At 37.6% G+C, this 260,308-nt stretch overlaps 17 protein-coding genes and 4 non-coding genes across 27 annotated transcripts in view; 15 read left to right on the top strand and 6 right to left on the bottom strand.

The window, feature by feature from the left end:
• Nucleotides 1–1,119, top strand: part of LOC584422 (DNA-directed RNA polymerase II subunit RPB2) — a 26,610-nt gene extending 25,491 nt beyond the window's left edge. For both annotated transcript variants that reach the window (XM_030986340.1, XM_030986341.1), the window contains exon 24: nucleotides 1–1,119. This exon is cut by the window's left edge. The gene's annotated coding sequence lies outside the window, so the exon portion shown is untranslated.
• A 5,816-nt stretch (nucleotides 1,120–6,935) lies between these two features.
• On the bottom strand, nucleotides 6,936–13,255 carry LOC593718 (cyclin-J). Its single transcript, XM_030986338.1, has 4 exons — nucleotides 12,960–13,255; nucleotides 10,578–10,884; nucleotides 9,724–10,008; nucleotides 6,936–7,103 (listed from the first exon to the last, which is right to left on the bottom strand). The coding sequence occupies exons 2-4, from the start codon at nucleotides 10,861–10,863 to the stop codon at nucleotides 6,940–6,942; spliced, it is 735 nt and encodes a 244-aa protein (XP_030842198.1). The 5' UTR covers nucleotides 10,864–10,884; nucleotides 12,960–13,255; the 3' UTR covers nucleotides 6,936–6,939.
• A 3,805-nt stretch (nucleotides 13,256–17,060) lies between these two features.
• Nucleotides 17,061–41,114, top strand: LOC587013 (WD repeat-containing protein 1). Of its 2 annotated transcripts, XR_004064238.1 has the most exons (17): nucleotides 17,061–17,225; nucleotides 21,005–21,126; nucleotides 22,198–22,288; nucleotides 23,257–23,404; nucleotides 23,961–24,138; nucleotides 24,879–24,956; nucleotides 25,790–25,882; nucleotides 26,529–26,620; nucleotides 29,152–29,293; nucleotides 30,326–30,407; nucleotides 31,552–31,705; nucleotides 32,474–32,558; nucleotides 33,935–34,042; nucleotides 36,164–36,340; nucleotides 37,110–37,254; nucleotides 38,107–39,843; nucleotides 40,018–41,114. XR_004064238.1 is itself a non-coding variant. In XM_030986337.1 (16 exons), exons 1-16 carry the CDS (start codon nucleotides 17,204–17,206, stop codon nucleotides 38,211–38,213), a joined length of 1,824 nt encoding a protein of 607 aa, XP_030842197.1. In that variant the 5' UTR covers nucleotides 17,061–17,203; the 3' UTR covers nucleotides 38,214–41,114. The 2 variants fall into 2 exon arrangements, 1 of the variants encoding a protein (XP_030842197.1); XM_030986337.1 differs by having other exon boundaries at nucleotides 38,107–41,114.
• Nucleotides 41,115–41,728: 614 nt separating this feature from the next.
• On the top strand, nucleotides 41,729–57,895 carry LOC587781 (aldo-keto reductase family 1 member B1). The gene is made up of 9 exons (XM_030986336.1): nucleotides 41,729–41,885; nucleotides 45,040–45,207; nucleotides 46,233–46,349; nucleotides 47,799–47,876; nucleotides 48,882–48,998; nucleotides 51,719–51,825; nucleotides 53,362–53,527; nucleotides 54,777–54,859; nucleotides 55,784–57,895. The coding sequence occupies exons 1-9, from the start codon at nucleotides 41,811–41,813 to the stop codon at nucleotides 55,830–55,832; spliced, it is 960 nt and encodes a 319-aa protein (XP_030842196.1). The 5' UTR covers nucleotides 41,729–41,810; the 3' UTR covers nucleotides 55,833–57,895.
• A 1,529-nt stretch (nucleotides 57,896–59,424) lies between these two features.
• Nucleotides 59,425–66,463, top strand: LOC105437228 (aqualysin-1-like). Its single transcript, XM_030986094.1, has 8 exons — nucleotides 59,425–59,660; nucleotides 60,640–60,780; nucleotides 61,561–61,690; nucleotides 62,053–62,168; nucleotides 63,565–63,706; nucleotides 64,425–64,609; nucleotides 65,311–65,482; nucleotides 66,324–66,463. Exons 1-8 carry the CDS (start codon nucleotides 59,655–59,657, stop codon nucleotides 66,461–66,463), a joined length of 1,032 nt encoding a protein of 343 aa, XP_030841954.1. The 5' UTR covers nucleotides 59,425–59,654.
• A 16,182-nt stretch (nucleotides 66,464–82,645) lies between these two features.
• On the top strand, nucleotides 82,646–86,229 carry LOC591074 (E3 ubiquitin-protein ligase RNF139). The gene is made up of 2 exons (XM_003729199.3): nucleotides 82,646–82,983; nucleotides 83,912–86,229. Exons 1-2 carry the CDS (start codon nucleotides 82,833–82,835, stop codon nucleotides 85,684–85,686), a joined length of 1,926 nt encoding a protein of 641 aa, XP_003729247.2. The 5' UTR covers nucleotides 82,646–82,832; the 3' UTR covers nucleotides 85,687–86,229.
• Nucleotides 86,230–94,057: 7,828 nt separating this feature from the next.
• Nucleotides 94,058–106,457, bottom strand: LOC100889077. 2 transcript variants are annotated; one of them, XM_003729200.3, is made up of 8 exons: nucleotides 106,090–106,457; nucleotides 102,261–104,624; nucleotides 101,674–101,844; nucleotides 100,853–100,922; nucleotides 98,650–98,784; nucleotides 97,893–98,063; nucleotides 96,966–97,198; nucleotides 94,058–96,516 (listed from the first exon to the last, which is right to left on the bottom strand). In XM_003729200.3, the coding sequence occupies exons 2-8, from the start codon at nucleotides 104,141–104,143 to the stop codon at nucleotides 95,070–95,072; spliced, it is 4,110 nt and encodes a 1,369-aa protein (XP_003729248.3). In that variant the 5' UTR covers nucleotides 104,144–104,624; nucleotides 106,090–106,457; the 3' UTR covers nucleotides 94,058–95,069. The 2 variants fall into 2 exon arrangements, with proteins under 2 accessions (XP_003729248.3, XP_011663060.2); XM_011664758.2 differs by having other exon boundaries at nucleotides 96,966–97,189.
• A 4,613-nt stretch (nucleotides 106,458–111,070) lies between these two features.
• On the top strand, nucleotides 111,071–161,179 carry LOC586956 (U5 small nuclear ribonucleoprotein 200 kDa helicase). Of its 2 annotated transcripts, XM_030986332.1 has the most exons (42): nucleotides 111,071–111,201; nucleotides 111,949–112,112; nucleotides 112,761–112,932; nucleotides 113,657–113,849; nucleotides 114,505–114,662; nucleotides 115,060–115,212; nucleotides 117,834–117,933; nucleotides 119,159–119,379; nucleotides 119,857–120,030; nucleotides 120,432–120,569; nucleotides 121,613–121,768; nucleotides 123,057–123,227; nucleotides 124,050–124,108; nucleotides 124,682–124,940; nucleotides 125,421–125,570; nucleotides 126,391–126,576; nucleotides 127,987–128,111; nucleotides 128,415–128,451; nucleotides 129,249–129,530; nucleotides 130,296–130,448; nucleotides 131,690–131,770; nucleotides 132,663–132,746; nucleotides 133,798–133,904; nucleotides 134,831–134,992; nucleotides 135,502–135,631; nucleotides 141,240–141,310; nucleotides 141,638–141,738; nucleotides 142,855–143,028; nucleotides 144,233–144,393; nucleotides 145,129–145,356; nucleotides 145,869–146,060; nucleotides 146,661–146,900; nucleotides 148,076–148,278; nucleotides 149,977–150,050; nucleotides 150,717–150,796; nucleotides 151,426–151,573; nucleotides 152,348–152,634; nucleotides 155,358–155,501; nucleotides 156,367–156,543; nucleotides 157,148–157,308; nucleotides 157,898–157,979; nucleotides 158,880–161,179. In XM_030986332.1, the coding sequence occupies exons 1-42, from the start codon at nucleotides 111,157–111,159 to the stop codon at nucleotides 159,138–159,140; spliced, it is 6,444 nt and encodes a 2,147-aa protein (XP_030842192.1). In that variant the 5' UTR covers nucleotides 111,071–111,156; the 3' UTR covers nucleotides 159,141–161,179. The 2 variants fall into 2 exon arrangements, with proteins under 2 accessions (XP_030842192.1, XP_030842191.1); XM_030986331.1 differs by lacking the exon at nucleotides 128,415–128,451 and having other exon boundaries at nucleotides 127,987–128,148.
• Nucleotides 122,818–122,951, top strand: LOC115924338. The gene has a single exon (XR_004064277.1). It is a non-coding gene; the product is annotated as a small nucleolar RNA SNORA57 (small nucleolar RNA).
• Nucleotides 124,237–124,370, top strand: LOC115924345. Its single transcript, XR_004064284.1, has one exon. It is a non-coding gene; the product is annotated as a small nucleolar RNA SNORA57 (small nucleolar RNA).
• On the top strand, nucleotides 125,901–126,033 carry LOC115924340. Its single transcript, XR_004064279.1, has one exon. It is a non-coding gene; the product is annotated as a small nucleolar RNA SNORA57 (small nucleolar RNA).
• Nucleotides 136,571–141,098, top strand: LOC105445956. The gene is made up of 2 exons (XM_011682143.2): nucleotides 136,571–137,607; nucleotides 138,273–141,098. The coding sequence occupies exons 1-2, from the start codon at nucleotides 137,277–137,279 to the stop codon at nucleotides 140,426–140,428; spliced, it is 2,487 nt and encodes an 828-aa protein (XP_011680445.2). The 5' UTR covers nucleotides 136,571–137,276; the 3' UTR covers nucleotides 140,429–141,098.
• Nucleotides 143,818–143,952, top strand: LOC115924341. Its single transcript, XR_004064280.1, has one exon. It is a non-coding gene; the product is annotated as a small nucleolar RNA SNORA57 (small nucleolar RNA).
• Nucleotides 161,180–161,795: 616 nt separating the features above from the next.
• On the bottom strand, nucleotides 161,796–177,093 carry LOC589567 (HEAT repeat-containing protein 4). 3 transcript variants are annotated; one of them, XM_030986333.1, is made up of 14 exons: nucleotides 177,036–177,093; nucleotides 174,964–175,993; nucleotides 174,315–174,458; nucleotides 173,601–173,827; nucleotides 172,783–172,891; nucleotides 172,016–172,192; nucleotides 171,325–171,509; nucleotides 170,011–170,025; nucleotides 168,041–168,340; nucleotides 166,886–167,069; nucleotides 166,027–166,212; nucleotides 164,960–165,149; nucleotides 164,146–164,347; nucleotides 161,796–163,666 (listed from the first exon to the last, which is right to left on the bottom strand). In XM_030986333.1, the coding sequence occupies exons 2-14, from the start codon at nucleotides 175,961–175,963 to the stop codon at nucleotides 162,836–162,838; spliced, it is 3,750 nt and encodes a 1,249-aa protein (XP_030842193.1). In that variant the 5' UTR covers nucleotides 175,964–175,993; nucleotides 177,036–177,093; the 3' UTR covers nucleotides 161,796–162,835. The 3 variants fall into 3 exon arrangements, with proteins under 3 accessions (XP_030842193.1, XP_030842194.1, XP_030842195.1); XM_030986334.1 differs by having other exon boundaries at nucleotides 174,964–175,990; nucleotides 177,036–177,090; XM_030986335.1 differs by lacking the exon at nucleotides 170,011–170,025.
• A 1,720-nt stretch (nucleotides 177,094–178,813) lies between these two features.
• On the top strand, nucleotides 178,814–186,313 carry LOC575210 (cytochrome c oxidase assembly protein COX15 homolog). Its single transcript, XM_775627.5, has 8 exons — nucleotides 178,814–178,981; nucleotides 179,722–179,847; nucleotides 180,375–180,839; nucleotides 181,250–181,414; nucleotides 182,342–182,423; nucleotides 182,820–182,974; nucleotides 184,271–184,384; nucleotides 184,914–186,313. Exons 1-8 carry the CDS (start codon nucleotides 178,913–178,915, stop codon nucleotides 185,043–185,045), a joined length of 1,308 nt encoding a protein of 435 aa, XP_780720.2. The 5' UTR covers nucleotides 178,814–178,912; the 3' UTR covers nucleotides 185,046–186,313.
• A 3,196-nt stretch (nucleotides 186,314–189,509) lies between these two features.
• On the bottom strand, nucleotides 189,510–193,638 carry LOC100889290. The gene is made up of 2 exons (XM_003729201.3): nucleotides 193,296–193,638; nucleotides 189,510–191,780 (listed from the first exon to the last, which is right to left on the bottom strand). Exon 2 carries the CDS (start codon nucleotides 191,752–191,754, stop codon nucleotides 190,216–190,218), a length of 1,539 nt encoding a protein of 512 aa, XP_003729249.1. The 5' UTR covers nucleotides 191,755–191,780; nucleotides 193,296–193,638; the 3' UTR covers nucleotides 189,510–190,215.
• A 2,572-nt stretch (nucleotides 193,639–196,210) lies between these two features.
• Nucleotides 196,211–205,823, top strand: LOC575047 (pancreatic triacylglycerol lipase). The gene is made up of 10 exons (XM_775465.5): nucleotides 196,211–196,272; nucleotides 197,024–197,216; nucleotides 197,839–198,067; nucleotides 199,179–199,287; nucleotides 199,930–200,046; nucleotides 200,755–200,874; nucleotides 201,465–201,713; nucleotides 202,831–202,951; nucleotides 204,631–204,828; nucleotides 205,521–205,823. The coding sequence occupies exons 1-10, from the start codon at nucleotides 196,230–196,232 to the stop codon at nucleotides 205,597–205,599; spliced, it is 1,458 nt and encodes a 485-aa protein (XP_780558.4). The 5' UTR covers nucleotides 196,211–196,229; the 3' UTR covers nucleotides 205,600–205,823.
• A 1,393-nt stretch (nucleotides 205,824–207,216) lies between these two features.
• On the top strand, nucleotides 207,217–216,518 carry LOC100889969. Its single transcript, XM_030986330.1, has 2 exons — nucleotides 207,217–210,518; nucleotides 213,945–216,518. The coding sequence occupies exon 1, from the start codon at nucleotides 208,160–208,162 to the stop codon at nucleotides 210,497–210,499; it is 2,340 nt and encodes a 779-aa protein (XP_030842190.1). The 5' UTR covers nucleotides 207,217–208,159; the 3' UTR covers nucleotides 210,500–210,518; nucleotides 213,945–216,518.
• Nucleotides 216,519–221,016: 4,498 nt separating this feature from the next.
• On the bottom strand, nucleotides 221,017–225,134 carry LOC100889424 (U6 snRNA-associated Sm-like protein LSm1). The gene is made up of 4 exons (XM_030986328.1): nucleotides 224,956–225,134; nucleotides 223,526–223,594; nucleotides 222,949–223,064; nucleotides 221,017–222,403 (listed from the first exon to the last, which is right to left on the bottom strand). Exons 1-4 carry the CDS (start codon nucleotides 224,999–225,001, stop codon nucleotides 222,230–222,232), a joined length of 405 nt encoding a protein of 134 aa, XP_030842188.1. The 5' UTR covers nucleotides 225,002–225,134; the 3' UTR covers nucleotides 221,017–222,229.
• A 1,736-nt stretch (nucleotides 225,135–226,870) lies between these two features.
• LOC590165 (peroxiredoxin-1) lies at nucleotides 226,871–245,562 on the top strand. Its single transcript, XM_011664757.2, has 7 exons — nucleotides 226,871–226,956; nucleotides 227,063–227,228; nucleotides 228,066–228,204; nucleotides 228,650–228,785; nucleotides 229,229–229,332; nucleotides 235,994–236,159; nucleotides 243,753–245,562. Exons 1-7 carry the CDS (start codon nucleotides 226,924–226,926, stop codon nucleotides 243,801–243,803), a joined length of 795 nt encoding a protein of 264 aa, XP_011663059.2. The 5' UTR covers nucleotides 226,871–226,923; the 3' UTR covers nucleotides 243,804–245,562.
• A 2,153-nt stretch (nucleotides 245,563–247,715) lies between these two features.
• Nucleotides 247,716–258,997, bottom strand: LOC762712 (pancreatic lipase-related protein 2). Its single transcript, XM_001198442.4, has 5 exons — nucleotides 258,526–258,997; nucleotides 250,945–251,228; nucleotides 249,805–250,033; nucleotides 248,974–249,131; nucleotides 247,716–248,140 (listed from the first exon to the last, which is right to left on the bottom strand). Exons 1-5 carry the CDS (start codon nucleotides 258,587–258,589, stop codon nucleotides 247,838–247,840), a joined length of 1,038 nt encoding a protein of 345 aa, XP_001198442.2. The 5' UTR covers nucleotides 258,590–258,997; the 3' UTR covers nucleotides 247,716–247,837.
• Nucleotides 258,998–260,308: the final 1,311 nt, after the last annotated feature.

The raw sequence follows: 260,308 nt of genomic DNA, 5'->3' as shown, positions 1-260,308 counted from the left end.
AAAACAACAATTTGGTTCCATTATGTCACAAGCAATATAGGATAAGATTTTCAGTCAATATATGCCCTGCCCATGTCGTACAATGTTGGAATATATTTCATCTTCGTAAGACAATTTTTTTTTAAATTTTAAGTGTGGCAATTGTGTCTATGAATCTTTATCCTGTCATTATGTCATTGATTTAATGATTGAATTGACATAGAAGTGAATGCATTTCTGTACCACAGGGGAAAAAGAGTTGGGATGTATCATTTCTAGAAATGAACCAAATTAATTTGTAAACATTGAGTGAAGAAATCTGATTCATGTTAGGAATATGTAGTGTTTGAAGCATGGACATGATATGTGAAGTATATTGTCTTACTTACTACACTTGTGTTTTTTTTATTAAGGTGATTAAAGAGTCAAAATTAATGTGTTCTTTCTTTCTCTCTAAGAGGAGAAATGAATCAGTCCTCTGAGTTTTCATTCATTTTCAAGAGATTATGAGGTTTCTACTCATCTTTGAAATGATTTTCTTGATTTGTCATAGGTTTAGGGATAGAGTAACCAAGATGATCTATTATGATAGAGCTCCACACTAAAGAAAAGTTTCTTTGGGGTTTGTGAGTGATGATTGTGGCCCTTTGCTTCAGACCCCTTTGACATTTTGAAAGTTAATGAATCCATGTGTTCTCATTCCCCTGGCTCATAAAAGTGTCAAAAGGGGGAATAGTGAACATGTGCTGTAGATACAGAATTTAGATCGAGTTTCATTTCATTTTGAGGCTTATGAGAATGTAAATACACATACCAGTACATTTAAACTAATGTGAATTCTCCATAAGTGGTAAGTTCTGAATTAGAATAACATGGATATAAAGTCAAGGAGATGCTATGATTCCTTGAACCACACATATATTTATTTTCTGAGAATAGAATATCAAACAACTTCATGAGATATTGGTTTTCACAAATTCAGTTTTTATAACCTGCTTATGTCACAGTCTTAGGTCTTTACACATGCATAAATGTATGATATTTTCATTAACTGTAAATAATGTTTGTGTGTTTCACCAATTACATGTATTTGCTATGAGAAAGTGATGTCAATTAAAGTAATGCTTTGTAAGAAATGCATAGCTTGTGTTGTGTATGATATCTGGGTCGTGATGATAACAACTTGAGTTGTCAGTTGAATGTATATTGCTTTGAATTTGAAAGAAAAGTGAGCGGGGGCAAAGTTCAGAAAGAAAAAGATAGAGAAAGAAGACAATAGGGAAGGAGAAACAGATGGGAGACAGGGAACGCTAGAGATGAAAAGAGAGGGAGAAAAAGAGAAGTATAAGATGGGAAGAAGAAGAGATAGAGAAGGAGATATTAATAAGAAGGTGAGTACACAAGATAGGGTACACAGGTGGAAAAGAATATTCATTGCCCAAAACAATCAAAATATCCCAATTCTGCAAAATCCATCTATTTGTGCATTGTACATGTATGTATACCCGTACTCTACATTCTACAATAATTCTTCATATAAAAGACCCTCTTCCATAAAAGTAAAAAATTATAATAATAATAGTAATAATTCTGATAATCATTATAATAGTAATAATGGAAATAATAATAATCATTTATTCTATTTTGGAAATAATATTGGAAGGCATATGATTACCGTATATGGCATTTACATCATCTTGATTGGATTCCCAAATATTGAAGAGTTCAGCCATCTTCTCCCTTTACGACCAACGGGCTTGGGCATTTTTTTTCTTCTAATTTCTTGTTTTCTGAAAATAAATAATAGTAATTACTCTGCACTTTTTTTTTTAGTGTTGTTCATATTTTTAAAAAAAATTATATATTCCACCCCCTCCCCCCCCCCCTTAAAAAAAGATAGTCCAAAGATTTGCAAGTTCCAGGCAACAAAGGGAGATCATAAAATCAGAAATTATGGAATAACCAATAAAATGGTTTTGCCAACATAAATTTTGAATGGGTACACCCCCTCCCTAGGTAGTAGCGCCTACTTACTACATGTTTCTCTCATGAAGCGAAGGCAACTTACTTCATATGGTGGAAATAAGGGCTCACCTCATTGTTGTTTGAAGCTGTGTTTTTTTTCTTCAAAATTTTGAATAAAAAAATACATTATTGATATCCTTGCTGCAATGGAGAGAAGGGTAAGGTACGCTACTGTATGTGATAAAATCGGTCATGCAAGTAGGACAAATGATAGTATTAGTAGAATACAAATGAATGTAAGCACTTTATGGGTATTACTAATACCTCGTCATCATATGAGTGTACGCATCCCCAATCCCTGGGGAGGGGTCTGTCCTGCGACTAGTGTCACCATCGAGGGCAGTGTGGCAATTTCACTTGCAATGAATCGCAACTACTGGTGAGATTTCATAGAAAAGGAACAAAGAACGAAAACGAATAGAAGAAAGCTGATCAAAATGTATGAAGAAATTAAGGGAGGGGGTGGAGAAACATGACTTGAGAGAGGGGGAAGGAATGATAGTGATATAATATAGAAAATTAATATAACACATATGTTACAGTCATGGGGACAGGATGGGGCAACCTAATAAAAATAAAAAAATCATATTCTCTATGCTATATTTCTTCTCTTTCTCTGTCATCCCCGTCAGGACCTCCCCTTTCTTTTTACTCTCTCTCTCTGTCTCTCTCTCTCTCTATCTTTCTCCCTCCACTTAGATTCTAAATCCTTCATAAAACTTACAAACATTTTTCACAGTCCCAACTGGCATCTGAACAATAACTACAAGTAACATAAAACGCAGATAATCTTGAGAATACATGTTTAGTTTTTTCGTGGTGTTTACTATAACAAATGTTTACCTTTGTTAAAGAACATAGATATACATGTATCCATACACTTTTTCTGATCTTTGGCACAAATCATGGCATAAATAAATCTTCTTTATTTGTTCAGTAACCTCTTTACTTACAAAATAAATAACAAAAACAATTTTCGAAAGAAAGCAACTTTTTCTAGGCCTACTGCGTTTACCCAAGAAACACTTTTACGCACATAAATAAATATTTCAACTTTATAGCACACATTACAGCAGGGGCTTTGGAATACTTTTTTTTGGCAAACATCAATAAAGAAACTCATAAAGCTCCATCACTATTTAAACATGTCACCTGATTTGAGTTATATCAAATCAATACCAACATAATGAATATTGCATACTTGATACAAAACATTTTATCATAAATATTTGAGAGAAACAAAGAGAGGTAATGCATTGATCGAGGCTAAAACATTTATGAAATGTTTTTAGTACCTACGATTGATTCAGTTTAACAGTTAACAACTTAATTATATATACCCTTACCAAGTTTTGTCATTTTAGAGAACATATGTGAAAAATTGATTTGTCCTTATTCACGTTTCTTGAGAATGTAGAGTATCATATCTATAAGTATTCAACAAAGGCCTAATTCAGCCAGCCAACCTTTCATTCCTTAGTTAAGAATCTACACACAAAAACAAACATTAATTTACAGGGGGTATGAATAATTTAGTTATTAACTGTATGTACACGTTGTACTCCATCTATTAAAACATGATTACATCAACTTTTTTCATCAAGATTTTGATGAATACTGAGTATATTAAATATTTCTGACTTTCTACTTTTACACAACTTCTGTTGGTAAATTATCATTGAAACGCAAGGCAAACTTTCATATGAATACAATCAACATTTCAGATCAAATGAGTATAACTGATTGAAATAAACTTAGCAGTAAATGTGAAGAGCATTTGTGGCAAGACAGCTCAAAGCCAACAATAATATACAAATGTGGCAACGGAGCAGAAAAGGCAATTGGTCTTGTTTTAAAGTGGTTTCGACTGGAGTAGAATTCAAGTATTAATAAATAGCACTGGAAATGAATAAATTTCTCCATTAAGAAAATACACAAACCGAAACAAAATCAATGTTGACAACTTATCGGTGGTTTTAAGCACAAGAGGCAACTTCTCATATATTTTCTTATAACATAGCAAAGCAATAAGACAATCCTAGAAATTCCACAATTTGCTGAGAAATTGTCAAAATTTTGTTGCATTTCTTTAATCAATCACTGTGGTTAGGGACACAGGGCTTACTGTTAACTTTACCAAATCTAAATATTTCATCTGTAAATTAATCTAGATATAGGGCTCTCCCATTTTATGCTAAATGTATGAAGCATGAATCACTTTGTAAATCTGGATAAACATCACTGTTCATCTACACAAACAACACCTCTAATTTGTTACTTAGCAGCATGATTCTACATCCCACTTTAAACAAAAAACTATTTTTCCCGCATGATGTTTGAGAAGTATTTGTTGCAAATCAGTTTCTATTAGCATTTATAAAATTGATATTCAATAATTTCTGGTGATTGTGTTTTGGGGAATTTCACATGAATAGGTACAACAACAAAGAAAATGTAAATATCTAAGTGACAATGTCTTCACAGAGGATTACATTATACCCTACTTGATACTTACCAATACTGAAGAGGATTGTATGATCAGTACAAAATTACAAACCATGTATGTGTACTAAATTCATTAATTTTGATAATTTACAAAAGAAGACTTCTCCTTGTAAAAAAAAATGGTATCATAATAATGTTAAGCTCATATTTTCTCCTGCTCATTTGACACCCTGTATTGCAAATAGCAAAATAATAAGATACACACATTAAGGCTTTTTTTTCTTCAAGAGCTAAAATGCATGGTTTAAACCCTTAGTCCTAGCATCACACACATCTACAATCAACTTTATGATTCCCCTTTTTGCTTTGAAAAAAAAAACAAAAAAACAAAACTATAGAACCATCTTTTACAGTATGTATGTAGCTCATCATACAAAATGCTTACATCATAAATCCATATGATCTATCCTTTGGCTGGGCCAACTTGACAATTTCACTGAGGACTCATTAACTGCTTGCCATACAACGCATAAACCAGTGCACATCACTTGTTTTAGTTATAGATGGGTCGTAGCACTCGTAGGCCTTCTGGAAACGCTCCTTACTGATTCTTTAATTTTAACTTCTGCAGAGTGTCCGTCTTCTAAGAAGAACAGAAGCTCTTAGTTGCGACACATATTGACTGCTGAGGTAGTTTCCAGAAGTTGTTTCGAAGTATAGCACATCCTCTACGTGGTACATAAACACAATCCAAGATGACAGCGATTGAGGGTACTGCCGCAAGCACTTTGACAGCAGCTGGTCATCGTCGAGTTCCACATACAAAACAATGTCTGATTCTACATACACTAGCTTCAGTTTGATCCTTTTTATGATCGGTCAGAAAGTATAGTAAGCTAAGAAGTGTTTCTTATCAATATCATTTCAAATTCATTGCCTCTTGATAATGTACATTCCACTCAGAGGTATCATCCTGGGAGGCATGTCTACTGATCATCCACCCAAAGGCATCTCAAGGAATTCTTTCTTTGGATCATCTTCTGCACCGACACAGCTACCCATGAGTTGGATCACTGTAGATCACTGTCTCTTCACAAGGCTGGGGGCAGAAGGATACTGCTACATATGACAAGAAGCAATTAATGTGACCATAGGAGAAAGATGAATTGAAGACCCAGCCTTTCTCAATGGTCCAGAGGCAGTAACCAGTACAGTCTATATTACTTAGAGCTTTGTTGCCATAGGAGGTAGACGTCCTTTTCTCCTTGGTTAACATGCAGTTGGTGGTACTGTTATACTGGTGGGAGCACTGGTGACGTACCCATGATGTGACTTCTTAACTCCTTTGTTACGTTTGGCAGCACTTTCATCTGATTCATGTGCTCTGAATGCAATGGAATTGTTATTAAAAAAATGCAATGGAATTGTTATTAAAAAAAAAAACAATACAAAGCATTTGATCCTCTATTTACTTGTAGCAAAATGTTATCCTATATTCTCTTTATCTATCTATTTCACATTCATATAGTTTGATTAAAATACTGAATTGTAAGTTCAGTACATTCAAATATAGACATATGTTCAAGTTCAAATGAGGTTTTATTCATGACTTGTCAAAAAGTCCAAAAACTAAAAATGCAAGTTAACATCAAACATACAATCATATAAAAAGCATTCAAAAACATATGTACATATATATAAAGATAACAGACATATACTTGATTATCAGGATGTTTACTATGCAATATTCCACAATGACCCATGACAATCAGTTTTGGTTCTTAAACTCAAGATATCTTTAAAAGAATTACTAGTACCAACTAATGCCACAATGTGATCATTATGAAAACACTGGTTCTTATGCAAACCAGATTCTGGAGCCATTATCAAACCTTAACAAATTTCATCAATCAGCTGTTAACCCAAACTTTGTCTAACAGCCATTAAAAAAAATGTATAAAATTACAAAAACTGTAATCTACAAGAAAGGGGGTCCAGTTTTAAATTCTATCTGAAGGTCACTCGGTAACTGATATAACAATACTGATATAACAGCATATTCAAAATCTGGGCATTAGGATCCAAAGGCCCTTTCCATAATTACTAAGCCATCATGCTTGCGCGCCCTGAAGGTAAAAAGCTTATAGTCGCATTCGGACATGTATGACGGTATATCACTGATTAAGAAGAAAAAAAGGTGCAACAATGTGTAAATAATTGGTAAGTGGAGATGGAACAAAAGGAGCTGAGTGTTCTCAAGTGAGTTAGGATACAAAAATGTGAAGCACACTATGCTCTACATTTTTTTCTTCAATAGTTTTAATGAGATGGTTCACAGCATCATGTATAAAATAGTATGTATAAGGAATACTTTCACCAGCTGATCTACAGCGAAATCTGTTTAAAAAGACCACCCAAGGAAGACCAGGTGGTATAGGCAGGTGGTCTTTCTATACAGGTGGTTGCTATATAAACCAGGTTTGAATGTACTTACTTGAGCATTGTCTCAATGAAAGGAGAGATCTGTCCCCAGGAGTACTTGGTCAACTTCTTGAGTTGGTTTGTCCATGTGGGTGATAGCTGAAGACATATACGTGATGCTGCTATACAGATGGCTGCTATCAACGATGGTTGTAATGTAGAGAAGGTGTGATCTAACAATTCAAACAGAAACGAAACTTATTGTAAACCAAGAAACTTTCACAAGATCTGCAAGTGGTCAATATTTGCAAGAGGTTGTTGAGAGCTGGAGACACATGATGCTGCTATAAAGATCAAGGGTGATAGTGAGTACTAAAAAAAAAAAGGGGGTTTTTTTTCCCCCTCTACCACGCCCCCTTGAGTAAAAAAAAGAGAAGAGAATTCGCGGGGAAAAAAATGGCATCGAACAACATTCCCCCTTTTTGAGTAAAAAAATTGGGAAAAAAATTGGGGAAAAAATAGGGAAGAATAGAAAAAATAAATGAAAGATCTGGAATATTGGGATAAAATCAGGAAGAAAAAAAATTGGGTACCAAAAAAAAAAAAAAAAAAAAATTGGGAAGAATTTTTTTTTTTAAAATCAGGAAACCGATTTAAATCCGGTAATTAGGCCTGATATAGATGGCTGCAACTGAGGATGGGTTATTGTGGAGAAGGTGTAATCTGAACAGGTCAAACACAGAAAGAGTACAACAAAATTTGTGAGTGGTCAATATTTGCAACTGGTTCATGACATGTATCAGAACTTACACATCTTGTAATTATTTGAAAGGTTTCTGGCTCAAAAACAGCCCGAATACACAACAGATGATGGAAAGAAGAAAGAAACTAGATGGAATTTTGACTGCGCGCAGTCGAAAATGATGCCTCCGCCATAGAGCAATTTAAACAAGTTTGGAGTTTAAATCTCCAGTGGTTCTTGAGATATCATGATAACAATCTCAATGTATGGAATTTCATAAGTTGACCTCTGTGACCCTTGACCTTTGACCTACGTGCTCCAAAATCTAATCAGATTGTCTTCCTATGGTGATACACACTATCATTAAGTTTGAAGTTTAAATCTCCAGTGGTTCTTGAGATATTATGATATGGTGATACATACTATCATTAAGTTTGAAGTGAAAATTCTCCAGTGGTTCTTGAGATATCGCGATAACGATCTCAATGTATGGAATTTCATAAGTTGACCTCTGTGACCCTTGACCTTTGACCTACGTGCTCCAAAATCTATTCAGATTGTCTTCCTATGGTGATACACACTATCATTAAGTTTGAAGTTTAAATCTCCAGTGGTTCTTGAGATATTATGATAACAATCTCAATGTATGGAATTTCATAAGTTGACCTCTATGACCCTTGACCTTTGACCTACGTGCTCCAAAATGTAATCAGATTGTTTTCCTATAGTGATACACACTATCACTAAGTTTGAAGTTTAAATCTCCAGTGGTTCTTGAGATATCATGATAACAATCTCAATGTATGGAATTTCATAAGTTGACCTCTGTGACCCTTGACCTTTGACATACGTGCTCCAAAATCTAATCAGATCGTCTTCCTATGGTGATACATACTATCCTTAAGTTTGAAGTTTAAATCTCAAATGGTTCTTGAGATATCGCGCTAACAAACTCAATACAAGGAATTTCATAAGTTGACATCTGTGACCTGTGACCTTTGACCTACGTACTCCAAAATCTAATCAGATCGTCTTCCTATGGTGATAAATACTATTCCCGAATCTTAAGTTTAAATCTTAAATGGTTCTTGAGATATTGTGATAACGGTCAAACGGGACGGACGTACGGACGTACAGACGGACAACCCGAAAACATGATGCCTCCGGCACCACCTTCGGTGGCGGAGGCATAAAAACTAGATGGAACTTTGACTGCGTGCAGTCGAAAAATGATGCCTCCGTCATTGAGCAATTTTACAAACCAAAACAGAAGAAATTTTTCATATTCAAGTTCAAATGTAAACATTAAAAAGGTTCTCAGAATATCGTGACTACAAGCTATTTCTCATTTACATATACATGTATGACCCTTTGATCTTTGACCTCATGACCCCAAAATCTAATCAGTTCATTGCCTCAGCAAGATATATACATGTCCTGAGTTTTATGGTAATCTGTCCATCTGTTCTAATGATAATGTGATCACAAGCTATTTTTGCATACATAATGAGCCCTGTGACCTTTGACCTATGACCTTGTGACCCCAAAATCTAATCAATTATTTGGCTCTGCAGATACATACATGACCTAAGTTTGGCCGGAATCCATCAATCAGTTCTTGTGATAATGCGATCACAAGCTATTTTTGTATACATATTGAGTCCTTTGACCTTTGGCCTCGTAACCCCAAAATCTAATCAATTCATTGGCTCTGCAAGATACATACATGATCAAAGTAGGGCAGGAATCCATCGATCGGCTCTTGAGATAACGCAATTACAAGCTATTTTGCATACATAATGAGCCCTGTGATCTTTGACCTTTGACCCTGTGACCCCAAAATCTAATCAGTTCATTGGCTCTGCAAGTTACATACAAAGTTTGGTAGGAATCCACCAGTCTGTTCTTGAGATAACGCGATCAAGAGAACGGGACGTACGGTCGTACGGACAGACGGACAACTCGAAAACATAATGCCTCCGGCTACTTCGTAACTGAGGCATAAAAACATGTACTAAGGAAATCTTGCTGATTGAAAAAATAACTGACAAGAAAGAAAAAAAGATAAAGGTTTCTGCATCAAGAAAAAAGAAGGCTAAATGCTTGATTACCTTGTAAACTAATCTCAAGGAAATACTGTGCATATCTCTCCAGGTATATGGGTGCATCAAAGTTTGTGAGAGGTTTGCCTCCATGCAAATCATGCGGACCAACAGCATCCATTAAGAAGTAGTCCACAAAATGAAGTGACGTAGGCACCGAAATATTCCAGTCAAAGAAATCGAGGAGTAGAAGCTCCATTTGAAAGAATTCCTTCTTGGCCGTTTCATCGGTGTTGATCTGATTGGCAAGATTGGTCAGTTTGACCACTTTGATTTCCTTCTCTTCAAACTTGGCTGTGTACAAAAATAACAGATGGTGATCAGGTGATGGAAAGGACATTGTTTTTTAAGTTCAAGTAGTCCCTACTCAAGGTATGCATGAATTCAAAATCACATTCAGCACAATTAAGCACTAGATACCAGAGACTAATCAGTAAATAAAGAGACTTCATCTCATCCTCCATTTTTTATTAGACAACCCAATCTTTTCCAATTTTTTAAAAACAAGAATAGATTGTCCTTCAAATACAAAAATGGGTTCAAGAAAATATATACTGAATATTTATATCGAAATGGACAATGAAAACCATACAATCAAAATTTGTCTCAGTAAAATCTAATACTTGTAAACATCACATGGTTGGAAAAGTCATCAAAAATGGTCACCTTTAAGTGAACAAATGTATTTGATAACAGAAATTACTTAATACAATGAAAAGTTGAAGATATATTTTCTCAGTTGAAGGGCTGAGCTCATTTTCATTTACTTTTCGATCAGTGGGGTATTAGTTTGCATTAGCTTTAAAGCTCAGGCAGTGAATTAATGTGCATTTCAATTATTCTAAAGAACAGATGATGCTTACTTGCTATAAGAAGGCAGACAAGAGCTAGTCTCTGTAGATAAGCTTCTCCACTGACAGTAAACCTATCCATCGTCCGATCCAGGAGATAAACAGCTAGATGACGAGCTGGACTCTCAATATCCAAGTTCTCACTCACGATGGCTAGCCAGTCGACCAGGAACCGACGAAGGTTCAGCTGAGGGGATTTCCCTTGGAAGGGAAGGATGCGGCTCTCTTCATGGCACAGCGATGCATAGACCTCGCTTGCTAGCTCTGGGTCTTCATGCCACTGATCCAGATGAGCCATGGTACGGTGTTTGCGGTTGCCCTAATGAATAATCATGATGAAAATAATCAAATTGATAATCTTGGTTCTCTGTATTTACTACTGTATGTCATTCATATCTACAATGTAAGGTGCTCCAGTTGAGTCCATCATTCAGAGAATTTAGTTAGTCAAGAGACAAGAATGCTATTTCTATTTTGCTGCAAATTTGATTAAATCTAGACAGCATTTAGCAGAAAATAAAAGATGTCAGACTCAATGATCAGATTAGGAATAATTGTCTGGTATAAGGGGAATTCTTCAATAAAACTGACATTTGTCAATCTTCCCTCTGCCGTGGCATAGAGGCAGTCAGTGGAACCAGACGTAGTCTGAGTGGAACAACTACAGATTAATTAATGTCAATTATCACATTTAAAAAAAACCAATAACATTTCAAAAATAATGAGCACATCCTCTGGTCATCCCAGCATCAGCCAATGCTGATTTCAAAAGAAAACTTTACAGTTGCTGTCTCAACTGATCATGCACACATCGATAAATAAAAGGATAACAATTTGATCGAGAATCAAATTAAGACTTGGTAGGCCTTCTCGGTTGGTTGGTCCTCCAAAATACTTGTCTGAGTTTTAACTGGAGGTGCGGATAGGGTGGATTAATTTGTAGATGGGGGAGGGGGGACCGTCAGGATAATTTGGAATTTGACAGGGTCAGTGTGGGTGATAGTGTCCGGTTTGAGCTGGTTCCAAGTCATTTAGATCTGGATGAAATAGTCAGTAAAATGTTCTTGTGGATCGACACAACCTCGCTAATTTGCTGGGAATTTGGCATCAAGTTGTTTTTTAAAGCTTGAGAGAATTGTCACGGATGGGAGCTGGTTCCATTCTTAGCCCGCTTATTGCCCTTTTCTCGAAACCCTCATTAAGTTTAAGCAAGGCACACTTCTTTCTAATCCTACCTCCTTGGTTTAAGTTGGTGGACCACCTCCAGTCAAAACTGAATGATTAGACATGGAGTATTTTAGGAGGAATTGAATCCAAGACATCCCATACTCCATAAAATTAGAAACGTGTACGTACTACTAGCCTGTCTCCCCCCCCCCCCCCCACTCAGTGTTATTTAGGGTACGCATATGCTTGTTCCTTCTTTTTGAAAGCACCCCTTATCTGAGGACTGCCAACATTTCCGAACCCTTTCGCGGGCTTTTCCTGCATTGGAGACCCCCCTAAATCATGAAAAATGCTCAATATACCCCCCTTAAATCAGAATAATTTCTTAGGAGTCATAAGAGATGAGAGAAAAAAAGAAAAAACACCCCCTTTTTAAAGAAATCTCGGGGTGAAAATAAATAGATTCTACACCCCTTTTTTTTTACAATTCTCGGGCCGGATTTTGTTGCACGAAAATTACCCCTCTTAATACCGGACATTTTGGTAATTCACGCATGGTGTCCGTCTGTTCTCAGAGTGGGGGGGGGGGGCCGGGACTATACTAGTCATAATACCAGAGCTACCAAGTATCACGCATTTAATAGGCGTGACATCACGCATTTCGAGGGTCTGAAAATGCTCTCACGCACAACGCGCGTGCTAGGTTTTGAAAAAACGCTAGGGCCTATACCTTATAGGCTTATACGTGTGTTATACCCTCGCGCGAGCCGAATCATGAAAATGTCACGCATTGCCGATCTTTAAACTTGGCGTCTCTGTATTACTAGTATTAGGTCTAGTAGGGTCTAGGCCTATATAATGCCAGTGGTACTGGTGGCAGTGTATAACACACGTTTCAATGAGATGTCCCAGAATTTAGAATTCCTGTGGTTTCAAGAAACTGCTCCCACTGGAATACCTTGCGACGAATCTGTGACAAATGTGGACAAAACATCACTCGGCTTGGCCGCTTAGCGCTTACAATACAAACAAGCTCAGAAACTTTGCTAAACAAAGTCAAAATCAAATCTTACCCAGCTAGTTACCGTCTTTGTTTGAAATTGAAGTTTGATTTCGATCCAAACAAACTTTCAATTTATAGATCTAGATCTAAATGACTCCATCTCATCATAGCAGTAACATGAATTAAATAAAGAAGTCTAGCAGGTGAATTTTCCCAAGGCTTACCTGAGAATTGTCAAAAATAATGACGCTACTGCAGCAGTAAATGTGTCGACATTACAAAGGTGTCAGTGCAGTCGTAAAATTGCACACGTTGCGAGACCGAGGCTGCAACGAGGCAGGATCCCGGAGCTGAGATGGGCCAGCTGTTCGGCGGAGGCGTATTTGAAATCCCGCTCACCAAGAGTATCCTTCCAGAGACAGGCTGAAAGTTGACTTACCGTAACCTGCTGTCGTCGTGAATATTCATGAGACAATGAAATCGCGATGGCTATGGAGAGAGGTCTCGAGACGCATGCGCATTGGGCGATGCTGCGCTTCAGATGAAAGGAGGAGGGGCACAGTGCCCTATTTTGTCAAAAGGGAACCTTTCACTTAAAAAAAGTGCCCCTGTTCATTTTTTTAAGAAGATTTGTTTTATTCATTTCCGATAAATGCCCGTTTTCACTCTTGATAAATGACCATTCCCGATTTGTATGATTAAGCGGCTTGCCCCTTTTCTACCCCTTTGTATTCTTTTCCCCGCGTACAAATTGCAACAACATTAAATTATGGCTTAGCGCCTTATCTAGCTGCAAAGAACCGGGGTATAAATATTCTTTTTCGAATAGGTTTATATGTATATAAATGCTTCCATCTCCGCTAGCCGATTAAATCTAGGCAAGAACATTTCTCGACCCTAATTTGCATATAATTTGGGTGGGCTGTGCGAAGGACGTTCCTTGTCACTCTCTCTTTTCTTATAATTGTAAAATTTAGGATGTTGATTTCGACACGATAAGCCTCATTATTTTGTTAAATTAATAGTAACAGCGGTATATGATGAATTAGGACTATCACTGTCAAAAAAGCGATCGCAGGGAATGAGCGAAAATTTCCAATTGAATTACAGTTTTTGAACAAGTTCATTTATTTATTTCAAAGTTCAATAATTCATTATATAAGAACAAAAATCGAATGTTTTCTTTTCCGACTTTTTGATCATGGTTTCGGTGCCATATCATTTCTGAAGAGAAATTGATCTTTCCAATGGTGTACAAATATTAAAAAATAATTTGGAAATATTGAGCTATTCACTTATCCATTTTTCATCGACACCGTTCTCTTTATGAAGGTCGGCTACGTCATATCGCTATTTGTTATGGAAAATGTAAATCTCTTTACTGACTTTTTTTTCTAGTTTTCTTTCTCCTAAGGCAAACTACTTAAGCTACTTAAATGTTACATTCGATAAGTATAGAGATGATTTATAGTAATGTCATTATGATCGATGAGTCTGCATATTGCTCCAAATAAATAACATTGATATATATCACAATTATGTAATCAAAATCTATAAAGATCAGGGGCGGATCTAGCTTTTTGCTAAGGGGGGGGGGGTTGACCAAAATAATGACGATGCGGAGCATCGTCCACGAGCCGCGAAGCGGCGAGCCGATTTTTTTTGGGGGTGTTTATTTGAACCCCGTATGTGATGTTTTCCTGGCATCTATTAACACAATGGAGACCATAAAAAGCTGTAAAAAAAGATGCGAGACTGGATTGCCGCAACTTCTTTGCCCTGTTTGCTTCCATATTGCTTGTCACTACACTCAGACCAGACTGATAAAAAAGTGAGCAACTTGAACAAGTAATCCAGGGAATGAGCAGCCCAGCTCAGCGTGCGTTGCCAGGTTAAATCTTCACAAAATCCCCACCCAAACGACACTTAAAATATCCCCAAAATGCCAAATTTTGACAGAAAATCCCCAAATTCGTTTTTCATAAAACTCAATATTATTTTCATTCCCAAATATTTATTTTTCATCCCCAAAGACTTCAACAATCCCCGAATTTTTTTTTTTTTTTTTAATGTGGGGATTTTGGGGATGAGAATCGGCAACGCTGGCCTAGCTTGTCACTTCGGCGGTGGCCCGTGTCCTCAAAAAAGCTGATGGGGGGGGGGGGGGCAAGGGACTCTGTGATATTTGTTCGCCCAACCCCCCCCCCCCCTCCCCCCAAAAAGAAATAATAATAATAATAATAATAATAATAATAATAATAATAATAATAATAATAATAAATGAAATAAATACATAGAAATAGAATAAAATAAAATTACAAGTTTTAAAAAAAAGATAAGATTTTAAAAAATGGTCCCCGGATTTTTTTTTTTTTTTTGGGGGGGGGTTGCAACCCCCCAACCCCCCCCCCCCCCCCCTCTAGATCCGCTTCTGAAGATGAATGAGGTTTATTAAATCAATCGAGACCTAAGCTATCAAAGAATTGAAAATCTAGGAAATACAACTTTTTTTTTCTTCTTTGCTTTATTCACCGAGTCCTTGTCCGTGTAATATGTAGGCTATGCAGCCCATTAAGCAAGAATATATATTTCAGATTACAAACTTGTTTCATACAGAGTCGATGTATATGGTAAGAGTCATGTGAACATGCTATCTGACTTTATAGAACCAGTAGAATTACAAGTTCTCATTATAATATCCATGTCACTACTTTGTCAAATTATTTCCATGTCGGATATATTAATACTATTATGTTTACTGCTTTTTGTAATCAAATTTTGTTAATTAATCAATTTAATCAAAAACAAAATATTTTCATATTGTTATCATTATTATTATTATTATCATCATTTTCATTATTATTATTAGCTAATAACTGGACCGTATATTGCAATGCAGCCTACCAATAATTGATGCCAACCATTTTGAAATTATTATACACAGTAGGTCAGAGGCGGCACTCCGGGGGGGGGGGGGGCAGAGGGGCACGTTGCCCGCCCCCTATAACACTTTTCAAGTTCCCCAAAAGCGCCCCTTTATTCAAATAAGTATCCCTTTTGAATTTTCCCTGAATATTCATCACACCCAACTGCAAAGTAAAATGCTCATGTACATGTAGTATCTTGGACCATGTGAAGAGAGACACAAATATTGAAATCATCCCTTATAATGTAATGGCAAAGTAGGGGAGATATACCAATGTCTAAAAAGGTATATTTTCACTTTGAGGTTTTCCCTTCGTAGCCTGCATGCCCCTTTGTTTTTTGCGTTTTCTTCAGAAGTGCCCTTTTTTGTTGGTCATGTACGTAAGAAGCACCCACATGCAAGAATATGGAATACAAACACTTTATTTTTTCAGCACAGGGGGGGGGGGTCGTTTAATTCTCTCACATCTCCCTTTGTCATATCTTAATTTCGACACATCGCTCATACTAGGCCTATATTTGGGCAAAATTTCACAAACAATGGATCTGCATGGTTGGCGAAAATAAATCTGAATGACGAAATTAGATATAAATTTGTCAGATTGTTTTTCTTTTCGGCGTTTGCAATATTTACGTGTGCATTAAGAGGGGCGGATCCATGAATTTCTTACCGGGGGGGGGGGCACAAAATAGCATGGGGTGAAATCAGTAGCGTACGCAGAATTTTTTCAAGGGGGGGGGGGGGAGGTTTAAACATTTTAAAATCGGGCCGAAAGTTTCGTAACGACTCAGTCGGCCGCTGAATAAGCGGGGAGGGGGGGGGGGGCAGGCGCGGATCCAGGATTTCTTAGGGGAGGGGCCCAACTTTTGTTTTGCTCCCGAAAATTTGAAAATCGCACAGTGGGGGGGGGGGGGGGGTAGTGAGCATATTTTTTTTTTTTTGGTCCTCGAAAATTTTAAAATTTGCACCCCCCCCCCCTTGAGCGCAAGGGGTGGGGGGGGGGCCCAACCCCTAAAAAAGGTAAAAATCACGTGATTTTAAATGATTTTTTTTTTTCTCAAGGGGGGGGGGGTAAGAGGACATATATATATATATATATATATATTTTTTTTTTGTTCCCCCTAAAATCGCAACGAATCAGCCAGCCGCTGAATGAGCGGGGGAGGGGGGTAGTGAGCACTAATTTATTTGGGGGGGCCGGGGGCACGTGACCCCTGTTGGAGCACTCCTGTCTTATGTGCACGAAAGAAAATCCCTTATATGGCAAATAACACGAGCTTTATCTCTCCAAATATGGACCAGTTATGGTATTTGACCAATCACCAAGTTTCTAAACATGAGCGTTCGCTGTATGGGGCGTGTCTATTCCAAAGCCCGAATCAACACCACTGATCAACACAGTGCGTGCAGTGCTAGCGCTAGTATACGGTGCGCGCAAGCAATTATGTGCAGTCCCACGAATTCACTTGCAAGTGACGGAAGGGGAAGTACAAAGTGAAAAAGTACAGGTTGGACGCGGACCGGAAAAAAACTGAAAAGAAAATGGCAGCAAAAATTCAGAAAAGTAAGTTTTATCAAGATAAGTCTAGATGTACATGTCATCATGAATTTTTGGTAGTTTCGACACGTTATGCAGATTGCAGTTGTAATTTTATGTGTCAAAAATTGTGATGGATTTATCATTTGGAGCTCAGAGTCTGCATCCGGCATCCGATCGCTCTACGGAATTAATTGACAGACTGCAGATGGGCTAACCCAACCAGGCCAGGCCAGGCCAGGCGTGGCGGAGGCTTGCTAGAATCTAGTCATCCAATCAAGATGACGAGTTAACGACCGATATTCAATCTTTTGATCCCTTAATGTGATGAATGGTTACACTTGTTAAAGTGTGTAATGATGAATAATGCTCTCTCGCTCAGGTTAAACTAAAATTATAACTGTAGTTTAGGTGCCAGGTAAAAATGTCAGAGGTAAAAATGTCAGAGGTAAAAATGTCAGAGGTAAAAATGTCAGAGGAAAAAATGTCAGAGGTAAAAATGTCGGAGGAAAAAATGTTAGATCTAGAGGTAAAAATGTCAGAGGTAAAAATGTCAGAGGAAAAAATGTTGAAGGTAAAAATGTCAGAGGTAAAAATGTCAGAGGTAAAAATGTCAGAGGTAAAAATGTCAGAGGTAAAAATATTCAGAGGTAAAAATGTACAAGCAAAAAAAAATGAGTGCCGTTTTAATATCTCAGCACTTTTATCACACAGAATGTTGAGACGTAGAGCTACTGCATGGGCTTGTCTATTATATTCCTTTCTTCAATAATGTAAATTGTATAAATGGCTGTTTGTTGTATTTCGTACATGTCCTGAGGATAATACAATGTGGAAAATAGATTTTGAAATTTATTTTTTTGTGATCAGGCTTGCATATAATTATATTATGTATGAATGTCTAACATTTTTTGATATTTTGAATTGGTTGATGTGTTAATGTTTGTGAAACGGACCGGTTTGGCCGGTGGCAGCCTACAACCTAGCCCGTGTAACGTCCCAGAGACGAACAAAGTCCAAACGAAGAAATGAAAGTTCTCAACAAAAGTCAAGTGTTAAAGTGAGTAGTGCATTTAGTACAAATAATTACATATAATCACGAGGAATCACGAAAACACGAAAATTTTTATCAAAATGATAAAAACTTTGGCCCAGTCTTGGTAAAGTCACAAGCACTGTACACAGAAAGATATTGATATGGGACTACACAAACATATGGCAAATCAAATCAGGCCTCATTTTAAAGCCGTTACTTGTCATACCTGGGATATGAAGTCATTTGAAATAGATTTTCAGGGAATAACTTTTTTCTTTGATGTTCTTCCACACTTGCATAACAAGAATGATAACAAACGCTCACAAATTATTGTTCACCTTTCCCCAGAACTCAACCTTCTCTTTAATTGATGTAACATGGTCGGCTTTCTGCTTTTTATCGGAGTAACAAAGCTGCTTATTGATTTTCTCCCAGACTATTTTATACCGCAATAGTAATCGACAATATTTTATTGGAACGCGCGCACTTCGGGAATGTGATGGGTTAGCATTGATAACATGGCTTTCTGCTTTGTTTCAGAGTATCAAAATACCAAGCCCACAAGAAAGTGGAATTGTCGGAAATATGCATTTATTGGAAATTACATATAATAGTAGTCATTGCCACGCAGTTAAAATGTCCAACAATCTTCAAAAGTGAAGGAGAAGTGGGGGCGGGGGGGGGGGGGGTTCATAGATATCTGATCCTATTTCGGGGGCTGTACTGACTTTTATTTTTATTTAATAATTACACCATGGAGCGACAACTCGGCCTATAAAACATGGCCAAACTTCTCGATTTTAGAAATCTTTTTCCCCAGAAGTTTGCTCAGTGTACTAGTACCATTTGATTTTACAAAAGCATAATATACCAGTATATAAATATTGAATAAGGCAGACTAATGGGCAGGGCTCAAATTAATTTTTTGTCCACGGGGGCTCTTCCCCCAAAAAAGAGCCCCCGTGAGCCTTCTCACGGGGGCTCTTTTTTGGATCATCAGACAACTGATAGCATTCTTCAAAGTACATGATTCCTCTGCAACCTTGGTACAAATACACTCAAAATAAGACTTAACTAATACAATACCTGAATAAAATATAATAAGAATTACTCATGAGTAATTCTAATTGTATTTTATTAGTTAAGTCTTATTTTAGGGGTATTTGTACCAAGGTTGTATAAGATAATCATGTACTTTTAAGAATGCTATCAATAATTGCCTGATGATTGCTTGCAAGGCGCGAAACTCGGAACAGAAACCATGTCCCATTAGTCTGCCTGCTCTGCCTAGGCATTGACCACTGTTCAGAAGGATATATAGCAAAGCATAATATAAGAGGAAGGGGAGAGCAGCCGGGTCACCGTGCCCCAGAAGAAGAATACCCCCCCCTCGTCTTCCTTCGGCAATAATCGGGCAAAAAGTCACAATTTGGGACCGAAAGGTAAATAAATTTTAACTGGGAAAGTAGAAAATAAAGCAGCGGTGAAATAACGACTGCAGAATATCCCTCGCTGTTCTTTTTCGATAAGCCTAATATATGGCCGGGTGTAACCATAACAAACTTGCCACATGATTTTGTTTTTATTTATACCTCTAACATTTATACCTCTGACATTTTTACCTCTGACATTTTTACCTCTGACATTTTTACCTCTGACATTTTTTCCTCTGACATTTTTACCTCTGACATTTTTACCTCTGACATTTTTACCTCTGACATTTTTTCCTCTGACATTTTTACCTCTGACATTTTTACCTCTGACATTTTTACCTCTGACATTTTTTCCTCTGACATTTTTTCCTCTGACATTTTTACACCGAGCCGTAGTTTAGGCCTACTCTGTAGACTCGCTCGACTCCTTGATCCTCTAGACTGTAGAGGAGTCGAGTCTAGTCTAGATTACTCTACACTTTTTGTTTTTCTCCCCCCAGCCATATTGTGACATCTCGGAGCTCGGTAGTCTCACTCTCAGCTTAGATTACTCTACACTTTTTGTTTTTCTCCCCCCAGCCATATTGTGACATCTCGGAGCTCGGTAGTCTCACTCTCAGCTTAGCTCTTTGACTGACATATTGGTTTTGTGTTGTGTGGATTATAAATAACTGTTGAGTGTTGTTATGAACAAAAAGTAGACAGTGAATCTTTAAAGTAAGCAGTCAAAGTAGGTTATTTTTCATGAGAAATCTTTTCTTCATATTTTTATTTTCAGCTGAGGAAACTATTTGTAGCAAATGTAGATAAAAAGGAAATAGATCTAGGTCGAGGTCTAGACTAGGTTATGGGAGACCTGTCGTTGTTTTAGCTTTTACGGCGTGTATCATTCATTTATGAATATTTATGCCAAATTCAAGTTGCATTTACAAAATTACCGGTAAATGGAAGCAGAAAAGAGATGGTAAAACAAAAATTTGACGCTATTCAATTTTTTGAATTTTGCGGAGATTCCAGACGTTATGTGTGTATCTTCTAGCCAGCTTGGTTTGGTACATTGAACAGGCTTCTCGGCTTGAATGTTCATGCGCGGCCTAGGCCCCTCAAAAAGGCTATCAAAAATCTTGACATACATTTCCGACATTGGAGACAGCCTCCCAATAATACAATAAAGTCTCCCATATTGGCTGTACGTGCGCCTCTACTTTGCCTCAAATTTGCCTCAAATTAGACCTAGCCTCAAATTAGACCTGGCCTACATGGACATATGAATATCATGAGAGAGCAATGATGCAGATTTAATTGTTGTTTTTCTTTCTCATATATTTAAATTTCAGCGGGTATCTGGAGCAGTAATCCAGGTACTGTTCGAGGAGCTCAAACATGTCTCGAGGGGGATCCCAAAGGCAAGAAGATGCTATATCTCAACGGTAACAACGTCATTATCAGAGATATTGAGGTAAGATAACAATCTGCTCTGTTAAAACACTTAAGAGGTTCATCTGGGGGGCATTTCACAAAACTTGTCATCAGTGACAAATGACAGTTTTTGTTATAAGCTACTGAAATCCTTGCTTCTGATTGGTCATCAGCAGATTTGTCACAGATTTTTGTCATTTGTCATTGAAAACAGGCTTTGTGAAACGGGTCCCAGATTGGCGATGAAATGTTATAAATCAGTTCTTTCTTCAGTGTAAATAGTAACTGTTTTGGTATACTTTCGCCAACTTGCTGCAAGCTTTTTCAGAACTTTGTTGTAGCTGGCGCTGTTGTTCATTGCCCAGCGCAGAACAACACACAGGTATTAAAATATTTAAGGCCAAATAACAAAAATGAAGTGTTACTTGTCCCTGTCCGCCTCCTTTTTGGCCGCTGCCTCTTTTTTTTTTTACTATTTACTTCTTTTTTTTTATCCCCCCCCCCAAAAAAAAAGCCTGTGATATAAATTTTGTTTGAATAGCTTCTAAAGTGATACAAATCATTTGTTTTGTCATACATTGCATAACTACTCACATAGCACAATATCTGTAAATAAATATGCTTGGCCAGCCATAATTAGCATGGCAGCCATCTTTTGTTCAAATCTCATTTGTTGTGTGCAAAAATGCCTTCATCCTTAGGACACTACTCAAAATATGATTTGGAGAGTATATTATTACAGGTCATCTAAAAAGAAAAGACCATCCGGAGTCATACATTTTTGAAATATTAAAAACTGAATATTTTTGTGTGCTAGAAGAAATGGGAAGTTGTCCACCACTATATCACAGAGACATTACCGGTTCAGCCAATTTGAAGAGCCTATAATTATCGTGATTACAACTATTAAACACTCATAACTTTCTCATTTTGTGTCCAATTTCATTCAGACTTTCACCAGTATGCCTCTCTGACTTTTGTGCTTTCTTCTAGAGTAATTTGCTATCAAGATTGGATTTCCTTTTGAAATGTCACTCTAGAAGCAAATTTGATAACTGTCCGAATCACTAACTTGATTTCCGTTTGAACCATTTGCTTTTATTTACGCTAGGATCCTACCCAAGTGACGATCTTCAATGATCACGCTCGCGCTACCACGAGTGCTAGGTGGGCACCCAGTGGATACTACGTTGCATCTGCAGGTGAGTAGATAGACATTACATAACACGTGTCCAGGTGCCTCGGAATGAAGGCAAACACAAAGGCTCCCATGTCTGCACTCATTCATAAACACAGTCTCAGATTTTGCTTGTGATAGATAACATTTTAAGGCTTTGAGATAAAAAGTACTAAAATTGTCTAATTGTTTAACTGTTATTTTTGTTTATTAAATAAATGTGAATCGTTGTATTAGAGACAGATATGTTGTGCATTTTGCGATATTAAAAAAAAAAAAAAACACGCAGTTACTCATACGCATACCCATGGTCACAATAGCAAAACAATAAATGAAGGCAATTTCAGTAAACAGGTTAAGAAAATCCCCTTAGAGGATAGGAACTTTGTTACTCATGATAATGTGATGTTATGGGTAACTGTAAACCCATGTTTGTAAATTCTGTTGTTGTAATGCCCAGCTGAATGTGGTAATGTTAGGGTATGGGTTATAGTCAATCCATGTACTTTGCTGGTTTTTCTTGATCAGAGGAACTTGATAAAGTGATGGTATGTATTTTTGTAAATCCATGTTCATTGTTTTGCTGTAGCTCTCTGATGAATAAATAGTTTAATGATGGTTCAAGAAACTGTAAATCCATTTAGTGAGTTCATTTGCTGTTTCTCTCAGATAACCATGGAAGGTGCTGATATGGGATACTGTATAAAATCCATAGACATTCTTAGATGTACATGGTAGTATAAGGGTGTGGGATATTGTACATCCAGGAGTGGAAAATAAAAAGTATGGGAGCGGTGAGCAATTCAACCCTGGAAAGCTCTAAGCAGAAGTTTATGTGGTCGTCTAACTATGAACCTACAAAAATACAATGTACTAATATCCATAAATCTCACTTTTCTTCTTTCAAGAAAACCTAAAAGAACACTCATGAACAAAGAAGCATTTTTGTATAACTATAATTAACCAAGAACATTGTTTTGCTGCAATTGCCAGATGAGCGTGGTATGTTGAAGATATGGGATCCTAACAATATTGGAGAAGCTAAAGTTAAGGAATACCAACCTATATCTGGTCCCATCATGGACATGGCATGGACTGAGGATAGCAAGCGACTTGTGGTGGTAGGGGAGGGTCGTGAAAAGTAAGTCAGTAGAAAAGTCAATAATACTATAGTAATAAAAGTGATAATGTCAATTATAATAATAATAATAATGATAATAATAATGATAATAATAATGATAATAATAATAATAATGAGAATGATAAATGATATTATAGTAATAATAATACTAATGATGATGTTAATAATGTTAATAATAGTAATAATGATGATGGATGATGATCATAGTAATAATAATAAGAAGAAGAAGAATGTCAAGTATACATAATCAATTTTTGGCCTGATTTTGGACAAAAATTATCAATTTTATCAAATTATCAATGTTACAATCCTTGAAAACGTTGACCATTGAACAGACTTTATTCAAACTAACATCAAGTATTACTACCGGTAATCATAAAAAGATGACATGAATGTACTTTGGGTTCAAGAGACTTTACATGTATGCCAAAGCCAGGAGGGCCATACACAAAGTAAAAGTATGTACTAATGTGTGCCCCAATGGATGAATTCATTAGAGCTCACAACTTCACATTCACAGTCACACATCCTTTTTTTGTATTTTATATATTTTTAGTGGTGGAGCTGCCTTGATAGTGGACACTGGAACATCTTGCGGAACAATCAGCACGCTTGGAAGGACAAGCACCTGTGACGTGAGACAGAAGAGGCCTTATCGGGCCGTCATTGGAGCAGATAGTTATGTTGTTAAACTCTTCGAAGGACCACCATTCAAATATAAGAGTCAGTATCAGGTTAGTTTGTCATGCAGTACTTGAGCTGCTCTTGGTTAGAGCTGTTAAAAAACGAACCATCTTCCTCTCTCTTCCAGTCTCTCTCTCTTTCTCACTCTACTGTATATATGTTCTCTCTAGTACTCTGGAACATTTAAATGCATTTCTAAATGTTACATGGTACTTAATTTAATCCAGGAAATTGTGAACCAGATATGTTTCGAGGTGAGTTATGGAAGGATAATGACAAGATTTAGACAACATATTATTTGGTCCTATTCTGTTTGAAAGGTGTAATTACTTAAGATGTGAGCCAATCATTTTATTTGCTCTTTATTTTCTGATAAAAGACCCATCTTGTTTATTAGGTTGTAAAGAAATCATCATCTATCAATTTTTTGATGTATTTGTATCTGAGAGATTGTAGCTATCAACCATTCACACTCTAGAGAATTGATTCTGAATTTATAAAGTTCCACACCATTTTGGGTTCCTTTATTTTTCTGAAACATCTGCAAATATCCTTCAATGAATACTATATTCCTAAATTTGCCGTGAGAAATTCTAGATTTAGGGTAGCATAAAAGGTGTATCCTTTTTAGAAGATAAGCCCCAACGATTTGTATGTAGGTTCTCATTAATTAATAAAGGACAAACATTCCATCATTCTTTTAAGGCCTACAGGTATTTACTCTTGTAGACACACTGTTTTCAAATTGATGGTCTGCAAATGATTTTTTGTTTTTGTTGTTGTTGTATAGGAACACAATAACTTTGTGCAGAAAGTCAGGTATGCACCGAACGGAGAAATGTTTGTCTCAGGAGGTTCAGATGGAAAGGTAAGACAGGAGATACCCCTCCTTCACCCCACCCGTCCTTCACCTGCCCCTCCTTCACCCCGCCCCTCCTTCACCCCGCCCCTCCTTCACCCCACCTTCACCCCACCCCTCCTTCACCCCGCCCCTCCTTCACCCCGCCCCTCCTTCACCCCGCCCCGCCTTCACTCCGCCCCTCCTTCACCCCGCCCCTCCTTCACCCCGCCCCTCCTTCACCCCGCCCCTTCTTCACCCGACCCCTCCGTCACCCCACCCCTCCTTCACCCCACCCCACCTTCACCCCACCCCTCCTACACCCCACCCCTCCTACCATTTTGTTTATATCACATATATGTACAACATTTATCTTCTTGCGCAACCATGCGTGCTTGCCAAGACCCATTGTTTGCATTGTCTTAGCTCTGCGTATTTGACACTGGCGGTAACCTAAATGTAATCAAGATGATGACTTAGGAAGAAGCAAGAAGCGGAAGTGTCTGGATCATGCTCTCATGTCATGTCTAAAGTCCTGAACACATTTCTGTGTACAATGCATGTGACGTCCAGCAAAACTGAGTGCTTTTGATGATTCCAAAACCTCCCAGTTTACACCACTACTTGTGTGCACTGCTATACAATCAACCTTTGCTAATCATTTCCAGGCTTTTTCATAATGCAATCATATGACCAGAACTCTCAGTTTCATCTTTAAATGGTTGAAAGTTGGAACTCTTTATGACTCTCATGACTTTTCTCTTAACCCCTCTATGTATGCATTATCTGTGGCAGCTAGGGATAACGTTCTGTTCTATAAGAAAAGCTAAAAACATTCTTTTATTTCTTGTTTTAATCTACAGTTATTCCTACGTGGTGGGGACCAGGGTGAGCTTCTTAAAGATCTAGGAGAAACAAGAGAAAAAGGAAAAGCTCACATTGGAAGTATTTATGGGGTAAGGATAATAGTCCCAACATTTATGTTACCACACTACCAACATTTATTGTATGGCTTTACAAAAATTGTATAACTATACGATAAGCAATGACTTAGTCTTACTGCTGTTTTACGAAACGGTGATGGTGGATAGTTATGGTAATGATGATGATAATGATGGTGGTTATAATTATGATGGTAGTAAAAAAAAAGTTAATTATGGTGATGATGGTAAAAGTGTTAATGGTGATGGTAATGGTGATGATGATGACAATTAGTAAGACAATTAGTAGTAGTAGTAGCAGTAGTAGTAGTAGTGGTAGTCCTAGTCCTATTAACAGTGGTAGTAGTAGTAGTGTAACTGGTAGAGGTAGTGGAAGAAGTAGTAGTAGTAGTAGTAGTAGTAGTAGTAGTAGTAGTAGGAGTAGTAGGAGTAGTAGTAGTAGTAGTAGTAGTAGTAGTAGTAGTAGTAGTAGTAGTAGAAGGAGTAGTAGGAGTAGGAGTAGTAGTAGTAGTAGTAGTAGTAGTAGTAGTAGAAGTAGTAGTAGTAGTAGTGGTAGTGGTGGTGGTGGTGGTGGTGGTGGTGGTAGTAGTAGTGGTAGTAGTGGTGGAAGAAGTAGTAGTATTCCTAATTAGTATTTTGTTATTATTCCTGATTGATGTAGATTTCCTGGAGTGATGATAGCAAGAAGATTCTGACATCGTCAGCAGACAAGACGGCCAAGATCTGGGATGTGGAAACTGGCCAAGCTGTCACGTAAGTAAAACCAATATCAGGAATGGGTCTCCCGACACGTACACCAGGGCAAGTCCAAACTATTTCATCTAGTACATCACAGACCACTTATAAGATATTAGTATATTTATATTCTCGCTCGGCAACTTTACTCATCTGCGCATGCTCGAAGCAACATACATTCAGTTGACCGACCCGCTTCTATGCAGACAGAAAGAATTTGTTCGGACACTCGTATTATTCTAGCGATTTCCTGGTATAAACGGCTGGCATTAGCCTAATTTACCATTACTTTTGACAGCCAATCAGCGCTCGTTATATTCGTGCCTTGTTCCTATTAGTATACTTGATAATTGTGTTAAGTTAATAACCCTACTAAATCTTTTACAGGACCAAGTTAAAATATACAATTTGATGACAACTTAAAGGGGAAGTTCACCCTGATATAAAGTAGATTTTAATAGAAACAGGCAAAATAGAGAAACAGGTCATTAACAGTTTTGAGTAAAAAGTGATTACAAATAAGGAAGTTATGAATTTTTGAAGGTGCGATCAATCAAACACAAATTGGCAACTCTGTGAAGTATCTTGCAAGCTTACCTCCCATTTGCCCTGTGCTCAAAAACTTCAAAAATGTATATTTTCCCTTAAAGAGGCATGTTCCCCGTATTCCAGAGGGCGTTCAAAATACGTACCCGCTGGCGGATGGTGCTAGCTGCCTATTGACACCTACAGAATATGGCCCTTACGCAGATGGCATGTTCCGAATGCCCGCACAATGCCGATTATCGCATACATGTGCCGAAGTCATACCAATCGCAGTTCGGCTCTAAGATTCGGCTGCCGTTTCCACTCACTTTCGTGACGTCACTATCGGCAGCGATCAGCTGGCTTGGCAAAGGCAGGCCAGGCCGCGCGTACTTTGATTGACAGCTGTATGCAAATGAGAAGTCGATCTTCGGAACCAAGATGGCGATGACTAGAGCAGCGATAACTACACTGGCGGGAACGTGCCCCTTAACCCTATGTTAACTGGGGGGGGGTCAATTTGACCCCCCCCTGTAGAAATTTCGCGACTACTCCGAAACCGCGGCAGATATAAAATTTTCCTTTCATGACTTTTTACTTTCGAGTCTTACGCATCTTTTAAAACAATTTTTTCGAAAATCAGACCTACGGTTAGAAGGTCACGTGACCTTTTGTCTTTGCATGTCAGCCCGAAAATCGCTCATTCTCGTGATTTGTGTACAAAACATATGTAAAAGTCATTTTTCCTAAAAATAGATAAAACATTGGTTATTCAGTCTTGTTTAAAGTTTAGATGTTTGTTTTGGGGTCAAAATAGTCGAATTTTAGTTATAAATGAAATAAAACAACAAAAACAATAAAATACATAAGTTAAAAAAACAATGAAATACATAAGAAATTATAAAAACAAGAGATAACATAAGGAATAACCTGGCTCTTCCAATTTTTTGTGTTGTTTTATTATTCCAAATGGTGTAATAAATATATGTAGTGAAAAAGAATACTTAAAACATGAATAATCTATGATTTAGGGGCAGAAATGTGAATTTGATGACCTTATTTGCATAAATTACCATAAATATGCAAATGAGTGAATTTTTCAAAAATTTGAAATTACCATAGTATTCTATACACTTCACTTGACGTGCATGCAAATTTTCGCGGCGATCGGCGGTGAAACGGCCGAGATCTTAGGGGGGGGTCAAATTGACCCCCCCCCCCAGTAAAAACCTGGTCTGAAATAGCCCAGTTAAAATAGGGTTAAGAAAACTTTCAATCATACATTCACCCTAGATTTAATTATTACAAATAAGTTTTTATACAACTCTCGTATGAACAAAATCTATTCCGTCATCAATAACTAAGAAAATGAAAGTTTAAGAAATCTTCTATACAGAGCAGATTGGAGAGTTCTCCTGCACTTTGTCACAGTGACATTACGGATTCAACCAATTTCAATTGCTCATACCTATAGGGATTACAATTTTCAAATTCATGGCTCTCATATTTTTTGTCCAATTTCATTCTAACTTTAACCAACCTGCTTCTCTAATTCTACCTGTTTTCTTTCAGAGAATCTGTCTGTTAAAGTTAAAGACCAGTCCTGGTCATGCGATTGCATTGTGAAAGAAACGTTATGGAATCGATCAGAAAAGGTTGATCATCTAGTATATAAGTATTGGTGTGTACTGCAAGGTTCTGGAATCATCAAAATGATAAGACATTTGGCCCAGTCTTGGTAAAGTGACAAGCACTGTACAAAGAAAGATGTATGGGACTACACGACAGGTGCGCGATATCTATCAGGTCCAAATAGATATAATAATTTACCAAATATATCAATTAGTAGGCGGTTTCCTGGCCAAATTAGTATCATCACGTATTAGTCAAAACATATTCTTTCACATAATTGGTAATAAGAACTTCCATTTCATTTTTTTTGAGAGGAGGGCATTTCCAAAACTGGTCTTTAACTTTAAGATTGGATTTTCAATTAAAATATTCTTCCCTTTTTTTATTTTTAGGGAGTTCACTTTTGGTACTGACCTTGAGCATCAGCAGTTGGGTTGCTTGTGGCAGGGAGACTTCCTCCTCTCTCTATCTCTCAGTGGAAATATCAACTATCTGGACCCCAATGATCCTTCTAAACCATGCAGAATCGTCCAGGTAAATTTGAACTGTAAATGTTGCAATTTCTTATCTAATATATGACCATTGACTATCTTGACTCTCATCATCTGTTAAAATAATGCACATTATCCAGGTACTGTTAATATTGTAATTATTTAATTTAATATCCATGAATATAATGATCATTACAGTTATAATCCCTTTTAATCAAGCCCATTTATCCAGGTACTGTTAATATTGTAATTTTTAAATTTTATATCCATGAATATAACGATCATTACTGTTATAATCCCTTTTAATCTGGCACATTTATCCAGATACTCTGAAGATGATAATTATTATTTATTTTTTTTCTTAAAACTCACTCTGAAAATATCCTCATAGTTTTCTCTTAGATCTAGGTAATTGATTCAACATGTGCAAAATTAATAGCAATCAAATTACAGCTGTGTATAGATATATGTGTAAGTACTGTACTAACTAGTCCAATATCTAAAATTTGCCCTTGCTAAGGTTTCAGCCTGTATTTACTGACTATAAAAGATAAACAAAACTTGATCAAAGTTGAGACAAAGTCATACATTGGTGCTTTGGCCTCACTTGTAATACTTCTATAGGACACACCATATACCATACATGCCAACTGTTCAGATTAAAGAGGAACATTCCTCTTTTTGGGAGAAGATAATTATCATTTTAATGCAGGTGTTCCTCTTCCTGTACAAATTTGTCTGTAGTATTGAATAGGAGAGTTGGGATTGTTCCTCTTTTTTTTGAAAATAGCATAATTTGTACAGATTTCTGATTTTCAAATGTTGGCATGTATGCATATACATGTATGTAATGACAAAATGCTTATAATGCACACTTCAATCATTTTTTTTCTCAATATGTAATGCATCATTCTTGAAATTAATTTAGAAGGAAAATCATCTATAAGTTCTTCATGTTGGTGTGAAGTTCCCAACTACAGTGCCAATTTGAAGAAGAAATTGGGCAATCGCAAGAAAATAAAACAGCCCCCCCCCCCCATAGTTTCAGAAATGGATTTCTTTTCTTCCTTTGTAGGGTCATCAAAAGAGAATCGTGTCAATAGCCGTCAATGAGGATAGAAGCAAAGTCTTTGCTGGGAGCTACGATGGAGTCACTAATATCCTTTTTAGTCAATTTTAACTCTTATTTAATTGGAAAAGGGTTAAATAAACTGGTCTAGCGGTAATGTCCATGGTACAGTCTGGTCTCTGTCTCCACCTAAAAACCGACTCTTATCAAAACCAGGTTTGAAAATGATTTGTGTCTTTTGGATGATGACGTCTAAAGTTGATTCTAGACCAATTGTTTATACATCATCAAACATCAGTTAAGGTCTATCCTCCTCTTTCGAAAATGTCTATTCTAGGTTATTCTATACTCTAAATCTTTGTTGGACTTCACAAGTGCCTTAAAATCATCCAAGTTTGGAGACATCCCTCTTAATCTACAATTATAAACATAACTTTTAAACAGCAGATTAAAGGTAAAGACCAGTATTGGAAACGCCCCAATTTCAAAAAATGAAATGGAAGCTCTTATTACCAATCATGTGAAAGAAGGTGTTTTGAATATTACATGATGATAAAAAATTTGACGGGAAACCGCCTACTAATTGATATATTTGGTAAATGAGTGTATCTCTCGCCTGTTGAGAGATATGAAATGCACGTGACGTGCACGTGTGTGTAGTCCCATATACATCTTTCTGTGTACAGTGCTTCTAACTTTATGAAGACTTGGCCAAATTTCTTATCATTTTGATGATTCCAGAACCTTGCAGTACATCTATGCTAGATGATCAACCTTTTCTGATCGATTTCATAACGTTTCTTTCACAATGCAATCGCATGACCATAACTGGTCTTTAGCTTTAAGATATACATTAAGAATTTATCATCTTTAACCCCCAATACGTTTTTCAAATGGGCAGACAGTTATATTATTTATAAATTTAATGCTTCCTGGGATAAATTTCAATTATTTAAACATATTTGTGGCTTACACCCAGTCAATATGATCGATTGATCGATCTGTATTGAAAAACAAGTCAGAAAAAAAAGTCCCACTGGTTCCAAGATTTCTTCTGACTTGTTTTTCAATACAGATTGATCAATCAATCTTATTTACTGGGTGTAAGCCACAAATATGTTTAAATAGTTATATTATTGTTCTCTTTTTGACTAGTAATTCTTATAATTTCATCCCAAATTGTGTACTAAGATCTTTGTTTTCAGGTTGAAATTCCTTAACCTGTGTTGCACCTTGGTGGGATAGTAAGACTGGCCTTGCAAAGACTGTAGAGGGCAGGAAAAAACCCACGCTCATTACCCAGATTGATTACAAGGAGGGCAAACTATCCACAGTCGGTATGGATGACACCATGCGCTTGATTGACGATCAAACATTAGAGTACATGTGAGTCATAGTCATATGAAATTTTCTTGAAATTTTCCTCATGCAACAAAATTTTACAAATTTCTCCAATTCTGTGTTGTTGTTCAATTATTTTCCGGCAGAGAATTTTTGCAAATTGCGACCATTCACAAAATGTCCTGAATTTACAGTATCTCTCTCTCTCTATCTTTCTCATTCAGCGTGTTTCTATTAGAAGCCATTATCCGGTTAATGGATGATAATGGATAGATTTTGCCTAATAGAAACTGACCTTCTCCGCCATTATCCGGATAATGGCTGTGAGAGCTGTGACGTGTTCAGGGGCAAAATTATCCTTCTTTTAGAAGGATAGAAACGTAGAAACTTACGCCGTTCCGATTGAGTGCACATAGTGGAGAGAAACCTGAAATAGGAGTGATCACGTGATCGGAATATTTTACCCCGACGCGCGTGACACTAAAATCCCAGGTTGACCTAGCAGTCCCACAATACTTTGCAGTGACTTTAACCAAAGTTCAATGAACTCTTATTCACGGCCTTTTAACCCACGTAATCGGAGCAGTGTATTTATCCGATAATGCGCGTAGATAGAAACTGCCCTTTCCTGGCATTATACGCTATTTTCTGGAAAATATATTAACTGGATAAATTTAGTATAACTAATGGAAACACGCGGATTGTCTCTATTCCCTTCAACCAAACTATTTTTTGACAGATTTCTGATAATTTGTAAGATTATTATTTTTTTTCTTTTTCATGGAATATGTACACTATGCTATGTTTTTTCAGGGATGACTCGTGTGGTCTTGACTCACAGCCTCAGTCAGTGTGTAGAGGATCAGGGGGACTCACTGTTGTTGGTGGTATCCAAAAGGTAAGGATCCTTTTCTTCCCTACATTCCTCAGATTGGCAACTTTCTTTTGCATATTAATGGCCATGAGCAGTTTGGGTAAGCCCTCCCCTCCCCCCCCCCCCCAACAAAAAAATAAAAATAAAATAAAATATATATATATGATATTTTAGTTCACAGATATCAAGACGATTTTGTATCTTTGTTTCTAACTTTACACTATTATTTGAATTACTGACTATTAAAATTGTTGGCAAAAAACAGTTAAAGTCCTAAATAACTAAATAACTTTCTCATTTTTGTCTGTTTTTTTTTGTTTGTTCCCAATCTTTACAAATTTAAGGGAATAGCATCTTAGGATATGTCTGTATCAAAAACATTCAATGAATTGCAATGCATTTCTATTTGATATGATTCTTTCCTTTACTGTATATGGCGTAACTGCTTCTAATACCATCTGGCAAGGATAAAACTTAGATAATAATAAAAAAAATTATAATAATAATCCGCTTTTTTTTATATAGCACCCGATAGATCAATACAACGATGCGCCTAAGCGCTTTACAGATATATTATTACCCCGGTCATCGAATTCAGGCTTACCCGCACACAATGTATCATATAACTCTTATGCTTCCAACACGGCTGTTCAGCAATGCATCTTTTCACTTTTACATGGGCGCCATTTCAAAATGCAAGTAAACATGAATGTTGTGAGGAATGTAAACAAAAATTGCCAGGATATAAGCTTGTTTCATGCGCAAATTTTTCATATTGCACATGCGCTTGAATCTTGTATTTGTATTTATTGATTCAACCATAAAATAACAGTAAATAAAATTATGGTTAGGAACATCTATGTCGAATGTTTACTCGCAATGTAATAGTCAATGACAAACGGATAGTTCAGTCAAACCTGCTATAGTGGCCACCTGTCTACAAAGACCACATTTTTTTTTTTCCTTGAAAAAGGTTTCTCATTGTAACATGTACTACCGGTATAGGAACCTGTCTACAAGGACCACTTTCTGTGTTTCCCATGGGCGGTCACTATAGACAGGTTTGACTATACCCAAGAGATCCTCCTTGACTACACAAGCATCGCAGCTGTTCATTCATATGATGAGTAGATTTGTCTGTACAATGTTCTGCCTTTGGTGTGTGTTGGAGTGTCTGTGTGCATGTGAATGAATGAGGGTGGGTGTATGTTTGTTTTGATAAGTTTTACAATATTTGTTATCATAATTTGCTTGTATGTTTATTTTTGTACAGGGCCCCATTCTCACAAGCTTTGCTTATCTTGGGGTCCTTCCGATTTTACTGTTCATTTGTTATGTATTGTTTACTTTGAATTTTAATGGGAAATAAATGAATTGAATTGAATTTGTTTGTTGTGCAGGTGACTATTGTTCGGGGTTCCAACAAAGCTTCAGTACTGGAAGTGACCTACAATGGGACAGCCGTTGACATACATCCCAACCAATCAGAGGTCGCCATTGGTGATGAGGTGAGCTCAAAACAGGCCTGATAATTACCCCATTTAAATCAGTCTCTGTTTTTTTTTTCTTCCCACAATTCTTTTTTTCTCTCCTGATTTTACCCACAATTTCCCAAATGACAATTTTTACTCAAGAGGGAGGGGAGGGGGTAAAACAATTTTTTTTAGTGCTTACTATCACCCCTGGTTCAAAAGCAACCATTACAATTTTGAGGGTCTTGAATAATCCATACTCCACACAGCATATTGCATTGATGACTAGCTGTACCGCCTCAGTCATAATAATAATAATATTCCACTTTATATAGCGCTTAATACATCTATGATGTCTCTAAGCGCTTTACAGATATACCCCGGTCATTAGATTCAATACTTGCCCGCACAATCTCCACTAACCGGGGAGCATTCCAGCCAGGCATTACTCGACACTCAAAAACTGTTTGACCAACAATGACGGTCGCATCCTACTGAGTACCCAGTGGCGGATCCAGCCAGCGGGAAGAGGGGGGGCCCAATCCGTGAGAAAATATTAGTTGCGACTCAGCCACCGGTGAATAAGCGCGGGGGGGGGGGGGGGGGGGGGGGGGGGGGGGGGGGGTAGGAGGCACTTTTTTTTTTTTGGTCCAATTTTTCAGGAACTATTTTGCGCCAACTCAATTGGTATATAAGTGTTTTTTTTGTTTTTTTCACCTAATTCGTGAGAATTTTTTTTGTTTTGTTGTTGTTGACCCATCAGCCCCCCCCCCCCCCGTGGATCCGCGCCTGCAGAGGATCCAGACGGCGTCAAGGGGGGGGGGGTAGCCAAATCTTAACACAAAATTTAGTGCCGAGCTGGCCGGCGAATAAGCAGGGGGGGGGGCGCCTTTTTTTTTTTTATAAAGGTTAACTTTACGTTATTATCCTATTTTTTATCGTTTTGGGGGGCTAGGGGGGCCCAGGCTGGAATAATCGCTACGTGGATCCTCCCCTGCGAGTACCCATTTAATACCTGGGTGGAGATGCCCCTGTACCGTTATCAAACCTTATTAAAGGGCAGTCCAACCTTTGTAAATAAGTTGAATCATATGAAAATAAATGGGATGGTGAAAATTGGAAGGAAATTTGACTGATAAAGACAACAAGTTTTTGAAAGTTTCAAAAGTGAGACCACACAATAAGAGTGCATTTCAAATTTGAAGATTGGACATTTCAACCGGTATTTTATTGATGAAATCAAAATATTTCATCCAGAGTGATTGGAGCTCCAAAAACCTATAGTAAGGTACCCTCCGGTAAAGGGAGTGGGTCTTCATTTTCCATGTGCATAAGGCCATATTTCGCTGACACCAGACTTTGTGAAAATGCCATTAATGAGTGTGCAAGTCTGCACGCAGCGAACCCTTGGCTTATCAAGAAATACCTCTTAGTCTCTTGGAGAGTATTCGGATGAGGGGAAAAGTGAGGTATTACACGAGGCATGTTCTTCATAAAAAGGATAATCCTGGTGATTGACAACATCTGTTATTGGGTAAACACCTGAACACTGTCGAATTGCCCATGAGAGCCCACTATTGTGTATATTTAATGCAAACAAAAGTGGCAATTACTCTTTAAATACACTAACAGAACTTTGGCCTGTACTCTTAAAGGTAAAGATCAGTTATGGTCATGCGATTGCATTGTGAAAGAAACGTTGTGGAATCGATCAGAAAAGGTTGATCATCTAGCATCTACCTTTAAAGATAAAGTTGAGCTCTGGTCATGCGATTGCATTGTGAAAAAAAAGGTGTGGAATGGATCAGAAAAAGTTGATCATGTAGCGTGTAAGTATTGGTGTGTACTGCATGGTTCTGGAGTCATCAAAATCATGATAAATTTGGCCCAGCCTTGGTAAAATAACAAGCACTGTACACAGAAAGATGTATATGGGACTACACAAATGGTTTCGGGGCTAGCTTACCTTGATTTCCTTATCTTTCTATGCTCAGTACTCAGCCAGTATACATTTTCTACCACAATTGTTTTTGGCAAATGACATTTATTTGTAATCTTGAACATTCAGTGTAAGTTTCGTTTGATTCTGTGAGAATTTTTTCTCTTTTTTTACCAGAACTCAAGCTTATCTTGTGTTTTTATTTTCTTCTTTTTCAGATGGGCAATATTCATGTCTACACTCTGGCCGGTGATACTCTGACAGAGAAGACATCCTTCAAAGCCCACTGTGAAGCTATAACAAGATGTCGCTATTCACCCGGTGGTGAATACCTAGCTGTAGCCAGCGCTTCAAAGGCTGTTGAGGTCTACCATCACCACTGTGATTATGCTCAAGTAAGGATCAAAACTTTCATATCAGAATTCAATTTTCACATTTCTCATACAAATTTGTACATATGGGACTGCAATTACTATACCACTATGGTACAGGACATTTCCACACATCTTACCAACAATTTTATCTTGCATTGTTGACATGAAGGCGAAAATAAACTTCATAAAACAACATCTGCCGATAGATCTTGATCTAAGTTCGTGCCAATGCATCGCTAAAAAGTAAAAGAAGGGACCGTTACAGAGCTGCCGCGAACGCAATTGCGCATCCAGCTGAAGTCGCACCATGCACCAACTCTATTTTCCGATCTTTGTATCCATTTTATGCAATGTCGCATTACGTTTTTTTTCTTTTTTTTTCCCCTCTTTAAAATTTCAAAGTTGTGCAAAGTTGACTGTTAGCTTAATGTTACAAGGGACATCTGCACAGTACCCATGACAACAGTTAATTCCATAAAATTACAGTTTGTTATGACAATTGAAATGATTCTCTCTGAAATAATATATAACCATAGTTATCAGAATAGTTCCCCAGCTTTTTTGTGCAATAGTGGTGTGTAGTTTACCGTCCATTTGTGATGCCCGAATTCTAATGTTCTGTTATGTGATTTGAGGAATAATCAATATTTTTAAGCACTTTCATCGTATGAGACCTACCGGGTAAGTCCTCGTTTTTAATAAAATGTATACCAAAATCATTTGATCTGTTGGCTGGACAATACACCCCATGCATTGTTCTTCCTATTATCTTTTCTTGCTACCTGTGCAGGATTTGGATCGCAAAAATTACAAGCATAACGCCAAGATAACAGACCTTGCATGGAGCCCTGACGGCAAGCATTACGCAACCACTGCTTTGGATGGCTCTGTCTATGTGTGGGGTCTGGAGAAACCAAATCCCATCCAGGCGATGAGTAAGTTCATCTTTAGTTTGTTTTCTCTTTACAATCTTTTTTGTTTGTTTTAATATTTGAGTTGAAAAGCACCCTTGATTTGATTTACTTTTATTTCATCATTTTCTTCTGCTGCCAGCCCCCTCCTTCAGGAGAATTGTAGATTCCTTACTGCAATTTTGAAAATGTTTAGATGCACTTTTACAACAACAACAGCAAAACCCTCTCCAGAGCATTGGAACAAAACAGTTACTGGTATTCGTTTTCTCAGGAGCCATCTTGGGTCACAAATTACTACTGGGGTGGTGTTGCAGAAGTGGGGGTGGGGGGGGGGAGGGGGGGGGCCTGGGGCATACATGTTTTGTGTGTGGAGATATGATGGATAAGTGTCCTCATTCCTCAAGCTTCTTTTCACCTGTTGCTCAAATTGTGTCAATCAGCAAAATTAGCATACCAGAAAATGAGATCCAATATCTCAGTTTAGTCAGGTCTCTTAGTAAAATTGGGGAGACACAAAAGACCTTTTTTTTCTTCCTTTGTGTTATATGTATAATGAGAATCAATTATGTTGCTCTGGTTCATAATGGTATGAACCAGACCAAAATAATACTGAGTTCCTTTAGGAAATATATTTATTCAGATGGTCATGTCTCAGCCAATACTTAAGATATTTAATTGGTTTTCGACATTTGGACATTATTTTTGATGCTCTTTCGAAAAATTGAGAAATTCTAAAAATAGATTTTTTATGACATCACACTTCACCACTCTAATGAAAGTGCAAGCATTATAAAATAGTTCAAAGAATAATAATAGAATTGCAATTTATACCTGAAGATTAACAACATTTATTTTGATATTTTGTATTTGTAGAAGTCCATGGACGAGCTGCGACTAACTGTGTGGTTTGGCTGGATAATGCATCTTTTGTAACCGGTGGAGATGATGCATGTTTGAGGACTGCATCAGTCACTTTCTAGAAGGCTTCTATCATAGTTTTATATATTCATGAGCAAGATACATTTCTCATGATATATATATGTATCAATAGCTAGAAATGAAGAAAACAAAATTATAATAATGAATGGTGATTGAAAGGTCTCTTAATTGATATAAATTTATATTTATCGGTCATTTGGTAGTAGGCAAAGATGCGTTGAAATTGATTATGTCTAGAGAGATTTAATTTAGTTTTATTTTCGTGAGCCGCTGGTGCATATCACAAATAATTGTGAAAATAGAACCATTTATCATAATTGTAATCTTAAAATTAGCTTATATATACAATTGTTTTTTTTCATGTTTACCAAAGTGAGAGAGGAACTAATCAGCAATAATGGTTGTATTATAGACAAGCAGAAATTTACTTTGATTATAAATCAAGTATATCATATAACTCTATGATGTGGGTCATTTCGAGTATATTATTGGTTATCAATTTCATAGAATATTGTTACTTTTGCTAGTTAAGTTATTAATATTAATTTGAGAGCAATCATACCTGTTAAAACAAGACTCCTAGAGAATTACTCATAATTGTATTTCTTTTATTTGAATTGTTTAGCATGTTGAAAATTTTGTTAAATGGTATAGAACAGATTTAATAGTTCTTGACATGTCAGTTCCTAGATAATCGGGCAGAAGTCAAAGAATACAGTAAAATATTTCTTACAAACATGGATAAGCCAATAAAAGGGAAAATACACTAAAGGAAATTATTAAGTGGTTGGATCATCAAAAAGTTACAGAGACTTAAATAGGTTGATAATCCTACACAAAATGTAAACACTTATACACACACACGCATATATTTAAAGATAATAACAAATTTATAAATTTGTTTTTGTATAGTATATTGGTTGATTAATGATGAAATAAAATGAAGTAGGAACATTTTCAAAATGTTGTCACTTTTACAAGCCAATTTAACAAATTAGTCAAAACACATATTTACTCTCTTATATATCTCAAGTCCCAAGTATATTTTTTTCCACTTTATCAAAAATAACATAGTGGAACATAATATACATGGTAATAACTATTACTAAACATACAATATTGGAACATAATGTACATGGTAATAGTTATGTCAAAACATTTAATAATGGAATAATCATCAGTATGATAAATACATTGACAGACTATCTTTTTTTTTTAAAGGCTATATACATGTTTATGGGTTGAATGAAAAAATGTAAATTATGTTGTGGTAAATTTGGTTGGTTTAGGGGATTATTTTAAGAATCATGTAATTTTTAGGGGGTCAATTTTATTACATTTGTAAAGTATTAAGGGGGAAAACTGATTGCTTTGTTGAACCATAATGTATTATCCTTATTATGCTAACTTTTACAGTATGAGATGAAGTGTCATGATTTGTTTGAATGTTCATGAAATTTCATGAGGTAACTTTCTCAAAGTTAAAAGATATTCTTCGGTTAAAACCTGGGCCTTTCCCAACATGACAGCAAGATGGATGCCATCCATGTATTTTGAATGTTATTGCTTATAACAAGGGGTCTTAGTTTGAGCGTGTTCCTCTACTTCCCTGTTTCATAGCAAGAATCTGGTTTAAAATTTGAATACCATAGCTGATATTGATGAAACTAGGTTTCTATAAGTTTCACAATTAAATTGATAAGTTTTATAGAGTACATGTGCACCATGTGATATTTCATTATTTGTGGTATAGATATGTAGATTTATTGAAGAATAGACACATTTTGTACATCTATTTGGACTAATTAACAGGAGTTATTCTCTTCATGATATTGATGAAACTAGGTTTCTATAAGTTTCACAATTAAATTGATAAGTTTTATAGAGTACATGTTCACCATGTGATATTTCATTATTTGTGGTATAGATATGTAGATTTATTGAAGAATAGACACATTTTGTACATCTATTTGGAGTAATTAACAGGAGTTATTCTCTTCATGTTCAAGTAAAAAAAAAAAAGAATTTGGTAAATGTTGTGGTTATCTAGTACTTAGATTTTTTCAGTACAGATCTTTAAATTTGTTGGGTAAAGAAAGGAAACTAATTTGAAGATTACTATATTTATGCCCATTTTGAATGAATATGTAAGTTCTTGAGAAATACAGTTTGGATCTCTATGGCATATGTCATTGTCTTAATTTCTTTTTTTGTTATTGTCTTCATTTTATTTTCTTCTATTTATTCATCATAATCAAGTTTGAAGGAATCTTACTAACATTTTATTTAGCAAAACTCAAAAGAAAGTACATGTACTTGTTATGGATCATAATGCAGCAAAAGACTGTGTCAAAAAGAAGTTTTCATTTTATAATTGATTTACAAAATTTCTAAATATAAGTACAGAAAATATCTGAAGCATTAGGCGAATACATTTTTATAATGCACCGTCATAGTATCCCCTTTTATCCAGCTGTTTTATGGTTAGAGGTGAGGTGGGGTGTAGTAAATAAGTACTTTCCAAACATTTTTTGCATCCTATTAACTGGCACCAGAGCTAAATAAACTGCTAGATGTACATTGGACCCCTGAATAGCCCTTGATTCATGTTTTTGTAGAAGTTCAAGTTTTGAAATTTGAATCAAAGTTTGTGGTAAATTTTAAAAAGCCCATTCTTGATGCAAAATTCATGTAAATATAATTGTTTCAAGCACTTCTGGCGAACTTGGTCTAACTCTAGCAATTAAGGAAGCTCTGGTGCCGAGTTAGCATGGTTCTAATTTTTCAATCTGCAAAGAAACTTGAGATATTCATCCTATTTTAAAAACCAGGACAATATAACTCTTGGTTGCTGGGACAAGTAAGGTCCAGGATAACAATTTATCAGCAAAACTTGTATGTGGATTTCGTATATTGCAAATAAATGTAGAATTTGGACTGGACTAATGGCCACTAATTTCAGATGTTTGGTTTGCATTTGTACAGTAGTAAGCGTGAGATGGCTAGAGAGAAGCATGGTAAATCATCTAAAAACAATGGAAGTTGTAAAGTCCAGTCTGCTGTGTATTTAGAAATTGATAAATGACAAGCAAATTAATGCTGAACCCCAAAGAGAACATCAGTAGAAGGGGGAGGTGGAGGCAGAACGTGAGGGCCTTAAAACACAATTTAATCTCCCTCTCTTAATATTTCCTTTTATAATTTTTTTAGGCTCATTTCATCCTTTTTTTTTCTTTCCTTTCTCCTCCTCTTCCTCCTCCTCCTCCTCCTCCTCCTCCTCCTCCTCCTCCTCCTCCTCCTCCTCCTCCTCCTCCTCCCCCTCCCCCTCCACCTCCCCCTCCCCCTCCCCCTCCCCCTCCCCCTCCTCCTCCTCCTCCTCCTCCTCCTCCTCCTCCTCCTCCTCCTCCTCCTCCCCCTCCCCCTCCCCCCTCCTCCTCCTCCTCCTCCTCCTCCTCCTAAACTTAAAATATGTAGCACTACCTATTCAGACGCATTATTTTTCATTTTTGATTTGTCTGCTTATATATCGCTTCAACAACAACAACAACAGCTTCTATTTGCACCTGATCGAACGCAGACGAACGGACGCGACGATCTCGAAAATTTTGCTATTTGGAGGCTAAAATTAATCATTTGCAATGGCTTCGGCAAACAAATTTGTTACTTTGTTCAACGGTAATAAGATGCCCATCTTAGGACTGGGAACATGGCTGGTAAGTATCCAGGGAAGCATGAGTGATCTATCATCTCAACATCAATACCGTATAAATCTACTCAAGACAATTGAATTGGGCGCTTGTGTAGTCCCACCCACCCTTATTATTGCCCCCAAGAGAGGCGTACGCATCCGGTATCAGGCACACATCTAGGTGCATAGTGCATTACTATCCTGGCTGTGTATTAAAAGCTGTGCTATTGATTCTCAACATTTCAAACACCACTGTACAAAACTCAACTGATTTCACTAAAAATCAGTACTTTAGTGACGATTGATGACACCTAAATAGCAGTAAAATACAATATTTTCAACTTTCCGATGTTAGAAAGAATAATTCAAAAATTCAAATTGTGAGTCTAGTCTAGATCTACTGACACTGTCAAACTCAAACCTGCCGATAAGCTGCATTGGCATGATCGTGTGCATTTGTGTGTTGTGAGTGTATTGACTATTCATTCATGTATTCAAATAATAATAATAATAATACATATGATTTCTAAGGCGCTAAATCCACTTGACAGTCAAATGTTCAAGGCGCAGCTTGTGCAAGAGATGAAATACATACATGATAGTTACATTTATACAAAGTGCGATAGGAAAGGTATAGACCGAATTTTCCGTCTCTTTCGTTCGTTAGCCTCTTATTGGGGTAGGGTCGGCCGGCTCTCTCTTTAGAGACGGAAACCGTCTATACACATTCCCTTGATAACGCCACGGCCATTTCAGGTCGTAGCGTTTTGCCCCCAAAATCCCCCAAAATGTCATTTTACCTCGCGCATGTTATATTGTAAATTAGGCCTAGGCTATAATAAATCAGTTCCACTTACCAACTTTACTGAAATAATCAGTTTAATAGTCCCTTTTTAGGAATTTATGGGTCAAAATCGAAATCCATGTTGAAAAAGATTTTCAAAATGGATTTCGATTTTGACCCATAATTTCCTAAAAAGGGACTATTAAACTGATTATTTCAGTCAAGTTGGTAAGTGGAACCGATGTATTATAGCCTAGGCCTAATTTACATGTGGATATGCACGAGGTAAAATGACATTTTGGGGGATTTTGGGGGCAAAACGCTACGACCTGAAATGGCCGTGGCGTTATCAAGGGAATGTGTATAGACGGTTTCCGTCTCTAAAGAGAGAGCAGACCCTACCCCAATAAGAGGCTAACGAACGAAAGAGACGGAAAATTCGGTCTAGGAAAGGTACAGACATGAAAGGTTATGGTAATCAATTATAAGCTAAATTAAACAGATATTTCTTAAGATTGTTTTTTAACACTTCAGCAGAACTGCTATTCTTAATCCATTGAGGGAGAGTATACCATAATGAAGGCCCAGCATGAGCGAAGGTTCGCTCCCCCCCCCCCCCCCCACTTTGTTTTAACCCTAGGAGTAACAAGTAAGCCAGAGTTTTGAGAACGTAGCTGTCTAGAAGGAAATGCTGCCTATTAACCCATAGTGCAGTGCTAGAGGTTAATACGCATTAGCATTGACTCTTTTTGGTTAAACAGATGACTTCACACATAAATGACGCACACACGGAAAACTGGAAAACGCAAAAACATATGTGATTGTTACAAGAATAGCTTTTTTTTCTCATTTCCAATTTGATACTTACTTTTCGCGAGTTTTGATATTTGCAATTTCATTGGCAATTATATAGCCAGGATGTCTTTAAAAATTATATAACACACAAAGTATAGTAATGCTGCTCTGAGTGATGCATGTAATGGAATGAAGCATACCCGGGGCCGGGGGGTAGTTCCATAAAGCTGTTAATTCATAAAGTTGCGCATGACTTTACGAACAGCTTGTATATGAAGTGCCAGATAGGTTGCCCAAAGTTTGTTTTTGTGTTTTAATAACAATGTGCGACTATATTTCCAATAACCTCAATTAAATTATGGCAAAAAATATACTTTGCATTAAAAATGTTTGTTATAATAAGAATGTTAATCTACATCTGCACAGTTCAACTTTAGTTGATGCAGTTAATTAATAATGATTGAGCATCCCATATGGCTTTTCATATATAAGTAATTTGAAAATTCATGCGTAACTTTACGAACAGCTTTATGAAACACCCCCCCCCCCCAATATTGCTTTTGTGCTCTTTTATAATCCATGCTTTAAAAAAAAAGTTTAATATTTAAATTTTTGCTAGATTCTTATCATTGTTGCAAGAGTGCAAATCTGAATGGCTTTCTCTTTCAGTGAATCATGTCAGTCATTTTCAGATCTTTTTCTTTTTTTCCTTTGGCCTGTGCAGTGGAATGTGACTTTGTTCATGTCCCGGTACATTACAAAATACAAAGTTATAAGCCACATTCCATTTTAATGATATGATATTGGCAACACACAGACATACATGTATATCAAAGGTGTATACTAGTATGACTATGATTCTATGAATGCCTACTAGTACTGGGGCATATTGTTCCAAATGATCAAAGAATCATGTTTGCTTTATAAGAGATTATTACATAACCTGTATGAGCACAGGGAGCCAGGCGCCTTTGAATGCTTTTGCAGATAAATGGCGCTATACAAATGCTGTTCATCATCATCATCACAGAAGCTACATGGCTTTAAGTGGGTTATTTAGTTAAGATAAAATGAAGTTACATCTACACTGACTACTGATTAGTGTGTGTTACAAGACACTCTGGTGATTTGTATACATGTACTTGATAAATCAGTTAGTATTCTGGATCAGTTCCTTAAGGTTCCTTAAGGAATGCTATACCATTGTGTATTATTCAGATTTGTGCATGCAATATATGCCTAGGCTATGTCTTTTCTTCCATAAAGACTGTAACCAATATATATCTTTGAAAAGCAATATAGACCCTAAATTACCTGAATTGTAAATCAGTATGAACAAAATAGATTGTGTGAATGCTTTGTTGCACCTCATTTTCAAGTAAGTAAAATATAATCAGTAAATCTTGAATATCAACCTTCTACAAAGGTACTTTATGAAATGATATTTAAAGTAAGAAAATGAATGTGATATGTTTTAAAAAATCACACTAAATGCCTGTTTGGAGGTAGAATGGTGTTTACTCATATCAATATGACACATGTTTAATGCCATTTGGCTCTGAAGAGATGAAAAAGTTCTCTTTTTATTTTCATTTTTTAGTCCAAGCCAGGTCAAGTTGAAGCGGCAGTGAAAGCAGCCATTGATTGCGGGTATCGACACATTGACTGTGCTCACGTCTACGGCAATGAGGTTGAGGTGGGGGCGGGACTCAAAGAGAAATTTGATGCAAACGTCGTCAAGAGAGAAGATATCTTCATCACCAGTAAGGTAAGGAAATAAACCGTCTTCTCATCTTAAACCCTGACCTATCGATACCCATATAAAATATATTTTGCTTGTACAGACTTTCTAACTATCATGGAAATTAGGGGGAAAAACATGGAATTTGAAAAAAATCATACCTTCTTCTCATCTTAATCCATGTCCCATGTCCTATCAATACCCATATGAAATATATTTTGCTTGTTTCCTGACTTTCTAGCTATCATGGAAATTAGGGGGAAAAACATGAAATTTGAAAAAAAATCAAGCTATTCAGGGAAAATGGTCTGGGGAATTTCATGGCCACAAAAGAAAGTAAGGAAGTGAAGAAAGCAAGGCCCCAAGGTAAAGCAGTGTAAAATGCTTAGGCCAAAAATAAAAACTTGTTGTATTGCCCTTTGCGACCGACCCAAAAATCTGAAAATGTACGGTCGGCATTTTAAAAAAGTTTTTTTTTTTAATGAAAAAAATATATATTTTGTTTGTTTAAATGGGATATAAATGCATAAAATCAAATTATTCCCAAATTCTCAATCGTCTTCTGCTCTAGTTTCAAAATCCTACTAGCGTAAACATGCAACATTGCAAACCATGGATTATTATGAGGTAAAAAAGATATGAATGGAATGATGACGCTGAAACACATTAAAAACTTAGAAATATCAGCCAAAAGAGGGCGGGAAAAAACAAACATTCAAAACTGAAAAATATCGGCCCAAAGAGGGCAATAAAAAAAAGTTTTAACATTTTTTTTCCGACCGACCGACCCATGTTTTGGAACCTAAAGGGCAATACAACAAGTTTTTATTTTAGGCCTTATGAGGCTACCTGGCTTGAGGAAATAAAGACCATATTATTTTATTTTATTGCTGAGTTGCACTATTTAGCTCTTTTTTTGTTGTCATTTTCTTTCATGTAATTGTGTAATCCTGCAGCTATGGAGCACCAAACGTCACCCAGATAACGTAGTAAATCCACTGTTTTTAGCTCTCTTAGATTATTTTCTCTCATGTTATTGTGTAATCCTGCAGCTATGGAACAATAAACATCACCCAGACGATGTAGAGGAAGCCTGTGACATTACCCTCAAGAACCTTCAACTCAGTTATGTCGACTTATACCTCATGCATTGGCCGATGGCATACCAGGTTGGTCAAAATGGGTGTAGATTGGTGTTGTTGTTGTTGTTTTTATTTCCGTATAATAAAATCAGATAGAATACATACAAAGTAATCATACAGAGAAAAAGGACAAAATATGGCTGGTAGCCCATGAGAGTAGTTGAAAGAATCTACAACATTTTATTTACTTTATTGGCTTATAATGACTTGTAAGATGGGTGAAAACTTTTGTAGATTGTATACCCCTTGTCTTTGGAAAATGGAAATCATTGTTGTAGGTCAATTTGATCTCAACTATTTATGCAAATGAGCTTCCCTCAACCCCTTAATTGTCTCATTGGGATTACTTTGTAAGCGATTTTTTAATGACAAGCCTCAATGATATTACCTGTGAGCCACTGTACTCCTTCGATATATGGCGTCAATTCAGAAGAAAAGATATGGGCTGTGACCATTGAGTGATTTCAAGTTCGGTGTTGAAAGCTGGTGTTGGTGTTGTGAGAACACCAACACCAACCACAACACCGAACTTGAAATCAGGCTGGTGTTGGGATTGACCTTAGGAAATATGACGTATTTCCGCTAGTCTGTGTTGAGGGCTGGTGTTGAATGTCGTCTGCTAAACCGAGTACCGCAGTTGGTGTTGACGATTTACGTGCAATTTTCCCATTCACCAACACCAGCTCCTAGGGATTGGGAAATTCATGATTTCAAGTTCGGTGTTGGCGTTGGTGTTGCAGTATACCGCAGGTAACTATGCGGCTATCTAGCACGAATCTGACGATCATGCCAAGGTAAAAATCCCTTGTACAGTCAAAACAGAAGTAAATCATGGGAGTTATATATGTTTTTCAAGAGAAATGATATTTTATCTTTTGATTTTTTAATATGACTTTACATTTGATAATCGATCTGATGTAATTTATTGGAATTTCTGATTGGATTATGCTTTTATCGCAAGACTTTTCGCCTGTAAAGTAGACGTCACTCAGACGTTGAGGCTGGTGTTGAGCTATCGATAACGCGCACGCACGCGCGCACGCGTGATCGGTATCGTCCTTCTAAACTGACCGTCGGTGTTGGAGCTCGGTTCAGCAGCCTTTCCGCGCTCTCAACACCAACACCAACACCGAACACCGTACTTGAAATCACTCAATGTGTTTTATTGACAGAACCCATGATTTCATAGTTGTGAAAAACGTTTTGGTGTGATCATTTTAGTCGTTATTGTCACATAAGGTCTGACCAGCCCTTAACTCCAGCAACCATTATCAATGCATATAGTGTAGTCCAGTATCAATCATGCGAGGTAATAATAATAATAATAATACAGCTTTTATTATGCGCCATCGATCACTTCCCAAATCAAGTGTTTAAACCACTCAGCTGTGATACCTCATATTAATGTACAGTCAATACTGCTTTACTACTCTATGTATTATTGATGAATTATATGTTCACTTTTTATGTTTTCAGAGAGGCACAAATGATTTTCCCAAAGATGATAAAGGCCAGTTCATCCCTGAAGATGTAGACTATGTGGATACATATCTGGTGAGGAAGAAAAGTTAGATCATCATTATTATCATCATCACCATCACAGCATCATCATTCTCATCATCATCATCATTCTCATCATCATCATCATCATCATCATCACCATCATCATCATCATCATCATCATCATCATCATCATCATCATCATTATTATCATCATCACCATCATCATCATCAGTATCATCATCATTACCATCGTCATCATTTTCATCATCATAATCATTATTATCATCATCACCATCATCATCATCAGTATCATCATCATTACCACCATCATCATTTTCATCATCGTAATCATTATTATCATCATCATCATCATCATCATCAGTATCATCATCATTACCATCGTCATCATTTTCATCATCATAATCATTATCATCATCATAATCATTATTATCATCATCGCCATCATAACCATCATCATCACCATCATCATTATCATCATCTTTGTTTTCATCATCATAATCATTATTACCATCATCACCATCATCATCATTGTCGTCGCCGTCGTCATCATCGTCCTATTAATAATAGTAATAAAAATGATATTGATAACAACAACAACAATAATAATAATGTGAATAATAATTTTAAAAAATATTGATAATGATGATGATGCTGATAACATTATGGATTCTGTAGGCCTTCAGGAACCATCAAGATTAAAAGCAATCCAGATTAAAGATCTGTTTTAATGCAGTTAGCATCACAGATCTAACAATAAACCTTAACCCTTTGTAGTTATTGATCATGATAATAGTAATGGTGGCTTCTTGAATAGTGCCCATTCCTGTTACACAGTGATGCTCCTGTAACATCATTAACCCGGTTCTAGAGTGGGACAATATGTAGCCTTTTTCACTCTAGTCTCTAGCCACCTTTGTCAGTGCTCAATTCCTCACGAGGTCCAAGGATCTCTAACAACAATATCACAGTAATTTGTAATAATAATAATACATTAATCTATTCTGTGCCATTTTTCTTGTTGTTTTGTTCCTGTAGGCAATGGAGAAACTGGTAACAAGTGGAAAGTGCAAAGCTATAGGACTGTCCAACTTCTCCATGAAGATGATGAAACGTGTTATTGAGAAGGCCACAATCCAGCCTGCTAACCTACAGGTATGAAGCTAAAATAATGTAGTGTCCCTATGGCTCTCTCTTCCTCTCTCTCTCAGTCTCTCTCTCTCTCTCTCTCTCCCTCTCTCTCCCTCTATGTAAGAAATGATGTTCATAATATCTCAACATGCATTACATTATTCAAATTATCTTTCCGTCAAAATGACATGATTTATTATATTCACTTAATTTATTTATTAAAACATCTTCATACAGGATAATATGCTCAGGTATACTGTTTTTATAAATGGTCCTGTTAACATTAAAAAGCAAATGACATGTGAAATGTATAACAAAGTTTCAAATACAATCATTTAACTGCAATACTGCATAATTATGTTGACATATAATTAAAACAAAATATTAAAAACTCAGAAATGTAAGTATCATTAGATATAACAAACTACTGTATTATACATTTTAATAAAACATTAAAAAATACGAAAAAGTACAATAGATATAAATATTTACAAAGTAAAATTAAAAATAAAACTTCTTATAAATCAATTTAAAATTTCAATTGTTTGGGCATTTTGTATAAAGTGGGGAATGCTGTTCCATCTATAAGCACCAGAAAATTTAAAGGCTTGTTTAAAAATTGAGAGGTGGACTTCAGGTGGGACTACATTAAGACTATCATTGTTCCTAGTATGGTGATTGTGTCGTTCACAAAACATTTCAATATCATTATGAAGCTGTGGAGGGGCTTGACCATGTCATACCTGCCAACCACCCCGATTTAGGCGGAGTTCCTCCGCATTTTTCATACCAACTCCGAATTCCGAGTGCATGCCTCAAAACTCCGATTTTTTTTAAATTTAATTTTTTTTTTTTTTTTTTTTTTTTAGAGTGTAATGCACTTGGAGAGTATATAACTATTATGTTTGTATTTTGAAATGTAAAGCGCCTTGAGCATGTTCATGTAAAGGTGCTCAATAAATACCAATATGTATGTATGTATGTATAAGACTAAAGCATAACACAGCACTGATAACCAGATCTGGATTGGTTGGTTCCAGTAGCCAGTAATTCTGAATCTTTCTACCTTTGCAAAATAGGGCTCCTAACTGAGGTGGGTAGTGAAACATGTAGTTTTGTGAATGTTCACATTTTGATATTTCAAAAATTGTTTATGTGTGGGGCGAAAAGGTTGAAGGAAAAGGCCCATTTGCACCATTAAAATGGAGAGAAAAAAAAATAGACGCTAAAGTCCTGTGTACACCCCCCCCCCCCCAATCTACGGGCTACTACCCCAATCCTTCGGTGGTTCGCGACCTCGTAGTCCATCCAGAAAAATTTACTCCTAATTTCTCTTGTCTCAGGTTGGCAGGTATGCCATGTATACATTTAAACATTTGTGTGGCAAGAAAGTAGTCTTTTTTTTTCATTAATGTCTTGCCAAGTTAATTTTTTTGAAAATGTTTTAAAAGAAACATTCAGGTCAAAGTTGCCAATTATTTAACTTGCGGCTCGTTTTTGTAATCCTTGTAGTTAGTTTTATGTTTATCTGCACTGTTGGCCCGGACAGACATACCATAATCAATGCAGGGTTGTATTGTAAATTTATAAAGAAGAACTAAACCACCTTGGCGACCATCATTTCTATCTCGCCGATAGACGGAGTACCCATTTATTTTCACGATTTCACTAGCAATAGAATTATTTAACCAGGTCTCAGATAGACATATAATGCAAAGTTCATAGTTTTCAACAAATAATTAATTTCATCAAGTTTATCAAACAAGCTTCGCACATTCAGAAAAATGTACTATTCACAAACAAATATTATACAAATAGTGAATGGCCATCAGTGCAATGGTACAAGATTTTGCACGAGGTGAAAGAACGAGGCGCAGCCGAGTTGAATGGAGCTTCTCATCTTTCACCGAATGCAAAATATTGTTCCATTGCACAAATAAAGACCATTCACTATTTGTTTTATACAACACCTCGGACGTTAACAGGCTTAAAACAGTTTTCCTAGGCCTAAATCTAGTTCTCAGCGATTTTTTTTTTTTTTTAATTGATGAAATTGCCAGTAGTGAGCGCGCACTATTATGCAGGCAGCAAACCTTGCGCGTACCATGCGCCGCGCATACCAACCTTTATGTGTACGCGGAGTGCAATTTCGTTTTATCCTTTCGCACCATTGCACTCTGACGTCACTTAGCTCACAATATACTTTGTACATCGTTAGTGACGTCAGAGTGCAATGGTGCGAAAGGATCAAACGGAATTGCACGGCTGGAGAATGATGCCGTTCAATGGTTCTTTTAGCACATGTCATGTGATCAAGAATTGACCAATGAGATTGCAAGAATCTTAGTAGGCATTGTATAAACAGCCCTGAATGTTAGCTTTCCATGTCACTTTGCCATATATGCCAGATGAAAGCGTCCTGTGAGTAAGATAGTTAACACACTCAAATAGATGGAACTCAACCCAAACTTGGGAACCATATGCAACATTTTATGTCGTTCCTCATTTTCTTTATCCTCTGCCAACCTAAACCTATAGAATGCCAGGTAAAGCATTTGGAGATTGACTTTCTAAATTCTACATAATTGAAAAATGTATAACCAAGATCAATTACGCTATATATGAATATACTCTGCTGCACTTTGTTTAAAAACTCCTTAGAATGCTCTATTATGGACACAATAAATCTTAAAGTGATTCTGAATTCATTTTCATTTGAATAATAACCTGATTTTAATCTCTAGGTTGAACTGCATCCCCTGCTTACTCAGGAAAAGCTGATTGAATTTTGCAAGGAGCATAACATGACGGTAACAGCTTACAGCCCTCTAGGTGCACCTGATAGACCATGGTAAGTAAGACAGAGCCCTCTATAGGCACAATTAAAGCATTGTATTATGTGATATGTGTCTTTTGGATTCTAATAATCTTACTCTTGTACCTTGGTTGTTATTTTCCTGTGATGGAAGATTACACTCTTAGGCCCGAATTCACAAAGGAGGTTTACATTTAACCCATGGTTAAAACTTCATTTACATAACCCATGGTGTAAAATTAGCGCAAAATAAGCGCAACACAGTCAAGAGGTCCAATATTAGATGCGTGCAAGGCAAGGTACGCTTATTTTGCGCTAATTTTTAAACCATGTATAACCATGTATATAGAGAGAAGCAAGCGTCACCCTCCTTCTAAATTCTCTTAAATGGAACTCTCTCCAAGACAGACGCGAAGCTCACCGTCTAAGCTGTTTCCACAAAATGTTACATGGCCAGCTGGACATAGATGCCCAAACACACATTAAACCTAAACCAGATCGTAGCAGACGCGGGCACTCAAGTCAGTTCGAAATACCATTAACCAGATTAGATGTATACAAAAACTCTTTTTTTCCCCGCACAACCAGAGCATGGAATAATCTCGATTCGGCATTAGTATCCCTGACTGACTCAGCAAAGTTTAAAGTAGCACTCCTTCCGAAATAAGTCCACCCTCTGCCACCACGACCTCCAGTTTAAATTCCACTAGGAATCTTTTGGAGGAACAACAACCAAGTACCAAGTACCAAAAGTCATGCAAGTACCAAGTACCATGGGTTACGTAAATGAAGATTTAAACCATGGGTTAAATGTAAACCTCCTTTGTGAATTCGGGCCTTATTGTTTGTTGAAAGTTTTTAATTTAATATTAATCATTTTAATGCACATTCCTGAAACTGCCTGATACCAACATTCCCCTTGGATGAATTAAGTTCAGTTTTTAGATCCAAGGATGAACAAATTTCTGCCAGAGACTCTAAGGAAAGGCATAGTTGTGCAAAATCTACAAGCGAATGGATTATAATTCAATGCGTAGTTACTCTGGTTTAGGATTCTACCAACCGTAAAATTGAAAGCTTGAAAATTAAAAATTGCCCAATAAGTTTTAAGATTGATGTTTGCTGTCATTATTATTATTATTTATTTGACCAATCAGAAAACATACAATGAGTATAACAATCAGATAATACATAGAAATTTCATAATATATGCAAACAGTTTTAGGAAAGTGGAGAGGAGAGAGAGAGAAGGATACAATCTCCTTTTCTTGGGGTGACAAAAGCAATTGAAATTGCTATTACTCAAAAGCATGTCACCCCCCATAGGCTGCATCTTGGAAAATAAAGAATAAAGAATAGAATAAGAATTCACAATATGAGATAATAAAAATCATAATAATTTGAACAATTACCATTATATCCATCATTACTTGCATTACATTATGTTGCCATTACAATGGCTTGACATTCATCACTTAAAACTGAAACTAGTTTACCCCCAACCCTTGAAAGTTTCATGTATCAGATTAGATTCATCTTTGAATTTGTCTTTTTTCTTCTTCTTCTTTGAAGGGTTAAGGATGATGATCCTAAACTGATGGAGGATCCTATTGTTACTGGCATCGCTACTAAGAAGGGCAAGAGCCCCGCCCAAATTCTCATCAGGTTTTGTCTTGAGAGGGGGATCATCTGCATCCCAAAGAGTGTCACCCCTAGTCGTATACAGGCTAACTTTGAGGTGAGCCGAAACTCTTTCCCCTTACAGCAGCAGCAGGTTGTTTACATGTATGTGAATGGCTCAAGTGGGGGTGAAAAAATGTAGCTGCAGACAAAGGTCTTAGCAGTGCTCACTTGTCTGTGTGTTACAAGATACAGAAATGGAAAGCGCATGATGCTTATATTGTTGTATTTTGCCATGGCAGAAAACCGCAGTGGTTAACAGCAACGTGTGAACTGGGCCTAACAAGCTCAAATAACATTGATTATACGATACATGTTCTGGAGCAGCCGATGGAACACCTGACTTTACTCATTATTCAAAAAAGAAACAGGAATATTGGACTGTTTTGATGAACAAATGACCCTACCGCAAATACAATGTTCGACATTAAATAGCGACATTTGTCCCACACTGCGCAGGTCAGCACATGTGCAAATACGATACTGGGGAAAATGATTAGACAATGTTTCTTCTGGCTTCCATGGAGAATGTACAGCAGTGTCATCTAAATCCTTGTTTTACTATGTTTTACTAAACTATTGTTCAGGTTTCATGAACTCCCCTGATGATTTGATGAGATCTATGTAGGCACCATCATAATCTGTTACAATGTATGTAATATGATTTATTGGTCCCTAATCAATAATCTATCAGAAATTCCAGTTCTTGGAAGTGCCTTTGCAAAATATACCCATGGTTGGTGCTGCCCTCTATGGCCAAATACTGTAGTTGCGGTAGCTAGAATTGCAAATATTATTTTAAGCTTATACTCATTCTTTATGTAGTGTAGTGGAATTAGTTGTCATTCATGGTATAGCTAAGAGCCATTGAAGCGTCTGTGATTTATGTGATGTAAATGGCTTTTTACAGAGGAATATTTTGTTTAGATGATATATTTGTAACTGTTAAAACAGAAGAAAATAATAATGATAGTTGATTTTCTCTCTTTATCTATGTTTCTCTCTCCCGCTTTTCTTTTTATGTTCACATGTTGTTTATTATGTTATTCCTTTTATTATAAATTTTTAAAAATTGTATTTTTATGCATTTGTTTGTTTGATTGTTGTTCTTTTTTTTTGTGGGGGGGGGGGGTGTTGGTGGTTGGGGGTTGGTTGGGTGGGTGACATTTTAGTCAACATTATTCTTAGAATGACACTAGAGTTCAGGACAAGACGTGAAGCCTGCCTGCAGGATGCCATAAATCTCATGCGATTTTTATTGACCTGAATTTATTGGATTTTATCTTCTCTCTTGACCTCTTGAACAGGCGCTCAACTTTGAGCTTGATCCTGAGGACCTTAAGACTCTGTTGGCCATGAATATTGGGTACCGTGGCTGTCTTCTGGACTGGTGAGTTGTCATCCAAATAATTGATATAGTAAACCTTGCTTAGCCACTAATGCACATATAAGTAAAAACTTTCTAAGCTCGTTGTCACCTAAGTAAAGTAGTTAGTTGACAACTGGGATGAGTGAGGCTTTTTGCAATCCGTCATCCGTAAACTTTTTACATTTTTAGCTTCTCAATAACGCATTACCCAATTTTTAACCAAACTTGTGAGGAACCATCATCAGGCAAGGGGATTTAAGTTGTTAAAATGGGGTACATAACCCTAGTGGGGTCCTGGAGGCAGGTGCAATAGTTGCAAATTTTCTTGTTTTTCTAAAAAAAAACATGGATCGATTCCAACCAATATTTGTAGGAATCACTAGCAGGAAATGGAGATGTAATTTTTTTCAAATGGAGTATAAGGGCAGCATCCCCCAAAGTGCCCCTATTGCAATGAATAAAATTGATGTATACTTTTTTTATACTAAACTTAAAAGGGAGCATTCATTAGGCAGGGTGGATATATATGAAATTGCTGACCCCTCCAGAGGAAGGGGGCTTGTGAATAGCACTCCCCCTTCCCCCAAAAAACAAAAATGAGCTCTGATTTACATTTTTGATGACTTTTCAAAAATGCATGACCAGATTTTAACCAAACTTGGTAGGAATCATCCTTAGGCAAGGGAGATCTAAAGTTGTTCTAATGTGATACGTACCCCAAAGGGGGCCTGGGGGCAGGTCATAATTTGCAATAAGTTCTTTATTATATGCTTGCATAATTGTCATAATTTGCAATATATTTGTTATTATTTGCTTGCATAAGTGTCAAAATTTGCAATAAATTTGTTATTATTTGCTGGCATAAATGAAAGATTGATATCAGTGAGGATTTCTTATTATTCTAAGTCTTTTCTAATTTATTCATCTCTTTTTTTAAATCTATAGGGTAAATCACCCGCAGCATCCCTTCCTTGGTCCAGAGAAGGATGATTAATGGAATCAAGCTCAATATGCGTTCTCTCTCTGATGAGAAGATACATCTAATGTTCTTAATAAGTTTAGTACAATTTGATTAAAAATCATGTTTCTAGAAAATATGGTATGAATTAGAATGTGATTCTAGTGCTAACATTTTAATGGATATATACTTGTCATTAAGAATTGATGTTTGTTTATGTTTTTTTCCCTTCTTGTAGAGAAAACTTGATAAAGACTTGAGTTTCTTGCCATCTGATTTTCCAGACTTTGTGCAGCTTTTTTTTTTAAAACTTCTTTCTGAGTGCTGTTAAACTTGAAACTTTCACATTCACAAAGTTTGCAAATGGTTCAGATTTGTTAAAAGTTTTATCTGTTAACTGAGCAATGTGAAAAATACAGTATACAGAAACGTCAAAGGCTCATACGTGGTACAATATGTACCATTGCTTTTGATTTTTATCCAGAGAACGTCACAAATTGAATGGGATGTTATGATAATAGAAGGTGATATGATGATATGATATTTGTGTAATTCAATGTCATACCATGGTATATAAAATAGTGTGTGAACAGTAGTGGTATGATGGCCATTACAATTTTTTGTTTTTAAATATTTTCACAAATTGTCTATGTCTTTCCTCTCACTTAAAAATTATTTGATAATGTTATTATACCTATATGGTCTGTATAAGAACTCAAATCTTTCACTAATGTTCACTATCATGTCTTCACATAAATGATTTGTAGGGGATTTGAAAATATTATTGGACTTTTGTTGTCACTTCTCTTTAGTTATCGTATCTCAGTCTTTATGTCTTGAGGTGATTTTAAATACAATTTGATTCAAATCCTGTTAACAGACATAGTATTATGCAAGGTATCAGATGTGCAGAAACACAACCATCTTGCCATATTTATAAACAACTTTATGCCTCGATTCAACCTGGCAGAATTTTACTTCATATTTCTACCTAACTACCCTACTGCTGCATTGCAATTGCAAAATGGCATATCTTTACTTTGTTAGAAGTTTAATCTACAGAGATCATTTCTAATGTATATCATCAGAGTTGTCTATTAATGAAGAGGATTTTTGTTGATTTGATCAAAAGATGCAAGGTACATTATCATTTCATATAACAACCGTAGCTATATGTATTTAAATACTGATGATTGTTTAAATACGACACCAGTTTTGGGTTGTCAATATCAGTGAGTTTACATAGGGGTCCTGGGGGTCATTCAGGGCATGCTCAACAGTCTGAATTTGACCACATGGACACAGGTCAGAGTCTTTGAGACCCCAGAGCCTCATGCTTGCTCCTTGCTAGAGTGGGGGCTGCTTTACATCCTTGCCGCCCACCCTGTATAGCTAGCAAAATCTGCTGTGATCGGTCAACCATAGTCGGCTATAGATGATTTTATCTCTGCCCATTGTTGTACTAGGGCAAAATACATCATTCTACCATTCACGTTCATGAATTTCAACTATGCAAAACATTTTTTTTCTTCACTTCTTCACACACAAAAAAAAAACTTGGAACAATTTTTTTCTTTCTTCCAATGTAAACGATTCGCGAAGTGTTCTATTTATATGTATAGATACATTGAAAAGCTTTTGAGTAGGAAACTGAATTAAAAATTTTCCCTATCTTCATTTTATGTTTTTATATAAAAGATCATGCCCAAATACAAGATATGCATATTTTATTTAGTTTTTATTTTCTTTAATAATATCATAGTACTTACAGATTTGCAAATTGTTTGTTGATTTCAGAATCTATGTTATCCTAAAGATCACTTATGAAAGAGTATTATTATTCATTTGATGATATAAATGAATTTGTACTAAGAGGCACCAAAGCAGCTAATCGTTATCATGTTTTTCTCCATAAAGGTGCAATTCTTTGTTGAGAATCTGTATCTCCTATTTCTAGTTTAGATAAAACACTGTCAAGTCTATACTAATATTCTGCCATTTACTATGATACGTGTGGGATATGAAACACTACCATTAAACCAATAGAGTTTGTGTTATTCTGATGAGAATGAATAAATCAAGTAATATATAAAACAAAATATGTGATTGATAAAATATGTTTTTTTATTCCCGATCTGTTGAGTCCTTAACTTTATGTGAATTATGAAGTGTATACATATCATAGGAAGCACATACCAGGACTTTTAGTAATTTCTCAATAATGGTCATGATGATGATAATGATTATGGTGATAATGATGGTGATAATAATAATGATGGTGATGGTGATGATAATAATGATGACAAAGATAGAATAGAAACGACAATGATGGTAAAGATGATAATGATGATGATGATGATGATGACAAAGATATAGATGAAAATGACAATGATTGTGATGATGGTGATGATGATGATGATGATAATAAAGATGATGATGACAAAGATAAAGATGACAATAACGACAATGATTGTGATGATGGTGATGATGTTAATATCAGTAATTATAATACTGATAGCAACAATGATCACGAAAGCAGCAATAAAAAAAATGATAGCAATAAGCTATGATAACATTTGTCGTGTGCCTGTTTTGCAACCAATCGCAATCATCTTACTTAATGCTATTATTGAATTTTCTATTAGTTCCATCATCAAAACGAATGATGACTTTATCACACTTTTGTTCGTTGCTGACTCAGATAAACCTTGGGCAAAAAATAATGATTTCAAATGCAAGCTTCGCTTTACAGGTATTCGCCTCCTACTGTGCAGTGTTTTTAAGATATTCTTATTGGTCACACAACGAATGTATTTGTACTATTCTCGCCTTGACACGGTTATTATTTTAGCCCTTTTCAAGAATATACTTTACAATCCCGGTAATACTCTCGATCTGGTGGCCTGCAACATGGATATAGTTCTAACCACATAATATTATGAGATATTTTTCAAAGACCTACTTACTGCATGTGATTTAAAAGGCTATTGGTTAATTATATTCAGTGGCGGATCCTGGTTCTCTTGCAGAGAGGGGCGCAGGTGAGAAAACTCGACTTCATGAAAAAAGGGCTTTTATCATTCTCAATTGCTCTTTAGGTCCATTTGTTTTCCAGGTGTTGCCTTCCTGGCTTCCTGATAATCTAGCGAGCAGAACAAGGCGACTCTCTGTCACTAACGCAGCTCCTTGCTTACAAGGATTTAGGTCTGCTTTGCAGTGAACACAGTCGCGAAGCGGTGTGAAGGGGGAGGGGGGGCAAGTCAACACACCCCCCCCCCCCGGCACTCCGTCTATATAAAGTCAGCTAGAAAAGGCATCGGAATAGAGGAAGAAAGGGGCGAAAAAGTAAGGTCCCCATATCTCACACCTAACGTTAATTCATGGTCTTGTTATTTCGCATTTCATTTACCAAGAACAGCCCCCCCCCCCCCTCCCCCACCGCTTACTAACAAGCATCTTTCTTAGCAGTCAGGTAAAATAACCACCACTAAACCACCACAATAATACCAGCCCCTCTGGCTCTGCAATAGCTTGCCCTAGCCTACGCCATGAGTGCACAAGCACTATTGCGGTCATTTCTCGGCTGCTTGATTGGATCCTTTCTCTGATCACGTGATTAGTCTGTGCTTAGATGCTCCCACTGAAATACAAATCTGTAAACATACCACCAGGAGCACAGTAGACGACAGGACTGTATCATCTGGCAGCTAAGCAAGTATAAGCACAGCGGTAAATGATATACTTTGGATAATGAAGCAGATTTTCGTAATTTTGACTGCCTTTGTGGCATATTCGGCGGCAAGGAACGCGACACTTTACACAGTAGAGGAACCGATTGAAGACCGGTATATAGTCGTAATGCAGGTAAGAGAGATTTATCAAGAGTGTTAATTTATGATTTGATAATATTTCGATTTTCGTGAAGAATGAAATATTGGGTCCGGCGATTCGCATCTTTTCTTCGACTTTCTATTAGTTCATATCTGAGGTTTATAATCTGTAATTCTGCAAAAACAAAACAATGAAATACTCCCATCTGGCCCTTTTACTCTGTCTTTAATCCGGAGAAAAGAATGTTAACACAGAATATGGGTTTCTTAATTAATAATATTCACAATAAAGGAATAGCGACAACTCTATTCATGTTTCTTGCGCCATGTCCATCTCTGTACTTGTTTGCATCCACAGTTTCTCGACAAGATGTATATGATCTATGTATAAATGTATATAATACTATGTTTTTAAACACTCTATGCCGATCGTTAACCTACCTTGTAATGACGTAAAAGGGGCAGGAAGGTTTGGGAGATGAAGTCTGGGCCTATATCAAACTTCGCAAATTTGCAAAGATATCCCGTTATGTATTATCGTTGTCGGTATTTTATTAGAATTATTATATATTCATTTCCCTAGAGACATTCATCTGCTATTCCACACGTACACAGTTTAACATGTAAGCTAATATGGAAAATAGACAGACGATCAAATACGTTTACATAAAAGCTTAATAGTCTTTCGTTAAATCTATTTTGAAATGCTTGTTTAACATTCCTTGGAATATACAAAAATAAGTCATATGCTTTTCAACATGATGTCGTTTTAAATTATGATCGTATTTTGCATTACTGTATGATGGAATTAAAGGCACTAAACGTTAATAAATAGATGGTGTATGGTAGAGGAAATAGATTTAGAATTCTACTTAATCCATAACGATTGCATTGACCTCGTAATCGAACCTTATTTATTTCAAATAAGACAGTCATTCTTTCACATGACAATAACGACTAATGTGATTGATTGATATTAATTTCTTTTTATAAAAACAAAATGTCTTTTATAGCCTGGGTATGACATGGTTCCGATCAAGAATCTTATCCTAGGAGATCGTTCAGGAATCTTCAGTGGAGCCACCATCAAGCACACCTACACCAAGGCCATCCAGGGCTTCTCGGCTAAACTACCAGAAAGAGGTCTTAAAAAGGTATATGCTTGATTGATTTACGGATGCTGTACGATGCTTATTTTGATGATGACGATAATGATGATGATGATGATGAGGATGAGGATGATGATGATGATGATGACGATGACGATGACGATGACGATGATGATGATGATGATGACGATGATGCCGATGATAATGATTATGATGATGATGATGATGATGACGATGATGATGATGATGATGATGATGAGGATGATGTCGCCCATGTTGATGATGTCGCCCATGTTGATGATGCCGATTATAATGATGATGATGATGACGATGATGTCAACCATGTTGATGATGCCGATGATGATGATGATGATGATGATGATGATGATGCAAATGATAATGATGATGTTGCCGATGGTGTCAACCATGTTGATGATGATTGGTGATAGTGGTCATGATAATTTGTGATAGTGATGATAAAATAATAATAATAAAACTAAAATTTGCCAAGAAATTTATACAAGATACATAAATAAAGAACACTCATCTAATAGGCCAGTGGCGGATCCAGGCCCCATCCCGCCCCCTATGGGAAAAAAAACGCGTACAAACACATACGTTTTACCCTTTTCTGGAGATGGACCCCCTCCCCTGCCGCCGGCTGGATCCGCGCCTGTAATAGGTCTATGGTAAAAAAAAAAGAACATTGTGGAACCTTGACGTCAGTTGTGATTGACTAGTACATATAAGCTTTTCATTTATTTTGACAAAAACATACATTAAAAAATAAAATGATCTTGATGACTTGACATCCCTTTTATTCAGCTGCTAGCCAGAGAGGAGATTAAGTACATAGCCCAAGATGGTGTTGTTCGAAAGTCCTCCGTGGCATCGTGGGGCTTAGACCGTATAGATCAGAACAAGCTACCTCTTGATGGAAAGGCAGATTTCAATGGTAAGTACTATTGATTATCCTTTAGAACTGTAATACATCAGTTACGCCGCGAAACATCCACAACCAAAATTTTGTTGACCATTGGTGATGTATTTTTTAATTATTTAAAAAAAATGTATGTATATATTGTTTATACAAGACATCAGATACCCCATTCAAACCGTCAAACCAAAGATTAGACAAAATTAGATACTGATAGTATTAAAAAGCATCAAAATATACAGGCCTATCAGCCCTTTAACTACTGTCTCAAACATACGAATTTCATCTTAGTTTCTTTGTCTGTCTATCTGCCTGTTTTTTGTTTTTGTTTTGTTTTTTCTTTCAACTAAATTTCCCTCCCCTTTCCCATCTTGTCGTAGGTGACGGTACAGGTGTGAATGCATACATCGTCGATACAGGTATCTATCCTGATAGCCTTTACTTCGGGGGTCGAGCTACAGCTGCCTTCGATGCTATGCCCAGGCAGGGTGCTTACGTAAGTAGATGATCTTTAATTTTTAGATTATGATTCTCTTTCAGTGAGAAGCGGTCCTAGAAGAATAGGTACATGTGCCTCAATTGCAATAATTGTTTAAAAATGAGTGTGTGTTGGGGGGGGACATACTCCCTAGGAGTTCAATGAATAATAACAAGACGAAATACGTATAGATCGAGAGAGAGAGAGAGAGAGAGAGAGAGAGAGAGAAGGAGAGAGAGAGAGAGAGAGAGAGAGAGGGGGGGGTAGAACGAGAGAGAAGAGGAAGAGGGCAGGGTCCGCGATGGTACAATTGGCAAAAAAAGAGATTTGAATTTTGAATCAGTTGATTAGACTTAAAGAGCATAAATTGTGACATAAACAAAATATAGTACAAAATATGAGATCAATCGCAAACAGGCTTATTTATTAAGAGAGATTCAAAGAGGACAATGAAGCTGATAAATATGTACATGTATTATGTACATTGAGGAAATATATGTTTTATTATACATACTTCTTTGCATTTAAAAAAATATTTACACGAAAATAACCTCTCATTGTAATTTAGATGAATACAAAAAAATCAATTCAATTTTCATTGTCAAATTTCAGTAGAGAAAAATAACTCAATTAAAAAAAAATCGCTCTGAAAAGACATACATAAAGCTACCAACGAATTATGCTTCGCTCTTAAAACTGAAAAGTGCATATTAGGTGGAAGGTCATCCGTCATCGTGTTAATCTGTCGGATGTGCCATTTATCCCATCTCCCTATTACCATATTATCTTGAGCCGATAGTGTCAAAATATGCATTAGTGGTTTGATAACATAATTACATGGCTTAACGTTATGATGTTGTTATCAATAATTTCATCAACATTAACTTCAACGCACAATTATTGTGCGTTGAATTTAATGTTGATAAAATACTATTCGTACTTTTCTAAATGCTGAATTAAGACTATTATATGATGATGACGACGATGATGATGACGAACTTTAATAATAATAGCAACAACAACGTCATCATTTATAGTCATAATGATAATGATAAGAAGAAGAAGAAGAAGAAGAAGAAGAAGAAGAAGAAGAAGAAGAAGAAGAAGAAGAAGAAGAAGAGAAGAAGAAAGAAGAAGAAGAATAACAAGAAGGGAAAAAGAAGGAGAAGAAGAAAAAGAAAAAAGAAAAAAAAAAAGAAGAAAAGTTGAAAAAAACGTTTTTCGATGTACAGTATTTATGAATTACGAGTTAACTTGTGAGTCCACCAGTTTGAAAAGGGATTTCTTTTTAAAACTTAGGCTTTTGTATATAATGGTTTAGTTTGTTGTATGCGCCTTGTTTCTTTGTCGTAGTTATTCTACCTGTATTTCTAAAAATGAAATAGTATGATTGAATTTCAATGTTTATTGGTAGGGTATCGACTGCAACGGTCACGGGACCCACTGTGCAGGAACTATAGGAGCTAATCAGTTCGGAGTGGCCCCGGGGGTTCATCTCTTTGGAGTTCGTGTTCTAGATTGCTACGGAACCGGAGCAACTGCCGACGTAATAGCAGGTAACTATGGTAACATGATATCGGTAAAACGAACAGAGAAAATTACGACACCATTGGCGTATCCCAGCAACGGGTGAAGACAGCGCTCGCCCCCAATCCCACGTTTGAAAGTCAAGTTTTAAAAAGGACACTTTATTATGGTTTTAAAAAGAAATCCTCATCAAGATATACAAATACAATAGGCTACCTTTCTGCCCGGATAAAAGGTTGCCCGATAATATTTCTCAAAATTCTCGAGGGGAGGGGTGGCTGCCTCACCATGCCTGTGACATTTCTAATTGTTATAAATACATTAAGTTCAGCTACACCATCGACAAATTAACATGCATTCATGTATACGTTGTTCTATCGGGTACTGTTTTTGTATTTCATTTTGGAACCTTAGTAGATTTGCTTCGTAATATTTCACATTATTGTTTATCTATGTTACACGTCTATCTGGGTTTTATTATGCATTATCTTGTTAAATATTATTTATGAGACGATCTGATTATGTGGAATGTGGAACAACAAATCAAACAAACAAACAAACAAACAAACAAACAAGCTATGTGTTTATAGTTCAAACGTTCTTAACTTTGTCCCTATCAACCCATCTGATATTCCGTGCCATAGCTGGTACCCCTATTTGCATAATATTGTAATTATACCCTTTGTTATAAAGTAGGGTATTCCTGTCCCCATGACAATGATCATGACATTATTGACATTATTTCAGGTCTTGATTACGTCACGAAATCTGCCGAGCAGCCGGCCGTTGCTTCAATGTCTCTTGGAGGTAGCTCTAATCCAGCAATAGATGATGCTGTGAGGGGTATCATCAATGCTGGTATCACTGTGGTAGTAGCCGCTGGGAACGTCAACGATGATGCGTGTTCATACTCACCTGCTCGAGTTGAAGAGGTAAACGTATTGGATTTTACTTCCATCCGTCATTAATTGTACTATTGGTATGGGTCCTATGTGATACACACCATCGGTCCTGATCATTGGCCCTACCATTGGCCCTACTGTCCTACAAGGGTCCTGGGGGGGGGGGGGGGGGAGTCCTAGGGGGTCCTAGAGACCATTGGTCCTACGTCATGGTTCCGTATTCCGACTCTCAACAGTTCAATGTACTCGTTAATAGGACGAAACACGAAAGCATACTTCTGCCATCCTCTCTCTTTACTCATCAATCCTTTTCAAATCCAACTGTCCTTTTCAGAACTACCCCTCCTCACATGGCGAAAACAACACGACCGCAATTACTTTCAAACAATTACTAGTAACCTACAACTCCGATAGCCCTGCCCATCCCCTCCTGAAATGTGCAAATATTACAATGCTGTATACGTAAGCCGAAAAAGATTTTCGTGGGATATAACATAGGGTATTGAAATTGCCCTTGATTTGATTTTTCGAAAGTACTTTGCGATCCACAGAATACCTGCCTATCAGGTATTCACCTGGGTCGAGAGTGGCAAATGTAATGGGCATTGACGAGTTGGTTTGCTGTGTGGAGACTAGTCTTGTTCACCCAAGTCTGATGTCAGCGAATTATGATCTACTGCACAGGAAAACTGACGAGCATCTCCCTTTAAAACCATTTCCTTCACATGTAGGCAATTACCGTGGGTGCTACAGACACCAACGACGATCGGGCAAGCTTCTCCAATGACGGGAAATGTCTGGACATCTTCGCCCCTGGTGTTGACATCCCCAGTGTATGGATAACCGGGCCAGAGGACACCCGTACACTCAGTGGCACATCTATGGCTTGTCCACATGTTCCAGGTAAGAACTGTTTGATAACACGAAGAGGGGGCCTGGCGAACGGGGAAGGGTGACACCCAGTCGAAATTTCGAATTAATATGACAAAATATTGATGCTTTCGATGTTGGTATTGGGATGGAAATGTAGGAAACGACGATACAACCCCTTCCTACAGGCTCATTCAATGACCTTGTTCTCTCGCATATCTAATCTGCTTTGTGAGACCGATGACCCCTATCTCTCCCAGCTAGTATAGTGTACCCTCAATGCTTGGCCTACTGAAATAGGGAAGTGAAACCATTATTTAAAGAGAGAGAGAGAGAGAAAGAGAGAGAGAGAGAAAGAGAGAGAGAGAGAAAGAGAGAGAGAGAGAGAGAGAGAGAGAGAAGGAGAGAGAGAAAGATAGATAGAGAGAGAGAGAGAGAGAGAGAGAGAGAGAGAGAGAAAGATAGAGAGAGAGAGAGAGAAAGAGAGAGAAGGATAGAGGGAGAGAGGGAGAAAGAGAGAGAGAGAGAGAGAGAGAGTAATAAAGCTGTATATCTGCACCCCCCCCCCCCCTGAGAAACCTTCGTAACGTACCACGAGCGGGAAAGGGATCGGTAATCTAACTATCATTATCCCCCCCCCCTTTTTTTGGGGGGGGGGGTAATTAAGAAGAAGAAGAAATATATTATATAGATATACACGCATTTTCATGTGTATATAGTTACGTTATTGGAGTTAAAAAACAATTGTTTTTTATAGCATTCGGCAATAATGCATGGTCATAAACTGACTGACTTGTCTAAGTAATTAAAAAACAACAACATAGCGCTACTGAAACTATAATCCAATCCTTTCCTTTCACTTATTGTTGAATAGGTGCTGCAGCTATATCTCTGGGTAACGATAGTGGAATGTCGCCATCGGAGGTGAAGACTAAGGTTCTGGATGATGCGACTAGTGATGTGGTAACAGGCATTTCACCTGACTCTCCAAATCGTCTTCTTTACGTACCATAGGACGTTCACATTAACCTGAATGATGACCATTACCCCTAGAAACAAATCACACCCCCCCTCCCTAAATTTTTTTTTTTTTTTTTTTTTAAATAAAAAAATCACAATCTGTTTTGTATATTTTAGGCTGTCAAGAAATATCGTATCTATAAATGTATCTACCCTTCAATAAAAAGTCATTACCTCATACTGATCCGTGAAAAATATCAGGTCAATGAAAAACATACGGGTAGTCAACATTTACGATTTTTGAATGTTTTTCATTCATATTTATACTTAATAATTAGAATAAGGTAAGGTAAGGATTTTAAATCATTAGTCTTCGTTGAATATTAATTTTGTAGATGTGCTTTACACTTTGATAATACAATTGTTTAGGTAAATCAACATTTACATTTGTTTTTTCCCCACGACTTTGTGGGATTTATAATTCATAAGCCTTTGAGGCCTGTAACCAACAATTAAGCTTATCTTTTCCTTTAGGATTATTCATTTCCCGAATTTAACTTTAAATTAGTCTCAGCGTTCTTGACTCAATATGTTTTATGTTTATGTGTTTTTTTAAATATATTTGTTTTATAATTAAATCAAGAAAGTGATTAGGCATATTGTTTGAACATCTATCTGTAAATATATTTGTAAAGCGCTTAGAGACATTTTTATTAAGCGCTATATAAAAATTGAATATTATTATTATTATTATTATTATTATTATTATCTGGCTTATCACCCGACACAAACAACAACAAGGAAAATAAAATATATATTTGCATCCTTAGATAAAACTTCGTTGTCTTTTAGGCCATTATATTAACATATTTTAAATAGTTATATGTGTAATTTGTTTTATTTTATAAAAAGTGTACTTTATTCATATGTTCAGAGAAGCAGAGAAAATAAATGATAAAAACACAAATATATTTCAAACTCTAATGTGCGTAAGTTTGCATTCTTGCTAAGGCAGAAAGAACAAAACACCTTTTCGTGGTTTTGTTTAATGTAATATAATTGATTATAAATTACAGAAAGGCTTTTAGTTGTTTATACGACCTGCATTTCACTTTCTTCCTCTCTCCTTCTAATCTCCGTTTTTTTCTCTCCCCTCCTTTTCCTCTCTCTCTCTCTCTCTCTCTCTATCTCTATCTCTCCCTTCTCTCTCTCTCTCTCTCTCTCTCTCTCTCTCTCTCTCTCTCTCTCGCACACTCTATCTATCTCTCCCTTCTCTCTCTCTCTCTTCCCCTCTCTCTCTCCCCCCCCCCTCTCTCTCTCTCTCCCTCTCTCTCTCTCTCTCTCTCTCTCTCTCTCTCTCTCTCCCTCTCAATATTTATTCCACTAAGTCTGTATTTCCGGAATTCCGTCTGCCCATTTCCTCTACCTTTCAAAAGGTACAATAACTAGCGTTTATACAGATCGTGCTCGTAAAGCGTGCGCTTCCACAAAGCAATCCGTTCAATGTTGTACGAGAATAGGCATAATACAATTAGGCAGAGAGATCAAATCTCTTAGCTACGCCACACATAATAGCTCAGTATTCAAGCTGATGTTTAAAAAAAATCTCTACCACCACTCCCCTCTATCTCTACCACCACCCTCTACCACCACCCTCTACATCTACCACCACCCTCTACCACCACCCTCTACCACCACCCTCTAAATCTACTACCACCCTCTACCACCACCACCCTCTACCTCTACTATCCTACATCTAACTCTACCTTTACCTCTACCACCGCCCTCTACATCTATTATTTATTTTTTTTATACAGCGGCTGGCTGACTCGTTGCGAAATTTTCGGCCCGATTTAAAAATGTTAAATCCCCCCCTCCTCCTTGAAAAAATCCTGCGTACGCTACTTCTCCCACCCCTCTTCTCTTAGGCTCTTACCACCCTCTCTCTCTCCTCTCTTTCACCCCCCCCCCCCGTTTCTTTTGTTTCCTTTTTCTCGTTTTTTGTTTTGTTTTCCTTTTCTTTCTTTTCTTTCTTTTCCTTTCTTTCCTCTCCTTCCTCTTTTTCTTTTTTCTCTTTCTTTCTTCTCTTCTCTTTCCTTTTATTTCCTTGGACATGGTTCAATTTTATTGGGGGGGGATAGCGCCCCCAAGCCCCCCCATCAGTATACGCCAGTGTGAAAGATTACATATTGGAAGAAGAATTTAGAAGTGAAACTTGCCTAGCCTGATAATAATACCAAGGTGAACCGGTTTGCATCATACTTACGGTATTTTTTTGGTAAAACCTATATATAGTAAGAATCATTTCCTTCACATTTCTTGTACATAGGTGTACTTGACATTAAAGAATGTCTACTTCTAGAAAGAGAGAGAGAGAGAGAGAGAGAGAGAGAGAGGTGGGGGTTGGTAACTCATGGGATGGGATGGAACTGCCTCATCCCATCCACAAGCTATGGGTAATGAGTACATACATGTATAAATCTTTGGTGGATCGGGGGGGGGGGGGGCTAATTAGTAGCGACCCTCCCCTTTTTGCGGCCTAAAAGAAGGAAACAATAAAAAGGGAGAGATTTTGCAACATAAGAGAGAACGAGAAGAGAAACGAACGTAAGAGAGAAGGAGATAGAAGGAAAGAGGAAAAGGAGAGAGAGAGAGAGAGAGAGAGAGAGAGAGAGAGAGAGAGAAAGAAAGAAGATGAAATTTGAATTTACACATACAGATTACATTGTCGATGAGTTGGCTCGACATTTTCCTACGAAGACTTCAGACGAAATGAGACCCATGGAGGATGTTGTCCTTGGTATAGAACAGTATACGAACAATTAATTCTATAAAATAGTTTATAGAGATGAATTCTGGAATTAAATGATAGGGGCTGTGTGAATATCAGGGAGAAAATTAATATTTCTATCGCTCGTGTCAGCTATCTTGAAGATTCTGAAGTCTTCAAACTCGAGAGTGTCCGGGGGCTTCGTCCTTTGGTCCTACGGCAGGGCATCTGCCCCTGGACCCACAAAGTGATTCCCAGGACAATACAACCCTTTGTTGTAGAAAAGTGTCAGTTTATGTCTTTCTATCGCTCAAGGTTTTGAATTGCTTAAACTCGAGGACGCCTGGGTAATCTACCTTGAAATCTACCTGGGGCTCTGCACCACAATAGGGGCCAAAAGGCGGGCCCTTGAACCCCATCCAGAAGCTTTGCGCAAACGTTGGTCTGCCCCCTCCCCCTTCCGAAATCCTAGATCGCCGCAGCATAATATAGACCCTTTATAATAATAATAATAATAGCGGGTTCTCATATAGCGCTCATGTCATGCAGTCAGATTTGACACTCCTGGCGCTCCCGATTATTACACTGGCTTTAGCACGGCTACCATTACGGCGCTCTAGCATTTCAAGGAATTAATTCCTGCCAGGTACCCATTTACATCACCTGGGTTGAGTGTGGCAAACTTGTAGATAAATGTCTTGTCAAATGAGATTAGTGCCGCGGCGGGCCTTGAACCGCGGACCTTGTGATCGACAGTCCGGTGACATATCCACTCGACCACGACACCTGTACGACATGTTTATATATATATCGCAAAATTGATGTTAACATGAAAGGGAGTATAGGTACACACTATGCAGCTCTCTTATTGGTCCGATGGTATACAACATCTATCCATACAAATTGAGCCAGCGATTGTCTGTTACGCTCCTTCTGCCGGAACACACCCGCTCTATAAAATCTCAAACAGAAATCCATTGCAACCATACAGCCGCCAAATAGCAGTGTCGTTCATTAAATAAACTACATGTACCTCTTGCATTTGAAGCGTTTTCCATCTAATATTTGTGTGCGAATAAGCACTATTCCACGTGTTTCTTGCTTGGAAAACAACTTTTGGTGCTGTAAACTTCAAGATTATCTACACAGTATAAGTAATTTCTATTATGAAGGTAAGACTTATCAAATGTCAAATGGGGTTTTTATCAACGAATTCGATGAGGATGATCAATTGTTTTGGATAACAATATAGCTTAATTTTATACATGTTTATTTCAAACAAGTTCAAAAGGAAACTTAACTGAAACGAATCTCTCTTCTTTTTTTTAGGGGGGGGGGGAGTTTTTAAACAACTCTCATTTCTTAGAAGTTTCAATTTTGATATGGCGCCCTAACATTATGACCCCATTTGGCATGTTTCGTTATTAAAAACATTGGGAACATTCGCAAAGCGTTCTTTGTCAAATTTATTTCGTTCCAGGAACTCATTTTCATCTTTCTACATCATTTTTCGTAAAAGTGAGAAAACAGTATTAGTATTACAGTCCTGAATCCATTGATTTTGTTTCTTTGTGACTATGCAATAGATGCAGAGGCATACATCCGCTGTTACCCTGAGAGAAATGTTCCTACTTCTCTGCTCTGCATCCGTCATAGGTGAGAGTTAGAATGAATTTCGTCTTGTAATTTTAATTAATTAGGAGCTTAATCGCGGGCTAAATCCGTTACCTTGGAGGCTAAAGTCCAATGTCAGGGTTTTGAGACATTGGATATTGTAAAATGTTGTTTGGTATCAACGTGATCAGGAGACCTCCCTGCAAAAATTCCACGTCGAATTCCTGAAAAATATTTTGCTGAAAAACAGTTGCAGCCATATTTCAAAATAGCCTAAGATAATAGTGTATGTAATATTGAACAGTTTTGAAGATTACCATTTAACATAACCACAATTTTACTATGTGTGAGTTGCCATTTTAAAGAGAATAACAAATTCTTATTTACGAATTACTGTGAGTACTAACGTGTTGTTTAGAATTTTATTCGGGTCGTGTAACGATGGCTTTACGGGTTGTTACGAGTTATTACGAGCCCTTAACCTGTTTACGAGTAACAGCTTTTAAATCTGTCGTAAAAGTGGCCAAATCGTAAGGATCCGTGAAAGATCAGTGAATATGTGCGATCCGTAAGGACTCGTATAAGAAAAAAAATCCGTGTATGTGAAGGGGGGTATAAATGGCCTTCCTCTGGTTGTAATCCAGGCCAATTCTTGTATAGGGAACAGACCTTTGCAATATTTAGCAGTTTGCTATCTGCTATCTATTGTCAGTAAACGTCCAAGGTTTTAGATGAAAATTCAACATCATCTAGGAAGTGAGTGAGAACGGGGTCTTCTTGAGGCTAAGCAATTCACACATGCTTGTTTTTGTGGATATCTCCTCTCTGACAGAAAGATCAAACTGCAATTAAAGATCTCAGTAATACCCTCACAATACACGGATCTTTCAAGGAGCCTTACGATTTGGCCACTTTTACGACCGATTTAAGAGTTGTTACGAGCTATTTACGGTTTGTTAAAGCAGGGCTCCCACTAGCCGAGTTGGAGCCTCGAGTTGTGGCGAGCTGGTGCGATCTTATGGCAAGCAGTTTTATCATTAAAACATATTTCTTGATATCAAGAAATCAATTCTTGATATCACGAAATCGAATTCCTGATATCACGAAATCAAATTCTTGATATCAAGAGTTACCATTCCTTTACAACATAAAATTATTTCTTGATATCAATTAATAATAAAACGGCTTGCCATAAGATCGCACCAGCTAGCCACAACTCGAGGTTCCAACTCGGTTAAGTGGGAGCCCTGCTTAACGGATTATTACGAGTTACTACGATATACTTACGGTAGAATTCCACGATTTGTTACGAGTTGTCCCGGATAACTACGATCAACTTACGTGTTGGTAACGACCTGTTTACGTGTTGTTACGAATAACGAGTTAGTTACGAATATTTATGTCCTTACGATTTTTAACCAAAAAATAACATCTGAAAATGAAGTGTTCAAATTTGAGGCTTTTATACCTTTCCCCCCAAAACGTAAACAATACGTAATAATACGTAAAATATACGTATCTATTCGTAAAGTACTCGTAGCTACACGTAAAGTGCTCGCAATAAGTCGTAACAATCCGTAAAGCCATCGTAACACCACCCGAATGAAATCGTAAACAACACGTAAGCACTCGTAATAATCCGTTAATAGTCCGTAAATGATCCGTAAATAATCCGTAAACAAATCGTAAACCAACCGAAACAAATCGTTAAAAAAAATGGTTGCAAGTCATTTACGGATTCTTGCGAGTAGTTTACGGATGGTTAGGTGCTGTAGCGACCGTTTTACGATACTTACGGATTGTTACGCGCTATTTAAAAGTTATTTACGAAAGAAATAAATCCGTAGACAATCGTAACAAGATTTTTGACATGTCAAAAGCTTTGCCTCTCCTTTCTGCAAGTTGTTGCGAGTTGTGACGAGCTAATTACGGATACCAGCGAGTTATTTACGGATGCTTGGCGATCCGTAAGCTAGACTTGTAAGGAAAATCCGTGTATGTGAAGGGGGTATTAGTCATTCAGACTATAATATTGATAGGCCCTCGCCCCGCCCCCCCCCCCCCACTCAGTGTTATTTAGGGTACGCATATGCTTGTTCCCTCTTTTTGAAAGCACCCGCTATCTGAGGACTGCCATCATTTCCGAACCCCCATTTCGCGGGCTTTTCGCGGGCTTTTCCTGCCTTGGAGACCCCCTAAATTCGGAAAAATGCTCAATTTACCCCCCCCCCCTAAATTCGGAATAATTTCTCAGGAGTCCAAAGAGATGAGAGAAAAAAAGAAAAACACCCCCTTTTAAAAGAAATCTCCGGGTGAAAAGTCATATACATCCCTTTTTTTTACAATTCTCGGGCCGGACTTTGTCGCACGAAAAGTACCCCTTTACAGGACATTTTGGTAACACGCATGCGGTCATTCCGACCCCGGAGTGGGGGGTGGGGGGGGGGGGCGGGGCTTTGTTGCGTAAAAAATACCCCTTTACCGGAGATTTTGGAAACATGAATTTGGTCCCTCCATTCTCGGAGTGGGGGGAGGGGGGTCGGGGCTGCACCCACGTCCTTCAGCCGATGTATTGGATCGGGGCTGCACCCGCATCCATAAGCCGAGTTAACAAGACAAGACAAGTTGAGTCCCCTCATATGTTTTTGTAAGTCTAATTTAATTTGGGTTATCGTGGTAGTAAAGAAAGGTAGGTAGATAGGCTCATGATTGTCTGGAGATGGTTCCCTTATTATTGAAGCCGGAACCGGTCAACAATAACTACCTGGCGTAATTCGAATAAAGACACGACAGGTAGTTAACTGTTTTTACCGCTTCCTGCTTCCCCATGTTTGGCTAAACGAGTCATAACCAGGCGCGTACGCAGGATTTTTTCAAGGGGGGGTTTTAACATTTATAAATCGGTCCGAAAATTTCGCAACGACTCAGCCAGCCGCTGAATAAGCGGGGGGGGGGGGGGGGGGGGGGGGGGGGGGGGGGGGGGGGGGGGGGACACATTTTTTTTTTTTGGTCTCGAAATTTGAAAATTTGACATTTTGCTCCGTTGGGGGGGGGGGGTAAGGCCAGCTTTTTTAGGTCAACCATGGGATTTTTTTTTTTTTTTAAATTAAAAAAAAAAAAAAAAAAAAAAAAAATCCAAAAGGGGGGGTTTTAGAGAAATTTAGGGGGGGTTTACACACAAGAAATTACCAAAGGGGGGGGGGACGCGCCTGGTCATAACTGATGACATGTGTCCCCATCAGTTCTTCTTAACCCCCTCCCTAGTGGCGAATCCAGGGGGGCTGGGGCCTGGGGCATACATAATTTCCCAGATTTGTCCCCTTTTTTAGTAAATTATACTTTTTTTATGCGTTTGTTGTAAAAATGACAAATTCCTAAATTTACAGACAGGCAAGAAATATGCTTCTCTGCCCCCCGGACCCAACGGAGGGCCCTAAGGCGGACCCCTTGATACTCACCTGACCGTAATTTAGTGCCTAAAACCCTGAGTTTCCGGGGGCGGACAAGGTATCAAAATATGTTCATCTGACCGCAGGTGCGTAGCCATGGGGCGGTGGGGGCGGCCTCCCCCCCCAAAAAAAAAAAAAACGCCAGCCGAAAAAAAAGAGAAAAGAGAAATGAAGAGGACGTAGGAAGAAAAAGGAGCAGACAAAATTTTTTTTAAATTCAGACAAGGATTAAGAGTCGAAAACGGTACAGCGAATCGTCTTCTTTCGAGAACGGTACAACGAATCGTCTTCTTTCTCTAACAATTTAATAAAACGTCAAACTTCGGCGCTTTGCGGGGGAGGGAGGGAGGGAGGGGTAAATCGCCCCTCCCTGCACCCCCCCCCCCATTACGTCAATGCTGGTCACCATTACGTACATGTATTTGGCTCGCATAATTGCAAATTTGGGTCCCCCCCCCCCCCCCCCCCCCTAAGAAATCCTGGATCCGCGACTGCCCTCCCGGACCAGTGACACCAGACGGGTTTAAGTAGGGGCTGACGTAGCCTCTTGTCGATGGCCCTGGCCCTGGCGAAAATTCAGAAAAGACTCCAACAGCGCCAGGGCCATCGACAAGAGGCTAGGGGTGAAGGCACGGGGAAACTTCCTGAACGAATGACAAAATGTGGAAAATGGAGGGGAAAAGAATGAGAGAGAGAGAGAGAAACGCGGTAGTCTAAATGGTCTTCGAGGATATTCAGGTCGAAATCCATTGAACGAAAATGAGAATTGTATTTTGAATTTAATTCCTTGCGAAGCAGAGGAACTTGTTTTTTCTGTGTATAAATGTCAACTTTACATTTTGTGCATTCAATGACTCATTGCAATTCTGTATATTTTATGTGTTTTAGCCGATGAAGTGTTGCATACGGAGCATAATCATTGCCAGACGATTTGTATCAATGGTGAATTGATACCTACAGTGGCAGAGCACATGCCCTCATTTCCTGTCTCATTGAAGGGTATCAAACGAAATTTCGTTTGCAAGTTATCTGGTGAGTTTTAGGTCTATAGTGATGATCAAAACAATTAAGCTATGTCAGTCTATCTTGTAGACTGATTTAAAATAGCATAACTCATTGTAATGTAGGATAGTCATTGAACAAAATTATGATTCTTGAACAATAAATAGTAATTATACGATTAAGAACCTATTAACAACTCAAATGTATGCATGAGTTAGGAAACTGAGACCTTTCAGTGGTCAGAGAGGAGTCGATGAAACATTTTCAGACGTAGAAGTATGCAATAGTAAATAAAAGATTGAACAAGGCAGTACAAAGATGGCGCGTGAAGAATCACGATCTTTTTGCACAATCATGCCTTTAAAGGAAGTGGGTAATTTGGGGGCAAATAGAAATTGCTGTCCCTTAGACCTATCCACAGCATGAAAGAACGTCAAAGGTATTGCCGCCGAAAGCATGGAATGCCCATTATAAATGTACGAGTGCGTTTAGGCACCCCCTTTCATTCCTCCCTCGCCTTACCATCAGCCCATTCCCATATCATATTATATTTGTAATCAACTATAACACAAGACACCATAACGATGTCCACTACCTTACATCGTACTACAAATATTCGTAAGAAAATTTCAAAGAAACTTGTTCACGGCAGCTACAAGAGATTGAATATGATGTGATGATATGTCTAGAAATTTGCATGAAATTGGGCTAGTTCTCCCTTGTGACGTTCCTAGTATTATTTGCCAACCGGCTTTGTTGACGGATTACAAAAAAAGACGCAAAAGAAGAATAATTCTCAAATGAATTATGAAATGATAATCACTCGGAGATTGTTATTTTTTTCTCCAGTGTCTACATGGATTATACACACAAATCGCAAACATTAAACAAAAATCACTTTCTTATGTCGATGAGGCAACTTCCTTTTCGGACAACTGTTTCTACGACGCCTTTAACCACATCAAATACTACAACTTTCGGAACGCATTGATTTTTCTCTCAGTTTCAAATCATACAATTATATCTTCTTTAGTTAGAGTCATTTTGTGTCAAATTTAACGGTGCAGTATACTCGCTATTAATTTCCTCAAAGTATTTGGGCCCGGAAATCTCTCGCTTAAGGCATCAATAATTGAATGGGCCTCAATCTAGATTTTGTTATTCGCAAGCAATTAAAACTTTGCATTACATTGTGATATTAGCTATAAAAAGGGCATATCAGTATTAGTAGTACGTTCTTCCTCTCTACAGATCTGGATATACATGTTTCAAGTAACAATAATAGACTAGTTTCTATGCATTTTGTGGCGATAAATTACTTGTACACAATTTAGATTAAACTTTATTAAACTTTATTGTTTCTCTTCCTTGAGTTTTATCTAATTTGGTTGTACATAAAATGAAACGTATTTTTACACCTAGATTGTTTCATCAGGTGTTTATATCATCTTTTATTATTCAGCATCGACTACTACAAAAGACACGGCAACGACGGAATCCACCACGTCACATCCTACCACAACTACTCGTAAAATAACTTCATTTACACCATCTCTCTCTCTTCCCTCTCTTTCTCTTTCTCTTCTCTCTCTCCCTCTTTCTCTTCCCTCTCTTTCTCTTTCTCTTCCCTCTCTCTCCTCCTCTCTCCATCGGCTTTCTCTCTCTCTTATTTCCCTCTTTTCGCTCTCTATTTTTCTCTCACCATGGTCAGTCACCCTTTCCGTTAACAATTTACTCATTTTTTTCATTAACCCTCACTCACTCTGTCTCTATCTCTCTTTCTCTCTCTCTCTCTCTCTCTCTCTCTCTCTCTCTCTCTCTCTCTCTCTCTCTCTCTCCCTCCCCCTCTCTCTCTTTCTTCCTGTTCCCATTTCTTGCCCGAAGTCTGCCTTGTTACCCTTATTGTTCACGAGTAGACATTTACATCTTTATGTTTTATCGCTCAAAATCTAAACGTCTTCGTTGAACTTGAATTCGTTTCCAGCATCCGTTGCTTCTTTTGCAGCAACAACCAATTCTATATCGTACTCGACTACACTAAACCCCACTACAACTACATGTATTAAAGTGACTCGGTAACATTGTTGAAGGATAATGAAAAAATTGCATAATTTATTGTTGTATGAAATGTTACTTATTATAATTCCTTCTACCGTAATTATAACCCTCTAACATGCAAACAAAAATCGTGAGCAAATTCTCAAACCACAAAGATATTTATGGTTTTCTTTGAAGGCGTCACTGTACTGTGCAACACCCTCTAACAGTAAATTATCCCAACAAAATTTAGAATTTTCCTAACCGTTTTTTTTTCTCATGAAAATAAGACATACAACAGGCTTTAAACAAATCTTCCAACACTTGGATGTCTGGAATGGTATATTATATAGAGCCAATTCAACGCTTTGTGATGATTTACATTCACCTCTAATTTAATTAAATTATTATAATATAGTTGGCGAAATTGTGCACTGCAAGGTTCTGGGAGTCATCAAAATCATCATAAATTTGGCCGAGTCTTGGTAAAGTAACAATCCCTGTACACAAAAAGCTATATATGGGACAACACACATGGTGTCGGGGCTAGTACTACCTTGATTTCCTTGTCTTCCTATGCTCATTACTCAGCCAGGATACATTTTCTTCCAAAATTGTTCGGCACATGTCATTTATTTGTAATCTTGAACATTCAGTGTAAGTTTCGTTTGATTCTGTGAGATTTTTTTTTTTTTTTTTTTTTTTTTACCAGAACTGGAGTTTATCTTTAACCCCCCCCCCCCCCCCCCCCGCCCCCTGCGTACGCGCCTGTTCGTATGGAACGTTCGTTCGCAAATCTGTGCATGAACAGCCCGAGTGGTGAGTAGCATGCTATCCGACAGTGCTTGTCGCAGTAGCTTCTGGAAAGGAATGTTCTACTAGTGTTTACCTGACTGTTAGTGGCCACTATAAAAAGGCCCATAAGTGACTATAAAAACATCTGCTCTTCCTGGCTATTTTGGAATGTGTCAGTTTGCAACAGAAATGGAGAAACGCGCATTTTGTTGAAAATCATGTGCTACCTGTATCTCGAACATTTCATTTTATATCACTTGTGTGGAATTGAAAATAAGTCATGGTTTAATTATATAGGGGGGGCTAGCGAACCCCCCCCCCCCCACCACCACCAGTACGCCAGTGATGGGGGACAAATCTTACGGCTAAAATGGGGTGACTATTTTGCTACATTCTCATACCAGAGGTCTTCTAACTCTTATACCTCCGTTTCATTTATTTTGAAAGATGAAATTGAGGGAGAAATCCGGCTGGTTGATGGCGTGCACGGTTCAAATGAAGGCAGGGTTCAGATCTTCCATGAAGGACAATGGGAGGCAGTCTGTAATCACGGTTGGGATCCCTCTGATAAGAGGGTAGTTTGTCGACAGCTTGGATACTCAGGCAAAGTTCGTACAGCCTTGATATTATACGAACGAGAAACTGGCCCGATATACCTGAGTAATGTCGGCTGTTCGGGAAATGAATCCAGGTTGACTGATTGCAGTAATGGCGGATGGGGCACCCACAACTGCCCCTGGGATACTGTTCAAGACGCTAGAGTTCACTGCTTGAGGTCTTAGTGATATGATATTTAAGAACCCCCTTTCGTAGATTAATGTATATTTCTCCACTGTAAAGGTGAACTAGTATTGTTCTAAGGGTCTGTAAACAAAATCTTCATGAGATTCCGATATTTTTATTGAAAAATTCTTCTTGGACTGATACGCATAATATTCTAGGTAAACCTTTTGAAATCGATTAGTTTAATTCAAGTATTCAATCTTTGAAGATAATACATGTGACAGGTGAAGAAGAAAACAACGTGCGAGAAACAAAATATGCGATTTTCCGGCTTTTAAACCTTTGCCAAGTAATGACAAATTTATGCCAAACCTGCAAACTTCAAAATTTAAAAATGGGGCGCAACACTTGCCGAGTGCGCTCTGTTCAGAAAACAAAAAGGATAAGTCTGCTAGACGAAATGAAACAAAGAAACGACTGGGGATACGTCAAAGGAAAAAAGGAGGGAGAGATGCGCAAGAACGACAACAAAGAGAAAAAGACTAGAAACATATATTATATATATATATATATTTTTTTTTTTTGGGGGGGGGAGGGGGTGGGGGGGTGAATGGCAACCAAAGGCCCTGCGTGTATCCACTGAGCTCTGTGGTATAATCATCTTTGATAAGTTTTTTTGTTTTATCTGTCTGTAAATAATACGATTTTAACTTATCATTTGGTATATATACATATGTCGAGGACCCCACTGGAAATAAGCTCTCGAGCTTTCGTGGGCTCAAGCTGAGTTAATTTTGATCTGATCCTCTTTTATATTGTTGTATGTTCAGGCTTGGCGAATAAAATCAATCAATCGATACGATACAGAAATGTTAAACGTATTACACTTCATTATTACGTCATTAAAAAATATTAAAAAACCGCCAAGGTTTTTCGATGTCATAATAGTGGGGGGGGGGTCGGTTCAACTACACAAACTGTGCCTACAAATTCGAGAAAAATTGCGTTGTAAAAGTAGCTGGTAGAATATTTAATTTCGGGCTTTTTAAATATCTTGCTCTGCACCACGTTGTATATACCGGCACTAGTTGCCCCACTGTAGATACACTTATGTCAATGTGAACTCATCTTAAAGGAAGAATGCTTGAAAATCACATTTCTACGTATTGCAGTATATATTTTCTAGAATATAGGCTAATGCTGAAGTTATCGGGGTTCTTTTAGAGGAACGATGAAAATGATACGTTCTTTCCTGTTCATGTTATGTCTTGTTGAGGTTTTGCTTTTAGTTGATATGCTCCTTTTATATTGGCCTCAAAAAAGCATGAAACATTATTATAGCTCAATGTCATAATATATGGAATTTGAATGCAGCCTCGTACAATTTTGAGAATGCAGAAGTGTAACTTGAACTTTCAAATTATTTACCTAGGTTAACCGATTAGAGACACTTGTATACAAATCACTATCAATTTTTTGTTAATCATTATTCGCTACTTTGTACATAATATTTCAGTATATATTAATAACTTATTTTCTTCAAATGTGTTGTTATTTGGTGTTACTGATGATGACGAAGATCTAATCTTTTCATACAGTTTAGGGTGTGAAAATACATATACCTTCATCAGTTTATTTATTGTTTTGAGTGGGATTCATTTAAATATAATATGTATACTGTAGAGTGCAAAATATGTATCTGTATTTGGAATATTTATTTAATTATTATGAACAGAAATTGATTCCTAGTATTCTGATAGTACAGATGGTAGGATATTTTATAGTTCTTTCAAAGGGATGATATAGGCCTCGATGTGCTCAGCATCGGTCAAGAATACATTTCATTTAGAAATACGACTTTTCTAATCCAAATATTCGCATTTCGTTGCAAAACGTTTTCCTTTACTCTTATTCCTGCTCAAGTTGCTGTTGGTTGCTGTGTAATTAAAAAAGAGAGTGAATCTATTGTTATGATTGTGCTTTATGTTTTGAAACTAAAAATAATGTTTTATGCGGTTGGAAGAAGGTTGGCAAAAAGAAACGATTTCCAAACAGTAGTTTGTTTTGTATGTCCATGTGTTAATGGCTTTATCAAATATACAATGAAATTTTAATGTCTTTCTGTGAAGAAACATTCAAAATGTAGACACAGAAAATAGACGCTAAATAAATACAAAATAGTGCCATAGAGCAAGTTTGGTTAATGCTCAACAATGAACTCCGATTATCGACATTATGTCCGGGGGATTCATTCTGTTACATAATTCATTTAGGCAAACAATGCAAATCTAAATATTGTTTAACCGTCAATGTATTGGGGCTTTAATCATTTCCACTGAATCTACTATCGTACACAAATAATATGATTCATTTTTAATTACTTGCGGCCGCCCCCCCCCCCCTCCCCCGAAGGAAAAAAAAAGAAAGACATGAAATACCCTCAAAATGAAACCATAATTTCTCATCATTGGTAACAAATAGAAATGAGATGAGCAGAATGATCACCATGGAGATCAGGAGTGGAATGCATCGTGTACGACACACACATCATCATTATCTATTCGATGAACCATGGCATGAACACCTCTACAGTATATTTGTTGAAAAACGAATTTCTTTCTATCTATGATTAGGATAAGTAGGTGATAGGGGGGGGGGGGGGGGGTAGTGAGCACATTTTTTTTTTTTGATCCTCAAAAAAAATTCAATTTGCACCCCCCCCCCCCTTGAGCGCCAGGGGGGGGGGGGGGCCAACCCCCCAAAAAGGTAAAAATCACGTGATTTTTTTTTTTTTTTTTTTTGGGGGGGGGGGGGGGGAGGGCCGGGCCCCCCCGGCCCCCCCCCCCCCCCCCTGGATCCGCCACTGAGATATGGATGGCGTGAAAACGGAAAATTTCTCTGTACGGCCAAGCATTATGGTTCCAACTTCCAGGCATGGCCACACAGAGAAATTTTTCATGTTGAGGACCTGGGAGAAATGCTATGAATTATTGATAATTTATGGCATTTTTTTTTTGTTTTTTTGTTTTTTTGTTTTTTGGTATTTGTGGGGGCTGCCCCCGTTGCGTACATTCATGAATCAGTGGCAAAGCAATGGTCTCGTAACTGTGAGGCCCCAGGATAAAATCCTTATTCCACCTTTATGACCAATTCAGATTCAGATTCAGATTAATTTTATTGGACCATTTGGAAATTCAGTTTGTCGGCATTACATAGAGCACATGAACAAAATACAATAGAAAATATAATACACAAATACATAATACACAGTAGCAAATTTGCAATGGCGTAGTCAGATGGAAACAAGGATATCGTTTTTACATTGTGGAATAATATAAGAAAGTAAATGGATTTACAACAATTGAAAATGTACGATTGCGTAGGATTCGGAAATACATTATTATTACTATTATTATTATTATTATTACAGTGTATATCTGTAAATTGACCGGTTATCGAAACAAGGAAAGATCTGTCAGAAAGATAGGTCTTAAACCACTCTTAAGCTTAGTGTCACACAATTATTATGCCGAAATCAGAATGCATCTGGGTGCATCTGTCAAGTAATATCGCATGATCAACAGCATTAACAATAACAGCATCATGATGACACACCTCCGAGCCGCTGAATCTAAGAAAACCTTCGCTCCCAGAGCATGCTTCAATTCGAAAGAGCGCCACACTAAAACAATGGCGTTTGAGCCCCTTTGGAATGCCAACAAAAAAGTAACACTGGAATTTTGTTCTTCATCGGTATATTCCGGTTGGGGAAAACCATTGGGGAAACCCCCTTCTGATAGCGTTTACGCCACGCCTAAAATGCGAGAGCGCCATCTATATCTCGGCCTGCTAACATATTTTTATTGGACCATCTACTCCGAACCGTGTAGGCCTAGCGGGTGTATACGAAATATATCTTTATGGATCTTTAGCAGGCTGTAAAGTTAACTTAAGTTTCAAATGGGTTACTTTTGATATTCAAGGCCAATCTGAAATATTCTTCATTTTACTTGGGAAAGATCCGGTGTTGAGAATGTCCCAAAATGCTCTGGAAGAAAGGTACGGGCCCCTGATTCGGGTCCCACCGCTGCTGGTCATGGACGCCTTGATCTCCGGGCGGCTTACGTTGTTCAGAGACGCTATAGATGAACACTCTTTGCTTGTAACGTTGATCCATTTAGCGGGTACGTATCTGTATTAAAATAATACTCTACGTATGACCATGTATGTGTTCATATGTTTGATGGAAAGTCCAATGTCTTTGAACCTAATGAATTCATGTTATTTACTGCAAGATCTACAATAAAGTGTTTTTTAAAAGACAAAATCAATCATAGACTCTACTTTTGTAGGGATTCACTAAGTACAAACGGGAATGACCAGAGATCAGACAGGAATTGGAGATTAAAACACCTTTAATCAGGCGACAACGGCCGCCGAAACAATGATAAGAATATCACAGACAACTGTCCATTTTTACAACTCCCGATCAGGATCATATCGGTATATCGGTTTTCAAGTTTCATGGTAGAAAATGCGAATTGCTATCATGCTATGTCATTATAAATAAATCACTGTTTGTTTAAAAATAACATGTCATGTTATCAATTTTGTTCAGAAATCCTCCTTAAAAGTAGAGAATACCATGGAGTCTCATTGAATTAGAATTTGTGTGAATTTGGGCATTTTACAATCTACATTTTCCTCCTTCCCTCATTTTCATGCTAAATCAATTTAACGTGATGGGAATGAGACCTCATTCATTGTAGGATTGGTGGTGGATTGGAGGGGGGGGGGTATTTGCCTAACAATCTTAAACACTTTAAATAATAATATTTGTCTACTAAAATAGGGGTAATTTTGAAATCTGTGAACAGTCGTAAATCATTTTTGATCCAGAGATGAACATGTTTGAAAGGTAAGCTTTTCAGCAGTAAAAGCAGTGAGAAATCTCTTTTATACATGTTCAGATTTGTTAACAATGGCTGATATAAACTTCCCTCCTCTACAACATTACTTTTATTTCATGATATAAGTTTGTAAATTGCATGCAGCATCGATAATTATTCATAATTTCTTATTAAATTTTCCTTGCTCATTTTCCTTCTGCAGTGTTGCTGATTTGTGGGGTACTGTTCTTCTTGCCTTCATCGACCCTGAAGCTTTGTTATGCTTTGATGGTTACCATGACAGCACTGAAGACATCGCAGTGGTGGAATGGTATATTCCTCCAGAAACTCGGCATGGAGAACATCACCACCAAAGACTCCAACCAGACAGTCCTCTCATCGTTTGGAGATGGAGATGAGGGGACGGTGAACACGTTAGATGTCATGTCCAGTGATGAATTCCTCCTCTATCTCTGTATCCAGCTAATGTACAGCTTTATCTTCACCAAGACGCCAGCTCTGCTGAATCGTTCAAGGATTATGGAATCAGAAGCTCCAGTGCTCTCAGTTTGGTTATGTCTCGTCTCGCCGGTGTTTCTCTGCCTGTTTCTGAACACCTTTCCAGTCCTTCCACCGGATTCTGCAACCTATCTCATCAAAACGTTCTACAGACTCTACCCTATCTTACCTATCCTCTTACTAGATGTGGTGTGGAGTATGCTGTACTTTGTGCATTATTACTTGACTAATGTGCGTGTCATTGCAAGGACTTACGCAAGGATTTATATCCAGTTTGGAATTCAGGTATTAGTTGAAAACCAGTGGGTTAGGTTACGAGTACCGACAGTACTACGACTATTTTGGTTAACAAGATTCGGGCTTCATGTAGGCAGATTGGTCCTACAGTATCATTATGCTCCCACAAGTTCCCCTCCTAAGGAAATGTATGTAGATAGAACAATGTTATCCACGGCCCTCTCTGAAGTCGCTACTGAAAGCTGTAGTACTATGATAGCAGTCTTAGGGCTTAGTGCAACTTTATCACCTGTAGCAAATGCAATTGGGAATTTAGCACGATTGTTTCTAGGAGGGGAGCGTGATGGGGGAGAGAACATTGGCACGCTGGCTTCCGTTTTATTCTTCATCCTGGCCCTGCAAACTGGCTTGCCTGATCTTTCGCCAGAGAACAGACTTGTACGGCTTGGGAGGAATATGGGCTTGTTAAGTACTGCTATCCTTCACTTCATCCACACCATGCTTAATGGTACGATGATGCAGCTTTCTACCTCACATGTCATCAACAGAGGTAAACACGCAAGAGCTCTGACCATAGCTACCTTGCTTATCGTACTTCCTATCTGGTTCATTGTCTACCTGTGGACGACCAATCACATCGGAACATGGATGCTCGCGCTAACTGCCTTCTGCTTGGAGCTCGTCGTGAAGGTCACTGTCACGCTCGTCGTCTACATCCTCTTCTTCATTGACACCCAAGGTGACACTTTCTGGGAACAACTGGATGATTATGTTTACTATGTGAAAGCAACCGGCAGCACTATCGAGTTCATCTCCGGTATTTTCCTCTTTGTGAATGGAGCGTGGATATTTGTGTTTGAATCACGCGGAATCATCAGAGCCTTCATGATCTGTATTCATGCCTATTTTAATATCTTCCAGCTTGGAAAAGACGGATGGAAGAAGTTCAAGAACCGACGTCTAGCCGTGCAGAAGATTACATTGATGGAGCAAGCCACTGCAGAGATGCTTGCTAGTCATAACGACGTTTGCGCGATATGCTATCAAGAGCTTAACAATGCCTGTGTTACTCCTTGTCATCATCTCTTCCATGCCATGTGTCTTAGAAAATGGCTCTATGTTCAGGACTCCTGCCCTCTATGTCATAAAGAGATCATGGTACCAGAAGACCCTGATGATGATGATGATGATGATAATACGAGGCATGATGAAGTTGATGAGAATGCAGCTCAGGATGATTAGCGTTGTTTCTGGCATAACATGTTTTTATTCAAAAGAATGTTGAGTACTGCACACGCAAATGTACTGTGACAGAAACAACTCAGAAAGTATTTTTAATAATGAAACAAGAACAATTGTATTTTGTGAGATTTTTTATAATGCTCAAAATGGATGAAACCAAGATTTTGAATCATTTCTAGTAGTGGGAAATAAGGGTGTCTCCAGAGTACTCTTTCTAATATGACATTGCTAATGAGTTCTATATTCTTCCACTTAAAAGAATAAGAAATATGTACAAATTATTTTCACTTTTACTACCAGACCTCGACCTTCTCTGTAGAGAATAAATACCCAACTGACATATCTTGAAGTGCACATTTGTTAAATTGTTTTGTATTTTTTTAACTTTGATTTTTGAATGCCCACACTTAACATTGTATTGTGGAGTATTCCTGACTGTTTCAAATCCTATCTTATACACTGTATAAAGGTGGTTTTATGTGATTGTTTTATTAAGTTTAATGTGCAATCAAAAGCAACATCACATCACAGAATTGTTTCATGTTAATAACTTAATATCATTTGTTATGTTATGTAACCAGTATATTGTTCATATAAAATAGCGGAATATATGGAATGAAATGTTTGAGATCAATTTTCACATCAGTTTTTACCACAAGAACTTAGCCTGTCATAATAGTAATACAATAATCTTTGCTGCTGTGCGGACAATAGCAACCGTTTTGTGATACAGCTGATAGCTGATAGCTGATAGCTGATAGCTGATAACTTGTGAGCGTCAAGTAACGCCCGGCTGCTCCCCAGGGAGTGGACATTGTGCACACAGTGTGTGCGGGCAAGCACTGAATCCAATGACCGGGGTAATAGTATATTTGTAAAGCGCTTAGAGACATTTGTATTAAGCGCTATATAAAAATAAAATATTATTATTAATATTAATGCTCAAGTCCAAGAATTAAGTAAAATCGAGGTCAATGTACATGTACATGTACATCTACTTGGACATGTATCCTTGACCGTTTCACTAAATAACCCACAAATCACATATAAATGTGCTTTATACATGTACCTAGGATTAATTCAAAATATTTGAGTAGAATCTTGTGTTGTGATTTCAGATTTTAACAAAATATTACAAGTATCAAATTTGTTCCATTCAGCCAATAATAGTGTTCTTCCACAATGTGGTATAAGGTTTAGAAAAACGCTCCTCCCCCCACTCTCACTATGTTATGGTTATACAAAATTTATCAATTTTGATTGTTGGTGCTTGTAACCACATACAGTTAAAGAGTAATTCAAAATGTTAGCTATTTGGTAATTAGACATGCTATGCTGGTATTTGCTCTGGATTTTATTTCATCAAAGATTATACTGTATGTGTGATTGCTTATTAGGGAATAGGAAAGGTTACTAGGTTTAGGTGAGGAATTTGGTATAGCGACTAGGATAATTGGATCTAGGGTCAAAGTCATCAATTCAACTAATGAATGTACCCCGAAGCAACTGTGCCCCAAGCAGATGTCAAACAATTAACATATTTACTCACTTTTCATTTTTCAAGGATGTTAGAATAGATTAGCATTGTATTCGAGCATTAGGCTTTAAACAAAAATTGTTGTATTGCCCTTTCGACAGACCCCAAAACCTTAAAATCTATGGTCGGCTTTTTAATAATAAAACAAAATTAAAAAAAATAAAAAATAAAAAAATATGAATTTAAGCATTCAAAACTGAAAATTATAAGCCCAAAGAGGGAAAAAAGCAAAAAGAAAGAAAAGAGAAAGAAAAGAGAAAATCAACCAACCGACCGACCCAGGTGCTGGCACCTAAAGGGCAATATAACGTCTTTATTTTTAGGCCTTATAGTGAACCGACCTCAATTTATTTAGTGCAGTGGTCATCTGATCCGAATATAGTTGTGATCCAAGAACAGTTACTATTTGAAAACCCTTTAAATGTGTTATAATACAGTGCACCTGTACATTGTACATTACATGCATATTTAACAATTGTATACCTGATGGCATATTGATACTGTAAAGATTTCTAGGACTGAGAAGTTGAGAATTCATTGTGCAATTTATGATGATGTAATGTAATGTATGTACTGCAAAGGTATGAAGTACTGGTTTCTGACTTTCTGCAGCATCAGCAGCATCTTAAGGGGACAGATTCTTTTATATTCTTCAAATGAGAGAATAAAGAATCATTAAAGACCCCCCCCCCCAACAAAAAATGTGCCCCTCCCATTGCCTCAAACCCAGTCTGGCATTCCATAACTAAACACGATATGGAAAGAAGTGCCACCTGTGTACATTAATCATGGCCTGCCCCCCTCCCCCCCCCCCCTTCCATGCATTAAAAAAAAAAAAATCATTAAAAGAAGAAAAAATTCTGTCAAAGTAAAGATATAAAGCACAATAATAACTTTTTTTTAAAGTGAAGACTACCCTAACCTTTTTGGATAACTCTTTCACCTATACACCTCTCTGCTCTTTTAATTGGTTAGTTTACTCATTTGCTGTTTGGATGTAGGATATCGAGTACAAATACTGCTTTGGTAGAATCAAAGACCTGAAAACATGAAGGAAGTTTAAGTCTTATCCAGGGTCCAAGTCATGGTTTGAATCACCCAATAGAAAAGTGCGTTACTCAGAGGTTTAAACCTCCTTTCCGAACTCAAGTCTCAAGTTTTCATACGGGGGGGGGGGAGAGGTATGCATGGTGCTTCAGATTTGTGCTTGTCAAGGACGTTGATGATTTACTAAAGATGAACATGTATACTTGACATACTATCAACATAAAGCATCAAATATAACAATTGTGTACATGTACTATTACTCTTTTTTAATATGGATGTGTACATTTTCTATTTCCATTTATTTTAGGACTAAATTAACTTATGTTACAGTGTATACCTTCTTTATCAGAGTTGGATAGTGAACTTCATGACAATATATTGATGTTATTTTATGAAATTTGTAATGATTTTGCTTGGATTATGATGAAATTATAAATTATCATGCTTAAAAATATATAATCATGCATTCGTGCATTTGTTTTTTATTTTGGCCATTGATAATTACGACACACATACATATATTTACTTTACTGTCAAGACATGCTTGGTAATGCCCCTCTCTAGCTACTTTCATTATGGATTTCATGCCATGAAGCTCATTTAAAGTAAAATCAGAAACTTTCACAACGTGTAATATAAGAAGCGTGGCAAAATCTTTTTGTGAATTCAGAAGTGAATTTTTTTGCAGCATGAAAGCGCTTTAGGTGCATGAAAATTTCTGACTTTTATATTATACACTACCAGGCGCGTACGCAGGATTTTTTCAAGGTGGGGGGGAGGGGTATGAGGACTTTTTTTTTTTTCCCAAAAAAAATCGCAACTCAGCCAGCCGCTGAATAAGGGGGGGGGGGGTAAGAGGACACTTTTTTTGGGGGGGAGGGGGTAAGGTCAACCAAACCCCGCCCCCTGCGTACGCGCCTGTACACTACAGCACACACAAACAAGATCACAAACATGTTTCAACTCAACACAAAGAGCAAAGATATGCTCAGTTTATTTCTCATCTTTCATTTTCTTTTCTTATAGAAAGGATGACTTCAGAACATAAAACATATATATACAGACAGAACAATACTAATATTTAAAAAAAAACAATACAAAATCAACAAGGAGAGGATATCATCTGTTCCTTCATGATTATTTGGCAAGTCAATATTATAACTGACATATCATTTTGGCTTGGTCTTCTTCTTTAAGTGCAGTACAGGCCACCATCAGGTGTATTATCGTACTGTTGAGGTGCAGTGCAAATGCATGTACAATGTCTGAAAAAAAATAAAGTCAGCTATGTGCGATTACAAACAACTATCGTTTGTTAACGGAGCTTGTGACAACACAAAGGTCCTGAAAATGACATACGCAGAGTCCTAATCATGGACTACCGTAGTCATAATAATAATATTCAGTTCTTGTATAGCTCATATCACATTGTGATAGAATGTCTGTCTCTATGTGCTTCCAAAGGACTATCATTACCATGGCTTTAGCTCCAGCAACTGTAGTGCTCGGTGCATTCAAGGAATAAATCCTATACCTACCAGGTAACCACTTCCTACACCTAGTCGAGTGTGGTATTTTTTATAGACTAATGTCTGGCCAAAGGCTGCAGCAGGGATTTGAACCCTGTACCTTGTGGTCAACAGTCTCAAGACTTATCCACTACACCCCAGATGAGATCACAACACATGTGCATTGCATTCAGCTTTAAAAATCAAAAAATTTCAAGACCAGAATACATGTTACATATAAACTGTACAAACATTGCTATGTCAGGCAAGCTTTGGTCATTGGGCCGACCAAATTTGTAAAGGTATGCTTGAAATATCAGTACATTTGAGAACGGGACATTTGATTACATATACATGTGTACGTTGTAATATTAAGTTCTTCTTTGTCATGTCAATAACATCGTTTCATTGCATTTTTAAAACAAAAACTGGGATCAAGAGAAAACATAGTTTCAGTTATTTCCTATTGCTGTTGCATCTCGACTTGTAAATCTAATACATGCTTCAGTTTCCATGGTAATTTCACATTTTAAAAGGGAATACCCATGCTTCTTACAACGCCCACTAAGCCTGTTCTTAGATATTACCAGCACATCAGCAGATAAAGGTCGTTTGAACAAAACTGTACACGGCCTATCAAGATGAATACTAGATACATGTTCATCAAAGACATGTAATCAGTATGTATTTAGGCACAGTAAATTTAATGATACACTGGTTAAGTATTCTTTTCAAGAGGATGAACAAAAGGTATTCATGAAGCATCACTTTGGGGATGATTTTTGTTTAAATGCACTAAGTGGGACCTCTCCATAGTTCAAAGATCTGTGGGTATTCAGAGTCATTTGTACCATGTTGTGCTATCTACGAACTGAGCAAGTTCACCAACATCGCATTAAAATGCATGTTGAATTTAATATACATGTTCCAATGGGTTGTCAGTGAATTTATACTTGTGACGGTTTTCTTGAAACCACGCCCTGGTCTACATGTATCATGGATCTCCTATAACAGATTAGGAAGCACAATGTCCTGGATGAAATGAAATTATAGTCTCTTTCCACACACAAAAACGAAGAAACTTAAAAAGAATCAAGATTTACATGAACTCTTTGGATACTAAGCCAAAGACAACTCAGGCCGTGGGCCATGCAAAAATTACCTGTTTAAATACACTAGAAGAAAAAGAAAAAAAGTGTACATGTATTTACCAACTAAAGATTTTAAATATCTACAAAAAAAACTTAGCTCTATTCATATCTAAAGTCCTATATCTTTGCTTTAAAAACAGATTGCATCCATAGATATTGCAAATCGATTCTTTAAAAAAAAAAAAAAAAAAATCTTAATACATATTATAGAAACTTTTTGAACCAAGTACAGATTTTATATACCGGTACTGAAAACAACTTAGCTCTATTCATATCTAAAGTCCCATTTTTTCGGGTTAAAAACAGATTGCATCCATAGATATTCCAGATTGATTCTTTAAAATAGAAATAAAATCTTTTTCACAACTGAAAACGTTTTGAACCAGATCGAAGGCTGCTCATTTATCAGGTAATGCTTAAAAAATTGCACTATACTGATTCATGACAAATTGTCGATGAATACCATATTTTACCTTGTCATTGAAAACACAAAAGACCTAAAGTAAGTGAGTAACATTTAAAAGGTTTAATATTTCTTTAAAAATCCATGATAAAAAAACCTAACTTTTGCCAAGTTGCATTTCCCTTCTCTAAATTCATATTTCATTTTAACGGAATCAAACGTAATTAAGTTAAATTGTAATAATATAAGTGCATATCATTTAAAAGCAAATTGTGGGGGGGGGGGGGGGGGGGGTCGCGGAATATAATTTTAGTCCTTAATAAAGTTATCTCCTCGTTTCATTTCTCTTTTCTTTTCATTAGAAAGATCCATCATAAAAAACCTAACTTATGCCAAGTTGCATTTCCCTTCTCTAAATTCATATTTCATTTTAAGGGAATCAAACTTAATTTAAATTGTAATAATATAACAGTACTATCAGATTTCAAAATGGCTCAAAATATCTTGAAGCATTATTTGTATAAAAGAATGACAACAGGGATAGACCTCATAAATATTTCTCCGCGGCAATCCAACAACTTAAAGTGAAGTACCGGTACATGTATACACTCAAACAGTAAGGCACTGACAATGGATTTTACCAACAGTAATTATATAATAATAATAATAATAATAATAATAATGGTGGCTTCTTATATGGCGCACATGTCCGTCACGTTGTGACGCTCCTAAGTGAAAACACCATGTCACAAGATTTTAACACACGTACGTAGGAATAGTCTCTCCCTACTCATTACCCCCCCCCCCCCCTCTCTTTAAAAAAGGGTAATTAAAGATATATACATGTACTTGTTTGGCCTAGCTATTTACCTGTTTACTTAAACATGTACTTACCAAATACTTATCAATATCTGTCACTCATCGTTTGTAACATAATAACTATAATAACCAACTTCTCAACTCTGATATTTTACACTTTATAGAAAAACAATACACAAACCAACACTTAAATCATACAACAAGATTTTGAATACATATATACAGGTACAACAGTGTACAACACATGGAGTGAGTGCTCAAGCACAATTAACAGCACAAACAGTCACTTAATAAGTACTGCACACTACGAATGAATCACATGATACATCAAAGCTTTCAACTTTTCTCTTTTAAAAAGAGACTCGTACAAATTCACAAAAATAAACCGTTTTTTTGTTATATAGCACTCACATTAACCTTGCAAAGTGCTTAAAAAGAAGGTTGAGATCTGGGAAGAGGTGAAAAATAATTTGTGAGCGTTATCATTCTTATTTTGCAAGTGTGGAAGAACATCAGATAAGACATGTTCCCTGAAAAGCATGGGTCTTCAAATGCCTTCATATTCTAAATATATATGTCATGTAACATCGTAAAACTCCGGGGTAGGATTTTTACGCCACGTGTTCGTGTAGTACTATATACATCTTTTCTGTGTACAGTGTTTGTAACTTTACCAAGACTTGGCCAAATTTCTTATCATTTTGATGATTCCAGAACCTTGCAATACACACAAATTCTTATATGCTAGATGATCAACCTTTTCTGGTCGATTCCACACCGTTTCTTTCACAATGCAATCGCATGACCAGAACTCAACTTCATCTTTAAGGTGCTCCAAAATCATTCTGCCAGGCTCTAGCCAGGATACAGATTTCAGTACTGACAACATTAATTTCTTCCAACCAATACCGACTCAACACCTGGGGTACCTGGGTGGAGAGTGGCATTTGCAGATGAACGTCTTGCCAAAGGACACCAGTGCCATGCAGGGACTCGAACCCATGACCTTCGCATCTTCAGTCACACGTTTGAACCACTCGACCATGACACCGCTCCAGTGTTACATGAAATATGATAAGAGCAACATGTATTTTACATTTCACATACCGGTATATCATCTCCTTTGGCAACAGTTGAATTGTGTATGAAATCTGCCTTCAATCACTATGATTCATTAACAGTGATTATTTTAAAACATTTTAATAAATTGTTGTGTGCTTTACCTCTGAAAATTAAAGACAGAAAATCTGTTGTTTTGTAATACACTTCATTATATGCAAGTGCACAAAAAAAAAAATCATCATAATTTCGGGCACACAATTAAAAAAATTTCTTTTTAAAAGAAGTAAATTATAGCTAAACCATGATGGAAAGACTTCATTTGTATAAATTACTTTGTATACAAGCATGCATTCAATAATGCAATGGCCTAACTTTAAAACAACTCGTAGCATGATTAAGTTTTTTACCACAATTAGGCCTAACAAAATAGATGTTGTATTTGCCCTTTATGACCGACCCAAATTTTTTTAAATCGACGGTCGGGCTTTAGATTTATTTTTTGTACCATTTTTTAGAAGAAAAAAATGTATTAAAGCAATCAACTGAGAAATATCAGCCCAAAGAGGGAGTTTTAAAAAAAAAAGTAAAAGAAAAAAAAAGAAAAAAATATATAACATTACAGCATGCATACCATGCAGAAATACAAAGCTTATTTCTCTATATCAATTAACCGGTACTCTGCTAAAAAAAAAAAAATTGCATCAATATCTTTTTCTAAGTTACAAAAAGTTTAACCCTGAAATATTTTCAATGTTGCATTTCCTACAAAGCTGTACAAAGGGAAAATATAAGCCCCTGTCCCTGCCCTTGCCCACTCTTTAAAAAAAACAAAAACAAAAAAAACAGCATGTCATTTCATGCTAGGAGTTGCATTCCTAAAAATACCATTAAATTAATAATCAATTCCTTTGACGATTTATGAAAATATAATAATAAAAATAGTGAACATTTATAATGCGCCATGTCTGTCAAAAATGGAAATGTTCAACTTCACAATTGGTTGGCTTATACTTACAAGCATACACATGCTTTCTTAGTAGTCAGGTGAAACCTTTGTTAGATCACTCAGAAATAACTTTGGGGGAAAAAGAAAGGGAAATAGTAATATTTTAAAAGTTATTTTGATGTTACATGTACAATTAAAAAAAAGGTTCTGCACAATTAACTCATTAAAGAAATATTAAGAATTATATGTGTAACGAGACAAATTATCTTAATGGAATCCTCCACCAAAAACTTATGATTCATGCTGCTAAATCCCATATATGTAATAATTCATTTGATGATAACCCTCATCAGTTTCAAAATATTGTTGGGAAGACAATGATCCTGTACTTTTGAGCAAAACGTAACACTATTTCTTGCTAAGTGTTTTTAAAGAAATGAACATTAATACAAAAAAACACAAAGTACCTAACCATTAAAAGAACTGGTACATTTCGACCTTTATGAATACAAATCGGGGGTTTGAATTTATGCAGTCCCTTTCTGCCTTCCTACACAAATACATAAAGCAAAATCAATTGCACATAACAGACAACAACATTTTGTCTTTTCTTTTTTATGCTAGGGAGTAAACTAAATTAATGTTGTTACACGATGTTTAAAAACTCTCATTCTCCCTCAAAATTGCCACATCTTAATCAATTTCCACTGAAAAGAAAGGCTGTTTAAATGGCTTTGGAATCTTTCATACATGTCTATGTTGATCTTGATGCAAACTCTTATGAAACTTGTTAATTCAACTACATATCACTGGAATCAACAAGTCAATGTTGGGAAAATAACTAGGAAGCAGATCTTGTTTTCCAGCTTCTCAATTCATCCCAAGATTAACCATGAAAATCATGGCCCCACTAACAACAATCAAATCCATTTTCAATATCCCTAGCTCCAAACTGTCCATCCATACGAAAATCATGTTCCTGCCTATACTCGACCCTGGATTGCATCTGTGATTCCAGCAGCCCGGGTCCTGGAGTGTGAGGTATTCTTGAAAGGACACCTTCAAAGTTTTGGGCCACTAAATGGTGGGAGATGGAAACTCCAGAAGAATGCATTGGTGCTCTGTAAGCACCTCGGCGGCTGACAACAGAAGTGTGTATTGGTGCTCTGCAAGCACCTTGGCGGCCGACAGCAGAAGGGTGTATAGGTGCTCTGCCAGGAGCTCGACTGCTGAATAAAGAAGGGCCCATTGGTGCTCTCCAATTACCTTGGACACCAACAGCAGGAGGGCGTAGCCCAGCTCTGCAAGCGTTATCAACTAAAGGAAGTCTCAAAGGTGCCCTGAAAACACCTTGGCTGTTGAATCTATTAGGGTACATTGGTCCTCTGCAAGGCCCTTGGCTCACATCAGGGAAACAGACCCTTGATGCAAGCGGATGTTCGTCCAGAGGAGACGGACAACCCTGTCTACCTGGATCAGTGAATGGAGGAGGTTCATGTGTCTCCTGCGTATCTTGTCTTCCTACCTGTGGATGATCCTTGTTCGAGGATGTATGGTAGTAATCAATGATCATCCCTGTTCTTTGATCTCTTTCTGTGATCCTACAAGACTCCCAGTTTGACTGAAGGGGTGATGGAGTCCTTCTACCTTGGCAGGATATCTCAGGAGAAGTGCGCTTCTCCTGGCATGTGTGTCCAGGATGGCCACACGGCCCTTGATGTGGAAATCCTCTTTGAAGCTCACGTGGACTCCTTGCATCCAAGTTGAAGTCGCCATACTCCTCGGCACCAGTCAATGGACTTGCTTCCCTCGGTACATCTCTTGTAAGAAATAGAGCTCTGGGACGGCAAACTCTCACCTCCTGACGGCTGTCCTGGATCGGTTGAAACGCTTCATCATCACACTGAGGATGCGGATGATTTGGATGATTCCTTGTGCCAGGAAATATTGGTGAAGACCTCTGGAGGATGCACTTTCTCTCTTGGTATATCTCATCTTCTGGATGGTTGGTGGGTATTGATATCAGTAGCTGTTCTTCGCTCTGGAATCTCGGGTTTCCAGGTTGCCTTCCCTCCAGGAAATCAGATCCTGAGCCAGGACCAGACCTCATTACAGGATTTCCTCTAGATGTCATGATTCTGTGCTCAACATGTCTCTGTGGATGTTCCTCATCTGGATAACCTGAGAACCTGTCTACTGAATGGTCATTCATATCCAGGTTTCCAGGATAGCGCTTCATCCTCTTAGCTTCCGGATGTTCTTTGTATACCCGCTCCTCTCTATGGTCACTCAAGGGCCACTTCCTTCCAATTTGTCTATCAAGTTCTGAGTTGGCACTTGGTGAGGGAGACATAGGCCTATTTAAAGAAACAACAATAGACTTTTTGACATAAATTCATGTAAACTGCCTATTTATTCCTCATAATACAGTATATGTAGTCACTAGAAAAGATAACATTAAGCTCCTTTAAAAAAAATAATTATCACTCCAATCCCATATGGTCCCAAATCTTGACCTTATTATTTTGTACAAGCTGAACCTTTTCTCTTTTATTTTTTAAAATTTACCAAGCATCTTGATGTATATGCAACTGAAATCATTGTTAACATTTGCAAATGGCAATCAAGATGAATATTTAGCTCTGTCACAATAAATTGCAAAATTTTAGTACCTCTTTTCAAGAATTTTTTTCACATTTTTTTATCATCATGCCAAATATGAAACAGCAAAGCGTCAACTATTTCCCAATAAGCATTCTCATCTAAGCATCATTTTAACTTTGATTAAATGTGAAGAAGACTCTACCTAGGTGAGGTGCATGGGCGCAAGTTGCCCTCTTGAGGCGCTTCCCGCATTGAGAGAGGTCCTCCTTTCCTAGCGATGAGGAAGGCTCGTTGGTAATGTCGGATGATATCCCTCTGCTTCTCCATGAGGTCATCGCTCTCTCGCTGTTTCTGGTAGAGCTGGAGGATCTTTTCGACCATCACCTGTTGACGCTGGCAGATGAGGGCTATGTCATCAGATGTGTTCTGCATTTGCTTATTCAGGTGAATGGGAAACTACGGTAAAGTATCAAGAAACTTGGAACATATTCTGAACAGAGTATGTGACTGAACACAAAGAATGTAACTTTTCATATTTTTTGCTTGGAATTTTTAAAGACTATAACTAGCCTTATCTACTAATCATTTGTAACAGATATATGATTACTTTATTTTATAATTCTTTATCCACTATGTATTCAAAATAAGAGTAAAGCACCCCCAATATAATATACATGTATATATATATATATATATAGGGAGAGAGAGAAAGCAAACACATGAATCAGTATGAAAAGTGCTGTTCTTCAAAAATATGTTTATAAGAGAAGGTCAGCACCACTGCATCTCGGATAAGGCAATCATCCTCAATCATCTAGTTCCTTGGACGTAAGCTACATGTCCCTAGTATTATCAAGCATTTACTTGCTTTCTTTCAAAGTACACAAACACTCAACCTACAATGTTCTTCATTGCAAATGACTTCTTAACTGATATCCGACAAGAACATCACAGAGTATAATTTCAAATACAGTCAAACCTGTCTCTAAAGCGACCACCCAAGGGAAACAAAAAATGTGGTCTTTATAGACAGGTGGTCTGTGTAGACAAGTTGTCACTAAAGCAGGTTTGACTGAACATGTGAATGTTTGTTTGAATCTTCAAGAATGAACCCCCATGTCAGACATACCTGTAGTCCTGTATTATTTTTGATCAAGCCAAGGCGGAGTTGGAGCGCTGGAGGGAGCTGGTTCTGAAGCTGTCTCTGAAGCTCTTGTTGCTGCTGCTGTAGCTGGTGCTGTAGGAGGCCAGAATGCTGAATAGCTGGACCGTTCCTCATCAATTGGTGAAGGGCTAAGTTCTGATGGAAAATCATATGAATTCTGTTTTAGGCTTCAAATGAAGTTTAAATGCAGAAATTACATTTGTTGTCCTAATTTGCAATTGACTGCATCCACATAGCTTCTTACAAGCAGTTTTTGTCAATAGATGAGGAAGTGTGTATAGTTACAAACAAACTTCTTTCAAGAAGTACAATTAGGTTCATGGGAAGAGGAGGAGTGGGTGGAAAGATATTTATAAAGGCTGAATTGATCAGCTTCGCTTCCTCAACTTGGTAACACTTGGTATTATTCTTTCATTCCTGCCATTCTGTAATAACATGCAATGGTTCTTAGAAGTGTAGATATGAAAAGGAGCTATTGAAAAGTTTACATGTTGTCAATCTATATGGAAAATAATGATTTTAACATTCCAACAATGTTTGCTAATTTAAGGATTTGAATACTTGTGTTTCTCTGCAAAATTTCCTGGCATTAAATACCCTGCACTAACTCAAAAAGAAGGAATGACAATGTATGCAGAAATCTGTGCTTTTTCTGCTCTCTGGTATATTTTTTGAGGCTCTGGTAAAATGTTTGGGGTAAAGTATAGCAAGAATAACTCACTGGTGATGCGTTGGCAGCATTCTGAGCACCCAGACGTTGGTGTAAGGCTAACCGTTCTGAAGCACTCAACGGTTTGTTGGCCGACCAATTCCTGTTAGGACCTGTGACTCGTTTGGGACTCCTCTCTACAACCGCCTGCATTGTGAGCCCGTTGTGAAGAACGTAGAGTTCATCTTTACGACTCATTAAAGTTTCAAGTTCAAATTATAGAAGACAACGCTCAAGGTACATATAATAACCATTAGAATTGCACGAGCATTCAATACCCAGTGCTCTTAGTCAGAATCTCTTGTAAGAAAAATGTAACTGCCAGTTGGGCTAAGTCTGCATCTCCAAATCATAGTATGCTTGATTAATTGTACACATCTTGAACAGAACTTGGAAGTGATCAATATATATCAAGACTGATGAAAAGACCAATTCTTGGTGCATCTCTCCTATCTATCTTAAAACTCACTCTCCTTTTCATTGGTTGTAAGCAAACGAGTATGACAACAGTCGTGTTTATTATGTATGTTACCCTACAGAGGGTATAAAATTAACTGGTCCGAATGAGCACAACATCACTGATGAAAATAATTTTTCATGAGAAACTTTTATGTAAATGTGTAGTGTGCAACAATTTGCTATTGCTATGTACTACTACCAGTACCACAACAACAACAAGTGCTTATGAAAATTTTATGGCACTGGAAAATCAAAGCCTTACACAGGGCAATTTCAGCACCTGCCATAGTTTATAGAGGACTTTACGTTGGCGTTAGTGAAAAGAATATTGACTCTTTGGTGCCCAGATATAACTGAGGGGCATTTCATTATGAGTCCACTCTCCTGATAGAATTGTAGTCGAGTGGTCACACATAGCATGCATACATGCACAATGTATGTTGGCACTTGGCTTACGTAGACAGGCCTTTCATTGGCACTGATGTCAACACAATCAACTTGAAGCCATATCAACATAGCTTTCCAACAGTCCTTTTCAAGACTACACCAACAGTCCTTTTTAGGACTACACACCTCAAGAAAGATTACCGAGAGTCCTTTTCAGGACTCCTCAATCCTCCCTCTCTCTCACATGGTGCATCCGCAAGCCTACTGTACAGTATATAGCTTTCCTTTAGTTGACGAAGATTATTTTTACGTTCAGACGCTCACATAAAGATGAATGTAGTACAAGACATTCATTCTTTCTAAAGAGATTAAAAAAATATATAAATAGATTAAACTTATATGGCACATCTTCCTTTAAATTGTTTAACAAAAGCAAATTGCGAATATGAGTTAATATCTTGATGCATTGCATCCTGTTTTATCTAAATATTAAGCATTAATTTTGTACTCTGCAGATTAAATTTGTGGAATTCTATCTCATTTCAGAGGACAGATGCTCAATTCAAAGTCAACTATTAATCAGTCTGAATGAATTTTGAAGATGACTTTTGAATTACTAACTTGGGCTGAATGACGCATTCGCTTGGCAAAGAAGATCATAAATTTTGTCGAAAATATATGTAGACAAAGCCAGGGTAAAATCACTCCTTGGCATGTCAACGAGAAATATTTGCCAATGATAGCACTCACATTGACATGAAAAGCCATTGGTGCCATAGTATCAATGGTTAAAATGTTATCATAGAAACTTGTGTAATGACCTAACAAAGAGCTTCACCAACGAAGGTTAGCCTATGAAGGCATCAACAAGAATTGTTCATCAAAGAAACGACTTGATACTAGCAACAGCCAAGTAACCAAGATAAAAGAGAGCTACCTCAAAGCAGTAACCTGATTGCTTGTTCTGCATTTTCAGGATAAGATTTGACAATCAATTGTCAAAAAAGTGTCAAGCTCTAGCTGGAAATCATCTTGATTTACATACTTGTCAAATCATAAAAACAAATCTTATGATAGTTTATGATCCATGGTTGTAAATTTAGCAGCATTCTCATTCTCTCTCTCTCTCTGTTTCTGTCTCTCTCTCCTTCTCTTTTCTATGTCTGACTCTGATCCTCTAGAAACTTTCTCATATATTTTTCTCAGCTTGAGGATTGCCTCACTGTTTCTGGTCTATGATAAACGTTTCCATTGCCATCAACTTGTATCATTTTTTTCTCAATCATGAACTCTCCATTCCTCTCTCTCTCTCTCTTATTTGTGTTTATTTTACCTTTTCAGGTTTTGACAAAGAGAAAGGCAAACTTACCCTATGAGAATCTTGGTTTTTATAAACAAATCTTGTGTTTCCATTCCGTGAATGGACCGATACGTTATACCTGAAAGAACAGGATGTATTAACAGTTAGAACTGTTAGAAATATCTTGTCATCTCATATCAGAACAGGAGAGATGCTACAGAGACACACCTACATGTAAAACATCTCTTTATATTGTTGATGATAAAACAATTTCAATAAGCATTGTCTAGTCTACAAAAATAAGTACCATGATAGATGTATCCATGTTTTTATAAGATTTTAGGGACTTCCAATTCTTTTATCTCAAGAAAATCTCGATGAATTATATCATGTTTGAAAGATTGTTTAATTACATGTTTTATAATTTAAAAAATATTCCTTCTATGATATTGTGATGAGAAAAGTGATTGGTTAGCAGTGAAAAGTTTACACGGGGGCTCAGGGCGAATTTGCCCCCGAAATGCCCAAGAGAGCCCCCGAAAATCAGAAAAAAGCCCCCGTAAAGTTGCATAGAGTTCAATGCAAAACAAATTTTAGAGTGATATTATTATGCAGGCAAGCTTGAAAAATAAATATTAATTTTTACCCTGTTTAGTATCTAAGTGATGATAGCCCCAACAGCATGGACCTGTGTAATGCATAATCCTACTTTCAAGATGTAAAATGACAAACTACACATACGATTAGCTCAGTTGAGTTGAGTTTACTCTAAAGGTTTAGAACAATTGTGTTTAAAATTACAGAATTCTATAAATCTTGCTGCCAGAACCACAGAAGTGCAGATCCAGTATTAGACAATCAGCATAAATGGAAGCAAGTATTAAACCTACCCTTGTTTAGATTCCCCAGGGGTTCTATCCTCACCCCTGACCCTTGACCTCTGAGGAGAGGGTTCTCTATAGCTTGACCTGCGTGACCTGGGAGCATCGGTAACAATCACATCTTTGGTAGATGTGGACTTACTGCTCTCACCCACGGACAAGGTCTCGTCTGTTTCTTGGCTAAAGTTGGTTGACAGAAAGGAAAAATTGAATTTGTTTGGATTAAGATGTAATGACATGAAAAGCAAATTTGAAAGTTTACACAAATTATGTTTGAAGGTTTTGTGCATTGCGACCTCTCCTACAGAAAAGGAGTTAAATGCTTTTATCAACCACTTAAAAACAAAAACAAAAACAAACACAAAAACGGCAGGTTTCTGCAGGGCAAAACTTCCGTTCTTCATCTGGTTTCCAGGCTAGGAAAGATGGAAAGGGAAGGTGGAAGAAAAGGTGGAAGAAAAGGTGGAAGAAAAGGGAGAGCATTTAATAGTTAAATGATGGAGAAGGGAGACATTAACCATCAAATATCAAAGAAAGTGGGGAAAGATAATTAATGAAGGGAAGAGATGGAAAAGTGAGAGTAAAGACCAACTAACCTTTGCTCGCTCAACTGGAGACCTTCATCCTGCAGAAGATCATCCAGATTCCTCATCAGTTCCTCAGCATCACAAACAAGGGACAAGGCATCATCATTCTCAGTCAACTCTTCAGCAGGGTGGGATGTCGACAGAGGCTCTTCTTCTGCATTTATTGCCAACGCCCCACTATCCTGGTCCGATACTAAATCATTCAGGAATGTTTCTTGCCGAGTACCCTCATCTACACCCTGGTGTGTCTCATGACTGATGAGCATGTCAAACTCCGATACCACGGTTTCACCCTGATCTATCACTTCAACTCGTCCCTCATCACCTTCTCTAGGAAGCTCAGAAGATGGGTGGTTGAAATCTTCAGCTAACGCTTCTTTCTCTTTAAAAGTGAACACCCCTTGTATATGATCACTGGTAGGTACTTCTGCCGATTCATTACCTTCTGCAAAAGGTGATGCAGATCTGGAAAGTCTGATGCTGTGATCATCTACTGATAAGTTTGGATCCTTGTTAACGTCTCGTTCAACGTCATCACATGTGTCCATCGATGAAGGATTGATGCTCTCTTCTGCCTTCATGTTAAATGCATAGTCGGTATTTCCAATCGAACCCATTCTTATGTTGAGGTCGTTCATCATTATGGGAATAGGAGAGTTGGAACCAAACTCTAGATCTAGGGCATCACTCAAGCCCATCAATGAACTGTCCATACTTAGGTCCGATTCCTGAAAAACGGGAGTGGTGGCCTCTTCATTTATACTTTCACTGCCATCTGAAGTCAAACTCAAGTCACCACGCTCAGTATCTGCAGAGTCAGGGCCTTGAGAAACGTCCAAAGCAGTGTTAGGTTGAAGACTGCATTCTCTGGAGATGGGTTTCCTTGTTGGGACGAGAGCAGAGGCTTCTTCAGATTCGACTCTATTCTCTGTGGATAACTGTTCTTCTACCTCACGATGCACATCTGAGGTTGGCACTCCGTCAAAGCTGTTTCCACTCAAATTTTCTTCTGGCATTCCAAGCTCTTCTCCTCTTTGATATGTTTCCAGGCCTGAACTGCCAGGCATTTTCATTTTCAAGTCATCACCTGCTTCGTGCAGTGATCTCTCCTCCTGTTCTGGATCAAAGTTCATTTTAAGACAGGAATCGTCCACCTTGTCAGGGATGCACAGCCTTTGGGATTTCTCAAGTGATGACAGATGAACGACATCTTCTGCAGGACACTCTCTGGTCAAGTCTAAGGAGGAGGAATCAGACCCTTGTAATGCTTCATCATTCCACTCCGTACTTTCATCAGCACCATCTCTGCCTGGCTCTTCTGCTCTCTCACCCTCAGGGTTTTGGTCATCCATTGGCATCTCTGATGTGTATTCTGTGGATTGAGGAAAGAGTGATGAATGCCATCTGCCTATATCAGCTTCAACAGCACCTCTTTCTTGTGAACACTCATCAACATATTCATCCCTCTCACACTGCCCATCTTTTTCCATGGCTATTTCTAGGGTCAGTAGTTTGTTGTCCTGGAGATGGAGTTCAAAATTCCTACAGAGGTCGTGACTGGAATCATCAGGCATTGTACAGTTCTCATCAGACTTTTCATCCTTCATTTCTTGTGGCTGATCATTTTCCACTTTAACTGTTTCATCCCCTGTACTGCACATTTTACTGTCCTCGATGAGATCAAACGCTTTCTTTGTTGCTTTCCAATCATTTACCGGAGCCCCTACTCCCTGTCTTGCACACTCATACTGCACTTCTTCTGAAGGCACGCTCCCAGTCCCTTCTGTTTCAACAGCTGAGTTCAAACTTGGAGGCCCTATGTTCATAGTAAGAGAGTCCTTCTGAGCAACCTTGTTCTTCACCACTGGACTGTGGAGGTCATTTTCAACCATGTGCGCTACTTGAGAATGGGTTTTAGGATGTGGCACTTCAACAACAGCTTGCTTCAGATTGCATTCTGATGGTTTGTATGCTGTTTTGGTGATATTACAAGTCTCTGGTAAATTAGAGTGACCGTCTTTTGAAGGCTTACATCTTTGCTAAGCTGGACCCAAGGACTCACTATTATCTGTTGCCGCTCCAAACCTCTCATGCATGATCTGTGTTCATCTTCTGTTACCTCTGCTTCTTTCCTGCAGGATTTTTCTTCTAACGCATCTTTTGGAGGTTGGGAAAGCACGTCATTATTTGTTTTTGCATTTCTCTTAACATTTTGAATCTTGAATTTCCTTTGTTTCACTGCATCCTCTGATCGTAACTGTGACAACAGCCCTCCTACGGAGTATCCATTATATTTCTGATTGTCTACTTCCTTCTCCTCCAGCTCACTTTGATCTTCACTCTTGCCGTTCTCCTTGTTTTCCTTCATTTTACCTGAAAATAAACACAACAATAAAAAGACCATGTAAAGGATATGTTCATTGATACCAATAATGTTACGATTTGAATTTAAGGACTATATGCGTAAGTACACATAAAATGCAATGTATTACCCTGTAAAATACAGTACACTGTATACATGTATATGCGAAAGTTTAAAATTAGAAAAATACACATAAGAAGCATGAAAATCACCTAAAGTAATGACCTTAAGTCACCTAATATCTCAATGAAGCCAATTTTCAGGATTCTCTACATCAATCCTGATGATTTATACCTATCATCATTTAAAATGAATGGAGCCTCATCGACACTCTCCACTCTCCAGAGGTATTTAATGATAATTTATTACCACTATTCACATTGAAAGACACAATATATTTTTATATCTTTTGAGGCAAAAAGTGGTTATGTTGTGAATTAAAGGTACTATGTCCCATTTGCAGGTCATAAAAATGAAAAAGTTAAATTCCAACTGCATTTGAAAGCTAATACTAATTTAGAACTTCCCTAAAAAAGGTGGGGCTTGAAAACGTCTTCAAGTGGGAAAATAACGACTATTAGTTGTCAAATCGACTTTAGGGCTATAGAGCCCAAAAGTAATGGTCTTGATTTTCAGACAATAATACCGAATGGTCATATGTTTTATGCTATGCAAAGATCCAATCAGTTTAATCTTGGCCATCACAAGAAGTGGGTTATTGATGTAGACAAATGCTCATGTACCCTTTACAACCCTTTTCATGTATGTTATTACCAAAGAAGAAAAAAAGCCAGTCAGTCACTCAATAGTGTCTGACAGTGAAGTCTAGCAAGTAAACGGGTTTCCTTGCGTAATTTGAATATGAGGACACTGCTAACGTTTAAATATCACAGATAGGACATACATAACATATTCACAATTCCTGCAAAGTTCTACAGCATTTGAGGTTGGCTGCAAAAGGGACATAGTACCTTTAACAGAATAACACTCTTCTGCAGTTCTGGCTCAAAACAGGAGGTTTATTTTAAGGAAATGAGAAAACTAAATACTAGACATTCACATTGACAGGCCTTAAATTTCAATATTTTTAGGGCAAGGCCACTTTTCTGTAGGGCACATTCCTATATTACAGTACAAATAGAAAGAATTGGATAAGGGCACAAAAAAAATTCCAAGGCCATAATGAGAAGGGCATTGAGGCCAATCGAAAGGGCATCAAAGGCCATGGCCTTGGTGGCCTTGGATTAATTTAAGCCCTGCATTAATAATACATGTGTATTGTAATTTGTATATCGCCCTGTGTTGTATGCAATGCATGCCCCCCCCCCCCCCCCCCCCCAGCCCGAAATCATTAATAATAATTGAAAGGCTGCATGAGCCATGATTGAATGAAACATTGACAACAATAATAAAAACAACACGAAAGAACTACAATATATGAACATAATATGATATCAAGAAGACTGTCGAATTTACCTGATACGTCAGCTTGCAAAGCTTGGCAAGTCTTGGGCGTTTTATCATCACACTGTCCTTCGTCACCCCCATTGTCATCGGACATCTCAGATAAAGATTCCCCGGAGGAGCTGGCTGGGTACATCGCACTCAGCTGGGCGAGGGCATTCTTCTTCTCAGCATGTTCCTTCATCTTCGGTGTTTGAACTGCCAAACTTTTCTGTATCTTTGGTTTGTTTCCTGCCATCGTGGCATTTGGGGGGTTACGCCGCAGGCAAATACTGTCTTTTTCAGACAGTGATAATTTGGATTTTCTATTCCACATATCGGCATTTAAAAGTAGAAAAACCCTACCTTACAATTAAGTCGCCGACGTTGACAAGCCTGAACATCCCACGTGCACGTATGGTACGGTCCATGATATACCGGCAATTCACGTAGAAAGTCTATCCCTAGGTGGCATGCAGATTCGATTCCGCGCGCGCAGCGTTGATTTTGCAAGGAGTCCATCATTTCACAGGCGCATGAAAAATGATAGATGCACTTTTCAGCTCCTATCAAAATATTGCGCATATTAAATTTTGTGTTAATTTGATTGATAAAGAGTAATAATAATCATCATTTTTATGAAGCCCCTCCCATTCATTTAAAAAATCTCGATCAGGCTTCCTTACTATGTGAGGCCTACAATACAATGGGCTTAATTGACCCATATCTGATGGAGGGGCCCAGTTGAAGAAACAACACTGGAGGGGCCTTTATGCATGGAGGGGCCTTTCATATTTCCCAATAAGAGAGCTAGGCCAATTATATTATACGTATAGTACAAGTCAAAAATGTAACCTCAGCAAAATTATTCTTACGGTGGTAACAAATAGGACAAACATAAGAAAGAAAAAACAAAAAAACGAAATTCTCCGCCTAGACATAGTAAATGAATATTGCAATAAAATTTACAACGATAACCTTTCAGTTGTGATTTGAATGTTTCTGTTTAATTTCTTGACCAGTCGTATTGAAATAAATTCCGTGGATTATAAACATTAATCTATAATAGAGGAGAAATTGAGACCAACAAAAATGACAGTTATGCGAAAAAAAGGAAATAAAAGAGAGAGAGGCGGACCGCATTGATGAAAATGATAAACATTCCAAATACTTACATTCGCAAAATCGCTCGTGCCATGCTCTAAATATAAGCAAAATTATTGATGCAACTGCGAATCTATATTTTGATTTGGTGTTGAGGGAAAAATTGTTTTTAAAAATATGTATATAATATTTAGTACTCACTAGCCTACCCCCTCCCCCGTTGAGTGCAATGATGTTCTGCGCGATTTTCAAATGTCCGCCCCCCCCCCCCCCCTAGTGGAAAACTTGGATCCGCCACTGCCTGAAAGGAAACTGAACATTTTACAAGGTGAGGGATTAAAATCAGCTCCCCCGATAAGGCGTCAGCTAGGACCCACACCAAATTTTACATCCTTAGTACCCAAAGCTCATTTAATTAACATTTTTTCGCTTGACTTAATATAATGGTGACTTCCCACAAAATTCCCTGGTAGAATAATGAAATGCCCAAACGCCGCCCCATCTCCGGCCCACGTATACCCTCAACTTCAAATTCTCATTGTGGAGCTTGATATTACAGTACGGAGAGAGAATTGGGAATGAGAGAGATTGTCTGATATATCAAGAGGGAGAGGGAGAAGAGAGAGAGAGAGAGAGAGAGAGAGAGAGAGAGAGAGAGGGAGAAAGAGAGAGAGAGAGGGAGAGAGAGAGAGAGAGAGAGAGAGAGAGGGGGGGGGGGGTAGAGGGCACAGGGTATGATGTATAAATTGTAAAAGGTTAAAATTTCAGAGGTAAAATGTCAATTAGTTCTTTTTGCGTCCTCCCTTTTCATCATGTCTATCTCCGTCTCTCTTTCTCTGTATACTTCTATCGGACTATATTTTGTTGGCATATCATACGGTTCTACAGACCAAAAAGCACATTCATTTTTGAACAGAATGATGATGGTTTATATAATATAACATACCAAGGCAAAATAGACAATTTGACTCACAATATGGACGAAACAATCAATAATTTTTCTCATCATAATTAAATAGACAAAAATGAAAATAAAAAACATCGACAGTCAGCATATCCCTGTAGCATTTTTGAGGAATCCTTCTTTTTTCATGTTCATTCTCTTTGAAGGAAACTGAGGGGATACATTATATGTGACTATGTGAGGGTTGAGAATTCGAAACCATATTCACGGTTGGAATATTGGCTAAAAAATCACCTTGCTTTTATAGGCAAGGTATTTAATTTACACATACATGTTAAATGTGTCACTTTCGTAATGTTACCAAATTTGTGCCTTTGTAAAGCGCCTTATACGAACATTTCATTCACCTGTTACGAATAATGTAGGCCTATCTCAAAAGTCAGAATGCGAATTGCATACATTGGTAATTGGTGCTAGGTCGGACAACAATATGCTATTTTTGTAAGTAACCGATACCAATTCAGTGCATGCGTCTTTGTGAGGTGCCTCGATACAAACTATTTCATTCACCTGATAAATAACAGTATTTCAATAAATATAATCCGAACTGCATAATTACATTAGTTGTTGCCAGGAAGAACAAACATTTTGGCTTGCCCTTCCTAGCAACACTTAATATATGCAGTTTGCATTGAAATACTATTATTCTTATCAGGTGAATGAAATAATTTGTATTGAAGCACTTTACAAAGATTAAATTTGGTTACATTACGAAAATGGCCTATTATGGCTTGTCCTAGCTACCTAACAACACGCAATGTATGCAATTCGCATTCTGACTATTGAAATTCAATTATACGTAACATGTGAATGCAGAAATGATTTGTAACATGGCACTCAACAAAGAGTTGTGCATGAAATTTGATAATCTCACGAAAATGGCCTATTGGCTAAAAACATTGATGTATGCAAGGTTTTTGTGTGACACTTGTATAAGTTGCATTGCAGTCAAATAGTTTAAATATCCAGCATCTCCTCTATTTTGTTTCGCAAAACAGGTGATCATGAGTTTTGCCTAGCTAGCTGCAAACAAAATTCGGGCATCTTTCAAAGGGATGCTTTTGTAATGATAATTACCTTTCGCTATCACTCGTCTGATCTAATAGGAGCAGTAAACATTGTCTACCTTTACAGGAGGCAAGCGAAAGGAAATGAAGCAAAATTTCCTGAAATATTAATCAAAATTACTCGACTGGGCATTATGTTGGCACTAATTTGACATAGGTCTATAACATCATAAAGAACTGTACCTGAACAAATTCACTATTAATTTTCGTTAGCCGGAAATAATCGGGAAAGTTTTAAAGATACTATGTCCCTTTTGCAGCCAACATCAAACTCTGTAGAACTTTGCAGGAACTATGAATATGTCATCCTATCTGTGAAATTTAAACGTAAGCAGTGTTCTTATATTCAAATTACTTTTTTTTCTTCTTCTGTGGTAATAACATACATAAAATGAGCTGTAAACTGTGTACATGAGCATCATTATTTTGTCTACATTAATAACCCACTTCTTGTAGCGGCCAAAATTAAACTGATTGAATCTTTGAGCAGCATATAGAACGTAGTACCGTTCGGTACAATGGTCCGAAAATCAAATTATTATTTACTGGCTCTATTGCTCTATTCGACAACTAATATTCGTTATTTTCCCACTTAAAGACATTTTCAAGCCCCCCCCCTTTTTTTAGGGAAGTTCTAAATTAGTATTATCTTTCAAATGCCGTTGGAATTTTCTTTTCAGTCTGCCAATGGGACATAGTACCTTTAAATTGCAGGTTTTAGGATTGTAAAATTTCACTATTTTTCACCAATTAAAACTTTTATTATACAATGTAAGCAAATTTCTTTTCTTTTGTGTTCATATTTTATCATCTGTTAGTTCAAATAAAAAGTGAAACATTAACAATATTTCTTGGTGGAAATAAAATCACTCAAGCTTTCCAATCATATTGGCGGCTTCGAACCTCGGACATCAAAGGTAACAGCAAACCTGTAGATTTTATTGTGCAACATTAGAAAACGGCAGCTGCTTGGAATAATTTGTTGCCAGTTGGGACTCCAGCTCTTTAAACTCTTTGGCTTAATCGGAGTACTAAGGGACTATAATTATATAGGACAAAATTGCCTCAATTTATAGGGGCGTCTATAACAACTCATCCCATTTTCGTCAGTTATTTTTTGTATATTGATGCCGAATTATACTCCTCAATGCCAACGTTGGACGAATGGGGTGCAGATTTAAAAGGGAGTCTTTTTCGGGGACCCTTGGGGAACCCGACGGCTATATTAAAATAACTAATTACCATTTTGTCATGGACTTCGATGGTTTCAGTGTAACTTTGATTCAGGTCAAATCTTATGGGTGAAATGAGGTGTCTAATCGGGGCAGACAAGGGTCTAAGGGACCGTACAGCAGCATAACACCTGTTGTACTTTATTCAGAAATTGAAAAGGTGACAGAAGCATTAATATCTTACGTTAATAAATGGGGCACTCGCTTCCTCCCCCCATATCCCATTATTCGATATTGTTTAATTTTTTAAAAATCTTATTATCAGTAGTAATATGTATTTTGTAATTATCATTATCATTATTATCACTACTGTTTTCATTATTATTTAATGATATAATGAAAACAGTAGTGATGATACTATTATCATTCAATTCAATTTTAATTCAAGTCAAAGTTTATTCAACACTCTTCATAACAAAATTTAGAACGTATAATACAGAATGGAATGATATAAGCACTACAGTGGCAATGTATGGGAGCATTTGGGATAGTAATTGTGGTTATTATTGTCCTTATTATTATCATTTGTCTTGTATTTCAATATTATTATCATTATTAAATATTATAAATTTCATATTTTAGAAAATTTATTTTTACCCCAAAGAGATGCCATCAAACATGAATACTGCCATCTTTTGTCCTAGTTATTTTATTCTCACGCAAGCATTGAAAGCGACGATGAATCGTCGTTAGTAAATCGTACACAAATTCGTCTTAAAAACTACATTTCACCATGGCTGATGCTACGGCTAGGTCATTGCAGTATGAGTACAAAGCAGTAAGTTCTATTTAATTTTTATGAAAAATTCAATACTGTTCGGAGGGGAATAATTGACGATTTGACGCAGTGTTATCTAAAGACTAAAGTGGTTTGTGGCACGCGCCGCACGTTATGAAAGTTTACACTTGTCCCACCTGCTTGATCCTGTGTAGTGTATAGAGCTTTGTTCAAGCCTCTGAGTTTCTGTTGCATTTCGTGTTCTTAGTTATTTCATCAAATGCCAATTCCTCTTACATTATAGCTGCTACCCCCATTTTGATTCAGAGCTTCAGAGTTGCACATTGATTTGCATTTTTAAACAAATCGGCTACAGAAATCGGATTGGAAGATCATTATTGAGAAGTGAGAAATGAATGCAGATATGAGATAAGCGCCCTCAATGTCGACTGTGAATCAATGAATTATAACTTGAGACAAAGTGACAGTTTTAAGATAAGAGCAAGGAAACACAAGGAGCGCTAATGTACTGCTACCAGTAGGGGCGCTGGTCCGAGAATAAGGATCGTCCACAGTAACAAGGATCGTTGTCTTAAACGCTGACGGACGCTTGCGCAATAATAAATAAGGATCAATCGCATTTTCGCAGATGTTTCATATTTCCGATCCGCGCGTTACCGATGCAGAAAAAGGATTCCGCAATGATTTTCTTGATGCATTTTACATTCACTGTGCATAACTATTTAAACCTTTTTTTCTTCACCTTTTAATGTACCATTGAAATCTGCTTCTATTATCTCCCCTCAGAACTCCAATCTTGTACTTCAAGTCGATCGCTCGCTGGTCGAGCGAAGAAATCGTGATGAGGCGACCGGTGAAGTGATGAGCTTGGTGGGCAAGCTGGGCTATAGTAAGATGGGAGACAGAGCTCAGAGAACCAGACCCCCTCAGCAGAAAGAGAAAGAGGCAAAGTATGTAAATTTGGTCAGATCAGAATTTTCTGAATCCTGGCTTTCCTTTTTTTAAGAGGGATAATCAAGTAGGGATTAGCTAGAGGACATGATTCAAATTTTAGATTGACACTGTGAACAATTTTGTACTGTTTAGGTGTTATGCAAAATTTATTTTAATTGTGACCATAAGTGGGTTTTGAAATTTAGACAGGAGAGACAAACCTGGCAAATTGGAAAGTTAGTTGTTGCAGGCGTATATTGTGCCTAGTGAGTGACTCATTGGATCAATAGTTTCAGGTGTCAAAGAGGAAAGAAAGATATTCCAAGTGTTTTGGTTTACTGGTTGAATGACTAATGCTTTGTAAAACATAAGCTTGTATTAGTGCCTTTAAAGCCTCTCTGCACTAGTTTGGCATGTTTGTCACTGGTAGAGGATTATCTCATCAAATCAGCTCTCAATTAACATAAGAAAAAGGGCATCGTGGGGGATCAATGTGTACCGCTAAGGCTTTGTTGGCTGTATAGAGGGCGCAATTGGGGCTTTAAACTCCATGTATTTTATGTAATTATCGGAATTAATAGTCTGAACAAGGATACCTTCCAGTGTAGTGGCATGAACAACTGTCTAGCCTGTTTGACACATATTTACATGTGATCTGTTTACAGGAGAAAGAAACGAGATGAAGCTCGGTATGACATGAAGAAGTTCAAAGGTCAAACACTGCTATCTGCTGGTGTAGAAGACATTGTTGGAATCTACTACAGACCAAAGACACAAGAAACCAGAGGAACCTATGAGGCATTGCTTAGCTTCATTCAAGCTGCTATTGGAGATCAGGTATGCTTCTTATCTCGCTAATCTTTACATTTTTGTTTGTGTGGACACCTTAGCACATGTCTATAACACAGCTATTCTCTCTTCAAATTGTGTGTAAGTTGGTGAGTGGTTGGACAGGTTACTAGTTGGGTCATTTGTATTAGTACTTGTGGCTTTCTTAACTTGTTATTTGAATATTTTTTTTGTTTATTCAGCTGATCATATTCTTTTGAGCTAATTATTTAAACAGTCATAATCATAAAAAAATTCTAATTGTTTCAAGGGAATTTTCCAATCCTTTATTTCAGGAACTTTGTGATGTAGATATAGCTGCTCAAGTAGGGCATGACATTACGGGGGTCTAGCACACAAGGGCCCCAAAATTTCAACTCCAGGGCCCTGTTTTGTACAACTTTTATTGATAACATGTTTTAATAACTGTTATAAACTACTGAAATCATGGCATTTGATTGGCTGAAAGCAAATTTGTTATAGAATTTTAGCATTTGTTACTGTTAACAAGGGTAATGAAGCGAGGCCCTTACCTCCCAAAATTATGACATTCAAAACAGCATCTTGTGCATACAGACTAAAAAAAAAAATCCTGACCACCTGTGAAAAGGTTAATGTGGCTCAAGTGTGAAAAAGGCTGAGGTCTTTGCAAAACTATGTTTTACTTTGGAGGGGAAAAGAATGAATTCTGAAAACTCATTGATGAAATATCTTGAACCTCTCTTAAACCCAGCCTCGTGACATCCTGTGTGGCGCTGCAGATGAAGTGCTAGCTACTCTGAAGAATGAACACAGTAAGAACAAAGACAAGAAGAAAGAGCTGGAGCAGCTGCTTGGAACCCTGGCTGAAGAGAGGTTTGCTCTGCTGGTCAACCTGGGCAAGAAGATCACAGATTATGGAGCTGAGAAGGAGAAGAAGAATATCGGTAAGGAGACTGATTGGCCACAGATTATCCTTTAAAAGTTTAATAAATAGTGATAATTTTTGTATATTTAATAGTAAGGAACAAGTTAACATTCAGAAAGGTGTATGTTAATTACAGTGATGGTAGAGGTTTGATAGTAATGAAAGTCAAAGATGGTCATGGGTAATAGGCAGTGATGCTACAACTGTTCCTGGACCTTGATACACGCCTGCTTTGTGAAATATGATATGCCTGAAGGAGATGACCATTTCAAAATCAGGTTTGTTTAAGTTTACTGCCTTGATGTATATTAACACGAAGAATAAAATATACATTTTTGAACACTTGATAAATATTGTTATACTTTCTCCATTTAAGGTAACATTACTTTGTGGCAAATACTTTTATGAAATGTGATTATTTTTGTTTGTGTCTGTCAATGTCTTGATATATAAATAACCTGGTTGTATGGCTTCTTTGTTTCAGAAAACTTTGTTGGCTGCCCGCAAGATGGCTGTAGAAGATACATATTGTAAATGGCAGTCTTCTTGCAGGCAGCCGACAACTTTCATTAACTGATCAAGTACACAATCTGTAACCAAGAGAGAACACCACAATATATCTTCCCCAAGCTAACAAAACTCCTTTCATTCTTTGAATAAATTTCTCACCTTAGATGATGACATTGATGAAACCCTTGGTGTGAACGTCCAGTTTGAGGAATCGGATGATGACGGAGGAGACGATGAAGATGTTGGTGAGATCAAAGAGGAGGAGTCTGATGAAGAGGAAGGGATGGAAGATTCTGGTGTAGGATCCACGCTCAAGACTAGTGTAAGCACCTGGGACCCATTTCACAAAGCCTTTTTTCAATGACAAATGACAAAAATCAGTGATAAATCTGTTGATAACCGAACAGAAGCAAGGATTTCAGTAGCTTATAACAAAAACTGTCATTTGTCACTGATGACAAGTTTTGTGAAATGCCCCCCCCCCCCCTGATAATTTTCCACATTTTATCCTCCCTACCATGTCAACATGTAGCGTAAAGGGGTAGAAAAGCAACGTGTAATTTATCACTGTTACTATTTGTTAAGAATAATCTGCCTTGGCTGGATTTTGGACTTCAAATGTTTCTTTGACAGGCAAATGCTGTACCAACTGAACAAACTTACTTCTCTGTGCCCATGATATAGCTGTGAATATTAACAATTGTATTCTCCTTTATCAGCTTGGAGGTGGCGATGATGTGCTCATGGCTGCTAAGAAGGGACTTCACCCTCGTGACATTGATGCGTTCTGGCTTCAGAGGCAGCTGGGGAAATTCTACGATGATCCTAACATCTCACAGGCGAGGTCGGCAGAAATCTTAGACATCCTCAAGGTGAGTTATGATGCCTCTTCTCTACATCTAGATTGTGTAACACCCTTCTCTACCCCTTGGTTGTGTAACACCCTTCTCTACACCTTGGTTGTGTAACACCCTTCTCTACCCCTTGGTTGTGTAACACCCTTCTCTACACCTTGGTTGTGTAACACCCTTCTCTACACCTTGGGTGTGTAACACCCTTCTCTACACCTTGGTTGTGTAACACCCTTCTCTACACCTTGGTTGTGTAACACCCTTCTCTACACCTTGGGTGTGTAACACCCTTCTCTACACCTTGGTTGTGTAACACCCTTCTCTACACCTTGGTTGTGTAACACCCTTCTCTACACCTTGGGTGTGTAATACCCTTCTCTACACCTTGGTTGTGTAACACCCTTCTCTACACCTTGGTTGTGTAACACCCTTCTCTACACCTTGGGTGTGTAACACCCTTCTCTACACCTTGGTTGTGTAACACCCTTCTCTACACCTTGGTTGTGTAACACCCTTCTCTACACCTTGGTTGTGTAACACCCTTCTCTACACCTTGGTTGTGTAACACCCTTCTCTACACCTTGGTTGTGTAACACCCTTCTCTACACCTTGGTTGTGTAACACCCTTCTCTACACCTTGGTTGTGTAACACCCTTCTCTACACCTTGGGTGTGTAACACCCTTCTCTACACCTTGGGTGTGTAACACCCTTCTCTACACCTTGGGTGTGTAACACCCTTCTATACACCTTGGTTGTGTAACACCCTTCTCTACACCTAGATTGTGTAACACCCTTCTCTACCCCTTGGTTGTGTAACACCCTTCTCTACACCTAGATTGTGTAACACCCTTCTCTACCCCTTGGTTGTGTAACACCCTTCTCTACACCTTGGTTGTGTAACACCCTTCTCTACACCTAGATTGTGTAACACCCTTCTCTACACCTTGGTTGTGTAACACCCTTCTCTACACCTTGGTTGTGTAACACCCTTCTCTACACCTTGGTTGTGTAACACCCTTCTCTACACCTTGGGTGTGTAATACCCTTCTCTACACCTTGGTTGTGTAACACCCTTCTCTACACCTTGGTTGTGTAACACCCTTCTCTACACCTTGGGTGTGTAACACCCTTCTCTACACCTTGGTTGTGTAACACCCTTCTCTACACCTTGGTTGTGTAACACCCTTCTCTACACCTTGGTTGTGTAACACCCTTCTCTACACCTTGGTTGTGTAACACCCTTCTCTACACCTTGGGTGTGTAACACCCTTCTCTACACCTTGGGTGTGTAACACCCTTCTCTACACCTTGGTTGTGTAACACCCTTCTCTACACCTTGGGTGTGTAACACCCTTCTCTACACCTTGGTTGTGTAACACCCTTCTCTACACATCGGTTGTGTAACACCCTTCTCTACATCTTGGTTGTGTAACACCCTTCTCTACACCTTGGTTGTGTAACACCCTTCTCTACACCTTGGTTGTGTAACACCCTTCTCTACCCCTTGGTTGTGTAACACCCTTCTCTACCCCTTGGTTGTGTAACACCCTTCTCTACACCTTGGTTTTGTAACACCCTTCTCTACCCCTTGGTTGTGTAACACCCTTCTCTACCCCTTGGTTGTGTAACACCCTTCTCTACACCTTGGTTGTGTAACACCCTTCTCTACACCTTGGTTTTGTAACACCCTTCTCTACACCTTGGTTTTGTAACACCCTTCTCTACACATCGGTTGTGTAACACCCTTCTCTACACCTTGGTTGTGTAATACCCTTCTCTACACCTTGGTTGTGTAACACCCTTCTCTACACCTTGGTTTTGTAACACCCTTCTCTACACATCGGTTGTGTAACACCCTTCTCTACACCTTGGTTTTGTAACACCCTTCTCTACACATCGGTTGTGTAACACCCTTCTCTACACCTTGGTTGTGTAACACCCTTCTCTACACCTTGGTTTTGTAACACCCTTCTCTACACCTTGGTTGTGTAACACCCTTCTCTACACCTTGGGTGTGTAATACCCTTCTCTACACCTTGGTTGTGTAACACTCTTCTCTACACCTAGGAAGTGTTACAGTCTATCCTTGGTGTCTTGCTTTTGATCAGTGTGTTCTACTTCGAAGCTTTGCTTTAGACATTTACATATTCCAAACTGCAGAATTTTATTGAAATATTCTCAAGACCCTTTTTCATGATTTTTTTTCTTTTTTGTCTTCAATTCAATTTATTTTGCATCTTTAAAAAAGAACAAATATAGCATCGTATTGACACATTGTATTAAAATAATGATATAAACATAAAAATGGAGGGATACCCTTAATAAGCAGGTTGCTTGTAAGCAGGGCCCCGGTTTACAATATAAAATGTGAATTTGTATAATCAGTGTTCTGCATTCTAATGATGTTTATTATTAGGCAAGTGGATATGGCGCATTACAATTTTCAGAATTAGAATCAAAGTTACCCAATTAATTTTGGGGAGGTGCCATAGTGGATTAAATTAATGTCAAACTTGCAAGAATGTAATGATATTCCTATGAATAACAAATATCTTTCTGAATTGTCATGTATGTTAGGTTTGGTCAGTAGTTCCTTTGTTGATAAGGTTTTTACAATAGATCTCAATTGTTTATTTGACAGAATGCATCTGATGACGGACAGTGTGAGAATCAGCTTGTTATGCTTCTTGGTACCACTCAGTTTGAGTTCATCAAACTCCTCAGACAGAACAGAATGATGAGTAAGTACACTAATGCATTATGACTGTGTCTAATCATGCTCCAGTATTATAACTCCAGATTTAGCATGAGGGCTATTCTGGTGCTCTAGCATTTTAAAGTGACTTGGTAACATTGTTGAAGGTTGATGAAAAGATTGCATACCGGTAGTTTTTGTATTAAATGTTACTTACTATATTCCCTCTACTGTACTAACCCTCTGACATGAAAAAAAATCCTGAAAAATTCTCAAACCACAAAGATATTTATGGTTTTCTTTGAAGACGTCCATGTACGACACCCTCTCACAGTGATTAACACTAAATTCTCCCGACCATTTTTTATTGCTTTGTAAGGTTTCCATTCACCTAAAATGTAATTAAATTGTTATAATATAGTTGGGAGAATTAAGGAATCGATCAGATCAGTTTTTCCCAATTTGTACCATGAATAATGGTCCGTTTTCACTCAAATTTTCAGATTATCTTTAATTGTACATCTAGCATTGAAGTCACTACCTTAGCACCACTATCTCTCATCTGAACAATGTTACCAAGTCCCGTTAAGGAATTAATACCTGCCAGGTACCCAATTACCTCACCTGAGAAGAGTTTTGCAACTATTGATTAATGTCTTGTCTGAGGATGTTTATGATGTGATCCATATTCCATTTGACTCAGAATATTGAAGAGGTGATATTGTATTGATGTCGTGGTCTAGTGGATATGTCACCAGACTGTGGATCACATGATTTGCGTTTCGAGTACCAACGTAGCGCTAATTTCCAGACATTAATCTACATTTGCCACTCTCAACCCAGGTAGGATTTAAACTTGATGTGATGGGATTGGAATGTGTGCACTTGTAAAATGGCACCTGGCCAAAATATTCTGCAGGGAGCAGAGCTTGTGTACTGTCATGATTAGCAATTGAATCCAATGACCGAGGTAATAATGATTACGATGTAAAGCGCTTAGAAACGTTGTATTAAAGCCAGACTGTACTACTTATAGCTACTTGCACCCTCTATATAACAAACAAGGCATAATCGGTGACCATTTGTCCTCCATGATCCTCTTTTTATCCTGTTAATTGAGATTTGATGAGATAACCACCTGTCCAGTGACCTTGCAGGGAGGTCAAAATCCCTCCTGTACACTAGTACAGATGAGCTTTAAGTTCTTTACAAATGTGACTATTATATTATTATTATTACAAATACACCAATTTTCTTGATTTGAATGACAGTCCTATGCTGCACCATGCTGGCCAAATCACAGACTGTTGCAGAGAAGCAGCAGCTTGAGGATCAGATGAAGCAGGACCCTGATCTAGTAGCCATACTCCAAGCCCTCACTGAGACGGACAAAGAGGATCTGATCAAGGAAGAGAGAGCCAGGAAGGCCGCTGCCAGGCAGAGTAGGGTCGATGCTGACCTGGATGCAATGGAAGTAGACGATGATGATAATGTGAGTGAATTAAATCATTATGCAATATGGTGGATCTGACTTAACATTAGAATCCCAAGGGTTATGTGTAGATAGTGTGATAGTATAGTTAGAGAGAGAATTGTTTTTAATATAAAGTGACGGTCAAGGAATGGAAGGAATAGAAAGAACTGGACTCTATAATTTAATACTATTGATAGCATTCAAATTATAGCTAATGGTACAGTAGTATTATTATTATTACAACACAATTTTAAGAAACTATGTTCACTGGGTTTATTTTCATTTGCTGTGGCTGAATAGTTAGTATTTCATTTGTAGCAATCCTATTTTAATAGACCTCTTCTTGATGTATCCTTATGTAATAGAATTAAGTGTTCCACTTTGTATTGTTGGCATTTCTTCATACTTTATTAAAATGTCTCAAATTGAAATAGTTCGTCTTGATTGTCCTGATTAATGTTTTGTTTTTATGCTTGTTTCTCTCTCTCTCTTCAGAACATGCTTCCAGAAAAGCTGGTTGACTTGGAGGATATAGTCTTTGCTCAAGGCAGTCATCTGATGGCTAATAAGAGATGTCAGCTCCCTGATGGATCCTACCGTAAACAGAGGAAAGGATACGAGGAGGTTCATGTACCAGCCCTCAAACCAAAGCCATATGAAGATGATGAGGTAAACAAAACAAGTCATATTTTTACATCTCACAGTCTTGAAATTGAGATTTAAATGGTATGTGATAACAAGAGAATTGTGCGTAACCTGAAATGAGTAGTTTTTAATTAATTTTTAAAGCTTGTTCGTGGATAAGGCAATTGAAATTACTTTGCCGTTTTTTATATGTAAATGTTTATGAAAAGTGTTTTTAATTATTGTTCTTATTGTGTAGTAGTTAGGTAGAAGCATTTTTTCTCCAATGGTGAATGTAACAGTTATCATTCATGTTTTCAATTTGTGTGATTAAATTTGAATATATGGCCAGATGCCCATAACCACCATCAAGGTATTTTTATATGCCAACATTTCTTGACAATAGTTTTGATTTACATTTTCCATTTTATCTTTGTTTGTATCAGTCCTTGGTGCCCATTGACCGCCTGCCCAAGTACGCCCAGCCAGCGTTTGAGGGATTCAAGAGTCTGAATCGAATCCAGAGTAGATTGTACAAAGCTGCCTTAGAGAGTGATGAAAACCTGCTACTCTGTGCCCCTACAGTAAGTGTCCAGGGGGGTGTTTCACAAAGATCCTAAGTCGAACTTAACTCTAAGTTGGACTTAAAAATTATGGAAAGCCATTTGTAGCCTTAAAATAAAATATGTTCAAAAGTAAAAATTCAAGTATTTTAGACTTTTTATAAATTCCACATCAAGAACATGAAATCTCCTTGATAATAGAAAATATATAAGATTTGAATCAACATTTTATGCCTTTTAAAACAACTTTTAAAATATTTTCATAGATGCTAACGGCTTTCCATAATTGTTAAGTCCAACTTAGAGATAAGTTCAACTTAGGATCTTTCTGAAACACCCCCCAAGAGGGCTATACAATATCTTAGAAATGAGACAATGTGATATGTAATAGATATAAGCATGAGATTAGAACGATTGGGGAGATGCAATGGTTTTACTTCTTTGTACCTTCCTTGCTTGCTAGGTGCCTTGTCTATTCCACACATTGGCGTTCAAGGCTTTCCATCTATTTCTATCATTTTGTACCATGTTCTTGTTAATATTTATAGAATATAAGAAGAATGCAAAAAAATTGCTTGGAGCCAAATGATCATTCTGTTTGATTATAGGCGCATCCCCAATATTCATCTTTCAAATGTTGCATGGCCAGTCATAAAATCTCAGACTGGGGTAAAATTGTGAATTTCAATGTTTCACATACACTTCTCCAATTGCCACTTCCAGCATGTTCACAATTTCACAATTCATTGGAGTTAACATCACAAGAAAAAATAGTATAATATAACAAATCATTTTCAATTTTACAATCCATTTGAATTGACTTCACATGAAAAAGAATATAACAATGTTTTATCAAAGAAAAGTTGCAATTATATTATACAGTTTAAAGTATGAACACACAAAGGTGATAAAACATAAGCAAATAGAGCTTTAATTGTTACAACACCTTTGAAATATATAATATTAGACAAATTAAATTCCTAAAGGGTTGTAGTGAACTATTTACACTATGCTTGATCCTTGCTCTCGTCATTTATATGAACCATTTATCTCCATCCTCTCAGGGTGCTGGTAAGACCAATGTTGCATTGCTGACCATCTTGAGAGAGATTGGTAAGAACATCAACCTGGATGGAACCATCAACACCTCAGCCTTCAAGATCATCTACATCGCCCCTATGAGGTCTCTCGTACAGGAGATGGTGGGCAACTTCAGGAAGGTCAGTTTGCCACTCAATCATCTCATGGGCACATCAAGCTTTATTTCATTTATTAATTTATTAATTTATTTCTAATCTTTTGTCAAGGTACATTAGCCCATTCACCCATAAGTAGTGGTCTTCCATGGGGTCCTGAATAAACATGAACGTATTTACATAAAAAAGCATGTTTATTCAGAATAGTTAAAATAAAATTCCATAGTACATTTAGAAAGATATAACACAGCAATAATAGACGCGGCACAAACAAATACTCTTTTGCAAAATAATCATATATCAGGCCTTAAATTACAATATTTTTAGGGTAAGGCCACTTTTCTGTAGGGCACATTCCTATATTACAGCACAAATAGGAAGAATTGGAAAGGGCAAAAAAAATCTCCAAGGCCAATGAGAAGGGTACTGAGGCCAATCAAAGGGGCATCCAAAGCCCTGATATATCATTAATTTACTTCAACTGTAATGCATAATCTTATGAATTCTTCAAAAGTGATAGATAACTAGTAGATGACATGTTGATTAACATTGTTTTGCAGTATGAACATCTCAAAGCACAGATTTGATAAAATCAGCAACTCCTCATGTATACAGTCACTGAAAGGGGAATCTTTGAAGAACATACTTCATACAAGGCAGAATATGTTAAATCTTGTAGCTAATGGTTATTGAAACTGTTGCTAGTTCTTGGTTGGTTTGGTTAGTTAGTTTGTTTTACCCAACTGCTAAGAAAGCGTGTGTATGCTTGTAAGTAAGCAACCAGGGTACTGATGGACTTGGTAATGAGGATTGATGCTTTACCAAAGGGCACTAGCTCATAAAAATTGGTTTAGAGACCTATGCTCTACCATTGAGCCATCATGCCTCACTTGTGGCATGCGTCACGTATAACCTGCATAGAAAGAAAGGTTCTTTAACGGGGTTATGGAAATGATGTAGACAAAGAAGAACTATTCTCTATAATGTGATTTCTCGTTGTAGCAGTGTTGGCTAAGAAAGAATAATCTGAAACAAAGGTTTAATCCTATTTATAAGAATACATTTTTGAAGAACCTCCTTTTCTTGGCATCTCTGAACTCTCCCCCATGTTTATGAGATGAATGCAACCAGGAGGAAGATAAAAATGATGAACCTTCGGTGTCAGGGTTCTTATGCCCTGGTCCCATCCTCTAGCATCATTACAGGGTTCTCTGTCATATATCAAAGTTAATATAAGCATATTATCGCATCACATGGATTGGATAATAGTCTACTAATGCACTTGATGATGATGATGCATTTGTTTTAACAGAGGCTGGATTCGTACGGAATCACTGTATCCGAGTTGACCGGTGACCATCAGCTGACCAAAGATCAGATCACAGCAACCCAGATCATTGTCTGTACTCCAGAGAAGTGGGATATCATCACGAGGAAAGGAGGAGAGAAGACCTACACTCAGCTTGTCAGGCTCATTATCATCGTAAGTAAATAGGACAAACCTGCTTTAGGGACCACCTGTGGAGAAAGACCTTATTTTCAATCCCCTTGAATATTAATGACCACTTTTAGTGTCTCCCTTTAGCAGTGTTTATATACATATTTGACTGTGTAATACTGATCATCATTACCTGCAGGAGATAAAAATAAGCAGGGGTATTGACAAATCTACATGTAACAAAGTGCCCATGTAGACTTCGATTCATTGAAACCTGTACTTTAGGGAACTATCTTTAATGACCCCTTTTGGTGTCTCCCTTTAGCGGTGTTTATATACAGATTTCACCATATGCAGTACTGATCATCTTTACCTGCAAAAGATAGAAAAAGGGCAGGGGTTTTGACACATGTACATGTGACAAAGTGCCTATGTAGACTTTAGATTCCACATTTATATGTATATGAAGGACTATTTCCTCTGCCATACTCCCAGACTTATTCCAAAATGATTGATTATCAACTAAATGATAACCATAGGGGTTAGTTTAATATTTGTGTTCTTTGTAATGTCAGTCTGATGTCGATATCGTCGGTGCCACTGGGGTATAATCGGTTCAAGGCCATATTTCATAAAAATTCTTATTGAGAACATAACTAAATTTGTATGACAAATTTGCTCTCGGCCAATCAAATGCCACAATTTCAGTAGGTCATATCTCTTATTCTAACTTGTTATTGATAACAAATTTTATGAAAACAGTTCCCTGATGTGCACACCTACTTCATAATGTAGGCATAGTGTGTTTATTGTAGAGTCAGTAAGACCTCTTTATGATTGAAACGAACTGTGTTTTTCTTTTCCCAGGATGAGATTCATCTCCTCCATGACGACCGTGGCCCAGTCTTAGAAGCAGTGATTTCAAGGTAAAAACCCTTTTTACAATCCCTTACCCTCAAACACCTGACATATGTCATTTTTTACTTGATAAGTATTTGTATTTCTGTTGTAGTTCTGCCGTTAACAGCAGATATGCAGATTGCTAATGTAAGAACCTCCTTTTCTTGGCATCTCTGAACTCTCCCCCATGTTCATGAGATGAATGCAACCAGGAGGAAGATAAACATGATGAACCTTCGGTGTCAGGGTTCTTATGCCCTGGTCCCATCCTCTAGCATCATTACAGGGTTCTCTTTTTGCATCACAGGAAGATTAATATCTTCTACTTGGAACCAAAAGGGTGTTATCTCATTTAACACAAACTTGTCACTTTTCTGAATCTAAACAGCAGTATTTAAATTTCTTGTGAAGTGTGAAATTGTGAAATGTGAAATTTCTTGTGAAGTCAGATTAATGGGTTTGTTTATGAACAGAATAGAAGTGACCATGCCAGGCATCCTTTCAACTGAATTGAAAAAAGAAGTGTATTGATGGTATTTTAGTATAGATCATTCATAGACAACATGAAAACCATGAAATGTCACATGACCCTTTCTCAGGACAATCCGTAACATCGAGACATCCCAGGAAGACGTTCGTCTGGTCGGCCTGAGCGCCACCCTACCCAACTACCAGGATGTGGCTGGATTCATGAGGGTCAAGCCAGACAAGGGACTCTTCTTCTTTGATAACAGCTTCCGTCCCGTTCCCCTGGAGCAGCAGTACATCGGTATCACGGAGAAGAAAGCTCTCAAGAGATTCCAGCTCATGAATGAGATTGTCTATGAGAAAGTGATGGACAACGCTGGCAAAAACCAGGTAATATTGGCTTCCTCTGTATTATATGAATCAAGAGGTCAGTTAAATAAGAGTTCCTTGTTTTGGTGCGATTCTCAAATTTCTCGCTGAAAAGAGGAAGGTGAAGAGGATAAGAGACAATATAAGGGTTTGCTCTTCACAATGCCAGGCTGTCATTTCTCTTGCTTATAATATTTGATGGCTCAAGGGTGGGGGAGGGGCAGTTTGGTGGTCCCTGCTTATGTTGAGCCCTGCATTGCCCATCAGCACTTAATGGGACATTCCTGAAAATTCATTCTCAAGTTGATTTATCATATTATAAATAATTCTTTGGGGATATTTATAGAGAAGATAAGTTTAGTCATGCTTGAAGTGTTGCAGAATGAAATTTCCCCCCCATAATACCCTGCATGAAACTGCATAAAATGTTTACTGCTTGTATGCAAGGACCATGTAGTATAATTTGAATTTCATATAACTTTTCATGTTCTCCTCTCCTAGGTGCTTGTGTTTGTGCATTCCCGTAAAGAGACGGGCAAGACGGCTAGAGCCATCAGAGACCTGTGTCTAGAGCAGGACACGCTAGGTCAGTTCTTGAGAGAAGGGTCAGCCTCTACGGAGATCTTGAGGTCAGAAGCGGAACATGCAGAGGTAAGCAATGCTTATCAACTGAATTCCATATTCTCAAAAAAAAAATGCAGTGGAAAACAATGCTTCATGGATATATAGATATTACTAAACTGACTTGCAACACCATTATAATTAATAAGTTGCCATTCCAAAGAAAGATCTATCGCTGGCCAGAAATCACAGAGGTTGGTATAAACTATGGCTTAAACCTCCATAGGTGAAGTACCCATGTGGCCTCATGTCATATGAATGTCAACATACAGTTATATATGCTGACTGTTTAAACCATGGATTAGCTTATGTTTTGAATTTCAACCTTTTGTATGAATTTTAGATTTTGTGGTTGAAGAACCTCCTTTTCTTGGCATCTCTGAACTCTCCCCATGTTTATGAGATGAATGCAACCAGGAGGAAGATAAATATGATGAACCTTCGGTGTCAGGGTTCTTATGCCCTGGTCCCATCCTCTAGCATCATTACAGGGTTCTCTTTTGCATTAAAGAAGAATTATATTGGCTTCTACTTGAAACCAAAGGGTGTTAACTTATTTAATTTTACTCCATGTTAACACCTCCTGGCTCTAAACAGCAGTATATCAGTTTCTATCATGTGTAGAAGTTGATTACAACCACGATATGTTTTCTAAATTTTGAAGTTGATTTATATGTAACAAGTAAATCGTTTTCAGAACCACAAGATGATAATCATTCCAATTGAAGTCCATGGAAAACCCAATCAATGACAGACTTCATACCAAAACACGTCAGACATTCATGACCTTTAGCATATGGGAAGTTCCACACGATCTTGTACCTCTCATCTATCCTGTCCTTTTCAACAGAATCTGGAGCTGAAGGACTTGCTTCCCTATGGCTTTGCCATGCATCACGCAGGAATGACCAGGCTGGACAGGACCTTGGTAGAAGATCTGTTTGCTGATCGTCACATCCAGGTCTTGGTTTCCACGGCAACCCTAGCTTGGGGTGTCAATCTTCCTGCTCATACTGTCATCATTAAAGGAACTCAGGTGAGTGTCCTCTGATTAGAATTCTATGATACACTTGATTAGAACTCTAGGATACACTTGATTAGAACTCTAGGATACACTTGATAAGAACTCTAGGATACACTTGATTAGAACTCTAGGATACACTTGATTAGAACTCTAGGATACACTTGATTAGAACTCTAGGATACACTTGATAAGAACTCTAGGATACACTTGATTAGAACTCTAGGATACACTTGATAAGAACTCTAGGATACACTTGATTAGAACTCTAGGATACACTTGATTAGAACTCTAGGATACACTTGATTAGAACTCTAGGATACACTTGATCAGAACTCTAGGATACACTTGATTAGAACTCTAGGATACACTTGATCAGAACTCTAGGATACACTTCATCAGAACTCTAGGATACACTTGATTAGAACTCTAGGATACACTTGATTAGAACTCTAGGATACACTTGATTAGAACTCTAGGATACACTTGATTAGAACTCTAGGATACACTTGATTAGAACTCTAGGATACACTTCATCAGAACTCTAGGATACACTTGATTAGAACTCTAGGATACACTTGATTAGAACTCTAGGATACACTTGATTAGAACTCTAGGATACACTTGATTAGAACTCTAGGATACACTTGATTAGAACTCTAGGATACACTTGATCAGAACTCTAGGATACACTTGATCAGAACTCTAGGATACACTTGATTAGAACTCTAGGATACACTTGATTAGAACTCTAGGATACACTTGATTAGAACTCTAGGATACACTTGATTAGAACTCTAGGATACACTTGATTAGAACTCTAGGATACACTTGATTAGAACTCTAGGATACACTTGATTAGAACTCTAGGATACACTTGATTAGAACTCTAGGATACACTTGATGGGCTGATGGTAGATTTTTGTCTTTTTGCTTTTACACAAATCTTTTGCAAATGTGTTTATGTATGTATGTATGTACTTGGGTTATTACAATAAAATTTCTGTCAAGGGACAGACCTTTATCATCACCATGGAATGAAAGGAATGACTTGATTTTTTCATGGAATCTGTTAGAGTTGGTTTGTAGATGAAGACAGAGAGCTGTCCACAAGATCAGCACATCTCAATAATGCTTCTGAACTTGTCAAATGTGATGCTGATGGACTGGAGATTTGAAATGGATTGAATCATATACATACCTGTAGCATTTCAGAAAATGTATATGTAAAACTAGAATGTACGGCATAAATTTTAGATACAGTAGGTTCATAATTCTATATACTGAATGAGGGTCTTCATGAGAAATGCGAACAGAAGAAATACAGAAGAAAGATTTAAAGAAAACAACCATATGTAATGAGAGTAGTCGTGGACAATTGCGTGATGAGAAATTCATCCAACTGTTTGTACGATCTGCTTTCAGATCTACAACCCTGAGAAGGGTCGATGGGTAGAGCTTGGACCTCTAGACGTTCTGCAGATGTTGGGACGTGCAGGGCGCCCTCAGTATGATACGAAGGGAGAGGGTATTCTCATCACCAGCCACAGTGAGCTTCAATACTATCTCTCACTACAGAATCAACAGGTGTGTTTATAGTTCAATCGATCATATTTTTTAAAACTTGTATAATATTTATGTTATATCAGTGCTTTTGTGTTTGAAGGAGCTCCTTTTCTTGGCATCTCTGAACTCTCCCCATGTTCATGAGATGAATGCAACCAGGAGGAAGATAAATATGATGAACCTTCGGTGTCAGGGTTCTTATGCCCTGGTCCCATCCTCTAGCATCATTACAGGGTTCTCTGTCATATGTAGATATGTTGATAACAACCATTGTATGAATTAAAAAATGAGCTTCAATACTATCTCTCACTACAGAATCAACAGGTCAGAGGAGTTTCCTTGTGTTTATAGTTCAATTAATCATATTTTTTACTTGCATTAATAGTTATTTTGTATCTGTGTCCTTGATTTTAGCTTTAATTTATAGCGTCTATTAATAATCAGGGGGGAAAAGGTTTGCTGTTTCAGATAGCTCATGTTTAGAATTGATTGTCATATTGTCCTCAAGTAATATTTTTACTTGTATTAATAGCTATTTTGTATCAATGTCCTTGATTTCCTCTTTCATTTATAACCTCTATTGTGATAATCAAGGGAAAAAAAGGTATGCCATTCCAGTTAATCTATGTTTAGAATTGATTCTCATGCTGTCCTTAAGTCACTGGATGCAGTTAAAGATACAAAGGAATGATTGTCCTGCCCTGTTACACAAAGTTAGTGTAGTGTGAAATTATTCTATTTATTTTATTCACAGGAGCTTGTTTGGAATTGATATTTCCTTGAGGTAGCTTTCAGGTTTGTTTTCTTCCCCCCCCCCCTAAATCTTTTCGAGCTTTTCCAGATTTAAAGACTGTCTGTACTAGTTGGCTAGGAGGGATTAGACCACCCAGGGTGCTCACTGACAGGTGGCTAACTCATCAACTCAGCTCTCAATTAACATAAGAAAAAGAGGGTCATAGGGGACCAATAGGCACCGATTAGGCATTGTTTTCTATATAGAGGGAGCAAGTAGCTTCAATTAGTACCGTGGGCCTTTAAACCATTCTCAACTCCATGTCTTATTCGTTTTTGTTTTCTTGTGGAGTAAAGTCATAACAAATAACATTCTATTCACCTTACAGCTGCCCGTTGAGAGTCAATTCATCAGTAAGCTAGCTGATAACCTGAACGCTGAGGTGGTCCTAGGTAACATCCAAACCATGAAGGATGCTGTAACCTGGCTAGGTTACACCTACCTCTACATCCGTATGATGCGTAACCCCACGCTGTACGGGATCCCTGGGGACTCTAAGGATACGGACCCGGACCTGGACCAGTTCAGGATAGACCTGATCCATGCTGCGGCCATCGCCCTGGATAAGAACAACCTAGTGAAGTATGATCGCAAGTCAGGCAACCTGCAGGTGAATATGGTTTCATGCATTCTTCTAAACTACCTTTTTAAAGGGATTGGGTATTTTTGTCTCAGATTCTGAAACAAAATCCTGGATTTAGGTCATGCTGCAATGATAATTATAAACTTTTAGGTCAGTCTGGAACCCCATGACTTTTACAAGCCTATCGCCTCTCTGATTATAAAGATATTTATGATTGGAAATCAAAATCAAATTTTGCGTTTTCCTAACGGTTTTTATAACACTACAGTCTATTGGGGAAAACAAGTATGGTAAAACCGGTCACTCAAAGATTTTTACTTTTTTGAGGCACTTCTTGATAATTTTGAATTGCAATTTTGTTAGGGCTTCAATATTACACCATATGACAGACACTAATAACACGTTGGGCCGTGCATCTCAGATTAAACATTGTTATACGATGCCTTTAAGCTATGAAAGCACTATTATTTTTGGACACATGGACAACACTTGTCCTAATACAAGCAATTCTAAACCATCTTCACAATGGTTTTGTGCTGGACAGAGCTATCTATCTGTTTCTGATGCTGGTGCAGTAAATTGTCTAATGATAATACTATGGCTCATGCCTACTCACATTAAGCTTTCAGCACCATAACGCCCAATGAAGGAATCTTTCTTTTCAATTGCATAGCCGATAAATTTTCATTTTAGAATGAATGTTGGTTCTAGAGTTGTGATTGGATATATACCAGGTTACAAGTCACAATGCTGACGGTTTACATAAAATTTTATGTTTAACTTTGCTTGCAGGTGACTGAGCTTGGACGGATTGCCAGCCACTACTACTGCACCAACGACTCCATGTCGACCTACAACAGTCTCCTGAAACCCACCCTGAGTGAGATTGATCTCTTCCGTGTCTTCTCTCTCTCATCAGAGTTCAGACACATGGTAGTCAGGGAGGTAAGAATCACAAACAATCATTCCGTTCTTCTCTCTCTCATCAGAGTTCAGACACATGGTAGTCAGGGAGGTAAGAATCACAAACAATCATTCCGTTCTTCTCTCTTTCATCAGAGTTCAGACACATGGTAGTCAGGGAGGTAAGAATCACAAACAATCATTCCGTTCTTCTCTCTCTCATCAGAGTTCAGACACATGGTAGTCAGGGAGGTAAGAATCACAAACAACCATTCTGATTGACACTATATTATAATGACGTTGCCACCTTCTTTTTAACCCTTACTGTACTGGGCTATTTTGAGCACCATGTGACTAGGGGAGGGCCTGGGAGGCCCCCCCCCCCCCCCTATGATCTCGGCCCTGGAAAGTCCGATGAATGCGAAAATTTGCATGTTTGTAGATGCTTACGTAAGGGACAAGATGGTATAATTAGTTTTTTCCTAATATGCAAATTTTTGTCGTTATAGCCTAATTAATTATGCAAAATGCTAGTTTTATGCATTTTACAGAAAACTCTACATATTTGTCTGTAGACTTGTGAAGAATGTTGAAAATGTAATGAATAAATGTTTCCTTCATCTCAAATTCATGAGGTTACATTATTTTTATGATATTTGAAAATGCATAGTCATTTTTGATGACATGCGCATACTAATTGTTATGTAACACCTTACGGGTATATCCGATTTTGACGAAAATGGTATCGAAATGTGCATAAGACTTAAGGGAAAAAAGTCAGGAAACGACAATTTAAAATTCCAAGGGGGAGGGGGGGGGGGGCCTCCGAAGGCCCCCCCCCCCCAGTACAGTAAGGGTTAATGGATTCTGTGGACCTGGTGCAACCATCCGGAAAATGAAAAGCAGTCTGGAGCGAAAGCTCGAACATTTCAAGTTCTTTTTTCACAAAACAAAATACATTCTTTTTTGATGTTCATACTTTCTGAAAATCTTTGATACACGCGATGCTCTTTATTAAAGTCTACATTTTAAATTTCTTCGAAAACTTAATTTCTTTTTAATCACTTCTTTAAAAGCAACTTAAGAAAACAGGAAATAGGAGGTGTTAGTATACAAGATATTTTATTTGGTCTTTGAAAACAAATTACTTCAAAGTATCTATATGTGTCTATATAGGTGCAAATGGTCAAAGATGGAACATCAGAATTTCTTGTTTGCTTGTTATGCATGAAATGGTTTGAACAGTGATTGCTAATTTCTGTCTAACTGATGATTATTTGTAGGAAGAGAAGATGGAGCTGACGAAGCTACTGGAGAGAGTTCCTATACCTATCAAAGAAAGCATTGAGGAACCAAGTGCAAAGGTGAGACCAAGTCGATACAAAATTATATCATTTCATTTCATTCCAGTTTTTCCCTTTTGTTCAACTTAGATTAACACTTCATTGCCTTCTCCATCACAATCTTCATTTGATCCTCGTGACTTTTACAAGATATGTACAATTTCATAAATTATTGCTGTTTGCCCAGATATTTACTGACACAAGAGGAGTCCCATGATGCCACTTGATAATTAATATTATTGAGTATCAAGTAAATAATTGGGTAGGTTTCTATTAAAGATCAGAAGTGGCTATTCTAGAGATGATAGTGTATGGGAAAGGAAAGTAAAGTATCTGTTATTCTTTGAATACTTTTGATTTTGCTGATTTGAAGAAATGATTGATGATCTTTCATGATGTTCATTGAAAATCAGGTTTGAAGATTCAAATCAAATGATAACAAACTCTAGCTGAAAAGTGATCTTTCTTTCTTTCTGTATCACATCAGCATTGTCAAGTACTCTGAGAACTACAAAATATCATTGGCAATTAGATTGTTTTGAAATTTCTTGAAATGCTTTCTCTTTATTAATGATGTTTTTTGTGTGTTAAAGGAAATTTGCAACAGAATGTCATTCATGCCCTGTGAGAAGATGAAATACCTTATTGTATTTTTCTTTCCGTTCTACATTCATGTGGAAACCACATGCACATTTAATAGTACTCACTGTGATTTTTATCAAAATTTATGACTCTGAGAAATATATCAACTTTTTTTTTTTCCTTGTTATCATGCTTCCCATAGACTTGTAACAGATTCTGTATAATTTGGTATTTAGTGTAACATTCGTGTTGTACATTTAAGCATGCCGATTCTCATCCTTCCACATATGTACGAGTGGTTTATTTCTTCAACTGCTTTCTTACCTAACAGGTGAATGTGTTGCTCCAGGCATACATCTCTCAACTGAAACTGGACGGCTTTGCTTTGGTAGCCGACATGGTCTTCATCACACAGGTAAGACTCTCTAGAAACTTTGAGGACGGCCAGACAAACCCTTACCATAAGGTTCTACTCGTGTGGCGTAATGTTATAGCCGGTGAATGCTGGTGCTTTGGTTTAGTCTGTCTTAGCTTAATATGTATATGTTCACATTATTATCCAGATTCATTATACACTTCTACTTTTTTTTATTTGTAAAGGGAACCCCACTTACAAACTCAAGCTTCTTTCAGGTTCCCTAACCATTTTTGTTACTTTGTTTGTCAAATATGTTTTGTTTATTTGTATATATCTTTCGAACATCGTTTGTAATTTTGAATGTTTATTTAACAAAAAATGGTTGAACCAATAAATGAAATGAAATGAGGTAGAGTTGTATTCCAAGTTTTCACCATGTACAAAATAGTAGGAGAGGTAATTGTATAGTTTTGAAAAAACTGTATCTGCATTCCTCTGATATAGTAATGGCCTTCTGGCATTTCTAATATGTTCACAGAACCTGGGCCCTGTTTCATCAAACTTGTTATCAATGAAAAGTTGCCATAACTGTTATAAGCTACTGAAATTGTTGCATTTAAATGGCTGATAGCAAATTTGTTAAAGAAATGTGACACTTGTTATTGATAATAAGTTTCATGAAACAGGATCTGAAATGGAAGGAATCAAACATGAATGAAAAGCAGCACTAATAGATCATACCTCTCCAAACTAAAATGGAATTATCAGTATTGCTCATGTTTTGCCCCCTCCCCAAACCACAAAAAAAAAATGTTTGTAATAACCTTGCAACTTTTTGGGAACGATGCAGCACTCCAGTTGTATATTTTTCTCTGTTGGTTTCATACACATCACTTATGGTTTGAAGGAATGATTGTTGAACTTTAATGATGTTGATTGAAAATCAGGTTTGAAGATTCAAATCTAATGCTATCAAATTTTTTACTGAAAAAAGTTCTTTTCTTTCTCCAACCTATCAGCAAGATCAGTGTCTATGATGAAAAATCAGAACATGCATTTATTAATATCATCTTCTTGTTCTGTTGTTTGTGTGCATTTATTTCCACAGTCTGCAGGACGTCTTGTAAGGGCCATCTTTGAGATCGTCCTTCATCATGGCTGGGCTCAGCTAGCAGACAAGACTCTCTCATTGGCTAAGATGATCGACAAGAGAATGTAAGCAAAGCTCCTGGAATGTCAGTAATGGGAGCTTGTCTGTATGTAGATACGAGAATGTGGGGCAAGCATAAGTAAATACTTGTATCGTATTCATGTCCTCCTTCCCCCCCCCCAAAAGGGATGTTTGTAATAAGCTTGCAATTTTCTAGGAATGATGAAGCACTGTTGTATATTTTTCTCTGTTGGGTTTCATATACATCACTTATTGTCTGATTGGAAGGAATGATTATTGAACTTTAATGATGTTGATTGAAAATCAGGTTTGAAGATTCAAATCTAATGATATCAAACTCTTTACTGAAAAGTGTTCTTTTCATTCTCCAACTTATCAGCAAGATCAGTGTCTATGACTTGCTCTAATAAAAAGTAAAGATTTGATATGAAAACGTCCCTCGCTGCTTAATGAACTAGAGTTGAGGGACAGGGATAGGAATAGTTCAAGTTACAAGTAGGATCGATGAGCCATTTTTATGATGTAATTTCTGTACGATACCTGTAACCACAGAGATGCCAACCAGTACGATTTAATCATATTTAGTATGATAATAAGAGTGAAGTACGATATCACCTCTTGAAATACAATTTTTCATCTTTAAAAAAAAAGAAAAACCCATAAAAACATCGGAATCGCATAGAAACATGTACAAGTAAACCCCGGCAACCCCAACAAAAACTTTGCTTTACAATTTTCTCATTAAATCTTAATGAATTTTAAACAAATTTAACAAACATTTAACTTGACCGTACTTACCAGTAAAACATTTTTCTGAAATTTTACTGGCCAGGGGCCGACAGGCCAGTGGTAGTGTCAAGTTTTCGTGAAAATCTGATCTCCAAAATCTGATTTTTTAGGATACTCGGTCTGTTTTTTTGTGTCAAGAGGTTGGCATCTCTGGTAACGTGATCCCATATTTGCTTTGTAGGTGGCAGTCGATGAGCCCCCTCCGTCAATTTCGCAAGATCCCCGAGGAGGTCGTGAGGAAGATAGAGAAGAAGAACTTCCCTTGGGAGAGGTTCTTTGATCTCGGACCCAATGAGCTTGGAGAGTTCATCCGCATGCCCAAGATGGGCAAGACCATCCACAGGTATGTGCATTCTAATCTCATTGACCACCATCTATAGGTCAAACGGGTCAGTGATTATCCACTCGCAATCTGTCTAGGTTTTCTTTATTCAGGTTTATGATGGATTAAAGATATTTTTTTGAAGGCAGGAATGGGAAATGGAACTGAAGACTTTTCATTGGAATTTTAGATTATTTTCCAAATTTAAGAATTTTTTTCTCCATCTGCTTCACAAAATTCAGAAACTCATAGTAATCATGAGTATCATTACAGGAGAAAGTCAGATTGATAAAGCATGTTGTATATTGTGCTGTTTGATTTAGGAATAACAATTGTTTAGATATGACTTTTTATTTTTAGAAATTATAGAAATTTACACATTTTTAGAAACTGTTAAATAGGAAAGTTTAATAAAGTAAATTTTTCATAAGTTGTCTCAAAGAGCTCCTTTGTCTCGGTCATGAGATGCTTCATTCAATCCGTTATGTGTTGATAATGTTCTCAATTATGACTCAATCAAATTTGCATAGATACATCCATCACTTCCCTCGGTTGGAGCTAGCCACTCACATCCAGCCCATCACCAGGAGTACATTGAGAGTAGAGCTTACCATCAGACCAGACTTCCAATGGGATGAGAAGATACATGGAAACTCAGAGGTGAGTAATAATAATAACAATAACCAGTTTTATATAGCGCTTATTACAATCACTAAGCGTTTCCAAACTTGATTATTACATAATACTAGAGACTAGAATTTATTCTAGGGCCCCGTCTTATAAACAATCGCAACTGTGTACATTACAGATAGGAGACTGTAAACTTGTGACTGATTGGAGGACCTGCTATTGATTCGGATCAATCGCAACTGTTTATAAGATGGGGCCTAGATCTATAGAAAGATATCTTTGGGAAAGGAGGTATATCGTGAGATATATTGAATACAAAATTATAAATGGTTTTCCTTTTAACAGTCACTAAACTTTTCTTATCCTGTGCAGGATGCAGGATCTAGTCTTGGGATGGAACCCATCTATATATTTAGGAGTATAGGATTTATATATCTGTAGACGTCATCTTAATAACTTTCTTTGGAATAAAACTTGTTGACTTTTATGTTCATTCATGTCTCTTTACGACCGCATTTCGGGGGGAAATGACTATTTCAAGATGACAAAAGACCCTGAGAGTATCTTGTTTAAAGTTTTTATAATCTGTGCTTGTGTTTAAAGAATGCATGTGATTTGCTGATTGGAAGAATTAATTGATTGAACTTTGATGATGTTTATTGAAAATCAGGTTTGAAGATTCAAGTCTAATGATATCAAACTCTAGCTGAAAAGTGATCTTTCTTTGTTGTCTCATCAGCATTTTCAAACATTCTAAGAATCGTAATGTGCATATGTATCTGCTTTGAATTCGTGAAAATTACCATAAGCTAACAGAAATGTCTATAATGGGTTATCTGTATTGTATAGGGACATTTATAGGGGCAGCTCATTGTTCATTAATAATATTTATTCATTCCCTATCAATCAAGAAACCATCTATTGTTTGAAGATGTGTCATTTGGTATGTAACCAAATAAAGATAAAAGAAATGGTATAACAGGGTTCGTACGGGTCATGGAAAACCTGGAAAGTCATGGAATTTTACTTTATTGCTTTTAAGGCCTTGAAAGTCATGGAAAATTATTTTTTCCATTGGAAAGTCATGGAAAGTCATGGAATATCAAAATTATGGACAACTATAGTATTTTCTCACTATACAAGTGAATAAATGGAGATATTTCAACCATTTTCTTCTCGTATTTTCTTTCATTCGTAACATACCGACTGATTGTACTTGTGAATGTGTTCACTATGATCGATGGATAAGCGCTGTGTACGTGGGTGTGTACGTGTACGATACGAACTACGTGTGTATGGTCAGTGTATGGCGGTACGGTCCACATCGTGCGCACATGGCTAGCTTGCGAGCGAGCTCGCTAGCGCTAGCTCAGTTCAGCAAGCTAGCGCACGTGTACGTGTGCAGTGTGTGTGTGCATATGATGATGGTGCCAACGCGACATGTGACACTCCAAGAACGAATGTAATGCCTCGATTGCACTTTGGCTTTGCATTAAATTGCGACCACTTAGACTACTACAATTTTTACACTTCTCCAATAAATGAGGAAAAAGTAAATTAGTAATATTTGTTTTTTAATTTTCATTATTTAAATAAAAAAGGAACAATACTGACGTGTCAACAAGGCAAATTGGCAGCGCTAGCTCGTTGACGATCTATATATCGACGCGACGGCATGTGTTTTGAAACTTTTGTGCATGTGTTGATTCTTCATGAAACGGAGTTGTTTATTTTCACAGACCTTGGAACTCGTCACGTGGATATTTTCACCATTACAAATTTTGTGGAAGTGATATTCAAAATGCCTGGAAATTGTCATTTTAAGGATGCTTGGTTAGAACACCCGGATTACCGTGGCTGGATTTTGAAAGAAAGTTCCGATCTGGGGACTGCTAGATGTGCTGTTTGTATGTGTAAATTCAGTGTCCGTAATATGGGCGAAGCAGCCGTCAAGAGCCACAAGAAGAGTGAAAAACACACAGCAAACCTCCAACAGCAACAACGTCGTAAGTGAGCATTTTTAATGTGAATTTTACCGATCCTTTATTGAGCATGAATCCAAATAATGACTGATAATAATTATATAAAAATGAAAGATTTGAGATTATTTAGCGATGCGATGTCACCTCGCAGGCATTGGTTACTGCTTACTGCGACCAGCCCGTTCGGGAGCGTCCCCGGCCCCGGGCCGGGCCGGCTAGGTTACTGCATGCAACAGCCCGAACGCTAACCCAGGGGGCTCCGCACTCACACGCCAGTGTTGTACCGGGCACTGTATGTGGACTGCAGAAAAAAAAAATAATAATAATTTACCTTAAAATTGACCCCAAAAATCATAAAACTAAATTTTGTACTTACAATTGGGTCCAACAGTTTGCTTGCCTTGAGAAGTATTTCCTCCTTTCTATTTCTTTAAAATATGTTTTTAAGGAATGAGTCAAAAATTAGTCCACTTGTCTTAGTGACTTACATCAATTGGCCAAAAGTTGCCGTGAATTTTTTTTTTTTTTCCTTCCCCATACTGTCAAACGGTTGTCAAAATAGGAAAACGTTTATGCTTTTAATGGTCGTTTGAACGGCAGTTAAACGTTTTGACTCGGCCCTAAATCTTACCAAATGATGATATTTATATTTTATTTATTTTAATAGACATTTTTTTCTTTTCTCCTAGATTCTACTCTCTCACTCAAGAGCTTCTTCAAGGCAAAAGGTGCAGAAAGTTCATCAGTATCTATCACGTCTACAGATGCAACAACCAGTACTTGTGCGCCATCAACCTCTAAAGTGACAACTCCCATTCCTGTTGCTGCAAGAGAGGAAACTTTAAAAGCTGAAATACTCTGGTGTCTGAAAGTGGTGGAGGATCATTTATCATTTCATTCTTGCCAGCACAACAGTGAGCTCTTTCAAAGAATGTTTCCGGACTCAGCTATTGCTAAGGGTTTCACGTTGTCAGAAACAAAATGTCGGTATATGACGGTGTTTGGTTTGGGCCCATATGTGCAAGACCTCCTTTATGACAACATAAAACAATCAAACCACTATGTGATACTGTTTGATGAAAGCCTCAACAAGAAGCTCCAGAAAAAGCAGATGGACTTCCTCATAAGAACATGGCAACACAATGAAGTTTGCACTCGCTACTTGACGTCTGTGTTCATCGGACATGGTTCAGCTGTTCACCTCAAGGAAGAACTGAATAAAGTTCTGCACACAGTTGGCTTGGAAAAATTACTGCAAATATCAATGGATGGTCCCAACTTTAATTGGAAGATGTATGATGACTTTACGCGAGAGTACACTGCTGACCTGACCAAATCCATACTGAATATAGGCTCATGCGGGCTCCATATAGTTAATGGTGCTTTTCTGACAGGTGCCAAGGCTGCTGACTGGGAGGTGGAAAGCTTTCTATCATCCTTGTATTACCTGTTTTCTGATTCCCCTGCCAGAAGAGAGGATTATCAGAAGATAACTGGAGATCATACCATGCCACTTAAGTTTTGCAAGACCCGATGGCTGGAAAACCTTCCTGTTGCAGAGAGAGCAATCAGCATCTGGGAGAGTGTATGTGCGTATGTTAAAGCAGTAGAAGAGAAGAAAATCCCTCACCCAAAGAACAAGTCCTTTGAAACTGTTTCAAAATGTACTCATATAACTGATTTCTTAGCAAGACTGTACTTCTTCATATCTGTTGCAAAGCTGGTCAATCCTTTCCTAACAGACTATCAGACTGATGCACCAATGCTGCCCTTTTTAGCTGAAGACCTTACTAGAATGCTTGCATCCCTTATGCAGCGATTTTTAAAGCTGGACAGGAGTACCATTACTTCTCCTTACAAGATAATGCAGGTAGATGTTAGCAGTGAGGCCATTCAGCTGCCCTTGGCCAAGTTGGACATTGGATTCTACACTGAGAAGAAGCTGAAAGATCTGAAGGCGAAAAATATCATCAGTGAGCTGAAAGTTCTGGAATTTCGCACTCAAGCAAAGAAGTTTCTTGCTGCAATGACCCGGAAGCTCATTGAGCGATGTCCGCTTAAGTATGCACTTGTGAGAAATATAGGATGCTTGAGTCCAAAGAACATGGCAAAAGACAAAGAAAACTCCACTGCAAAGCTGAAGAGGGTGCTTAACACCCTTAGTGATGCCCACAGACTTAAGGATTCATGTGACGATATCCTAAGAGAATACTCAGAAGCATGTGATGAGGCATCAAGAAGTGCAGAGATGAGAGACTTTGATCCAAAGAAAGAGAGATTGGACTCTGTAATGTGCAAATTTCTGTCCGAGTCTCGCTATTCGACCCTCTTAAAGTTGGTCCGCATGTTGCTTGTCTTGTCCCATGGACAAGCCTCCATTGAGAGAGGTTTCTCAATCAACAACGAAGTTGAAGAGGACAATCTCCTGGGACACTCACTGATATCATTGAGGGCCATTTATGACCATATCAAGTATGTTGGAGGAATCAAGAATGTGACTATTGACAAATCAATCATGTTGGCTGCGTCTGCAGGCAGGCAGAAATACCACATCTATCTCGATGAACAGAGGCGTAAAAAGGAAAAGGAAAAGAAAGAAGGAAAGAGAAAAGGACTGATGGATGGTTTGGAAGAACTAAAGGCCAAACAAATGAGACTGCAAGCAGATGTGAAAAGTCTTCACACCTCAGCAGACAAGTATGCTGAGGAAGCAGAGTCACAAGGAAGATTGACTTGTATTTCCAAATCAAACAGCCTCCGACGTACAGCAAAGGAGAAGGCATCCCAGTTACAAGTAATTCAGAAACAGATTGATGAACAGCTGAATGCCATTAAGAATTATTAAAGAACTTGGACAGTTTGTTACCAATGCCACCAAATATTCAGACAGGTGCAATGTGTAGAGGGATTTCTTTCAAACAGCTACATGAAGATGTCTCAAGAAAAAACTCATTCAGAAATTATTGACCAGCTTAATGCTAGCGAAACAAGAATTCATCAGCTGATGTGAGTAGGCCTACTGTGTTTTGTTGGTGAAATCAAAATTGGTGATGGTATGTGTGTGAGTTTGTGTGTTGGTGTTGTTTTGTTTTCTTTTTTTTGGGGGGGGGGGTAGTTACCTTGTACATGCAAAGGAGAGCTATTGAAGGAATCATGGTGGTCCATGAAACCAGGAACAGGCAATTTGTATTCTTTAGAAGTGAAAATTGCCATTAAAAAATGGACAATTGTTGATATGAATACATGTATGTGTAATTGTAAGAATATTATATAGCAGTGCATATCGAATATGATGAAAAAATAACATGTAATTGTAACAGATGAAATAACTAGATAACAAAAGCTGCCTTTCTATTAGTAGACTTGAAACATGCACTTTGCTTCGCTTTGATTTGAGATCAAATTTTCAGTCTACCGTGTAAAAAAAATGTGTAAAAGTCATGGAAAGGTCATGGAATTCTGGCTAGAAAAGTCATGGAAAGTCATGGAATTAAATTTATGAGAAAGAGTATGAACCCTGTATAATTTATGTGCAATAACAGTTTTCTTATCAGAGAAAGAGAATTCATCAAGTTTCTTGTTCACTCTTCTGTGTTATGCCATGGTTATTCAGTGCTTCACATTGATATCTCTTCCTATCATGATATTCTTGGCAGGCCTTCTGGATTCTTGTAGAGGATGTAGACAGTGAGATCATTCTACATCATGAGTACTTTCTACTCAAAAGGTAATATATCATCATTTTATTTTTTTTTTTAAATTGTAAAAAATGTGAAATAATGAATGTAAGTCCCTCAAATTATTTGTATTTGACTCTAATCAGAAATGATACATTGCTTTCAAGTTTGTGTGATTTAGAACATCAAATTTTCCTTTCCTATGGTTCCAAGTGGTCATAGAAATTGAGAATTAAAATTACATGATATATGATCTACACTGGTATCAGGAATAACAATGATTAAAAGTTCTTGTTTTGAATGAGAAATAATATGATAATGTGACATCACAAAACTTGTAAACTAAAAGTCTTGTAATTGTTTGTTTCCATTCACAGCAAGTTTGCCCAAGATGAGCACATTGTCAAGTTCTCTGTTCCTGTGTTTGAGCCTCTCCCTCCTCAGTACTTCATCAGGGTGGTTTCAGACAGGTGGATTGGTAAGGCTCTTCATCTCACCCCAGCAAAGCATAGAGAGTCAATGCTCATGCGTATTGACCTCTAGCATTGCACTACGTGATAATAGGAAGCATTTGAATACATGAATAGTCAATACACTCATAACACACAGATGCACACAATTATGCCAATGCGGCTGAACAGCAAGTTTGACAGTAGACTCACAATTTGAATTTTTAAATTATTCTTTCTAACATCAGAAAGTTGAGTTTTGTACAGTGGTGTTTGAAATGTTGAGAATCAATTGCACAGCTTTTAATACACAGCCAAGATAGTAATGCAGCTATGTGTGCTTCATCTTACCTATTTAGCTGGTAATGTAGGGGTCGTTCAGAAATGATTTGATAGTATTGATCCCAATATAATGAGGAATTTCAGCTTGCATTAGTCATTAAATTTATACTCAATCTTGTACCGATTTGATAGAGGTTAGTTGCAGAATGCCTCATCTAACTTTCATGTGATACCATTGATATGCTGATATGAAGAATTGATTGTAGAACTTTGATGATGTTTATTGAAAATCAGGTTTGAAAATTCAAATCTAATGATAACAAACTCTAGCTGAAAAGTTATCTTTCCTCTTTTTCATCAGCATTTTCAAGTAATAGTAATAATAATAATACATAAAATTTGTAAGGCGCGAAACCCACTTGACAATCAAATGCTCAAGGCTCTGCTTGTGGGAAACATGAAATACATGATAAATATTTACAAAAATGCAATAGCAAAGGTACGGACATGAAAGGTAATGGTTATCAATTATAGGCTAAATTAAACAGATGTTTCTTCAGATAGAAGAACTCTGAACTGCACTGGAAACAAGGAATGTATAACTGTTTTTTAATAGGTGTACCAGTATTAATAATAATAATAATAGATCACATTTATAACGCGCCCAATACATTGCTTCTAGGCGCAGTGGTGCTGTTGTCCCAGCAGCCATTACGTGAAGCAATATACTGTCTTAGAAATACGGATTGTTTGCCTTCACTCCAATTAGTTAAATGTTATTAAGAAATATTTCACATGATGTGTGTTTTCTTGTTTGCCTTCCTGCCCATAACATTTCACTTATTTTTGTTTGTTTGAAACAGTATCTGAAACACAGCTGCCAGTGTCCTTCCGTCACCTGATCCTCCCTGAGAAGAACCTACCCCCTACAGAGCTCCTAGATCTTCAAGCCTTACCAGTCTCAGCTCTGAGGAACCCTGCCTTTGAGTCTCTCTACAGCACCAAGTTCTCTGTCTTCAATCCCATACAGACTCAAGGTAAAACTCATTGCTTTACTTAGCAATCCATAGTATATATATATATATATATATATATATACACACAGTCAAACCTGCTTTAGTGACCACCTGTCTACAAAGACCACCTGTCTACAACTAGCACATTTTTTGTTTCCCTTGGGCGGTTGCTGTAGACAGGTTTGACTGTATTTGGTATAGAAGGGTGAATGGTTTGAGGAACACTGCCTTTGATTCTCTCTGCAGCACCAAGTTTTTTGTTTTATATATAATGTAAAAATGTATTATTTAAAGGGAACCTTAATTACAAGCATAATGCTTCCAAGGTTTCCTCCTCATTACTGCAGATAATTGTTAGCATCATATGTATTTAATGACTTGCCATTACATCGTTTTTATTACTGTTGTAACCTTTGTTGTAACTGTTTTGTTACCTTGTATATGCCTTACTTTGTAAATTCTTTTCATATGCAGTTAATGTGGAAATAAAACTTAAATAAAAAAAAATAAAGTTCTGTCTTCAATCCCATACAAACTCAAGGTAAAACTCATTTCATACAAGGATAACAGTAAAACACAATTCTACTGCATATGGTATTGCATTTTCAGGCTTTCGGGTGTCATGGACCCTCATTTGCTTTTTAAAAATGACTTACGACATGGTTTGTGTAGTTTTGAAGAAAAAAAGTGTATTTTGTACATCTTGCAACTTTTATAATGCACTATGACTAAAGCTTCAAGTTAATCAAGATAAGATAACAAACTTTATTCAAATTACAGGTGGTCAAAAATGTTTCAATACCATGTTAACCTCCTTTTCTTGGCATCTCTGAACTCTCTTATCATGTTTATGAGATGAATGCAACCAGGAGGAAGATAAATATGATGAACCTTCGGTGTCAGGGTTCTTATGCCCTGGTCCCATCCTCTAGCATCATTACAGGGTTCTCTCTTGCTCTTGTTGTACACTTGAATATGTTTTGAGTATTTTTGTGTGTGTGTATTGGGTACTTACAGACGTGTATCAATCAGATATGATTATTTATGTCTGAGGACCGGCCTTTAAACGTCACCATCCGAAAGACAAGAATCAGTTTGTAACTTCCACTGTTACAGGATTACAGGCGCACGCCACAACGCCTAGTTGTGTGTGTGTTTGATGTAGGCTCTTTGTTATGAATTACACAAGTATTATAATGAATGAATATCATTGATGTAATTGCAGTGTTCAACGCTGTGTACAATGGAGATGACAACATCTTTGTTGGCGCCCCCACTGGCAGCGGGAAGACAATCATCGCCGAGCTGGCCATCCTACGTATGTTGCTTCAATCCTCAGAATGTAGGTGTGTCTACGTCACACCGCTAGAGGCTCTAGCTGAACAGGTATGGCTTCTATAATTGAGAATTTAAACTTGTCTGTAGTATCTTCATGTGCACTAAGTCATTTTGGTGTAGTGTTCCAATTGAGGGATTGTCATCAAAAGTACCTTTACAGTAGAACTTGTAGTTTTGTACTTGATATTATGTAAAATTTATGTATTGGTGATTCTTGAGTTGAATTTCCAAATCGACTTTTTAATCAGGTAACAACATAGCTGAATATGAAAAATGCAGATTTTAGAGTGAGCAGGTACTGGTGTATTTCATTGATTATCTAAAGTCGAAGTTGCATTCATAGACTGCGTTACTGGAGGTTCATTGAAGAATGACTTCTATGTTATACATGTGATACCCTTGATTTGCTGGTTAGAAGATTTGATTGAACTTTGATGATGTTTATTGAAAATCAGGTTTGAAGATTCAAGTCTAGTGATATCAAACTCTAGCTGAAAAGTGATCATTCTTCTTTCTCAGCATCTTTAGATTTAGAGAGAAATGAATTTTTTTTGCATTGCAAGAGAATCATTTTATGGGTTCCCTGCCATAGCTGCAATATCGAATCCCACTATCTATGTCACAAAGCTGGAGGCCAATGAAATAAATCTTGAGACACAGATTCTTCATTTCTTCCTGTCTTCAGCTGTTCTAGTTAGCTGCTCTAATCAATGTCTTGGTTGGTCTGCACCTCTCATGAAAAGGTCCCTGTTCCTAATATTATATGGTTATCTTGTTGCTTAGATGTACAACGAGTGGCATCTGAAGTTCCAGATGCAGCTTGGTAAGAAGGTGGTCCTCCTGACCGGTGAGACTAGTACTGACCTCAAGCTCTTAGCTAAGGGTAATGTCATCATCAGTACACCAGACCGATGGGATGTGTTGTCACGACGATGGAAGCAGCGTAAGAACGTTCAGAATGTCAACCTCTTCATCATTGATGAGCTGCACTTGATTGGTGGTGACAATGGGGTGAGTTGATGCTATGTCATCCTATAGAATTAGCAGTATCTTTGTTTTGACCAAAGCATATGTTGGATATCTTTTGAAAGAATCTTAAATTGGTTAGTATTAAGTGAAATAACGCTTATTAGTCACTAAATCAAAAGTGTACAATTTATACTTCTGTGCATGTTTTAGATATCAATGATTATTTATGGACACATCAACTTTCTCATTGTTATGTTTGTATTATGCAGTAAGTAAATTTGTGTTCATTTGATTTTATCACATTGGGATACACGAGCATGTGAACCATAACAAATTTTTGGTAATTTCAGTTACTTTTCAATTGCTTCTATTGCTTGAAAAGAAACATCATAACATAAGCATTGTGACTGAGCAAGTAAATTGAGAGCTTCTCTAATACATTATTATATCTACTTATTATATGTTAGTATTGCATCTGCCAATATGAACACAATTTTGCTTATTTATATGTATACATCATACAAGTCTGATAATGTCTTTTCATCTTCTTCCAGCCTGTTCTTGAGGTGATCTGCTCCAGGATGCGTTACATCTCGTCTCAGATCGAGCGTAACATCCGTTTGGTAGCCCTGAGCTCCTCCCTGGCCAACGCTAAGGATATCGCTCAGTGGCTTGGAGCTAGTCCTACCAACACCTTCAACTTCCATCCCAATGTGAGACCAGTTCCTCTCGAGCTGCACATCCAGGTACGATCAATCATCATCTCTACTCTGTTATGTTAGCACTGGCAACAGATTATTGCAGTATGCAGTCAGCCAATTAACATCAGGCTTTGACTGTTCTGAATATATCACTAGCATTACAACATCATCACTTTGCACTCAGGCTAGCATTCTGTGGTTGTTCATCTTGAAACACTTGCCTGATATTGCACCCCCTCCAACAAAAAAATGGGGGGGGGGGGGGGGAGAGTGAAAAATGGCTAAAAGGTGTAATCCGAAGTGTGACTATTTTTGTGTTGGTTTTCATTATACAATCCCTCAAATATATACAATACATGATATACCATAATAATTAAATGTTTACTGAATAAATCTGAAGATATGATGTAAGAAACCTGCCAAGTGTACTTTTTGATTACTGAGGATAGCCAATCGAAAATCTAAAAATTCCTAAATAGATGTTGCTCCTCGCTTTTGCATACATCATCATCATCGTCAATAGTGATCCCTCCAAAGACAGTGAGCCTACATGAACCATCTACTCAAACAACTGGTTCACCAAGTATTCTGATCTTTAGCCATCTCCTTCATTTCACCCTATCCCACTCCTTCATTTGCACACAGGGCTTTAACATCACCCACACGGGATCGCGTCTCATCGCCATGGTGAAGCCCACCTACAACGCCATCATCAAGCACTCCCCTACCAAGCCCGTCATTGTGTTTGTACCGTCTCGCAAGCAGACCAAGCTGACCGCCATTGATCTCTTGACCTACGTGACGGCCGAGGATGGAGCAGAGAGTCGTTTCCTCCATGTTGATAAGGATGATCTGGCTGCCCATCTCAGCAAGGTGGATGATGAGGTATGCCTAGATTTACTCTCTTGTTCAGAGGCCAAAGTACTCATCAACATTTTACATGCCATGAAAGAAATTCAGTCTAAATTCTTTTGGGTGGGAAGTGATTAAGAAAGAAAAATAAATAAGTATGATGATATTCCCTTCAAAGAAAAAGTAGAACACTATTAGTTATTATACCAAATTACACATCACTTGTATGTGTCTTCATATTTGAATTGGCTTAGAGAACAGGGTAAAACAACAGATTGCAAGAGCCCAGTTAACACCTTGACTTATAGTCATTTTGCCCTTAAAGAGAAGGTTGAGTTCTGGGAAGAGGTGAAAAATAATTTGTGAATATTACTCATTCTTATTATGCAAGTATGGAAGAACATCAGTTAAGACATGTTCCCTGAAAAGCATGGCTCTTCAAATGCCTTCATATTCTAAATATGCATGTAACATCGTAAAATTCGGGGGGGGGGGGGGGGGCCGGCTTTTTACACCACGTGTTCGTGTAGTCCCATATACATCTTTCTGTGCAAGTGTTTGTAATTTTACCAAGACTTGGCTAAATTTCTTATCATTTTGATGATTCCAGAACCTTGCAATACACACAAATTCTTATATGCTAGATGATCAACCTTTTCTGGTCGGTTCCACACCGTTTCTTTCACAATGCAATCGCATGACCAGAACTCAACTTCATCTTTAACTACAAGGCATGGCTCAAAATTTTTAATTATTGGTAATGATATATAGTATCCAGTAAATAATTTACTCTAGCAAATTAGTCAAGTAAGCTGACATGTCAGGGTTCAATAAATACATGCATGGTTATCTCAACTGGCATGTTTGTAGTTATATGTTCAGTACCCTTACAATAAGCTAGACATTCTTCAGTCACGACGGCTTGCTTCCACGATTACTGCTAGGTAACACAAAGACGTAACTCCATTTTGGCCATTTTGAGAAAAAGTGGTTTATGTGTCACTGAGCACATAGGCCTTTAGGAGTTAAGTCTATGTTTCACTAGCCATTGACTTCAATGGGGTGTTGGATGGAGTAAAGTCTTTGTGTTCACATTTTTCTGAACATTTTGATATCAAATACTCATTTTGGCAAAATATGGAGTTACGTCTTTGTGTCTTTGTGTACTGAACCCTTGAACTGTTATTTGTCTTTTACCCTCCCTCTAGACCCTGAGGGAGATGCTGAGTAACGGTATCGCTTACCTGCACGAGGGCCTCTCAGAGATAGAGCAGAAGGTGGTAGAGCAGCTCTACATGTCTGGAGCAGTACAGGTGGTGGTAGCATCCAGGATGATGTGCTGGGGCATGACTCTCAATGCTCATCTCGTCGTTGTCATGGATACACAGTACTACAATGGCAAGATCCATGCGTGAGTACATTTGTCCTTTCATTGGATAGTACATGCCCCGTTTTCACACAGGGGTAAAATTCTTTAAAGCTGATTAGTGTAAAGAGCTTTAAACTAATCAGCTTTAGATACAACACAATTCACACACAAACAATATTGGTGCTATCGTTCGAGATTTACACGCTCAGTAGGGCCATAGCGCATTTACGAGCAGTGACTCAAAAAAAAAAATTTCTTGTTTTTCTCTATTTCTAGGTTTCAAGTCGAAAAGAAAAACTGATATTATTGATATTATTCACATCCATGTTAAACATTTAATAACCTTGATTGGCTGGTAAGAAGATTGCTTGAACTTTGATGATGTTTATTGAAAATCAGGTTTGAAGATTCAAGTCTAATGATATCAAACTCTAGCTGAAAAGTGATCTTTCTTCTAGCTCAGCATATCTAGATTTAGAAAGAAATGTAAGTTTTTTGTATTGCAAGAGAATCATTTTATGGGTTCCCTGCCATAGCTGCAATATCAAATCCCACTATCCTGTGGTTTTTCATCTTGAAAGACTTGCCTGATTATGATATTGCCCGTCCCCCCCCCTCCCCCCCCCCCCCTCCCCCCCCCCCCCCCCCCCAACAAAAAATAGGGAGGGAGGAGTGACAAAATGTCCAATAGGTGTAATCCAAAGTGTGATTATTTTGTTTGTTTGGGCTTTCATTATACAATCCCTCTAATATATACCATGATATACCATAATAATCAAATTTTTACTGAATAAACCTGAAGATGTGATGTAAGAAATCTGCCAAGTATAATTTTTGATTACTGAGGATAGCGGTCGTTCGAGATTCACACGCTCAGTAGGGCCATTGCGCATTTACGAGCAGTGTTTCACTGCTCGTAAATGCGCAATGGCTCTACTGAGCGTTTAAGAGCAGTGCCCAGTCTAGTTAAGGATGTATATCCGTTCACACACAAACGTCTTGCTCTCTAGATAAGGGCTTCGTATCTGCAGCCTGCTTTGACCGGTGTATGAATCACGACTTTGTATCTGTCCAAACATTGTATAAACGATGTTCACACAGGGAAAAATTTCTTTAAAGCTGTCTAACTAATCAGCTCTAGATCCGATGAATTTTACCCCTGTGTGTAAAGGCTGATAGATGTGTTATGCTATTGATTTTGACAATACATGTCAAAGTATTGATTTTTGGTTTTTGATATGTTTCATAGAAACTAATGAAAAATAGAAAGTGTTCCTTGCAATTCTTGGTAGGCATTATTTATTAGTCTATTACCACTTCTTTGTTACCCAGGGAAGCACTGAATTCAAGTTTTTTTCTCTTTTTTTCCTCTATTTCTAGGTTTTAAGTCGAAAAGAAAAACTGATATTATTTATATTATTAAGTCCATGAATATTGGTTGTAATACTCAATAAGTGATATTTGTTTTTATTTGTGTTCATCTTTCATATATGAGTTTATACATTACATTTTTATGTTGTTAGTTTATCGTGAAACACTTTATGAGAAGAATCTGAAGGCCTCATGCAGATAATCCACTATCTTAAAGCTTTCTGAAGTAAAAACAGGCAACTTGATTTTGACAATGCATGTCAAAACATTGATTTTGTTTTTGACAGGTTTCTTAGAAACAAGCTTCAGTGTTTTATATTCAGTTTATAGCTATTTGTAATGGTTTATGTGTGTTTCTGTTCCTTGTAGGTATGTTGACTACCCTATCACTGATGTGCTTCAGATGACAGGAAGGGCTAACAGACCAGAGATAGAACATGAAGGTAAGGATCAAGCTTTAAAAGGGTCTTCAGTTTCCATGTGCACAAGGCCTTAATTCGCTGACACCAGACTTGGTAGAAATAATAATAATAATAATAATATTTAGTTTTTATAAAGCGCTTAATACAAATGTCTCTAAGCGCTTTACAAATATACTATTACCCCAGTCATTGGATTCAATGCTTGCCCGCACACACTGTGTGCACAATCTCCACTCCCTGGGGAGCATTCCAGCCAGGCGTTACTTGACGCTCAAAAACTGTTTGACCAACAATGTGTGTACAAGTCTGCAAACAGCAAACCCGTAGACCTTTCAAAATATACCCTCTAGTCTCTCAGAGAGGGGGAATGGATGGGGAAATACAAAGCATTACATAAAGCCTGTTGGTCATGAAACTGAAGGCTGATCTTGGTGATTTACAACACTTGTTAATGGGTATACACCAAAATTTGTCAAATTCCCCTTGAGTACCCACTCCTATGCGTCTATAGTTGTTTCAGTTTAAGACCGGGTTGACGTACAGGCATGTGAAAGGCAAGGATTTTATGAAGTAAGTAAGGCTTTATCTAATCTGCTATTCCTTTCTTTGGCAGTGTGAATTTAACAGATGAAGGTCATGCAACAGTGTAATTTCATCTTGTGAATTGTATGTGTTCTTATATTACAGTGAGCAAGTGTGTGGTGCTGTGTCAAGGTTCCAAGAAGGATTTCTACAAGAAGTTCATGTACGAACCCCTCCCAGTTGAGGTAAGTAATTATTCTCTCTAAATTTATTTCATATCCAAAGTATCATACAATTCTGATTCCAAATTCTGTGGTGCAGATGAGCAGACGGTAGACCATGTCATCTACAACTGCCCTGTTCTCAAACCTCCTGACGGGATGACTGATCTGTCAAGCCCAAAGGATGCACAAGTCAACTGGCTTACCCAGCTTGGTACCTGGTAGGATTCCTCCAAAAGACGCCGTAAAAGTGTTTAAACTGGAGGTGTGTCGTTGTGTGCGGCCACCAACTCAAGGTGCTGGTTTTAAGTTGGTTTAAGCGCAGATTTCAAAGTATTTAAGGAAGCTTCAAGAAATAACTTGATAAATGATGCTATTTTGTTCTACCTCATATGAAAGAAGAAGAAGAGTACTTTATGACATGTACATACTTGAAACTATTCAGGAGTGATAATCTTTATTTCAAAAAATCTCTGATAATCCCTGTAGTATCTGGAATAAGATCCCATGAGTCTGATAAAAAGATTTAGAGAGCGTCAAGATTCTAAAAAGAGGACATTTTATGACATTCTTCAAATTCCATTGATTTGTTGCCGGGACTATCATTTGACTATTTATTAACCCCATGTTTTCTTTCTTCTTTCTGATTACAGTCTCATCTTGATCACTGTCTCCATGATCACTTCAATGCTGAGGTCGTTACCAAGACGATAGAGAACAAACAGGATGCAGTAGATTACCTGACATGGACCTTCATCTACAGGCGCATGACACAGAATCCTAACTACTACAATCTACAAGGTGAGAACATGATGGGAATTGTGTAAAATTGGATTGTTTTAAGTAATATAGAGACAAGAGAATTAAATATTTACCGGAGCATGGACAGATCATGGACCTTCATGTACAGATGCTTTTGTCTCGTACCTGTAGACATGATATACTGTAATATATAACTGGTTGATTACTAAAATAACTTCATGTTATTATCATCTTCCAGGCTCCACCCATCTTAATCATTGTACCCATTTTAATAATGATAATAACATTTATAATGCGCATATATCCATCCCAAGGGATGCTCAAGGCGCCTAACAAATTTGGAAATTATTACCCCCGCTTTAGCATGGCTGCCATTACGGCGCTCTAGCATTTCAAGGAATTAATTCCTGCCAGGTACCCATTAACATCACCTGGGTTGAGTGTGACAAATGTAGATCAATGTCTTGCCAAAGGACATTAGTGCTGCGGCGGGACTCGAACCCTGGACCTTGTATAAGTACTATTATCATGCAGGCATCAGCCTTCCTTATCAGTGTACCATGTTTGTTGACTTTTAGTACTATCAATTTTGCTATTCTTGTAGGTATGACCCATCGTCATCTATCGGACCATCTCTCCGAGCTGGTTGATTGCTAAAATATTTTCCTGCTATTAACATCTTCCAGGCACCACCTATCTTAATTATTGTTCCCTTTTTTGTGGACATGTATATTTACTAGTATCATCATGCAGGCATTATCTCTCATCATTTGTGTTGACTTTTGAACAATCAATGTTTTGCTTTGCTTGTAGGTATGACCCATCGTCATCTTTCGGACCATCTCTCGGAGCTGGTGGAGAACACCCTGCAGGACCTTGAGCATTCTAAGTGTATCAGCATTGAGGATGAGATGGACATCAGTCCACTGAATCTGGGTATGATCGCTGCGTACTACTACATCAACTACACGACCATCGAGCTCTTCAGTATGTCACTCAATAACAAGACCAAGATCAAGGGTCTGATTGAGATTATCTCGTCCGCAGCAGAGTATGAGAATATTCCTATCAGACATCATGAGGACTCCATGCTCAAACAGGTAGGTGGTAGACAGGGACCTCTTTCACAAAGCCTTTTTTCAATGACAAATGCCAAAAATCAGTTAGAAATCTGCTGATAACCAATCAGAAGCAAGGATTTCAGTAGCTTATAACAAAGACTGTTCTTTAATTGTCACTGATAAGTTTTGTGAAATGGGTCCCAGATAATCATCTATGTCTTGGTTTGATGGCATTTTATTTGCTTATTTGAACGATGACAAAACACCATTTATACAGCATGATAGCTCATTTTAAAATGTATATTTAAAGAACAAGAATCACACAGGTCAGTGGTAAAAACATAATCATCCATCTCAGTGGTAGAGCATTGGGCTTGTAACCAGGATGTCCCTAGTTCGAAACCAATTTAATGCACTCGTGCCCTTCGGTGAGGCATTAATCCTCATTACCACGTCCCTTGGAGAGGACTTAAAAAGCCCTTGATCCCCTGGTTGTTTATTTCCAAGCATAAAAATGCTTTCTTAGCAGTTCGGTAATACAATTATCGTTCATCATCATCATCTGTTGGTATGATGACATTTTATTTGCTGATTTGAATCATGAAAAAGCACCATAAATACAGTATGATAGCTCATTCCGAAATGCATATTTTAAGAAAAGGAATCTGTGCTGCTTATACTACATTGTCACGAGAGGAAGTACATAGTGATTATCATGTCTATCATTTTGTTATGTAGGTTCAGTTACACTTTCTTTCTTGTCTCTCAGACTGTTTAAGTTATCTTTTCTTGCCAGGAATTTAAACAATTTGAAGCAATGTTGTGTGCAAGCTACACGTTTGGAGTTGAAAATTAACTAGAATTTAATTCGTCACGAAGACGAATAAGGTGGTCTGTCTAAGTCTTATGATAGATTTGAGAATGGGAGAAGTTATATAGACATGTAAACAATGATGATCATGATGAACATGGTGATGATCATAATAGTAAAGGTGATGATGATGATGATAATGATAATGTTATATGACGATAAAAACGATAATGTTAATGATGATGATGAGCATAAGCATGATCCTGACAACTGTTTAAAAAAATGAGGAGCTTTTTAAATAGCAAATAGTCTCAGCTACAACATACTAAAATTTGGGAGAAAACTGTTGAATAATAACCGAGATACTGGTCAAAACACATTGTCATGCAGATACATGTTTTGACAAAAGTGACCTCCCATAGACGTAACACGCAAATATAACAAATTATGCATTGTCGCCTTTAATCGAATATTTCACTATGATGACGTCATTCAAATGAAAAATAAATGGCATATTTCTGATAGAGAATTATCTCAGCTACAACATATCAAAATCTGGGAGAAAATCGATCACCGATAAGTGAGATAATCTCAATTAAACAAAGACAAAAATGACGTCATCAACAAAATACATTTTCTTTAGTTTAGATGAAAATATGAAGATTTTGTTTCACTTTGTACGAGTCAGGGTGGTATGAAATCATATCTCCAACTCATGCTCTTTCCAACCGTGATATAAAAATTGGGGGTCGACGGACTATCTGAAGAGTTATTTCGATTTATAAAGTAGCATGTTTTTGATCAAATTTACATTATATTGCCCATAGCAGCACGCGCGGAATTTGAACTTTGACGCGCGCTCACGGCCTTATGAAAGGTCAAGAGTGACTGAAATTAATGTAAATTGTCATTTACGGTAAGAGGAATCTAAATCATGTAAACAAATTGAATTTGACCTTTTCCGCGCGTTATGAGCGCGCGCAACGCGCGCGGTGACACTTAAGGACGGAAAATTTTGAAATGCTTAAAATGACCTGATTCGTACTCTCCTTTAATAGTTAAGTGATTTTGAGCATTTTAAAATTTTGACGCGCGCGTACGTGCGCGTCATGACCTTTATGTGACCTTTGATGACATGACTTGTTGACCCTTGACCTGAAGTATATGTGATATGAATATGAATGACCTTTGCTTATGCATCATGAAGATATGATGGATAACGTGATTTCACAAAATGGCGCCTGGATGACGTCACGATGACCTGATGACCTTGAAAAGGTTAATGTCACGTCTCATGACAATGACCTATGACTGTGTCAAAATTGAAAGAAATTAACACAACCGATCTTGAGTTAACCGATGAACAAAAAACGGGGAGAAATAAAAATAAATAATAATAAATAAAGAAAGAAAATTCTGACGAAAACAATAGGTGATCTGTCGTTGACAGACCACCTAATAATAATACTTTCTTCTGATATATCTCCTCTGTTTGCCTTATACATGCCGAATGATTGCTGCTACCCCGTTCCTCTTTTTAATCTTTTTCTTAATCTCATTTTTGATTCAACAATCCTTTGGTAAATGAACAGTAATTATGCATACACATACCTGGGGGGTGTTTCACAAAGATCCTAAGTTGAGCGTATCTCCAAGTTGGACTTAACAATTATGGAAAGCTGTTAGTATCATTGAAAATATTTGTAACAATTATTTTAAAAGGCATAAAATGTTAATTTAAATCATTCATATTTTCTATTATCTCAAAAGATTTCATGTTCTCGATGTGGAATTCATAAAAAATCTAAAATACTTGAATTTTTGCTTTTGAATACATTTTATTTTAAGACTACAAATGGCTCTCCATAATTTCGAAGTCCAACTTAGAGTTAAGTTCGACTTCGGATTTGTTAAACAAAACCTTGATGTATGTTTCTTTTTTTTTCTTCAGTTGTCAAGTCGTACACCCAACAAGGTGAGCAACCCACGTTACAACGATCCTCATCTGAAGACCAACCTTCTCATCCAAGCCCATCTCGGTAGGATGCAGCTATCAGCTGAGCTTCAGTCAGATACAGAAGACATCCTCAACAAGGTACATGAGAGTGGCAGGTGGATGAGTGATAGTGGTAGGAGTGGTAGTGGTGGTAGTGGTGGTGTTATTAGTTGTATTGGAGGTGGTTGCAGTATTTGTGGTACAAACATTTCAGTCAGCTGAGCTTCAATCAGATTCAGAGAATATCCTAAATGAAATCATCTATCTGGAGCCAGAATGGCGTTAACTCATATCATTTTACACAAAGTTAACGCCTTCTTTCTCTGAACAGATGATACTAGGGAGTGACAGGTGCAGGAGTGTTAGTTAGGAAGCAGGCCTGTATTTGCATGAGTGATGGTTGTCGTGCTCACTGTTGTGTGTCGATAATGAAAGTATTGGTTGTAGAAGCAGCAGCAGGTCAAAGTCATACCATATTGGACTGGCAATTGTTTTTCTTTCTTACAAACTTCTGAATTCTGCTGACACTATGTTTTATTGTGTATCATAGATGCACTCACTGACTTTTATCCTGTATATTTGAGAATGTCCGAGTGTATCAGAAAAATACTGCCATATTTTGTTCTCTTGGCAGGGACTCATTTGCTAGGCAATTTCCACTGCATGGCATATAATAGATACAGCTAACAACTACATTATTCATATCCATTGTAAATTTGATTTGTGTGTGTTTGTAGGTTTTTTCATATATAAGAATGAACGGTGGACTAATTGAATTATGACCTTTGTTGAATAATTTTAGTTGTACGCATTTAATGTCACATTTTCAAGAAACGTAAATCGGGGACAAATCAATTTTTCACATACTTAATAAATTACAATACTAGGTGAGAGTATGAATAATTTACTCTTCTACCTTGTTCAATAGTAGGTGATGATAATCATTGTTGTTCTTATTTATCAGGCTCTGCGTTTGATCCAAGCATGTGTTGATGTGCTGAGTAGCAACGGTTGGCTGTCTCCAGCCTTAGCAGCCATGGAGCTTGCTCAGATGGTCACACAAGCTATGTGGAACAAAGATTCTTATCTTAAACAGCTGCCTCACTTTGGACAAGAACTCGTCAAGAAGTGCACAGAGAAGGTATGAATTAAAAACAAAAACAGTGATCTGAAATCATGCATCCCTGAAGAATAAAACCTCCAAAATAAATATATATAAATACTTGGATGATGACAATTGTAATTTGTATATGCATTGAAAGAGTTATATCAGGATGTCTTCTAGGTTGGGCGCCTCCCATCTTAGAAATGTACTGTGATTTCAAAGTAACGATAGTCTCCATGTCCATTGGAGACCTATAATAGAGGGAGATTAAGTATTTACTCCAGAAAGGGTTGAAATTTAATGTTTTGAAGATGACAATGATATGCACTTGGGCAGGATCAAAGAAGATTAACATTGGCACATGGATTGAAATTGTATTGACGAAAATGGCATTAATACTAAGTTTAAGATTTATGTTGACTCTATATGGACAAAACTATTAATTTGACTTGATTAAAGATGTGTTGTGTGTGTTTATCATAAATATTGTATCTTTCCATCGAGAGTATATTTGGTGTTAAATGGCATAAATACTCAATTTTTGTATTATGTCGACTCTATGGACAAAATTATTAATATGACTTGAATATAAATGTTTTATGGGTGTTTATCATAAACATTGTATCTTTGCTACTTGTAGTCCATCGAGAGTATCTTTGACGTTATGGAGATGGAGGATGAGGAGAGACATGAGCTCCTCCAGATGACCGACGCCCAGATGGCTGATGTGGCTAGATTCTGCAACCGCTATCCCAACATTGAACTGATGTATGACGTGCAGGAGAAGGACGGCTTGGAGAGGTAAGAATGCACTTGATGATGATGGTGGTGGTGGTGGTGATGGTGGTGGTAATGATGATGATGATGATGATGATGATGATGATGATGATGTTGATGATGATGATGATGATGATGATGATGATGAGGGTGATGATGATGAGGGTGATGATGATGATGATGATGATGATGATGATGATGATGATGATGATGATGATGATGATGATGATGATGATGGTGATGGTGACGATGGTGATATGATGATGATGATGATGATGATGATGATGATGATGATGATGATGATGGTGATGGTGACGATGGTGATATGATGATGATGGCGATGGTGTTGATGGTGGTTGTGGTGGTGGTGGCGGCGACGACGATGATATGATGGTGGTGGAGATGGTGATGATGATGATTATGATTATGAAAACTAAACTGGTATTGATTATAGTAGCAAGATGGTCTCGATGAAAGTAAAGGTCAGTGACATATATATTGTCATTCCCTTGCTTACATCCAGGTGGTGCTTTACGTAGCCATTAAGATGATTGAAGTCCAATGCATAAACTAAACTAACTCCCAATCTCTTTCATGTTGTGTCTCTTTTCAGTGGCTCACCTGTGGTTATCATGGTCTCGTTGGAGAGAGAAGATGAGATCACTGGACCTGTTGTAGCTCCTCTCTTCCCCCAGGTAAGCAGGAGCTATTAAGTTCTTGTAAACTTGGTATCACAAGTTGACAAGATGTGTTGGTCAAGCATGCTGCAGGTGTAACATGTACATATTGGCCCGAATTCACAAAGCAAGGTTTGAGCTCAGACCAAGGTTTGAGCTCAAACCTCCTTTTGTTTCGCCAAACCTCCCTTTGTTATTTACAAACCAGGTTTGTAAATAACAAAAGGAGATTTGGCGAAACAAAAGGAGGTTTGAGGTCAAACCTTGGTCTGAGCTCAAACCTTGCTTTGTGAATTCGGGCCAATGAGTCTAACTTGTAAGCATTAGTAAAAGGGAATACCATCATCATGTGAAAGTTTTATCGAAAAATAATTTTTTTCGTATAGCAGTTTTGCAAGCTTAGTTTCCTTATTTTTCTATGTGCATTTGCTAAATGAAGCATTTTAAATAATTTAATTTGATATAAATTGAATTTGTTTTCACATTTGCATTGAAAATACAGAAACACAATTATATACAAAAGTAAAAGTATGAAAAGTAAACAAACATCAAATTCATGTATTCAAATGAAGAAGATAAAAGGACATGAATTGAATTGGCATTGTTTCACAATGGAAAACTTGTTAGATTGTGAAACAATAAAAATTCAATTTATGAAATTATTACCAATCAGATGAACCTCTTCAAAGAGATAAACGGATAAATTTATATGAATTATTAACATACAATGCAAATGAGCAGGATAATTTTTTTTTTGGACATTTTGAATGTGAAATACTAGAGGCTAAGTGTTCTGCTTCAAAATTTTAAATTTTTTGATGGTATGTGAAAAGATGGGACCTTTTGCTGTCCTGTCCATTTTCAACATGGTTGTATTTGTAATTTACCATTAATTTCTCTTCTTTTGTGATCTCTTAGAAACGAGAAGAGGGTTGGTGGGTGGTCATCGGTGACACCAAGACGAACAGTCTCATCTCCATCAAGCGTTTGACCCTTCAACACAAGGCCAAGGTCAAGCTGGACTTTGTAGCTCCATCCCCCGGCAGTCATCACTATACCATCTACTTCATGAGTGATGCTTACATGGGATGCGATCAGGAGTACCAGTTCGACATCGATGTCAAGGAGCCGGGAAGCGACGCCAGTGGAGACAGCGATGATAGTTCGGATGAGGAGTAGGTGGATCGGGGCCCCATTTTACAAAACTTGTTATCAGTGACAAATGACAGTTTTTTTATAAGCTACTGAAATCCTTGCTTCTGATTGGTTATCAGCAGATTTGTCACTGATTTTTGTCATTTGTCATTGAAAAAAGGCTTTGTGAAACAGCCCCTGATCTATCCTGAGGCTTTCTGACTTATAGAGCTATTGTTGAGATAGAGTTGTGTCAGTCTGAATTTGAAGGAATAAGTCTTTAAGTCTGTGTGTGTGTGGTCATTCACATACGGGAATCATAAAGAAACCAGATCGTCTATGTGTGTCCCATGGTGATATGTTTGTAAGATTTGAGAATCAAGTAGTTGTGTGACTATCAGTCAAGCACTTACAATTCCATGTTTTGACTTGATCGACCCTTATTAAAGTTTTGTTACATATTATCCTCAATATGCTATCCTTGTCTCCCTAGTAGAAATGCGTTTGAGAAGAAGCTTCTCAAAAAATCTTCTTTAGGATTAGTTACCATTAAGGATAATGGTGTGAATCATGGCATCTCTGAATTCAATGAAAATTGTACTTTTCATTTACTAACTGTAGCTCCTTTTTGCTTCTATCACCATGTACCTTTTTCAAAACAAATGACTAGCAGACAAGTTCTTTGTAATTGAAGTGGCTGGATTAAAAGAAACATGAATGAATTCTTCCTTCTCCCTCAGGATTAACACATCAAAATATACACCAATACTTTCTATGAAGCAGTATTGAAATTACCGTTTCTAAGAAAACACCTTATTCAATTCGTAGGGAATGCTTTTCCTTTTTTCCCTGTACATTTTTAATACCTCCATGGGCTATCTTGTATTCTTAATGGTTTTTGCAGTCAGCCAGCATGTCTGCTGTTCCATACTAGGTCTTAATGCTATGAATAATTCCATCTTGCTTCTTGATATCATAGAAAGAATATGAACAGAATCTTATTCCCTTCAAACACCACAAGAACTAAAAGCTTGTTTTATGAAAAATCTTAAGTATTTTTTTTTTTATTGTGATGACACTGTAGTATATAAGTAAAGATTGTACAAAATACCATTTTGAGATTTGTAAGGCTCATTTGTTAATTCAAACAATGTCAAGACTTTTGTCTTGAAGCTGTATATTAATACATTATTTTCTTAATATTTGTCTTGTTGATTATGCTATTGCTAGTGGGTTTAAAATATCTGGATTTCCTGTGTTGGTTCCAATTTTTTTACATGGGAAAGGCTAGAGATCTGGTAATACCATATTCTTCTTCTGGAATACTCCTCAATTTCTCTTTAGGAACCAAGCGAGGATCTTAGTAGGGCTAAGTAGCCCATCACAAAGATGAATACAACTTGCAGGTTGTGTGATGAAAATAAATGATGCTTGATGGGATGAGAGCATTAGAGGCCTCAGGAGTAGTCTCTAAAAGGTTCTCTGGACTGTGACTTGGTACATCTGGAAGGTCTTGGCATGGTTCTTCCATTTGTGTCATTTGTTATAGGAAAATACTGCTTCTAAAGGAAAGAGACTGTTAAATATCTTGTGCACCATCCTCATATTTAGCGGTTTTTTTCAAGATAAGTAAAACTGGATGAAATATTGCTCTGAAAATCAAAGAATCTAAATGTCTTCATGTCTTATTCATATTATTCATTTGGATAAAATAAAACGGGGATAGCAAAACAAGCCTTTCCTCTTTGAACACACCACAAAGTTAACAATTTATTATTTAGCATGGAATATTATGCTTTTATTTGTGAGATTTATGGACTACTCAACCACAGGGGAAGACATACACAAAACATGAAGGGGAGTATGTGTAGTAGCCTTGTAGTAGACTAGTGGTTATCTATATCAAAGTAACTCACTAAATTGATGAGTTAGTTCTGTGAAGGTCTGTTATGCTTCAGTTTTGGTCTTTTGGATTTTACTATTTGTATCTGTTATTATGTCAAATGTAATTATGATGAATTTGTCAACCTTTGTACAGGCTCTTTTCCAGAATGATGTACAGAATAAAAGTGATTTCACTGAAATTTGACGGTTTGATGATCTCGTTTTGATGTCCTGTTTAGAAGTCATGGTAAGGTCTATTTATTCTCTCTACTATAGACTAAAGAATTACGCATGCTAAAAGTTTACTACAATGAATAGGGCACAATGGCATTTGGAAATGTTTGGAAAGATTTTTATAAAGAGACTCAACTTTTCTCACATAATTCATACATGTATAACAAATATATTTCAGACATGGACTCAAATAAATTGACTTTCAATTTTCAAATTAGGTAAATACAAGCATAATCTTTAATTGGCATGCATAGCAACCAAAATATTCACACATTGCATTACATTAATTTTATTTACAAATAATAATACAATATAACTTGTTAAATGCCATATATCCATGTTTGATCATACAAGTTTATTAGAAATGAATAAATATATTCTGAATACATGCACTCCAAGGCAATGAGGTCAAAGGTTAACCTTATTGACAAATGGAAGTGAACCATGGGAGAAGGCGAGATCGCATATTTTTATCAGGTTAATGTGGTACACTTTATTTATAAAAGGAAGTAACTGAATCGATCAAATTTGAAATGTTTCATTTCTCCATGGTACCTATGCAAATTGTGTACAATTTTTTTTTCCATTTTGAAAAGTCATAGAAATGTGCCGTTGCTACCAATTATGTACACTGGAGTTGAAAACAATGTAACTAATCAAATTTCATCAGACAAAATAATCATGGTGCCTCTTTAAAGTTTCAATGTATCTTACTTCACAGTTCATGATGTCTGTTATGGATAGATCTGTTTCTTTGTCCACAAATTTAAAGACAATAAATTTGGACTGTATATTCCGCCAACTTGCACCAGACATTTGTAAACATGGTCAGAGTGTCAACATGAAATTCAATTTCTTGAGTTTATTCCCCTAAAATATATATCCATAGATGTCTGCACAAAGTCAAAGGAAGACAAGCAAGAACTTACAAGTTATGATTCATACTGTACTATGGTTCACATTTAATGATAATGCTAGATTTGCATAATGACTTCATGAATACTATTTTCAAGATGAGATTTTGATCAGTTCAAGAACCATGGACGGAAGTGATTAGTACACTGAGATTACGTTTGCATAATTGTTTGAAACATCATTGATTCAAAGGCCGGCATGGTTCACACATCAAATTTCATATTCCACTTGTAAACTATATATTATTCCTATAAACACACCAGAAAATGTCTTTTTACAAAATGCTCCCTGATATTGACAATTTGTCCAATATGTTCACTCAAGTTTGCTCTATAATACTCATATTTGATCACTAGATGTTTTTTTAGATTTCATATTTCCTCTGCAATAAGGTTGACAGAAAACCCACATTCAGAAAAACCACTTCAAAACAATAGACTCATCAAGATAGACTAATGTTAGGTTAAAAAAGTACATGATAGCTGGTGGGTTAGAGATATCAAAAGTCATTAATTTTTTGGAAGATGGTTTGATTCAGTTTGAAGGTGATCTTGATCCAGAAAATCTCCCACATGGACACCCACCTTCAAAAAATAGACTAAGTAAAGACTACATATTGACTTCAGTTTGAATAGTAGATGACAATTGGTGAGCTAGAGACATATCATCCTAAGTTAGTGAGTCACCAATGTTGATTGAGGATGCGTTCAGTTAGAAGGTGGTCTTGAGTCATCTTTACGAGTCCCTGACGTCATACGACTGACCGACCCTGGTTCAGGAGTCGGACGAAGGATTGACTTCTTCAGCTCTTCTTCCTCATCGTCCTCCAAGTCATCGTCCATCTCGTATTCCTCGCTGTCCTCCTCTTCATCATCATCGTCATCATTCTCCTGCTTCTCCTTAGCGCTGTTTTTCCAGCGGTTCTTCCGAGGGTATGGTATCATGACCTCACCACCCATCAGAGGAACATCCACATTGTCCATCACCGTCTGATCAAGACGTGATTCCACCACATCAGAGTGGAAAACATCATTGCTCCCTTCATCCTCCTCCAACACTTTGCTCTGACCGGTGATGTCGCCAGAAACCTCCTCCGTCGGTGCTTCCGGTATCTGGGACAGCTTCCGCACATTCCCATCGTCCATGACACCCAGATCTCCTTGTTTAAACTCCTGGTACTGGGCCAAGGATGCACTTCCCTCATAAACCTCAATCAGCTTGTTCAGCCGCTCCTCAGGAGTACGTCTTCCGGCCGACGTGGTCCTAACCACGCCCGTGGGAGTCACTGCGGGTGTGGTTCTGCTTAGGGTGTTACCGGTGTTAGGGCGACTGCCTTGCTGTGCGGGACTGAGTCGGTTACCCATGAGATCGGTAGCGAAGGTGCTTCCCGGTGTCTTTGGAAGATCAACTTCTGGAGTCTCAGCTCCAGGCCGATAGTCATCATCGATACTGATGTAGATGGATGGGGTGATAGTCCGTGTACTGTGCTTGGTAGAGGGGCGTGTTGTAGATGGACTGGGCACATACACATCAGATTTCTGTGGGAATGATGGGATGAAAATTGTATAAAAATAGATTATAGAAGGAATACAGATATATTATCTCTCTACTTTCTATTCAGTTCATACGAAAACAATCCTTGATATCCACAATCAACAACAATTGCAAAAAAATCCTTCCTCTTGCTTCCATTTCTACATTGTTTCCTATATATTTCCTATATATTTCCTATATAGTATTTATATCTGTGTCAACTTTATTCTATTATATTTGCATTTTCATAACAATGTCAAAACAAAGTGTGCAATCAGTTGACTATCTAGTAACATCTATTTTATGCTTCAAATATACACAGAGTACTTCATGATGGCTCTGTCAGATTGTATCAGGTTTTAACAATCTATTTCCATCAGTCTTTGACTACACGCTTTCTTATATATTCTATGGTAATACAATCGAACCACATCAAATTGCATCATAAATGTCCAGAATTTGAACCAAGTAGTTGAGAACTCACCACAAGTTCACTGGGCGCGGGTGAAGAATCAAAGAAGCGTTTGTGCTGGTGTGCAAGGTCCTCTCTCTCTTCGTTGAGAGTGATCTTAGCAGCGATATTATAGCGTGTGCATAGACGTCTCACTTCATCTTTGATCTGTTGAACCATCTCCATATCACCAGTGGCACTCACTCCAAACGATTCCAGGGCTATTACAAGTTGCCTGTAAGTCAAAGAACACACATGGTTACTACATGACTTCTTTGAAAAAATAAACCTTTATAAACCTCTCTCCTGGCCTTCCCTTCATCCATCTTGCCTGTTCTTTCTTTGACTTGTATTTTGACCAATATATCTTTTCCCTCCTCTTCTCAATGACTTTGACCTTGGTTCGCCTTTTATTCTTTCTTGCTTTTCTGGATTGAATGAGCTTAGTTATTATACTGTGGAAATATAAGTAAATTGATATATTTCATCTACAACAAAACATCTGGATGAATAAGTTTTGTAACTAACAAATGCTCTTTATGGACAATTATCAAGTTTTAAAGGCCGGCTGTACTAGTTTAGCCGGGAGGGATTAGACCACACAGCGTGGTCAATGACAGATGGCTATCTCATCAACTCAGCTCTCAAATAACATGAGAAAAAGAGGGTCATGGGGGACCAATGGTCACCGATTAGGCATTGTTTTCTATATAGAGGGAGCAAGTAGCTACAAGTAGGACATTGGGATTTAATAAAGCACACTAGGACATATTTTGGCTTCTGTTAGTCAAATCATTTCAATAATGGTAACATTCACCCATATGCAATCAAAAACATGGAGACTTACTCTCTGACCACCTGATCCGGCTCCACCAGGAGTTTTTCTTGGAGCAGAGCGGGGATCTCGGGATCCTTCATGGATAGTTTGATCATCGTCTGACAAGCCTCTGCCCGCACACCAGCCTGGGACTCAAACCTTAGAGCCCACAGTACAGCACTCTCTATGTGCTTGTTAGATTCACCTATGTTGCCAAGAGCTAAACACAACACAAGGAGAAGGAAAGGTACAATTCAATACTCTTAAATACCATCGGGAGCGTCAGGAGGATCAAATCTGACTGACATGAGTGCTATACAAGAACCCATTATTATTATTATTACACTCTTTTTCGATTCAAGTCAAAATCTCATTCAAAATAGTATTTGAGGTCTTGAAATTAGTAGCACATGGTCAACAATGATTTCCACTTCATGAATTATACACATGAGCTGTAAATGTGAAGATTATAGTACATGCTACATGTACATGTACACCTGTTCTGATTCCACCTTAATCACTGTTAGATTTCTAATACTAACTTCAATATCATCATGTTGTGTACAGCCGAATTACTTTATAAAAGCAATACAAACCAACTCAATAATACAAAATTTAGTTCATCACCTCTTTATATATACATGAGTGGTAAGACAAATATATTTCTGATACCCTTCTTCCACTTCTTTACACGTACAGATTTAATGCAAACAGAGCCAAGAGTTTTCTGCAATTGGAGCAAAGCGATCATTAAACTATGACTATCATGTAGAGGTGCTGTACGTGGTCGAGTGGTCCGCGCTTCGAGTCCCGCCGCAGCAGTAATGTCCTTTGGCAAGACATTTGCCACACTCAACCCAGGTGAGGTAAATGGGTAACTGATTGAAATGCACTGTGCGCTGATAACGGCAGCTGGAGCTAAAGCTAGGGTAATAATTTCGAAAGCTCTTTTGGAAGCGCATAGAGATGTTATTTCATAATGTATTATGCACTATACAAGAACTGAATATTATTATTTATGATGGGTATGTTTTGTTTTTGAACTGTACAAGCATGGGGTCAAGCTTTGAACCTTACCTTTGACCTTTGAACCTTACCTTTGAGAGCATGTGCTTTGACCTTCCAATTGCTGTCAAACTCCGTCAAGAAGAGCAGCTTCATGAGGACATCATGATCCTTGAGTTCCAGCTTACTGGCCGTCTCAGTGGTGGCTATTCTTACAGCGATGTAGGGGTCATCAAAACATTTCAGATAAGATGGCAGGAGTCTAGCTGTCATGATACCTGGCAAAAATAAGGATGTTTCATAACCTTGTTAATGAATAAATATTTTTAAAGGTGATCAATCTCTCACCTTCTGCAGGTTTTTCCTGCTCATACATGTACATCCTTGCATAGATGTTGAAGCATATTCTTGACATTACAGGTGCAGAAATGAGTGATGTTCTTTCAATTTCAACTGTTTCCAATATCTCTATATTTGACTCTCTACTGATGGCTTTCAGTAACTTGAGTGACCATAAGTACAATGAACTTAACACCTAGGACAGGTTTTAAACTCTGATCCTCCCACCCTTTATAGCAATCATCCATTCTCTGTCTGCAGTGTGTCCCAAACTGTGGAATGATTTGACTATCTTTATCTGTGATTCCACTTTGCCACTTTTGTTTATGTCATGGGCATGCCAATCCTTCAAATAGATACACTGTTTGGACATGAGACAAACTGTACAAGACTGACAAAATTTCTGGGCCCCTGAAATTCCCTGAGTTTTTTTTTCTAATTTGACTGAGTGGTTTGTTTCCCTCAACGGAAATAAAGAGAACTCATATTCCAGATTTTCCCCGATTTCCAGGATCGCTGGGAACCTAATTGTTACGTGTGGATGCAATATCTTACTTCTTTCATTGCAACAGTGAAGTCCTACAAAAAGCCCAAATAACAAAATTAACTCACCTAGATGTCCAATCTTCTGCAGTGCATCGATCCTGTCCCTCTCACTGCCGTTGAGTAACCTATCCCTAAGATCATCATGGACATCCTTCCCATGTCCAGTACGACCCAGGGTCTGAGCAGCAGTGGTTCGGACCTCACGATGCCAGTCATTCCACATCAGATTACTCAGCTTGTGAGTGATGTCCTGGTGGGTGACAAAGTTATATCATTGAGTGAGATTCAAGAAATAAATATAAAAATGACAAAGAGGATGTCTCACAGAAAAAACGGGGGGCGTTTCACAAAGCCTTTTTTCAATGAGAAATAACAAAAATCAGTGACAAATCTGCTGATAACCAATCAGAAGCAAGGATTTCAGTAGCTTATAACACAAATTGTTATTTGTCACTGATGACAAGTTTTGTGAAATGCCCCCCTGCATCTTAGCTCCAAGGGGGGGGGGGGAATAATAATTGGTAGAAGGAAACTTGATTTTTTTTTTTTTAAATGCTAAAAAGGAAAAAACAACTTCTGAAGATACTCAAAAAGAAAACAAAATGTAGTTTAATATTTGGGAAAAATATTGTTTCTCATTCTAATTTAGAGATAACCTGACGACAGAGGGTAAACATTTTGGAGAATTAGTTATAATTAGAGTTATATTCCACATCAGGTTATCTCAGCTTGTGAGTGATGTCCTGGTGGGTGACAAAGTTATATCATTAAATGAGATTCAAGAAATAAAAATAAAAATGAAGAAGAGGATGTCTCACAGAAAGACCAGCATCTTAGCTCCAAGGAAGGGGGGGGGGAATCCTAATTGGTAGAAGGAAACTTGATTTTTTAAATGCTAAAAAGGAAAGAAAAAACTTCTGAAGATACTCAACAGATCATATTAGGAGCTAAAAACTAGCAGAATTTAGAACTTCTTAGTTCACGCCAAATCAATCAAAATAAGTAATTTTGAAATACTGACAAAATCATGTCAATAAAAATGTATTGTAATTGATTGAAAATATTTTTACAGCAATAAAGATATGTTTAATGTAGTTTAATATTTGGGAAAAATATTGTTTGTCATTATTATCTAGAAACCCTGATGACAGAGGGTAGACATTTTGGAGAATAAGATACACACTGGTCTTTCAAGTGATCCCTGTCAAGATTCCATCATACCTTATTGATAGTGCCATAGAGTCGTGGAAAGGTTCGGCAGGCCACGATACGATGTCTCCAGCTGGTACTGTTGAGTTGCTCAGCGACCATGGAATGTACGATGGATGACCCTCGACTCAGGTTAGTCAGGAGTCGGATGCACTGCTCATGCTTGACCATGTTCTCAGAGTCAAAGAGCTGCTTGACTAACTCACCGACTACGAAGGAGTCACAGACGCCAGCATGAGCCAGACATTGTGCTGCTGCCCAGCGCTCAGGACCACTACCACCCTTAATCACATCCTTCAAGATCTTTCTTGCCTGTCAGAAAAATATATTTGTTAATTGAGTTAATTGATTGGGAGATTATTATCAATTTATCGAGTGTGACAGTAGCTGTTTATTATAGTCAAATGATTTTATTCATGTGTCCTTGCTTACAATTGTAAAGTTAAAACACAGAAAATGCTAAAAGATATCTGCCAAACTGCATCATAATCTCAGTAAAAGTTCTTACATAATTATACCTAGTCTTGATCCAACATAAACCAAACTCTATTCTTGATTGGTTGGTGTGTATACATGTACTCTAGCTGACAGACAATGTCAGTAAATTTATGCATAATATTGACCATATCCTTCAAGACTTTTCTTGCCTGTAGGGGCACATAAAATAAATGTAGTAATACTGAATTATAGGAGAATATACATTTTGTGCAAGTAGATTTTATTTTAGTTAAATTGTCATTTATCTTACACTTGAGTGGTGACATGAAACATATAGAAGAAATTTTATGAATATTTGCAAGCAGGTTGACCAATAATCACATTAATATTGTAAACTAAACATGTTTGATCTGGATCCACTGACATTTTTCTAAATTCCCAGGTTCAATCAACCTTAACTATGAGTAACTTCACTTAAGCCGAAAGTCATTGTCTAATCAAAGTTACACAGAGTAAACTAAAAAATACTGCAAATTAGTTAAACACCTTTCTCACTTATCAGCGATTAACAAATAAAAGATACCAAAGAATTTCTGTCAAAATGTAATTTACATGCAATTCCACAAAATCTATGATCCAATACAATGCATACCAGTAATAAAGAATTATTGATCTAGTATTTTTTTGTTAGCAGGATATAGCAACACACCAGACACCTTGCAAATATAATGAACATTTGTTTTCAAAATTATTATAATAAGTATTTATTGCATAAGGAAATGTCAAAATCATATTTAATATCAGCTGATATGTTCTATGGACAATATGCAGACTCAGAAATAACACAAAACCATTCACTGATCTATATTGACTTTTATGACGATTTAAAAAGGTAAAGATGGAATCTTATAAGGTGTTAAAAATTCATTCAAGTTTTCAAACTTGATCAACCTCAGCCTTAACTGAACTCAGCTCTTGAAACTGAAAAGGACACTAACAGGAATGTAAGATCAAATATGAATTATTCAAGTTGAAGCATTTGTATTACTTCACTTTTTTGGTTTTGACCATGCAAGCCACACAAGTACCGGTAGATATATTTGTATGTAATGTTGAAGGGTGATCCAAGCTTCCTCCTTCCAATTCACGTTGAGAGTTATTCAATATTAAAGCTGCATAATTACAAAACCAATACATTGCACGGCCCAAACTATGTATGTATATATATACCAGTCAGAAAAGAGGTAAACTGCAAATTCTTTGGGATATAATCAAAGGTACTATTCAACATTCTAAAAAGTATCCAATAACCGAATTGCTTCAATAAATATTCAAAGTTGACAAAAATATATAAAATATTAGTAGAATGCTCTTGTCACTTATTTTGTTGTTGTGTCCAGCTTCATTGCTATCTGTAATGCTTTGCGCTGCATCATGTCATTATGAATGTTAAATAGTACCCATAGCAGCAGCTTCACACAATATACCTGAGGATATATTAGGTTAGTTCTCTGTTAGGAGCACACCCATATACTACAGCTTACCTGCTCATATGGTGGCTATAAATCCAGCATTATAATGAAAGCATTGAAATAAATCAGAAAGTAAGATAAAAAGAACATGCAGAGTGAGATGAGAAACGTCTAAATCAGGAACTAAAAATGAGTTGAACAGCTGAATGTGAAATGTAAAGAAACATATAAATATCTGTGCAAGTGGTAAATAGTGTCATTGATTTGAAATGCATGCATACAGAAAAGATAGAAATAATCAGTTTATTTCTGAGGGGACATGATTATGAATATTCCCTTCACTTGAAGTGTTTGAGAAATAAGTACTTGCATGAATTAAAGGAATATGACATTATATACTGTACACATCACTGGGAAATCTGTTTTTCTAATATATCAAAGATGATCCAGGAAGTTGACCGGTTTGATGTATCTATTCAGAGCCTAAATACACTCTAATAATATGTGTAAACAATGGCATTATCTTTAACTGAAGTCAAATGTCATGCAACAAGCAAATTAAAGATATGTACGGTGTATGCTACACTAACAAGGTAAGAAAAAGAAAAATTAATTTTAACTAACCGACTACCTAATGAATACTAATTCTAGAAATATTAAACTAGAAAAGGAATTGAAGAACCAGGACACAACAATTAATAGTGCCTTATTAATTATTCAACAAAATATTTGAAAAACAAAAAATAAGCAAATTTCTATAGCAAGAATTCATCATCTATCAAATTATGATGAAGGGAAGAGTGATAATGCAGTCAAACCAAATTGAAAGAAATTTGGAAACTTAATTGACACAAAAATATCGGCCTAATTGCATGAGATTTCAAACATAATATCCTCCACTTCCAAAATACAACCATGAGAACTGCCTATATAAAGGCACTTAGGTGATTTGTCATGGTTACAACAGGAAGAAGAGTCTTTATTTTAAATTTGAGTTATCTTTTTACTATCTTAAATCCCTGTACATATATATGTATAAATGCTGCACTGCTCAAACAATGAACCCTTCCACCAAAATTATCAAAGAATACATATATATACATACTGTAGATACAGAAGCTGAGGTGTTGCAAGTATTTACCTAATTTAGCACCATTATAGCATTAAATAAAGCAGCATTTTTAACATGTAGGTGAACGAGAGCAAACATATATACAGCTACATATAACAGATTAATGCCCATTTTTCCCTTTTGAAGTTAAACAGCTCAATTATGCACTACTTGGCTTGCCCCTAACACATCTGCATCACTCCTCAGTCCTAAGAAAGCACATGATATAATGAGTGGCTGAATGAGAGGAAGAAACATGGCACACTAGCTCCTACCTCTTCATTTGGCCTGTTCAGTGTATACAGAGCGATGGCAGCAGTCACACAAACTCTCGGACTGGGATCAAAAAGAGACTTCTCAACGCATGTTAGGAGTTTGGCTGGGAGCACACCATGTGAAGTAGCATCTTTCGCTACTTTAGTAAAGATTCCGGTAAGCCGACTTTTGAGGTTGGAAGGCTCTGTAATACAAACAAAATATATCAGAGAATAAAATTTGTATATTGTTTCAAAGATATCTATTCATAATGTTACATAAGCAAATAATTTCCATCCAATGTCATTATTCAAATCCTTTGTGGATTTAATCATTTTCACTTTCTTTGATTCATAGAAAAATCCCCATTCTTTATTTTTCAAACACACATTTACATATATGATATGAACTTCATTAAATACATTATGACTGCCATGTTAAGGCTAGGATGACTCACCAAACTCGTTATCTAGATATAAGACACATTGGAAGTTAGATCATTAATCATCACAATAATACCTTTGTGAGACATTGGTGTATATAGGGACACTATAATTCAAATAGATTTTCTAAGGTCCTGGTGAATATAGGGTCACTTTAATACCAGAGACACCTGTAACATCAATACGACAATCCTACAAAAAGTGTGCATACTCTGAATTGAATAAAAAAACAGGTTTCTGTTATCCAGTTTCTTATAGAAGCACTCACTTGAAATAGAGACGCTACCAGGTTCATCAGGCGGTCTGAATGTAGCTGCCTTAGCGATGGTTGCTATGGCCTGTAATCTCACATGCTCATTAATGTCATTCATGTCTCTTTCAAGGTCGTTGATGGAGCTGTCGTACCACTTGCTGCCAAGGTGCCATTTATTTCTCCATTCATCAACTAGAGGTGTAAAGAGAGAAGGGGGATGATATATCATAACTGTTGATTTAAAAAAAAATCTTTCATTTTAAATAAATGCTGAGAAAGCAAAAGTAAGCTTGCAAATATTAGCTCCAAGAGGTGTAAATCTTTAATTTGCACGTACCTGAGGGACTGGGTAATTGAAGATAAATGCTTTACCAAATGGAAATTGCCTTTGTCTGAAACTCAAGCCATCCCATTTCTAAGAATAACCCTTAGTCAATTTCAATCTTATTAGACACTTTTATTTCCAGATTCTTACTTCAGTTATATCAAACTTGGACCTAAAAGGTCTCTCAGTGTCTAATATATACATGTAATATAGCCATTTCTGTTCCATGTTCAGTTTCTAAATACAGTTCAAACACAAATATTGAGCTATTATCCTTTGTTCTTTTGGGTTAATAATTCCATTAGATATATTTGAATTCACATTCTTGCTGTCTTTCAGAAAGCAAGGTAGTCCCTCGTCTAAACACAAATAGTCCAAATCTGGGGTAGGATATGTTAGTTGTCCATGTCACTTAAAAAGAGCTTCAGTGACATAGTCATGATGAAGTAAGACTAACCTAGTTGTACTAGCGATGGATTTTCTTTGTGTCTCTTGAATGTTGTTGGATCTGGTTCTCTATGAGCCTCTGCATCATAGCCTGCTTCATGAATATCCATCAGCTCCTCCTGAAATAATGAAATAATCAGTTTAACTTACTCATTACACAAAGGATGAATTAATTCATAAATGTAAAAAATTATGTGAAATGAAAAGAAGTATATGAAATACACTATTGAGTCATCCTGCTCCTTAACATTCCATCATCCTATCAACTAATCATACAAACAATGTTTGTGCAGTCCCATCGTATAAATGCTACATCTCAAGTTCAATTTTATTTAATTAAAGCATATACACATACCAATCAAAAATACAGCACAGATGTAAATCATTGTATACATGGAGTCAAGGGTACCATAAAAGACTAAGGCGGTCTTGTCGAGATAATCCCCTTTTGAAAAAAGTTGAAGTGCTCGAAGCAAGAGGAGAGTACAATATATTTAAACATTTACTTACACGAATATATGCACAACCCCCCCCCCCCCCAAAAAAAAAAAAAAAAAACCCCAGATAAATAGCATATCTATCTTCATCTTCTCTCTATCTAATGGCTTGAAGAATTGCAGTCACAAGGTCAAAGTATTTGTGTGAGGCAAAGGAATGACTGTGATGAGGTTAAATAATAGACCATTTTTTTTTTAATAACACACTCAATCTTGTCATTTATTTAAAAAAAATACAATAGGTTTAGATACAGTTCACAATGATAATTATTATTCCCACTGTCCACTGAAGAAAAAAAAATCATGAATGAGAGAAAAGCTAGCTCTATACCTGCATTGGTTCTGGAAGTTTATTCCACTTTTTGTATCCATGCTGAGGCATATCTATCTTCTTCTTCTCTCTATCTTTCTTGCTCTTTCTATCTTTTGTTTTCTTCTTGCTCTCTGTGTGCCAAGACACAGGGTCCTGAGGGAAGCTCTTCCGTGTCGAGACCTGATACACATTCCCAGAATCCAGGTGGAGCTTTGAATCACTAGGCTGATGAATCACCTGTGCACCTGTGGTTAGGTGTTGAGATATCAGGGAGAAATGATAAATTGTGTATAATGCAAATAAGATTAATAGCCATCTAAATTGAAAATATTCAGACCTACATAACTTTAAGGCTCTTGAACATTTCAGAGAACTTAAGGTTTTGAACATTTCACACCTTCTAACTAAAAAAAGTAATTTGCCATATTGTCAAACATTTTTACACTGTCAGAATGTAATGACATTAAACCTCATTATCATCAGGCAAGTGATGCAAATTAAAATGTACATTTTAAGAAAATTTTCATTTTTATTTGTATCTTTCTTTTACTATACTACACCGTACGTCATTTAACTTATTATCACTACTCTATATCTATCTTGTTAGTACACAACTGTGAAAATTTCAAAATCTCACCAAATTATGTTCTTGCCCTTCTAGGCACAGAACAATATTTTATTAAAGGTGATATATCTACACAGGATCTATTCACATTGACAGGTAAAACTTACCAAGTAACCACTCTTGTTCAAACTGATTGTGTGTATCCAGCATCTTATCACCGATAGCAGGATTCATTACATCCTTGAGGGTAGGAGGAGGCTTGGGCTTACGACGGAATACTTGGATGTCTTGAGCAGTCGTGTTGATAGCACCTGCAATAATTGAACCAGTCAGTGGGAAATTTCATATTGAAATTTGAATATGTACTCAAGTTGGGTTGACCTCCATTGGTTATGATTCAATGGTAATCTTTTGATATAGGGAAACTCAATGCATTCTTGCTATCTTGATCATATTGTATCACCGAAAACCGCAGCAAACATACTTGATTAAAATGTGCATTTCCAACTAAAAAGTTGAGGTGTATTTCTTTCAGGAAGATACCCCATACCAATATATAAAATCCCACGACATCACTGAAGAAAAAAAATGTTTGCTACATGTATCTGTTAATTAAACCTTGAAATGTATGAATCAGAAAAAAGTTGGAACTGTACACTGTAGTTGTATAATGATTGCCTACATGTAATATCAGGGAAATTGCAGATGATGGTAACTTGCATTCATTTGCTGCAAAGGCCCAAAAGAATAGAGTCAAGATTAAAACAGAAATGTGAGAGGAATTTGAGACGACATATTTTGTCTAATGAACCCTACCTAGACTATCAATGGCAAGCTGTCTATGTTTTCTCCTGACTCCCCCTGGCAGACGATAGAATGATGCTAAAGGTTGTGTATTTACATCTTCCTCATCATTTTCGTCTTCCCCTCCTTCCTCTCCTTCTTTCTTCTCCTTTTCACTGCTATTTTTTCTAGCCTCAGAAACCGCTGATTTCTGTTTCTTTGAGCTTCTACTCTCTGCTCTTTGTTCAGGCTGTTCAGCTACCCCTGTCTCACTCACGCTGGTGTCATCTCGGATCAGAGTATCCAGCTGAGAGGCCTCTCCAAACTTCTCAACCAGTAGCTTAGTGAGTCTGTCCTTCTGGGGACCTTGAGGTGTGCGCTCATTGACGATCCATCTAGCTGTTGCTTTGCTCAGGTTCATCAAGACGTGAGAGTCCCAATTCTCAGACTCCTTTGGTCTAGTCTTTGTATTCTGCTGTGAATCAGAGTTGATCTCTGCATCCTCTTCTAATTCATTTTCTTGTTCAGTTTCAGTGAGGAAGGCATTCTTCCCTTTGAGGACAGTTCCAGCTTCGGACACAATCTCATCATCTCTGTCAGGAATAATCTTTTTCTTCTTGGGTTGGAGTGGCTTGAGCTTGTGTTCTGATACCGTGGTGATGTGGCAAGGGGTATGTTTCTTTTCATATCCATGCTGGGTATGCCTTCCAACAGACCCAATCTTCTTCAAAGGTTTCTTCTTCACAATTCCTTTAGAATCAAAAGTCCCGTTCAGGTCTACCTTGTTGTATGGAAGTGTGTGAGCGGCATGCTTGCGTATTACTGCCTCGCTGAAAAGTAGATCGGTACTTATCTTCTTCACATAGTCTTGGTGAATTTTGCCCTGCGCATCTTGGGTGCGGGTTGGAGGCAAACTTTGTGATAGGAAGGAGAAGTGGCTCTTGAGCTTGGATTCATCAGACCCAACCTGTGGTACCTTGACTCTATCAGCACAGGGGAAAAGCAGGGGCCGAGACAGGCTGTCGATCTCCATCACCAATCCTCATCAACTTCCCCAAAACTTCTGGATAAATCACACACAAAAATAGTAAAGTAAACATGCAGTTCATTAATGGTAAAGAAGTGTTGATCATGCATGGCCATAACATTCACTGAAGGTACTTTTCAGTGTACATGTAATTAGTATGAAGTTAAAGACTAGCAACAATAAAACCAACCCTTTAACTGAGAGGTGCCAACCGAGGGCTGCCCATTATAATATCACATCATGATCATAGATCTGCTCTAATCTCAAACAACCTCATATTGAAATTATCCTAGTTTTTCACTTCCAATTAATTTTTGAAATTATCATATCAAGAGACATCATGGGGAGAGCAAACATCACACCACTTAGCTCATTTTTTTATTTTTTTATTTCCTAAGATTTCACAATTTTCTGTGGCAGAGGTCCATTGAACCATTTAGATGCACATGTCCAAGTGGCCATGCCAGAAAAAGCCAAAAAGTGTTGACATGTCATGGATTGCATTGCTGATTTAACAACATTGAACCAAATTTGCTGATGTGTGCACATCTGCAATGTCAAGACTATGTTAGTATGTATGGCAATTAATAATAGTGTTTGAAATGAGCAGAAAATATATTTAAGCAAACTTATTGCTGAGACATAACTCTTTCATCAAACTCTAATTTTCCAAAATCAAAACATTTTTAACAATCTGGTTAGATCTAGAAATTTACTTGATATGAATTTGAAAAAAACAACAACACACCACTAGACTAAGTCTAAAGCATGATTAGTGGAATTATCATGTCCTAATATTTATGCCTAGATCTATGATCCATTCATTTGATATATAGAAGATATTACACAATGACAATGTTCCCTTCTTTTTCGTTCACAATGTAATCTCCAACATAATTTTGAACGTGTGGGACATAAGCGACAGTCGCTGGCATTGTGGCAAACAAAATGCGATGTTATCATCACACTAAATTACTAAATAATTGAACATTTCAAATTGTTGATATCTTTAATTATTCTTGCTCATTACGAATAGTTATAAGTTACATAAGACTAAGGGATAAAGAAATAAACTCACAGAATCATGTCCAATTCTTCGCCTGTTTGCGTCTTGTTTCCATGGACAAATGTTGAATGTAGGAGAAATAAAATCACGCAATTTGAGTAATATGGTATCTCCTAGCTAGCAAACTTGAAACCATTTTCGCCAAACGCCAAACTCATTCTTTAAAAAAATATAATTCATTCTGTAATGAAATAGCCCAAAATAAATGATTGGCCAAGAGCGCCTCGCCCAAACAATGCAGCCAAAATAATAAGGGCCAGATATCTAGCCAATATTCTTAGATGTTGCTTGTAAGTATCGGCTTGCAGGTCCTCCCAATAATAATAAATAATAATAATAAAAACGTTACTTATAAAGCGCTTACCACCGAAGTCTCTAAGCGCTATACACACAAAATAGACTGATATACAATTACATCTTATACAAAACTAAAAATGCAAATAAACCTACAAATAACAATACATATGGAATACACATCAAAGTGAACAGAGATAATTAATCATCGAACGCAATTTTGAATAAATGTGTCTTGAGACTAGTTTTGAATAGGTTAACGGTTTGACAGTTTTTTACATTTAAAATATCCAATATCCTCCCAATCCTCTCAATCCTCCCAATATTCTTGTAAAAGATTTTTACGATAGCTAGACAAAATTACAGTTTAGAGTGCACGTCGGCCTGCCCTCTTATTGCAGCGTTTGATGGTGATCGAATTTTCCTTTGTTTTTCTTCCAGCCAGAAATGCATTTCGGAATTTCAACCCCTCCCTCCCCTAGTTCACAGCCCGTCTATTTTGTTCTTTTTTTTCTTAATGCATTTTTCTTTTCAAGCAAACAAAAAAAACCCTTATTAAAAAGGAAAAGGGGCACGAGTCAAAGTAACAAAAAGGGCAAAAATATCAAAGGTCAAAAGGGAAATTTCTCGCACCTGAAAAGATCTACTCACCAAAGACGAAAAGAGAGAAAACTGAGGGATTTTCAAATTTTCGGGAGCAAAATAATAAAGCTGAGTCGTTGCGAAATTTTGGGCCCGATTTTAACCCCCCCCCCCCTTGAAAAAATCCTGCGTACGCCACTGTATACCCCTACATTGTATCAGGGATGATGTTCTAACACATTCTCTTCATGTGGCGCCATACAAAGATACTATACTGCTTCAGCATCATACTTTGCAACTTGTGTGTAATTGCCTGAAGATTCATGAGCATCAATTAAAAGATCTTAATATTTATACGAAATCACCAATCCTGCCGGGGTTTCAAGCACAATCTCATAGTACAGCTAAGTCATTTGAAGTTGATGAACGGGCCCACGCGGGCACTGTGTCAATAGCCCCCCCGCCCCCTCGATCCCTACCCCACTCCCGCTGCCTTGAGAACTGAGGGACATATACTGTAAGCCTCTTTTTGAAATGTTGACCTTTTTGTGCTTGTCAGAGAATATTAAATAGGAATTAAGGCACTTCCAAATCTGATGCAAGTTTTTTTAGATTCTAGGAGGGGGGAAAAATCATTATTTTATGCCCCCTCTTTGACAAATCCCGGATCAGCCTCTTGTGTCCGAAGCCAGCAATTGAATATTATGCAGCACATTTTTATTCTAAGGTGATGAGTGAGTCGTACAGATGACGGACTACACCCTCCTCCGTCGAGTATAAACTAATTTGATGGGGACGTTGACGCAAATATCTTTATGTCCGTCTGTTTAAAGACACCATAGCTTGCAATAGCTCTTTGCATATTGGTCGTCAAATTCATAAAAATCGTTTTTGTTGCACAACAGTGGTTTTTATGTGTATTTCGTAATGAGAGTTTCTCGACTTCACACTTCACAGGATTTTGAGCTCGACAGCAACCAGAATATCTGAAAGTTGTTACATTCTCCGCAACAATGTTTCTCCTGAGGCCTCAGTGTTTTCGAGTGTCTTCCAATATCTTGGATAGAGCTGGAGTACAGAAGGTGTGTTTTCTATTTCATGCTATGCCTAGATCTATTTTAAAAATTTTATCATTCCATAATTAATTTCAGCCTCAGTTTAAAAATAAAATTAACCAATTTTATCTTATTATATAGATCTATCAGTTATCTTGCCTTTCTGTTGTTGAGATGCACTAGATGCGCTAGATGAACACTACTTTCATGTCTGCAATGCTGCATTGTCCTTCCAAGTTTCATGAAATATATTTGTCATTATTGAGAAGTTTCTTTTCCCGCTCTGAACAGAAGAATGGGCGCTAATAATTCAGAATCATTATCATATCCCTATATTGACCCATATAACTCTGGCGTGAAGATACCCTATGTACTAAAACATACCAAAAATCAACTAAATCTTCATCAATTGTTCAAACAATGGTCATGATTTAAAAGTTGTTTTTGTGTCAATTTTCTTATCGTTTTCAGAGTATTTTTCCTAAAAACAAAGATTTATAATACACTTTCTCACAGGATTCACGGCAAACTGCTGCACAATACCATTGCATACCGTATCGACTGTAGGGTGCGGGCGCACGTGTGCGTGAAGTTTGTGACTGTATAGTCTCAGAACCCCATTAAATTAATCTCGGCAATTCATCATTACCGTCGCTGACTGAACTAAAGTTTTTGATATTTGTTTGTTTGGTTGTTACTTATTTATAGACTTTAAAGCTTAGCCTTAGGTAATGAAAAACAATTTCCTCTTATTTTCTTTTCGTAAGGGACTACATTGCATCCAGAGAAACTCTTGTTCCCGCTGCTTGCAGCAGCAGCAGAAGAGTGCAACATGCAGAGTTGGGAGCCTGTCTTTAACAAGAGGAGGTCTTGTGCAGTTTCTTAAACCAAAGGTGAAAATATGTCTATTTACAAAAGTGTGCATCCTGAAATAGTGATCCTGGTGATAGGGAGGAAGTATGGCTTAAAGGAGTGATGGAGAGACAGGTGCAGAAACAGACAATTGGGAAGGGGATGAAAGATGTCGTCAATTCTAAGGCTGATAGAGTAGAAGAATTAGAAATAATATTTTGTTATGGCATCCATGAAATCTTCCAAAAATAATAGAGGGTTATGAGTGTAAACATCTACCTGCAAAGGCTGCATTATTTGGAAGTGGTCTAGTTACATCAAACCTGAAATCTGGAGTTGATAATCTCTTTCTGCAGCTCCTTGAAGCTATCCCGGATAATCCCGCATTATGTTTAATGTCAAGTATGTGACCAAAGAAAGAGTATGATTAAAGCAGATCTTCAAAGTCCAACCCTATTTTTCAGTATTTTCTGGGACACACCCATTACTAAAGCACTTTATGTATAAAACTTATCCTGCATATCCATTGTAATGACCAATATATTTGTATGTTTCTCATTGTGGACAGGTTCACATGGTGTTGAAGCCAAGCCGAGTCCAGACCACGGTTGCTGCTACGGTTGCGAACACAATCTCTCCCAGAGCAGAGAAGATTGTCGGAGCATGGCTGCTTGGATGCTGTGGGATGATCGCTGGTACCGTCGTGCTCGGAGGCGTCACAAGGCTGACAGAGTCCGGCCTGTCCATGACAGACTGGCATCTCATCAAAGGTATGAGGCCTCCTACAACCCAGGAACAGTGGGAGGCGGAGTTTGAGAGGTACAAGCAGTTTCCAGAATACAAGTACGTCCATAAAGGGATAACTCTTCAGCAGTTCAAGTTTATCTGGACGATGGAGTATAGTCATAGAATGTGGGGTAGGGCTATTGGTCTGGCGTTCTTCATTCCGGCAGCAATCTTCTGGAAGAAAGGGTGGATCAGCAAGTCTCTCAAACCAAGATTGGGCATCTATGGCTCCCTTCTAGTCTTTCAGGTAAGATTTTTCTTTTTCAAGATTCAACGATACCAAGCCAAAATGAAACAAAGGGAAATGAATATATGAAGACCCTTCAAGGGAGACAAGAAATATATGCAAGTTATTGTTATGAACAGGTTACCTTCATACAGGTTTCAGTTAGTAATTTTTATCAGGGGAAACATAATATGGGGTCTTTATAGACAGGTGATCTTCCTATGCAGATGTTCACTAAGGCAGATGTTCACTGTGTTATAAATTGTATATATTATAAATATATCTAAGGTAATTGTAAAGTTTTAATAGTAAGTTTGATTACAAGATTGTTCAACATTTATCTAGAACACAGGCTCTTGAAAGTGTAGCCTTTTGTGTAAAAATATAATCGATTTTCTTCATTTTTTTTTGCCTTCTTTTATACCCCTTAGGGTTTGTTGGGTTGGTTTATGGTGAAGAGTGGTCTAGAAGAACCAGCCAAGCATGACATTCCACGGGTCAGTCAGTATCGCCTAGCTGCCCATCTTGGTTCTGCTTTCGTCCTCTACTCCTTGATGCTCTGGGGAGGTCTCTCTCAGATTCTCAAACCCCTCACGGTATGACTGATTCATTTCAGCATTTCAGTTTAAAGATGAAGTTGAGTTCTGGTCATGCGATTGCATTGTGAAAGGACCGTTGTGGAATCGACCAGAAAAGGTTGATCATCTAGCATATAAGACTTAGTGTGTATTGCAAGGTTCTGGAATCATCAAAATGATAAGAAATTTGGCAAAGGCTTGGTAAAGCTACAAACACTGTACACAGAAAGATGTATATGGGACTACACGAACACGTGGCGTAAAAATCCTACCCCCCCCCCCCCCCCCCCCGAGTTTTACAATGTTACATGACATATTTAGAATATAAAGGCATTTGAAGAGCCATGCTTTTCAGGGAACATGTCTTATCTGATGTTCTTCCACACTTGCATAATAAGAATGATGACGCTCACAAATTATTTTTCACTTCTTCCCAGAACTCAACCTTCTCTTTAAGGATATGTCATGATATTTAAGTGATAGTTCTTTGAGTAACTTGTCAGTGTGTGGTACATAGGTTTTAAATCTTTATAAATTATGCATCAATTGCCATCCATTGAGTATGATATGTGTGTTGTCCTGAACTTCATCATCCATCCCAAATCAATAAGTCATGTTTTCAATGATTTTGATGTGTACATACATTTTTTTAAGAGTACAGTACAGGTAACCTTTATTTTTAGGTCATTTAGTCAAGTTTCAAAACAAAATTAGATGATTCAGTGGAGATTGTGCACACAGTGTGTGCGGGCAAGCACTGAATCCAATGACTGGGGTAATAGTATATTTGTAAAGCACTTAGAGACATTTGTATTAAGCGCTATATACAAATTAAATATTACTATTATTATTATTATCCTGTATGTATTTGCATTCTATTCAATGAGATTGGTTATATCAAATTAGTAAAAAAAAATCTTCTTTTGATTATATCTGACTCCACAGATAGCTAACAGCAAGAACCTGTCGCTACTAAGAAAGTGTGCTCATGGTTCGATGGCTATTATTTTTACTACAGCGATGTCAGGTAAGCATTTAGATCAGCTTCTGAACATTTTTTTTAAATAACCATGTTTTGATATTCTAGTGTGGACATATAATCATCTGCTTCTACAGCATGTGGATGTATTTCACCTTCATTAATTATAGAAGTGACTTTGCTTTGTTACAATTTAGGGTTTGAAATTGTTACCTTTCCAACTTATGAATGAAGTAGATCAATTGATTAATAAAGGCAAAGTTATTTAGAATTTTATGTACGTAAGAACAGTAAATAAAGCTTATCCTTGTTGTTGTTATCAGCCCTTAAAAAGTAAATTCAAAACTTATCAATATCATGCTAGATTGCTTAACCAGTTAGTAATTCTTTAGAGTGATATAGTCATTGATTCTACCTCGACCTCTTGTTCCACCTACCAATCAGGTGCCTTCGTAGCAGGCTTGGATGCAGGTCTGGTCTATAATTCCTTCCCCAAGATGGCAGACAAGTGGATTCCTGAAGACATCATGGCTCTTGATCCCAAATACAAGAATGTCTTTGAGAATCCCACAACAGTCCAGTTTGACCACAGAATCTTGGTGAGTTTCATCTTAGCTTGATGAGTACAAAGCCTAATATAACACCTGGAGGGTGTTTCACAAAGATCCTTAGTTGAACTAATCTCTAAGTTGGACTTAACAATTATGGAAAGCCGTTATCATCTTTGAAAATATTTTGTAAAATTTATTTTAAAATGCATAAATGTTGATTCAAATCATTCATATTTTCTATCAATCATCATGGGATATTTCATGTTCTTGATGTGGAATTTATTAAAAGTCTAAAATACTTCAATTTTTGCTTTTGAATATATTTTATTTTAAGGCTACAAATGGCTCTCCATAATTTGTAAGTCCAACTTAGAGTTAAGTTCGACTTAGAACCTTTGTGAAACATCCCCCAGGTGTATCCCATTAGAAATGCTTATTAAATGCAAATTAGAGTGAAACCTCGTTATCACAAGATCCTTGGGACCATGGAAATTACCCTGTTGTATCAGGAATCTTGTTATATCAGATTGAAAATAGAAAAGAATATAAAGAGCTACTAGGACCAGCAAAATCACCTTGTTGTAACAGATACCTTGTCATATCAGAGCTTTTTATAATGAGGTTCAAGTGAATATGTCTCAAACACATTGACATAGAAATCTACTCCTCAAAGGATTTAGATTGTAGAGCAATGTAAATATGTGATTGTTTAGATATCATTAGAAGAATTCAAAAGTGAAACAACCTCTTGAGTCTTGATGGTCCAAAGAAAATGGGTGGGTGTGGGGGGGGGGGGGTGTGTAATCACTAAATTGTTTATGAACCAGGCCTGATAAAAACCCGATTTAAATCGGTTTCCCGATTTTTTTTATTTTCCCCGATTTTTTCCCGATTTTTTTTTTCTTCCCGATTTAAAAAAAAAAAAAAAAAAAAAAAAAAAAAAATCAGATTTTTTTTTTTTTTTTTTTTTTTTACCAGATTTTTTTTCCTACCCTATTTTATTCTGATTTTCCTGATTCCCCCCTTATTTTCTCTATTCTTCACTATTTTTTCCCCAATTTTCTTACTCGAAAAGGGGGAATGTTGTTAGATGCCATTTGTTTCCCCATGAATCCTCTTCTTTTTTTTTTACCCAAGGGAGGTGTGGTTGAGGGGAAAACAAAAAACCTATTTTTTGTTTAGCGCTCACTATCACCCCTGATGAACTAACTACACATAATTGTCAATATCATTTCATATTGATAGTATTAAAACATGTACATTTGAGCAGATCTTTAGTTGATTAATTTAGTTATTCATGTTCCCCTTTTACATCCTTTTGTTTCTCGTCACTTTTCCAAACAGGGCACAACGACTGGAGCGACGGTAGCAGGTCTGTGGTTATTAGCACGGCGGGTACCATTACCAAGCAGAGCTAGGTTAGCAGTCAACTGCATGGTGGGAATGGTTGGTGTTCAGGTATGTCAGTCTCATTGTGAATTGATATGCATCTTGAATGTACCCAAACTCAAATAGAGCATGGTATTTTAAAAATCTAATTGAGTAAATAGGGGATTATTTGCTCTACCTGCCTGGGAAGCTATTTGGGGTCCACAAGATTATTATGATCGTGGCTTTTTGCTCTGCTGCCAATTCTATGACACATGCTCTGGCAACAAATACTCTGATAACCGACTTCCTACTCTGACCAAGGTCTGAACTTCAACCCTTGACCAAACGCTATACCTAACATATAACCCTAATCTTACACTTTACCTGAAGAAAACTGCAACCCTTAACCAAGAGTGTATATCTTTATCAAAGTAAAGCCATGAGCCAATGTCAGTATTTGCAGTCGTCCATATCCATATTTCAGTTGAGGCAAATATGATTAATCTGCAAGTACTTGTAAGGTTGAAGAGGGGACTAATAAATATTACATGTATGAGCCTTGTTTATGATAAGATATTTCCATTACTGGATGAAATTCTGTTTTTGTCTTTGTCAGATCACACTTGGAATCTGTACTCTTCTCTACTTCGTACCGACCAGTCTTGCAGCAGCTCACCAGTCTGGTTCACTCACACTCCTATCTTTAGCCCTCTGGTTTGCTCACGAGTTACGCAGGATTCCAAAATGAACATAACTGAAGCTCACTTTCATTCAGATCACACTTAGAAGTTCTACTCCTTTCCTGTATGTACCGACCAGTCTTTCGGCAGTTGACCAGGCTGCTTCACTCACACTCCTATCCTTTGCTCATAAACTTCACAAGATTCCAAAATGAATATGGCATAAATCGCCGTGCTCAGGTTTCAAGTGGTTTATACCCTTCCTTGCCTTAGCAGCAAATTACACCTATGGATTTTAGGTATTGAACAATGAGTCAAGACTTTAAAATGGCTTTGTGTTTCCTCCTGAAACAGACATATATGTATGATGTAGGTATCATCATTGTAAAGTTTATTCCCATGGAATATAATATATATCATTATCAATATTTAGCATGGGGTGTTACCTGTGCCTATGCAGGTAAAGTGAACTGAATCACTGTAACCCTTGGGTCTCTCCTTCTGGTATAACTGATTGGGATGTGCGGGTGGATCACTACACCGGGGTTATGCCCTACTCTTATACAAATAGTTGCATCATACCCAATTAAACAATGAAGCTAGCGTTATGCTCACTTGTAACTCACTTGATCCAGGATTATTCAGTTTTTAGACTGTTGTTCCTATCCATGGTTTCCTTTGGTTGGGGTTGTCATCATATTTATCTGGGGCATATTTCCACCAGTTCTCAAGCCCAGATTTGAAACAATTGATAGTGGTACTCTCCACAACATCGCCTATCAAATGTTAAAACTTGAACGTTCATTTATGACAACTTTTTTTTTTTTAAACGTGGCGTTAAGAAAATTTATTTGTTATCTTTTCACACCCTCCCCCCACCTTCTTTTCATCTGTGAAGGCAAAGTTGCTATCCAAGGATCCTGTTAAATCACCATTTTGGAAGTTGCGATTGTCTCTCTTGACTTGACACAGGTTTGCAAGTGAGCCTATCCACAAGGGTATAAAATATGACAGTGGACTGTAACTTCATCCAAATCTGTGAATTCACAATTCGTTTTCACATGTCTGTAATACTAGTATAGACTACCCAAATGAGAGAAATGCTAAAATTGCTTTATTTTACTTTTGCACTTTTTAAGAACATACAAGGATCTTAATATTTTCCAGCACAGATTTCCTACAGAATGTTTGAAACAGGAGGGGATTCTTTGCTATATTTATTTTATGGGGCCTTTTGAGTTAAAGGTAAAGATCAGTTTTGGAAACGCCCCCCTCTCAAAAAATGAAATGGAAGTTCTTATATCCAATCATGTGAAAGAATATGTTTTGACTAATACGTGATGATACAAATTTTGACGAGAAACCGCGAACTAATTGATATATTTGGTAAATTATTATATCTATTTGGAACTGATACCATATACATCTTTCTGTGTACAATGTTTTTAACTTTACCAAGACTGAGCCAAATTTCTTATCATTTTGATGTTTCCAGAACCTTGCAGTACACACCAATACTTATATACTAGATGATCAACCTTTTCTGATCGATTCCACAACGTTTCTTTCACAATGCAATCGCATGACCATAACTGGTCTTTATCTTTAATACTGATCAAAGTCTTCTACCATGTACATGTATCAGTACCTCAGTCAATGGATGCAATTACAAGTCTACTGTTTACATTGCAAACTTTTCACAGAAATGAGAGTAAAGTATATAGTCCATGACAACTGTTGTCATAAGTTTACCATAAAAATACCTTTTTGTTTACAGGTACTTTCTTGGAATTAGCTGAAGTGAATATTAGATTTAATTGTGACATGTTTATTGTATATATTTTTTTTAGCAAGAGTTCTTTTAGAGCCTTAAATTGAATTGCTTACTGTTCACTGGCTTAAGAGTTCAGCTATCTTCGTGATTCAATGTCCCAATAAAAAAAGTCTTATAAATATATTTTATTATGTCAGAAATCTTATGTGATCTAAGATAGATGTTGTTGGCCAATTTTTTTTGGATGGTATTGGCCGTCATGATATGATCATGCTTTCAATCATAGATGTTTTCTCCATGTCATTAGATTTATAATGATTACAGTGACTTGATTTGATTTACTTTCCTTTTTTCTTTCATTTCTTTTAAATGTTAATACATTACTGTATTTAATGTTTCTTTTTCATATGCATGGTATATACAGGTGTATGTGTTTTTGTGTGTGAAAAAGAGGCCATGTTGTTCACACAGTTCATAGATCATTGTCATAATAAAACAATAAATGGTAATTAGCAAGAGGCAGAACGTTTGCATGGAGCACTACCTGTATTGTTGGTTTAAATCTTTACATGTTTCACTTTTTATGCAAAAGTATATGAAGACTAGTAAATTTGTAGAGAAGAGAATAATCATATTCCTGACTCAGACTCGCTGCTACTGAGGATGAGATTTAGGAATGTATGAACTTCTAGAGATGCGTACTTATAGAATTAGTTAATCAATATCATGAAGAAAATTGTATTTCACTGTTTTTTGCATTGACAAAATACACCTGTGTTACGGATACCACATCATCTCACTCTTGAAACTATGGATTATGAAGCAAGAATGTTATACAAGTCATTTGTGAAATGAATAAATATCAAATATTTCTACCAAAATTGTTATTTGTCACCATAACTTTTGTTCAAACAGATTGTAGAAGTTGTGTATTTAGCTAACCATGAACGATTGTATATTCAGAAGAGAAAATAAAAATCATGAAAATGTCCACCATACAGTCAAATGAAGAAGGCACATATGTTTTTCAATTTCGTACAAAATGTATTTAATAACAATAATCTGTCAAGAGATATGGAAAGTATTACAGAGGCAGGATACACATATATTATTCATAAAAACATATCACAAGTAAACAAAATGGAAATCCCCTTTTATAATATATAAAATAAAATATATAATATAAATACTTAAGTATACAAAAGCTATACGTAGGAAAGTAGTACAATTTCATGTACCGGTACTGAGTTGGATCAAGTTTTAAAGTCATCAATTAGAAGCATCATCACTACAGTATCATCATTTCTTTAAAGGTACATTAGATTATTTGTCATTATGATATACATGAAACTTCTATCCTTTGGCCATGCAACTGTGTAGAAATTAAGAATAACACACATTCTAAACCGCATACAAAAAGTACGATGTCCTAATCCTTGTAAGTAAAACCCAAACTCAAATCTTAGGACATGACAATGCATAAATCTGACCAGAAATGAAAAAAAAAGAAGTCAGCTGGCGGACGGACCTTGTACAGTTGTCAGCCATATAAAATATTACATCCTCTTTCACTCCGGCTTTCACTTCTTCCCTCGATATTAGATACCGGGGCAAGATAACGCTCGTAGAAAAGTGTATTTCTGCTTGAATATCTTTGCTACAAGGTCGTAAGTTATGGAAATTGGCTTGGCAGCATTTATGATATATTACCGTATCTCAAAAACACATAATGCAATCGTAAAGACTTTCAAGAAAACAACTTAACGGCAATTCCAATACCCTATTAATTGTATATTACCTATATAATCATATACGGATTAGGTACTCTGTCTAATAATAACATATAGCGAATTAGGCGCTAAATACATCAATGATGTGTCTAAGCGCTTTACATAATTATTATATGCCACGTTGGATTCAGGCTTATCCGCACACAATGTATGCACATTCTGATTCTCCACTCCCTGGGGAGCATTCCAGCCACACGTCAATTTTACAAGCGCACACTTGCTCACCTAACCACATTAACTTTCGCATCCTCCCGGGTACCCATTTAACACCTGGGTGGAGAGGGGCAAATGTAGAGTAACGTCTTGTCAAAGGACATTAGGTCTGTGGTTGGACTCGAACCCCGGTCCTTGTGAACTGCAGTCGGGGGATTTATCAATGGTGACGGACAAGGCTTTAGATTTTTTTTCTCAAGTCTTTTCGACCGTGTGACATTGACAATGTAATATTCTCTATCTGGAGCGCTATTCTGAAAACGGTTTGCCGCAGGAAAGCCTAGTTAAGTACAGATCTTCCGACACAAATATTTGCAACTCATGAAGGGAGGACTCGTTGAAGAATAGATCGCGCAATAAAGAAACGCTGAGAGGAGACTAAAGGTAAAGACCAGTTATGGTCATGCGCGATTGCATTGTGAAAGAAACGTTGTGGAATCGATCAAAAAGGTTGATCATCTAGCATCTAGCATCTGCAAGGTTCTGGAATCATCAAAATGATAATAAATTTGGCCCATTCTTAGTAAAGTTACAAGCACTATACACAGAAAGATGTATATGGGACTACCCTATATCTCTCACAGACCATGAGAGAAACAAATTTACCAAATATATGAATTAGTAGGCGGTTTCCCGGCAAATTTTTTATCATCATGTATTAGTCAAAACATATGCTTTCACATGATTCGTAATGAGAGCTTCCATTTCATTTTTTGAAATTGGGGCGTTTCCAATACTGGTCTTTACCTTTAAGTGAAACAGGAAAGTGATTTGTAAACTCAAGTTTCCAAATGAACTTCATAGACACTCGTTACGAACAGAAGTATTGCAAAATATTTCTTTAACCGGGAAAATGGAGGGTAATTATAGAATCGAGGCAGAAGATTATAGTACTCTGGATATAAAATGAAAATACATGTGGATGTGTAACTGTAAAGGCAATGAGTGTGAAGTTGGAGAAGTAAAACTGCGGAGAGTTGAGACATGGCATGATTATCAGATTCTCTATATTTGATATGGCACAGAGAGAAATGTAGGAGAGAGAGAGAGAGAGAGAGAGAACATCATGCCATGCATATATTCATACAATATCTCTATTTCAATTTAAATGGAAGCGGAAAGTAATATAGTTTTCTGCTTCCTATATCCTTGGCACTGTGTGCAATGGCCTAGAGCGGGTTCAGCCATAAGGATGAGGGGGGGGGGGGGGGGGTGGGCACGAGCACGGTAGTATGACATACAAGAGAGCGGAGAAGCCGGCCGAGTACGTGATGCTATAGAGTAGTTTTCTCCTCATGGTCTAATTTTTTCCATCTCCCTTTCTTTCCCCACTTTGTTATAATGATCATCTTCTCTTTCTGTCTTTCTCTCTCTCCCTCCCTCTCTTTTAATCTAAGGGAAAATAACTCGGTGTCCCCAACCTATTGTTAAGCCTACACAAAGGACCTACGCTCATAACGCTCATAATCGGTACCCTTTGATTCTATGATTGGCTCCATCTACAACCACAGCCGTTGCCTGGTCATCGTCGATGGTTATACCCCGGATATAATTGAATTCGCCAAGCTCTCCGAAGTTTCCTAGGTAGTCACCGGTCGTGCTGAACACCATGATGGTCTCTTTGCTACAGATACGCCAAGAATCCCTGCGCCTACACGTCACGTAGATGTTATCGAGACGATCGAGAGCGAGCCCTCGACAGTGCCATCTCTTGCCAGCGAACTCTGTTGGGATTACAAGAAGAGACTTCTTTGATTGAAGATCAAAGATTTGGATCCTGCAATTGTTCCTGTCCGAGATCACAAGGTTACCTTTAGAGTTGATCTTGATGAACCAGGGGTAACTGACAGCACCCTCGAGGATTCCAGGATAGGCAATAGTGTAGAGCTGTTGTGCGTGGCGGTTGAAGACTCGAACGTTGCTTTCCTTCGCATCCGCAACATAGACGTGTTCGATGTCAAGTGCAATTCCCGTCGGCGATGGCCCAACCTTTGCCCAGAGACGCAGTTTGGCTGTCGTGCGAACGAATTGCAGCACGCATTTATTTGCATCGTCGGTGACATAATATGCTCCAGGATCTCCTGCGATTGCGAAAGGTCCGATTCTCTTGAGCCCTTTGGGTGGTGTAGAGCCGAATTCCATCTGGACAACCCCTTCCCGATCCGTTACGATTATTCTGTGATTACCTTTGTCGGTGATGACGTACTGGCCACCTGTCAGGAAAATGTCATGAGGGTTTTTAAATTTCGACATACCTCGTAAGTCGAATACTTTTCCGCCACTTGGTTTCACCAGAATGAAAGCGAGGATGTGTTCCTTTGAGTTACCTGGGACAGAAACATCAACTTCGTACTTGCCAACGCTCTGAGGAATGAAGACCTTCTCGAAGGAACGAGTTAGATCCCTGTTTCCTAACGACTGTGGCCGATACGGAAAGAGTTCAATTTCCTTTAGCTGTTGATCAGGAAAAAGAATCGTTGCTCTGATATATGCGTTACTGTTCGGAATGATGACTTTCCCGTCCCGATCGCATAGACTGAGTGTGATGGTGACGCGTTTGTTGACCATGGGGTCGTTTGAGATGGTGAGCTTAGATGCATCCATATCAAGACTCTCGTTGATCTCCATGGAGTACCGATGTCTGGTAGGATGCAAGATGGATGGGCTTCCTCCATAACTACTCAAACTGCTCGACCTGCTTCGCGGCTCTTCGCTGATGGAGGGTGTCCGACTCAAATCGCATCTCGATTCCGCCCTGATCTGGGCATCCTCAAGGTCCTTCTGCTCTGGCTCAAACATGGATGTCTTCTGGCATACAGGGCAGGTGATGTGTGGTCTTCGGAACTTCCTGCTCGCTGTAGCAATGGCGTAGAGACATTCCTGACAAGCTGTATGGCCACATGGTAATCTGTAGGCATCCTGAACGGTGTCAAGGTGCAGAGGACACTGGTCATCTTGTGTGTTGCTGGCTGAAGAACTCTGTGAACTGGGCTTCCTCATCTTGGACTGTGAGAATCAATGACGGCCTGTGTGGTGAAAGAAAACCATGGCATTTTTAGTAATTGAAAGAATATAATTTAGTTGTGAAGAAAGTCGTAGCCACGGGGGGGGGGGGGGTACCTTAATCCAATTACATCGTAGAAAGACTGATGCCGCCAGGCGCGCCGGAAGACGGTAAGATGAGCATCCGGGGGATCGCCTTAGGGCTCTTGGTGGGGTCCGGGGGCAGAGCCCCGTAAGCTCTTGGGTTTTAGGCATTTAATTACGTTCAGATGAGCATATTTTGATACCTCATTTGTGACATTGGCAGGTCTTTTTCTCTCTCTCTCTCTTTCTTTTTCAAAAAGTGAGGGGGGCTCGAGCCCCCGAGCCCAGCCGTTCTGCAGGCCCTGACATGAAGGCTTCTAAAATAAGCATATTTTTCGCCCGACGATAAATTTGGGAATTTCTAATTTTCCAACAAACGCATAAAAAGGTATGGCTTACAAAAAAATGGAGAAAAGATACCGGAAAATCATGTCATTTCAGCAACATCACTGGTATCGAATGAGAAATACCCCCCCCCCCCCCAAATCAGTACACTAGCGTTCAGGGGCTCATGTCTTCTCACCCCCATAACAAAAAAAAAACACACACGCTTTCCAATCCTTTTACAATATTTCCACGATATGCGCGTATCGCTATTATAAAACCAACATTGATAAATATAGTTTTATTATTGTTATGTTTTTGGGGGTTAAAAATACAAAATACATACGATGAAACAATGTCAAGATTGATTATGTCTACCCCTAACAATACATTGTATGGGGTGGAGAGAGAGAGGGAGAGAGGGGGTGGGGATTAGAGAGAGAGAGCGAGAGAGAGAGAGAGAGAGAGAGAGAGAGCAGGAGAACTGTTTTAGTACTGATTAGGATACCATTATTATAGAGAGGAGAAGAGAGAGAGAGAGGGATCGAGGAGTAGAGAAAAGAGAGACAGACACAGAGGGAAAAGAGAGAGAGAGAGAGAGAGAGACAGAAAGAGGGAGGCAGAGGGTGAGAGAGAGAGAGAGAGGGAGGGAGAGAGAGAGAGAGAGAGAGAAAGAGAGCATGACACAAAAATCAATATTTACGTGTTATGAGCATATTTGTACATCACATATAAATATAAATATTTATAAAGATTGTATATTTATACATCAATACATGTACATCCAAATCTTAGGCTCTTGGGTCATCTGAGTCTGAGATATGAGGTTCTCTATGAAGAGGCCATTAGGATTGGAGTAACACAGATAATAATATTGATATTGTAATGCGTACGTCTCTGTTATCTCGATTTCAAAATACATTTGTAGGAATGAAATACACGCGTACATCTACAGTTGTAGCTGACGTATAGTATACAGGATAAGACTAATATACTACATAATACACATGCAGACCTAGCTATTAGGCTAAAGAAAAAGTACAGTTCTACACAATACATGCGCTTGTGTAATCACACAATGGAATTGTCAGAATGGCCTGGCAAGCTGTCAAATACATTCATATACTTACTGCGAGCTATACAGAGCATAGACACCATAATATCATGCGTAGACACTGTACTGGATGATTATCATAATGAGATAGACGACACACCACTACCGCTTAATGCGCCTCTTCATGGAGCAACAGCCAGGCAAATTGAGTATAGGTGTAATATATATATATATGTTCACCAACATGAAAACGAAACTACATGTATTATAATAATCGGTATTTGCTCACGGTTTGAGTGCCCCAGTAGCTTGTACCGTGCAATATAATTTGCGTGGGCGATCGTGACTTCCGGGTTGTTTAATTCCGTTTTAATGCGTGCAAGTGTAAACAGACACTGAATTCGCTGGAAAATATATATCAAAAATAGAAAGAGAGCATGGGAATACCCTATAACCTCTACCAAGGTCATGCCATACTGAGATGCACTTAACGTGGTATGGGGTGATCATGCATGGTCAAAGAGGAGAGAGTTTTGTGTATAGGGTGACCATGGAGTCGAAGGAAGAGAGAGAGGGAGAGAAGGGAGTGACAGAGAGAGGAAGAGAAAGAGAAAGAGAAAGAGAGAGAGAGAGGGGGAGGGTGGAGAGAGAGAGAGAAAGAGGAAAAGCGAGAGAGAGAGAGAGAGAGAGAGAGAGAGGGTGGGGGCGGGGGGGGGGGGCTATAGGTAACCATAATTATAGATAGACCATAATAGACGAAATTTCTTGGCTAAGGACATACGCATATTTTCAATTAAAACGAAAATATAGAAGGTAAGCTAGGTTGCATGTAGGTATAGCTGGAATTAAATAGATTATTCGTTTCACTTTAGATAACAAATATAATCAAGGTGATCGCGATTATGCCTATTTGCAAGCAATATATAACTTGCAGTAATATTATAATACAACCTGTGTTATAATACAACGGTGTACCAATAGCGATAATATTATATAACGTCACGTACATGTATGATGTATTTGACTTGGCGAGGGAGGGAGGGAGAAGGAAATAACACAGACGTTAAGCCCCATTTAATTCCAAAAGTGGGCGTGTCCATTCATTTACCCCCCCCCCTTCTCCGTCCTTTAATATGCATGTCAAATTCAACAGTAACGACAGTTATTATCCTAAGTCTTTGTTCTCTACAAATATTAGTACTGAAATCTTATATAGACTACTGTTGCAGCTAGAAGACTACTTATACATATTATTTCCTTGATATTTGTTTTTATTCAGGAAAAGTGCGTGCTTGGTCATGTGCAAACAGAGCTAGAGTTCAAGTTCTGTATTACGGTGTCAACGGTGAGGGTGATAGGGAAGCTCCCCCTAATTTGTTTACATATATGTTTTAATCAATACGGTCAGGTTGATAAATATATCTATCATTGCTCAATTTCTTTTGATTAATTTGTTTTAAATTCTCTGTTTCGTTGTAGAAAAACATTGGAAGAATAATATCAAACATGTGATGAGGAACTGAGGTTATGGCATGTATTAAGAGAACTAAAGCTGGAACTCTGGTTTCATATAGAACAGGAAAACAAAAAATAATATCGACTTTCCTCTTTCTCTCCTAGTTTCAGACACCACTTCATTTCCTAATTGTTTAATCGTTATTTTACCCGGCACGCATATTTCCGCTCCAGCCGATTTCCCGTTTCTCTTCATGCAGGACAGGGGCGTGACATGGCCCCTGTCATTAGAGGGGAGGGGGGGGGGACACGGTTCTTATTAAATGGATCATTATGTGAGTTTACTACGCCCCCTATTAGGGAAGAGGACAAAGTCCTCTACCACCCCCCCCCTCTCTCTCTCTCTCTCTCTCTCTCTCTCTCCCTCCTCTCTCTCTCTCTCTCTCTCTCTCTCTCTCTCTCTCTCTCTCTTTTGTTTTCCTGTATCCCCATCCGATGGCGGCCAGGATACATCGCCCTGTAGCTAAGCCACTGAGTAGAATCTCAACACAATATCACAGTAAATAGTAACAAAACAGATGTTATTATAATGGTGATTGTAATTGTTTATACTGCACGTATTTCACACTTTACATAAAGTTTAAACGTTGAACCCTATAAGAAACTTGAATATTCAAAAGACTTTGCAACATTAAAAGTGTGATATTGCATATTGACCTTGCACCTATAAAAAACGGCGTCCAAGGGTGCAATAAAGTTAAGAAAGTACTTCATTTGATTTGCATTGCATCCCTGAAAGTCATTTGGACATTACATGAAGCGTTTAACCCCTCTTTTAATTATTGTTATTGGGGGGGGGGGGGGGGGTGGTATCGTAAGACCTATCCAGGTCAACAATCCTTTCCATTCTCGTATCCATGTGTTAAACAAAAATCAATATTATTACATCTTTCATAATTATAATCAACCTCATTGCAATTAACGCTTATCATAAATCCATTATATTTATGTATAACTGAATTTTATATTACAACATAATTTGCTTTTTTGTTCATTTCAAGTGGTAGATAAATTGAATTAGAAGGAAACAAACGAAGATTATGGATTTCTTAACCTTCGACATTGTTCTGTTTGCCGTTAGATATCAATATCCTTTGAACACCTGCTAAAAATCCCATGATACATTTCAGATGCAAGTTAAACTCTACACTCGACTTGAAAGATGCAAATAAAGGAATATTTACATATCCATGCTATCTAGAAATTAATGTCCAGTTCCCATAATTTATTATGAAGGCATGATTGTGTCAAAGTAAAAATCCCATGATACATTTCAGATGCAAGTTAAACTCTACACTCGACTTGAAAGATGCAAATAAAGGAATATTTACATATCCACGCTATCTAGAAATTAATGTCAGGTTCCCATAATTTATTATGAAGGCATGATTGTGTCAAAGATAAAATCTGAAACTCTAATTCGATTATAATGACTTGTCTTTTACTAAACGACACTATTACGATCGTCGTTGGAGCTAACAGAAAGCTGGGAAACATGTGGTATCTTGCAATTTTGTTGTGTGCGACACTTGTTTCAGGTATGATGATTTTTTTTTTTGTATTTGCGGTTCCTGATTGAAGGTGAATTCGTCTAATTATGGCTACCTTACTCCGATCCTCAATCTCATTCCGTCTGTTTTCTCTGTATAAACGTAGCTCTCTATCTCTATCTCTCTTTCCATCCATGTTTCTATCTATCTGTATCTACCCACCTCTATTAAGCGCTATACTCATTATCCATTCCTCTTTTGGACTACCCTTGGGTTTTAATTTATCTCTCGATTCTGTCCCCTCTCATTTACCTCTTTTCTGCATCCATCATAACTTCCTTTCACTTTCACTCTCTGGAGATGTGAGTTGGTCTAGCGGCACATTCACTCGATCAGCTCTCTGTCTTCGCCTATAAAGTGGCTCACGCGACCACGTTTCGAAACTGAGTCACGTCTTTCGGATGGTGACATTAAAGATCGGTTCCCAGGCGTAAATAATCATATTTAATTGATACACGTCTCTCTCTCTTAAAAAAAAAACGAAAACATATATCTGACGACAATATTTCAGTGGCCTGCAAAATTCCAGCCAAAAACAAACTTTTTGGGGCCCAAAATTGGCTTTCCATTACTTAAAAAAAGAAGCGGGGTCAAATTGCGAATTTTGTTCCCAAGGAAAATATTTAAAGCCAAAATTCATAATCATACAACGAATTAAACATCCTTAATTTTTACCATTCATCGTTTATTAAAAAAAAGTGATACAGAAGGGTTTAACTATACACTTTCTGTGTATCAGGTCGAGAGGTGTGTTATGATCAGCTCGGATGCTTCGTGAGTGACGAGGCGCCATTCTATCACGCTGATGATCGGCCTGTAGATTATCTTCCCGATACGCGGGATGAGCTTGGGACTTCATTCAAGCTTCGAACCCGGGACCTGCAGGGAGCCTATCAAGAACTTAGCACCTATGACAGTGACACTATTACAACGTGAGTACAATCAATTTTACAATAATGAATTATCCATTCGCATCTTTTCGTGTCACAATACCGTACATTTTGTAGAAGAGAATGTTTCCTATGAGTAATCAGTAGATCACCATAAGGGAGTTTACAGATAGCACATGGTACAAATGACCCCAATATCCACAGATCTTTTACACATGGAGAAGTTCCACTTTGAGCATCTTAGAATAATAACTGCCAAAGTCCTAGATGTGCTCCATGAATACCTTTTGTTTGCCCTCTTGAAAAGAATACTTCCACCTGCATATCTTAGAATGTACCGTTGGTGCATAAATAAATAATGTTACATAACTTTCATGAGCGCATATCCAGTATTCATCTCTGGTGGGTTTTACCTTTTTGGTACAAATGACCTTTATCTGCCCATGCGCAGATTGTATCTGTAAACTCCCTTATTGTGGAAGAATACTTATTTTCCCAAATCTCAAGTTATTGTAGTAAACTAGAATTTCTGTAATGTAATGGAATTGTAATCTATTATATTAACCTTGTAATTGTTTTGGTGGATACATATAAGCTTACACGAAATTCAAATGTTAATATAAAAAGGGGGAATGATGAAATCGTGTTTCCCCCCTCTCTTTAGATCTGACTTCAAGCCATGGAAGAAAACGAAGGTCATCATCCACGGATTCGTGAAAGGATCCGATGTTGATTGGATGGAGGACATGACGAATGAACTCCTGATCGAGGGTGACTATAACGTGATCACCATCGACTGGAGACCGGGTGTGATCAGGAATGAGTATGATGAGGCTGTCGGTAATGTGAGGGTGGTCGGTGCCGAGGTTGCTCTCCTTCTCAATATGATACAGGTAAAACGAAAAGTATTTCTCACCCACCCACTTTCCTCATCTCTCTCTTTTCCAATATATATTTTTAACTTTTTTTCTCTCTCTCTCGCTCTCTGCGCACACACTCACACTCACGCCAACAAGCTCCCCCTCTCTCTTTTTTCTTTTACTCACTCTCTCTCTCTCTGTCCTTCCTCTCTGTCTCACTCACTCTCTCTCTCTCTTTCACTCTCTCTCTCTCTCTCTCTCTCTCTCTCTCTCTCTCTCTCTCTCTCCGTCTTTGTCTCTGCCTCTGCCTCTGTCTCTCTCTCTCTCTATTTCAAATATTTATTATCACATTTTGTTTCCGCTGTGTTTGTTGATGGTCTGTTCTAATTACCACACTCTATAGCTTGATTTATTTTGAATGGAGGGGCGTTTTGTACTCTGTAATGTCTATGTTATTTTACTTTTATAATAATAGTAAAATAATAACTATATTTATAAGTGCAACACATCCATCTCTAGAGATGCTCAAGGCACATACAAATAATTTAAATTAATATTCAACATACTTAAGATTAAAGAAATATTAAAATTTAACTTACATTAGATCACACAACTTCATGGTGCCATGGTACATACAATGTGGCACAGTATGATTATTCGCTTTGCATGTATTGTATAAAAAGAACATTGAAATTTAACAATATGCGTTGAGCATCAGGTCAGTTTTAAGCCCAGTTCTAAAAGCAGAAAGAGTGTTGGCCGTCTGAATAGAGAAAGGTAACTTATTCCACAAAGAAGGAGCTGCTGATGCAAATGCTCTATCCACCAATTTCTTTTGGTACGTATTTCCTTAAGCCTTAAGCGGGTAGTCGAATATGAATTGCAAATATCAAGGTGCGAAGTAACAAAAGCATGTACTAACTGTTGGATGGATTGAGGTGAGAGATATTGCCTAATTGCCCGGATATTACGTAGGTTACAATTTGCCAGTTTATATTATCAAAAACTATTTTTGAAGTGCAAAAAAGGGTGATTGTTTAAAATTAACCTGCGCAGCGGCCTACCCCAATTGTTCCAAAATTGGTCATACTTTGTTGATCTTGAATCACTTTTTGGTTGTTGTAATGATTGCATGATTTGATAGAGTATCCAGGCGGTTGGGCCGACTACATTCCACGTCATAGCACACAGTCTGGGTGCCCATGTTGCCGGGATAGCTGGTGCTATCATTCCCAACATCGGACGAATCACAGGTAGATATCTCGTTTCATGATTTAATCATAGAAGAATAATTATTATCCTTTAGCATAAATACATACACGAGAAACATACTGATAATAAAAAATATAAACCAGTGGACATGATCAAATTTGAGAAAGATATTTACCTGGTTTCATCAATCTGCATATTTACGAGTTACTGTCATAATAATGATCTATATTTTGTGCTAAGCTTGAAATATAATTGATTGTTTATGCATTTTATGTAAAAGTTTCCTTTATTGATTTCAATATTGCACAGCGTTTTAGAAAGTTTGTTAAAGGCGTTTTATAAATACCACGTAATGGTTTTATGAAAGCAGAGAACTCAAAAGATTGAGAAAAATCGGCAAAGAATAAAAATATAGAGACCAATCATTATTCTTGTAGTTTAAAATCTCCACATGGAACATGTGGTAATTATGCTTTCCAGTACTATGCGTGGTGTCATATCTCTCTCTCTCTCTCTCTCTCTCTCTCTCTCTCTCTCTCTCTCTCTCTCTATATATATATATAATATAATCGCCCCTCCCTCCCTCCCTCCCTTCCTGCCTCCCACCCCTCCCTCCCTCTCTTTCTACTTATCTATTCTTCTAAAATAAAACATATATCTACTCTTTTTGTTTCCGTTTCCAGGTCTGGACCCTGCTGGTCCATATTTTGATGAGAGTGACCCTAGGGTTCGCCTCGATGCTTCCGATGCTCTCTTCGTTGACGTCATCCACACCGACACCGACCCTCTTTATAAACTAGGTAAGGAAAATTTCTCCTCACTTGAATGTACAGAGTAGTTTGTTCTCACTGGAATGTACACAATTTGACGAATCCGAGATTCAGTTAAAAAAAAAAAACAGTAGATTTGATAAAACGACCGCAAAGTCTTTCGAAAAATCACTCAAGGCAATTCTTACAGCCTTGTCCCTCACGAAAATTTGAAATTTGCGAACATCACTATGACGCCGTTTTACGCAACCCTATAACGTGATATCTCTCGGATATACAGTAGGGTATTGAATTGCCCTTGAGTCGATTTTTCGAAAGTCTTTGTCATCTTGATTCATTTACATAATTTATTCTTGAAAAAAGAACAGCTGAACGTTTCCTTTAAAATTCTAAAGAAAAGGTTACATTATTTCCTATTCATCCCCTCTTTCACCATGATTATTTATAAATAACATATCTGTATCTCCTCTGTCTGTATGTCTGTCTATCTGTGTGTCTCTCTTTGAGTCTCACCCCCTCTCATCCCCTTTCTCCTTTGTCTTTCCATCTCTGTCTGTCTGTCTGTCTCTTTCTCAATTTTTGTTCTCCTCTATCTCCCTCTGTCTGTCTCTCTCTCTTTCTCACTTTCTCTTCTCCTCTGTCTCCCTGTCTGTCTCTCTGTGTCTGTCTGGCTCTCTCTTTCTATAATGTCCCACCAATCCCTCTATTTCAACTAATGTCTACATTTCTCCCTCCTAGGTATGGGGATGTATTCCTCGACCGGTCATGTCGATTTCTTCCCGAACAGTGGACGAGAGCAGCCTGGTTGTGACATGAGAATCATTGGCTCTATCATCGCTCACGGAAGGATCTGGGGTGGTAAGATGGATCTCCTCTCTCTTTCTTTCTCTCTTTCTTTCTCAGGCACTGCCGTGTGCCCCCCCCCCTCAAATGGCAATTAGAGGGGAATCTGGGATATAGGCACAGCTAGCTGACGACAAGCGCAGCTATTTGCCCTCTCCACTTTTTTCCCACCACACCCCCATGAATCATGCCTTCCCCGAAGCTCCACCGTTAGATTTTAGCGAGGACCCTGCATCCATAGGACTCAATTTTCAGTAATTTTCCGACTAAGTTGAGGTGGCGCCTCCCCGTAAACTTCCTGGCCAGTAGGGAGCAATAATGAATAAACTTTTTGTTTCTTAAATTATTTTTAATTAATTATTTATTACTTTTTCATTCATACCTATATTTTGTTGATGTTCCTTCGAAAAAGAAAAAAAAAAGCAGATATACTCTTACGATGCCGTTTTCAGATATCGTACGCCAACATTTAAATTGGATAGATAATTGCAAATGGTAAGGGTTGGAATGTCAACGGGCCAGATATGAGCTATAGAAGCTCTGAAGATATGGAATTTGTAATTCTGTTTCCATTTTTTGGTATGATTGTTATTTCTCATCTTCAGGAGTGATTGATTACATTGCTTGTAATCACATCCGAGCCGCATACCTCTTTATGGATTCCATCAACTCCGGGGAGTGCCCCTACCTGGCATTCCACTGCACTCGTGAATGGGAAGATTATAACGAAGGGCTCTGCTTTGAAGACACACCCACTGCCCAGATGGGATGGCTGGCTGACCAGTACGCTCCGGATGAAGGGGTCAAGGAGCTGGTATATCAGCAGAATACGCTGGACAGTGCCCCTTATTGCGGTATGCATGCGATTAAAATGAGGAAGATGATTGTAATGATCATGATGGTGACAATAATGATGACGTCGATGATGATGATAACCATGATGATGAGTTTAATGATGTTACTAATGACGGCTATAAAGAGTGTGGTGATGATAATGAGGAGGAGGAGGACATTGATATTGACGATGACGGCGATAATGATTGTGGTAATGAGGAAGATGATAATGACTATGATGATGTTAATGATATTACTGGTGTGACAGAGCAGTTGGTGATGATTATGATGGTGAAGTAAAATGACGATGAAGGTGTGTCGTGGACGGGTGGATATGTCACCGGACTGTGGATCACAAGGTCCGCGGTTCAGGTCCCACCGCGGCACTCCTTTGGCAAGACATTGATCTACATTTGTCACTCTCCACCCAGGTGTTAAATGGGTACCCGGTAGGATGCGAAAGCTAATGTGCTTAGATTAGCAATTATGCGCTTGTAAAAATGACGCCTGGCTGGAATGCTCCACAGGGAGTGGAGAATGTGCATACATTGTGTGCGGGTAAGCCTGAATCCGATGACCGGGGTAATAATCTGTAAAGTGCTTTGAGAGGGCCTTCGGTCCTGAAAAACGCTATATATAGAACTAGCTATTTGTATTATTATTATGATGATGATGATGATAATGATGACTGTTGTTTCTGCTGCTGCTGCTGATGGAGAAGACGGCGATGAAAATTATGCTGTTGCTCATGATGATGACAACGAGGACGATGGTGATGATGATCAATGTATTTGTGATAGTAATGATGATGACGATAATATTATGGCAAAGATTATGATAAGGATGACGATTTTGACGATAATAAAGACAATTTCATCCTTGATCAGGTTAATCGAAGATATCAAGAATTAGATGAAAACATACAAAATGCATTTATTGATTTAAGAATATAGTGATCATACATTACTTAACCCATCATCGTCCTAACAGTGAAAATATGAAGAAAGCTCACAGCTTATTTGACATTTTGTAACTTCTTGCAAACACCAAACACATTTTGCTGAAATTCTGAGTTTCAAAATCAGCCTTCTGAAAGAAATATCATGTTTTCTTGCTCCTTTATCTGGTATCTGACAGGGTTCCAGTATCGTTTTGAAGTTGAGATTGATGATGGGAGGAAGGCAGAGATGTTCAAGGGAAAGATGACAATCTCTCTGGTCGGTGACAATGGACAATCTGAAGAAATTCCACTCTCACCGTGAGTATCCAATTGATTTACTTACTTACTTTCAAGGAGTATATAGTTTTGGAAAAAAAAGTTTTGGTCATTTAAATTTAAAACATAATGCGGACATAATGCAAATTTCTCCAACTCAAGAGCAATTATCATACAATACAAATCCAATGAAGTATTCTGAACAACCTTGATAGATTCGAGTGGATGGTATCTTAATACAAATGGACTTTGTAACTGACGTCTGATGATGAACAATCAACCCATGCTCGCTCATAATATTTCCTTTTGTTTGCACTTATTGATGTGATAAGTAAATTATTATCTTGTATAAAATCGGAATATAAATATTTATTTATAAAGAAATGCTAAAAGCAGAAGCTAGAGGTGGGATTCAGTGGCGTCTCCAGGGAGGGGCCTAGTGGCCCGGGCCCCCTCCCCTGGGGGAAAAACAGGCAAAAACACGTTATTTTTACCTTTATTTGAAGACAGGCCCCCTCCCCTGGTGCTCAAGGGGGGGGGGGGGGTTGGATCTTCAATTTAATTCTGGCAAAATTATTCACCGGCGGCTGTTTCGCCGCTAAATATTTCTCACGAATTGGGCCCCCTCCCCTCCCCTGCCGCCGGCTGGATCCGCCCCTGATGGGAGTAGGGGGGGGGGGGGGGTGAGGTCCAGTTTTATTTCGAAGAGAAGGTAGCCCAACAGAAAGATTAGGTTTCTAAAAATTATTGTTCGAATCACCGTTAAGGGTAGGGCAAATCCCCATTATCATCATCATCATCATCATGCTCATGTGGTACAGAAAGAAGGCGTTGGCCTGTAATTCCTGGTCACTGCTTATCCTGTTGCGCAGGAGTGTAGTCATTGAAGATCAAAGCGATGCTTCCACCAATGAATGCCTATCTATATATCTTTTGAATTTGTCTGTTGTTGTCAAGACCACTATATTTTCTGGCAAGCTGTCCCAATCTTGTATTATCTGTCTGCAGCTGAAAGACTTGCTTCTAACATCCAGTCTGCAGTGTTCTTTCTGGATCTTGAAACAATGCCCTTCTCGTGGATCCAGGGGCGGATCCAGCCGGTCGCAGAGGAGGGGGCCCAATTCCTGAGAAAATATTTAGTGGCGAAACAGCCAACCGGTGAATGAATGGGGGGGGGGGGGGGGGTAAGGAGCACTGCTTTTTTGTTCGCTTCCAACAATTTGAAAATCGCACCCCCCCCCCCCCCTTGTGTTTTAACGTGTTTTTACCGCCCCCTGGATCCGCCACAGCGTGGATCTACTTCTACTTGCAGGTTGGGAGAAGAAAATAATAATGATCTTGTGGGATGTCAACTTGACCGTGCATGATCTGGTGGACTGCGATCATGTCTCTTCCTTTTCTAAATCCGTGAACCTACACATTTTTCAATCAATGGAAGAACTATTTTGATGTTGACATTATACTACGTCATTCTACTACTCTTTACTATTCAGTCTGGTATATACTAAACTGTATAATAATCTTTATTATACTATACAAACTCTATTATTTGTGTATCTCCTTAAAATTATTTTTGTTTAATCACGAAGATGCTATTTCAATTCATGTTTACACGTGAATCAGTGTGTAGGATAAAAAAAAAGGGATGATAAGTTAGTAACAATTTTGAATTTTGGCAAACATTTTCTAAGATAAGATTTTTAAAATATTCTGAACTGCAGTGACTACCGAATGTACGACCCCCTCACGAAGTACCTTCACGTCGGCGTCTCCTCACTCAACGTCGCCTCCCCTAGTCGTCTTTACCTCGAGTGGGAGTACGATGCTGCCTTCTATAAGCCATGGAAGTGGGAGTTCGTTGAACGACCCGAGCTCTTCATTCACAGGATCGTCGTCGACTCCGCCGAAAACCAAGAAAGGTGACATTTTCTCCTAGGAATAATTCTGCTCCATCTGTGCCCAATATAATTGTCATCATGAAATTGACAGACGTAGACCTTAATCAGATATAGAAGATATTACATTGAGATAATTCTAGTCTAGTGCCATTTTCAAGACTCTCTTGGAAAAAGAAGTTTGCAAGTGACAAAAATACACCCCGTTTAAAGACAAATTAGAAACTGGGAACAAGATTTTTTTTTTCTTCAAAATTTTGATTATCCCTCCCGTACGTTTGAAATATACAAAGATACAAATATAACTAAGAAAACATGCAGGATCTACCAAACGGAATTATGAGTTCTGATACCGATTTCATCTCCCATTACACATTTTCGATTTTACATCATTTTCTCCCTACCATTTTTTGTTAAACTCCTTTTCCTCGTTATTCGTTGTGCGTATGAATAAGCTCTCATATTATTGATTCAACATTGATTTCATCTGCCATTATTTTACCCTTATGGTCTGTAAAGTAGATATATTTAGCCTTTATTTTACCCTCTTTATCCTTACTTTTCACTCTTTCTCGGAGGCTATTTGAGATTCGGATGAATAAGCTCTTGATCTTCCATTTTGATTGTCCCCTGTACGATAACATATTTATATTTTCTCTAAATTTTATGTTTTCTTTCGATTTCTTTCTTTCTGTCTTTTAATCATCTATCTTTAGCTACCTGATGTGCGGTTCATATGACCCGATTGAGCCTGACGTGCCACGCGCTTTCTTCCGTGTCAACGAATGCAATTAAATCTAAAGATACAAATATCAAAAGAAGTTATCAACAACTTAATCTATATCAGAGGTCATTATGACAGAATCCACATGGATTACAATGGCAGATGAACTGACGTAAGGACACAGGGCAGCTTTGAATTGATTAAGGTGTTAGCATTTGACAATCAATGCAATATTAATCAAATCTATAAGAAGACAAATTATGTAGGTTAATCGTCTTTTTGCCACTGAAACTAATTAATATAAAATTCGTAAGGTTCGTATGGTATAGCTTTAATAAACCCAGCCAATTAAAACTCCTGTTGTTCAGCTTTGCAGAGGTTAATGGAAGTGTCTATAAATGATAATGACCTCTAAATCATTCTACCCAGATAGTCCCTATATGTACATTGGTTGCAATTAGCTTCTGTTTTGAAACTGATCATATAGTAATTGCAAATTATTAAAATGGGATATTCCATTCCTGTTGTAACCCAGTATGCAGTATAATGACTTTGATTTAGGTATAGATTTTGTTTAATAGAGAGATATAGAAAAAGAGTGTTAAAGGTGGTTTGGGAAGAGAGGGAAAACTAATGGAGAGAGAGAGAAGCGGGCGGGGTAAAGGAAAGAGTGAATGGATAAAAAAGAAATGAGAGAGTAGGAATACAGGATAGAGGAAGAGCGAGAGATAGACAGAATTACTGTATGGACAGATGACAATGGGGGACACAAAAATAGAAAGAGGGAGAGAGAAACCATGACAGAGAGAGAGAGAGAGAGAGATGAAAATTGTATAATCATTTAATGTTGATTAATAGGATATTAATTAATAAGATTGGTGACATCACTGACTTATGAACTTGTTTAAGGTGTTTCCAGAGAAATCTGGAAGATTTTGAGTGTAACTATATAGGCCCTCAGTCAGAAATGAAAATGATTATCATATGCATAAAATTATTAATAGTCTGTTGTTGTATATACCAATATTGCATATGCTTCCAAAAGTATCCCTTGTGTGCTTGTTACATTTCGAGATTAACTGCATCCGAAAAAGGAGAATTTCGACGCCTTTCTTTCTTTTTTGAAAACAAAAAATCCTTTCAAATTTTATGGCCTTTGATTTAATTAAAACTGGCTCGGCTTGAAAAAAAAAGTCCGGTGAAATATATTCAAAAGTTGACAAAAATGACAGTTATGCCTATGACTTGATTGCGACAATCTAAAGTACTAACTTGAACATAAAAAACATGACATGAACGTCTGTATCGAACAAGACAAAATTGTTTTCAAAAGTGGACTCCGAGTTGGTAATAATCCCAACTCGACCATACCACGAAGGATTTACTCAGACGTCACATTCAATTATTCGCTGACAATATCAGATAAAGCGTACAGACTATACCCTACACGATATTACCACCTATTGTGTGTCTATATTATGTCTGGTCACAGTGAGGGGTAGCTGAGTATATACCGAGTGTGTATTGTGCTATGGTTCTTACAGTGTAATGGCCTGGCGCCTTTTGCTCGGCGCCTTCTCGTTGTCATGTAAATGGCGTCCACGTAACTCTCCGTACGTGTAGGTCGTACGTGTAGGTACCACGTACCCATTCTGAATGCAGCGATGCACTGCTATCTTTATACACACAATGACAGTGTGTGCGTGCGCTATATTGCATCTACATTGAACACCAGTGAGCGGTGGGTGGAAGTAAATAACATCATAACAATAGAGAATACCGCGGTTTATAATTAGCAGACGAGCTTTCTTTCGACATAATAACAATCTCTCATTTTCCCCGTTGGATTCATAATATGCATATCCTGTATGCTATCAGCAGAGTCTCGGCCAAGATTTTGGCCTGCGACTAAAGTGTGATTTTGAGCAGGTATTTACCATGATGGAGGAGGAGGAATTGGACAGGACACATCTTTGTGAACTGTGAAATTAAGCGATCGATACTCTCACATTCCAAGTTGTGACATCGCAGACAGAAGTGCAATTAAATGGTGTAATGACTCAGTCGTTCAATGTCCAGTTGGCATGACTTAAAGTCTTTTTCGTCCTTATCGCAGTTCGACTTATAGTGAAACATGGCGCTAGAGAGGAATCATATACATTTCCTGAATATGCTGATATACATTTCCTGAATATGCTGATCTACTTTCCTGAATATACTGAATGATATACCTTTCCTGAAAAGCGGAATCTACACTATGAAGCTACAATTGTTTTGCCCTGGGGAATCTTTTTGAAAGGACCACTAAATATGCAGGCCTATGAGAGGGTATATACTTGGTTCGTCTGTATGCTCTCTTGATGGTGAACAGAAATCGAATATCATTCCGATATTCAGGATGAAATGATTTCTGTTTACAATATTTAGACGTTATCTAAGCTCTTCCGACTCTGTAGGTCATATGAGAATGGCAATCGATGAATCAATAGACGCACATAGTAATTGCAATGTCAAGTGAAGTGAAGGGAAGGGCATATAGAGGTTTGTTCCCTTGCCGACTTTACAGGCAACACAAGTGAGTTTAACAGTAATGGCTCTGGTAAAATGCAATTTTTTTAGTGAAACATCGCCATGGCCTCGACGGCTGAATCAACGACTGAGACATGGGGTAGTGGCGAAAACGAAACAAGCTCGCTGATTAATATAGTAAACTTTACAACCATTACTGTGACATCATGGAATGTAACGACGGCCGTAACGAGCGTTACATCGAATGTCTCAGTTACATTGTCGACCACGGTGGCTGCGTTAGTCAACCTGTCGACAAAGGATGCGGGATCGAATACCATCAAGCTCGATTCTTTGACGACGAGTGCGATCGTGCAGCCGTCATCGGAACCGTACACGGACAACGCTTTGAGGATCTTTGCCGGTGTCTTGATGATCTTCATAACCGCCTTCGCTTTGATTGGGAATCTGGGGGTCATTACTGGTTTGCGTCATAAATGCTTCCACGACCGGGCCTTGTACACCTACTTGAACAACCTGGCCATCACCATCATGTGCGACTGCCTCTTCAATGCTCCTTTCATCATAGGAGCGATGCTCTCCGACGGTACCATGTGGCTGGATGCTTCTTTCCTCTGCCCGGTCACATCTTTCATTGGTAATTTAATTCATACCCAGATCATCATGAGTCTAATGCTGCTGGTCCTGGATAGGATGCTGTCCCTGAAGTACTCTGAAAGTTACATCAGGAAGACCGTTGGTGTGAGAGCTAACTTGATATCTGGATACTCGTGGATCCATTCAATGGCCTTTACCATAGCCATCGTAGTCACATCTGTCGAGAGTGACTATTTCCAAGACAGATATCTATGCTCAGTCGTATATAAGAACAACCTGGCATACAATGTTATTTACTCACTGCTATGTAACATAGCTCCTTGGGTGACCGTGATGTGCTGCTATATCTACATCGTGGCGTTAGCATCTGAAACAAACGCAAGGGATAATGTCCTAGCTGAAGCAGGTTACGGAGAACTGACTGGACCCATTGGGACAGCCACAGAACTAAGTCACGCCAAACCAGTCGGTGTCTTGATATTTTTGTGGTGTGTGCTAATCGGACCCTTTCATATACTAGGAATGATTTATCTATACTCCGGGGTGACTATGATCCCTGGAGTGTTGTGGACAATCTTCACATGTTTCAGATTTATATTTGACTTCTTTGTTGCGGTAGTTATTCTCGTCGCCTGGCCGGAATCCTGGAGAGAATGCAAACATTTTATCACATGTCGTCGGGACAATGCAATAACAGAGCACGGTATTCGTAACGGTATTCCAGGAGTGCGTTCTTCATGGGCTGAAGGAAGCGATGGGTCCGTCACTGACAGGTCAACACTTGATAGATCAACACTCAGCAGATCGTTCAACGTTCCTGTTTTGTTTCCCACATCGAATGGTCTACAGCTTCAGGTCAGTTCTAGGGGAAGTCGGGATGGTGGGGACATCGAAGTAGCGGACTACGCGTCTGAGGAAAAGTTCCGTGGCAGCAGACGCCCTCCTCCTTACCTCCCACCTCTCTTTAGCGTCGTCCAAAGCAGTGAGGAAGATAGCTTTAATACAGACAGTAGCATGCCTTTGAAAGGCGAAGACAATGGCCTATTTGATCTAAATGAATCGGCTGATAGCAAAACTGCAATTTCACAGTTTCAATTATCTTTGGGTAAAGCTGAAGATTTCCATGCTCTGAAATCTACGACGCCTGGAAGTGACTCGCAGACTTCACCGCGACATAAACAAGAATCACATAAGGAATACTCCCCAAGACATTTCCAAAAATATTCCCAAGGAGAATCTAAAACCAGACTTAGCCTTACTAGCCCCGTTCTTCAGCAAGGCGGAAGACAAAAGAAAATTGATACATCCCCGAGAGACAATCCTTCAAATGAAGTAACACCTCATTCCGAGAAAACACAAGACAAAGATGTGCAAGGAAGAGCGAGACGGGTGAGCAAAAACGAAACTATGGAAACAAATACCTCATCTCCGACCAAGGAACAAAACCAAAGAAAACCAGATCCAAGAGAACGATCTAAGAAAGTAACCGTTACTAGCGGAAACAATACCAACACCACTAATGTCAACAAAGCATCTCATGAAAGAGACGATGATGGAGGAGGACATTCTGGAAGGGGAGCTGAGAAAAGCGTTGCTGATGGAGATAAGGGAGGAGGAGGAGGAGGAGGAGGAGGAGGAGGAAGTGGTGGTAGTAGTGGTAAAGGAGGGAGGCGCGTCAGTGGTACAGGAAACGGAGGAGCAGTGGGACGAGGTCTCAGGAGCAGAGATGAGCCGGAGAAAAAACAAAGACATTCCAGTGGAAAGAGTATAAATAGTAATTCATCGAGTCCAAGAGAAAATGGTTCATCTACCAAGGCTCAGGATAGCCCAGCCAGATCGAAATGATGCAGTGTCAGTGCAAGATGTAAGTATAAATTTCTTTCAATTCGTCAAAATATATTTTTCAGAAAAAGGAGACCATGAAGGAAATTGAACATTCGTAAAGGATTATTACACGTAGTTACATGTATGAATACAACTTGAAAAGGGAGTATTTGGATAACTGTCCAATAAGGCATGGATAGATCACAGAAGTAACCGGGCGCGTACGCAGGGGGGGGGGGGGGGATTGAACCCCCTCTTTAAATTTTTTTGTTTTATGTGTGTGTTTTGGAGGAACCCCCCCCCCCCCATTGGGTTTATTTTTAATTTAAAAAAAAATTGTGGTAATGGGTGACCCAAAAAGCTGACCTTACCCCCCCCCCCCCAACGAAAAATCGATTGGCCAAATTTTCAAATTTTGAGACACAAAAACAAAAATGTGCACTAACCCCCAAACCTGCACTGCGCATGCTACGTAGACCCACTAGAGGTCAGTGCGTTGACCCCATTTAAACGGGTTTACAAATGATTGTGCGTTTATGCTTCCCCAGATCGCCGATTTTGCCGAATCGCCAATCGTAAACGCACCTTTTTGTGAGTTTACGATCGCCGTTTTTTCGGTGATTCTACAAAAATGAGAAAGGACGCAACCGTGTTTTTAACTAAACGCGTAACAGATGTCTCATTCTGGCCAGAAAAAGCTGAGCATAAACGTACCCTAAGATGACAAACCGAGTCACCTATTATGTAATCATACTATTCGCGTATAAAGAAGGAAAAGAAAAAGGGGAAAGAAGAAAGCATGCATGTGTACAAATGTATTTTGCAAATTTATGGTGTTATATAGGGAATTATAAGCTACATGTACAACTCCGACTATCTTCATTTTTATACTCCATCAACATCATTCATCTACATGTAGTCTCCTATCTTGATCACAGTGATGTCAAGTCTAATTTTAGGTCCCACTGTTCCCTATTCTCAAGGCCACTCACAGACACTAGCACGTACACAATGCAACATCCACTTTCTTTAGTCGAATCGAAAAGCTCCGTTATTCAATAGGACAAAGACTCTTATTGTTCAGCTAATCGATCAGCTAAGTTAGACATTACTCTGCTTGTTATCAAGGAGCATCACCAAACACAATGCTTCCAAAGTATTGCTCGTGTTCGTGCACTTAATTTACTCTTGACGAAATGTTTACCAAGGTCAATTTTTATGTTCAGCCAAACAGTGAATTAAAAATATAGACTATAATGATTGACATATATCTAAATGTATTTGATTTGAATTTTCTTGGGGAAGAATATGCTGCTTGAAGATCTTGACTATAATTACATAGACCACTTATTATGTTCGGGAGGTAGCTGAATGTTACCAAGAAATATCATGATATGAGTATCGGGGCGATTGCTGTATAGAATGGGAAAATAATGGATTATTGTTATCAAACACATCAATATTACTCATTGAAAGTTGAAAATGCAGATTGTGAAAGTTATCAGGTTATATTAGGGATATCTTCACTTTAATTTTACTACCGTTAATTATTCCATTATAGTCATATATATGTTTTCGTGATCGATGATATCCAAATAATAAATTGAGAGACTTCTCTTCTGGGGATATGTTTATACAATCATGTAGCGTGTGCACATTATTGTTAAATCTACGTATATGTCAATCTCAATAGGATACAAAGAAAATCAACTAACCAATTTTCACTATTCATCCATCCTTCGGCACTCCTTATAGAAGATATACATGTATCTAATTATACAGACTCTATTGCATATTCTGAATATTACATAGTATTGCAAAGCCATCAGATACACAATTTAGTGAACTTTACTTCATCTGGGCTCCGTCGCATACAAAATTAGCATTGATGGTATTGCCATTAATGATGACTACCATGGAAACCTTGGTTTGATTGGCCGTTGAGTGATGTTGCCATGGCTTATGCATCGGGCCCAGTTTTAATCATTTTTTGTAAAATCTACAATTTTGAGGAAGAAAAATAGCAAATTCATCCACCTTTCTGCGATCCTGAGAGAGCATATATCTCGTGGAAAATGATAATTATAAACGTATACTCTACTTAGTATTCTGTTAAATTATTAAATTAATTTAATGGTAAAATCTAACAATTTTGTTAGATTTACTTGATACGTTTTTAATAATTTTGTCTTCTAAAATGTTTGATTCAACTGCTCTTGACTAATGCATATAAGGCGAAATACTTTTATTCCAATTAAATGTAATTCAATTATGTATGTCTATATGCTATATACATTGGACCGTTATACATCGCAAACAAGGACGTTTTACCTCAGTTGGGGGGAGGGGAGGAGGGGCGCTTATTTTGAATCATCCATCAATACAAACAGAAGCAGGTCGTGTGCTCGCTTTACCTGACATTTCAAGTTTGTGAAAATACGACCCATTATTCACGAAAAGTCGGGGATAATTTTTGTGAAATAAACCCCTCTCATCTACAAATGATCTGGTCCAATTTACCCAACACTTTGTGTAAACCCTACAACAAATCTATGAAAGGTCGCGTGATCTTCCGCTTTCGTTTCACGAAAGGTCGTGTCACGCGACCACCCGACCGGACGCGATGACCCAATCATTCGGAATAAGCCGACGTGAGAGCCTTGATCTTGACTTAGTGAAATTAATAATCCAAGATTGATGAGGGGGAAAAAATCCATTGTTTGTAACCGGGTCACGCTCCAACGAGACAAATCGTTGAAATCATTGATAGGTTCAAAGCAATAAGTGCGGTGTATATTGAAAGGAATGGGCATGTCTTCCTAGAAGATCTGGAAATATTGAAGCAATATATTAATATCTCCCAATAAAATGTATAAATTCCATTCGACTAGGGGACATCAATGAAAGTGGTTTGGGCACTCGCTGCATCTGCTCTATATAGTGCATATGCCACTGAATCAATGCTCTAATGTTTCCATCTCTCTCTCTCTCTCTCTCTCTCATTTCTTTCACTCTCATTCCCACACTCTCTGTGTGTGTATTTCTCTCTTTTTTTCTCTCTGTCTCTTGCCGTCTCTCTCTCTCTCTCACTCTCTCTCTCTCTCTCTCTCTCTCTATCAGTGCCTATCTCTCTCCACCCTATACAGTCATGTAATATCATATATTGCTGCGCTGTATTGAATTGTTGATGTTTATGAAGTTGATGAATTATTCACATATTTCATAATTATATTAGGTTTCAATAAAAGGGGATGTTTATGTAAAACCATGGGGAAAGTAACAAAAATGTCACATTTTGTGTTGTCAAGGAACGTGCCTGGGTGTGTTTCTCAGTGGCGACGTCAACTGAATTTTAGTTCTGTAGGTATACAACCGTATCATGTGTGTAGTATTCTGAAGTAAATAAATACAAGTTTAAAGGAAAACCTATTTATTTCTTTTTGTCCATATTTCTTTCTCTTTCCAGGTCGAGATAATGGATACGGACTTGAGCAAGCGGTCAATGCCAAGTATCGCCAGTGACACAGTTACTAATTACCCCTGTACCACCAAAGAGAAATCATCATTCAACAGTGAGCACTTTCAACCTAATTATGATGATTAACATAAATTAGATGAAAGTATTTCTCAACCCCATGTCCATTAGCTGTATTGTAATTAGTCTACCCTTTGTTATCAGACGTCATTTAGAGTCATGTTTACTCAAAACGTTCAGTAAATTGAGAGCTGGGGAACTTCTAGTCGAACTGTTCTTAATTAAACACGCAACATCATCCGTCAAATATCAGTCCACAAGTTCCCCGTGTATTTATTGATTCGTTTTCCCAAATTCTGGTATCATTCGATTCTGGTGATGGAAGAGAAATAATTCGCCTGTCGTTTATAAAAGTAAACATGTATAAGCGATTCTTAGGCATAGCCAGGGTAGGTAACCCAAAGGAAATATACACGTACATGTACATATACGTTCCCAACTATATCATTGAATAGTAATATGGAGCTGTGAACATAAATCGACATAAAATATATATATATATTTTTTCTTTTACTGGTGACATTTTGTCTGGCTCGGGCTCTATGGTAGGGCTGTGATCAGCTTGATACAGTCATCAGATAATTATATAATACTGAAATCTTAGATGTGGTGAGTAATGTCTTGGACCAAATAGCTTGGACTCGCACATTTATTCTGTAAAGTACATGGCATGCTCCTATACTGAACGTCAATTAAATGATAGCATTTTTGCTTGATAATTGGTTTAGAATGTCTCTATTCGAAGAATACTTATCTATAATCAGGGTCAAAAGATTATTTGTAATGATTTTACGGCATGATAGTTGTAAATGCGTATTGAATCCGTTAAGAGGTCATCTATTGAAAACCTGACTACAACAATCACTTTTTCCGACTTATGCGGACATTGAGAAGTGGTTGCAAAGTTTTGTGTCATGAAAATGATGAAGGTGTACTTGATGAACAGGTCTTTAATTACACTTTTTTGTAGCTTACCTTGATGTGTGAGTAAGCAACAGGCGTTTATTTATCTGTTTAAAAAAGGGAAATCCCAAGTAAATAATGATAGTTTGCAAGTGAATGCCGTATTCGCTTTTGAATTCCATGGGGTTAAAGAGCAAATGATGCTTTTCCAGGTAGTTAATTATTTGAAACATAAGAAACTCTTGCAGTGGGTATCGTGCTAAAGCAAAGAGAACAGTATGCATTTACTTCTATGTGCCTTAAACTGCGAGTTAACACACCACATAAACTTGAAATCGAAGTAGCTGAGGGCAACAGATTTAAAAACAATAAAATGTTAGTTTTAGAAACTTTCAATCTGTCACATTGGATAATGTAATAACAAAAATGATCTGCGAATTGTGACGGGAATATACCAGTGGTATGTGAATGATATTTTACAGTATAATTGTAAACAGAGTTGAAACCCAATTTGTTGAGGGGGTGGCATTAAGTCACCTGTCAAATTAACCACATTTCATCGAAATGGTTATATTTCATCAGCACATAATAATCACCGAACCACTACTGTTCTTTACTTTGTATATTAACAAATGTGAGTCGACAGACAGTATCTTTGTGATTTGCTTTACGTCATCCTCGATAACTACTTTGCGCTACTTGATATCGCCGATTTTATCTCTGATGATCCAGCAATTCCTACTGTTTGCCATTGTTTGTCAAGAGGTGGTGCCAGATTTATGTAAATTTTGTTGGTCCAAAATCCCACAATTTTCGAAAAGATAAAAACAGTATCAGAGTTATCATTATGGATAACATTGTTTACAACAATAATATTCATGATATCATTGCATGCTCATATCTTCATAACAATGTCGATCGATGAGATGACAAAATTTCATTTTTTTAAAAACTTATGTATTTGCAAAATATTAATTATTAAGTCTTTAATTAAGTCTTTCTGTCTACTAGACATCAACTGTGTGTGATCGACTAAACCTTTCAGAGATTCTATGGTAGATATATATGTATCTTACATGTAACAACTACAATTATAAAGGTATAATATCATTATTGTTTCATGCATGCAATGACAGCGTCGTTTTCATTTTTTAAAAAATTTTATGTGCCAGTATCTTTCATTGACAGTTGTACCAATGTCTTTCTTATTTTATGGATCTTTCAACCATTTTGTATACTTTTCTTGGCGAGCTTGATTTATAATTGATCATCGTTTCAATCTTAACCTTAAATATGCATTTCATACAATAGTGTACTTGTTGTAAGTTCTTGTACTTGCATTTCATTTCTGCCATGGTTCTATGAAGAATTGATGTTGACTAGAATCAATTATAGACCCCAAATCAGATGGGCTTATCAAATTCCATTTCAAGATATTCATATGTTTATAACAATGACCCTTAACATGCAGCCATATTTTGTGTGAATTGTTTTGCTGTTTCACACTGTACAAATCAACTAACCTATATTCTAACAGTGAATATCGTATTGCATGAGAATTAAAAGAGAATGGCGAGTAAAACCTGTAATGATTTACAAGTATATTATCATTATTAGAAGAACATGAGGCAAAGCAGAGTGTGTATTAATGAATCTCAAGCCGCAAGACAGTAAAACAGTCGAGTGATTAAGGGATTCATCAGATCGCTTAATATTTAACTCTTTGTATTTACGGGGTGGCGTGGATAACCACAAATACATCCCGACTTGATCAGTCTTATATTCTGGCAGTTATTTATTCACCTTTACATCATTATATCCCACATATTGTGTTCCAGTCATAAACTATTCTAGACTGATGTAATCATGCAGGGATCAATTGTGCACTCTTGTCTTTGTGTAATTTTTTTACAGTAAGAATTATTAAAATTACAAAGCGAAGAAATAGGAAAAACAAGAAAATTGTAATACAGATATGCAAGGTACAGGAAAAGCTATGCTACATTTCGTACTCCGATTATAGTTGATTTGATTCGATTTGCTTTATTCCGAATCATACACCATGATTCGTATAACACAACATGAGTTATATAACAAGCTATATTGGTAAAAAAAATTACATGAGCATATGATTCTCACAGGCGCCTAACGGTGTATTATGGGAAGTAAAATTACCTTGTATGATATACATGTATGGCTGTACAAGGGCTAACCCACCAAAAGGTGTTATAAATGATAAATTCAAAATGTTTTTATTTTGGTATACTTTTCCATGATAACTTTTGAGTAATGTATCCAGCGACTTTTCTGTACTCATAAATAAGTTTGAGTTGCATTCCTAGCTGCTATTTTACCATCTTTGTTATTAGACCCAAAGCTAGATCTGACAGAGGAAATTTTATACATGTACCTCGGTTTAATTTGTTTTCTTCTTCAAAACTCGTGTGTGCGGCTTGAATGTAGAATACGGGTTTATTTTACTTTACACAAAACCGGATGTTTCAAAGAGGACTATGAAGGTTTTGTGTAATTTTTCATTTATTCTGTCAACATGTTACACGATCGCAACTATTCTCGAAAAATCAACGCGGGGGGATTACCCTTTTGATGCGATGTCATGGAGTTAATGTTCGGATTACGTAATACGTCACTGTCATATGTTCGCACATTTCAATAATGATGCACAGGGTTTATTGAAATTGCTTTAGGCCATTAAAAAAGTATACATGTTTAGCGACCCCGCCCGCGAATTTTTTTTCCGTACTCGAGAGAGCAAAAATCCCATGTGCGCATGCGCGTGGACTTATGATTTCTCTGCTACTTCCCATACGAAATGTACATGTATTCGCATGTACTGTGCACGATTCGCGTTCTACGAGTAAACGATGGCATAGTAGTCTTCAAACACAGACTCTGATTTGCCAGTTTGACAAATCAATATGCGTATGTGTCGCGATGTGCTTATTCAAGTCTGTGTAGTTGTATGATTCAGACCCAGTAGTGCATATGGAAATACATTGCAACTTGTATAGAATGGTATAGTAGTCTGCAAGCACAGACGCTAATCTGACAGTTTGACAACATACTAGTAGTGTGCTGAGAAGTACTTTATTCAAGTCGCCAACTTGTATAGAATGGTATAGTAGTCTGCAAGCACAGACGCTAATCTGACAGTTTGACAACATACTAGTAGTGTGCTGAGAAGTACTTTATTCAAGTCTGCGTAGAAGTATGATTCAGACCCTACTGGTGCGTGCGTTAGAAATGCATCTCAATGTGTAGAGTGTAGTATAGTAGTCTGCAAGGACATAATAATATATTGTGTATTGATGAGTAGTGATTTTATGCAAGTTTGTGTAGTTGGCGTATGTATTGTGCCACTGCTCTCTCACACTCTTTCTCTCTCTCTCTCTCTCTCTCCATATCTCTCTCTCTTTCTCTCTCTCTCTCTCTCTCTAGCCCTCCCTCCAGTATGCTCGCACTCTCTGTATTACTTTTATTTATAATCATGGTCTGCTGAGAGCCAGAAGGATGTTAACTCTTAACACAACGAATGCCCTTCTGGCTCTGAACATGCCACTCTATAAGTTGAGGTGCATTTCCAATACACGCACCAGTAGGGTCTGAATCATAAAACTACTCAGACTTGAATAACACTATTTTGTCAAACTGTCAGATTAGCGTCTGTGCTTGCAGACTACTATGCCACTCTGCAAGTTGAGATGCCTTTCCAATACACGCACCAGTAGGGTCTGAATCATAAAACTACACATATTTGAATATAAAGCACTACTCAAGACACTATGTTGTCAAATTGTCCGATTAGCGTCTGTGCTTGCAGACTACTATACCATGCTATTCAATTTGGGATGCATTTCTGTAAGCACTAAAATGTCTGAATCATACAACTACTCAGACTTGAATACTAGTACTATTGCTACGCACGATATATGCGTAATTGTTTTGTCAAACTGGCAAATCAGAGTCTGTGTTTGAAGACTACTATGCCATCGTTTACTCGTAGAACGCGAATCGTGCACAGTACATGCGAATACATGTACATTTCGTATGGGAAGTAGCAGAGAAATCACAAGTCCACGCGCATGCGCACATGGGGAATTTGCCCTCTCGAGTACGGAAAAAAAATTTCGCACCCCGCCCGCTTCTTTTTGGGGGGCCGCCTCCATTTAAAAAAAAAAAAATTTGTTGAAATTTAAAAAAAAAAATTTGTTGATTTTTTTTTTTAAAGAAAAAGAAACACATGAAAAACATTGCTAAAATGGATCTATTTCTGACTTTAAAAAAAAAGAAAAAAGGCGGCGGACATCTTGAAAAATAGCCCGACTGTCAGGGAAAATGTACCGAGCGGCCATTTTGAGCGGCCATTTTGAAAGAAAAAAAAAGAAGAAAAAAAGGGCCCCAGTTTTCGAAAAAACAGGACGCTAATTAAACATGTTTTTTTTTTTTATTTGGCCTTAGGTTGATTTTTCGAAGCAGTTGCGATCGTGTTATGTGGGTAATATTGTAGTGGATGTAAAGATCAACCAAAAGCACCTCGAATCATCTTGTAAACCTGTGAGATAATGTTCCGAAGCATTGTGTTTAATAGTATTAATTTCAGACGATATTTACAGTAAGCATACACTATAAATGCAGAATCGTGTATTTTTTTTTTATCTACTGGCAATGTTTTAGATGAAGCGACCGTCTTTCAGCACTATTCTCAAACCTTAAAATTGTTTTTTATTGTACAAAAAATTAAAATGTAAATTGTGAACATGTAAACTTGTTTTCCGCAACTTTGACATAGATGTTCTACATGTATATGTGACAAATGCAGATTTTTATCTTTTTGATATCTGTGCATCAATAAATTTGCAATAGAACAAACTTGACTGATCTGAAGATTGCCATCTGTGTATTTAAATATGTCACACGCACATCCTCTCTCTCTCTTGCCTGTCTTTATCTTTTCACTTCTACCTTTTATCACTACCTCTATCTTCGTCTCAATTTGTCCACCCCATCTCTCTTTCTTTCTCCCTCTCTACAATGTTTCTGAAGTTTGTTCATATCTCTCAATACCCCTTCATCTGTATTTATATCACTCTCCCTTTGTCTTCCCGTCTCTCTGTCCGTCTGTGTGCCTCTCCCCGTCTGCATATTTCTGTCTCTTTCTCTCCAATGTCCCTCAATTGTCCACATTATCACTTTGGGGTTATATAATCCTTACCCCACCCTCCCCCTCTCTTTCTCTCTCTATCTACTCGGTTACTGTTTACCTACAACTTGTTGTTGTTGTTGTTTTTTGTTTTTTCTGGGGGGGGGGGTCAGGGGGTAATATACAAGGAAATGCAAGTGTTAATTACTCTGTGGGTAAGTTCAATGCATTAAAAAGAACAGACTATTATCACAAGGATGATGTACAACAAATCCAAAAGAAGATTGCGAGTTTTTTTGTTTGAGTACTTTCTTTTCTTTGTCAGCTTTGATATTCTGATTTTAAAAAATGGAATTAGCAGAAGAAAAGATTACTAAGATTGATAAGATTAATACTAAAATATATATTTGTGTATAAGATATATATATATATATATATATATATATATATATATATATATATATATATATAGAAAGAGAAAGAGAGAAAAATAGAGAGAGAGAGAAAGAGAGAAAGAGATATTATACTGGGAATTTACATCATGGAGTGGGAATAAGCATCAAGAATTTTTCAAGATAGAAAAGAAAAAAAACAACCTTCAATCTTAAATTACTTTCATCATATCACCCAGTGTAACTGATGTTATCAATGACATCCATAATGTAATACCATTTAGAATGATTCTTTCTTGGAACGTGTCATTGTATTGGGATGTCATTCTCCTATTTTATAAATATACAATAAAGCCATCAAAATATTAATTATCTAATTTGAATATGACACAATGATGCTGTTTTTAAGTTTTAACATGGGTGATTCTTTTCTGCAACGTACATGTACATGTATGTTCATCCTAGTATTCCTTTTCATGATCAAATGTACATTTGAACAACTCAGAAAGCAATGGGAATGTCATGCTGTTGCCAACTTGTAGCCTTGTATCTGATCCAATGTATCTTTTAATTTCAATTTTTCAAACAATATGAAAGTGAAATTTGTGTAACCAAAATAAAAACAACACAAACAAATTCAAAGTGCCAATTACTCTCTGCTCTCCTGTCCTTTTTTCACTCTCATAAATATCCACAAAGATTTTTACTGTGAGCAGCAAATTAATCATCTTTTTTTCAGAATGTTTTTAATGTGTATTGACCAAACAAAATTACAAAATCATTTCAAAGTAGGGGGAGGGTGGGGTAATTGTGGGCACAATTTGTTTCACCATGATATTACTATTAGGCATCTTCAAAGCAAACTGAAATTTGATACATTGACAACATATTTGCTGTAAAACAAGTGTAAGTACCATATACACCTACATAAATGAAGATAGATGGGTAACTGTAACATTTATGAACAGAAATGACATCTACTTTGGATACTTAAGAACTTGTTCCGAAGCCAACCATTCCTATTTAATATCCATTTGTTTAAGCCTCCAATTTCAATTTAGGAATTAAGGAAGAAATTACATTTTCTCATATATTTTTTTATTTTCCTCAATAAAAAACAACAACATATCTATTTTAGAACCAGTGCTTCTGGAACAAAATACATCCACAAAATTTATCCATTTTCCTGACTAGCCAGAATTGAAAACAGGTGGTCTCATTTTAATTGAGAATTTTGTCTCGTTCACTTAAAAAGAAATATCCTTAATAGGGCTAGAACATGTGCTCCACCAAAGAAATATGGTATATACTGCAATCTCCTTCATGTAATGTTCCTGTCCATGCTGATGAAAACTCCATGTCCATCTGTCAACATTCCTGCATTGATCTAACAAGTGTAGCATAATAAATTGCTAGTTTCACTTGCTATACTCACTTGCTACATTGTGTTCCCATTGCTTTTCCATGATTATAATACAGTACTCCATTTGTATTCAGTTTCTAACTGTCTGGCCCTTTTCAGGATTTCCATACAGCAGTCTACACCACCAAGTCATTAAAATAAACAGATGCATTGAGGTGAACTTGTAAAAGAAGTCTCCTTCAGATCACCACTGTGATAGCTTGAACTCCTTTTCCAATTGTGTGTAAGATAGAACAGGAGACTCAAGATCAACATGTTCCTTGCTTCAGTCTTCTTGCTCTCAAAGTTAAAAACTAAAATAGTCTCAAAAAGTTCTCTGATATCTGTTGCAATAGATTCATGGGAACTCATCAATGCCTTGTTCACCGTGGGGCTGGAGTCCTCTCTCTAAGAGCTTCTTATTCCTTGTCTTCTCTTCCTCCTGGTTCTTGAGCTGTTCATCTCTCTGTGCTTCAAGAATCTCATCAATAGAAACCTCCTCCAAGCTATGAGTACTCTCATTCTCTGTATCCTAAAATCAAGAAGAACCACAAAGAAATCATGTCAAATAGCACAGATTCTTTTTAAAGACAAAATGCAGGTAGACTTTTCTTAAAATAAGGATAAAAGATATATACACACTGTATCTCACAAGAAATGTTGTATTCAAACTTGCATATATTGATAAATCAAAAAAATTGGAAATTCCCAAGGAGGAGATGTCTTAGAAAGAACAGATAGCTTCCATCTATGTCATCCTCTCAGAGCTTTCAAAACTAATTGAAGTTTACTGATTTGATCTTGGACCAACTATAACTAGATGCAAAACAGAACACATTTCCCTCAAATCTATGACCATGACTAACAATAAATTTGAATAAAAGGTCCCAAAATATACATACACAAGAAAACTATACATGTTGGACAAACACCCCCCCCCCCCCCCGAAAAAAAGAAAAAAAAATCAACACAAAAACAACAACAACTACAAAACATTAATTCTTGGGACATTCTTGAAAGCTATTATTCCACAATGAAGATTAATTCAGAGATCAATACAGACAAGAGAAGACTCACTATTTCACCAAGGAGGACAACGTTCTCTCCTCTGACGACAAACACACCCCTTGGTATGTCTCCATACTGTCTGCCTACGTGTATCCTCTCAATGGTGCGGTGCAGTACAAGATTTGCTGTCAAGATAAAGAGAGATAAAATACATTTAAAGGCCCATCTGTACTAGTTTGGCTAAGAGGGATTAGACCACCCAGGAAGGTCACTGACAGGTGGCTATCTCATCAACTCAGCTCTCAATTAATATAAGAAAAAGAGGATCATGGGGGACCAATGGTTACTGATTAGGCATTGTTTTCTATATGGAGGGAGCAAGTAGCTAAAAATAATACAGTGGGCCTTTAAGGCAAATTTAAATCAAATTTAAAGAGTCCACTACTGAGTCCCAGCCTGCTGTTACGATATTTCTTTAACCATTTATAAATAATCTTAAGGCACTTGAGATAGCAAAATGGTACTAACGTTGCTGGAAATCTCTTTACTTTTCATGACGAAGAAGGAGAAGAAGAAGAAGAAGAAGAAGAAGAAGAAGAAGAAAAAGAAAAAATAAATAAGTTAGATAGGGTTGACTTTTACTTACCAAACTGATCAATACTCCGGAGAATACCTATCAGGGTCCTTCCATCTCTTAGTACAACCAGCAACTTTTCTAGAATGAAAACAATAATTTCAATATTTATATCTAGTTGAAAGTGTAGTAATTTTCATCCCTTTCTTAATCAAATGAAGCAAGAATGAGTTAAAAGTGTGATCTAAAGGAATTTTAATAAAGAAGTTTCAATATAGGCCTACTTAAATTTCTATATTTAATTTAAATAAAAAGTTAAGTTCATATTTACCTGAACTTGAGTCCTGTAGTCTGTACAAAGTGTTTAATTATGGTAGACCAAAATAAAAGCATGTCAGCTTGGTTCTTTAGGACCTCACTTTCGAGTAGTCTACAGATTGAAATATAGACCCTCCTCCCCCTATCTCTCTCATTCTCTCCTTGGGGAAACTGCCAACACTGAATTAGTCTGTTAAACGAGCATGTTACTGTTAACATGGTTAACAACATCGAATGAAGTTCCAAAAAATACATATCCTTGCACAATAAGAAAGAACCTTTCATGCAAACTCACACCATAATTCAAACAGACAGGTGACAGACTGAAGTGGAAATGAACCCGAAAAAATGAAATCAGAAAGTGTAATTAATCATTAATTCAATATTTATCGGGAAGACTTTGTTGCCCCTACGGAGATCTAAAAACAATAATTATCCACAAGGTTTTGTTGCCACTACAGAGATCTAAAAACAATAATTATCGGCAAGGTTTTGTTGCTCCTATGGAGATCTAAAAACAATATTTGTTGGCAAGACTTTGTTGCCCCTACTGAGATCTAAAAACAACAATTATCAGCAAGGTTTTGTTGCACCTATGGAGATCGAAAAGCAATAATTATCGGCAAGGTTTTGTTGCCCCTACGGAGATCTAAAAGCAATAATTATCGGCAAAGTTTTGTTGCCCCTACGGAGATCTAAAAACAATATTGGCAAGACTTCGTTGTCTGTATCGGCAATGAAGTCTCGTCAATAATTATTAATTTAGGAGTTCCGTATTGGCAATGAAGTCTCAAAAACAAAAACAAAACACATGTAACAAACTGCACGAAAATAACGGTTAAACAGAGCGAGAAATGCTAACCAGTTTTGATGAATGCGGTCGTTTACCATCGGTTAAACTTTTGACCGAGGCCTAATAATAACGACTTTTGACTCGGCTCTAATAACGAATTTTAACTCATGATCTTTATTTGGACATTTAATGATTATTTACTTCATTTTGAATATGTTTTAGTAGGGTATCTCCACGCAGGAGTTACGGGTCAAATTTTGGATAGGTTTCTGAACAAGCGCCCAAATGACTATGCAGACTAGTATCACACAGAATTCAGCATGTGGGACAACATTAATTACACTACACTCCTAGACAACCTCTACAAATAAAAAGCAGTTTTATAATTTACTATTGATTTCGTCGATCAAACTAGCTGTCCCTGGCATGTATTCCATCTTGTTGATCTCCCTGCAAACGAAGAAAACCCACCAAAACAGAGTCTAAGAATTGCTGAAACAGGAGGAGGAGCGGAATAAAATGAAAGTTCGGACCAGTTCGGTTCTTGGCGATACCATAATTTATTCAATTCGGCCAAAGTACTTTCAAGCAATAAACGCAGCTCGGTCGTTCCATCAGGAACCAAACGAGAAGGGGTTATTGGAATTTCCCCTTAAAAATAATTATGTAGAACCCTAAGCCTAATTGTTTTTTGTAATAATTGATTTCTTATATTTTATTCAGTGGCAGGTCCATATTCTTGAGGGGGGATCCGCCGCTGGACTTACCGGTAAGCTATAATGTTTCGAATATAGTACCCATGGCATCAGTTATAGACAGTGGGTAAAGAATGTCAAATAAGGAATAGTGCAATCAAGATTAGTGAGAGAAAGTGTTATCGCTCACTCAAGTTAACTGGAAATACAGCCAATTAACACTCATACGTTTTCAAAAAACAAATATCATCAATCTTCAGAAGGAAAAAGGGATCACTATTAACCCCCCCCCCCCCCGGGGAGGGGCCGGGGGGGGGGGGGGGGTTCTCACGTATATTGGGTATACGGGGATGTGCCGCCCGGAAGGGTGACTTTTTCAAGAAAGATCCTTAGACATGGGTCCCCTTTTCATTAAAAAAAAATCCTTAGACATGGGTCCCATTAAAAAAAAACCTCTTAGACATGGGTCCCTTTTTTCATTTATTCCTTTCCCCTCTTTTTTCAATTAAAACAGATGCTAGAGGTGCTAGCACAGTTGTGTTGCATGGTGTTTTCATCTTTATGTGTGTAAACTACATGTAGTATGGTACAGTTTACTATTAAGAATTTTATCTAGAAACTGCAAAATGAATGGCCATTGTAAAAAAAAAAAAAAAAAAAAAAAAAAAAAATTTAAAGTTTGAAATCCTTTGACAAGGGTACCTATTTACAGCAAAAGGACTCTTAGATGTGGGTTTGGGTTCGGAGGTCTCAGCCGCACACCCCCGCCCGACTATAATCTGAGTACCCCCCCCCCCCCCCGGGACCCCGAGACCCCGGGACTCAGACGCGTACACAGGGGGGGGGGGGTTTAGGGGGTTAAACCCCCCCTTTTTGTGTTTTTTTGTTGTTTTAATTATAAAAAAAAAAAAAAAAAAAAAAAAATTATGACCATGGCTGACCTAAAAAAGGTGACCTTACCCCCCCCCCCCCAACGAAGAAAAAAAAAAGTTAAAAGTTAAAGGTGCCAAAAATTTTGCAACGAATCAGCCCACCGCTGAATAAGGGGGGGGGGGGGGGTAAGAGCACATTTTTGACCGATATTTTGTTTAGTTTGGGAGGGAGGGGTAAGGTCACCTTGATTTGGTCAACCTTGGGCACAATTTTTTTAATTTTTAAAAAAATTATTTATCTTTTATTTAAAAAGAAATCGTGGGGGTGGGTTTCCTCCAAAACACATACATAAACAAAAATTGAAGGGGGACTCCCCTGCGTACGCGCCTGAGCTTAACTCAACCTTTGGTCGTAGCAGAACTTTAATTCATTGATATGAAAAATAATCAAAGCTGAATTAATATACGTCTGCATGCTCAGGCTAGATCATTGCATCGTTACTACGACTCAGATTCATGACTTTTATAGTTTCAAGTCATGAGCGCATTTTCATGTGTTTGACTTTTTGTTATAGTTTCGAGCCCATGGCCATGCAATGATCACAGAAGCTTTTGTATAATATCTAAGATCAACGAAATAGAGCCTTGATTGTCATACGGACACCCCGTCGAGATACCCCGTCGCTATATATAATATATTAGCCGAACATTATGGTTGGGCGAATTTTGTATTAGGCGATAATCACATCAAGCCGAATTTACTAGAAAACACCAAGGAAAAAAAAATCGAAGATGTCACTCTTTCACCAAATTTGTCGCCTCGGGGTAAGGCCGATTTAACATTATTCAATGTTTAAAAATGGCAGTAGTCTATATATTGCTGACAAATATTTATGAGTCTAAGTTCCATTCTTTTTTCTCATTTATATAGGTAACCGGTGCCAGAGCTACCCGATTTTGCTCTGGGTCTTTTTCAACGGTATGCTGTCGTGCAACTGTGCCGAAACCACTGGCGTCGCAACTGTTGCCGCCCTATGCTGCTGCTGCTGAACTTGGACCACGGGCATGGTCCTGCAACCAAAGACAATTATCCACAAGTAAGACGTATGGTCGAAGCTAGCAGGCATATACCAAAAATGTAATAACAATACTAGTCCAGAGAGAGACAGTAGAGAAGAAAAAATAAGTAGAAAGAGATAGAGAGAGACAAAATTAAAAAAAAAAAAAGGAGGGGGGGGGGTCATGATCATGGAGAGGGCGGATCGGATGAGGGTGGTCACGTTAAAACAATAAAAGAGAAGGAAAGAAGGTTCAAATTTATCTTCCTAAAGATTTCATAGAATTTTCCATTACTTGATTAAGAAAACGATGTCTGGTCTAGAATAGTTTTTAAAATTTTATAAACCGCTTTAAATCTGATGTCTTTAAAAATGATTTGCACGATGTGTTAAACTAAGTTTTGAATAAAGCTAATCTTTCTGGCATATCAAGATTTAATCTTAATGATTGTTCTTTTTCCTTCTTTTTCTTCTTTCTCTTCTTTCTCTCCTTTCTTTTCTGTTTCTTTTTTTATTTATTTTCTTCACTTCTCCTTTTCGCCTTCTCTACATTTCCCCCTCTTCCTTTCCTTTCTACTCCATATTGTTCACTCCTGCTCCTTTGCCTCCTCAATCTTTGTCTTTCTTCTGCTCCTTTTTTCTTCTTCTCTTCTCATCCCTTCATTTCCACTTCCTCATCCTTTTCTTCTTCTCCTCTTTCTCTTTTTTCCTCCTCCCTTATCCTCCTACTCCCTTCTCTTCCTCCTCTTTAATTTCTTCTCTTTCTTCTCCTCATGCTTCTCCTTCTTCATCATCTTTTTCATAATTTTCTTCCTCTTCTCTTTCTCCTACTTCATCTTCTTCTCCTCCTTCTCCTTCTTCATCATCATTCGTTAGGTTGCCAGCTGAATGTGGCTATTCAGGAGCCAGCCCCTGATTTTGAAGGTACAGCAGTGATAGACGGTCAGTTCAAAGAGATCAAACTCTCAGACTACAAGGGCAAATACCTGGTTCTCTTCTTCTACCCTTTAGATTTGTAAGTATGACAAAAATAAATTCATTTCAAATGAATGTATTCAAGTGCAGGCCTTGGTTCAGGAGTTTCAATAGATATATCGCAAAAGACAAAAGAAAGATATGTATATTTTTTAAAATGTACAACATGGAATAACAAATGATATGTTATCATTCGACATTGTAATGATAGATCAAAAGAAAGTCTGTTCAGGGCATGATAAAACAGCTTGCATAGGAGTGTAAGCAATTGACCAATCTGGCAAGTCATCACATCGCCATCACATCAAGAAAAGGCTCAAATGGGCTACCATCAGTTTATAACCTTCCACAATACACTCTGACTTTGTCATGCTACAAGTATATTTGCTTCATCAAATGCTGTTCTCGTTGAGAATTTTGTTGCCAGTATGCTAATAACAAGTCTTTAACATTTCTTTCTCTCTCTTTCTCTTTTCAAACTTCAGTACTTTTGTATGTCCAACTGAAATCATTGCCTTCAGTGATCGAGCAGATGAATTTGGAGCCATTAACACCGAAGTGGTAGCAGCATCGATCGATTCACATTTCTCACACTTGGCCTGGATCAACACACCTAGAAAGGCAAGGATTTACTCATTCAAAGAAAAATAACCAAAGTGGCCCACAAATTTGTTTTCATTTTGTCGGATTAAATATTTCTGATTTAAGAATGTGAAACATGCAAACTTGTTCTTACATTTTTAACCACCAACACCTTAGTGCTCAGAATGTTGAAGCCCGAATGAAAAAGTAGCATCCAAATTCAATCAAGTTAATGTCCATGTCATAGAAGAAATCTCTGAATTATTTTATTTATGTTTATATTATTCCTTTATAGATATTAGGTGGAATTGATATGTTTCCTAAATTGTCTACAATGTACTAGTATATAATGTGAAGAGAGTGGAGGTCTTTTTTAAAACCTACATTCTTCAGTTCATCCTCTGGGATGTTAAACATTTCCTGATGAATTGTGCTTATTCTTCTAATATTTCCATTGTAAATTTTCTCTCTTCCCAACGTAGCAAGGAGGTCTCGGCCCAATGAAGATCCCTCTACTGTCTGATATGAAGAAACAGATTGCTGAAGATTATGGGGTTCTACTGAAGGATGCCGGTGTTGCATTGAGGTATGTATGTCCAGGGGTTGATTTGAGGGGGGGGGGGGGGGGGGGCACATTACAAAAAAAATTCTGACAATCACAAAAGAAGGTTATGTTTTGCCGTGCATTTTTATTCCAAATATTGCTGACAAGGAAGCAAAAGAAAAATGATAAATAAAACAATTGAAAATGGGGCCATATTTTGGAGAGTGAGTGCCACTTTCATTTCAAAAGAAGGTCAGAGCATGGGCCCATTGTCCCTTCCTCTAAATTTGATTTGATTTGATTCGGTTTATTGAAATAAAAGAACATGCAGCTGGGAAGCTGAAATAATTCAATTTACAAAGTCAATATACAACACAATAAACGAACAAAATATGAATGACTTAAACGTACGACTATAAATTATGCAAAATGAGAATCAAATATTACATCAAAATCTAAATATATTACAAACATTAAATCAAAATCTGTGTGTACGCCAGGGCTGTGTGTACGCCAGGGCTGTGTATTATCACCACAGCTATTCAACATCATCCTAGAAATGGTTATGTTACATGCCACCTATGACACCCCTATTGGAATAAACATCCAAGGCCATCTGATCAACAACCTCCGCTTCGCAGACGACATAGTTCTTCTTGCATGCAACGAAATAGATCTCCAGTCCATTGTAGATTGTGTACAACAGTGGAGCTCAAACTTTGGCCTCAAAATTAATATTGCCAAGACAGAGGTCCAGGTCATCAGTAAACAGCAGCAAGACATTAACATCAGCATAGGTGGAACCAAACTACTACAGGTGGAAAAGTTTGTTTACCTGGGAGGTACCATCACTCAATCAGGAAAATGCACAGAGGACATAAAGAACAGAATTGGAAAAGCCCTGGGTGCTGTTCAAAGTCTTCACAGCATATTGACAGCCAAAGACATTAGAGATGTTACAAAACTTCAACTATATAAGGTACTCATCCTATCCATCCTTATGTATGGATCAGAAACATGGACACTGAAAAAAGAAGACGAGAACAGGCTCCTTACCTTCGAAATGATCTGCCTCCGAAAAATCTTGGGGGTAACCAGACTAGACAGAATAAGGAATACAACAATTCGGAAGACTCTAGGACTGGATGAAACCATTCTGGACAAAATAGCCAAAAAAACGGCTACGATTCTTTGGCCACGTTAACAGGATGAGACCGTCACGATACCCAAAGATACTCCTAACTTCTGATATCCATGGTGATAGACCCCGGGGCAGACCAGCCAAGAAATGGATAGATTGTATAAAGGCCGATTGTGCTACTAGATGTCTGGGATCCCTCACAGAAGCGACCAGAACATCACAAGACAGGAAGATCTGGCTTGACGTCATGAAGCAGAAGCCATCACACATCTCCCAGATGGTGCGGAAGGCTTAGGTCAAGGTCAAATCAAAATCTAAATATATTACGAATATTACATCAAACTCGAGATATATTACAAGTATTACGATAAAATTCAAATATAATACAAATATTAAAAACATTAAAAACCTTAAAAAACCTTCTGTGTCATCAAAAAAACAAGGGAGAGAGAGAGAGAGAGAAAGAGAAAGAGAAAAACGGAACTAGAAATGTATTGTGTGAAGAAAGAAAGAAAGAGGGAGAAGGTGATAATAGCTGAGGAAAGTGGTTAAGAAAAGAGAAAGAAAAAAGAAAAAGATGAGGATCTAAGAGAAGAGGAAGGAGAAGGGGTTTCACACAAAGCATGAGTAACATGATAAAGCACGAAATGTAACAACCTAAAAGTACAAGGATAATATTATCAAAAAGATATTGCACGAGGTAAAGTAATATGGGTATATTACATTGAAGAACAATAAAAATCAAAGTTATTAGAGGAAAGGTGCAATATGTCAACAACGTATTAAAGAGCATAATTATACAAGTAAAGAATTGAGAATACACAATAAGGCAATACACTTGCATGTAAACGGATAGTGATACACAGTAAAACTATTTGCTTATAAGGGGGAAGAAAGAAGAAAGAAAGAAAGACAAAAAAAAGGAAAAAGAAAATTGTGATGACCCTACTGACATTTCAAGGAATAGAGAAATCATGCATCTTATAAACGATAGAGAGGAAACAGATACGAATAGAAGAAGAAGAAGAGAGGGGAAGAGGGAAGACAAGAAAAAAGGGAGTATAGAAAAGTGAAAAATAAGATCAAAGAACAGGGAATATCCATGATAATAAATTTGCAAATTAAAGTGAACTGCATTATAGATAATCATTGAAGATCATTGCATTTTTACGTGTAATCTCAACAAAGTACCACAGCTATAAACAGTGAGAGAGATAAGTAGATAAATAAATAGTTGATATAGCTGCATTACAATGACGAATTCAAAACTAATGGCATTCAAGGAAAAGAAAAATCATGCATCTTATAAACAATAGAGAGGAAACAGATACGAATAGAAGAAGAGAGGAGGAGAGGGAAGACAAGAATAAAGGTAGTGAAGATAGTGTAGAATAAGATCAAAGAACAGGGAATATCCATGATAAATAGGTTTGCATATTAAAATGAACTGTATTATAGATGATCATTGAAGATCATTGCATATTACGTGAAATCTCACAAAAGTAACACAGCTATGAACAGTGAGAAAGATAAATAGATAAATAAATAAGTTGATATACTGCATTACAATGAGGAATTCAAAAGGACTGACAGAGAAGGGATAGTTGATAGCCTATATCTCTGCGTTCTACAAAATGGAATGTCAAGACTTTGAGAGTTCCGAAGTTGTAATCGCGTACGGGACTGTGATTGTCTGGTAGGGGGCAAAAAGTTACGATAACGATCAGACTGGAGCAAACCTTCACCAAAACGAAGGAGAAGCTCATTCCTTCTTAGTTCCAAGGAAGTGAGTCCATACAGGATGAGTTGCTTACTATACGAGAGAACATTGGGGAAAGCTATGCAGCGGAGGACACGTTTTTGAACCCGCTCAAGTTCATCAACCTGAGCCTTGGTGAGACTTGATCCCCAGACAGGTGATCCAAACTCCAACAATGGACGAATATAGGACTTATAGATGATCAATAAATCCTCTACATTAGCACCATTCTTTTTCAAGACGCTTAGGATGTACAATCTACGTGCAGCACGAGAGACCATGGTCTGGACTTGACGATCCCATTTAAGATTCGCTTGTATCACGATTCCAAGAAGAACTTGTGAGTCGACCCATTCTAAGCGACTTCCGTTGATGGTAAACGGTACTTTCGGTGGAGGATTTCTCAAGAAACTAAATCGCATGACTTTGCATTTCTCTGGTTTGGGCTTCATATCATTCACATTGCACCATTCACTCAGCGCATCGATGTGGGTTTGTAGGGAACTTTCTTGTGATTTATGAACAACTTCCAACATACTGAGGTCATCCACATACTTCCACCTATCCTCAGTAGTAAGGGCCGCATCGTTCACCATAACGAGGAAAATGATCGGACCCAATTTGGTCCCTTGGGGGACGCCGCAAGTGAGGTTCAACGATGTTGAGGTTTTACTCTGGTACCTCACTGTTTGAGAGCGATCGCTGAGAAAGCTGCACACAGTTGGTAGGATAGAGGCGTCTACACCTATTCCAATAAGCTTTTCAATTGCAATTCTGTGATTAACTAGATCAAAAGCCTTCATGAAGTCTACTGTGCAAAGGTTTACATGACATCCCTGTTTGTCAAGATTACTTTGGATGACGTCTAACATACTTATCAAATAATGTTAACAGAGCTACCTTTAATATTTCCGAATTGAGAAGGATCTATGTGGGATTTCAAATCTGACATTATCCAGTCCGCCAAAAAACTCTCAAAGACTCTAGCAAAAACAGAAGTGATGGATATCGGGCGGAGTTGAGAAAATTCAGATGCTCGAGGAACCTTCGGGATTGCACATACTGAGGCATTCTTCCATTTTCGGGGAAAGCATCCGGAGCGTAGACAATGGTTGAAGATCTTGGTAAGGGGCGCGGAAAGTTCTAAGGCAAACTCTTTAACTAAACGGACGGGAATATCATGCGGATGAGCGGCCTTCGAAGCATTGAGACGCTTGAGACGAGCATACACTTCATTATCCCGGATCACAGGGGGTGATGATGGCGCCGGAAGGTACGCAGGTAAAGTTGACAAATTCAAAGGAGGTAACTGCGTACATATACCAGTGAAATATGAATTCAAATCATCAGCTAATTGTTGAGGAGATTTTTCACTTTAAAATTTCAAAGGTTGTTTGGTGAAACCAACGAGAGAACGTATCTGGCGATGCCACTTTCCAGGTTCGGAGTGTTTCAGACATTCAATCTTATTTCTGTAGTAACTCGACTTCGCATATTTGATGTTTCGTTGAACCTTATTTCGAAGTTTTCGATAGGTATCCATGCTTCCTTGTTTGTAAGCAGCATCTCGTTTTATGATGGATTGTCTAATTATATTATTGAGCCAGGGTTTGTCCCTATTCTTACGCTTAACAGTAATTTCTGGGAAGCATTGTCTGTACTTACTCATAAGGGTGTCGAGTAAAACGTTGACTTCATTATCTGGATCGTCCAAATTACACAATTCTTCCCACTGGTGGACAGTAATCCATTGACCAAAAGAGCGCACCGAGGAATCGCGAAAAGGTCTAAACTTGACATCTGGTGACCTATCGGACTGAATCAATTCATGTGGATGAACAATAACAACTCGATGGTCACCACTGGAGATTGGGGCGCTAACAATGGGTTCGCAGAAATGTTCTGGAATACTAGTAAGGATTTTATCCAAGATTGCATTATCCCGAGTAGGTTGATTAACTAGTTGTGTCATAAGTGTGTGTTGCTCGATGATTTCTGTGCGGAGATCGTTGAAGTCACCCAGGACAAGGATAGCAGCATTGTCAGTAGAATTAATAACATCCTTAATCCGTATGATGTGATCGATGATGTCATTTTGGTAAGGTGAACGAGGGGGTGCATAAACTACACCGACATATAAGGTTGATTTCAAACGAACATTGGCTGACGAAGTCAGTTTAACCCACAAAACTTCCAGATGAGCTGGTACATGCTCCTCAAATACTACCCTAGAATTGATGTCATCGCGAATGTAGAGGGCCACCCCTCCACCTCTTTGTGCAATACGGTCACGATGTAAATTGTAACACGAAGCAGGTTTATCGGCTGTAAACCAAGTTTCTGTCACGGCTATGACATGTATAGACTTGTGTTGCGTGGAGATTGTTGCTTCAAAATCATCAAACTTGTTTGAAAGTGACCGCGCATTAACAAGTAAGATCGATGGGAGAAAACCTCTTTGGCCATTGCCATGGGTATTAATAACTTGCAAAGTACTAGATTGAAGCGAAGAATTGGCAAATCGTTTACTAAGTTCATGAGATTGATTAACAACTTGAATGCGACGTCGTATCTTTCTGCCAGCACGACGTCCGCGTCGACGTTGTATACCCAGATTACAAACATTCAGATGCACTTCGTTGGAGACATGAACACTTTCTTTACGCAACTGTATTAGTTCGGATTTACTATATTGTAATTTATGCAGGGTTGTTCCAGTAACAGCTTTGTCACATGACATAGCGCCAGTCAATACAAGGAAAATCAGTGTAGCGAGAACAAGAAGAATCGCTAATTTGCATACACACGGAAAAGTATGGCGTGACTGGATGTCACCAAACGTACACGTATCTCTACTACACGGGGCAGGAGAGCGTTGAATCCGACGTTTGTACATGTTCACTCACAAAAATCAAACAGTTAAAACTAGGAAAGTTGGTCTTCAAGCAGAATCAAAGTTACTCACATGAATCGATGAAAGCAGATAAAAAAGATGACACAGAACGTTTCAGATGAAAATCGATGTATTTGAAAGAAAAATGAAAATAAGTCCAAACATATCAGAGCGTTCAAAAAAGACAGGCAGCAGCTAAACAGCGCCCTCACATCAATTAGCCATTATGTCTGTCTGTTATGTCATCGTAATGCTGGTAATGCTTTGTTCAAGTGATTGCTCATAGGACTTGCTCTTGGAAAGGTTTTACAGAATTTAAGGTTGATGATCATGACAGTCTCAAAGAGAAAACCAAATTTTTTTTTTTCTTCCAAAAATATATTTTCTTTTCTTTATTACAGGACCTATAATAATATACTCTCCGTAATATGTTTTGAGTAATGTCCCAACTTAGAGAAAAAGAGAAATAAGTGATATTCTTTGTACACGACAAACGGTAGAGTTACATGTATCTGTCACTAAGTCACAATCCACTGACAAAATTGCAAATCTGAGATTCAAATAGCTGTAGTCATCTCATATTTGAAATATTCATAATTTTCTTATGATTGACTTTAAGCAAATTTTACTCTTTCTGTTTATATCCTTTTTTTGTTGCTTTCATTAAATGAACTTATTAAGAGAGTTGGATTGCCCTGTAAGGGTTGTTCGGTATAGTGTTTGAACAGGGGTAAATTTGATTACCGGTAGGGTAGGATAAACATATACAGATTATACACCCCTTCCTCTCTCTCTCTCTCTCTCTCTCTCTCTTACAGTGTCACTGTAATTTATCTGTCTGTCTTCCTGTTGTGACTCTTGCATTTCACTTTCTCTGTGTTTATCTGACTCTCTTTCTCTCCCATCACAGAGGGTTATTCCTGATAGACCCAGAGGGTGTGGTACGTCACATGAGCATCAATGACCTTCCTGTTGGACGTTCAGTGGACGAGACTCTTCGATTGGTCAAGGCCTTCCAGTTTGTTGCTGAGCACGGAGAGGTTTGTCCTGCCGGCTGGACACCAGACTCTGAGACCGTAAGTACCAATCTTCATTGATGTATAAGCCCTCTTTGGCAATATCTTAGATTTGACTTGATAATTAACTAACATTCACCCATATATTTTCTAGATGTTGGAAATGATTAAAAATACATCTGTACACTGACTGAACCTTTGTGTTTTTGCACTATAGGAGTAAAGACAAAATGCTTAAACCATTTACTTATTATGATTAGCCTGTTACTTCACAAACATACTGTGTTTTTAGTATATTGGCGATTGTCCGTCAGTGGTTGAATGATTTTTTTTTTTGTACAAGTGCTTTTAAAAGAGCTTTCATGACTACACTCCCTGTGGTCTTTTTACCCAAACTGTCTACCTCCCTCTAATGGCCAAAACTTATAAAGTTTACTTTATAAAACCACATTGATCTCCAACTGTGATGTAAGAATACCATCAGAAGAATTCTATGAAATCAAAATCTTCTGCAACCACATGAACAAAACGCCCTATACTACTGAGATAACTTGTAGAGTAACAGTTTCAGTTAATAATTCAAATCATTGCTTTTAAATGGTGTTAAAATATTTTGCATTAACTGCTTTTTAATTTGGCTATTTTTGGTTTTGATTTATATTTGATATTCTGATAGAAAAGACAGAATTAGAGTTTTTAAAGGGTTTTAGATAAAGTGCATTGATTGATGGAGGTGGTTAGGAGACATCGAAGAGCTTTGGGGTTGATGGAGAATCAGGGTTGAACATGATGAATATTTGCTTCATTCAGAATTGGAGTGAATAAGCTAGGCTATAAATACATTGATTGATTGGCTAAGAGTGTCCTACTTCTTCAATGATTCCTTTTCTCGTATGTCTACATCCTTTTTCTTTCTTTCGTTCCATCTCATTCTCTATTCCATTCCTTTCTTTCAATGATAGATAGATGGAGAGAGAAGGATAGCAGATCTGCTACTCTTCTCTTTCTCTCTCTTTCCCTCTCTTTCTCTGTCTCTTATTCTATTTTCTATGTTCCTACTCCATCTCTCTGTCTCTGGTTCTCTCTTACTCTCAGCTTCCTTATCTCTCTCTCTCTTTTTCTCTTTCTTTCTATCTCTCTCTCTATCTCTCTTTCTATCTCCCTTTCTATCTCCAACTGTTATTACTCCATCTCTGTCTCTGTCTCTGTCTCTCTCTCTCTCCTCTCTCTCTCTCTCTCCCTCTTTCTCTTTCCTTCTCTAGCTATCTCTATCTCCAACTGTCTCTACTCCATCTCTCTCTCTCTCTCTCTCTCTCCCTCTATCTACCTCCAATGGTCTCTACTCTCTCTCCCCCCCCCCCCACTCTCTCTCTTTCTATCTCAACTTTTTCTACTCTATCTCTCTCTCTCTCTCTCTCTCTCTCTCCTCTCTCTATCTCCAATGGTCTCTACTCTCTCTCCCCCCCCCCCCCACTCTCTCTCTTTCTATCTCAACTTTTTCTACTCTATCTCTATCTCTCTCTCTCTCTCTCTCTCTCCTCTATCTATCTCCAATGGTCTCTACTCTCTCCCCCCCCCCCTCTCTCTCTTTCTATCTCAACTTTTTCTACTCTATCTCTATCTCTCTCTCTCTCTCTCTCTCTCCTCTATCTATCTCCAATGGTCTCTACTCTCTCTCCCCCCCCCCCCCAACTCTCTCTCTTTCTATCTCAACTTTTTCTACTCTATCTCTATCTCTCTCTCTCTCTCTCTCTCCTCTATCTATCTCCAATGGTCTCTACTCTCTCCCCCCCCCCCCTCTCTCTCTTTCTATCTCAACTTTTTCTACTCTATCTCTCTCTCTATCTCCAACTTTTTCTACTCCATCTCTCTTTCTATCTCAACTTTTTGTACTCCATCTCTCTCTGTCTCTCTCCATGTGTGTCTCTCTGTCTACGGTTTTCTCTCTCTGTCTCTGTCCCTTTCTCTATCACAACATCTCTGTAAGATCAATTTACTTCCTTTGTCTCTCTGTCTGCTTGTCTGGCTCTCCTTTTCTATTGTCATTTCCCAAGTCTCTCTTTCTTACCACATGACCTTGACCCTGAGCCCTGTGGGAGGGGTTGAGTCTTGTGTAGAGTGGACAAGCTCATGTGTGATTGGTTGCTTTGCATCAAACATTCTGGCTTTGTGAATTACTGATTACATTTTGGCCATTTGCCAAGTTTTGACAACCCACCCAGACAGTTAACAATGTGGTAGTGACATTCTCTTGGCACAGCCCCTTAACTGTTTTTTAAATAAGAAAATCAGTTTAACATTGGACCACCTGGAAGAATCTGTGTTATTGTTAGCCTATAATCTAGGCGGAGTGCCGAGCTTTTTTCTTTGCTGCTAGACTAACCTTAAGCAGAACGTCTGATACGGCGAGACTACGAACCGTGAGCCGCGAAGCGGCTCACCGCCTATAATCACTGGTCTAGCTAATCAATATTCATATATATTCAAAATGGCGGATCTATGAATCATTCAACAGCCCTACCAAATAAGGTACACCTATGTTACGTTCGACCAATCAGATATAAGAAACCATGATCATAGAATCCGTGGTCGCGTAGAAAATCACAGCACAAGGGGATTGCTTGGTATATTGCACTCTTTCCAAAACCAGTAGGTAATGCAACAAAAATATCCCTGCCGGCTTCAATAACGCTACGAATACCGGATTCCTGCAGTTCTCTGAATTTTCCATTAGGAATGCCTAGTTTGTTGGCCGCATATGATAAACTTTCTCGCAGAAGATCGTCGTCGCATGAACTACCCGCCATCTTGGATGAAGAAAATGACGTAATGTCACGTGATTTATAATATGCATATGCATAGACTCTTCTCCATACGTGTTTCTGATTGGTTGAGTTCATTTCGTATTCATGAGGTTTTTTCGTACGAAAAACTGCCACGGATTCATGGTCGATAATAAAAAAACAACGACTAAAGCTAGACCAGTGATTATAGGCGGTGAGCCGCTTCGCGACTCACGGTTCGTAGTCTCGCCGTATCAGACGTTCTGCTTAGGGTTAGTCTAGCAGCAAAGAAAAAAGCTCGGCACTCCGCCTAGATTATAGGCTATGTTATTGTTGGCTTTTACATCACACATACCAAGTACAGTATACATTGTAAGACTATATAATTCTTACTTGCACTATCCGGTGCATATACAATAAGGATATTTCAACCGTTTTATAGAATAATTTCTTTCAGAGTTAAGATAGTGTTTCAGTCTTCATTTCTTTAAAATATGATACCAGCCTGTTTATTTGATATAGACTTGATACTTGATCCAAATGTTGCTATGTAGTTTCAGTAGTACTTCTGTCATGAGTTATAAATGCAATGTTAACTACTCTCGCAGTCAACTTAAAAGCAACTGATAAGTAGACTAGTTGATGTATCTGAACACACTGGCATTGCATTATTGCCCACTAGTCGGAAATTGGATTCCCTGCGCAGGATTTTATTTTTTTATTTCTATTCTTTATTCTTTCATTCTCTCCTGAAGCAATAACTCATAGAATGCCGGGTTATGATTTGTGAGGTTTTATTCATAACAGCTATAGTGATATAGGATACATATTATTTTTCATGTGATTTGTACATTTTAATTTCTTGGTTCTTAGAATACAAGTCACGTAGTTTATGCACGTGATGGATATCATGGTATCCTGTAGTGCCTACTTCCTGTCAAAGGAAGCCTGGACCAACCTTGGGCCAGAGTAAAGAGAACCGGTTGTTTAGAGTTGATACATACTATCCATCCTCTGTTAGTGTTATGAAAACAAAGAGATGTCAACATGTATATAATGCTCTACTAAAGATAAAGTTTATTACTGGTCATACTTGTGGATTTCATTATGAAAGAAATTCTTTAGAAGAAATTTATAAATGATGAATATGTTTATGTAGTACATGAGAGTTAATGAATATTGTAAGATTTTGGAGAGCTGCACACAAATATGGATGTATGGGACTACACTAATATGTGGTGGGTTAAGTTTGGGCTCTCTCTCGTCATATCTGTAAAGCAATCATTCTCAAGGGACTTTTTTACTACGATATTCTTCAGGACTGACATCAAACAAAATACAAATCTTATCCATTATTGTTCATCATTCTCAGATCTTAGTCTTCTCTTTAAACTCCTTAATGTCATCTTATTTCTCCAGAGTTGAATCCTGTTATCATATAATCATACCATTGTTTCTAGAGTCTTAGTACTTCCTATGGTGAACATTAAAGATAAAGACCAGTTATGGTCATGCGATTGCATTGTGAAAGAAACATGGAATCGATCAGAAAAGGTTGATCATCTAGCATATAAGTATTGGTGTGTACTGCAAGGTTCTGGAATCATCAAAATGATAAGAAGTTTGGCCCAGTCTTTGTAAAGTTACAAGCACTGTACACAGAAAGATGTATATGGGCCTACGCACACGTGCGCGACACATACGTTTCTTTCTCACAGTCCAAGAGATAAACTAATTTACCAAATATATCAATTAGTAGGCGGTTTCCCTGCAAAATTTGTATCATCATGTATTAGTCAAAACATATTCTTTCACATGATTGGTAATAAGAGCTTCCATTTCATTTTTTTAAATTGGGGTGTTTCCAATACTGGTCTTTACCTTTAAACTCTCATGATGAAATGCCTGTTGAGAGCCAGAAGGGTGTTGACCCGTAGTACCATTATATTAGAGATGTATACACCCCCTTCTAGCTCAAATCAGGCATGTACAGTATGTACAGAATCTCCTTGCTATCATGAAAGATGAAGTATTCATATGGAGCTTTTGAGAATGTGAATGGTGGTGGTTATTTTACCTGACTGCTAAGAAAGCATAAATGCTTGTAAGTAAGCAACCAGACGGCCGACGGCTTTAGGTCCTCTCCGAGGGATTTGGTAATGAAGGGCACTGGCGCATTACCTTGGTTTAGAAAATTCGAACCCGGGTCACCGGGTTACGAGACCACTTTTCTACCGATAGTTGTTCTAGTTGAAATTATGTCTGAAATATAACAAAGGTACAGGGTGTATTATTGGATTTTGGGAAGGGTAATAATTTGTATTGATATTATTGTTTGAGATTTGATTACTGTTTACCAGTTGACTAAATTGCATTATTTGATAATGAGTACTACATATATTTTTTGCCAGAAATATGAACTAATAATCTGGTCCATCTACAAAGTGTATGAAGTTGAACTGTAATGTTACAGTTGCACTAAAGAAAACAGTTTACATGTGCTTTATTTCACACTGCATCAGCAACTAATCTGAATGGGGCAGTCTCATTAAGTTGCCAGGGCAACACAATATGTGATGATTTGCCACATTGTCACAAACATTTGTCCAAACAATCCCAAGTCTTGTGTATTTCTCCAGAAGTGGAAATGACTTGATTGGAAGAGAAAATCAAATAAGAGGTGGGGACCTTGAGGTAATGTTTGTTTTCATGTAATAGTAACTAGGTGGGAAGGGTTCCTTGACGTACATGTAGTTTATAATACAATTGTGCTACTTGTGTAAGGATGTAAGGTGCATTACAGTGAAAGTTGCTTCTGGATACATGCCAAGGGTGCGTAGTACTTTCAGGTGGTGTTTCTCAATTCTCACCCATGTTTGGTATCTAAGGCTCCCCAAAACCATGCCATGAGATTGATTTGTTTTGATTGACAAATGGCATGCTGCTCAAAATTTTAAGGTGCTGCTAGGCCTTCACATCTCCCGTAGAGAGAAAAGAAAGGGTTTAAAGGTAAAGACCAGTTATGGTCATGCGATTGCATTGTGAAAGAAACGTTGTGGAATCGATCAGAAAAGGTTGATCATCTAGCATATAAGTATTGGTGTGTACTGCAAGGTTCTGGAATCATCAAAATGATAAGAAATTTGGCCCAGTCTTGGTAAAGTTACAAGCACTGTACACAGAAAGATGTATACGTGACACGTGCGCGGTATCTAGCCGGACCGGATAGATATGATGATTTACCAAATATATCAATTAGTAGGTGGTTTCTAGGCAAAATTTGTATCATCACATATTTAGCAAAAACATATTCTTTCACATGATTGATAATAAGAGCTTCCATTTCATTTTTTGAGAGGAGGGCGTTTCCAAAACTGGTCTTTACCTTTAAACCACCTGAATTACTCAAAGGGGACAATGACAAATCAAAATTGCATGTTGTTAAAAAACATACATCATCCATAATAACTATACAAGACACAGAAATTGCATCGAAGAAAGGTTAACTGAGTCAACTTTCTTGTGCATACACTCATCTATGTGCTTGTTAGTGCGCTGTCTAGGCTGCTATATGAATAACATTAGGAACCGACATTTTGAGTGTATAAACTGACAAGTTTTACAGAGGAAGTATATTTAATGATTATTTCTATGACAGGGTTGGTAGATCTATACACCAGAGCACTCTTGTCTTATAGAGTATAACAATTGATTTAGATTTGTGATTGATCCAACATGTGCCTTCGATTGCAAATGTATAAAATCCAACCCTTAGTACAGAGTTGCTATTGATATCAAATTGTGATTGACTTGAATTGATTTCAGGTGTGAAACGAGGTGTGTCTGTAGGGGGAAGAGGAAGAATGCATGAAAGCAATCCAGTTATACTGTTTTCACACTGGCAATATTTTGCTTAACCCCGTACTATAGGTGGGGTTAAATGGGGGGGGGGGGGGGGGGGGGTTAGCCCCACCTTTAGTCCAGGGTTAAGCTTATTCCACTTTCTTATCACACTGGCAAAAATTTGCTTAACCCTGTACTATAGGTGGGGTTAAATGGGGGTCTTATCCCCACCTATAGTCCGGGGTTAAGCCTATTCCACTTTCTGTTCAGGCTCGTATTTACCAAAGTGGGCTAGCCCCACCTATAGTACGGGGTTAGCTGGCCCTGCAAAAAAATATTTTGCAGGGCTAACCCCGCAATTGTGGTGCTAACTCCGGCTAACTCTGCAATTGCGGTGCCAAGCAAGTGAATGAGAACAGAAACGAAAAATAGTCCAGGACTACGCAGTGGAGCGAATTAATGAATATTCACGCTATGGCTAGTACGGGGCTAAGGAATTGCAGTGAGAAAAACAAAAAAACTTAGTCCAGGGTTAAGGATAGTACAGGGCTTAGCAAAGTATGGGGGGTTAAGCAAAACAAGTGTGAAAAGAGTAGGAGTTGACTAGACTTTGAAGGGATGATTAAAGGATTAAAGCTCTCATAAACAGGATATTTTTTATCTAAAGTTTGGGTTTCGAGGATATCATTGACAATCATTTTAGTCTGTTGTACCAGGATGTTGTACCTTCCTTGTTTAAACACTTAGTAATGTGAGCTCATTAAGATTATATGTTTTGCTGGTTACTGTGATGTTGTAAAGAAGTTCAATGGCCAAAAGCTATATTAGATCTGATGATCTATTGATACACTTTCTTTCTCTCCCCTTCTCTGTCTGCCCCCATCCCTTCCTCGCTCGCTTGTTCTCTATCTCTCTCTCTCTCTCTCTCTCTCCCTCCCATTCATTTGTTCATCTGTACCTATTGTTTTCCAATTTAGCAGATTTTATGATATTCTCTTGTTCTTATTTTTTTTTCTTCTTAATTCAGATCAAGCCAGATCCAGAGGGTTCAAAGACATACTTTGAAAAAGTGAATTAATCCTGTCCACCCTGACCACCCTGTCGTACCGACCCTACATGTTCTGTCAGTGTTTGCCTTATTTCTTTTCAATCCAAGGAAAACAAATCTCAGACAATTTCAAAAACATTTATCATGTATGCATCAGATGCCATCGTAAATTGAGGAAGTGAAATATTCCTGTCAACACTCTAAATCTTATTCATGCCAATCCTGAATTACTCTCAGATATTTTCACTAACAATTTTGATGTGTGCTGTAATTATGTTCATTAGGTCAAGCCATTGTAAACTATTTTATACCCGATGACCGCCTCATTAATTTATTCATGTGAACTTGTATTATTTCTCTGTAATTTTATCCTTTGTTCACCCTGTACAAAAAAGACGTTGATTTTTTTATCCACTTTTAAGATTTCACGTTTCCAAAATGTCGAAACTCATATTTTATATGACTGAAAAAATTGAGTTCAAATTAAGTTGATGCTAAAGTCAATATTTGGACATCAACAATGCATTGTATTTTTACTGACCAGTCATTTGCCATAATGAGTGGATCAATTTTTTAAAATCACGGGTACTTGTTCTTCTATTTTGTGTAGTGTGTCATTGAACACATGTTGATTGTGAAAAAAATAATCAACTTCCAAATGAGATTTGAATGTGATGTAATCCAACATGATTTTATCTTTAAACGTACATATAAAGTACATGCATTACATTGACTCAGAAATATGAGGATCATACAGTATTTTTAGAGACAAAGGCTCAAGTATTCAAGAAAAATATTCTGGTTCATTCATTGTTGACATACCTGTCTGTTGATTCATTGTCTTTTGTGTGTGATTAAAGCAACTGTTAATAAAAAGTGCTTAGAGACATCTATATAAGATGTATTAGGCTCTGTATAAATTCAGAATAATATAATTGTTGTTATTGCTATTGTTAATTGACGAAAATTGTATTCAGTATTACATTCAGTGTGTACCCTTGCCTACCCTTACAGTCCTCCCAACTGTCTTGCGGTACTTGTCTTTAAAAGAGATAAATGCAATCAAAGTTTTGTTTATCACCGTGAGAGAAATCATTTGAATGCAGATTATTGTTGATTGGCAAAATTGCATTCAGTACATGTATTACATTCAATGTGTACTCTTGCCTACCATTCAAGTTCTCCCAATTGTTTGCAGTAATATTCTTTAAAAGAGATTAATATAATAAAATTTTATTACTGTGAGAGAATCACTTGAATGCAAATTATTCTTATTCATATCACGATAAAAGCGATATATAGGCAATATCTGTCCATGTGAATATGAAAAATATACATTTTGATTGTTTTATATAGAAGTATCATTGATAAATGTAGGGAACTGGAATGATTCGACATAATCCTTGGCTTGTCAAATTCAGATATAAATTCATCTATTAAAAGACTATTACTTTGTGTTCTTTGTGGTAATATGATAAAGTTACCAAGTAACATATTGGATTGAATAAATATATTAGTTGCTGCTCTTGAACTGGCATACATTTCATTTTTCTGTTTTGATTAATCATTGATGTTGGGCATTATTCTGACTGAAATTGTTCTCAAACAAGGCATTATCACCCTTTGGTCAATGTCTTATGATTATTTGCAATGGGCAAATATGAAATAGAAGTGGCAGTCAAGTTTTCTTTTTTTCTTTTTCCTTTTTCGAACCAATTATTTATTGATCTCTGTCCCTCATTATTGTACCCAAGAAAATGATCAATAAAAAACTAGAGTGCTGATTGAAGCAATTTGAGTCTTATTTCCTTTTGTATACTTACTAAGTGTAAATGAATGTTTCTAAAGCTGTTTTTGTTCCATGTTTTTTATGTTTCACATCTTCCCTTTTTTTGCAGAAAGAGAGAGGAGATTGTTAGAAAGTGGCAAAGGAGAAATAGAGTTAGACCTATAAAAAGGGAGTGCGAATGAAAGAAAATGGTACACACACATATATGAAGGGTGAAAGACATGGAAGGAGAATAGGAATGGTAGAAAGAGAAAAGGAATGAGAAAGAAAGCAGGGGAAATAATAGTGAGAGGGAGAGAGAGAGAAAGAGAGGAGGGGGCGGGGGGAGACAAACATGGACGAGGGGGAGGGAGAAATACAATTATAGAAAATAATAAATGATAAAAAAATGTTTATATGAAATAAAGAGAAAATACAAAAGCGATCTTCCTTGTTATGATATTTTAATATGCATATATATAGTTTGATTGAATATATTCTCAACTTATAAGGGTATTGAGGTAACGATTATGTACCAGATATTAATGTTTTGTTACTGTACAGCATTTACAACTTTGCATGTTAGTAATACAACATATGGTAAAAAGATCCTTAAAAGTATGCAGCATAAGAAAATACGATAACATGTTGGGTATTTTGAAGTAATATAGCAATTAAAGATCTGTACATGCATATATTAATTAAATATGAACAAGGAATTCTCAGTACCGTTTGAACCGCAACATAATGTAATCTTCTTCTGGATCTTAGTGTAAGTTGTGCGATGCAGCAGTGCTTCAAATAATTGTACCAAATTGAGGTAGATTACACTCTATAAAATGATACATACTGGCCTACATTTGAACATACTTAGCATACAATTCTTTCTTTTTTCATTTGGTTGAGGGAGAATAACTACTTCAGCTCATATTTTTTATGATCTGTAAACTAATTTTGCGGAAAGTGTCTATCATTTATCATTTAAAACCAGGCGTTTACGGCCTCTTTCACTTGACTCCATTTGTTATCATATGATTACAGCAAGGCAACGTCGTCAATAGATTATTACAATAACATGGTTTTGCGAAATTCTGAAGTATTTTTCATTGTCAGATAGGACCTTTATTGTAAGAAAACTATTATTCTATATCTTAAAAAAACAATGAAAATGCTAGGTCTAAAGTGTTCTCATTATCCTGTTTTCTGATAATTAAGTTACACCTGAGTCAAGTTTAAAGATCGTGTCTGATTCTATGACTTACTGAAATACTGTAGGGTATTTCCTGAAATAAATCTCGTACTATATTTCCTCTTCAGTACTCTGTATCATGTATTTTATCTTAACATTGCATTTAATCGCATTTCAACTCACGGGGTACCCTTTACACACTCTGAAGTACATGGCTATCAATAATAGTGCTGTCAGTTAAAACAGCTAGGTGGAAAATATTACCATACATTCGTTTAATTTACAAGTGAAATTATCAATGGCTTAGTTCCGATGATGTGGTTTGAAGCAAAATTGAAGAATGGAAAAAGTGATCAAACGTGTAGACAAGATTGCGAATTAAATTGGTAAAAGATTTGATGGAGTAACTTAACAAAAGGTGAAGCTTGTAAACCTCATGATTCTACAAAGGGTGCCAACGTTTTAGCCAACAATGAAACCTGGTTTTACAACAACATTTGAATGATAGCATCCTATATCATTGTATACACTTTTTCTATGACAATATCAATTGTTCAAAACATTCGTATTTGGTTGCCTTTTCATTTCAAATGATCTTTTCGAGAATTGGTCATTTTGATTTTAGCAACCCTGGTAATTCAATATCACCTACCGGTATCTTTACTCTAGTAATCTCAGGCGACAGACAGCAAGAAACTGTTAAGAATCATTTGGCTTGAGAAAGTCCACAAGTATGGATGAAAGCTTGTTCACTAAATATCTAGGTTGCTAGAAGCCTACATTATGATGATCACCCCCAACCGACGGAGATTTCTTTAATGTTTACTTTAGAATTTTGCCCATCAGTTTAGTGAATTTCTCCATTCATATCCGCAATCGCATACACAACATCACAGACTGATCACAGATAACGACTGGATTTCAACCCCAAAGCTTGGAAACCAACCAAACAACTTGGCATCACGATTTTGAAATATCTTAAAGTACGATGCTAATGCTAACACTATGCAGCAGTTTAAAGTTCGGATATGTCCTTCTCCATTCTGGTCAACATCACCACATCGGCCATACAGGAAGTCCATTGAGTTCTGATGAGATGCATCTTATCTAACAGTATGGAAAAGAACCTCCGGTCCTGAGATAGAACGCGCCCTCACCGTGGGAACTGTCAGCGTAATATCCCATGCGAGGTTTGGAGATCTTTCCCTTCTTTCGCGCAGGATAGGCTGGACAGCGTGATTTGACGTTCGCAATGAGATCCCAGGAATCACAACGGTGGGTTGCCTGGTAGGAACAGGTAGAAATACTCTGGGTGAAGTAGTAGACGGCACGGTAATGGGAACAATGGGTTAGTGGAAGACATCCAGGCATGTGTTTGCCTCCGTTAGGGTAGAAGTCCTGGTGTCCAATCTGTAAACAAGAGATATTAAAGACCGTCAATACTACTGGGCCAGAATGGATTAGACCACCCAGCCAGGTCACTGACAGGTGGCTATCTCATCAACTCAGCTCTCAACTAACATAAGAAAAAGAGGATCATGGGGGACCAACAGGCACCGATTGGGGAAGTTTTCTATATAGAGGGAGCAAGTAGCTACAAGTAGGACAGTGAGGGCTTTAAGGTGTTGCAAAATGAATACAGTCATGTACAATTATTCTTACAACATATTTCACCAACAATTAAGGGAGCGACAATCTTAAGTTTTTTTTTTATATCCTGCTATACAGGTGTACTTCTCACAGAACGAAATCATGATCATTCCACCCCAACCCAATTCGACAATGAGAACATAGTTTTATAGAGTCATGCCTAATGCAGAACTCTTTAAAAGAAGCTCAAAAGTCCTCTTTTCGAGGATCATAAGCCTCTGGAAGGATACCCTAGAAAGTGAAAACTTTAAATTATATTCTAGTTCTTCCAAATTCCATTTTCAATCTTCCCAACTTTCCTTGAGATAATCATCACATTTTAAGTTTTTACACGCCGTGCATCGTTATCTTTATCTCACCATTTTGGTTTCTCTGTTCATATTTAAGCAAGTTTTCGAAACCGTGTCCGTCGCTAACATCTTCAGACAAACAATTTATCTTCTTTTCTTTCCCTTGCCCTGATATTCTTCGAATCTTGTGAACACCTAAATCATGTCCATGCTATACGAGATGGAGTTATAGTAGTATAGGATCTTCATGGACGCTACGCACCACTATGCTTGAGAAATAAGCAAAAGAGGCCTATAGGATACCTGTTCTTGTAGACCTAGACCGTTCATCCCCATGATAAAGGAAGAGGTGTTTGTGCCGTCAGTATGGATGACATCGACGAAGAGGGCGTCTGTTCTGTCCAATCTGCAGTCTGGATGAAGCTGTGGGCCGCGGAAGTAAGGACCAGCTGGATCCATGGCTGCAGGGATGACAAGGTAGTGGTGATAACATTTTAAGAGATGGTAACAAACAAGCTAGCAATAATTAAAACATATTCATTTAGGAAATTTGGGATGAACTGGAGGCATGCCCTTGATGCAAGTGTTCGCTTTTTGTTTTCTTTATATGCTACATCCAGCAACATCGGTTTAAAGGGGCTATTAGAAATGTGGTTTCATAGGAAATAAGGAACACCACAGTGGGCATGTGTTTAGTCTTCAAGGCAATGTTAGCAAATGGCATCAAAGCACACACAATCCATATAATTTGATTGGTGCAATCGACCAGAGTCAGTTGCTAAAGGGTAATATTAGATACTTGATAGCGATTTTGTACTCGATATAGTCATCAGATCATACAGATTTTCCCTCAAATAGAAGTAGTTTTAACCCAGGGTCATTGCTTTATCCAGATATCTATCTAGGTTTTCTATTTGTCAATCTGTCTTTCTATATCCAATGTCTAATAACTTGGGTCTATTGGGGTAACAATGTGAAGGATCTTGAAACACTGATCCTTCAAATCGTCCAGTTTTCAGCTGTTCCTGTTCAATGCCCACAAGACAACATTATTTTATGCTTCTGTTTACTGCATGATAATATCAATAATTATGTCAGTATTACCATAATCTCTAGGCTTAATTTGATTCTTACCAGTAATACGTCCAAAACCTGACAACTCCGACCCTGCATATCCAGCCGTGTGGGCACCAAGACTATGACCGATGGCATGCATACTGGAAAGAGGTGCATTGAAAAGACGGTCCAGCTTACGAGCCAAGATGGCAATCTCCCTGCCGACCACACGAATGTTCTGTACACTATTCTCATAGATATCCAAAGACCCACCACGCCAGTCAACCATGATTACGTTGACGTCCTCCTATACAAAATTAAAACAAGAGATTGCAAAAAATTGTAAGTTTTGAACAAAAGAAAATCCCAATAAACATAGTTTTCAGATTTTATGATCAGGGAGAACGGTGCTCGTTACACATGGTGACATGGGTATGTTATAGTCGAGTGGTTTAAACGTTTGACTGGATGGTGATGGCGAGGTTGTAGGTTCGAGTCCTTTAATTGGTGAGGCATTGATGTACATTTGCCACTCATCACCCAAGTGTGGTAAATAAGTACCTTGTGAACCCTGAATCTCGTAGCCAGGTGGGTTAATATGGACCAGTTTAAGCAGTATAATGTACTTTGATAGGTCAACTTCATTTAGAGGAGGATGGTATTGATGATAATGGTGATGTTGATGGTGATGTTGGTGGTGGTGGTGATGGTGATGGTGATGTTGATGGTGATGGTGATGGTGATAATGGTGATTATGATGGTGATGGTGATGGTGATGGTGATGGTGATGGTGATGGTGATGGTGATGGTGATGTTGATGGTGATGGTGATGGTGATGGTGATGGTGATTGTGATGGTGATAAATGGTGAGGATGATGGTGACATGTTGATGGTGGTGATAAAGACAAAGAACAAGATGGTGATGACGAAGATGACAGTGGTGGTGATGATGGTGATTACTCCATAAATATACGGAAACATTTCTTAAACCTCTACACTTTATCGTCTCTAACAGTTATCCCTTCGTTCATTTGGAAAACATCAGGGACCCGTTTCACAAAGCCTTTTTCAATGACAAATGACAAAAATCAGTGACAAATCTGCTGATAACCAATCAGAAGCAAGGATTTCAGTAGCGTATAACAGAAACTGCCATTTGTTACTGATAACAAGTTTTGTGAAAAGGGGCCCAGATCAACCATTTTACGGGATACTCACATTATCTAGAAGGGTGTTCTTCATCTTAATAAAGGAAGATTTACGCGTATTCTCGATCCAACCATGGATGACAAACTTGGTGGGGCGGGTCCCATTGAATTGCGACTCTTCGATGGTTATTACATCTCTCCACGTGATCTCCTGAGCCTTGTCACGGTTGAGACGAGTGAAGAGAAAGAATCGGGTGTTGATGTCCTCGGGGCGGGACATTTCGAAGGAGTGGCAGGGTAGGATGTTTGAGAAGCAACCAACTTTGCCGAAACATACTTCGGAGCTTGGAGGAGCTGCATGTGGAAGAGAGTCACAACTATTCGTCAAATTTATTTCTTAAAAGTTTAGTAATGAAATAGAATTTGCGGTCTTGATACATAGTTAATGGGCTTAACCTAGGAGGTAGCGCGTATGGTACAAGGTCACGAGAAAAATGTCTTATTATAATTTTTTGTCGGTGCAAAAGTTATTCAAAAGTTATCGAGCTTCTAATACCAAGCTAAAACAATGATATTCCGCCTTTATATAGCGCTTTGCAGATATATATTTTTACCCCGGTCATCGGATTCAGGCTTACCCGCACACAATATATGCACATTCTCCACTCCCTTGGGAGCATTCCAACCGGGTGCCATTTTACTGACATACACAATGCTGAGCAAACCACATTCATTTTCGCATCCTACCGGGTACCCACTAAAGACCTGGGTGGAGAGTAGCAAATGTAGATTAACGACCTAACGTTAATACCGGGCTGGGATTTGAACCCCGAGGGCCCGTACCTTGTGATCTGCAGTCGAATGACCTTGCCACTAGACCACAGCACCTCTACAAGCTACACATAGCTCATCTAGAATATCACGTATACTTTTTAATTTTTTATAGAATTCGTTTTTATCATGAAATATTAATTTATTAGTAGTAATAAATGTAATAAACTTTGAAATCAAAAGTTAATATACTAAGGTCGATGAATTCCATGGCCTTAACATTGACTGTGATGACTATAAAAATATGGGATGATTATTTAATAAATAGGTGGCAGGAAATTCTAATCAGCCTGATCGGCGTTCTCAGTCATGATTAATACCACCACCTGTAAGGAATTGTTTCATGAAATTCATTGATGATTCATGGCTGTCTTCACCTTGACTTCCCTAAACCTGTCCCAAAATAAACACCGTCGTGGTTTTGTTTTATTGGCAATATTATTTAAAAGAATTTGTACACCTCTCTCTCTCTCTCTCTCTCTCTCTCTCTCTCTCTCTCTCTCTCTCTTTTCTCTCTATCTCTCCCCTCTCTCTCTCTCTCTCTTTCCCCTATTTTGTCTGCTTGTCTCTGTTTGCGTTACATCCCACACTTCTCTCACTCTGTGTCTTAATTTCCCTTTCCTCTCCCCTTCCATTTTTATATCTTTCGGACATCTTGTCAATTTCATTTGCATTAACAATTAAAACAAACTTCACTTCATTTCCATGCTGTGCACACCCCTAAAAATAAAAATTAAAAACCGTTCTCATTATTGGATGATGCGAAACTGATTCAACACTGATATTATTTGTATTTAGTTGAATAAACAATAATGTAACTGTGGTAATCTTTCAAATTATAAGGATGTATACGAGTAATGTATCATAATCTTGTATGACACATTAAAAGATTAATTTTGTGTAATAAAACGAATTATTTAAATCGAACTACACACATAATAACACAATAATAGCACTTTAACATGTTTCTCCCCGATAGCGGATACAGACTGATTAAGCGAATGAGTAACACACTGATATGGTTTAAAACGATCCCCATTGATTACCCCCCCCCCCCTGGCTCTCAATCTGTCGAGACATGACAATAGGCCATTAGTAACAGGAGGCGATGGATTAGCTGTTAACCGTTATTTTGGATACTGAGTAACGGATTTAGATCATAGCTCAACTTCCGCAGCAGACCCCTTCAATCTGCTAAACACAACTATGATCTGTTAGCTGTTACTAGAACTAGGGTATGAACGTTTCTCTTCTAACTACGGAGCCCCCTGAAGTCAAGGTCATAGCCTATTCTCTGATATCATCCACAGATTCATATGAATCACGAAAACAATTGATTTCCTAGTAATCATGCAGGTACTACTATATAAGGCGTACCAAACGCGAGCTCTTAATGGGATTCATGCCTTATTTCCCATGTTACTATGATCTTGAGTTATGTTGTAGGGGTTCTAGAGGGGCTTTTCGTGGGGGGGGGGGGGGGGGGGGGGCCGAGTAAAATGTAAAAAGAAAATTGCTGGAAAAAAGTAAATGTCGAATTAAACTGAACCGAATCATTGTTATACATTATGTTGATATGCATGGTATTAACGACAAGTACGTAAAACTGAAACAAGAAAAAAACAACAACTATGTAATGAAAACAGACTCATCAATTGGCGAGCCATAGAACAATGACTTCTGGAAGGACTTTTCAATGCACTTTTTCAATTTCTTCCCATCGTTGACAGTGAGCTCAGCTAATACAGGTCAACTGTGTGATATCTTAACATGAATCTGTTCAAATCACTTTCAAATCATCCTTTATTAAGATCTTTTCTTTCTTTAATTGACATGAATCATTGAATGATGAAGAATTCTTTTGAATGAAAAGTTCGGGTTTAATTATGTATTTCTCTCTTGCGACAAATAATTGTTTACATATGGTTTCAAATATCATTTAGAACTGTAGTTTTATGTGCTTGTCTTTTTGATTCATTATGAACATGGATATTCCTTACTTACTTTCTACATAAACGAGAAGATTTTACATACGTCATGGACAATAAGCATTGAAATGAAATAAAAGATTTGAAATCCTTAGACTATAAGAATTTACGTTTAGGGAGTAATGGAAAACACAGTATTCAACATTTCGTTTCCAAATCCCTCCCAAATTAGTCCATCTTTTCGAATATATTCGTTGGCGGACTGCCTGAAGTGTCGTCTCCATTTAAAGGGCATTTTGCAGATCAGTTGTTAGATAGTGGATCAATCGCCAACTAAGCCGAATTTCCTCTAAATTGGCTGGATTTATTGCTCGTTGTCGCTTTTTGGATACACATTAAAATTCGAAAAAGACAACAAACGATTTAAAAAATATATATATACCTGCCATTATTCTTTTGATATATACAAGGCCATAAACAGAGATTGCCAGAAGTCTTTGCCAAATTAAGGGATTGTCGTCCTGTATGTCTTTGTGAGCCCACTTCCATTACCAAACTTCTTGGGTGATTACAATCTTGATATTTTAAACGACAGACGCTCATCCAGATGTTAAACTCGGAATATACTGTCACTAAAAGTCAAGTTCTAATCAACTTGAATTGAATCAATTTTAATGTAATACAACACGATAGTAGCAGCTGCGTAATTTGGGTCCATCCATGGAGAGAGTATTAATGGGGGTGGGGCGGAGGGGGGGGGGGTGGTCACCGGCCTTACTAGATGTGAAGGGTAGAGAGGACGCATGTATTCCTTATACCTCGTCTCTAACTTCCCTCTTTTTCTCTCATTTTTGTCTTTCCCCGTTATTCTTTTATTGAACCCTTGCCCAAGTGTTCCTCCTTTACAAACTCCCCTGTTATATCGTCCTCTTATGGTGCCCCAGTAACATGTAAGGCCTATTGGCTAGCCCTATTGGCATCATCGATGTTGTAACGTTATCCGTCTCTTACTTTTGAGGGGGTATATACATCCTCTTCTAGTTTCTGTTCCATTCTTTTCCGCGCTTTTTGTTTCCTGTTTTTTTTCTCTCAATGATCCAATATCGTTGAATAACATCTGTCTCCAGCTGCCTATTCAATTATTGATATGATTACATAGAATAGCCCTGCAAGTGACCATTATACACATCATTTTCAAGTTCATTTCCTAGTGTCAAGTTAACCGGGGAGAGAGTGTACGCCCTCTAAACTTGGTATCGTTCCAAGTCTTTTTTGATGAAGGAAGAAGTACTTTCAACTTGATAAATCTGAGCGCTTCCCAGTAAAGGAAGAAATTAGCTAGTTGGTAGATAGAAAGAGAGAAGGACTGAGAGAGACAAGAAGAGAGAGAGAGAGAGAGAGAGAGAGAGAGAGAGAGAGAGAGAGAGAGAGAGAGAGAGAGAGAGGGGGGGGGGGTGGGGAATGAAGAGAGAGAATGATGGAACGAGAAAGATAGCAATGGGGAGAGACAGACAGACATACAGACAGAAATACAGAGATGGGGACAGGGAATGTGGTGAAGAGAGAGGGGTATTATAAACATCAGTCTTAAATATGTATGGCAACGAAATGCAGGTAACAAGTAAAAAAAACAATTCTCTGCGTGATTGATATTTTCTTTAGTTACTGAAACTGTGAAATAAAATTGTTGATAATGCTAACACGGTCATTATCATCCAGAAAACAATTTGTTCACTACTATACCACCATGATGGTTCTCACCATGATTTATTTTTCATCATTTATATATTATTAGTCATGTTATTCTTGTTGCTGTCATATATAAGTCTTCAATAATCTAAAAGATAAAATCTGTTTCGTTTAAACTTCTCAATATCAAGCATTATGTGGAAGACTTTAGTATGCATTGCCTTTTATCTCGCGACGAAGTTAAATCTATACCATACCTTTAACCATGTAACTGACGCCCACCATAATTATGTGCAGCAGCGGGAAAGTTATAGTCCAAGGTTCAGCATATTGTATTAATCATGAATATTGTGGGGCAGCTAATGAGCTGAGAACTTAAATCACTCTCACAAGCTCGATGTGTATTACTAAATCAGAGCGCTCTCTTTCTGAGATGAGTGACAGACAGACAGTAAACAGTCAGGGAAACCGATCTGGATTTCAGCACAGCATGGATGAAGGGGTCAGGTAGACAGGAAACAGCGGTTATGTTTTATTTGATTATTAACATAATATGAACAAATAATATTATAGTGACCTCCTCTGCATCCGACGTACTGCTGCGAACGTGCTTTCCTTGTTTCGTTCACAATTAGGAAGTTGTAGACTCACTCTATGAAAGGATTCAAAATTGTGTATTCTTGGGTGGGGGCCATTTGTTCTTTTACAATTTTCTTGATGCCTTAACCTTCGTCTACTTTGATATGATAGTAAGGTAAGCAAGTGTACAGCCTATTAATAAAGACATGACCTGAATCTTGCATAAATTCATTTAATTTCTCATCTTAACTAAAACTTCCGTGAAAGTGGCTGCACAAATTTGACCCGTGAACTGGTGTAGATATAATTGGTATCAAACTGGAACATCATACTCACTAGTCTACAAGTATTCACACAGAAAGAATGTGGTCCCATTAACAAAAAAATATATTATTATTATTATTATTATTATTATTATTATTATTATTATTATAAATATTTATATATATATTTTTTTTTTTTTGGGGGGGGGGTGGGGGGTTGGGTGATTGAATTAATTAATCGGTAATAGTTCTGCTTATTGTCTACCATAGATCAACATCTAAAATTTATTAGGTTTTGTGTACTTAAAGAACACAAAATCAAAAGTGAATTATAGGCGAAAATACATACATACAATTAATTGATGACTAAACTCATTACTTCTTAACACACTGCTTTCTGATCTTAGGCTAAGACCAACAGCTAGTCTGAGCTTGAATTGTTAGAAATTTATTTTCGCACACGACCTCTAGCTATTATAGGATCACCTCTGATCGATTTCCAGTTGAGATTTTCTCAAAGCATTTGTGTAGATCCATCAGAGACTCCCAAACGGATTCATGATCTTTATTATAACCTCTTCCCTCTTTCTCTCTCCCTCTCTCCATCTGTCTCTCCTGTTCTCTCTGTTGCTCTCTCTCTCTCTCTCTCTCTCTCTATCTCTCCCTCTCTCTCTCTTACACTGTCTCTCCGCCTCTCTGTTACTCCGTATATCTCTGGGTTTTTTTCTCTCTCTCTCCCTCTCTCTTAATTTCTCTCTCTGTCTCTCTGTCTCTCTCTTCCTCATTCCCCAGTCACCTCTCCATCTCCTTTATATCTTTCCTCTTGTTTTCTTTGTTTTCCTCACTTTCACCCTTTTCACCACGCCAAACTTCTGGATTCTTTTTTGTTTTTGTTTTAGGGGGGGGGGGGGATGAGGAAGGTCTTTACTCTTGTAACTTGTACCCTAGAGATCTAACGAGACCCGACGTCTAAATAGCCCCAACTAAATTAGGTACAATTTAGCACAGAATATTCAAAGTTTCACCTTTATACTTTCACCCGAAAATATTTATGAATGTATTACCATTTTCCCAATATCCAGCATCTTTTTGCCACAATTTGAACCTCTTTCATAGACAGAGCTGTAAACTAAACTTGATATTCTCCTTCTGTAGAAGATCGTAAAATGTGCTATCATCAACAATTTTGGCATTTAATACGGTGACAATTTATGTTATGATTGCGATGTCACACCATCACACCATACCATTCAAACTGTCAAATGGTTTGGTTTGCACTCTTGAAAAATAAAACAGAAACAGATGAGAAAAAGGGTCATTTACATAGTACAATTAGTTTCATGATTCGTGGAGATTAAATCCCATCATTTCAATACAATGGGTACTTTTAACATCTTATCTAAAGTGTGCAAATACAACTCGTAAAATGGCAAATAAATGCAACTAGTTAAACCCTAGATATAAATTGCATAATACTATGACTAAGAACATTGCAGATCCTATAAAACTTTGTCAATTAATGCACCAAACCTGAAAACAACACGCCACAATATAAAGAAACCGTGTTTGACTTGCAGAAATTCTCATTTTCTGATAATTAGCGTAAAGTTTACTAACTTTTATTTAAATTGCTGTAAATTTACTGCGAAACTGAATGGGCAAAGTTCCTAAAGTTTATGAATCAGTTTGAAGAAAAAGTTTGAGCCCTGAAACAAATAACCTTCAACTCTCTCTGTACAATAAAGAGCAACTTTGTCACGGGTGATTACATAATGACTGCGTTATTTATAAACGTGTTGCAATTCAAACCTGATAACGATATCTTTAGAAAAAACAGAGGTTTTAGATTTTAAAATCCAAAAAATCATCAACCCAAAGGAAAGAATTCAAGTTGATAAACGACCATGAGATTCGTTCTTTCCTCAAATAGGCTACCTTGAAACGATTCGAAATATTATTCAAAGTGCTTCAAAGTGTTTCGTAAACTTTCCCACTTTGGAATGACAATGTTTCATGGACAATTGTTATACGACAATGAGAATTACATTTTCAAATTATATTGATGAAAGGTATATAGTGTCTAGAATAATCTTTTTTTTCCTGAAAGGGAGGGTTAATCACATTTTTGGAGAACATAAAAAAATAAATAGAATTATACTTTGCGCTAGAAATATCAATAGCAATAGTACAAAAGTTCAACAATTCTTGTAAAAAGTTAGTCTTCAGTAACGCGACCAGGAACGCAATAGAATTCGATTGATTTAATTTGTATTCCATTTTTGTTCATGAAAGTTATACACGAATCAAATTGATCGATATGTCGTCTTTGACATGGTTTGATATTAAAATGTTTTAACTTACTTGTTGGTCCCATGAAAGCCGTAAGAATAGATGCAAGTCCTGCAAAAGACCTGAAGAAATCCATTTTCACAGAATTATCCTGCAGTATTCAGCAAAATCTTCTCCCTTTGTCAGAGCCAGCAGAAATGTCCTGGAACAAATACGGATTCAATATATGGGCAACTGACCGATCCACGATCCACTCCGCTTTTTTTTAATTTTTTTTTTTACTGCAATCCTGAGAAACTTCACAACTTCAACCAGAAACTTTGATGGGGAATTGTGTGCGACTTGAAAACTGCAAGTAAATCTTTACTTGCAAAGAAATCTAGACAATAGAGCTCCGCCAGTTGAGGATCGCGTGTCGTGACTAAGTCTGGATTGAAAGTTTGGGAGACTTTTAAAGTCTCGTGCGATCGAGCAATGCCTTTTACCCCCTTCAAGTAGAGCAGACAAGAAAAGCGTCTATCTCTATGGAGCGCGACCGGTCACAAAGAATGATATGAACACGTCTACTTCCGACAAAAGAACGGACGGAGCAATCTCACACCTATCCCAGCCCCTCAACCCTGCCCCCCCCCCTCTTTAGACATACTCTCTCTCTCTCTCTCCCTCTCTGTCTCTCTCTCTCTCTCTCTCTCTCTGTCTCTCTCTCTCCTCTCTCTCTCTCTCTCTCTCTCTCTCTCTCTCTCTCCCCCTCTCCCTTTCTCTCTTTAACCAAATATGTAGTCGATATTATGAGGGTCTCTTTTTATTTGCAACTTCCGCGAGAAAACATTGTAACATAAAAAATGTAGGGTTCCAGTATTGCAGCCATAATATTATCAGGATTTTGCGTAAAATAATTATAATAACAGTGATATTGATAAAAATAATAAAGTATTTTATTTCTTCCTAGAGATTTAAAGTGCTGGATACCCCGGTTTAGCCGAGTTACCAAAATTAGACGCTTAATTCCTAACGAGCACCCATTTACTTCATCTAAGTGGGAGAGAGTCAAATGTATATTAATGTCTAACCAAAGTGCCGCGGGAGGGATTCGAACCCCGTATTTTTGGTGATTTATCCACTAGATCTAGAATCGATATATGTAGGTCAGAGAAAAAAAAAAATTAGTTGCACATCAAAGTATTTGAGGCAAAACGTAAGTTCTACCCCTTTCAAGGACCGGTTGTATTTTGTGAAAGAACTTCAAAAGGAGGGGATGTTGTGACTTATGAAAAGTGGAACGAACTTTCGTGGGAAAGTGAAATTGAATACTTCAAGACTGTTTAACAAAAAAAGTAGTTTCATTCTGTTCCAGTTACGTGACCAAAACATACCAGGGTTTTGCTCGAGCGAGGAAGTTAGTTTACTCTTTCAAACAGTTTATCAGAGGAAATTGCATAATTTATTCTGCATGTTTTGTAATTACCGGAAAATGGTTACGGGATAGTGATCTGCATTGGTGGTGATAGATAATCGTTAACCCATTTTCTACTGGAGCCAGGTGGGTCCTATATTAAACCCATGTAAAATAAGACAATTCGGTAGTCTGGGGGGTTAAAATGATCTGACATCCTGATTCGATGGTTTCTGCCTAGTACTCCATTGACAACATTGACAAGTTGTTTGTCTCGTGATGGTATTGTCACTATGAACATGACAGACAAAGAAAGCGGACAAAATATACAGTTCCTCAGGTAGACAAAGGAACATCCCTTCACTGCTATTAGTAAAATTGCGTAGAACAGGTGAATATGCATGTGACACCTGTTCCACACATTTTTACATAAAAGCTGTGAAGGGTTGTTCCTTTGTCTAC

Source organism: Strongylocentrotus purpuratus, unplaced genomic scaffold, assembly GCF_000002235.5.
Source record: "Strongylocentrotus purpuratus isolate Spur 01 unplaced genomic scaffold, Spur_5.0 spur5_scaffold_15, whole genome shotgun sequence".
NCBI classification, from domain to species: Eukaryota; Metazoa; Echinodermata; class Echinoidea; order Camarodonta; family Strongylocentrotidae; genus Strongylocentrotus; species Strongylocentrotus purpuratus.
Note: the sequence above shows the minus strand (reverse complement) of the source record. Positions and strands in the feature narration are given on the sequence as shown.

Excerpts from the sequence above, each read along its gene's own strand:
- LOC593718 (XM_030986338.1), bottom strand. The coding sequence starts at position 10,863 with ATGGCTCATCTGGATCAGTGGCATGAAGACCCAGAGCTAGCAAGCGAG. Across the intron at positions 10,009-10,577 it reads TGTCTGCCTTCTTATAGCAA|CCAAGTTTGAAGAGAAGGAA; the intron begins GTAAGCATCATC and ends TTTTGTACACAG. Across the intron at positions 7,104-9,723 it reads CCTTGAGATTAGTTTACAAG|ATCACACCTTCTCTACATTA; the intron begins GTAATCAAGCAT and ends TTGAATTGTTAG.
- LOC587013 (XM_030986337.1), top strand. The coding sequence starts at position 17,204 with ATGGCAGCAAAAATTCAGAAAA. Across the intron at positions 26,621-29,151 it reads GAAACTGGCCAAGCTGTCAC|GGAGTTCACTTTTGGTACTG; the intron begins GTAAGTAAAACC and ends TTTTATTTTTAG. Across the intron at positions 34,043-36,163 it reads AGGTCGCCATTGGTGATGAG|ATGGGCAATATTCATGTCTA; the intron begins GTGAGCTCAAAA and ends CTTCTTTTTCAG.
- LOC587781 (XM_030986336.1), top strand. The coding sequence starts at position 41,811 with ATGGCTTCGGCAAACAAATTTGTTACTTTGTTCAACGGTAATAAGATG. Across the intron at positions 48,999-51,718 it reads TCCAGCCTGCTAACCTACAG|GTTGAACTGCATCCCCTGCT; the intron begins GTATGAAGCTAA and ends TTTAATCTCTAG. Across the intron at positions 51,826-53,361 it reads GGTGCACCTGATAGACCATG|GGTTAAGGATGATGATCCTA; the intron begins GTAAGTAAGACA and ends TCTTCTTTGAAG.
- LOC105437228 (XM_030986094.1), top strand. Across the intron at positions 61,691-62,052 it reads TGGAAAGGCAGATTTCAATG|GTGACGGTACAGGTGTGAAT; the intron begins GTAAGTACTATT and ends ATCTTGTCGTAG. Across the intron at positions 62,169-63,564 it reads TGCCCAGGCAGGGTGCTTAC|GGTATCGACTGCAACGGTCA; the intron begins GTAAGTAGATGA and ends GTTTATTGGTAG.
- LOC591074 (XM_003729199.3), top strand. The coding sequence starts at position 82,833 with ATGTCCCAAAATGCTCTGGAAGAAAGGTACGGGCCCCTGATTCGGGTC. Across the intron at positions 82,984-83,911 it reads AACGTTGATCCATTTAGCGG|TGTTGCTGATTTGTGGGGTA; the intron begins GTACGTATCTGT and ends TTCCTTCTGCAG.
- LOC100889077 (XM_003729200.3), bottom strand. The coding sequence starts at position 104,143 with ATGGTTGAAAATGACCTCCACAGTCCAGTGGTGAAGAACAAGGTTGCT. Across the intron at positions 98,785-100,852 it reads AAAACCAAGATTCTCATAGG|GCGGTTGTAGAGAGGAGTCC; the intron begins GTAAGTTTGCCT and ends CTCACAATGCAG. Across the intron at positions 97,199-97,892 it reads AAAATAATACAGGACTACAG|CAAATGCAGAACACATCTGA; the intron begins GTATGTCTGACA and ends CACCTGAATAAG.
- LOC586956 (XM_030986332.1), top strand. The coding sequence starts at position 111,157 with ATGGCTGATGCTACGGCTAGGTCATTGCAGTATGAGTACAAAGCA. Across the intron at positions 126,577-127,986 it reads TCATCATTAAAGGAACTCAG|ATCTACAACCCTGAGAAGGG; the intron begins GTGAGTGTCCTC and ends ATCTGCTTTCAG. Across the intron at positions 141,739-142,854 it reads GGTTTCAGACAGGTGGATTG|TATCTGAAACACAGCTGCCA; the intron begins GTAAGGCTCTTC and ends TGTTTGAAACAG.
- LOC105445956 (XM_011682143.2), top strand. The coding sequence starts at position 137,277 with ATGTGTTTTGAAACTTTTGTGCATGTGTTGATTCTTCATGAAACGGAG. Across the intron at positions 137,608-138,272 it reads CCTCCAACAGCAACAACGTC|ATTCTACTCTCTCACTCAAG; the intron begins GTAAGTGAGCAT and ends CTTTTCTCCTAG.
- LOC589567 (XM_030986333.1), bottom strand. The coding sequence starts at position 175,963 with ATGGAGATCGACAGCCTGTCTCGGCCCCTGCTTTTCCCCTGTGCTGAT. Across the intron at positions 174,459-174,963 it reads GCTTGCCATTGATAGTCTAG|GTGCTATCAACACGACTGCT; the intron begins GTAGGGTTCATT and ends CAATTATTGCAG. Across the intron at positions 166,213-166,885 it reads GCAGAAGATTGGACATCTAG|GTATCATGACAGCTAGACTC; the intron begins GTGAGTTAATTT and ends TATTTTTGCCAG.
- LOC575210 (XM_775627.5), top strand. The coding sequence starts at position 178,913 with ATGTTTCTCCTGAGGCCTCAGTGTTTTCGAGTGTCTTCCAATATCTTG. Across the intron at positions 182,975-184,270 it reads AGTTTGACCACAGAATCTTG|GGCACAACGACTGGAGCGAC; the intron begins GTGAGTTTCATC and ends TTTTCCAAACAG. Across the intron at positions 184,385-184,913 it reads TGGGAATGGTTGGTGTTCAG|ATCACACTTGGAATCTGTAC; the intron begins GTATGTCAGTCT and ends TGTCTTTGTCAG.
- LOC100889290 (XM_003729201.3), bottom strand. The coding sequence starts at position 191,754 with ATGAGGAAGCCCAGTTCACAGAGTTCTTCAGCCAGCAACACACAAGAT.
- LOC575047 (XM_775465.5), top strand. The coding sequence starts at position 196,230 with ATGTGGTATCTTGCAATTTTGTTGTGTGCGACACTTGTTTCAG. Across the intron at positions 199,288-199,929 it reads CAACATCGGACGAATCACAG|GTCTGGACCCTGCTGGTCCA; the intron begins GTAGATATCTCG and ends TTCCGTTTCCAG. Across the intron at positions 201,714-202,830 it reads GGACAGTGCCCCTTATTGCG|GGTTCCAGTATCGTTTTGAA; the intron begins GTATGCATGCGA and ends GGTATCTGACAG.
- LOC100889969 (XM_030986330.1), top strand. The coding sequence starts at position 208,160 with ATGGCCTCGACGGCTGAATCAACGACTGAGACATGGGGTAGTGGCGAA.
- LOC100889424 (XM_030986328.1), bottom strand. The coding sequence starts at position 225,001 with ATGGAATACATGCCAGGGACAGCTAGTTTGATCGACGAAATCAATA. Across the intron at positions 223,065-223,525 it reads CCGGAGTATTGATCAGTTTG|CAAATCTTGTACTGCACCGC; the intron begins GTAAGTAAAAGT and ends TTATCTTGACAG. Across the intron at positions 222,404-222,948 it reads TTGTCCTCCTTGGTGAAATA|GATACAGAGAATGAGAGTAC; the intron begins GTGAGTCTTCTC and ends TCTTGATTTTAG.
- LOC590165 (XM_011664757.2), top strand. The coding sequence starts at position 226,924 with ATGTCACTCTTTCACCAAATTTGTCGCCTCGGG. Across the intron at positions 228,786-229,228 it reads GGATCAACACACCTAGAAAG|CAAGGAGGTCTCGGCCCAAT; the intron begins GCAAGGATTTAC and ends TTCCCAACGTAG. Across the intron at positions 236,160-243,752 it reads GGACACCAGACTCTGAGACC|ATCAAGCCAGATCCAGAGGG; the intron begins GTAAGTACCAAT and ends TTCTTAATTCAG.
- LOC762712 (XM_001198442.4), bottom strand. The coding sequence starts at position 258,589 with ATGGATTTCTTCAGGTCTTTTGCAGGACTTGCATCTATTCTTACGGCT. Across the intron at positions 250,034-250,944 it reads AGAACACCCTTCTAGATAAT|GAGGACGTCAACGTAATCAT; the intron begins GTGAGTATCCCG and ends AATTTTGTATAG. Across the intron at positions 248,141-248,973 it reads GTCTAGGTCTACAAGAACAG|ATTGGACACCAGGACTTCTA; the intron begins GTATCCTATAGG and ends TCTTGTTTACAG.